Raw genomic sequence first — 288358 nt, 5'->3', positions numbered from 1 at the left:
TTCTCGTATTCCATCCCTCCCTGTTATTCAGGTTGGAACGGCACCCGTTTGTCAGGTAGGCCTGGAGTTCTTCCGGGACCCTAGAGACGCCCCTCTCCCGCAATTGCCCCCCAAGACTTCATAGGTGATATGTGGTGGACAGCCCGCCTTAAACTGACTGCCCTGCCGCTGTTTGGAGTATGGCTTGAAGCTGTATGCTATTCCACTCCCTCGGCGTTCCGGCCACCGGTAATGCGCCTCAGTAGGATGTTGCTCCGGTCCTACAGCATGACCCCTACTGGTATTCTCCTTTTTGCTTGATCTCGTTTCTCACTCAGCACAATCTATCTCGCTTCTAGTCCTTTCTTGGGCACCGCCGCTATGCTGAGCAGGCACGGTCCCGTTACGTTCTTTCTAATGCCAAGCCTCTGTCAGGATCCCACCCCTGACAGAGACCCTACTGTCTCTTCCTCCACAACACCCTCTGCCACAAGGTGTTGCTTCGTTCAATCCAGTCAGCCTTCTCTTCTAACTTCCTGCCTGACCCCCAGTTTACCCACTATGGTGGGGAGTGGCCTAATGAATAGAACCCTTAGCTCCCCCCGGAGGCCCTGCTGTGAAACATATTGGTGTCTGTGATACCTGGTCAGATGAACTCCTTCAGTGCCATCGAACGCACCATGGCTCCCCATAGTGGCGGATCCACAGTACTGCAACGACCAGGACTCTGGGGCGCTGCACTCCCCCCTGGTTAAACACAGTACTCCGGGACTGGGAAGAAAACAACAATACAAGTTAGCAAAAAGACATACAATTTTGTTGAGTGCAATGACAATAAGTATACTTGAACAGGCTTCCCTTTATGGGAGGTAAGGACACTTGAACGTTACAAACATAATTAAATATCATAGCAACAGGCTACAATTAACTCTCATTACCCAACCGGGTATTCTACTAAGTGCAATTTTAACGAACAATAATTTAACATTGCCTTCAAGGAACATACACTCCTAGCTCGCTAAAGGCCTTCCCATAATCACATTACAGGGCAAGTTAACTTTTCATTCTCCTACTTTGAACCTGCAGGACCGCCTGTCCCTATGGCACCAGACCTACTGCCTCTCCTTTCTTTTACAGGACCGCCCCGTTCAGCCAGGGCCTACTGCCTTTCTCTACTATACATGGTATAGACATAACATTCCTTTCAATTAGAGAACATGGAGCCGGCTCTACTTGGCTCCTATTAGGACTCACTCACTAACCCCTACGGGTTCACTTTCTGTCCTTAGTAACACATTATTAACTTTCTATGGGGACTCAGGGTTTACCTTCTATCCTAACTTTCTATCAGCATTATCAAAACATTTTCTATCGAACATTAAGCCTTCTCATTATCTTTCTTCCTTTCTTGCATGCTGGACACCCCATCTATCTCTACGGGCCCACTGCATCCTTCTTCTATCTTTCACCTTTCACTTCTCAGAGCACATTATCAGTATTTCTTTACATCCAACTAGTTAAAACACATACAACTTTTCTCATTCCAACATTATCATGGCATTACTGTTCTTAAAACAGTATCTCTCGTAAGTACGCTGTTGGACATCCCCTTTAAAAGAGGATCAAGTCTTTCTGAGGTAGCTCGTCTTCTCAGCCTACCAGTCTTTGTTCAGCAAAGGTTCCAGAACGGCATCTTCGCAAAGAGTCTTTAAATAAAACCAGTAGGAAGCGCCTTTAATAAGGTGCTAACTATTTACAAGAAAGTTTGGATCATGCACTGTTCATGATTCAGCAGTTTGTAAAACTTGTGCAAAACTGTAGAAAAACAAACAATAAGGATCCCGGGTAAACAAAGGGATCCATAAAAGGGGTTAACCCTGGACGGGTTCAGTAACAAACAATCAGAAACAGTAACTATTTACATTTTCAAGCATTAAAATCTCAGAATCCCCCACGAGGCGCCACCTGGCGGGGGAACCCCTGCAATACAGGCAGTTCAGGTTCCAGGTTCACTCCCGCGGCCAGGTACACCCCATGGGTGCAGGTCTGTTGCACAACCAGATCGTGTGCGGTGATGAGGGTCTGCGTTCCTACTTCTTTCTGCGCTGGTACATCAGGAGCATCAGTTACTTGAAAAGACACTTCTTTGGCCGCTGCGGTGGTTGCGGGGATCATGTGGCAGATCGCAGGTTCCGTGATCAGACAGGTGGGAGTGACCAGAGTGGTTGCAGATCGGTCACACGGGGGCACTTTAGCTACAGGGGCTGGTTTCTCTTTCTTGTAGACGTTCAGCGCGAACCACCCCTTTTCCCCAAAATGCCGGGTGTAGGTAACGCTGTCCCCCGGGTAGAGGTCTCGATCGGGGTGGCCCTCTCTGAGGTGCGACTCGACATCCCGTCGGTTAACAAAGACCTCCGCGTACAGCCCCGGTTCTTTAATAAAGCCCCAGCCTCCTCGGAGTTTAAAGGTGGTGACGATGCCCTGCCTGCGCAGGGCCTGGTGAGTGGTGGGGTCCTTACGGGCCCGGTCCTTAACCGCCAAATCCTTTTGATGGTGGGCCTCCCGCCCAGCCTGATATATTTTCTCTTCCTCTCGCCACCGTTGTTCTAGCTGGACCCGGTATTCCTCCCAGCTTAGGGCCTGTACCATCTCCCCCTTCTGGGTCTCCACCCCGGGGAACCCCATAAGATTGGATCCGGGGTTCACCCAGCGGCACACCGTGCGCTCCGCATGGACCTCACACAGCAAGGGATGTTATGGTTCTCAATGGCAAGAGAACATAGCCCAGCAAACATAAGTACTAGCTCTTGGAAGGATGGAAACTAAACTGACCATGAACTAAACCTGCCGCACAACTAACAGTAGCCGGGTAGCGTTGCCTACGTTTTTTATCCCTAGACGCCCAGCGCCGGCCGGAGGACTAACTAATCCTGGCAGAGGAAAATATAGTCCTGGCTCACCTCTAGAGAAATTTCCCCGATAGGCAGACAGAGGCCCCCACATATATTGGCGGTGATTTTAGATGAAATGACAAACGTAGTATGAAAATAGGTTTAGCAAAATTGAGGTCCGCTTACTAGATAGCAGGAAGACAGAAAGGGCACTTTCATGGTCAGCTGAAAACCCTATCAAAATACCATCCTGAAATTACTTTAAGACTCTAGTATTAACTCATAACATCAGAGTGGCAATTTCAGATCACAAGAGCTTTCCAGACACAGAAACGAAACTACAGCTGTGAACTGGAACAAAATGCAAAAACAAACGAGGACTAAAGTCCAACTTAGCTGGGAGTTGTCTAGCAGCAGGAACATGCACAGAAAGGCTTCTGATTACAATGTTGACCGGCATGGAAGTGACAGAGGAGCAAGGTTAAATAGCGACTCCCACATCCTGATGGAAACAGGTGAACAGAGGGGATGATGCACACCAGTTCAATTCCACCAGTGGCCACCGGGGGAGCCCAAAATCCAATTTCACAACAGTACCCCCCCCTCAAGGAGGGGGCACCGAACCCTCACCAGAACCACCAGGGCGATCAGGATGAGCCCTATGAAAGGCACGGACCAGATCGGAGGCATGAACATCAGAGGCAGTCACCCAAGAATTATCCTCCTGACCGTATCCCTTCCATTTGACCAGATACTGGAGTTTCCGTCTGGAAACACGGGAGTCCAAGATTTTTTCCACAACGTACTCCAACTCGCCCTCAACCAACACCGGAGCAGGAGGCTCAACGGAAGGCACAACCGGTACCTCATACCTGCGCAACAATGACCGATGAAAAACATTATGAATAGAAAAAGATGCAGGGAGGTCCAAACGGAAGGACACAGGGTTAAGAATCTCCAATATCTTGTACGGGCCGATGAACCGAGGCTTAAACTTAGGAGAAGAAACCCTCATAGGGACAAAACGAGAAGACAACCACACCAAGTCCCCAACACAAAGCCGAGGACCAACCCGACGCCGGCGGTTGGCAAAAAGCTGAGTCTTCTCCTGGGACAACTTCAAATTGTCCACTACCTGCCCCCAAATCTGATGCAACCTCTCCACCACAGCATCCACTCCAGGACAATCCGAAGATTCCACCTGACCAGAAGAAAATCGAGGATGAAACCCCGAATTACAGAAAAAAGGAGACACCAAGGTGGCAGAGCTGGCCCGATTATTGAGGGCAAACTCCGCTAAAGGCAAAAAAGCAACCCAATCATCCTGATCTGCAGACACAAAACACCTCAAATATGTCTCCAAGGTCTGATTCGTCCGCTCGGTCTGGCCATTAGTCTGAGGATGGAAAGCAGACGAGAAAGACAAATCTATGCCCATCCTAGCACAGAATGCTCGCCAAAATCTAGACACGAACTGGGTTCCTCTGTCAGAAACGATATTCTCCGGAATACCATGCAAACGGACCACATTTTGAAAAAACAGAGGAACCAACTCGGAAGAAGAAGGCAACTTAGGCAGGGGAACCAAATGGACCATCTTAGAGAAACGGTCACACACCACCCAGATGACAGACATCTTCTGAGAAACAGGAAGATCTGAAATAAAATCCATCGAGATGTGCGTCCAGGGCCTCTTCGGGATAGGCAAGGGCAACAACAATCCACTAGCCCGAGAACAACAAGGCTTGGCCCGAGCACAAACGTCACAAGACTGCACAAAGCCTCGCACATCTCGAGACAGGGAAGGCCACCAGAAGGACCTTGCCACCAAATCCCTGGTACCAAAGATTCCAGGATGACCTGTCAACGCAGAAGAATGAACCTCAGAAATGACTTTACTGGTCCAATCATCAGGAACAAACAGTCTACCAGGTGGGCAACGATCAGGTCTATCCGCCTGAAACTCCTGCAAGGCCCGCCGCAGGTCTGGAGAAACGGCAGACAATATCACTCCATCCTTAAGGATACCTGTAGGTTCAGAGTTACCAGGGGAGTCAGGCTCAAAACTCCTAGAAAGGTCATCCGCCTTAACATTCTTAGAACCCGGCAGGTAGGACACCACAAAATTAAACCGAGAGAAAAACAACGACCAGCGCGCCTGTCTAGGATTCAGGCGTCTGGCGGACTCAAGATAAATTAGATTTTTGTGGTCAGTCAATACCACCACCTGATGTCTAGCCCCCTCAAGCCAATGACGCCACTCCTCAAAAGCCCACTTCATGGCCAAAAGCTCCCGATTCCCAACATCATAATTCCGCTCGGCGGGCGAAAATTTACGCGAGAAAAAGGCACAAGGTCTCATCACGGAACAATCGGAACTTCTCTGCGACAAAACTGCCCCAGCTCCGATTTCAGAAGCGTCGACCTCAACCTGAAAAGGAAGAGCAACATCAGGCTGACGCAACACAGGGGCGGAAGAAAAGCGGCGCTTAAGCTCCCGAAAGGCCTCCACAGCAGCAGGGGACCAATCAGCAACATCAGCACCCTTCTTAGTCAAATCAGTCAATGGTTTAACAACATCAGAAAAACCAGCAATAAATCGACGATAAAAGTTAGCAAAGCCCAAAAATTTCTGAAGACTCTTAAGAGAAGAGGGTTGCGTCCAATCACAAATAGCCTGAACCTTGACAGGATCCATCTCGATGGAAGAGGGGGAAAAAATATATCCCAAAAAGGAAATCTTTTGAACCCCAAAAACGCACTTAGAACCCTTCACACACAAGGAATTAGACCGCAAAACCTGAAAAACCCTCCTGACCTGCTGGACATGAGAGTCCCAGTCATCCGAAAAAATCAAAATATCATCCAGATACACAATCATAAATTTATCCAAATAATCACGGAAAATGTCATGCATAAAGGACTGAAAGACTGAAGGGGCATTTGAAAGACCAAAAGGCATCACCAAATACTCAAAGTGGCCCTCGGGCGTATTAAATGCGGTCTTCCACTCATCCCCCTGCTTAATTCGCACCAAATTATACGCCCCACGGAGATCTATCTTAGAGAACCACTTGGCCCCCTTTATGCGAGCAAACAAATCAGTCAGCAGTGGCAACGGATATTGATATTTAACCGTGATTTTATTCAAAAGCCGATAATCAATACACGGTCTCAAAGAGCCATCTTTCTTAGCCACAAAGAAAAAACCGGCTCCTAAGGGAGATGACGAAGGACGAATATGTCCCTTTTCCAAGGACTCCTTTATATATTCTCGCATAGCAGCATGTTCAGGCACAGACAGATTAAATAAACGACCCTTAGGGTATTTACTACCCGGAATCAAATCTATGGCACAATCGCACTCCCGGTGCGGAGGTAATGAACCAAGCATAGGTTCTTCAAAAACGTCACGAAATTCAATCAAGAATTCAGGAATCTCAGAGGGAATAGATGATGAAATGGAAACCACAGGTACGTCCCCATGCGTCCCCTTACATCCCCAGCTTAACACAGACATAGCTTTCCAGTCAAGGACTGGGTTATGAGATTGCAGCCATGGCAATCCAAGCACCAACACATCATGTAGGTTATACAGCACAAGAAAGCGAATAATCTCCTGATGATCCGGATTAATCCGCATAGTTACTTGTGTCCAGTATTGTGGTTTATTACTAGCCAATGGGGTGGAGTCAATCCCCTTCAGGGGTATAGGAGTTTCAAGAGGCTCCAAATCATACCCACAGCGTTTGGCAAAGGACCAATCCATAAGACTCAAAGCGGCGCCAGAGTCGACATAGGCATCCGCGGTAATATATGATAAAGAACAAATCAGGGTCACAGATAGAATAAACTTAGACTGTAAAGTGCCAATTGAAACAGACTTATCAAGCTTCTTAGTACGCTTAGAGCATGCTGATATAACATGAGTTGAATCACCGCAATAGAAGCACAACCCATTTTTTCGTCTTAAATTCTGCCGTTCACTTCTGGACAGAATTCTATCACATTGCATATTCTCTGGCGTCTTCTCAGTAGACACCGCCAAATGGTGCACAGGTTTGCGCTCCCGCAGACGCCTATCGATCTGGATAGCCATTGTCATGGACTCATTCAGACCCGCAGGCACAGGGAACCCCACCATAACATCCTTAATGGCATCAGAGAGACCCTCTCTGAAATTCGCCGCCAGGGCGCACTCATTCCACTGAGTAAGCACAGCCCATTTACGGAATTTCTGGCAGTATATTTCAGCTTCGTCTTGCCCCTGAGATAGGGACATCAAGGCCTTTTCCGCCTGAAGCTCTAACTGAGGTTCCTCATAAAGCAACCCCAAGGCCAGAAAAAACGCATCCACATTGAGCAACGCAGGATCCCCTGGAGCCAATGCAAAAGCCCAATCCTGAGGGTCGCCCCGGAGCAAGGAAATCACAATCCTGACCTGCTGAGCAGGATCTCCAGCAGAGCGAGATTTCAGGGACAAAAACAACTTGCAATTATTTTTAAAATTTTGAAAGCAAGATCTATTCCCTGAGAATAATTCAGGCAAAGGAATTCTAGGTTCAGATATAGGAACATGAACAACAAAATCTTGTAAATTTTGAACTTTCGTGGTGAGATTATTCAAACCTGCAGCTAAACTCTGAATATCCATTTTAAACAGGTGAACACAGAGCCATTCAGGATTAGAAGGAGAGAGAGAGAGAGAAAGGCTGCAATATAGGCAGACTTGCAAGAGATTCAATTACAAGCACACTCAGAACTGAAGGGAAGGGGGGAAAAAAAAAAAAAAAAAAAAATCTTCAGCAGACTTCTCTTTTCTCTCCTTTCTCTGTCAATTAATTTAACCCTTTTTGGGCCGGTCAAACTGTTATGGTTCTCAATGGCAATTGAACATAGCCCAGCAAACATAAGTACTAGCTCTTGGAAGGATGGAAACTAAACTGACCATGAACTAAACCTGCCGCACAACTAACAGTAGCCGGGTAGCGTTGCCTACGTTTTTTATCCCTAGACGCCCAGCGCCGGCCGGAGGACTAACTAAGGCTACGTTCACATTTGCGTTGTGCGCCGCAGCGTCAGCGCCGCAACGCACAACGCAAATAAAAACGCAGCAAAACGCATGCACAACGCTGCGTTTTGCGCCGCATGCGTCGTTTTTTTCATTGAATTTGGACGCAGCAAAAATGCAACTTGCTGCGTCCTCTGCGCACCGACGCGGGCGCCGCAGCGACGCATGCGGCGCAAAACGCAAGTGCGCCGCATGTCCATGCGCCCCCATGTTAAATATAGGGGCGCATGACGCATGCGGCGCCGCTGCGGCGCCCGACGCTGCGGCGAGGACCGCAAATGTGAACGTAGCCTAATCCTGGCAGAGGAAAATATAGTCCTGGCTCACCTCTAGAGAAATTTCCCCGATAGGCAGACAGAGGCCCCCACATATATTGGCGGTGATTTTAGATGAAATGACAAACGTAGTATGAAAATAGGTTTAGCAAAATTGAGGTCCGCTTACTAGATAGCAGGAAGACAGAAAGGGCACTTTCATGGTCAGCTGAAAACCCTATCAAAATACCATCCTGAAATTACTTTAAGACTCTAGTATTAACTCATAACATCAGAGTGGCAATTTCAGATCACAAGAGCTTTCCAGACACAGAAACGAAACTACAGCTGTGAACTGGAACAAAATGCAAAAACAAACGAGGACTAAAGTCCAACTTAGCTGGGAGTTGTCTAGCAGCAGGAACATGCACAGAAAGGCTTCTGATTACAATGTTGACCGGCATGGAAGTGACAGAGGAGCAAGGTTAAATAGCGACTCCCACATCCTGATGGAAACAGGTGAACAGAGGGGATGATGCACACCAGTTCAATTCCACCAGTGGCCACCGGGGGAGCCCAAAATCCAATTTCACAACAAAGGGAGTAGGGGTGATTGGGGCTCGCATACGGTGTTCCATACCCGTGGCTTCCTCCCATGGTAGCAGGCGCTGGAGTTTACGGGCTCCCGGGAGAGGTGGTGCCGCTACGGGACCCACTAACACACCCTCGGCTGGCGGGGCAGGATCGGCAGACTCACCAACTGGTACAAGTTCACTTTCTGCAGCAGGTCCTGCTGGTTCTTCCGGTGAGAACTCCGATGTCCGGGAACCCTCTGCCGGCACCACCGGGTGCGGAGCCTGGACTCTCACATTCAGTTGGAGGAGCTGGTTATATAAGTCCTCCATCTCGGCTCTCAGGAATCTGGTGTTATCCACGGAGGACGGGTTGCTGGGCTCATCCAGGTAGTCGGGGGAGACTTCCACTTCAACCCCACTATCGGGTTCGGAGCTGCTGGCCATAGCGTCCTCCACGTGGGTCACTTCCTGGTCTTTTTCCCGCTCTCTCCTTCGGAAGCGGTTTCGTTTTCTCTGCCTCTGCCCCCCATTAAGGATTAGGAGGCGGATCTCTGCTGCTGACGGACACGTCCTCACCGTGCTGAAATATTTAGACTGGGCGGCCATTGCTATTCGCGCTCTCCAGCTTGCCTACGCCCCCTTCACGCCCCTTCTCTTCTCCTGCGCTTCTCCTCAGCGCTGCAATGGCGGCGGTTTTGGCGGCAATCCTTGTAGTAATGGCAGCACACAGTCTCTCAATAAAGTTACAGTCCAAGCACAACGAATCACAGTTCCAAGTATAATAAATCACAGTTCCAAGGCACACATGACCTGATTCTTCAGGCTTAAGTAGATCCTGTTCGTGACGCCAAGTTTGGAGCGCCCCCACACCGCCGCAGGGCCTAGGGGCACCCGGAGCCGGGCCTCTGAGTCTCAGTCCTGGGGTTGTCACGGTGGCTAGACCCGGTCCGTGGCCCTGTCTGTCAGTGGGGGGACGTCCGGTGCAATAAGTCGTGTTGATGATGCAGTAACGGTGGTGTAGCGGTGCAGTTGTGGGGTGCAGGTCGCGGTAAATAACGAGGACACCAGGTTGCAGTCTCTTTACCTCTTTACTGGAGATCTCTCAGTCCGCAGTCCAGAATACGGTTCACCAGACTGCGCAAGTCCGGTCGGTCCGATGGCACTTCCAGAGTTCTCCTCACAGGTGGAAATCAGTGCCCTCCTTCTTAGCGCTATGTGTTGTAGTCCTTCCCTGCTGTGCTCACGGAAAGTACCCCACAACTGTTGTGTCTGTTTCTTAAGTTCCCTCACAACTCGATTCACTGATGTTCTTCTCGTATTCCATCCCTCCCTGTTATTCAGGTTGGAACGGCACCCGTTTGTCAGGTAGGCCTGGAGTTCTTCCGGGACCCTAGAGACGCCCCTCTCCCGCAATTGCCCCCCAAGACTTCATAGGTGATATGTGGTAGACAGCCCGCCTTAAACTGACTGCCCTGCCGCTGTTTGGAGTATGGCTTGAAGCTGTATGCTATTCCACTCCCTCGGCGTTCCGGCCACCGGTAATGCGCCTCAGTAGGATGTTGCTCCGGTCCTACAGCATGACCCCTACTGGTATTCTCCTTTTTGCTTGATCTCGTTTCTCACTCAGCACAATCTATCTCGCTTCTAGTCCTTTCTTGGGCACCGCCGCTATGCTGAGCAGGCACGGTCCCGTTACGTTCTTTCTAATGCCAAGCCTCTGTCAGGATCCCACCCCTGACAGAGACCCTACTGTCTCTTCCTCCACAACACCCTCTGCCACAAGGTGTTGCTTCGTTCAATCCAGTCAGCCTTCTCTTCTAACTTCCTGCCTGACCCCCAGTTTACCCACTATGGTGGGGAGTGGCCTAATGAATAGAACCCTTAGCTCCCCCCGGAGGCCCTGCTGTGAAACATATTGGTGTCTGTGATACCTGGTCAGATGAACTCCTTCAGTGCCATCGAACGCACCATGGCTCCCCATAGTGGCGGATCCACAGTACTGCAACGACCAGGACTCTGGGGCGCTGCACATATCTCTGTGATTTAAGGGCATAAAAATTCAAATTTGGAAAATTGTGAAATTTTCAAAATTTTTGCCAAATTTCCGTTTTTTTCACAAATAAATGCAAGTTATATCGAAGCAATTTTACCACTATCACGAAGTACAATATGTCACGAGAAAACATTGTCAGAATCGCCAAGATCCGATGAAGTGTTCCAGAGTTATAACCTCATAAAGGGACAGTGGTCAGAATTGTAAAAATTGGCCCGGTCATTAACGTGCAAACCACCCTTGGGGGTAAAGGGGTTAAAAAAAAGTATTTTAATGAAATAAAGCAATATACACATTTTTTCCAGCTTTGTAACTCTGAGATTCCAAGCAAAGCCCTCGATCCCCTGGAAAAAATGTAAAAAAAAACAAACCAACAATATACTATACCTGTCCAGCGTACAGTCAGTCCCACGCAGTGATTCATATCTAGGGAAATTTACAGTTTACAACCTGTAAACCTGCTAATGCGACTAGCAGTGCCATCACCAAAGATGCGCCCCCTGGCAGCATGAACTCATATGAACTCTTGAGCGTGGGAAAATCAGCTGGCATTTTCCCAGGCTGAAGAGTTCATTGGGGTGGCTGGGGGCAGATGTTTTTAGCCAGGGGGGCCAATAACCATGGTCCCTCTCTAGGCTATTAATATCTGCCCTCAGTCACTGGCTTTCCCTCTCTGGTGGAGAAAATTGCGCAGGAGCCCACGCCAGTTTTTTCCTTGAATTAACACTTTAACACCTACAGCTCCCAAATTTTACACACACACGCTACTAACATTATTAGGGAGGAATATATAAAAATATAATGGATATGCAATGGTTTACTGTATTTAAACCATGTCTCATATCTAGTGTTGAGCGATACCGTCCGATACTTGAAAGTATCGGTATCGGAAAGTATCGGCCGATACCGGCAAAGTAACGGATCCAATCCGATACCGATACCCGATACCAATACAAGTCAATGGGACTCAAGTATCGGACGGTATTCCTGATGGTTCTCAGGGTCTGAAGGAGAGGAAACTCTCCTTCAGGCCCTGGGATCCATATTAATGTGTAAAAGAAAGAATTAAAATAAAAAATATTGCTATACTCACCTCTCCGACGCAGCCTGAACCTCAGCGAGGGAACCGGCAGCGTTGTTTGCTTAAAATTTGCGCTTTTCTTTCCTTACGTGAAGTCCCGGCTTGTGATTGGTCGCGTGCCGCCCATGTGGCGGCGACGCAACCAATCACAGCAAGCCGTGACGTCATTTCAGGTCATTCAGTATTTTAAAATTACGCTCCGGCTTTGTGATTGGTTGCGTCGCAGTCACATGGGCAACGCAACCAATCACAGCAAGCCGTGACGTCATTTCAGGTCCTTAAGGATTTTAAAATTACGTCCCGGCTTTGTGATTGGTTGCGTCGCAGTCACATGGGCGACGCAACCAATCACAAGCCGTGACGTCACGGGAGGCTAGACACGCGCGCATTTTAAAATGTGCGCGTGTCCAGCCTCCCGGCTTGTGATTGGTTGACCGCGACGCAACCAATCACAAGCCGGGACGTCACGGGAGGCTGGACACGCGCGCATTTTAAAATGCGCGCGTGTCCAGCCTCCCGGCTTGTGATTGGTTGACCGCGACGCAACCAATCACAAGCCGGGACGTCACGGGAGGCTGGACACGCGCGCATTTTAAAATGCGCGCGTGTCCAGCCTCCCGTGACGTCACGGCTTGTGATTGGTTGTGTCGCCCATGTGACTGCGACGCAACCAATCACAAAGCCGGGACGTAATTTTAAAATCCTTAAGGACCTGAAATTACGTCACGGCTTGCTGTGATTGGTTGCGTCGCCCATGTGACTGCGACGCAACCAATCACAAAGCCGGAGCGTAATTTTAAAATACTGAATGACCTGAAATTACGTCACGGCTTGCTGTGATTGGTTGCGTCGCCACCACATGGGCGGCACGCGACCAATCACAAGCCGGGACTTCACGTAAGGAAGTAAACGCGCGAATTTTAAACAAAAAACGCTGCCGCTTCCCTCGGTAAGGTCCAGGCTGCGTCGGAGAGGTGAGTATAGCAATATTTTTTATTTTAATTCTCTCTTTTACACATTTTTACATTAATGTTGTTTCGATACCGATACCCGATACCACAAAAGTATCGGATCTCGGTATCGGAATTCCGATACCCGCAAGTATCGGCCGATACCCGATACTTGCGGTATCGGAATGCTCAACACTACTCATATCCTGTCGGGTTCGGTAAGGATGTACCAAAAGCCGACAATTGAATTATCGGCTATTCTGTTACCTAACTTTCTATGAAATATAAATATATATAGTATATGTGTGTCACTGACATATATATACCAATACTATGTGTATATATCTATTCTATCTATTCTACTGTAAGCTGTCAGTGTGATTTTCCTGTACACTGCACTGAATTGCTGGCTTTTCTAAAGGACACCGGTGCGTATTTCTCGCAAGTCACACTGATGGTGAAATCATTGGCGATTTTCGGCCGACATACGGAGCAAATCGCAGCATGCTGCGATTTCTCTCGCACGTGTAATATGGCAGAGAAAACAACGGATGATAGGAGCTGCCCCATAGATTAACATTGGTCCGGGTGCTATGCGATTTTTTATCGCATAGCACTCGTCCATATTACGGTCTAGTGTGACTTTAGCCTTAGAGAGGTATTCACACAGGTCAGGGACCCATCAAACTGAGACCACCTTGACAATGGTTGATGGGCACATAATATTTGGCCAAATTGTATGCTAAGCGTCTCATATTTTTTCCTAATCCTCCAAAGCCGTATGGCTATTCAAATTTCACATATTCCAAATTACCATGCTGTAGCATGATAGAGTGCAATCTTTTTTTGTGTATTGTATATGGAGGTATCTCCTCCTGGTATGCACCTATTCACACTAGTTTGGATGTGCCAGTCAGTTTTTTGTCTTTTGTATGCTAGCTTACTGACAGAGCACTCCGCCCTCCCCCAGGTGGTGATTTTAATTACAGCAGGTCCCTACTTACCCATAAATGCAGGCATTGCTGACAGAGGTGTCCACATTCACCCTGGAATTCAGTCATCACCCTTAGGCCGGGATCACACATGCGAGAAATACGTCCGAGTCTCGCATGGTAATACCCGGCATTGCCACCGTCTCTCTGGAGCAGAGCGGGCAGCTGCATGTATTGCTGTGCGGCCGCACTCTCTGCTCCTGAGTGACGGTGGCAATGCCGGGTATTATCATGCGAGACTCGGACGTATTTCTCGCATGTGTGATCCAGGTCTTAGAGAGGTATTCACACAGGTCAGGGACCCATCAGACTGAGACCACCTTGACGATGTTTGATGGGCACATAATATTTGGCAAATTTTATGCTAAGTGTCTCATATTTTTTCCTAATTCTCCAAAGCCATATTGCTATTCAAATTTCACATATTCCAAATTGACATACTTTAGCATGATAGAGTGCAACCTTTTTTTGTGTATTGTATATGGAGGTAGCTCGTCCTGGTATGCACCTATTAACACTAGTCTGGATGTGCCAGTCAGTTTTTTGTCTTTTATCTATCCATTACTAATCCTATAGTTGTAAATAAACACACAGATAGAATAAAGTACTTTAATTGAAAGAATGACACAGAATACTTTAATGAATCTAAATTAATCCATACTCATCAATGGGCCCCTGAACTGCAGTGACCTTGGTGAGCTCAGTGCTGCACCGTGAGACTTTTGCTCACTGTGCTAGCGGTGATTTCACTGTGGTCACCGCAGTTCAGGGGCATGGCTGGGAACACAGCCTCACTGCCTGTGGTAACCTTGATGACATCACCACTAGTCACTGAGGCAACACTAACAGAATCTCATTGCTCAGTGGTTCTCAACCTGGACAGTCGCATCTTGGCACTGTCCAGGCTGAAACCTGTTTATCCCCAGACATGGATTATGGCATGGAACAGAACGACGGATAGGTGAGGAATATGGTTGTTTTTTATATTAGTTTTATTACAGGAGATGAAGGCTTCAATGGAATGGGTGTTAGGTGAGTATAAATGCATTTGTTATTAAAAAAAAAAAAAAAGAAAAGTGTGCTTTTGTTTTTATTTCAAATAATGGACTTTATTCTAGCTGTGTGTTTATTTACAATATAACTATAGAATTAGCAGTGGAGAGGCATCTTATAGACTCCTCTCCATTACTAAGTAGGGGGCTTGATGTCACCTAACAATACAAAAGTGATACCAATTTCACAAATAGCCAAAGGGCAAGTGAGAAGAGCCAGGCAAAGTGCTAGAGTGGGCCATCTAATAGATTTGTCTTTTCAGGGGCGGGTGGCTGTGGGCTTCTATTTTTAGGCTGTGGGAGCCAATATCCATGGCTCCTCACCAGTCTGAGAATAGCAGCCCCCAGCTGTCTGATTTAGCTTGGCTGGTTGTCAAAATGTGGGGGACGCCACACTGTTTTTTAAATATTTATTTAAATATTTAAAAAATATAGCCTGAGGACCCCTCTATTCTTGATACCCAGCCGTGCTAATACTAACAGCTGTGGGCTGCAGCCTGCAGCTGCCAGTTTTTCCTGGCTGGTTATCAAAAATGCAGGTGAACCCACACCTTTTTTTTAAATTTACTTATTTATAGTGCAATTGATACATCAATTGATGCCACTTTTCCTGGTGTCTGACCCTAATTTTAACTTTTTTGGCAGCTATTTTGTCACCCTGAAGGTGTTGTCTATGCTTTTGGTTTTGCATCACGTTGAAGTCAATGGGGTTCAAATATGCTCGTTGAACCATTCGGGGAACATGTTAAGCGAAAATCTGGACTTTTGCAGATCTGAACCGAACTTTGAAAGGTTTGCTCATCTCTAGTTATGATACACTGGGGAATACATTTTCACATATCAGAACTTGTAACTTATTTATCATGCAAAGCTGTATTGTTGGTTCAGCAAGCCTTGATGTCAGGGCAAAGGCAGCAATAATAGCATTTTGAGCAGAACAAATTTCAAGGTGGGAGTTAAACTGGGAAGGGGGCAAGTAACTGACACCATTTTCCACAGAGTCAACTGTGAGCAAAGTCATGAATAATGTCATAGATGGGAACCAAATGTGGGTGCCAATGAGATATTGTAAAAAGTGTGGGAGGGTGAGTCAGCAATAAAGAGTAGTGTCAATGTCTGACCAAAAGATTTTTCTGGAGAATATTTGGTACTTATGTGGTATGCTCGGGAGTAGGTGAAGTCATGGCTGATATTAGCATAGGGGTCTTAATAGTGCCTGAAAGATTTGGTGGTGATCCTGGTGGGTTTCTTTCATATGTGTGAACATCTTGGTTATGGGAATTCTTTTACACATCCCTGGGGGGATCTCTTTCTATTGCAGTGCACAGACTGCTGTCAGAAAACAGGCCATGTACATCTTGACACACATAATGTAGGAACTACATAACTCTATTAGCACATGAAATTACATCATCTGATCGTGTGGGGAAAGCAAACTTACCATCAAGGTGAGCAAAGCTCAAGTTGTCCTCCTTTCCTCATGAACATCTTTCTGGCATCAAGTCCACTCTCAGCAGTGGCTTGTTGTTGTCATCAGCTCGATCAACATCCTCATCTACTGCTATTTCTCTTTGTGATCATTTAGTTTTCTGTGTACCCAAGAAGCATGCATTCATTCATCTGTATCTCTGGAAACTGACCTCCCTCATGTCCAAGGTCACTAAAATCATTATTGAACCACCTAAATTGTATTGTCTTTTGTGAAAGAACTGTGTGTTCTCAGCCTCAATGAAAGATACCCACAATTAGTTATTGAAAAACCCATCTCTGCCAGGTCTGGGAACAAAATCAAACATTTTTCCAAAACCAAAAGTATGGTTTTGAATGCATCAAAGTCTCAGCTTCTTTATTATTGTTTGTGACATCAGTTTTTTTTTTTCCCCTTTGCAAAAAAATTGTTTGGCTCTGATTACATCCAATTTTTGCTAGGACTTTACATCACGATCATTTTTCACATACATAAACATGTTAAAAGGTTTTTTGGAGGAGGGTAATGGCATCTATTGGAGTGAGTATTCCCAGTAGGACCCTGTGCAGGACTGGGTCCCTGGCAGGTCAGGGCACAAAGAGGAAAATTGTTGTAAGTTAAGGATCCAAAATTCTTGGAATTACATTAATGCATTTTCTTTAGCAAAATTCCCAATCCTTGTCTAAATTTTTAATGTTCTTTTGGGTTGTGGTAAGTATCTTGGTAGAACAAGGATTAAGCCCCTGCTCAGGCACTTATGTAAGTCCATTTAACATACAGCAAGATATCAGGATGAACAGGATGAGGAGGAGCAGCAACAGGTGGATGTAGGGATGGAACTACAGTATATTTGGCACAGGCAAGGGAGCATGCTGACATTTAGGCCGGCGTCACACTGGCGAGTTTTACGGACGTAAGAGCGCAGAAATTACATCCGTAAAACTCGCAAAATAAACGGCACAATTATTCTCAATGGGGCTGCTCCTATCAGCCGTATATTACGGTTCAGTATTATACGGCTTTCTACGGCCGTACAAAATCGCAGCATGCTGCGTTTGTCAGCGTATTGCGCAAAAAATTCGCCAATGAAAGTCTATGGGGGCGAGAAAAATACGGATTCCACATGGACCAGCAGTGTGACTTGCGAGAAATACGCAGCTGTGTTAGTGAAAAGTCTGTAATTCAATTGCCGGCTTTTCATTTCTCCTGCACAAATCCGACAGGATATGAGACATGGTTTACATACAGTAAACCATCTCATATCCCCTTTGTTTTTGCATATTTCACACTACTAATGTTAGTAGTGTGTATGTGCAAAATTTCAGCGCTGTAGCTGCTAAAATAAAGGGTTAAATGGCGGAAAAAATTGGCGTGGGCTCCCACGCAATTTTCTCCGCCAGAGTGGTAAAGCCAGTGACTGAGGGCAGATATTAATAGCCTAGAGAGGGTCCATGGTTATTGGCCCCCCCGTGGCTACAAACATCTGCCCCCAGCCACCCCAGAAAAGGCACATCTGGAAGATGCGCCTGTTCTGGCACTTGGCCACTCTCTTCCCACTCCCTGTAGTGGTGGGATATGGGGTAATGAAGGGTTAATGCCACCTTGCTATTGTAAGGTGACATTAAGCCAGATTAATAATGGAGAGGCGTCAGTTATGACACCTATCCATTATTAATCCAATTGTTTGAAAGGGTTAAAAAACACACACACACATGATTTAAAAGTATTTTAATGAAATAAACACACAGGTTGTTTTAATAATTTATTGCTCTCTCAATCCATTTGTAGGCCCTCGCTTGGCAAAATAATAAACGCACAATATACATACCTTCTGATGTCCGATCACGTCCCACGAGGTAATCCATCTGAAGGGGTTAACTAATATTACAGGCACGAGCTGCGATAAACCACTCGCTCGTGCCTGTAATCCCCGGGTGCTGAAAGGAAAGCTGGATCTGTACTTACATTGAGTCGCGGTGATGCGCCCCTGCTGGATGTTCTCATGAACTGCAGCCTGGGAACTTTTTCCCACGCTCCAGGTCATATGAGGACATCCACCAGGGGGCGCATCACCGCGACTGAAGGAAATGTAGGTCAATGACCTACATTTCATTCATTCGCCGGGGAATTACTAGCACGAGCACACAGCTGCATTAGCAGGGCTCCTGCTTGTAAATTATTTTAACCCCTTCAGATAGATTACATCGTGGGACGTGATGGTTCAGCTGAGGGTATGTATATTGTGCGTTTATTATTTTTCCAAGCGAGGGCCTGCAAATGGATTGAGAGAGCAATAAATTATTAAAACAACCGCTGTGTTTATTTCATTAAAATAATTTTTAATAATGTGTGTGTTTTTTTTAACCCTTTCAAACAATTGGATTAATAATGGATAGGTGTCATAATTGACGCCTCTCCATTATTAATCTGGCTTAATGTCACCTTACAATAGCAAGGTGGCATTAACCCTTCATTACCCCATATCCCACCGCTACAGGGAGTGGGAAGAGAGTGGCCAAGTGCCAGAATAGGCGCATCTTCCAGATGTGCCTTTTCTGGGGTGGCTGGGGGCAGATGTTTTTAGCCACGGGGGGGCCAATAACCATGGACCCTCTCCTGGCTATTAATATCTGCCCTCAGTCACTGGCTTTACCATTCTGGCGGAGAAAATTGCGTGGGAGCCCACGCCAATCTTTTCCGCCATTTAACCCTTTATTTTAGCAGCTACAGCGCTGAAATTTTGCACATACACACTACTAACATTAGTAGTGTGGAATATGCAAAAAAAATGGGGATATGAGATGGTTTACTGTATGTAAACCATGTCTCATATCCTGTCGGGTTTGTGCAGGAGAAATGAAAAGCCGGCAATTGAATTACCGGCTGTTCACAGATATCGCGCTGAATGAAATCTAAATACAGAATATATATATGTATGTGTCTCAATGACATATATATATACACTCACTGGCCACTTTATTAGGTACACCTGTCCAACTTCTTGTTAACACTTAATTTCTAATCAGCCAATCACATGGCGGCAACTCAGTGCATTTAGGCATGTAGACATGGTCAAGACAATCTCCTGCAGTTCAAATCGAGCATCAGTATGGGGAAGAAAGGTGATTTGAGTGCCTTTGAATGTGGCATGGTTGTTGGTGCCAGAAGGGCTGGTCTGAGTATTTCAGAAACTGCTGATCTACTGGGATTTTCACGCACAACCATCTCTAGGGTTTACAGAGAATGGTCCGAAAAAGAAAAAAAATCCAGTGAGCGGCAGTTCTGTGGGTGGAAATGCCTTGTTGATGCCAGAGGTCAGAGGAGAATGGGCAGACTGGTTCGAGCTGATAGAAAGGCAACAGTGACTCAAATCGCCACCCGTTACAACCAAGGTAGGCCTAAGAGCATCTCTGAACGCACAGTGCGTCGAACTTTGAGGCAGATGGGCTACAGCAGCAGAAGACCACACCGGGTACCACTCCTTTCAGCTAAGAACAGGAAACTGAGGCTACAATTTGTGCAAGTTCATTGAAATTGGACAGTAGAAGATTGGAAAAACGTTGCTTGGTCTGATGAGTCTCGATTTCTGCTGCGACATTCGGATGGTAGGGTCAGAATTTGGCGTAAACAACATGAAAGCATGGATCCATCCTGCCTTGTATGGAGCATCTTTGGGATGTGCAGCCGACAAATCTGCGGCAACTGTGTGATGCCATCATGTCAATATGGACCAAAATCTCTGAGGAATGCTTCCAGCACCTTGTTGAATCTATGCCACGAAGAATTGAGGCAGTTCTGAAGGCAAAAGGGGGTCCAACCCGTTACTAGCATGGTGTACCTAATAAAGTGGCCGGTGAGTGTATATATATATATATATATATATATATATATATACTATAAAAAGGAACCAGTAGCGCCACTGACCAACGAGCTGCAGGTAAAGATGCAAACCCACCCTGTTTGTATAATAATAGCTAATAAGTAATAAATAATGAAATACCCGCGCTGAAAGATCACCTAAAGTTAGGTTCTTTCTCAGAATATCGTCTTACATGCAAAGCTCAAATACGTAAGTCCAGTATAAGGATAAGGCACAATTACCTTAAGGGTCTGCAGCGGTGATATGGAGTCTTCCATGCAGCTCTATTGAGGGTGCAGCTTTATCGCCACCTGAACTGTGCGATGTCTTCAGGTAGGCAGGCTATGTGCGCTGCCCCGGCCGGTGGCAAAACGCCCCAAGCTCGCCTACCACATGTAATGAGTGAGCGCAAGTGTAGCCTTTAGGTACTCCGCAAGAGCAGGACCTATCGTGACGTCACGAACACGTGGGTGAACACGTGATTCGGCTAGGGAGAGCGAGAAAGACCACATCCTGCCTACCTGAAGACATCGCACAGTTCAGGTGGCGATAAAGCTGCACCCTCAATAGAGCTGCACGGAAGACTCCATATCACCGCTGCAGACCCTTAAGGTAATATATATATATATATATATATATATATATATATATATATATATATATATATATACTGTATATATGTTTTCCCGAACATTTGAGCACATAAATCCATTAGATGTCAGTTTTGCAAGCCTGCGCGAAAATCTCGCAGTACGGATGCCATACGGATTACATACGGAGGATGCCATGCGCAAAATACGCTGACACACCCTGACTACGGAACAATATTTTGGGAACATTTCTCCGTATTACGGCCGTAGTACGGACGTATAATACGTGGCGTATTGTCTTACACCAAGTGTGACGCCGGCCTTAGAGTGGAAATGATGCAACAATGACTACGCTGGTGATGATGACCAAGCCTCACTGCTTTAAATATAAAGTGAACTAGTGGGGCACTCAATCATGCTGGAGAGCATAGCAATCTGTATTTTTGAATGGTCATGTACTGGCAGGCATATCATTACCATTAAGCAAAGCGATGACTATTGGACAGCACTGCTTTTAGTCCCTCTCTGTAACAGAAAAATTGGGGAAATATTGCTGGATTTTGAAATGGAGTCCAAATTGAAATATTACCAGGTTAAGCTGCGCTCACTGCTCGATGAAGCTTTTTGAGAACAGATGTCTATAGATCTCGTGTCTGAAGAGGAGACCTCCTTCAACACCCTGTAGAGTCAACATGAACTGGCCATGTTTACTATTGGCATACTGTCATGTCCGGCCTCCAATGTCATATCATAGCGAGTATTTAAAAGCACTAGCAACACCAATAAAGTAGAAAACGATATTACTTTATTCAAAATATAAAATGTCACGTTGCTGGTCCTACAGTGCTAGATATCTCTCTTTATGACCTGTAATATTATTCTACTGTACAGCTTCTGCCAGTGTTTTATAGTGCTATAATGTACTGCTAACACTGGGGCTGTTGTTGCCGGCCCAACACTGCCAGACATCTCCTTACCTGATCTGTCATATGTTTATACCATGCAGCCTCTGCTACGAATACCACAAAAAGGAGACTTTTTTTTAATTCTGAGGCTGATAGGTTCAAGCAGGAACACGAGATGCAGTGATGGACGGGAGGCAGAGCAAGTGTTAGCAGGTTTATTTACAGGGGAATACTCAAAACAGGGAGTTAAAGAGTAAAAAGGTATAAATGGTAAAGTGAAATACAACCGTTCAAATAACAACAGTTCGGTCGCAAGCGTATCAGGAAGTCCCAAAACTACAGCTCCTGCTGTGAACTCAATAGCGCCGGCAACGGCAGGCGCGGTGTCCTTACCAATGGGGTTCAGCACACAACAATACCCCATCTTCTGGTGACAGTGGTCGGTCTCCGGTACCTTCCACTGCCCCTAGTCTATATACTGTAGTGACTAACGGTGAGGGCCATAGTCCTGTATGAGCCCAACGTGGCTCTGCTAATGGAGCACCCCCAGACGCAGGGCCGCGGGGCACTCAGTACCGGGCCTCTCTGTCTCGGTCCTGGGGTTGTCACGGTGGCTAGACCCGGACCCGGTCCATGACCCTGCTAAGGGGCGTCCAATGAAAGGTGTGATGGTGGTGCGTGGTGCAAGGCGCGATGAATAACGAGGACACAGGGTTGCAGTCTCTTTACGTCTTTACTGAAGGCTTCAGGATCCGCAATCCAGAGTACTGCTAACAGGGCTGGCTGAGATCGGCCGGTCCGAAGGCACATCCAGAGTTCCCTTTGCAGGTGGAAATCAGTACCTACCTTCTAGCGCCTGTGTGTTGTAGTACCTCCCTGCTGAGCACCACGGGATAGTCCTTACAACTATTGTGTCTGTTTCTGATGTTCTTCTCTCACAACTCGTATCTGTTCTGATGTTCTTCTCCGTCCCCCAGATGATATGGATAGGACGCACCCGTATGACGGGTAGGCCTGGAGTTCTTCCGGGACCCTAGCGTCGCCCCTCTCCCACAATTGCCCCCTATGTCTGCTTAGGTGATTTAGGTGAGATAGCCAACCTAAAATTAACTGTCCTGCCACTGTTTGAAGTACTGCTTGGAGCCTAATACTTCCTCGGCGTTCCGGCCACCGGCTACGCGCCTCAGTAGGATGTTGCCTCGATCTTACGGCACGACTCCTACTGGCTTTATCTCCTTTTTGCTGCCATCTCGTTTCTCACTTCTCCATAGTAAACCTCGCTTCGTTTCCTTTCTTAGGATGCCACCGCATTCAAGTGCAGGCGCGGCTCCGTAACGTTCTGTTCTGTTCACTAGGCCACTGTCAGGATCCCACCCCTGACAGAAACCCCCCTGAATCTTCCCCCGCAACACCCTCTGCCACAGGATGTTGCCTGGATCCAACCCAGTCAGCTTCTAACTAACTTCCTATCCGGCCCCCAGTTTTACCAGATTGTGAGGAGTGGCCTAATTCATAGAACCCTTTGCTCCCCCTGGTGGCCAGAGTGTGATGTGTAATGTGTGACTGTGATTCCTGGTCAGGTGAACTTCTGAAGTGCCATCAGACGTACCATCACTCCCCTTAGCGGCGGAGCATCAGTACTGCAATGACCAGGACTCTGGGGCGCTGCACTCCCCCCGGTTAAATCCGGACTGGGAAGAAAACAACAATACATGTCAGCAAATGACATACAAATTTTGAAATGCTATGAACAAGTAATTATAACAATGCTTCCCTTTATGGGAGATGAGGACTCTTGAACGTTACAAACAAAACATGGTTAAATATTTTAAATAACATACTATAAATAACTTCTATTACCCAGCCGGGTATTCTACTAAGTGCAAATTCTGAACAATAATTTAACTTTTCCTTTAACTGCGTATAGGCTGAACCCACTAAAGGCTTACTATAAAACTCTAAAATATCAATTAACTTTTTCTTTATTTTTCTCTTCTAAGTGCAACATTTTCTTTTTACTCTCTGATTTTTCATATGCAGGACCGCCTGTCTATCTGCCCCAGCCTACTGCCTCTTTTCTTAGTACAGGATCACTGAGCCATCTCTCTATGGCTCTCAGGAGGACTTCACTAACTAACCCCTACGGGTTTACTTTATTGAAACTCGGCTTTCAACTCTTTCCTGTCCTCATTCTCTAGTAACATTATTAAACATTCTCTATAACTATCTAGCTAACTACATATTACTCCTATGTAAAACATTATTACCATCTACTTTCTTTTAAGGCAACATTATACTTTAAGTGCAACTAGTGAACGTTCCCTTTAAGAGGGACCAAGTCTCTTTGAGGTAATGCAGACTCTCTCTATCTGCAAGTCCAGTTAAAGCAAGAGCTTCCATGCTGTACTCAGGAACAGTCTCTTCACAAAGCTCTCCTTCTTGTAAAACCAGTAAAGGGCACCTTTAAGAAGGTGCGAACTATTTACAATACAGTTTGTGAACCATTCACCATCCATGATTCGGCAGTCTTTGTAACATTGTTGAACAAAAGCAAAAATGAAAACAAAAGCAAAAATAAAAAGCAATAGGGATCCCGGGTAAACGAAGGGATCCCTTTAAGAACAACCCTGGTCGGGAATTAGCAGCAAAAAGCAGGGAAACAAACAGTTAACTATGTACAGTTTCAGGGCATTAGGATCTTACTCTGGTTCTGGTGGCCGCCACCGAGGCTTTACCTGACAGGTGGCCTTCTGCGGCCCAGGCAGGCTTGACTCCAAGTCTACTCCCGGTGCCAGGTACACTCCATGGGTTTGGGTCTTCTGCACGACCAGGTCGTGCACCGCGATGAGTGTCTGCGTGGGCCAGTGGATGATGCTGGCGGAGGCAGAGGCTGCTGCAGCCACTTCGGCGGCAAGCTCCTCCCCCTCGGTTCTGGATACTGCCAGGACGGCTGTACAGCGCTGCATATCCCAGGCCCACCAACTTCTGCTCTTGAGATGCCGGCGGTACGTCACCACATCTCCCGGCTCCAGGAGGGACTTAGCACCGTCTCCACACAGGCAGGGTTCCACCTCGTCCCGGGTGATGCGAACTCTCAGGGCCGCTCCAATTTCTTGGACGAAGCTTTTCCCCTCCTGGGGCTGGTAAACGATCACAACGCCCCACTTCGGCAAGGAGCCCTCCAGCAGCTCGACTCGCGCTTCACGCTCCACTTCCCGCTGGAACTCCGCGATCAGGTGGTTCCTATATTCTCCCCAAGGGAAGGGCCCGAGGTCGTGCCCCCCGGTAATTTGGGGTCAGGCGGCGGGGCCACCGGGGCGCCAGTGATCGCAGTGGTAACTGGGTCAGGTGCGGAGGTGAGGCGTCCTCCCTGGGAGTCGCGGCACTGAGTACCTACACTTGAGGTAACTCCTCCGGCGCCACTCCACTCCTCTGAGGGAGGCGTACGGACTGGGGACCGTTCAGGCATGGGATGCCCCATCGACAGCTCCCGCGGGTCGAAATCCTCCAACGAGGGCATGTCGGAGTAGTCCTCCGGTGACGGGGGTCGGTGCGGGGCCATTCTCTTCTGCAGGCCTTCTCTGGTCTCCAGTCCCACCTCATCTGAGTCATAGTTTCGTTTCTTCGGTCTCCGCCCGCCATAGAAGATCAGGAGGCGGGTCTCCGCTGCTGACGGACACGTCCTCAGGATATAGAAATATTCAGACTGGGCGGCCATTGTCTTTTGCGCCCTCCAGCTCAGGTACGCCCACTTCACGCCCTTCTTCTCATGCGCTCCTCTTAGCGCTGTAATGGCGGCGGTTTTGGCGGGCATTTTTGGCGGCAAATAGCAATACACAGTCTTCGCAATAAGTCACAGTTCAAGCACAATTCAGACACAGTTCCAAGGCACACATGACCTGATTCTTCAGGCTTAAGTAGATCCTGTTCATGATGCCAAATTGGAGCGCCCCCAGACGCAGGGCCGTGGGGCACTCGGTACCGGGCCTCTCTGTCTCGGTCCTGGGGTTGTCACGGTGGCTAGACCCGGTCCGTGACCCTGCTAAGGGGTGTCCAATGAAAGGTGTGATGGTGGTGCGTGGTGCAAGGCGCGATGAATAACGAGGACACAGGGTTGCAGTCTCTTTACATTTTTACTGAAGGCTTCAGGATCCGCAATCCAGAGTACTGCTAACAGGGCTGGCTGAGACCGGCCGGTCCGAAGGCACATCCAGAGTTCCCTTTGCAGGTGGAAATCAGTGCCTACCTTCTTGCACCTGTGTGTTGTAGTACCTCCCTGCTGAACACCACGGGATAGTCCTCACAACTGTTGTGTCTGTTTCTGATGTTCTTCTCTCACAACTCGTATCTGTTCTGATGTTCTTCTCCGTCCCCCAGATGATATGGATAGGACGCACCCGTATGACGGGTAGGCCTGGAGTTCTTCCGGGACCCAAGCGCCACCCCTCTCCCACAATTGCCCCCTATGTCTGCTTAGGTGATTTACGTGAGACAGCCAACCTAAAATTAACTGTCCTGCCGCTGTTTGAAGTACTGCTTGGAGCCTAATACTTCCTCGGCGTTCCGGCCACCGGCTACGCGCCTCAGTAGGATGTTGCCTCGATCTTACGGCACGACTCCTACTGGCTTTATCTCCTTTTTGCTGCCATCTCGTTTCTCGCTTCTCCACAGTAAACCTCGCTTTGTTTCCTTTCTTAGGATGCCACCGCATTCAAGTGCAGGCGCGGCTCCGTAACGTTCTGTTCTGTTCGCTAGGCCACTGTCAGGATCCCACCCCTGACAGAGACCCCCCTGAATCTTCCCCCGCAACACCCTCTGCCACAGGATGTTGCCTGGATCCAACCCAGTCAGCTTCTGACTAACTTCCTATCCGGCCCCCAGTTTTACCAGATTGTGAGGAGTGGCCTAATACATAGAACCCTTTGCTCCCCCTGGTGGCCAGAGTGTGATGTGTAATGTGTGACTGTGATACCTGGTCAGGTGAACTCCTTAAGTGCCATCAGACATACCATCACTCCCCTTAGCGGCGGAGCGGCAGTACTGCAACGACCAGGACTCTGGGGCGCTGCACTAACTTATGCTGGCAAGGTTAGGTCACAAGTGTCTGGGTCGATATTAACCAACACAATCAGGGGTAGCTGATGGTCACACTCCATTCTCTGTCAAGCAGCACGTGCACTGTACTCACTGTCTTGGAGTGACTGGCACCAGGCTTTTTGGCGATCACCAGGCACACACTGCTCGTGTCTCTCTCTCTGGTCCCCATTGTCAATGGCCAATTGTCAATTTTTGCATACTATGCATATTTTGCATATTTTAATCTGTTCCCTTTAGATCAGCAAATACAGTTGGGGCTTTGGCATGTTGGCACCTATATTTAGCATCTATTTTGTTGCTTTTCACGCTTGTGCCATATTGTGTTATAGGGTATTGTACTCTGTGTACACGCGATGCCAAAAGGTGGCACTTGTGTTTCTTGTATCTGCGCCTTATTGTGGAGCCGAACACTCTGCTCTGCCTTTTTTTTTCTTTCCCACCTGTCATTAATCTGGACCAACCTGACCGCTACTTAAGACGTCTTGACCCCCTCCCCCGTCACTTCCCCTGATGAAGCTGCATCCTGCAGCGATACGCGTGGGGATTTCCCCACACTACTTGGGTCTTGGGACCATTCTCTTCTGACTGTATGACAGCTGACGGCTGATGCCACACTCTGGACTGCCTGATACGGTGATGTTCCCTCATATTTAGTCTTTTGACTTATTTCTCTGACATTGGTCTGCCCTTTTTCCTTCCACTGTGATGGTTTGAGTTGGCGAGTTTATCTTATACGTTCCCTATATCACTTTAACAGGCTCGTCCCTCTGTGATACTGGTAGCATTGCCTTTTATAGGGACTATTTTTGGTATTTAAACTCCCAAATCTTTTTTTTTTTTTTTAGGGGATTTACACTTATCTCCTCTTGCTGCAATTTAGTAGGCTTATTGAGGCCCCCTTGCTAGCATTAGCCTTTTCATTTATATAGGGGCACTCCTGCACTATATGGTACTCTGGGGACGCCCAGAGTTTACCTGCTATTTTGCTCTGTGCACATAAGCAATTGTGCACATAAGTCACCGTTTGTGCATATGTGTTGTGCTATTTATGCTACATCTTTGTATCTTACATTTACGTAAGTACCAGCAGAGTGTTGGTGGCGTGACTCACCATATAATATTGTATCTTTAGCTGTCTCCATATATTTACTCTGTATAATACCATTGGTGTGTTGGTTGTATTTTAATATGTTTTTATTGGTGTTTTCTGTCTTCCTCATTAATGAATAATTTTTTGTATTTTTTTCAACTTAATTGTATTCTGGGTGTGCGCCCTATATGCATAGTCTCTTTTCTTGTTTGTTTGGTATATGCTGCTGCTATGCATTGAGCTGCACCCCTTTATTATACTTACCTTATAGGTCGCAATTGGCTCCTCGCCCATTGGTAGTGCTCCCTAGCTCTCCCTCTTCCTTTGCCCATTGTCAATGGCGGATGACAGCGGTTGCTGGTCTGTGTGGCACTGGTGCTCCTTGGATGGAGCACTCCTCTCTTTGGCTGCTGCAGCACCCTTCTTGGCTCTGCGGGTACGGCTCTGTAAGACTCTGCTCCACACGGCTCTCTCTGCTGGCTCAGCTCTCTACACAGACAACGGGGGCTCCTTCTATACTGCCTGTCACCAAGTCAGTCCTCTCAGATGGGGAAAGCAGAGCACGCCGCTCACCGTTCTGCGCGCTGCTCTCTGCGCTGCTCTCCGCTGGCATCAGACTGCTCTGTTTCATGCGCTTTCCTCCTCTCTTACTTCTTCTCTGCTGCACTTCTTTAGCTCTCCCTGCCCTCCTGAGGCAGCAGGAAACTCCGTCTCACTAGAGCTTCCCCCAGGCTGCAGGGGAAGGTCCAACTCCTCAAAGCTTTCCCCCTGGAACAGAGAATGCAGCCCTTTCAGTTCCGGACCCGGCATGCAGGTACCCACGGTCCAGTCTCTCCTTACAAGGCCACATTTACAATTGCAGTAATTGGTCAGTATTATACATCAGTATTTGTACGCTAAAACCAGAAGTGGGTGAAAAATGCAGAAATGGTGATTTGTTTCTACTATATTTTTCCTCTGACTATCTTACTACTGATTCTTACGAATACAGATGTTAAATACTGACCAAATACTGAATGTGTGAACATGGCTTCAATTCAGAAATAATTACATCTTCACTTTAAAAATGATTAACCTATATCTGCTTTCTAAATAAAAGGATACTTTTGGGCTATACTGTGAAAAACCTATTGCTTCTGATAATGAATTAGACAGGTGAGTGTTGCCACACACTGATCTTGCTTATGCTCTGTCAACTTTGGCAAAGATGGATGGAACAGACATGAGAGCACCAAAAGCCGCAGAACTTTGAGCAACTTCGCGTAAAATAAACTGACGTAAAAACTTTGATGAATCGGGAGCAAATTTTGTTCTGAATTCATCCTCATAGATAAAAATGAATATTAACTACAAAAAATCATGAGTTGTAGTTAAACATTGATATTTTCCTGATATAAAATGACTCCCCCTGACGAAGGCATGCCGCCGAAACATGCGTAGGGGCAGTGGCACCATCTCCTGAGCTTTGGTAAGACTTAATTTTCTATTTTGTTACTTCTTTCGTTCACGCAGTGTTCTATGTGTTGCTGTCATTTGCATGTCTAGTTGATGGTAACCCTGGCACGCCACTATGGCTTGATTAACTTGCTGATAGCAATATACATTGTGAGTAGAGTTGAGCGACTTTTACTTTTTTAGGATCAAGTCGGGTTTCGCGAAACCCGACTTTCTCAAAAGTCGGGTCGGGTGAAATCGGCCGATTATTGCGTGAAGTCGGGGGCCGACTGAAACACGAAACCCAATGCAAGTCAATGGGGAATCAAAGTCGGCAGTGAGTGGAGGACAGGAAAACACCTACAGTGCCCATTTTAATGGCAAAAACATCAATTCAAATTACTTAAGCTTGTCAATCTTAATTTACTTTAATATATATAATAGTTAGGCATTGAAAACTGGGGGTCATTTGGCTAAAGTTGTGGGGGGGTAGGGCTGGCTCAAGATTTTCGTGGGCCCAGGAAATGCGGAATACGTCACGGCGGTGGAGCAGGGAGAGGTAAGTATTTCAACTTTGCAAGTGCTGTGATCCTGAGCAAGCAGGGGGGCCCACTAGTTGGCACTGGCACACGGCCCCTCATAGTACGGCGGTGTGTTGGGTGGCGCCTCCCACTGCCAGAGACACTTTTGCGTACTATGAGGGGCCCTGTACCAGTGCTAATGAGTATTGCCCCCCCCCACCTGATGAAGGAACCTGCACTTTCATCTGCACCTTCCTCTTTGTCCCCGTGTAAGGTGGTATAGTATGCGGGAAGGGGAACCTGATTTTCAGCAGGGTCAGATTCTGGCTGTGTAGAGTGCAAGGGGAATGTAGTGGTCTGGGTCAATGTACCAGCAGACTCATCTAGCAGTGGCTGGGTAATGGGCAGGATGAGGAGGAAACACAGATATAGGCCCAAAATAAAAAAGTAGGCTAAAAGCAGTTCAAAATTGGTAACAGGAGTACACAGGCGGCATAGCTTTGTTCAGTGGAGGACAACTGTAAGGACTGGCTGACACAGTTACTAGGCCCAAATAAGTAAGTAGGCTAAATGCAGTTCAAAATTGGTAACAGGAGTACACAGGCAGCATTGCTTTGTTCAGTGGAGGACAATTGTAAGGAGTGGCTGATACAGTGAGTAGGCCCAAATATGTAAGTGGACTAAATGCAGTTCAAAATTGGTAACACGAATAACCAGGCGGCATTGCTTGGTTCAGCGGAGGACAATTGTAAGGAGTGGCTGACACAGTGAGTAGGCCCTAATAATAAAGTAGGCTACATGTCTGCCAAAAGTTTTTTTCAGAAATAACCAGGTGGCATAGCTAGGTACAGGGGTGGGCTCTTCTGCTGAGTAGCAGACAGTGGTAGTAGGCGCAACGTATTAACTGGTCTAAATGGAGGCCAGGGCCCCTGTATATTTTCACTATCATCTATCATTTCAACAAATTTGTATTGGCAGTGCCATTGAAGGATTTAACAGTACAGGCTACACAGTGGTGGAGCAGGGAGAGGTAAGTATTGCAAGTGGTAGAGCACTGTTCGAGCTGGGGGGGAACACTCTCTTGTGGGCTGCGGTACTGGCACAGGGCCCCTCATATTAAGACGGTGTGTCTGATGTTGGTTGTGCACCACCACCGTCAGAGACACTTCATTGTAGTATGAGGGACCCTGTACCAGTGTCATCGCCCAAGAGTGGGCACACCCACCTGTCCAGGCAAACGGCACTCGCACGGGTGCTTGCGCCAGGTGGTGACCATGGCCCTGTGGGGGGAGTCAGCCCATTTAGGGAGGTATGTAAATGGCCTATAGTGGACATTCAGCAGCTGCAAATGGAGGAATTGGAGAAGTCAGTAAGAGGAGGCCAAAAGCAAGACATTTTTCAGGCAAGCTACATGTCAGCAGGAGAAGGTGGGGCCAAATCATTTGAAATCCATGATTGGTTCATTTTAATGAAGGTTAGATCATCAACATTTCGGGTAGCCAGATGTGTCCTTTTTTCGGTCAGTATTAAACCAGCAGAACTGAATACTCTTTCTGATAGCACACTAGCAGCAGGGCATGCGAGCTCCTGTGATGCATATTCTGCCAATTCAGGCCAGGTGTCTATTTTAGATGCCCACCAGTAATCAAAGGGGAATGACCTGCGAGGGAGAACATCGATAAGGGCGGAAAAGTAGTTCGTAACCATACTGGACAAATGCTGTCTCCTGTCACTTTGAATCGATGCAGCAGTACCTGTCATGTCAGCGGTCGTTGCGAAATCTGTTATGGACCTGGTGGTTAGGAGCACCCGGAATGACCTGATGAGTAAACTAGTAATCGGAACAAGCTCTGGGAAAGTGGGAACTCTGCTGACCGCAAACCCTACTCCTATCACACACACTACAAATATGTTGTGAATTTGGATTCTGGGCTCCCCCGGTGGCTACTGGTGGAATTGAACTGTGTCTTCATCTTCTCTGTTCACCTGTTCCCATCAGGATGTGGGAGTCGCTATATAACCTTGCTGCTCTGTTAGTTGCTTGCCGGTCAACAATGTTATCAGAAGCCTCTCTGTGCTTGTTCCTGCTCCTAGACAACTACTAGATAAGTTGGACTCTTGTCCATGTTTGTTTTTGCATTTTTGTTCCAGTTCACAGCTGTAGTTTCGTTACTGTGTCTGGAAAGCTCTTGTGAACAGGAATTGCCACTCTGGTGTTATGAGTTAATGCCAGAGTTTTAAAGTAATTTCTGGATGGTGTTTTGATAGGGTTTTCAGCTGACCATGAAAGTGTCCTTTCTGTCTTCTGCTATGTAGTAAGTGGACCTCAAATTTGCTAAACCTATTTTCATACTACGTTTGTTATTTCTTCTTACTCACCGCCAATATATGTGGGGGGCCTCTGTCTCCTTTCGGGGTATTTCTCTAGAGGTGAGCTAGGACTAATATTTTCCTCTGCTAGCTTTATTTAGTTCTCCGGCTGGTGCTGGGCATCTAGAATCAACGTAGGCATGCTACCCGGCCACTGCTAGTTGTGCGTTAGGTTTAGTTCATGGTCAGCTCAGTTTCCATCTTCCAAGAGCTAGTTCATATATATGCTGATGCTATGTTCTCTTGCCATTGAGATCATGACACAAATAGCCGTGGAGCGTACCTAACTCTCCCTAGACGCCTCTTCACAGCCTAAGAGCTAACTACCCCTAAAGATAGAAATAGAAGCCTAACCTTGCCTCAGAGAAATTCCCCAAAGGTAAAGGCAGCCCCCCACATATATTGACTGAGAGTTAAGAGGAAAGTCACAAACACAGGAATGAAATAGGTTTTAGCAAAGGAGGCCAGACTTCACTAAATAGTCAGAGGAAAGAAAAGGAAACTATGCGGTCAGCACAAAAAACGACAAAAACCACGCAGAGTATGCAAAAAGACCCCCACACCGACTCACGGTGTGAAGGTGCAACACTGCACCCCCAGAGCTTCCAGCTAGCAAGGAAATATCATGATAGCAAGCTGGACTAGAATTTAGCAGTACTAAGAAATATATTCAGGCAGCAGTAACAACAAATGAACTAGCAGGGACTTAGCTTCTGCTGGAGTAGACAGGTCCTCAGAGAAGTCCAAGAGAGATCTGAACCAATACTGAAACATTGACAGCTGGCATGAAGTAACGATCTGAGTAGAGTTAAATAGGAAAGCAAGCATAACAATAAACGAGGGCAGCTGAGAAAGCAAACCTCAGAGACCAGCAGTTCTGCTCAAAGCCACCAGAGGGAGTCCAATAGCAGAACTAACCAAAGTACCATTCATGACCACAGGAGGGAGTCCGAGAAATGGAATTCACAACAGAAATCACTCCACAACCTGGTTATAAAACCCCTCTGTCCAACGCCACTTCAGATTTGTGCACCTCTAACACCTCTGCCATGTTGCCCACTATGGCTCGTGTGAGAACCATCACCACCGCTGTGTGCTGGGAATGCCTGAATCAAACGGTCTACAAGAGTTGCTTGTTTGGTAGCCAATATTTGCTCAAGGTTCTCATGTGGCATGATATTTTGCAATTTTCCTTTTATATCGTGGATCCAGGAGGCAGGCCAACCAGTAATCGTCATCGGTCATCATTTTGATAATGCGGGGGTCCCTTTTTAGGATACACAAGGCATACTCAGCCATGTTGGCCAATGTTCCAGGTGTCAATTCACTGCTTGTGCTGGGTTGAGGAGCACTTTCTTGCAAATCAACATCACTTGTGTCCCCCAAAAACCCTGTACCTGACCTTGCAACGCCACCAGTTTCTATTGCCCCCTGAGAAGCATCCTCCTCCCATAAATATTCATCCCCATCCTCCTCCTCCTCCTCTTCATCCGCGCCTCGTCCAGGAGAGTTCCCTGAGTTGACAATGGCTGACTGTCATCAAGGCTTCCCTCCTCTTCAGCTGCAGATGCCTGCTCCTTAATGTGCGTCAAACTTTGCATCAGCAGACGCATTAGTGGGATGCTCATGGTTATGATGGCGTCATCTGCACTTACCAGCCGTGTGCATTCCTTAAAATGTGAAGGAACAAATTATGAAAGGTTCTCCATTTTGTGCTAGATTCTCCATTTTGTGTTTTTGACTCCATTTTCTTGTTGCTTAAAGATAAATTCTGTTATTTAATTAGGTAAAAGGTTACAGCTGCCATGAAGTAATTTTATCTTGTTGTTCACAAGCCTGGTATGCAACTAGGCTATGGTTCATAATTGGTATAAAGACCCTGAGTCTTCTGACTCAAGCCAGATAAGAGATTCGGGGGTGTATCACTATACAAGACTGAGGCATCTGTTAGAAAAACATATACTATGCCAAAAAGACATGACCATATCTGTAGTTTCCATTTTTCCTGTATTCTTATGGGTTAAGTGTTTTTCCTGCATTCTTATAGGTTAAGAACTGTGAGCGTGTTCTTATGCTGATTGGTTGAAGTATAATTTCTATGACTATGAAAACTCATACTCATTAAACGGGGGCTAGAGAGATCAGCTCGATCCCCCATACAGAGACACACGTCTCCGTCTGGTCATTTTCAGTTGCCGGCAACACCTTGTATATTAATTTGGAAATCACTGAGTTAACCGTGAAGGATCAATTTAGATCCTCCCTCAACAAAAACACTGAAGGACTTGACAGAGGTCTTGTAGCTTCGACCACTGCACACCAGTCAACTCCATGTCTGCCATCCAAGTGCCTGCCCGTGTATGTGTATCCTCCCACAAATAAATTACAGCACGCCTCTGTTCGCACAGCCTTTAAAGCATGTGCAGTGTGGAGTTCCACCTTGTTGCAACATCGATTATTAGGCGGTGCTGGGGAAGATTCAGCGATCACTGATGGTTCAGCATACGGCTGGAGTGTACGGGCAACCGGCTGATGTGCGAGCAAAGTCTTCCCACCTTCAGGAGCAGGGCTGGTAACCCCGGATAATTGTTCAGGAAGCACTGCACCACCAGGTTCAAGGTGTGAGCCAGGCAAGGCATGTGTTTCAGTTCTGAAATGGCTATGGCAGCCATAAAATTCCTTCCGTTATCACTGACTACCGTGCCTGCCTCAAGATGTACACTGCCCAGCCATGGCTGAGTTTCTTGCTGCAAGTACTTGGCCAGTACTTCTGCGGTGTGTCTGTCGCCCAAACACTTCATTTGTAACACCACTGCCTGCTGACACTTACCACTAGCACTGGCAGCTGTGGATGGAGTGGTCGTGCGACTGCGCTCTGTGGATGAACTTTCGCTTCTGGAGGAGAAGGAGGAGGGTGGCGAACGCCTACAGCCAACTGTTTCCTAGACCGTGGGCTAGGCAGAACTGTCCCACTATGGCTGTCCCCTGTGGACCCTGCATCCACCACATTAACTCAGTGTGCCGTGATGGACACGTAACGTCCCTGGCCATGCCTACTGGTCCATGCATCTGTTGTGAGGTGCACCTTTCCGCTGACTGATTGCCTCAGTACATGGACAATGCGGTCTTTGACATGCTGGTGGAGGGCTGGGATGGCTTTTCTTGCAAAGAAATGCCAACTGGGTAGGTCATAGCGTGGTACTGAGTAGGCCATCAGGTCTTTGAAAGTGTCACTTTCAACCAACCAGTAGGGCATCATCTCTAACGAGATTAGTCTAGCAATGTGGGCGTTCAAACCCTGCTTACGCGGATGAGAGGATGAGTACTTTCTTTTCCTAAAGAGAGTCTCTTGTAGGGTGAGCTGGACTGGAGATCTGCATATGGTGGAACTAGCGGTGGTGGTGGTGGACATGGCGGATTGAGAGAGGGTTGGTGATGGTATTCTTGATGTTGGCCTACATACAGTGTTTCCTACCAATAACCTTGTGATTCCCTAACTGCTTTGGCCTTGCAACGATACCTCCACATTTGCTGCTGGTGGTGTCCTAACTGGTGGGCTTACAGTGAGGGAAGCAATGTAGCGTTGTTGACTAACTTCATTCTTAGCAGGTGCACCAACGGTACGTGACATTTGGTAGTTAGTCCAGGCTTGCAAGTGCATGCTGGTTAAATGTCTACGCATGCACGATGTATTTAAATTTTGAAGTTTCTTCCCTCTGCTAAGGGTCTTTGAGCATTTCTTACAGATAACTTTGCACTGATCATTCAGATCTTGGTTAAAAAACTGCCACACTGCACTCTTCCTACTATCGAATACCTTTTCAGGCATTGCACGCTGTGCTACTTTCACCGGATGGCCACGCTGTCCTAAAACTGTTTTTGGTTTTGCCACACGTTTTTGGCCTGATACGGGCCTGCCAGATGATAGCTATTGCGATGTAGATGGCTGCTGCGGATCATCCTCCTCCACTTCTGAGCTACTGGCAGCGGCACCCTCTTCCCCAATGGCTGCCAATCTGGGTCAACAACTGAGTCATCTATCACCTTCTCTTCCATGTCATGTGCACCTTCCTTTGTGTCACCGTGTAAGGTGCTATAGCGTTCGGGACGGGGCACCATAGTCTCATCAGGGTCAGATTCTGGCTCAGTACACTGTGAGGGCAATGTAGTGATCTGAGTCAATGGAACAGCATAATAATTTAGCTGTGGCTGTGCATCAGTGCACTCCATGTCCGATTCATCTTGTAAAGGACACAAGGAAACGTCTTGTTCCTGACCGGGAGCATCCAATGACGACTCGCTGCTTTTATATTTGGAACTTTATGAAGAGGAGGTCGAAAGAGCTAGAGGCTGAGTCAGCAATGAAAGCCAAAACTTTATCCTGCTGCTCTGGCTTTAAAAGCTGTTTTCCTACTCCCAGATAAGGGAGCCTTCGAGGCCTTGTGTAGCCAGACGATGACGCTGGCTCAACACCTCCAGCCTTAGGTGCTATTTTGCTTTTCCCACTACCACCAGATGCTCCACCACCACTACCACCACCATCAGTAGCAGCTGGCAACGACCACCCACGGCCTCTTCCACCAGACCTACTCATTTTTGGGAAAATGTAACCAAAATAACAACCATTATATGGTACTGTAAAACAAGGTAGAAGGTGTATATAAACTTGTTGAGAATTTAAATCTCCCTTTTTATTTTGGGGAGACTGAACCACAACTCAGACCCAGTGTATTTTACAACGCAGTGTGAGTGGCAGCAAGTGGCTGGCTGATATACGACAAACTAAGAGGACTGAGGTATATCCACTTTGTGCGAATTTGAATCTCACTTTTTTTGGGGGGGAGACTGAACCCAAACTCAGGCCCAGAGTATTTTACAACGCAATGTGAGTGGCAGCAAGTGGCTGGCTGATACACGAGAAACTAAGAGGACTGAGGTATATCCACTTTGTGCAAATTTGAATCTCACTTTTTTTTTGGGGGGAGACTGAACCCAAACTCAGGCCCAGTGTATTTTACAACGCAATGTGAGTGGCAGCAAGTGGCTGGCTGATACACGAGAAACTAAGAGGACTGAGGTATATCCACTTTTTGCGAATTTGAATCTCACTATTTTTGGGGGGAGACTGAACCCAAACTCAGGCCCAGTGTATTTTACAATGCAATGTGAGTGGCAGCAAGTGGCTGGCTGATACACGAGAAGCTAAGAGGACTGAGGTATATCCACTTTGTGAGAATTTGAATCTCACTTTTTTTGGGGGGAGACTGAACCCAAACTCAGGCACAGTGTATAAAACAAAGCAATGTGAGTGGCAGCAAGTGGCTGGAAGATATATGAAAAAATACAAGGACTGTAGTACAATTTCAATCTTCCTACAATGATCTCAGGACAAGTATGGCAGCAATAAAAACGACTGCTGCACACAAAAGTGTGGACAAATAAACAAGATAACTGCAGAAATGAGCAACAGGATTTTTGCTTTTAAAAAAGCCGTTGGTTTTCACAGCAGCATGCAACAGCAATGCAGCTCTCAGGGAGCCTTATAAGGCAGCCTAATAAGCTACAGAGCTGATGCACAAAGATATAGCCTCCACTGTCCCTGCAAAAAAAGGTGGTGTTGGACAGTGGAAATCGCTACAGCACAAGCGGTTTGGTGGTTAATCTTCCCTCCCTAACTATGTCCCTTCTTCTGACGAAGCTGCAGCAACCTCTCCCTATGTTAAGATCGGCAGAAGTAAGATGGTGGTCGGCATGCATGCCCCTTTATAGCCCCTGTGACACCGCAGAAAGCAAGCCAATCAGTGTCATGCCCTTCTCTAAGATGGTGGGGACCGAGACCTATGTCATCACGCTGTCCACACTCTGCGTCCTCCTTCATTGGCTGAGAAATGGTGCTGAACGCATCATACGAAATGTGACTTTGGCGTGAAGATCGCCAACCGCATGGCCGATCCCACACTAGGATCGGGTCGGGTTTCATGAAACCTGACTTTGCCGAAAGTCGGCGATTTTTGAATTTGTCCGATCCGTTTCGCTCAATCCTAATTGTGAGTGCTCTCTTTAGTTCCACCCTGAATCACTATAGCGATGGCAACATACTATATAATGTGTGTATCACTATTCTTTGCTAGATCACCTGCTCAGTAGTGGTGCCACCCACATTTGTTTGGCTCATATACCAAACACGTCTGTGGCTACTAATTTTAGATTTTGTATGTTTGGAAAGAAGAATCCTTTTATCTCAATAAAGATTGTTACAACGTTTATTCTATATACGCATTTTTTCTATATGATTTCTGATATAAAATTGAGTAGTCTATACCAAAGTGGGAATTAGAGACTTCATTTCAAGATTTGTGAAATTCTGTATGCAAAAAGTGAGATAAATATAGAGTTGAAATTTGTGCAAGAATAATAATTATGTTTGGTTCATTCTTTTTCATTTCTCATTTTACTATTTGATGTATCCAATGCAATATGTTATGTAAAGAAGTTCTGGTACCTTAAAATTAAATGTGTAAACTTGCAATGCAGAATATAAAAAATTCCAATTCACCTGTGAAAAATGGCAGTGCTCTTTAATTGATATTTAAGGACATCTCTTGATTTTAAGATAAGGTGTAATTACTGGTTTTGGGAGTCAGTTACAAAACGATAAAGACACTATATGTACATCAATAGTTAATGAAGGTGAGGTAACTTAAGAACTGTGCCTGTTCAATACACAGCAGGTGTAGACTGGGAAAACCTCTGGCACCCACATGCAATTGGAATGAAGTAATGAAAGCTGTGTCTGGTCATACCAGTTTAATTTCTTAGATGACATGGTCATAAAGGGGTAAGACATATGTGAGGCAACATTCTGTCACCTCATTACCCCCCCAACATGATCAAACGATGTCAATATGTTGTCATGACAGCAATTAGTACTACCATTAAACCTTTCCATGGAAGGCATAGTTCTCTTGGTTTAGGAAAAAATGGTTTCCTCCTTTCCAAAAACAGAAGCACCTCAATCTACAGGTTTGTGTGATTTTCCGCTCAGCTCAATTAAAGTAAATTAGGATGAGCTGAAGAACCACAAACAATTTGTAAACAAAATTCTTTTTTAATCTTGGAAAATCATCCTAATAGGACAGAGAAATTGATAAAATGGCTGCAGCTTCAAGTTCCAAGGTGGATCAATTGAATAAAAAAATTACCCCACTTCCCATTTGTTTTTAATTGTTACATAAAAATAAACCAAGCAATAAAAGAAATAAACATGTTTAGTATGACTATATCTATAACATTTGTCTCACGGTTCCATGTCTCAGAGTGTCTGGGATGCAGTTGCTGACAGCTCAGCCATCCAATCTGGTACACGGGCCTGCTGAAGCTGTCAGTACTTTGATTGACAGTTTAGCCATCCAATTTGGAACAGGGGCATGCTTAGTTGTCAGTGGGTTGATTGACAGCTCCACTAACTAGTCTGAGACTGGGAAGTGTCGGCTGTCTCCAAGTGTTCAATATTCCAGGTGATTGCCATGCTACTTAACTGAGCTGTTTCTCCCAGACCTCTGCCACACATACATTCTGCTTGTGAGGTTTGTGCTCCTGTGCCTTGAGTTCTGTATGCTTGGTCTGTTGTTGCCTGACCTTGGACTTTGTTCTAACCATCCATTTGTTTAACCCCTTCAGCTCTGATCCATTATCCTCCCGTTGCTCTGACCTCGGAACGTTACCTGACCACACTTTTGTTTTTGTTTTTTCCTTCTGTTTATCACGTACCTTCCTGGCTTTTGGCCTTGAACTCCTTGACCATTCTGACTCACAGCTGTGAGGAGTGACTAGAGTCACAATTTGGAACAGAACAATTGTGTTATTTTCTTTGCATGGGAAAAAATAGAATTGCTGTTTTTTTTTAACCTTACCTGCCTAAGAAAAAAAATGAAAAGTAGTCAAAAAAATCACATGTACATCAAAATAATATAAACAAAAACAGTATTTTGTCTTGATAAATAAGCTCTTACACAACTCCTTCGGTGGAAAAATAAAAATGTTTTATTTCTAATTTTTTTAAACTATTCTAACAAACTAAAAGAATACATGACATACATTTTTTTTAAAGAAAAAACTATTAAAAAAAGCTTAAAAAAATGACAATTTTTTTTAGGGTCAGTATGATGGGGGTGATTTAAAATTTCTAGTTACCAAATTTCTATAGATGCAAAATTTCTATATTTAGTTAATCGTATTATACTGTAGACATTTGGTATCAATATACTGACTGATAAAATAAGGTTATGTTTCTTTTTTTCTTTTTTATTTTCGCACAATGAATGCCATAGAAATGAAACACAAAAAACAATGACACAATTGCTTTTTTTCTACTCTACACTACAGGGTTTTTTTTTTCCTGGTTTTCAATGGATTATGTGATGCAGTGCTGCTATGAAATACAACTTGTCTCACAAAATGTAAAGAATATACAGTAATGGCTTTTGGAAAACGGATGAAAAACTGAAAAGAAAAAAGTGATGGCAGTGGAATAAAGGGATATTTATTATTTAAGAAAATTGTATACGGACGGTAATTAAAAGGTTTGTATAATGAATTCATCTGCTTAATCAGGATAACAACTCAGAACCTTTAGTCATTTTTTTTTACGCTAAATGATATTTCAGGAAGAGATAATATGGTGTAGAAATTTTAATTTGATATTGTCACCCAGCATGAACAGATCCAATATAGGAAGATACTGTATATGTTATCATCAGGTCAGTGGAAGGAATTAGGTGATCTATTTAAAGACTTTAGATTAGTACATACTTGGGAAGAGTAGAATGCTAAGGTTAAGGGTTAGACCCTTTTCTCACCTATATATAGGAGCAATTTAAGAATCAATATGATTTTAGTGGGTTCTAGATGAATTCCTAAATATGTGTACAAGGACGCGACAGATGTCAAGTCCTTGTCCGTTGTATTTTATTATCAGCAATAAATCTCGTACCAGGGTAGAAAAGGTAAAATGATTAGAGAGTTAATGAGTTGCTGTTGTCCAAAGAAATAGAGATTAGAGATTAAAAATAAATTATATATATATAGTGTATATATATACACTGTGTGTATATACATATATATATATATATATATATATATATATATATATATATATACTGTGTATATATATATATATATATATATATATATATATATAGTACAGACAAAAAGTTTGGACACACCTTCTCATTTAAAGATTTTTCTGTATTTCCATGACTATAAAAATTGTACATTCACACTGAAGGCATCAAAACTATGAATTAACAGGCTGTGTAAGGGCTACGCCAGATGACCTGGCCTCCAGTCACCAGATCTGAACCCAATCGAGATGGTTCTAAGCATCTCTGGGAACTCCTTCAAGATTGTTGGAAGACCATTTCCGGTGACTACCTCTTGAAACTCATCAAGAGAATGCCAAGAGTGTGCAAAGCAGTCATCAAAGCAAAAGGTGGCCACTTTGAAGAACCTAGAATATAAGACATAATTTCAGTTGTTTCACACTTTTTTGGTAAGTATATAATTCCACATGTGTTAACCCCTTCACCCCCAAGGGTGGTTTGCACTTTAATGACCGGGCCAATTTTTACAATTCTGACCACTGTCCCTTTATGAGGTTATAACTCTGGAACGCTTCAACGGACCTTGGCGATTCTGACACTGTTTTCTCGTGACATATTGTACTTCATGATAGTGGTAAAATTTCTTCGATATAACTTGCATTTATTTGTGAAAAAAACGAATATTTGGCGAAAATTTTGAAAATTTCGCAACTTTCCAACTTTGAATTTTTATGCCCTTAAATCACAGACATATGTCATGCAAAATACTTAATAAGTAACATTTCCCACATATCTACTTTACATCAGCACAATTTTGGAACCAAAATTTTTTTTTGTGACGGAGTTATAAGGGTTAAAAGTTGACCAGCAATTTCTCATTTTTACAACACCATTTTTTTTTAGGGACCACATCTCATTTGAAGTCATTTTGAGGGGTCTATATGATAGAAAATACCCAAGTGTGACACCATTCTAAAACTTGCACCCCTCAAGGTACTCAAAACCACTTTCAAGAAGTTTATTAACCCTTCAGGTGTTTCACAGGAATTTTTGGAATGTTTAAATAAAAATAAACATTTAACTTTTTTCACACAAAATTTATTTCAGCTCCAATTTGTTTTATTTTACCAAGGGTAACAGGAGAAAATAGACCCTAAAATTTGTTGTACAATTTGTCCTGAGTACGCTGATACCCCATATGTGGGGGTAAACCACTGTTTGGGCGCATGGCAGAGCTCGGAAGGAAAGGAGCGCCATTTGACTTTTCAATGCAAAATTGACTGGAATTGAGATGGGACGCCATGTTGCATTTGGAGAGCCCCTGATGTGCCTAAACATTGAAACCCCCCACAAGTGACACCATTTTGGAAAGTAGACCCCCTAAGGATCTTATCTAGATGTGTGGTGAGCACTTTGACCCAACAAGTGCTTCACAGAAGTTTATAATGCAGAGCCGTAAAAATAAAAAATCATATTTTTTCACAAAAATGATCTTTTCGCCCCCAATTTTTTATTTTCCCAAGGGTAAGAGAAGAAATTGGACCCCAATAATTGTTGTGCAATTTGTCCTGAGTACGCTGATACCCCATATGTGGGTGTAAACCATTGTTTGGGCACAGGGCAGAGCTCGGAAGGGAAGGAGCGCCATTTGACTTTTCAATGCAAAATTGACTGGAATTGAGATGGGACGCCATGTTGCGTTTGGAGAGCCCCTGATGTGCCTAAACATTGAAACCCCCCACAAGTGACACCATTTTGGAAAGTAGACCCCTTAAGTAACTTATCTAGATGTGTGTTGAGCACTTTGACCCAACAAGTGCTTCACAGAAGTTTATAATGCAGAGCCGTAAAAATAAAAAATCATATTTTTTCACAAAAATGATCTTTTCGCTCCCATTTTTTTATTTCCCCAAGGGTAAGAGAAGAAATTAGACCACAAAAATTGTTGTGCAATTTGCCCTGAGTAAGACGATACCCCATATGTGGGGGTAAACCACTGTTTGGGCGCATAGCAGAGCTCGGAAGGGAAGGAGCGCTATTTTACTTTTCAATGCAAAATTGACTGGAATTAAGATGGGATGCCATGTTGCGTTTGGAGAGCCCCTGATGTGCCTAAACATTAAAAACCCCCACAAGTGACACCATTTTGGAAAGTAGACCCCCTAAGGAACTTATCTAGATGTGTTTTGATAGCTTTGAACCCCCAAGTGTTTCACTACAGTTTATAACGCAGAGCCGTGAAAATAAAAATTCTTTTTTTTTTTCACAAAAATGATTTTTAGCCCCCAGTTTTGTATTTTCACAAGGGTATCAGGATAAATTGGACTCCAAACATTGTTGTCCAATTTGTCCTGAGTACGCTGATACCCCATATGTGGGGGGGAACCACTGTTTGGGCGCATGACAGAGCTCGGAAGGGAAGGAGCGCCATTTGGAATGCAGACTTAAATGGATTGGTCTGCAGGCGTCACGTTGCATTTACAGAGCCCCTGATGTACCCAAACAGTACAAACCCCCCACAAGTGACCCCATATCGGAAACTAGACCCCTCAAGGAACTTATCTAGATGTGTTGTGAGAACTTTGAACCCCCAAGTGTTTCACTACAGTTTACAACGCAGAGCCGTGAAAATAAAAAATCTTTTTTTTCCCACAAAACTTATTTTTTGGCCCCCAGTTTTGTATTTTGCCAAAGGTAGCAGGATAAATTGGACCCCAAAAGATGATGTGCAATTTGTCCTGAGTACGCTGATACCCCATATGTTGGGGTAAACCCCTGTTTGGGCACACGGGAGAGCTCTGAAGGGAAGGAGCACCGTTTTCCTTTTTCAACGCAGAATTGGCTGGAATTCAGATCAGATGCCATGTCCCGTTTGGAGAGCCCCTGATGTGCCTAAACAGTGGAAACCCCCCAATTATAACTGAAACCCTAATCCAAACACACCCCTTACCCTAATCCCAACAGTAACCCTAACCACTCCTCTAACCCAGACACACCCAACCCTATTCCCAACCGTAAATGTAATCCAAACCCTAACCCTATCTTTAGCCCCAACCCTAACTGTAGCCCCAACCCTAGCCCTAACCCTAGCCCTAACCCTAGCCCTAACCCTAGCCCTATAACTAGCCCTAACACTAGCCGTAACATTAGCCCTAGCCCTAACCCTAGCCCTAACCCTAGCCCTAACCCCAACCCTAGCCCCAACCCTAGCCCTAACCCTAGCCCTAACCCTAGCCCTAACCCTAGCCCCAACCCTAGCCCTAACCCTAACCCTAGCCCTAACCCTTGCCCTAACCCTAACCCTAGCCCTAACTCTAGTCCTAACTCTAGCCCTAACCCTAACCCTAACCCTAATGGGAAAATGGAAATAAATACATTTTTTAATTTTTTTATTTTTCCCTAACTAATGGGGTGATGAAGGGGGGTTTGATTTACTTTTATAGCGGGTTATTTAGCGGATTTTTATGATTGGCAGCTGTCACACACTGAAAGACGCTTTTCATTGCAAAAAATATTTTTTGCATTACCACATTTTGAGAGCTGTAATTTTTCCATATTTGAGTCCACAGAGTCATGTGAGATCTTGTTTTTTGCGGGATGAGTTGACGTTTTTATTGGTAACATTTTCGGACACGTGACATTTTTTCATAGCTTTTTATTCCGATTTTTGTGAGGCAGAGTGATCAAAAACCAGCTATTCATGAATTTCTTTTGGGGGAGGCGTTTATACCGTTCCGGGTTTGGTAAAATTGATAAAGCAGTTTTATTCGTCGGGTCAGTACGATTACAGTGATATCTCATTTATATCATTTTTTTTATGTTTTGGCGCTTTTATACGATAAAAACTATTTTATAGAAAAAATAATTATTTTGGTATCGCTTTATTCCCAGGACTATAACTTTTTTATTTTTTTGCTGATGATGCTGTATGGTGGCTCGTTTTTTGCAGGACAAGATGACGTTTTCAGCGGTACCATGGTTATTTATATCAGTCTTTTTGATCGCGTGTTATTCCACTTTTTGTTCGGCGGTATGATAATAAAGCTGTTATGGTTCTCAATGGCAAGAGAACATAGCCCAGCAAACATAAGTACTAGCTCTTGGAAGGATGGAAACTAAACTGACCATGAACTAAACCTGCCGCACAACTAACAGTAGCCGGGTAGCGTTGCCTACGTTTTTTATCCCTAGACGCCCAGCGCCGGCCGGAGGACTAACTAATCCTGGCAGAGGAAAATATAGTCCTGGCTCACCTCTAGAGAAATTTCCCCGAAAGGCAGACAGAGGCCCCCACATATATTGGCGGTGATTTTAGATGAAATGACAAACGTAGTATGAAAATAGGTTTAGCAAAATTGAGGTCCGCTTACTAGATAGCAGGAAGACAGAAAGGGCACTTTCATGGTCAGCTGAAAACCCTATCAAAATACCATCCTGAAATTACTTTAAGACTCTAGTGTTAACTCATAACATCAGAGTGGCAATTTCAGATCACAAGAGCTTTCCAGACACAGAAACGAAACTACAGCTGTGAACTGGAACAAAATGCAAAAACAAACGAGGACTAAAGTCCAACTTAGCTGGGAGTTGTCTAGCAGCAGGAACATGCACAGAAAGGCTTCTGATTACAATGTTGACCGGCATGGAAGTGACAGAGGAGCAAGGTTAAATAGCGACTCCCACATCCTGATGGAAACAGGTGAACAGAGGGGATGATGCACACCAGTTCAATTCCACCAGTGGCCACCGGGGGAGCCCAAAATCCAATTTCACAACAGTACCCCCCCCCTCAAGGAGGGGGCACCGAACCCTCACCAGAACCACCAGGGCGATCAGGATGAGCCCTATGAAAGGCACGGACCAGATCGGAGGCATGAACATCAGAGGCAGTCACCCAAGAATTATCCTCCTGACCGTATCCCTTCCATTTGACCAGATACTGGAGTTTCCGTCTGGAAACACGGGAGTCCAAGATTTTTTCCACAACGTACTCCAACTCGCCCTCAACCAACACCGGAGCAGGAGGCTCAACGGAAGGCACAACCGGTACCTCATACCTGCGCAACAATGACCGATGAAAAACATTATGAATAGAAAAAGATGCAGGGAGGTCCAAACGGAAGGACACAGGGTTAAGAATCTCCAATATCTTGTACGGGCCGATGAACCGAGGCTTAAACTTAGGAGAAGAAACCCTCATAGGGACAAAACGAGAAGACAACCACACCAAGTCCCCAACACAAAGCCGAGGACCAACCCGACGCCGGCGGTTGGCAAAAAGCTGAGTCTTCTCCTGGGACAACTTCAAATTGTCCACTACCTGCCCCCAAATCTGATGCAACCTCTCCACCACAGCATCCACTCCAGGACAATCCGAAGATTCCACCTGACCAGAAGAAAATCGAGGATGAAACCCCGAATTACAGAAAAAAGGAGACACCAAGGTGGCAGAGCTGGCCCGATTATTGAGGGCAAACTCCGCTAAAGGCAAAAAAGCAACCCAATCATCCTGATCTGCAGACACAAAACACCTCAAATATGTCTCCAAGGTCTGATTCGTCCGCTCGGTCTGGCCATTAGTCTGAGGATGGAAAGCAGACGAGAAAGACAAATCTATGCCCATCCTAGCACAGAATGCTCGCCAAAATCTAGACACGAACTGGGTTCCTCTGTCAGAAATGATATTCTCCGGAATACCATGCAAACGGACCACATTTTGAAAAAACAGAGGAACCAACTCGGAAGAAGAAGGCAACTTAGGCAGGGGAACCAAATGGACCATCTTAGAGAAACGGTCACACACCACCCAGATGACAGACATCTTCTGAGAAACAGGAAGATCCGAAATAAAATCCATCGAGATGTGCGTCCAGGGCCTCTTCGGGATAGGCAAGGGCAACAACAATCCACTAGCCCGAGAATAACAAGGCTTGGCCCGAGCACAAACGTCACAAGACTGCACGAAGCCTCGCACATCTCGAGACAGGGAAGGCCACCAGAAGGACCTTGCCACCAAATCCCTGGTACCAAAGATTCCAGGATGACCTGCCAACGCAGAAGAATGAACCTCAGAAATGACTTTACTGGTCCAATCATCAGGAACAAACAGTCTACCAGGTGGGCAACGATCAGGTCTATCCGCCTGAAACTCCTGCAAGGCCCGCCGCAGGTCTGGAGAAACGGCAGACAATATCACTCCATCCTTAAGGATACCTGTAGGTTCAGAGTTACCAGGGGAGTCAGGCTCAAAACTCCTAGAAAGGGCATCCGCCTTAACATTCTTAGAACCCGGCAGGTAGGACACCACAAAATTAAACCGAGAGAAAAACAACGACCAGCGCGCCTGTCTAGGATTCAGGCGTCTGGCGGACTCAAGATAAATTAGATTTTTGTGGTCAGTCAATACCACCACCTGATGTCTAGCCCCCTCAAGCCAATGACGCCACTCCTCAAAAGCCCACTTCATGGCCAAAAGCTTCCGATTCCCAACATCATAATTCCGCTCGGCAAGCGAAAATTTACGTGAGAAAAAGGCACAAGGTCTCATCACGGAACAATCGGAACTTCTCTGCGACAAAACTGCCCCAGCTCCGATTTCAGAAGCGTCGACCTCAACCTGAAAAGGAAGAGCAACATCAGGCTGACGCAACACAGGGGCGGAAGAAAAGCGGCGCTTAAGCTCCCGAAAGGCCTCCACAGCAGCAGGGGACCAATCAGCAACATCAGCACCCTTCTTAGTCAAATCAGTCAATGGTTTAACAACATCAGAAAAACCAGCAATAAATCGACGATAAAAGTTAGCAAAGCCCAAAAATTTCTGAAGACTCTTAAGAGAAGAGGGTTGCGTCCAATCACAAATAGCCTGAACCTTGACAGGATCCATCTCGATGGAAGAGGGGGAAAAAATATATCCCAAAAAGGAAATCTTTTGAACCCCAAAAACGCACTTAGAACCCTTCACACACAAGGAATTAGACCGCAAAACCTGAAAAACCCTCCTGACCTGCTGGACATGAGAGTCCCAGTCATCCGAAAAAATCAAAATATCATCCAGATACACAATCATAAATTTATCCAAATAATCACGGAAAATGTCATGCATAAAGGACTGAAAGACTGAAGGGGCATTTGAAAGACCAAAAGGCATCACCAAATACTCAAAGTGGCCCTCGGGCGTATTAAATGCGGTCTTCCACTCATCCCCCTGCTTAATTCGCACCAAATTATACGCCCCACGGAGATCTATCTTAGAGAACCACTTGGCCCCCTTTATGCGAGCAAACAAATCAGTCAGCAGTGGCAACGGATATTGATATTTAACCGTGATTTTATTCAAAAGCCGATAATCAATACACGGTCTCAAAGAGCCATCTTTCTTAGCCACAAAGAAAAAACCGGCTCCTAAGGGAGAAGACGAAGGACGAATATGTCCCTTTTCCAAGGACTCCTTTATATATTCTCGCATAGCAGCATGTTCAGGCACAGACAGATTAAATAAACGACCCTTAGGGTATTTACTACCCGGAATCAAATCTATGGCACAATCGCACTCCCGGTGCGGAGGTAATGAACCAAGCTTAGGTTCTTCAAAAACGTCACGAAATTCAGTCAAGAATTCAGGAATCTCAGAGGGAATAGATGATGAAATGGAAACCACAGGTACGTCCCCATGCGTCCCCTTACATCCCCAGCTTAACACAGACATAGCTTTCCAGTCAAGGACTGGGTTATGAGATTGCAGCCATGGCAATCCAAGCACCAACACATCATGTAGGTTATACAGCACAAGAAAGCGAATAATCTCCTGATGATCCGGATTAATCCGCATAGTTACTTGTGTCCAGTATTGTGGTTTATTACTAGCCAATGGGGTGGAGTCAATCCCCTTCAGGGGTATAGGAGTTTCAAGAGGCTCCAAATCATACCCACAGCGTTTGGCCAAGGACCAATCCATAAGACTCAAAGCGGCGCCAGAGTCGACATAGGCATCCGCGGTAATAGATGATAAAGAACAAATCAGGGTCACAGATAGAATAAACTTAGACTGTAAAGTGCCAATTGAAACAGACTTATCAAGCTTCTTAGTACACTTAGAGCATGCTGATATAACATGAGTTGAATCACCGCAATAGAAGCACAACCCATTTTTTCGTCTTAAATTCTGCCGTTCACTTCTGGACAGAATTCTATCACATTGCATATTCTCTGGCGTCTTCTCAGTAGACACCGCCAAATGGTGCACAGGTTTGCGCTCCCGCAGACGCCTATCGATCTGGATAGCCATTGTCATGGACTCATTCAGACCCGCAGGCACAGGGAACCCCACCATAACATCCTTAATGGCATCAGAGAGACCCTCTCTGAAATTCGCCGCCAGGGCGCACTCATTCCACTGAGTAAGCACAGCCCATTTACGGAATTTCTGGCAGTATATTTCAGCTTCGTCTTGCCCCTGAGATAGGGACATCAAGGCCTTTTCCGCCTGAAGCTCTAACTGAGGTTCCTCATAAAGCAACCCCAAGGCCAGAAAAAACGCATCCACATTGAGCAACGCAGGATCCCCTGGAGCCAATGCAAAAGCCCAATCCTGAGGGTCGCCCCGGAGCAAGGAAATCACAATCCTGACCTGCTGAGCAGGATCTCCAGCAGAGCGAGATTTCAGGGACAAAAACAACTTGCAATTATTTTTAAAATTTTGAAAGCAAGATCTATTCCCCGAGAAAAATTCAGGCAAAGGAATTCTAGGTTCAGATATAGGAACATGAACAACAAAATCTTGTAAATTTTGAACTTTCGTGGTGAGATTATTCAAACCTGCAGCTAAACTCTGAATATCCATTTTAAACAGGTGAACACAGAGCCATTCCAGGATTAGAAGGAGAGAGAGAGAGAGAAAGGCTGCAATATAGGCAGACTTGCAAGAGATTCAATTACAAGCACACTCAGAACTGAAGGGAAGGGGAAAAAAAAAAAAAAAAAAAATCTTCAGCAGACTTCTCTTTTCTCTCCTTTCTCTGTCAATTAATTTAACCCTTTTTGGCCGGTCAAACTGTTATGGTTCTCAATGGCAAGAGAACATAGCCCAGCAAACATAAGTACTAGCTCTTGGAAGGATGGAAACTAAACTGACCATGAACTAAACCTGCCGCACAACTAACAGTAGCCGGGTAGCGTTGCCTACGTTTTTTATCCCTAGACGCCCAGCGCCGGCCGGAGGACTAACTAATCCTGGCAGAGGAAAATATAGTCCTGGCTCACCTCTAGAGAAATTTCCCCGAAAGGCAGACAGAGGCCCCCACATATATTGGCGGTGATTTTAGATGAAATGACAAACGTAGTATGAAAATAGGTTTAGCAAAATTGAGGTCCGCTTACTAGATAGCAGGAAGACAGAAAGGGCACTTTCATGGTCAGCTGAAAACCCTATCAAAATACCATCCTGAAATTACTTTAAGACTCTAGTATTAACTCATAACATCAGAGTGGCAATTTCAGATCACAAGAGCTTTCCAGACACAGAAACTAAACTACAGCTGTGAACTGGAACAAAATGCAAAAACAAACGAGGACTAAAGTCCAACTTAGCTGGGAGTTGTCTAGCAGCAGGAACATGCACAGAAAGGCTTCTGATTACAATGTTGACCGGCATGGAAGTGACAGAGGAGCAAGGTTAAATAGCGACTCCCACATCCTGATGGAAACAGGTGAACAGAGGGGATGATGCACACCAGTTCAATTCCACCAGTGGCCACCGGGGGAGCCCAAAATCCAATTTCACAACATAAAGCGTTGTTTTTTGCCTCGTTTTTTTTTTTTTTCTTACGGTGTTTACTGAAGGGGTTAACTAGTGGGGCAGTTTTATAGGGTGGGTCGTTACGGACGCGGCGATACTAAATATGTGTACTTTTATTGTTTTTTTTATTTTATTCAGCTAAAGAAATGTATTTATGGGAATAATATATATATATTTTTTTCTTTATTTAGGATATTTTTTTTATTTTTTTTTACACACATGTGGGGAATTTTTTTTAACTTTTTTACTTTGTCCAAGGGGGGGACATCACAGATCATTGATCTGGCAGTGTGCACAGCCCTCTGCCAGATCTGCGATCTGCTGTGCAGGGCTGCAGGCTTACCAAGTGTCTGCTCTGAGCAGACACTCGGTAAGCCACCTCCCTCCCTGCAGGACCCGGATGCCATCTTGGATCCGGGACCTGCGGCGAGGAGGGAGGTAGGAGACCCTCGGAGCAACGCGATCACATCGCGTTGCTCCGGGGGTCTCAGGGAAGCCCACAGGGAGCCCCCTCCCTGCGCGATGCTTCCCTATACCGCCGTTACACTGCGATCATGTTTGATCACGGTGTGCCGGGGGTTAATGTGCCGGGGGCGGTCCGTGACCGCTCCTGGCACATAGAGCCGGATGTCAGCCGCGATATGCAGCTGACACCCGGCCGCGATCGGCCGCGCTCCCACCGTGAGCGCCGCTGATCGGTGATGACGTACTATCCCGTCGGTGGTCATACGGGCCCACCCCACCTCGACGGGATAGTACGTCAGATGTCAGAAAGGGGTTAATTCATAGTTTTGATGCCTTCAGTGTGAATGTACATTTTTCATAGTCATGAAAATACAGAAACATCTTTAAATGAGAAGGTGTGTCCAAACTTTTGGTCTGCACTGTATGTGTATATATGTATGTGTATATGTGTATATATATATATATATATATATATATATATATATATATATATATATATACACTGCTGGGGACCTGGAGGAAGACACATGTGGTGTCGAAACGTTATCCATAAGGGATTGAATGTATAAGGTGTTGTAACTGAAGAAATCTGGAACTTTTTAATGGATAAATAAAAGGTATATTTTACTCTACCATTGGACTGATCGCTGGAGAAACAAAAAGTTTTTTCTTTACATGTGTGGACATGTCCCAATCCATTTTCCGTGTGAACTGTAACCACAGGTTGGATGTATTCCTGTTTCTTCAAAGCGGTTAGCTGGCTTTGCCAAAAACTCTTTTTATATATCTACTATATAATTGTCTAAGGGTCACTTCCATCTTTCTGTCTGTCTGGCCTTCTGTCTGTCATGGATATTCATTGGTCACGGCCTCTGTCTGTCATGGAATCCAAGTCGCTGATTGGTCGTGGCAAAATGCCCATGACCATTGCCACGACCAATCAGCGACGTGCACAATCCGGAAGAAAATGGCCGCTCCTTACTCCCCGCACTCAGTCCCCGACGCCCGCATACACCCCTCCGGTCACCGCTCACACAGGGTTAATGCCAGCGGTAACAGACCGCGTTATGCCGCGGGTAACGCACTCCGTTACCGCTGCTATTAACCCTGTGTTACCAAGTTTTTACTATTGACGCAGCCTATGCAGCGTCAATAGTAAAGACATCTAATGTTAAAAATAATTAAAAAAATAAAAAATCATTAGATACTCACCTTCCGCCACCCTTCACGCTCCTTGCGATGCTCCGGCCAGTCCATGCAAGTGGCACATTCCGGTGCCAAGGATGGTCTGGGAGAAGGACCTGCCATGACGTCACCGTCATGTGACCGCGACATCATCACAAGTCCTGCGCAAGAAGGACCTGCCATGACGTCATGGTCATGTGACCGCGACACGGTCATGTGACCGCGACGTCATCACAGGTCCTGCGCGCCTGCGCGAAAAGGACCTGCCATCATGTCACGGTCACGTGACCGCGACGTCATCACACCCTGGGACCGGAAGCTGCTGCCTGCACCCCACACAGGCGACAGAACTACAACGCGCCTGCGGAAGGTGAGTATATGTTTATTTTCTATTTTTTTAACCTGTGACATACGTGACTGGGCAATATACTACATAGTGGGGCAATATACTATGTGACTGCCCAATATACTACGTGGCAGGGCAATATACTACGTGGCTCTGTGCTGTATACTATGTCACTTGGCAATATACTATGTCACTGGGCAATATACTACGTCATTGGGCAATATACTACGTGGCTCTGTGCTGTATACTACGTCACTGGGCAATATACTACGGGGCTCTTTGCTGTATACTCTGTCACTGGGCAATATACTATGTTGCTGGGCAATATACTACGTCGCTGGGCAATATACTACGTCGCTGGGCAATATACTACGTCGCTGGGCAATATACTACGTCACTGGGCAATATACTACGTGGCTGTGCAATATACTACGTGGCTGGGCAATATACTACGTGGCTGGGCAATATACTACGTCACTGGGCAATATACTACGTGGCTGTGCAATATACGGTACTACGTGGCTGGGCAATATACTACGTGGCTGGGCAATATACTACATCACTGGGCAATATACTACGTGGCTGAACAATATACTATGTGGACATACATATTCTAGAATACCAGATGCGTTAGATTCGGGCCACCATCTAGTATATATATATATATATATATATATATATATATATATATATATATATATATATATATATATATATATATATATATATATATATATATATATATATATATATATATATATACACTGCTCAAAAAATAAAAGGAACACTAAAATACCACATCCTAGATGAAAGAAATATTTCAGTTGCAAATCTTTATTCATTACATAGTGGAATGTGTTGAGAACAATAAAACATAAAAATGATCAGTGTAAATCAAAATTAATATCCCATGGAGGTCTAAATTTGGAATGATACTCAAAATCAAAGTGAAAAATGAAATTACAGGCTGATCCAACTTCAGTGGAAATGCCTCCAGACAAGGAAATGATGTTCAGTTGTGTGTGCGTTGCCTCCATGTGCCTGTATGACCTCCCTACAATGCCTGGGCATGCTCCTGATGAGGCGGTGGATAGTCTCCTGAGGGATCTCCTCCCAGACCTGGACTAAAGCATCCGCCAACTCCTGGACAGTCTGTGGTGCAACGTGACGTTGGTGGATGGTGCGAGACATTATGTCTCAGATGTGTTCAATCGGATTCAGGTCTGGGGAACGGGCGAGCCAGCCCATAGCTTCAATGCCTTTATCTTGCAGGAACTGCTGACACACTCCAGCCACATGAGGTCTGGCATTGTCCTGCATTAGGAGGAACCCAGGGCCAACTGCACCAGCATATGGTCTCACAAGGGTCTGAGGATCTCATCTCGGTATCTAATGGCAGTCAGGCTACCTCTGGCGAACACATGGAGGGCTGTGTGGCCCTCCAAAGAAATGCCACCCCACACCATTACTGACCCACTGCCAAACCGGAGTCCTGCAGCATGGCTTCACTAATTAATGTGGAAATGCTGCCATCCTGGTGCAAGAAAGACCAAAAATCTGGGATCAAAGGGATGCCCACTATTCAAACCAGGCCAGAAAAGAGGCGGCATGATGGAGCATATGTGGCTTTCTTTTTCAGGATTTTGGACAGCGGTCACGTGAGTGACAGAAGCAAATAAGTAAGTTCACTTATGTTTCTCAAATAATATTCTAAAATGCAGTAACTAACAGGTTTTCACACTATCCCCTTAAATCATATTCTGATGTTTGTAATCAAATTATTATGAATGAAGATAATGTTTTAAAAATCAAGCTTACTAGGCCACATGACTATGGAAAATCTCTGTAAACTTGTTGTACCACTATGCAGAATGGCCTTATACATTATTTTCTTGTCTGTCATTGCAGTGGAAGATGATATGAGAAGAAGATTATGAGAAGATGGGACCAATACAGAAGGGAAAGACAGTAGAGGGCCTGGCGTGGTGCTTCTACACCGACAAAAAGAAAAAACATCTATTATGACCGGCTGTCATTTCTTGATCCCAGTATGGATCTGAGACTGTAAGTTCAAACCTCACACCACATTACACATATGTATTTTATGCTCATACATTAATTTTTTTTTTATTAAACTGAGAGGGAGACAGGGTCAGACTCAGAGGCCGTAATTGATCCAGTTGGGGAAGGTGAAGTGGTGGCTGGCCCATCTTCTGATCCTTCCAGCTGCATCCCTCCAGGTCCATCTACCACAGCACCAGGAGCTCCGCCAACAACAGGCCCAGATGCGGCACCAGCACCTACAGCTGCACCAGCACCCATCAGCCAGGAAGATCCTGGAAACAGCAGCAGCCCTACTGTACTGCTGGAGGTCTCCCCACAGCCTGCTGTGATATCTCGCTGTGGGCGAAGAAGAAGAGAGCTACAGGATACAAGGAGGCATGTGGATATGGGGGATCTGAACTATCTGTCCAGGGCTGCCCAGGATGAGGGGGGAGGCATATTCCTGCAGCCTGGCCCGGTAACTCCTTCCCCTATCCCGTGAGGTGAGGCTACGTGTGAGAGGGTGCTTTCATATCCTTATTGATGAATGCAACCAATACCCCATATGAGTTGCTTGAATACTTGGAGAGGTGGCAGCTGTCACCCCGTAGCCTCATGTGAGTTCAAGCAACCCCATAAGTGCATGCTCAACAGGGATCTGATGCACCTCCTCCACGTGTGCCTACACCTCAACCCTTTCCCCCTCAAAAAACCAACCATTGCCACAACAGATCCAAATGCCATCCTACCAGCAACCTTCCCAATAGGGCCACTTGTACAAACCCAGTGTTGGAAGCTTGTCCCAACATGGTTTTGAATGACATGGCCATATTGGGGGGTATGAGTCACGTGGCTTCTATAATCCCTACGAGGCCCATACTCAAAATCCCTATGGGTACCCTATGGGTACTTGGCAAGTGTACAATCCGAGCATGGCCAATATCTCCAGCATGGGCAAGAGATTGTACCCACACAGGGTGAAGGACAATTTGCCCAAGAAAGGCAGCAAGATCCAGAAACAGAACTGCCGCCATCACCTCCACCAACATTCCAAAACCTTTAAGTTTTTTTGTGTTATATATTTTGCTCATGCAAAAATATAGTTTTCTGCTGTGATAGCTTAAGAATATGTTATATATATGTTAGGCCAAATATATATGGCCACAAAAGCCATATGAGGTGAATATGGTTTTGGAGAATAAGTACCGTATATACTCGAGTATAAGCCAAGATTTTCAGCCCACTTGTTTGGGCTGAAAGTAACCCTCTTGGCTTATACTCAAGTCATTGTCAGCGGGGGGAGTCGGCGGGGGAGCGGCGTAGTGACATACTCACCTGCTCCTGGCGCGGTCCCTGCATGTCTGATGGTCTCCGGGCAGCTCTTCCTGTGTTCAGCAGTCACGTGGTACTGCTCATTAAAGTAATGAATATGGACACATATTGATTACTTTAATGAGCGGTATGTGACCGCTGAACACAGGGAGATGCCGCCGGCTCTGACAGTGAGCCGCTGCCAGGGACCGCGCCGGGAGCAGGTGAGTATATCGGGGGAGGTGAGCATTGCGCGATATTCACCTTCCTCGTTCCACTGCTGCACTTACTGTTCAGGTCAGAGGGCACGATGACGTGATTAGTGTGCACGCCACCCTCTGCCTGAACAGTCAGTGCAGAGGATGGAAGACAGAGCGGCGCGTAGAACAAGGAAGGTGAATATCGCAAGTGCCGGGGGCCTGAGCGAAAAGAGATGAGTATGTGATTTTTTTATTTTAATCGCAGCAAAAGCATATGGGGCAAATGTGTGGAGCATCTTATGGGGCCATAATGTATGGAGCCATAATGTGTGGAGCATCTCATGGGGCCACAATGTATGGAGCATCGTATGGGGCCACAATGTTTGGAGCATCATATGGGGCCACAATGTATGGAACATCGTATGGGGCCACAATGTATGGAGCATCGTATGGGGCCACAATGTATGGAGCATCTTATGGGGTCACAATGTATGGGGCATCGTATGGGGCCATAATGTATGGAGCATCTTATGGGGCCATAATGTATGGAGCCATAATGTGTGGAGCATCTCATGGGGCCACAATGTATGGAGCATCGTATGGGGCCACAATGTTTGGAGCATCATATGGGGCCACAATGTATGGAACATCGTATGGGGCCACAATGTATGGAGCATCGTATGGGGCCACAATGTATGGAGCATCTTATGGGGTCACAATGTATGGGGCATCGTATGGGGCCATAATGTATGGAGCATCTTATGGGGCATAATGTGTGGAGTATCTCTTGGGGTATAATGTGCGGAGCATCTTATTGGGCCATAATGTGTGGAGCATCTTATGGGACCATCAACCTTTATGCAGCATTATATGGGGCATATTTTAATATGGGCGTATTTTGTATGGAGCATCTTATGGGGCCATCATGAACTGTATGGAGCATTATATGGGGCTCCTGATTCAATATAGATATTCAAAAACACATGTCTCAATTAATTTTATTTTTATTGGTATCTATTTTTATTTTTGACATTTACCGGTAGCTGCTGCATTTTCCACCCTAGGCTTATACTCAAGTCAATACGTTTTTCCAGTTTTTTGTGGCAAAATTAGGGGGGTCGGCTTATACTCTGGTCGGCTTATACTCAAGTATATACGGTAATGTTTTTTGGCATTATAAAAAAAAAGTTTCAAAAGCCAATTTATGTGTATTCTAACAATCAATAATACACCATACCTAATTATTAGATTCTAAACCATTTCTTAAATAAGTAAAATCAACACTCACAGTAACTTAACCTAATTTTTTTTTTATATATTTAGAAACAAATTTTGAAATTATAACATAGAGACAGCATTATCTTGCCAGGAAGTAGCACGCTGAGGTGTAAGAAAGCAATTTGTAAAAATATCACGGACTTTGAGTCCGGAAAGTGGACGACACTGAGGGATGGCATGTGGTGTAGGCCTACCCACATTGGGCAACACACCTTCAGCACCATCAGCTGAGGAGCACTCATGTAGTCTGGTGAAATTATGTAGTACTACACAAGCTTTTATAACTTCGTTGACGTTGGCTTCATGCAGCTGAACTGCAGATTGGAGGACCCGCCATTTGGCACAAATAATGCCAAGGGCGCACTCCACCAGTCGCAGTGCACGTGATAAACGTAAGTTAAATATCCACCGCCAGTGGTCCAGGTTTTGATGAGGATATGGCCTCATGACATGCATTGTTAATTGGAAGGCCTCATCTACCACAAGGACATACGGCACAGCTTCTACATTGGAGCCTGGAAGTTGACGTGGTGGTGGTAGGTCCAACTGGTTATTGCGCAGCCGCCGACCCAAAATGGAAGAAATGAAGACTCTAGAGTCTCCAGTTCTCCCATAGGCCCCAATATCTACAATTATAAACCTGTAGTGAGTGTCAGCCACAGCTAACAGCACTACAGAAAAATACTATTTATAATTATAGAATTGGGACCCTGAGTTCGGCGGCTTATGCACATGGATGTATTTCCCATCAAGGGCCCCAATGCAATTTGGGAAATCACAATGCTCCTCAAAAGCCACATGCAATCTGCATCCAGTCTTCCATCTTGGGCACAGGCATGACCAGTTCATGTAGTCTGGACCAGATTTCCACACATGTAGCCCGGACTATGCCGGAGATAGTTGACCTACCAATTAAAAATTCTATATGTAGGGCAGCATAAGAAAGGCCAGTTGTCATGAAGCTGAAAGCAGACAAAAATCACAGTTAACAAGGTTTGAATGCTTTTGAAAAATCATATACAACACAAGTACTGTGTGGAACTAACAAGCCTGGCTAGCAGAACCTTCAAAAATTAACACTGGCTATGTGAATTTAACATTAACTATATATTCAAAATAATATTTTAGTTGAGTTTGTACATATATTATTACTAAATTTACATCAGCTGATAAGCAAAATAAATAGCACGTTTATTAAAAAAACATCATCAACATAGAGTATGTGAGGATGAGGAATACATACCGTAAAGTAAGGAGAAGATGCTCCTCTGCGGATATACATTTCTGCATGCTGGTGTTCTGAAATGTTATTCCAGGTCACACTGTTTCCACCAAAATATCAAAGGTCACATTACTCATGCGACAATACTGGAAACATTTTTCGGGATGTGTCCGCAGAGATGCATATAGCCGGTGGAAATGACCTTTAGTGAGGTGATGCCTCAAAAAAGGATGGACCCACATTTGTCTCCTCCTCCTTGGATCCACTATCACTGGGTATGACTGCCCAAAGCGACGTGACAACACCCAGTTATATAACACACGCTCAGTTGGGATGAAATGCAGTAGGTCAGACATCTTTGCAAAGAACCAACAACACACCAACAGAAGCACAGCAACAAAATGGTCAGATCGGAGGCTGCCACGTGTTGTAGAGGCAATTAATAGGGTTGATGATGATGATTTAAATTAATATCAGGCCTCAAAACCGTTAAATATCCATTTTGGAAGGTTGCGAGAAAAAAACGCAGTACGCATGCCATACAGATTACATATGGAGGATGACATGCGCAAACTACGCTTCCACACCTTGCCAACGGATTACATACGGAACACTGTTCAGGGAGCATTTCTGCATTTCTCGGCCGTAAAAAACGGACCATATTTTTATACATTAGGTCTGACCCCGGCCTAACAGTTTCAAACACAACAGTCATAAGTAACAGTGTTAGCAATACAATAATTAAAGCAAAATAAGATGACCCTGCTCGTGAGAGCTTACAATCTACAATGAGGTGGGGGAGATACAAAGTACAGGTGTGTATTTACAATGATGTATTTACAATGATGGTCCAGCCATCTTCCTGGGGTAGGGGATAGATGGAGATAGTGAATAGGCTACACACACACAAACATAAAATGACTTTGATTAGTGAACGTGATAGTAGATAGTGAATGGTAATACTGAACCGTTCATGCTCATCAATAGTATGTAAAGGTATAAAAGCACTGAGCACCCCAACAAATGTATAAGCCAACCTCCAAAAAGCAGGACACAGCCAAATCTATGTCAGTAATCAGTCCATGTGGACAAAATAGATTATATGGATAATAGTGCCCATAGCTACCGGAGACTAAATTGCTGCTCATAGTGCATAAGAGAGCTATTACTCTCAGGAATCAGGCCAGTGCATGCATGCCAAAGCCCCGACTCCTGTTTCACGTGATAATGCTTCCTTGGGGGCCCGTGAACTAATTAGAAATGCAGAAGGTAAAGAGAGTTACTATATACATACTATAAATATGGAAATCTAATAGACAAATCATTCAAGGGTCACTTGAAAAGGTTGAACATAATGACATGCTCTCTCTCTCTCTCTTTCTCTCTCTCTATATATATATGTTAAAACCTACAAGAGAAAAAAGTAAGCAAAAACCCTGATGTAACTAAGTAAAAAAGCAAAAGTGCATTTAAATAACACAGAGTTTTTAGTAATACTGTTTTTTGATTAAAAAAATAGCACCAAAGCCATCCCACCACGTCAAGGTAACTCTGATCGGGACAGTCCTACATTGTCTAATATTAAAACCTTACCATGTGTCAATTTTGACCTCAGTGTGAATAAGGGCAGACAAAAACACCAGACTGGGGAAGCCTTATATATAATCTCTAGCTCAGAAACGGGGAGGCCACACCACGGCTTGCACAGAATGCATCAATATAGAAAAAAAACAAACACAAAAATTGAGCTTAACTTGAGTTGGTACACATGCAGATGTTAAACGCATGTTCACATTGGCCACAAAACATTAAAACCTACAAGAAAAATAAGTAAGCAAAAACCCTGATGTAACTAAGCAAAAAAGCAAAAGTGCATTTAAATAACACAAAGTTTTGCTCGATGTCAAGGGCTTGATGGCATTTGATATCATGGACATAAGGGCCCTTGCTAATTTGTCTGTTATAAAGCCTAACTAAAGCCTAACTAAACTTTTGGACAACTTTACACTAAAAGAACGGCCGTGATTAGCTTATCACTTTTCATGCTGGTGACTTAGTAGGGCACTACCTACTTGACCCTAAGGGTATGTGCACACATCTGGATTTCTTGCAGAAATTTCCTGAAGAAAAACGGAAATTTTCTGCAAGAAATCCGCATTTTTTTTTTGCGTTTTTTTTGCGTTTTTTTTGCGTTTTTTTTAGCATTCTGCAAGCGTAATTAGCTTGCAGAATGCTAAAGTTTTCCAAGCGATCTGTAGCATCGCTTGGAAAACTGACTGACAGGTTGGTCACACTTGTCAAACATAGCGTTTGACAAGTGTGACCATCTTTTTACTATAGATGCTGCTTATGCAGCATCTATAGTAAAAGAGAGAATGTTTAAAAATAATAAAAAAAATAAAAAAATGCTTATACTCACCCAGACGATCTCCTCAGCGACGTCCGTTCCTCTTCCTATAGCTGGTGTGTGCGCGCAGGACCTTCCATGACGTCGCGGTCACGTGAGCGGTCACATGACTGCTCACGACCAATCACAAGACAGTGACGTCATCACAGGTCCTTCACCGCACACCAGCTACAGAAACCGAAGCGGCAGCATGTAGCGGAGAGGCGGGAAGACATCGAGGGTGAGTATAGGACTATTTTTTATTTTAATTCTTATTTTTTGACCAATTATATGGTGCCCAGTCCGTGGAGGAGAGTCTCCTCTCCTCCACCCTGGGTACCAACCGCACACAATCTGCTTACTTCCCGCATGGTGTGCACAGCCCCGTGCGGGAAGTAAGCAGATCAATGGACTCCTAGGTGTGCGGAATCCCCTGCAATTCCGCATTTTAATGAACATGTTGCTTTTTTTTCCGCGATGCGATTTTTTCGTGGAAAAAAAGGCTACATTTGCACAAAAAATGCGGAATACACTGAAAATAATGGGAGGCATATGTTAGCGTTTTTTGCGCATTTTTATCACGTTTTTATAGCGAAAAAACACGAAAAATCGCGAAAAATACTGAACGTGTGCACATGGCCTTAGAAACAGCAAAATAGAGCCTGAAGAAGAAGAGATTTTTATCTCAGCCAACAAAGATCCAGCTTCAATTGTCCTCTGTCCCACAAGCAAAATGGTAACATATTATGCAGGGGGGCGAGTCAGAGCAGAGAAAAGGGAGTAGTCTCATCACTGCTGAATGTGCTAGAAGTGGTGATGAACGAATGTGCTCGGATAATGTCTTATCTGAGCACGCTTAGGCGATATCCGAGCATCTGGGAGTGCTTGTATACTATGTTGGAGTCTCTGTGTTGCTGCTGAAAGGGTATCCATCCATGTGTTGAGGCTGTCTAACAGCCGCAAATCATGCAGCCGCAGAGACTTGAACATAATATACGAGCACTCCCAGAAATGTTATTCGAGCAAGTTCACTCATCACTACCTAGAAGCATAGAGTACATTGGCTACCCGTCTGCCACCACGTGAATTACCCTTTCAGCAGAAATGGCATGGAGACAATCAGATTATTGGGTCAGCAAAAAATTTCAACTCTTTAGGTATACTAGTGCTGCTGAATGAATTTGACCCTTTTTTGGAAAAAAATCTCAAACAATATGGAAATCTTGAAAAAGGCAATCTGTTATATTTGTCTGCAAATATTTGTGAGGAATTTATTGACTTAATAGGTTAAGAGGTTCTTTGAACTATTCTTAAATAAGTAAGAGAATCAAAGTATTATTCAACAAGTGTAGATTCCACACCAAACATCTCACACACAGATCAACTGACATTTACTGCCCAATACATTACGTAAAGGCTGTGAGCTTGTGGAACTTTTCTTGATGTTCATTCCCATCTTTTCTCATTGAGCAAAGGATATAACAGACACTGTCTTGGATTTTCATAATGAGAAAAATTCCACTATCAAACTGCTGTGGTCAGTCATAAGATATGCCTCAAACATGTCAGGATGAAATACTGGATTGCTAGCTCAAATTCATCATATTAATGAGTTTGTCATCTATGTCCCCTGTGCTTAACACAGCCTGAACTTGGTGGGAGTAAAAGCAACAGCAGAATGTTGTCTGCAGACTGTAAAATTCTTTGACTTTGTTCAGCATCTTTATTCATTTTTTGCTGGTTTTACCCATCACTGGAATGTATTGAAATCATCTTTTCTTAAAACATTTTGTGGTCAAGTGTCTATCTGATCTGTATGGGGTTTCAAGAAAATAGAACATTCACTGGATTCTCTATCACTTGGAAGATGAGGCACCTCTGAGTAAAACTGAAAAGTTCAAGGTGGAAACTTTCCTCCCTATTCTGGGCACTCTAATCTTTGTACTGACTAGTGATGAGCGAGTGTGCTCATTACTCGAGATTTCCAAGCATGCTCGGGTGGTCTCAGAGTATCTTGGGCGTGCTTGTAGATTATGTTTCTGTAGCTGCAGCTGCATGATTCGCGGCTGTTAGACAACCTGAACACATGCAGGGATTGCCTGTTTGTTGGGAATCCCCACAGGTATTCAGGCTGCCTAGCAGCCGCAAATGATGCGATGCGATGACACAAACATAATCTACAAGCATGCCGAAGATACTCTGAGATCACCCGAGCATGCTTGTTGCTTGCATGTAACGAGCACACTCGCTCATCACTAGTACTGACACAACATGCAAAGGCTTATTCACAGATTGGAAATCTGTTTTCTTTCTTCAGTGAACTGAAAACCATTGCTTTTGAACTGCTAAGCAAAAAGTGTGAACATCTGGCTAATGTGCGTCACAAAGACCTGAATTATGATATGGCCATGAGTTAGACTGCTCAGTGCAGTCGAAACGCGTCGACTGGGTCATGTTGACCATGTAAATTTTTCTTTTGTATGCACTATATTTTCTTTTGAAAAAGAAAAAGAAAAGGAAAATCCAGACCTGTTGAGCCAGACTCCAATTTTTTCTATTTTCCTCGATGTGAGGCCAGGGGGAGGCCGGTGTCTGAGCCCCAGGTTGGTGAACATAGAGCTACTAGGGGAGCTGGAATCAAGTTTTTATGCATCACAAAGACCTGAATTATGATAACCATTTAAATGCATGTGAGCGTCTCAAGCACTACATTACTTTTGATGAAAATTGTGAGACTCTCCTTGCTTTGTACAGAAAAATAATTTTGGACAATTTGAAATCTGTATTCCTGAATGTTGAACTGCACTCAGATTGTTCAGGTGCAGGTTTGTGACCAACTGCACTGGAGAATGTTCTATTTCGAAACTGAAACGTATGAAAAATCTGCTTTGTAGCCTAATGAGGCAGCATTATTTGAACTGGCTTTCACTCGTGTGCATGGAATTTATGATATCTTTAAGACCAGTAACTTCAAGTCATTAATAAAGCAAAACACTAATAAGAAATGCCACAAATGCTTTTTATTATATGAAGTTCATACTTTCATACTGTGCCATCAAATATTTGAAGTCTACTGAGTATTATGTTTTTCAAGCCTTGTGTATTATTTAAATGTTTATCATGTTGATTAGTTGCTACTGTACAACATGTTTTTAATGTTTTAATACCAGTTTTGTTGAAGTTGCAATCAAATAAATATATGTTTAACCTCTTCACCACCTTGGGTTTTCCGGTTTTGAGTTTCCATTTTTTGCTCCCCTTCTTTCCCGAGCCATAACTTTTTAATTTCTCTGTCAATCTGACCATGTGAGAGCTTGTTTTTGCAGGACAAGTTGCACTTTTGAATGACACCATTGGTTTTACCATATAGTGCATTGGAAAACTGGAAAAAAATTCAAAGTGCGGTAAAATTGCAAAAAATGCAATTCCACAATTTTTTAAAATTATTTAACATATTTGTTAAATACTAAAACAGAGACATACCATTATGACTCTCCAAGTCATTTCGAGTTCGTAGATGCCAAACATATATAGGTTCTTTTTTTATCTAAGTGGTGAAAAAAAATCCAAAGTTTGTAAAAAAAGAAAGTTGCCATTTTCCAAGAACCGTTTGCTTTCAGTAAATGTGCTATAGACCCCAATGAGACTTAAACCAAATACCGCACAGCAAGTGAGCCTGTTTGTTTAAAGATGCCAACCCTGAATCTTAGTCCCAGTGTGGTTCTGTCCCCAATTATTATATTGTAGTTACGTGAACAACATTTCTCACAATGAAAATTACACAATTTTATCTAATATTTATTCATTGTACTATCTCAATTTTCTGCTTTGATACCATCATACTACATTATCTTGTACAACAGCACTCCTGCCTGAATGGGGCCTGTGGCAGCTTTCATCACGGTTTTTTCAACTCACGAATATATTTCCGGAAACTAAGATCACGTTGGTTTTACTGCTCTTTAAGGAAAATTGAAGAATCTCTCAAAGTGGATGAGGTAATCTTTGTTATGCAGACACCTTGGGCAATATTCATTTATATGTACAGTGTATTAGTACAGTACATGACATCATATACGTTTAGATTACCTTTTCTGTAGGAGAATACAGTATCTACAGAACAGCTATCTGCTGTGATTTTGAATAGCTTTCTATTATTTTTCAGCTATAAAACAACCCAGGGTCTATAAAATTTCAAGTGTAAAGCAAATTGAATGATCATAAACTAACTAGGATAACTAATCATCGTCTGTGGATGTGGACTTGTACAAATCCTTCTGTTTCTACATGTTTTTCTAAACATAATCCATGATGTTTAGATCAGCTACAATTCTACATCAAAAATTGGGCAACATACCTTTCCCAAAAATAAAGCAATTGGTCACCTCCCTTCCCAGATGTTTACAGACTGTTGTAAAAAGAAAAAGGGATGCTATACAATGGTAGATGTGGCTCTGAGACGCCCGCCAGGGATGTGTGGTACTCGGTACCAGGTCAGGTACTTAAAGGGATGTGTCACGGTGGCGGCAACCCGGTCCGTGGCCCTGGGTGCCCATATTAAAGGGACGGTCTTTAAAGAGGGTTTGAATAAAGTTTGTAAAAATAAGAAATGTTTGTGACGCCACCTGTGGTATTCGGTCAGAGGTGACCGACGCTGCTAAAAGGGGTCCTCTGGGAAGTGATGGCACTGCAGCAAAGATGGTATGGCTTCCCACAGGTGAAGGTGGGGTATCCAGGGCTCCCAGTGTGTTTGGCAAAGATGCGGTGGTGCCAGAAATAAATAGTGGACTCAAAGTTGCAGTTTCTTTACCTGGTTTACTGATGGCAGACAGCCACAGTCCAGGGTACCAGCAACAGGTATCGGTGAGGTCCGGTTTGCCTGAAAGCAATTACAGATCCCCTTCACAGGTGAGGTTCGTAAGTCTTCCGTCTTGCACTGAATAAGTGAGTTCCTTGCTGCCTATGGCTTCCATCAAGGTCCTCTCTCTCCTGTCCTGGGACAGTACCTGAATGGCAGGCTACTCGAGCCTTTTTACAGAGTCTCTATCACGACTTGGGCTCTCTGTGTTGCTGTACCTTCAGGTTGGGGTGCGGACAGTCGACTTAAAATCTACTGTCCTTCGGTTCTGCTGTGGGAAATAAAGTACTACACAGCCTCGGGCTCTCGGTGCCCAGTTCCTGCGCTTCAGCTTGGAGGCAGCCCAGTCACAGCCCTCCCGCAAGCTCCTTTGTTCTCCTGTGCTTCTCCCCTCTGGCACTTGCTATCAATGCAATGTTCCTGCTTTTCCTTTTCTGGCCTGAAGCTGCAGCACCACACGCGTCTGCACGACCCCGGCTCTCCTCACACTCCTCTCTCCATCTCCTCCAAACTGACTAACTCCTCCAGACTAACTAACTCCTACTCCAGACCAGAATATATATCTACATACTGTACATAATTGTCTAAGTGTCTGTTACCAAAATCCCGCGTCACTGATTGGTTGCGCCTGGCTGGTCTCGACCAATCAGCGTTCATAAATAAACTACATACATATACTAGAACGAGAATAACATGAAGGACAGTCTGTAAGGGAGAGAATAACAAGGAGGACAGTCTGTGAGGGAGAGAATAATCTGGATAACAGTTTGTGAAGGAGAGAATAACATGGAGGACAGTCTGTGAGGGAGATAATAACATGGAGGACAGTCTGTGAGGGAGAGAATAACATGGAGGACAGTCTGTAAGGGAGAGAATAACATGCAGGACAGTCTGTGATGGAGTAAATAACATGTAGGACAGTGTGTGCTTGAGTGAATAACATGGAGGACAGTCTGTGAGGGGGAGAATAAAATGGAGGACAGTCTGTGAGGGAGAGAATAACATGGAAGACAGGCTGTGAGGGAGAGAATAGCATGGAGGACAGTGTGTGAAGGAGAGAATAACAAGGAGGACAGTCTGTGAGGGAGAGAATAATATGGATAACAGTCTGTGAAGGAGAGAATAACATGGAGGACAGTCTGGGAGGGAGATAATAACATGGAGGACAGTCTGTGAGGGAGAGAATAACATGGAGGACAGTCTGTAAGGGAGAGAATAACATGCAGGACAGTCTGTGATGGAGTAAATAACATGTAGGACAGTGTGTGCTTGAGTGAATAACATGGAGGACAGTCTGTGAGGGGGAGAATAAAATGGAGGACAGTCTGTGAGGGAGAGAATAACATGGAAGACAGGCTGTGAGGGAGAGAATAGCATGGAGGACAGTGTGTGAAGGAGAGAATAACACGGAGGACAGTCTGTGAGGGAGAGAATAACATGGAGGACAGTCTATGAGGGAGAGAATAACATGGAGAACAGTCTGTGAGGGAGAGAATAACATGGAGGACAGTCTGTGAGGGAGAGAATAACATGGAGAACAGTCTGTGAGGGAGAGAATAACATGGAGGACAGTCTGTGAGGGAGAGAATAACATGAAGGACCATCAATGAGGGAGAGAATAACATGGAGGTCAGTCTGTGAGGGTGAGAATCACATGGAGGACAGTGTGTGAGGGAGAGAATAACATGGAGGACAGTCTGTGAGGGAGAGAATAACATGGAGGACAGTCTGTGAGGGAGAGAATAACATGGAGGACATTCTGTGAGGAAGAGAACAACATGGAGGACAGTGTGTAAGGGAGAGAATACAAATTTTCCCTGTTTTTAAGGTTATCATATGCTAAAATAAATGGTGTCTTTGAAAACTATAAGTCATCCTGTAGAAAACAAGTTGTCATACAGCGATAGATGACTAATAAGGTTTTGACTCTTAAACTAAAGGCTGTTGAAAAACAATGGCAGTATGTCCAATGGGTTAAAACATAAATGTAAGCTCCAATGTTTATATGAATACTAGATGGTGGCCCGATTCTAAGGCATCGGGTATCTACTATATAATCGTCTAATTCTGTCTGTTTGTCTGTAACGGAAATCCCGAGTCACTGAATGGTCTTGCCAGCTGCCCGGGACCAATCAGTGACAGGCGCAGTCCGGCCGCAAATTGGCCCGGGATTTGAACCACGCTTCGCTGATTGGTCGCGCCCCGCCGGCCATGAGCAATCAGCGATATTGGCTCGGGATTTAAACCCTGCTGCGCTGATTGGTCGCGTCCGGCCAGATGCGACCAATCAGCGATATTGGTGTTGGACTTAAACACCGCTTCACTGATGGGTCGAGCCCGGCCGGCTGCCCGCGACCAATCAGTGACAGGCGCAGTCTGCCCGCGAATTGGCATGGGATTTGAACCATGCTTCACTGATTGGTTGCGTCCTTCCAGCCACCACCAATCAGCGATATTGGGTCAGGATTTAAACACTGCTTCACTGATAATGTATACATTTTACCCGGAAAATCCTGTGTATTCATTGCATTATTCTTAAATCTTCATAAATAAACTACATACATATCTAGAATTCTGAGGTCCGGGCTGGCACTACAGAATTCATAGCCGAGGTCAGGAGTGGAGAGATTAGGATAAAAATCAGGCAAAAGAAGGCAAGCCGGGTCAATGATAGGTAAGAAAAAACATGAATAGGCCAATACAGGAAACTAGAGATTGAGTAACTAAGAAATTAAATTCAGGCAAGGAGCGGAGAGTGGAGTCACCGAATATATCACCTGCTGTATGGTGATAGGACCGGAAAATATCTCTGCAGGACAGAGTGAATACAAATCCTGCAGAGTTCGGCCGTGCCCCACTATGACTCACAAACAGCAGAGCTGGAAGTGTAGCACAAGGCAGCTCAGAGCAATGTTCAGGTACTGAGAGGAGAGGAGAGAGAGGAGAGAAACACTCAGTGAGTAGGGCAGCTCTTAGAAGGCGCAACACAGGGTCATCTATGTCCTAGTCAAGCTTGAAAGTCCTGACTTAGATTGCACATCATAAGATTGCTGTGCATGTTGTAACATCATGGCATCGCCATGATACAATGTGAATGCAAAAGACATCCCTGGAATATATTTAGGTCTTTCAAATAAGCCCGGGAAATTATTGAGCATGCATGTTATAAGGTTGCGATGATGTTGTGATGTGCACAGCAACTTTACGATGCACACTCTAAGGGTATGTGTACATGCTGCGGATTTTGCTGCGGATCCACAGCGGATTGGCCTCTGCGGATTCACAGCAGTTACCCATGCATTTACAGTACCATGTAAACCTGTGGAAAACAAAATCCGCAGTGCACATGCTGCGTAAAAAAATATGTGGAAACGTAACATTGTTTATTCCGAAGCATGTCAATTCTTTGTGCGGATTCCGCAGCGGTTTACACCTGCTCCACAATAGGAATCCGCAGGTGTAAAACCGCAGGTGGAATCCGTACAAAAAACGCATAAAATCCTAGGTAAATCCGCAGATAAAACGCAATGCTTTTTACCTGCGGATTTCTCAAAACAGGTGAGAAAAAATCCGCAGAGGTTTCAACTACGTGTGCACATACCCTAAGCCACGACAGCGACAATGCCCAGAACAACCCTGTGCATTTGTAGGGATGTCCATGGACTAGTTATGTGTTATGATCCGGTGACCTTGGAGCTGCATGAGAGACTTTCTCAGGAGTAGGTGGTACCTGTACTGACCGCAACCCCTAAACTAACACCGCAACTAGAAGTAGCCGTGGGATGTGTTATGGTTTCCAATGGCAAGGAAACATCAGAAGCATAGAATAAACGGACAAGCTCTCGGGTGATGGAAACTAGAGCTGACCGCGATGCTAAACCTACACACCACACTAGAAGTAGCCAGGGGGCATTCCTGCGTTGTCTCTAGATGCCGCGCGCCAGCCGGAGAACTAACTACCCCTGGTAGAAGAAAACACAGTCCTGGCTTGCCTCCAGAGAATGTCCCCACAGGAGATAGCAGCCCCCCACATATAATAACGGTGAGAGCAGATGAAAAGACACACGTAGTATGAAAGCAGATTTAGCACAGAGAGGCCCGCTAACTAAATAGCAGAAAGATACAACAGAGGACTTCGCGGTCAGCTGCAAAACCCTTCAAAACACCATCCTGAAATTACCTTAACTCATGTGACAACTCATGCCACTGGAGTGGTAATTTCAGCCCAACAAGAGCTTCCAGCTGCAGAGATTCACATAAATGCAAACTGGACAAAACATACAAAAATAGGCTTAAGGACTAAAGTGTCCAACTTAGCTGAGCAGAAAACTGGGAGCAGGAACATGCAACAGAATCACTCTGGATACATTGATGGCCAGCATTAGAATGACTGAGGAGCAAGGTTAAATAGGATACTCCCACATCCTGATAGGAACAGGTGAACTGAGAAGGCAAAGCTTGCAGGACACCAGTACCACAAGAGACCACCGGGGGAGCCCACGAACCGAATCACAACAGTACCCCCCCCTTAAGGAGGGGGCACCGAACCCTCACAAGAACCACCAGGGGATCTGGATGAGCCCTATGAAAGGCACGGACCAAATCAGAAGCATGAACATCAGAAGCTGTAACCCAAGAATTATCCTCTTGACCGTAGCCCTTCCATTTCACCAGATATTGAAGTCTCCGTCTGGAAACACGGGAGTCCAAGATTTTCTCCACCACGTACTCCAATTCACCCTCAACCAGCACAGGAGCAGGAGGCTCAACATAAGGCACAAGTGGTACCTCATACCTCCGCAATAATGACCGATGGAAGACATTATGGATAGCAAAGGATGCTGGGAGGTCCAAACGAAAAGACACAGGGTTAAGAATTTCCAAAATCTTATAAGGACCAATGAACCGAGGCTTAAACTTAGGAGAAGAGACCCTCATAGGGACAAAACGGGAGGACAACCACACCAAGTCCCCAACACGAAGATGAGGACCAACACGTCGATGGCGATTAGCAAAACGTTGAGTCCTCTCCTGGGACAACTCCAAATTGTCCACCACCTGCCCCCAAATACGATGCAACCTATCCACCATGGTATCCACTCCAGGACAATCTGAAGACTCCACCTGACCAGATGAAAAACGAGGATGGAACCCTGAATTGCAAAAGAAAGGGGAGACCAAAGTGGCAGAACTGGCCCGATTATTAAGGGCAAACTCAGCCAACGGCAAAAAGGAGACCCAGTCATCCTGATCAGCAGACACGAAACACCTCAAATAAGTCTCCAAGGTCTGATTAGTACGTTCCGTCTGGCCATTTGTCTGGGGATGAAATGCAGACGAAAAAGACAAATCAATGCCCATCCTGGCACAAAACGCCCGCCAAAATCTGGACACAAACTGGGATCCCCTGTCAGAAACGATATTCTCCGGAATACCATGCAGCCGAACCACATTCTGAAAAAACAGGGGCACCAACTCAGATGAGGAAGGCAGCTTGGGCAAGGGCACCAAATGAACCATCTTAGAAAAGCGGTCACACACCACCCAAATGACGGACATCTTCTGAGAAACAGGGAGATCAGAAATAAAATCCATAGAGATGTGTGTCCAAGGCCTCTTAGGAACAGGCAAGGGCAACAACAACCCACTAGCCCGAGAACAACAAGGCTTGGCCCGAGCACAAACATCACAAGACTGCACAAAAGTACGCACGTCCCGAGACAGGGAAGGCCACCAGAAGGACCTAGCCACCAAATCTCTGGTACCAAAAATTCCCGGATGGCCTGCCAACGCAGAAGAATGAACCTCCGAGATGACTCTATTGGTCCACTCATCCGGCACAAACAATCTACCAGGCGGACAACGATCAGGCCGATCCGCCTGAAACTCTTGTAAAGCACGTCGCAGGTCTGGGAAGACAGCAGACAATATCACCCCATCCTTAAGTATACCCGTAGGTTTAAAATCACCAGGGGAATCAGGTTCAAAACTCCTAGAAAGGGCATCCGCCTTCACATTCTTAGTACCTGGCAGATACGAAACCACAAAATTAAACCGGGAGAAAAACAACGACCAGCGCGCCTGTCTAGGATTCAGACGTCTGGCCGACTCAAGATAAATCAAATTTTTGTGATCAGTCAAGACCACCACCTGATGTTTAGCACCCTCAAGCCAATGACGCCACTCCTCGAATGCCCACTTCATCGCCAAAAGCTCCCGATTACCGACATCATAATTTCGCTCGGCGGGCGAAAATTTTCGAGAAAAGAACGCACAAGGTCTCATCACTGAACAATCTGAACTTTTCTGCGACAAAACCGCCCCCGCTCCGATCTCGGAAGCATCAACTTCCACCTGAAAAGGAAGAGAAACATCAGGCTGGCACAACACCGGAGCAGAATAAAAACGGCGCTTAAGCTCCCGAAAGGCCTCCACAGCAGCAGGAGACCAATCTGCAACATCAGCACCCTTTTTAGTCAAATCAGTCAAAGGCCTGACAACGCTAGAAAAACCAGTTATAAATCGACGATAAAAGTTAGCAAAGCCCAAAAATTTCTGAAGGCCCTTAAGAGAAGTCGGTTGCGTCCAGTCACAAATAGCCCGAACCTTCACAGGATCCATCTCAATAGAAGAGGGGGAAAAAATGTACCCCAAAAAAGATATCTTCTGAACCCCAAAAACACACTTTGAACCTTTAACAAACAAAGAATTGGTCCGCAAAACCTGAAAAACCCTCCTAACTTGTTGAACATGAGATTCCCAGTCATCCGAAAAAATCAAGATATCGTCCAAATACACAATCATAAATTTATCCAGATATTCACGGAAAATATTGTGCATAAAAGACTGAAAGACCGAAGGGGCATTTGACAGACCAAAAGGCATCACCAAATACTCAAAATGGCCCTCGGGCGTATTAAATGCGGTTTTCCACTCATCCCCCTGCTTAATTCGCACCAAATTATACGCACCGCGAAGATCAATCTTAGAGAACCACTTCGCCTCCTCAATGCGAGCAAATAAATCCGTCAGCAATGGCAAAGGATACTGATACTTGACTGTGATCTTATTCAAGAGTCTATAATCAATACAAGGTCTCAAAGAACCATCGCTTTTAGCTACGAAAAAGAACCCCGCTCCAAGAGGAGACGAAGAAGGACGAATATGTCCCTTTTCCAAGGACTCCCTAATATACTCTCGCATGGCAGCATGTTCAGGTACAGACAGATTGAATAAACGACCCTTAGGAAATTTACTGCCAGGGATCAAATCTATGGCGCAATCGCAATCTCTGTGAGGAGGAAGAGAATTAAGAGTAGATTCCTCAAAAACCTCACGATAATCAGACAAAAACTCAGGAATTTCAGAGGGAATAGATGAAGCAATGGAGACCAAAGATGTGTCCCCATGATTTCCCTGACATCCCCAGCTTAGTACAGACATTGTTTTCCAGTCAAGGACTGGGTTATGAGTTTGCAACCATGGCAATCCCAGCACCAACACATCATGTAGATTATACAGTACAAGGAAGCGAATCACCTCCTGATGGTCTGGAGTCATACGCATAGTCACTTGTGTCCAGTATTGTGGTTTATTACTAGCCAATGGTGTAGAATCAATTCCCTTTAAAGGTATAGGAACTTCCAGAGGCTCTAGATCAAACCCACAGCGCCTGGCAAAGGACCAATCCATAAGACTCAAAGCGGCGCCAGAATCCACATACGCATCCGCAACAATAGAAGATAACGAACAAATTAGAGTTACAGACAAAATAAACTTGGACTGCAAAGTGCCAATAGCAGAGGATTTATCAACTTTCTTTGTTCGTTTAGAGCATGCTGATATAACATGAGTAGAATTTCCACAATAGAAGCACAAATGATTTTTGCGCCTATAAATCTGTCGTTCGCTTCTGGACAGAAAACTATCACATTGCATACTCTGTGGTGCCTCTTCAGAAGACACCGCCAACTGGTGCACAGGTTTGCGTTCCTGTAAACGCCGATCAATCTGAATTGCCATTGTCATGGACTCATTCAGACCAGTAGGCGCAGGAAACCCCACCATGACGTCTTTTACAGCATCAGAGAGACCTTCTCTGAAAATTGCCGCCAGAGCGCACTCATTCCACTGAGTAAGCACAGACCATTTTCGAAATTTTTGGCAATATATTTCGGCTTCATCTTGCCCCTGAGAGAGGGCTATTAGGGCTTTCTCAGCCTGAATCTCCAAATTTGGTTCCTCATAAAGCAACCCCAAAGCCAGAAAAAACGCATCCACATTGAGCAACGCAGGATCCCCTGGTGCCAATGAAAATGCCCAATTTTGGGGGTCACCCCGCAGTAAAGAAATAACAATTTTTACTTGCTGGGCAGGATCTCCAGCAGAATGAGATCTCAGCGAAAGAAACAATTTACAATTGTATTTAAAATTTAGAAAACAAGATCGATCTCCAGAAAAAAACTCCGGTATAGGAATTTTAGGTTCAGACCGAGGAGCATGTAACAAAAAATCTTGTATATTCTGAACTTTAGAGGCAAGATTATACAAATTGGTAGCCAGACTCTGGGGATCCATATTTAAACAGATAAAGTCTGAGCCATTCAGGGGTTAAGAGGAGAGGAAAACAGGAGACTGCAATTAGAGCTGGAGTGCAACTTCAAAGGAAAAAAAAAAAAAAAAAAGTTTCACACAGTTCCTTTTCTCCCCTGCTTCAGCCTATAGATTAAACATTTTGGGCTGACCATACTGTTATGGTTTCCAATGGCAAGGAAACATCAGAAGCATAGAATAAACGGACAAGCTCTCGGGTGATGGAAACTAGAGCTGACCGCGATGCTAAACCTACACACCACACTAGAAGTAGCCAGGGGGCATTCCTGCGTTGTCTCTAGATGCCGCGCGCCAGCCGGAGAACTAACTACCCTTGGTAGAAGAAAACACAGTCCTGGCTTGCCTCCAGAGAATGTCCCCACAGGAGATAGCAGCCCCCCACATATAATAACGGTGAGAGCAGATGAAAAGACACACGTAGTATGAAAGCAGATTTAGCACAGAGAGGCCCGCTAACTAAATAGCAGAAAGATACAACAGAGGACTTCGCGGTCAGCTGCAAAACCCTTCAAAACACCATCCTGAAATTACCTTAACTCATGTGACAACTCATGCCACTGGAGTGGTAATTTCAGCCCAACAAGAGCTTCCAGCTGCAGAGATTCACATAAATGCAAACTGGACAAAACATACAAAAATAGGCTTAAGGACTAAAGTGTCCAACTTAGCTGAGCAGAAAACTGGGAGCAGGAACATGCAACAGAATCACTCTGGATACATTGATGGCCAGCATTAGAATGACTGAGGAGCAAGGTTAAATAGGATACTCCCACATCCTGATAGGAACAGGTGAACTGAGAAGGCAAAGCTTGCAGGACACCAGTACCACAAGAGACCACCGGGGGAGCCCACAAACCGAATCACAACAGGGATGTACCTAACACGTCCTAGACACCTCGACACAGCCGGAGGACTAAATACCCCTATAGATGGAAACAGTTGCAAATAATGAGTTTGATGTGGATGTAAGTGTAGAGGTATTAGATTATTTTTTCCTTCCATGTCTTATGCTTATTATGCCCTAGGGTCTCTCCAGATCCGAGAGCATAATAAGGTACATTTAATTTGGAAAAATGAATTCACTGCAAATCAAATTTCTTGTAAAAAAACCCACACAATTTGGCTAATTAAAGATTCATCAAATCTGATTATCTCTAGTAATAACTAGTTCCATATATACTGTAAATATATACATACTAGATGGTGGCCCGATTCTAACGCATCGGGTATTCTAGAATATGTATGTTTAGTGTATAGTGTATAGCACAGCCCACGTAGTATATTGCACAACCATGCAGTACATTGCGCAGCCCACGCAGTACATTGCGCAGTCAACGCAGTACATTGCGCAGCCCACGCAGTACATTGCATAGACAACGCAGTACCTTGCGCAGCCCACGTTGTACATTGCGCAGCCCACAAAGTATATTGCGCAGCCAACGCAGTACATTGCGTAGCCCACGCAGTACATTGCACAGCCAACGCAGTACATTGCGCAGCCAACGCAGTACATTGCACAGCCCACGCAGTACATTGCGTAGCCCACGTTGTACATTGCGCAGCCCACGTAGTACATTGCGCAGCCCACGTAGTACACTGCGCAGCCCACGTAGTACATTGCCCAGCCCACGTTGTACATTGCGCAGCCCATGTAGTATATTGTGCAGCCCATGTAGTATATTGTGCAGCCCACATAGTATATTGCGCAGCCCATGTTGTATATTGCGCAGCCCACGTTGTATATTTCGCAGCCCACATGGTATATTGCGCAGCCCATGTTGTATATTGCACAGCCCACGTAGTATATTGCGCAGCTCATGTTGTATAGTCACGTAGTATATTGCTCAGCCACGTAGTGTATAGCACAGCTCACGCAGTATATAGCACATCCCATGTAGTATATTGCCCAGCCATGTAGTATATAGCACAGCCCACGTAGTATATAGCACAGCCCATGTAGTATATTGCCCAGCCACGTAGTATGTAGCACAGCCCATGTAGTATATTGCCCAGCCCATGTAGTATATTGCCCAGCCCACATAGTATATAGCAATGTGGGCATCATATCCCTGTTAAAAAAAAGAAATAAAATAAAAAATAGTTATATGCTCACCTTCCAGAGCCCCTGGATCCAAGCGAAGCGGTTACCGACGCTGCTCGTGCGCTCCGGTCTCAAGAGCGCATTGCGGTCTCGCGAGATGATTACGTAGCGGTCTACGTCATCATCTCGCGAGATCGCAGCATGGACCGGTTACCGGAGCGTCACGAGCGGGAAAAGCCTGTTGTCGATCCGGGGGCCGATGGACGGTGAGTATGTAACAATTTTTTATTTTTTAAATTATTTTTAACATTAGATCATTTTACTATTCATGCTGCATAGGCAGCATGAATAGTAAAAAGTTGGTCACACAGGGTTAATAGCAGCGGTAATGGAGTGCATTATACTGCGGCATAACGCGGTCCGTTACCGCTGCCATTAACCCTGTGTGAGGGCAGACTGGAGGGGAGTACGGAGCGGGCACTGACTGCGGGGAGGAAGGAGCGGCCATTTTTCCGCCGGACTGTGCTCGTCACTGATTGATTACATGACAGACAGAGTCCGCGACCAATGAATATCCGTGACAGACAGACAGACAGACAGAAGGACAGACGGAAGTGACCCTTAGACAATTATATAGTAGATGTATATACATATACAGTATATATATATATATATATATACACACACACACTCATAATCTGTATGTGTGTGCACGCCTGGGGTGTGATAATGAAAACACATTAAAAAAAATGATTTTACCTTAAGGGCCTAAAATAGTCAGATCCTAAAGGGTTAAAGCAAAGGAGTCGTGCTTCTAATGTACAGTATTTCTGTAGACCATCTTTGCTGATTGGATTGTATTGTTATACAGTGGATTAAATACATTTAGCATTACATTATAAAAATGCACTTTATACGAAATGACGATGCTCTTTAAGATCCGATACTAGTTCTTAGGATGCTGATGGGGCCCTCTGGTGGTCATGTGTAATAAACATGTTCCATTTTTGACTTGGATGAGGAATGATAGGATAGAAAGGAGGAGTTAATATCTGCAGGCAGTGTGGTTAGCAGCTGCAGGTATAAAATAGAGGGTTGCTCAGTGTGGGTGATCAATAGCTGCTTTTTGTTCTGTGGACTAAAATGTGACTGTCTACTCAGAAAACCTACATGTACTGCTCCTGTTTAAAGTGGATCATGGACCTGTTAGAAAAGAATGGGATTGTGCAGCGCAATCAGGAGTTAAACATGAAATCTTATGAAGATTCCTAAAGAGGCTCCAGGTAATAGAGGGAGTTTGGGGGTGACTTTTACCAAACTGATCAATTCCAAACTAATGCAGGCAGGGGTCTTACTATGTGGTGTTTGCAGTTTGTGTGCATATGTGTAATGTCACATTAGAAAACTTTTAGTTTACTATTTGCTCCTATTCAGAAAAAAATACTGTTTTTTCACATATACAGCAGAGCAGGCGTTGTCACACAATACTAGTCACAGACTTAAAATATTGCAGCCCTAGAGATTTATATTACAAATGCAACTCAGCTACATCAATTTATCCTATATAAAAAACATACATAGCTAAGAAGCTACTAGGGGACATGCATGTGAAATTGATATTTAATAAATTATACTCATATTTATTACGGTTATCACACTTTGGAGCTAGGTTGCAGGAATAATTCCAAATATCAGTTTTATTCTTTATTGTCTTTGATTTGTTGCAACAATTGTTAGGATTATACAATGTAATAAAATAATAAGAGTTTGGCTGCAGAATATATAATAATAGTGTGTATTCTTCCGGGATGCCAAGGTTAATAAGGGAACCATTGTTCCATTCTTTTATATACTTGAGCTTAAATATTTTGTCCATCTCTGGAGCTTCTGCCTTCAGGGGTGGTTGGATTCTTTCTCATACATTGTATTTCAGTAGATCTGATTGTTCTGAGATTTACCAAGGGAATTTGAGGATAGAATGTCTGAGAATATTATTGCTTGGAAATGAAATGTAATGTTTCCCAAAATATCATTCCGGATCACACACTTGACAAAAGACCTTTTTACTTGCGTTTTAATAGGTGAACAATATTTTTATTTTCTGTTGCTGATAACACCCATATGTTTGGTAGCTCTGCACAGAGATTGTCCCCATACAGTCCAGTTCCTATCCTCAATGAAGGTCACAATATAATTTTCTTAACTAAAACAATCACACACTGAGTTTGGGAAGAAGCCAAAAACCTGGAGGATATCCGTGCAAACACAGGATAGATACCCAGACTCCAAATAGATGTACTTGTCTGGATTCAGACTCAGGGCTTGAAATCTGCCAAGGAACAAAGATTATCAACACTAAGACATTGGGGCAAGGTGGTGGCTTAGTATTACATAGAATAATTTCCTAAGAGACATTTACCAAGTGTTAACTCGCATTATACTTTGTCTTATGGGGAGTTTAATCAGTGCTTAACGGAACATATGTGCATGAAGCTGAATGTTACTCTTCAGGATCTCAGCTTAGGGTACTACAGACCCGGCTGGTAGAGCAGAGGACTGCTTTATTGGCCATCACTGAAACCCCAGAGACGTCTTAAAGAATCCAGGTTGGGACAGTTGGGTCACCTGGCCACATACCTCAATGCTCTTGGTTAGCTTCCTAAGCTTGTTGTTACTTCCTCGCTAAAAGTGAGGAGTCACTGGTGGGGGTATACAACACTGGAAGCATCTCTAATCCCGGCGAGTCAGCGAAAGAGTGAGACTCTGTGATTTGCACCATCATGGGTATTTGCCCATTGGTATTTATTCACCCATTGTGGGTTATAGTTAAATGAACGATTGGTGGGGGAAGGTTGAACTTGATGGACCTAGGTCTTTTTTTCAACCTATGTAACAATGTAATACAGGATACAGAGCAGTTAATGTCAACCATTGATTCCCCTCCCTAATCATCCTTATGGGGGTGCAAAGTTGCTTTCTAGAGGAGTCTTCTACAACATCAACGTGCTAAATCGATAATCTTGCTGAAACGTAACAAACTGGGGTGGCTGGTTGGAAGTCTGGCCACTACTCCATTTATTCTCTATAGGCTGCAGGAGAATAATCAGCGCAGCACCATAAGAACTTAATGCTGCATGGGTCGATCATGTTCACTGAGATCCATTCTAAAAGGGATAAGAGTTCCCCTTTCTACCGATCGGTGCAGGTTCAGGTGGTCAGACCCCACTAATCAACAAGTTATGCCCTATCCTATGGATATCTGATAACTTATTTTTATCTAACAACCCTTTTAAGGACTCTAAACAAGAGCAAGCCAAGAATACTTTGTTACTAAACCTTCCTAAGTGTAAAAGCGAGAGAATGAATGTTTGAGTAATATATAGTTCTATAAACCACATATGCAAAGCTGTTGATATGATGCAATTGTAACATATTCTGGGTGTAAATGACAAGTTTAGTTTCTCTTTGTTGTAATTTTGATGTGTATTTCTTATGATTATTAGGGATATATAATGAAGAATAGGATGAATAAGGGATATAGACAAATTTATAGTTGACTCATGAATATATCCATGATAAAATATGTCCAGACTAGAAGTCCATGACAGATAGTAGCTAAGTGCCTAGTTTTGACATTACACCAATTTACGGTATCAGTATAGTACAGAAGAAAAATAAATGTGTCACGCAGCGGTCTCCGGGCTTTAGATGGGTTTGATTTGCACATTTGTCTCTTTCACAATCTATTGAAGGCTGGTTTACTGCACTGTGGCAGATAAGAGATTGTAGAATAAATAGGAGAGGAATGCTTCTACATGAGGGCACATTTTTCAACGTTAGGCAGCTAGAGGAACATGAAGTCAGCAGAAAATATAAGCACAAATGGAGATTCTCAGATATGAACCAAGGTGAACATGAGAGCAAATAAAGGACAAAAGAGTAGAGACATGTGAAATGAAGGTATTATTATTAAGTGATGCTGTAGATGGCCATATCTTAGTGTTGTCTAAAAGGGAATCTGTCACCACAGAGTTATCTCCCAGGCAGTGTCCTCCCCATAGTCTGGAGTAGTCATTTATATAAAGTGATACAAGATGATTTCTCAGCAACAAGCATCCGATATGAGACACACGGGGAGGACTATTCAGCAGTCTATAACCTGTATGCCCATATTAATAGTTTAGATAGGACAAATGTGATGACAGATTCCCTTTAAAGCAGAATGGTATGCTTTGTAAGGGGGTATTATAAGCAGCTGCCTTCTGGGTTCATGCATTGACTTTAAAATACATTAGATTCATTGGTACCAAATATCATTGCATCTCCATACTGTATAGACAAGTTGTCACTATCTCTGCCAAGCTGAACAGTAAGCAATGTAGTACCAATTTTAGTTGTAATATTTGGTTGCCCCACAACACACATCAATGACGTTACAGGGAACCTGTGAGTAGGAAAAACGCTATTATCCTGCAGCTATAGGGTTAATCTGCAATTCAATAGCGTTATTAACCTGCTTGGCGCCTGCGATTTGCCGAACGGTGCTGACAGAAAATGAACTTTATTCTTCCCGGCAGCTTTTGACTTCCAGTCACGGGGGCGGTGCTGGCGCAAGTTCAGTCACAGCTCTGAGTATAGAGAGCGGCTGCTGTAACTGCGCTCCTGGTCCTGACTGACAGCAGGCTTTACATTGGGTTCACCTGTCAGTTCGTGCTGGGGCATGGTTACAGCCGCCACAGTGACTGAACCCACGCCACCACTATTGAAACACTGCCGAGTGAATAAAATTCATATAAAATTCATTTTCTCCCGGCAGCGTTCGGCTAAGTAATGCAGTAACCTGAAGATTAACCCTATAATTGCAAGTTGATAGCGTTTTTCTGGTGACAGGTTCCCTTCATTTGCATATATAATACTCAGTAGTACTGCCATTTATATACTTTCCCTAGGAAATTTCTGCCGAAGTTCAGAAAGTTAATATTATCCTGTCAGCTGATACATGCTGCTGAATCCATGGACAGCGTATATCATGGCACGGGCTGTATAATCTCAGCCAGGTATGTTTGACAATGAAATGTTGAGGCATTTTTGGAGAAAAATAGACTTTAAAACCCACTGGAGACTGAGCCACACGGAATACTAGTAGGACACATGCTGTCTACAGATTGGACAGCATGTATCAGCTGACGGGTTCACATTCAGATCTATGGTGCTCTTTGTCAGAGTTAGGCCGGGGTCACACTTGTGTGTGCAATACGAGAAACTCTCGCGAGTCTCTCGCATCAATACCCGGCACTGCCGCCGGCACTCGGTACCGGTGCGTTCAGCTGCATGTATTTCTATACAGCCGCATGCTCCGTTCCTGAGTGCCGGGTATTGATGCGAGAGACTTGCGCAAGACAACTTACCTGCATAGACACTGCCTATGACCTGTTTTAGTATAGAGTTTGGAGTCACTGTTAGATGAAATGTCAGTTTTCTGCAAATTCTTCAACTTCACAGATTACTGAGATTAAATTAAACACTAGTTGCACATTCATTCCAGGTGTATTGTAAAGAGAATTTGTCACCAGGTTTTTGCTACCACAATTGAAAGTAGCATGATTTAGTTAGTTATGTATCATTTAATAATGATACATTCCTGTTTTACTTTCTGCAGATCTACTAGTTCTCTGATTGCCGAGCTCTGTATAACACCCATCCCCCACCACTGATTGGCATCTGTACACTGTGCATAGGCAGAAAGCTGCCAGTCAGTGGTGGGGGCAGGATTACACAGAGCTCATGATTATGGAGGACTACATGGCAGCAGAGATACTATATTTGTAGTGATAATCTCCTGCTAATTAAACTGATTTTATTAAAATTACACCAAGCAGCCCAATAAGTGACACATAGCTGGAATCATGGTCTCTGTTGCTACATGATGCTACTCTCAGATTAGGTGAACCTGCAAAATATACCCCTGAACAGTGCATCTCAAATGTGTTTAATTTCAAAAGGAAAGCTCTGCATTAAAGAGAAAATGTTTTGTCTGAAAAAAATATTATATAGCAAAATGTATGGCTAATTTGCAGGTTAATAGTGCTACAATGCTGTCCATCTGCATTACTCAAAGCACAGCTACTGGGAAGAAGTGAACTTTTTGCCTCCTGGGAGCCACTGGCTTACAGTCATAGAAGTGTGTGCCCCGTGGCTACAGTCACTGCTTGGTAAACAGTGAGCGGTGGCTGTTACACTCTCCAGGCACTTCAATGGATAGCTCGCTCTACAGAACAAATGTGCAGTGTGAGCTGGCAATCAAAATGCCAGGGCATGCTTACTGCTGCTGCTCATAATGTTGTCAGTGGTGAATGTAGACGCTCCGTGCTTGTCTCTGTGACTGAAAGCTGGCAGTTGCCAAGTGAAGCAAAATAACATTTCTCCCAGTAGTTTTGCTTTCAGCAAGGTGGCCAACACAGCATGGTAATACTATTGGGGCTCTTTCAGAAGTCCGTGATCATTGGTCCGATACATGGAGTGGCCACGCTTCTCCTGACTCCAAACGTGACAGCTTCATATCACTTCTATATAGCTAAAGAACAAATCGAGATATGGTCACATAGCTGTTGTAGCGTTTCACCCACTACGTGTCTTGGGGGACACTCGCTTGGCATAGGATTCAAGCACTCAGGCATGGTACCTCACACAAATCAGCCCATATGGTTTATTTAAACTCCGAATAAGCCAGGTAGGGTACAGTCCGTTTCATTACAGCCATGAAACATTATAGGACATCAGTCAGTTCATGAAGACACAAAAGAGCACAGTGAGGTCAAAAATACTCTGTTGTAAAAAAAAAAATCACAGTAATCAGCAAGTGCTGGTCAAAAGATGTAAAGAAAACAGGGTATTTAGTTGATACGTTTTTTTGCAAAAAAATGTATACTAAGCTGCTCCACCAAATCGTCAAGGTATACCCTTATAGAGCAGTCCTAACTAATGTATAGAATCCCTATCTGATGTATTTAAAACCTGATCATCTGTATAGTACCTGTATAAGCAGGGTTCAGAGAAGGACTATCCATGTGGACATGCAGGATGGAGCAGTTAAATGCAAATGACCCACAGAGGAGTGGTGGACTCCCCAGTCTTGTAGAAACAAGAGAACAATTATAGCACTCAGGCATGGTACAAATCAGCCCATATGGTTTATTTAAACTCCGAATAAGCCAGGTAGGGTACAGTCCGTTTCATTACAGCCATGAAACATTATAGGACATCAGTCAGTTCATGTAGCAGATAGGCTTCTCTGCCGTATATTATAATCCCCTTGTCCGGGGTTACCTTTCAGGAGTTCCACTCCTCACGCTGACTTCACGTCAGTCCCAGGTCCTCAACACAGGCCGTCCAGGTCTACGGTCTCTAGGTGCTTCCAGGACGTACAGCACACAGGCCACTCAGTGCCAAAGCCCAACCATGTGCTATTCAGGAATTCCCAAGATTTCCAACACAGGCTTCCAGGGCCTTGCCCTTGGACGATTCAGATCCAAACACAGGAACCATGTGACCCACACCCTGGTCACATTATATACCCTTAACCACTCCCTTGGATGGGAGTGTAGATGTGTGGCTAGTTTGTCCCGCCCATCTCACAACTAGCCTAGTAAGTCTACCTTGACTATTATACAACACTACACAAACTCTTGAGGGACCACAGGTCCCAGAACAACCACGTTACATCAGACTTACCACGCAGACTCCCTCTGCGACACATATCGGCCATTCACAACACTGCCAGTCACTGTTTCATCACAACTATGCCTCCAAGTGCATCTTGAAGTGCACACACAGCGCCCCCTGGCAGTAACATTGGTCACTGCACCACACTGTTTAATAAGGTAAATTTTATTGGACGATAAATATTGCCAGCAATGGACATGAAAAGGAATTGCAGGAGGCAAATACCATGAAAAATTGTATATAAAAACCATTGGATGTTCCAATATGGCACAAGAAAATAAAATAAAAAATAACTACAGTATACAGTTGTGTGAAAAAATGTTTGCCCCTTCCCGATTTCCTATCCTTTTGCATGTTTGTCACACTTAAATGTTTCAGATCACTAAACATCTTTAAATATTAGACAAAGATAACATAGGTGAATACTGAATGCAGTTTATAAATTTAAGTATTTATTATTAAGGGAAAAAGACAACCAAACCTACAGGGCCCTGTATGAAAAAGTGATTTCCCCCCCTCCTTATAAAACATAAATTAAATGTGGTTTATCACATCTTTGGAAAGGTGGGTCAAATTTCCTAGCCACATGCAGCCCTGATTACTACCACACCTGTTAGTAATCAAGAAATCACTTAAATAGGGCCTGCCTGACAAGGTGAGGTAGACCAAAAGATCCTCAAAAGCTAGACATCATGACACAATCCAAAGGAATTCTGGAACAAATGAGAAACAAAGGAACTGAGATCTATCAGTCTGGAAAAAAATGTAAAGCCATCCACAGTGAGAATCATTATCCACAAATGGAGAAAACAAAGAACAATGGTTAACCTTCCCAGGAGTTGCCAGCTGACCAAAATTACCCCAAGAGTGCAGTTAAGGTCAGTATTCATTACTCCACCATAGGAAAGAGACAGTGCAAAAATGGCCTGCATGGCAGAGTTCCAAGATGAAAACCACTGCTTAGCGATAAGAACATAAAAGCTCTTCTCAATTTTGCCAAAAAAATCTTGATAATCCTCTAGACTTTAGGGAGAATATTCTGTGGACTGACAAGACTAAAGTTGAACTTTTTGGAAGGTGTATGTCTCATTACATCTGGCGTAAAAGTAACAGCATTTCAGAAAAGGAACATTATATCAACAGTTATATATGGTGGCAGTGGGGTGATGGTCTGGGGCTGTTTTGTTGCTTCAGGACCTGGAAGATTTGCTGTGATAAATGGAACCATGAATTCTTGTGTCTGTCAAAAAATCCTGAATGAGAATATCTGGCCATCTGTTTGTAACCTCAAGCTGAAGTGTACTTGGGTTATGTAGTAGGACAATGATGCAAAACAAACCGGCAAGTCCACCTCTGAATGTCTTAAGAAAAAAACAAACAAAATTAAGACTGTGGCATGGTCTAGTCAAAGTCCTGACCTTAGTCCCATTGAGATGCTGTGGCAATGCATTAGAAAGGTGTTTCATGCACGGAAACCCTCCAATGTGGCTCAATTACAACAATTTTGCAAAGATGAGTTGGCCAAAATTCCTCCAGAGCATTGTAAAAGACTCATTGCTAGTTATTGCAATGAGTGCAGTTGTTGCTGCTAAGGGTGTGCCAACCAGTAATTAGATTTAAGGGGCAATCACTTTTTCACACAGGGCCCTGTAGGTTTGGATTTCTTTTTCCCTTAATAATAAAGACCTTCATTTAAAAACTGCATTGTAGAAATAATGGAAGAAAAAGTTATGAAAAAATGCCTATAAAGGCATAACAAAACAAGATACTTCTATACAAGAAAATAGCAATGCACATATATAGTCAAATAAATATCAACTGCAAAAGAGAACAAGCAATAGGATGGTTCCCATCTGAAACTAAATAAACAGCATAATACCATATAGTTATCCTATAGTAGTATTCATGTATACGTGTAGGTGAAATATAAATCCATCAAATAAAATTATATTCACATATGGTTGTGATACTGTATATACTAAAGTGCAACTGCTAGTCTCTAGGTAATATAACATAAATAAAATACTGTATATTATCCAAAATGTGGTATAATTTGTAAAATAACACATTCAACCACATTCAAATGATATAGCCAAAGGTATAAAAAAATTATATTAAACATTATTAGACGAACTACTAAAAAATAGTAAGAAAGAAGATAAGAGTGAGCAAGCTAAGGTGACAAATAGCCAGCGGGGGGAGATGTACAGCAGATTATCACAGGAAAAACAGAACAGGTAAATATATTGATAAAGGGTAAAAAGTAGCCCATGTAGTCTTTAAACTGTTATGCAGAGGTCCTAAGTTAATGCAGGGTATAATGAAAATTGCATATATTGAAAGTATATATATACAGTGTATATATATATATATATATATATATATATATATATATATATACATATATATATATGTACAGTATATATATATATATATATGTACAGTATATATATACTGTATATATATATATATATATATATATATATATATATATATATATATATATCTACTATATAATTGTCTAAGGGTCACTTCCATCTTTTTGTCTTTCTGTCTGTCTTTCTGTCTGTCTGTCATGGATATTCATTGGTCGCGGCCTCTGTCTGTCATGGAAATCCAAGTCGCTGATTGGTCACGGCAAAACGGCCACGACCAATCAGCGACGGGCACAGTCCGGCGGCAAAATGGCCGCTCCTTCCTCCCCGCAGTCAGTGCCCGCTCCATAATCCCCTCCAGTCAGCGCTCACACAGGGTTAATGGCAGCCGTAACGGACCGCGTTATGCCGCGGTGTAATATAATATGTGGGCTGTGCAATATAATACGTGGGCTGTGCAATATAATACGTGGGCTTTGCAATATAGTACGTGGGCTGTGCAATATAATACGTGGGCTGTGCAATATAATATGTGGGCTGCTATATACTATGTGGGCTGTGCAATGTACTACGTGGGCTGTGCAATGTAGTACATGGGCTGTGCAATGTACTATGTGGGCTGTGCAATATAATACATGGGCTGTGCAAAATAATACGTGGGCTGTGCAATATAATACTTGAGCTGCTATATACTACGTGGGCTGTGCAATATACTACGTGGGCTGTGCAATATACTATGTGGGCTGTGCAATATACTACGTGGGTTGTGGTATATACTACGTGGGCTGTGCAATATAATACGTGGGCTGCTATATACTATGTTGGCTGTGCAATATACTACGTGGGCTGTGCAATGTACTACGTGGGCTGTGCAATGTACTACGTGGGCTGTGCAATTTACTGCGTGGGTTGTGCAATATACTATGTGGGCTGTGCAATAGACTACGTGAGCTGTGCAATATACTACATGAGCTGTGCTATACACTACGTGGCCTGTGCTATACATTACATGGGCTGTGTTATACACTACGTGGGCTGTGTTATACACTACGTGGGCTGTGTTATACACTACATGGGCTGTGTTATACACCAAGTGGCCTGTGTTATACACTACGTGGGCTGTGTTATACACTACATGGGCTGTGTTATATACTGCGTGCGTGGGCTGTTATATACTATGTGAGCTGTGTTATATGCTACGTGGGCTGTTATAAACTACGTGGCTGTGTTATATGCTATGTGGGCTGTTATACACTCCATGGGCTGTGCTATATACTATGTGGCTGTGCTATATACTCCGTGGGCTGTGTTATATACCATGTGGCTGTGCTATATACTCCATGGGCTGTGCAATATACTACGTGGGCTGTGCATTATACTACGTGGGTTGTGGTATATACTACGTGGGCTGTGCAATATAATACGTGGGCTGTGCAATATAATACGTGGGCTGCTATATACTATGTGGGCTGCTATATACTATGTGGGCTGTGCAATATACTACGTGGGCTGTGCAATGTACTACATGGGCTATGCAATGTACTGTGTGGGCTGTGCAATATACTACGTGGGCTGTGCAATATACTATGTGGGCTGTGCAATATACTACGTGGGCTGTGCAATATACTATGTGGGCTGTGCAATATACTATGTGGCCTGTGCTATACACTACGGGGCCTGTGTTATACACTACATGGGCTGTGTTATACACCAAGTGGCCTGTGTTATACACTACGTGGGCTGTGTTATACACTACTTGGGCTGTGTTATATACTGCATGCGTTGGCTGTTATATACTATGTGAGCTGTGTTATATGCTACGTGGGCTGTTATAAACTATGTGGCTGTGTTATATGCTATGTGGGCTGTTATACACTCCATGGGCTGTGCTATATACTATGTGGCTGTGCTATATACTCCGTGGGCTGTGTTATATACTATGTGGCTGTGCTATATACTCCATGGGCTGTGCTATGTACTCCGTGGGCTGTGCTATATACTACGTGGCTGTGCTATATACTACTTGGCTGTGCAATATACTACGTGGCCTGTTATATACTACATGGCTGGCTGCGAACAATCAGCGACAGGCACAGTCCGGCTGCGAATTGGTGTGGGATTTGAACCACGCTTCGCTAATTGGTCGCGGCCAGCCGAATCCTGTGTATTCAATGTATTATTCTAAAATCTTCATAACTAAACTACATACATATTCTAGAATACCCGATGCGGTAGAATCGGGCTACCATCTAGTGTATATAGATATATATATATACACTCACCGGCCACTTTATTAGGTACACCATGCTAGTAACGGGTTGGACCCCTTTTGCCTTCAGAACTGCCTCAATTCTTCGTGGCATAGATTCAACAAGGTGCTGGAAGCATTCCTCAGAGATTTTGGTCCATATTGACATGATGGCATCACACAGTTGCCGCAGATTTGTCGGCTGCACATCCCAAAGATGCTCCATACAAGGCAGGATGGATCCATGCTTTCATGTTGTTTACACCAAATTCTGACCCTACCATCCGAATGTCGCAGCAGAAATCGAGACTCATCAGACCAAGCAACGTTTTTCCAATCTTCTACTGTCCAATTTCGATGAGCTTGTACAAATTGTAGCCTCAGTTTCCTGTTCTTAGCTGAAAGGAGTGGTACCCGGTGTGGTCTTCTGCTGCTGTAGCCCATCTGCCTCAAAGTTCGATGCACTGTGCGTTCAGAGATGCTCTTAGGCCTACCTTGGTTGTAACGGGTGGCGATTTGAGTCACTGTTGCCTTTCTATCAGCTCGAACCAGTCTGCCCATTCTCCTCTGACCTCTGGCATCAACAAGGCATTTCCGCCCACAGAACTGCCGCTCACTGGATTTTTTTTCTTTTTCGGACCATTCTCTGTAAACCCTAGAGATGGTTGTGTGTGAAAATCCCAGTAGATCAGCAGTTTCTGAAATACTCAGACCAGCCCTTCTGGCACCAACAACCATGCCACGTTCAAAGGCACTCAAATCACCTTTCTTCCCCATACTGATGCTCGGTTTGAACTGCAGGAGATTGTCTTGACCATGTCTACATGCCTAAATGCACTGAGTTGCCGCCATGTGATTGGCTGATTAGAAATTAAGTGTTAACAAGAAGTTGGACAGGTGTACCTAATAAAGTGGCCAGTGAGTGTATATATGTATGTCATCTCCTCCTGCTGGACTGGCGCCAGATCCCAACACGTGTTTTGGCACATGGCCTTAATAAAGATTAATATAGCTTTATTATACCTTTGGCTACATCATTTTTGTGTATAGGTTCTCCTGTAATATAACATAATATTGTCTATAAATAGTCAGGGAAGACACCTGTAAGAGATTTATATCCACATATACAGTGGGGAAAAAAAGTATTTAGTCAGTCAGCAATAGTGCAAGTTCCACCACTTAAAAAGATGAGAGGCGTCTGTAATTTACATCATAGGTAGACCTCAACTATGGGAGACAAACTGAGAAAAAAAAATCCAGAAAATCGCATTGTCTGTTTTTTTAACAGTTAATTTGCATTTTATGGTGGAAAATAAGTATTTGGTCAGAAACAAAATTTCATCTCAATACTTTGTAAAATATCCTTTGTTGGCAATGACAGAGGTCAAACGTTTTCTGTAAGTCTTCACAAGGTTGCCACACACTGTTGTTGGTATGTTGGTCCATTCCTCCATGCAGATCTCCTCTAGAGCAGTGATGTTTTTGGCTTTTCGCTTGGCAACACGGACTTTCAACTCCCTCCAAAGGTTTTCTATAGGGTTGAGATCTGGAGACTGGCTAGGCCACTCCAGGACCTTGAAATGCTTCTTACGAAGCCACTCCTTCGTTGCCCTGGCGGTGTGCTTTGGATCATTGTCATGTTGAAAGACCCAGCCACATTTCATCTTCAATGCCCTTGCTGATGGAAGGAGGTTTGCACTCAAAATCTCACGATACATGGCCCCATTCATTCTTTCATGTACCCGGATCAGTCGTCCTGGCCCCTTTGCAGAGAAACAGCCCCAAAGCATGATGTTTCCACCACCATGCTTTACAGTAGGTATGGTGTTTGATGGATGCAACTCAGTATTCTTTTTCCTCCAAACACGACAAGTTGTGTTTCTACCAAACAGTTCCAGTTTGGTTTCATCAGACCATAGGACATTCTCCCAAAACTCCTCTGGATCATCCAAATGCTCTCTAGCAAACTTCAGACGGGTCCGGACATGTACTGGCTTAAGCAGTGGGACACGTCTGGCACTGCAGGATCTGAGTCCATGGTGGCGTAGTGTGTTACTTATGGTAGGCCTTGTTACATGGGTCCCAGCTCTCTGCAGTTCATTCACTAGGTCCCCCCGCGTGGTTCTTGGATTTTTGCTCACCGTTCTTGTGATCATTCTGACCCCACGGGGTGGGATTTTGTGTGGAGCCCCAGATCGAGGGAAATTATCAGTGGTCTTGTATGTCTTCCATTTTCTAATTATTGCTCCCACTGTTGATTTCTTCACTCCAAGCTGGTTGGCTATTGCAGATTCAGTCTTCCCAGCCTGGTGCAGGGCTACAATTTTGTTTCTGGTGTCCTTTGAGAGCTCTTTGGTCTTCACCATAGTGGAGTTTGGAGTCAGACTGTTTGAGGGTGTGCACAGGTGTCTTTTTATACTGATAACAAGTTTAAACAGGTGCCATTACTACAGGTAATGAGGGGAGGAAAGAGGAGACTCTTAAAGAAGAAGTTACAGGTCTGTGAGAGCCAGAAATCTTGATTGTTTGTTTCTGACCAAATACTTATTTTCCACCATAATATGCAAATTAAATGTTAAAAAAACAGACAATGTGATTTTCTGGAATTTTTTTTCTCAGTTTGTCTCCCATAGTTGAGGTCTACCTATGATGTAAATTACAGACGCCTCTCATCTTTTTAAGTGGTGGAACTTGCACTATTGCTGACTGACTAAATACTTTTTTGCCCCACTGTAGTTACAATATATATATACTAAAGTGCAAGTGCCAACAAATGGATAATACAATATAGTATCAGTAAATAATCCTTGTGTGAAAAGATAACTGTAAGAAATGGTAGATTGTATGTAAAACAATTTGCAACTATGGTTACACAATATATGCCAAATATAATAAAAGCAAGAGGGTATATACCTGAGTCTGTGGCATAAGTTAGTTTAACTTGCTGCATCCATTGTTTGCAGCCACCCTGATGTGCATTTTGGCGTATCTTCGAAGGTATGTACCTGACAAAGGCATACCAAAACGCACATCGGGGAGTGCACATATAGTGGAAGCAGCAAGATGTAGGGGAGATGACAATGGGGGGTGGGAGAGAGGACAATGAGTGGGTGTATTGGGATGGGACTTGGTGGGACAAAAGATATGGATGTAGAATGAATTCAGTTGTGGAGAGGTTGTTGAGTCCCTGATAGGGAAGAAGCTATCTTTTAATTCACTATGACACTGTAAGGGACTTAACATTTATTGGCGAGTGGGAGAAGAGGCGATAAGGGGCATAGGACACTTTATAATGAATTGAAAGGTAGGAGAAGATGCTGTCAAGGACTTGTAATGAATTGGGAAGAGGATGTTAAGCACCTGATAATGTCTTCTCCCACCCCCAAATTCATTATGATGCTATCAAAGGCTTATAATGAATGGAGGGCACTGGATAGGGACTAAGGCTATGTCCTATGATTTGCAGGTGAAAATTCTGCTGCTTTTCCTAATGTATTGGCAGGAAGAATGCTGCATAAAATATGTTTTTCCCACATCTTTTACATGCTTGTGTTGCATGTTTTCTAACACTTATTAGTACGGGTGAAATATGCTGCAAGAATTTACGTTATGCAGATTTTAATCTGCTGAAAACTGAGACCACAAGGATTTAATACACTTTGATTGTGTTGTAAAACCGTGCATATTTTTGATAACAAAAACGTAGTGTGCGCACATAGCCTTAACCCCTTTCCAACCTTGAATGTATAGGAACGTCCAAGGTCGCCTTCTTCCCTTCAAGGTGGGTTCCGATGATGAGCCTGAAACTTTTTTTATTTTCATCAGCTGACATGTGCCCCTAAGAGCCGTGGGTGAAATCACGATCCACCTGCAGCTGTAAGCATTTTAAATGCCACTGTCAAGTTCCATCAGCGACATTAAACATGCACAAGCACGTCACAAACCGCCCATCGGCACCCATGTCACAGGATACTGGTCATTATTGCAAGGGGACAAAGTAAGAGGGGCGCTCATCCCATTAAAGCCCAGTTTTGTACACAGAAAGGCAAATAATTTAACCAGTCAAATAGCCCCTACAGTAGTTAGAAGCAAACCAGCGAACTTAAAAAAATAAGAACACAGTACAACACAGACTCTATTTTTCTAACTTCAGATGATATATTTACTATAAAAACACATGTATCATGTTATACCAAAGGAATAATATATTGTATACAGTGTCTAGGTCATAAGTATTACGTAGCTAGAATGAAATGTTAACTAAGGGTTAGAATGAAGGAGCAAATATACAATATTAAATGACAGTTCACTTGATATCTGTTGTCTCACCATTGCAAAATAGCACACAATGGCCAATTAATGGGTAGCAAATGTCAAAGAACATCGGAAAGGAGGAAGTTATATACATACTGTAGAATGTCTAGAACAGAAAGCAAATACAGTTGTGCTTAAAAGTTTACATACCCGGTAGAATTTTTGCTTTCTTGGCTTTTGATTTTCTGAGAATGTGAATGATAACACCAAAACTTTTTCTGCACTCGTGGTTAGTGGTTGGGTGAAGCCATTTAATGTTAAACTAATGTATTTTCTCTTTTTAAATCATAATGACAACCCAAAACATCCAAATGACCCTGATCAAAAGTTTACATACCCTGGTGATTTTGGCCTGATAACATGCACAGAAGTTGACACAAATGAGTTTGAATGGCTACTAAGGTAACATCCTCATCTGTGACCTGTTTGCTTATAATCAGTGTGTGCATAAAAGGTTTTCATATTCTCTGAAAAAAGGCAAAGAAAGCAAAAATTCTGCTGGGGTATGTAAACTTTTGAGCACAACTGTAGATCTTTTTATTAAATACATTAAGACTAAAGATGAGCGAACGTGTTCGGAAAACGTTAGCCAATCTCAAATTCGGCACAAACGTAGCATATTCAGATTTGTGTTCGTCTTCACGAGAATTTTTGCTCAAACTCAACAAAAGTCGGTCATAGTTCGGTAAATCATTGCGTTACCACTAATAAATAATAATCTTTATTTTTATATAGCGCTAACATATTCCGCAGCGCTTTACAGTTTGCACACATTATCATCGCTGTCCCTGATGGGGCTCACAATCTAAATTCCCTATGAATATGTCTTTGGAATGTGGGATGAAACCGGAGTGCCCGGAGGAAACCCACACAAACACGGAGAGAACATACAAACGCCCGTTTGGGAGGCGTTTATCACTACACATTTGGTGGGGGGTGTCCAGTTTAAGGCTCATTTGGGCCTGTCCTTGTTAGGACAGGAGTAAATGCTGGGGCACGACAGGGGAGTAGCAAATAGGTCTCCACCCCCTCATACATTTCTCCATCTCTTCTGGACCCTCCCTGGGACCCTCTATCATCTACGTGGGTTTCCCTAGTCTGCAATTGGTGAGATCCCACCAGTTTTTTATCTGCACTGTTATCGGCGTGAGCACTTTTTTGTTTCTTTGTATGTCCTATTTTAACCCCTTCACCACCAAGGGTGGTTTGCACGTTAATGACCGGGCCAATTTTTACAATTCTGACCACTGTCCCTTTATGAGGTTATAACTCTGGAACGCTTCAACGGATCTTGGCAATTCTGACACTGTTTTCTCGTGACATATTGTACTTCATGTTAGTGGTAAAATTTCTTCGATATAACTTGCATTTATTTGTGAAAAAAACAAATATTTGGTGAAAATTTTGAAAATTTCGCAATTTTCCAACTTTGAATTTTTATGCCCTTAAATCACAGACATATGTCACACAAAATACTTAATAAATAACATTTCCCACATGTCTACTTTACATCAGCACAATTTTGGAACCAAAATTTTTTTTTGTGACGGAGTTATAAGGGTTAAAAGTTGACCAGCAATTTCTCATTTTTACAACACCATTTTTTTTTAGGGACCACATCTCATTTGAAGTCATTTTGACGGGTCTATATGATAGAAAATACCCAAGTGTGACACCATTCTAAAAACTGCACCCCTCAAGGTACTCAAAACCACTTTCAAGAAGTTTATTAACCCTTCAGGTGTTTCACAGGAATTTTTGGAATGTTTAAATAAAAATGAACATTTAACTTTTTTTCACACAAAATTTATTTCAGCTCTAATTTGTTTTATTTTACCAAGGGTAACAGGAGAAAATAGACCCCAAAAGTTGTTGTACAATTTGTCCTGAGTACGCTGATACCCCATATGTGGGGGTAAACCACAGTTTGGGCGCATGGCAGAGCTTGGAAGCAAAGGAGCGCCATTTGACTTTTCAATGCAAAATTGACTGGAATTGAGATGGGACGCCATGTTGCATTTGGAGAGCCCCTGATGTGCCTAAACATTGAAACCCCTAACAAGTGACACCATTTTGGAAAGTAGACCCCCTAAGGAACTTATCTAGATGTGTGGTGAGCACTTTGACCCAACAAGTGCTTTACAGAAGTTTATAATGCAGAGCCGTAAAAATAAAAAATCATATTTTTTCACAAAAATGATCTTTTCACCCCCAATTTTTTAATTTTCTTAAGGGTGAGAGAAGAAATTGGACCCCAAAAATTGTTGTGCAATTTGTCCTGAGTACGCTGATACCCCATATGTGGGTGTAAACCATTGTTTGGGCGCAGGGCAGAGCTCGGAAGGGAAGGAGCGCCATTTGACTTTTCAATGCAAAATTGACTGGAATTGAGATGGGACGCCATGTTGCATTTAGAGAGCCCTTGATGTGCCTAAACATTGAAACCCCTAACAAGTGACACCATTTTGGAAAGTAGACCCCCTAAGGAACTTATCTAGATGTGTGGTGAGCACTTTGACCCACCAAGTGCTTCACAGAAGTTTATAATGCAGAGCCGTAAAAATAAAAAATCATATTTTTTCACAAAAATGATCTTTTCACCCCCAATTTTTTAATTTTCCCAAGGGTGAGAGAAGAAATTGGACCCCAAAAATTGTTGTGCAATTTGTCCTGAGTACACTGATACCCCATATGTGGGTGTAAACCATTGTTTGGGCGCATGGCAGAGCTTGGAAGGGAAGGAGCGCTATTTTACTTTTCAATGCAAAATTGACTGGAATTGAGATGGGACGCCATGTTGCGTTTGGAGAGCCCCTAATGTGCCTAAACATTGAAACCCCCCACGAGTGACACCATTTTGGAAAGTAGACACCTTAAGGAACTTATCTAGATGTGTGTTGAGCACTTTGACCCAACAAGTGCTTCACAGAAGTTTATAATGCAGAGCCGTAAAAATAAAAAATCATATTTTTTCACAAAAATGATCTTTTAACCCCCATTTTTTTTATTTCCCCAAGGGTAAGAGAAGAAATTAGACCACAAAAGTTGTTGTGCAATTTGTCCTGAGTACGACGATACCCCATATGTGGGTGTAAACCATTGTTTGGGCGCATAGCAGAGCTCAGAAGGGAAGAAGCGCTATTTTACTTTTCAATGCAAAATTGACTGGAATTAAGATGGGATGCCATGTTGCGTTTGGAGAGCCCCTGATGTGCCTAAACATTAAACCCCCCCACAAGTGACACCATTTTGGAAAGTAGACCCCCTAAGGAACTTATCTAGATGTGTTTTGAGAGCTTTGAACCCCCAAGTGTTTCACTACAGTTTATAACGCAGAGCCGTGAAAATAATTTTTTTTTTTTTTTTCACAAAAATGATTTTTTAGCCCCCAGTTTTGTATTTTCACAAGGGTATCAGGATAAATTGGACCTCAAAAGTTGTTGTCCAATTTGTCTGGAGTACGCTGATACCCCATTTGTGGGGGGGACCACTGCTTGGGCGCATGACAGAGCTCGAAAGGGAAGGAGCGCCATTTGGAATGCAGACTTAAATGGATTGGTCTGCAGGCGTCACGTTGCATTTGCAGAGCCCCTGATGTACCCAAACAGTACAAACCCCCCACAAGTGACCCCATATTGGAAACTAGACCCCCCAAGGAACTTATCTAGATGTGTTGTGAGAACTTTGAACCCCCAAGTGTTTCACTACAGTTTATAACGCAGAGCCGTGAAAATAATTTATTTTTTTTTTCACAAAAATGAAATTTAGCCCCCAGTTTTGTATTTTCACAAGGGTATCAGGATAAATTGGACCCTAAAAGTTGTTGTCCAATTTGTCCTGAGTACGCTGATACCCCCTATGTGGGGGGGAACCACTGTTTGGGCGCATGACAGAGCTCGGAAGGGAAGGAGCGCCATTTGGAATGCAGACTTAAATGGATTGGTCTGCAGGCGTCACATTGCATTTGCAGAGCCCCTGATGTACCCAAACAGTACAAACCCCCCACAAGTGACCCCATATTGGAAACTAGACCCCCCAAGGAACTTATCTAGATGTGTTGTGAGAACTTTGAACCCCCAAGTGTTTCACTACAGTTTATAACGCAGAGCCGTGAAAATATATATATTTTTTTTTCACAAAAATGAAATTTAGCCCCCAGTTTTGTATTTTCACAAGGGTATCAGGATAAATTGGACCCTAAACGTTGTTTTCCAATTTGTCCTGAGTACGCTGATACCCCCTATGTGGGGGGGAATCACTGTTTGGGCGCATGACAGAGCTCGGAAGGGAAGGAGCGCCATTTGGAATGCAGACTTAAATGGATTGGTCTGCAGGCGTCACGTTGCATTTGCAGAGCCCCTGATGTACCCAAACAGTACAAACCCCCCACAAGTGACCCCATATTGGAAACTAGACCCCCCAAGGAACTTATCTAGATGTGTTGTGAGAACTTTGAACCCCCAAGTGTTTCACTACAGTTTATAACGCAGAGCCGTGAAAATACAAATTATTATTTTTTTTTCACAAAAATGATTTTTTAGCCCCCAGTTTTGTATTTTCACAAGGGTATCAGGATAAATTGGACCCTAAAAGTTGTTGTCCAATTTGTCCTGAGTACGCTGATACCCCCTATGTGGGGGGGAACCACTGTTTGGGCGCATGACAGAGCTCGGAAGGGAAGGAGCGCCATTTGGAATGCAGACTTAAATGGATTGGTCTGCAGGCGTCACGTTGCATTTGCAGAGCCCCTGATGTACCCAAACAGTACAAACCCCCCACAAGTGACCCCATATTGGAAACTAGACCCCCCAAGGAACTTATCTAGATGTGTTGTGAGAACTTTGAACCCCCAAGTGTTTCACTACAGTTTATAACGCAGAGCCGTGAAAATAAAGATTTTTTTTTTTTTCACAAAAATGATTTTTTAGCCCCCAGTTTTGTATTTTCACAAGGGTATCAGGATAAATTGGACCCTAAACGTTGTTGTCCAATTTGTCCTGAGTACGCTGATACCCCCTATGTGGGGGGGAACCACTGTTTGGGCGCATGACAGAGCTCGGAAGGGAAGGAGCGCCATTTGGAATGCAGACTTAAATGGATTGGTCTGCAGGCGTCACGTTGCATTTGCAGAGCCCCTGATGTACCCAAATAGTACAAACCCCCCACAAGTGACCCCATATTGGAAACTAGACCTCCCAAGGAACTTATCTAGATGTGTTGTGAGAACTTTGAACCCCCAAGTGTTTCACTACAGTTTACAACGCAGAGCCGTGAAAATAAAACATTTTTTTTCACAAAAATGATTTTTAGCCCCCCAAATTTTTATTTTCCCAAGGATAACAAGAGAACTTGGACCCCAGAAGTTGTTGTTCAATTTGTCCCTAGTACGCTGATACCCCATATGTTGGGGTAAACCCCTTTTTGGACGCACGGGAGAGCTCGGAAGGGAAGGAGCACTGTTTTACTTTTTCAACGCAGAATTGGCTGGAATTGAGATTGGACGCCATGTCGCGTTTGGAGAGCCCCTGATGTGCCTGAACAGTGGAATCTCCCCAATTCTACCTGAAACCCTACCCCTAACCTCACCCCTAACCGTTTACTGAACATTTTCTGACAGTCATAAGTGCCACGTATATAAGTGCCACGTATTTAAGAGCCACGTATTTAAGTGCCACGTATTTAAGTGCCACGTATTTAAGTGCCACGTATTTCAGTGCCACGATATTTCAGTGCCACGATATTTCAGTGCCACGTATTTCAGTGCCACGTATTTCAGGCACTGAAAAATACGTGGCACGTAAATACTTCAGTGCCACGATATTTCAGTGCCACGATATTTCAGTGCCACGTATTTCAGTGCCACGTATTTCAGGCACTGAAAAATACGTGGCACGTAAATATGTGGCACGTAAATACGTGGCACTTAAATACGTGGCACTTAAATACGTGGCACTTAAATACGTGGCCACTGAAATATCGTGGCACTTATATACGTATATACGTATATAAACGTATATTTCAGTGCCACGTATTTCAGTGCCACGTATTTCAGGTTAGGGGTAGGGTTAGGGGTAGGGTTAGGGTTTTTTGTTTTTTTCTTGTTTTCTTGTGTTTTTCTATAAAAACGCATGCGTTTTACCGCGTTTACATGCATTTTTTCACACATGTGGTTTTTTTAAAAAAACGCATGCAGATAAAAACGCAAGTGTGAAACCAGACTAAAAGACGCTTTTTATAGCAAAAAAGTTTTTGCGTCTCCACATTTTGAGACCTATAATTTTTCCACATTTTGGTCCACAGAGTCATGTGAGGTCTTGTTTTTTGCGGGACGAGTTGACGTTTTTATTGGTAACATTTTCGGACATGTGACCATTTTTTATCACTTTTTATTCCGATTTTTGTGAGGCAGAATAACCAAAAACCAGCTATTCATGAATTTCTTTTGGGGGAGGCGTTTATACCGTTCTGCGCTTGGTAAAATTGATAAAGCAGTTTTATTCGTCGGGTCAGTACGATTACAGCGATACCTCATTTATATCATTTTTTTATGTTTTGACGCTTTTATACGATAAAAACTATTTTATAGAAAAAAATAATTATTTTGGCATCGCTTTATTCTGAGGACTATAACTTTTTTATTTTTTTGCTGATGATGCTGTATGGCGGCTCGTTTTTTGCGGGACAAGATAACGTTTTCAGTGGTAACATGGTTATTTATATCCGTCTTTTTGATCGCGTGTTATTCCACTTTTTGTTCGGCGGTATGGTAATAAAGCGTTGTTTTTTGCCTCGTTTTTTTTTTTTTTTTCTTACGGTGTTTACTGAAGGGGTTAACTAGTGGGCCAGTTTTATAGGTTGGGTCGTTACGGACGCGGCGATACTAAATATGTGTACTTTTATTGTTTTTGTTTGGTTTTTTTAGATAAAGAAATGTATTTATGGGAATAACATTTTTTTTTTTTATTTTTTTTTTAGGAATTTTTTTTTTTTTTTTACACATGTGGAAATTTTTTTTTTTACTTTTTTACTTTGTCCCAGGGGGGGACATCACAGATCGCAGATCTGATAGTGTGCACAGCACTCTATCAGATCCGCGATCATACTTTCATCGGAGCAGGCTGCAGCTTTCATCTGCAGCCTGCTCCGACCCGGAAGTGCTCCCTTCAGGACCCGGATACAGCCCCTCGGCCATTTTGGATCCGGGGCCTGCAGGGAGAAGACGTTCGGTACGAGGTGAGTACATCACCTTGTACCGATCGTCTCAGGGAAGCCCGCAGGGAGCCCCCTCCCTGCGCGATGCTTCCCTGTACCGCCGGTACACCGCGATCATGTTTGATCGCGGTGTGCCGGGGGTTAATGTGCCGGGGGCGGTCCGTGACCGCTCCTGGCACATAGTGCCGGATGTCAGCTGCGATATGCAGCCGACACCCGGCCGCGATCGGCCGCGCTCCCCCCGTGAGCGCGGCCGATCGCGTATGACGTACTATCCCGTCGGCGGTCATGGGGGCCCACCCCACCTCGACGGGATAGTACGTCAAATGTCGGGAAGGGGTTAATGAGGTTATTAAAATTTATGTATTAATATATATTGGGTTACACTCTTCAAGCTGATATTAACTGTTTTCCTCAAGAGTTGTGCAACAGTTTGGTTTTCCAAGCTGCAGCTGTGTATCTGTGAGTGAGAACTAGTCAGATGTTACAGAAGTAGACATGACTGCTGCTTTTGTTTCAACTAGCATAGCACATCTTACTCAAGCCACCATAACATCTCTGCCTGCACCTCACTCACAGTCCAGCAGTTTGTCTTGTTCTCTGTACTCTGCCCCCTCTCAGCACAGCAGTCAGCTCTCAGTCTCGCATTTGTGGTCACAATTAAGGTCTATTATACTGTTTCTACTGTGTGGAAATTGATGTCACTTTAGTGCTGCATGACAATTTTTTTTTTTAAATGTGGAGACTCTAAGTTGGGTTTCCATCTGGTGCTTTGCCCATGCAAGTAGGTCTCCCAGTCAGGCAGGCCTGCACTTGCTTTCAGTCAAGTACCTGTGTTTCTCTCCTTACATTTTTCACCAATACTAGTCTATTAAACTAATATTTGTACCATATGAGTGTGGATGGAATTAAAAAAATAATTGGAGGTGTTGCATGAGGTGTGAGGTCCCCCAGCTAAGAAGGCTTACACTGCTCTCTTAACCACCAGGTCCTCATTAAAACCTCAGTTCCAAGCTGTAAATGCTGGGCCATAGCCTGGTACCTCATGCATGGCTTTTGGGTGACTACTTGTGTGCCATTATAACAGGTTCTACTGTGGGTCAATTGTTCAGTCAACTACCTGTGTTACTATTCTTACAATTTTCTATCAATAGTTGTCTATAAAACTGATGTTTGTGCCATCTGAGTGTGGTTGAAATAAAATAAATTATCATTGAAGGTGTTGCATGGGGTGTGAGGTTTCCCAGTTAAGAAGTTTGCATGGCTCCCTTAACCACTAAGTCCTAATTGACACTTTAGTTCCAAGTTGTAGATACTGGGCCAGAGCTTGATACCTCATTCATGGCCCATGGATAACTGCTACTGTGCCATTTTCAAATGTCAGCATTTGCTCCTCCCACACTCATTTAATTCAGTGGCCGTTCTTTTTTGATGGCCATGGAGCTCCAGGAAAGCTTCCAGCTCAGATATACTCCTGGCACACATTGCATTAGTATACTCTTGGACCTGGTGAACAGAAGCAAAGAGGGAGGGGCCCGTACTGAGTGCATGGCCCCACTGTTTGCTTTTTTTTACCAGGCTCCATACACCTGTAAGGGCAGTAATTCCCTGATGATGCCTTGATCACAACGGTTTGTGGGCTTAGCTCCTGGGCCCAATTCATACATGTACTATTACATCATGATCTGGGCAGGAGCTAATCTGTATTCTGGTATGTTGATCCCTTTTTTTTTAATATGCTAAAGCTATGAGCGCCATTTTCCTCATTTTCTTTTTATCCTTTTATATCTTAGGGCATATGTAAGTCATCTGTCTCTGGATATCACATATAAGTGTAAAAGTCATGTCCCTGTAAGACTGTAAGAGCATCTTAATGTACAGTACTTCAAACCTGGTACATTAATGCATTACAGGGAACATGCAACATTACAATGTAATTAAAGAGTTACAAAGCAATTAAATTTTTCTGACAACGCCTTAAGCAGGGGAAATGTATAGCTTGATACAACTTCAACCACCAATAAAAAAAAGACTTGTTTGTGGTTAGATAAAATAGATCGACCGTGATCTGCTAATCACTGCACCAGATTTGTTTTAAAAAAGGGTTGCGTTGCTCAAGCAACACATTTAAACAAAAATATATAAAGAAAAATTTTTTGTCAAAAATGAAAATTCTACAACAGTGTGTATATATGAGTAGATCAGTCCAGCATTTTTCCCTGCACAATGGCGCTACTGTCCACATATTGAGATTCTGCATCATTATAAGAATTGCCAATTTGTGTGGGGGATCTCTTGCACACATGAAAAGTGGAAGCAATAAGCACTAGAGATAGGCAGATTGATTTGCGGAAGCCCAGTCCTTCGGCCAGGTTGGTAGTCACTGGCTTTTGGACAAGATGCTTGATAATTCACCAGTTTTGCCTCCCATTGAATCTAATGGTGTTCATGTACTTTTGACAAACCATTCAGCAAACTGTTCAGTGAACAGTTGTCTCTTAGGCTAATCTGAACCGTACCTAACCTTGAAAGGTTCACTGTTCTCTAATTAAGACCATATGGTCTAAACAGTGAAATAGAATTATTCACCTATTAAATATAAGCTTCACACTTCACCAATGAGCAGATAGACCAATCTTTATAAGAACTGCCACCTGCTGTGCACATAATCCCTGACAAAAGAGGTCAGAGCCTCAGAAACCCCTTAGATGAACAGCTGCAACTTTCTCTTTTTTCTTGAAGGAAAGCCTGCGGCTTTAGTGACTTCACACAGGTGCAGGATGGCAGATTTTTTCAAACCATTGTTAGAACAGATGTGACCTGCTGGCATGGAACTAGAGAGAGCACAAAGGAGGGCAACAAAATTAATACAGGGGATGGGAGAACTACAATACCCAGATAGATTAGCGAAATTAGGATTATTTAGTCTAGAAAAAAGACGACTGAGGGGCGACCTAATAACCATGTATAAGTATATAAGGGGACAATACAAATATCTCGCTGAGGATCTGTTTATACCAAGGAAGGTGACGGGCACAAGGGGACATTCTTTGCATCTGGAGGAGAGAAGGTTTTTCCACCAACATAGAAGAGGATTCTTTACTGTTAGGGCAGTGAGAATCTGGAATTGCTTGCCTGAGGAGGTGGTGATGGCTAACTCAGTCGAGGGGTTCAAGAGAGGCCTGGATGTCTTCCTGGAGCAGAACAATATTGTATCATACAATTATTAGGTTCTGTAGAAGGACGTAGATCTGGGGATTTATTCTGAAGGAATATAGGCTGAACTGGAAGGACAAATGTCTTTTTTCGGCCTTACTAACTATGTTACTATGTTACTATGTTACTATGCTGTCTACACGGTTTGTAGAGTATCAAGCACGGATCAAGGACCGCTGGTTTACTACCCTTGGGTGGATCCAGAACAGGAGAATCATCTCGTCTTCATACCTTTGGGTGAAATTCAGGACAACAAACTACATCACAGTTGTATAGAAGCAAAAGGAGGCTTTTGACAATCACCGATTATTTTTAGTATATATAAATGTTTATTCATAATTAACATGTAGAGGGGTTTACACCTTTTCACACTAGAAATTTTGATACAGGTCAAATGTTGAGGAAGTGATCACCAGATTGTTTCTTCTATACTGTACCTACTATGTGAAGGTACAGTACAAGTCCTAATCATTTATTTCAATGTAAAATACATTAATTTGCCTTTTATATGTTCTATACACAACACATTTTAACAAATCCATTTAGTACTGAAAAATAAACCAAGAACTGAAAATTAGAACTCAATGCAGTATATTTTAAGTGTAATTATAACCATATAGAAGGAATGTTTATACCAACAGATTGATTTTTTTTTTATTCTACGAAATGTTAACAACATTGTGACAAACTCTTACAAATCTCAAATTTGGACAAACCTGTTATGAGAAATTATTAAATCAGCTATTTTTACAACTAACATTTTCCTGTGAGCTTTTTGCACAGTACTGACACAAATAACAGTGGCACATCATGGAAATGGAAAAGCATTTATTACCATTGCTAGAGTTGAAAAGACCTGGTGCCCATGCTAATAGATGATTGATCAGCATTATTCTTTATCAATTCATAAGCCATGGTGTATGCAGAAACTGAGAAACGTACAAGCTATCAGTGACAGAAACCGTAGCGTATTGCGCTGCTGCAGGTAGAAGATAGATGTGTGTGTATACCAATAGCCCCTTTCTGAGTATAATGTGACTACATAATCTAGATATTGAGAAAACTAGACACCTGCATATACTTATTCACAAGGTGGTATATAGAGATCATGGAGCCCCATAGCAGAAGTCTTAATTGCCCCCCCCCCCAAAAAAAAAAATTCAGTAGGGTCACAGAAGAGCATATTTCACAACTTTGCAGCCCTTATTGAAGACCATTAGAGTTCCCATGCACTAAGATACCCCATGACTCCCATAAAGTATGATGCCATCAAAAATACCCCCAAAACAGTAATATACACTCACAGTGACCCCAACACAGTATGATGGCAAAACACAGCTCTCCACACTGTAGTATGGCCCTCCATGCAGTATATTGGCCCTTCATACAATATAGTGGCCCTCCATACCCTCCACACAGTATGATGACTGCCATGCAACCATCTACATAATGAATTGACCCCACAGAACCCTCCACCCTGTAGTATAGTGGCCCACATGCAGTATAATGGCCCTCACTAGCTCTTCTAACAGTGTAATGGCCTCCCCACTAGTCATCCAATTAGTATGACAGCTCCCCAAATAGCTCTCCAGACAGTATAATAGCCACCTTACAGTCATCCAAATAGTTTAAAGGCCCTCTACAAACCATCAAGTAGCATAATGGCCCTTTGAATAGCATGATGGTACCCCAAATAACCCTCCAAATGTTTTTATGGTGGTGTGAAGTTCCCCCAAATAGCCCTCCTAATTGTTTGATGCTCACCAAATACCCATTCTAATGGTATTATAGCCCCCAAATAGCCCTCCTAATAATATAATGACCCCCAAAAAGTTCTCCTAATAGTATGATGGCCCTCCAAATAGCTCTGCAATGGTATGATGAACCCCCAAATAGCACGATAGCTCTGTTTATAGTGCAACTGTACAGGTAATTCAGTGATCACTGGTGATATTATACACACAGGAGCTCTGTACAGAGCATATAGTGTATAGGTAATACAGAGATCACCAGTGACATTATACACAGGAGCTCTGTATATGCTATATGGTGTATAGTGTAAGTGTACAGGTAATACACTGACTAACCAGTGATGTCTCTAGTTGAAGTCCTTTATCTTTGCTTTTCTTCTTCATCCAGCGCAGACTGCCATCATTTCTTCAAGCCAGGACTCGTCTCTGCAGAAAATAAAACACTGTTATCCAGAGTACCACGTTTAGAGCACATTCCCCACTTTTTCTCCATCTTCTGCGCTACGCAGCTGAATACAGATGTGCACCCACCGTTACTATACTGCTCTGGCAAAAATTATGAGACCACTGCAAATTTTCAGTTTGTCTGATTTTTCTCTTTGTAGGTATATTTTTGAGTAAAATGTAAATTGTTCATTTATTCTATAATCTTCTGTCAACATGTCTCTGAATTTCCAAGCAATAAATTCTGTATTTTTTTATGACAAAGAAAAATGGTTAAAATAAAAAAACAGTGCTTTCAGACCTCAATTAATGCAAAGAAAACAAGTTCATAATCATTTAGAAACAACAATACTAATGTTTTAACTCAGGGAGAGTTCAGAAATCAATATTTTGTGGAATAACCATAATTTTTAATCACAGCTTTCATGTGTCTTGGCATGCTTTCCACCAGTCTTTCACACTGCTTCTGGTGCAAACATTTAAGCAGTTCTTCTTTGTTTGATGGCTTGTGACCATCCATCATCCTCTTGATTACATTCCAGAGGTTTTCAATGGAATTCAGGTCTGGAGATTGGGCTGCCCATGACAGGGTTTTGATGTGATGGTCTCTTAATTTTTGCCAGAGCTGTTTAATTAGTTATTATGCAACCCACCATCTAATATGTAAAGCTGAATGTGTGTGTGTGTGTATGTATGTGTGTATGTCCGGGATTGGCATCTGCACCGCCACAGCCACCAAATTTTGCACAGTCACACGTCTGGCCCCCGAGAGCGTCATAGGCTATGTTGTGAGGCGAAATTTTAACCCCGCGCTTTCCAATTCACCAAACAATTTTGCCCCTATCTACATAATGGGGAAAAAGTGAAAGGAAAAGTGTTGGAGGCAAATTGACAGCTGCCAGATGTGAACAAGGGGGACTTAAAGAATGAGAGCGATGGCGCCAAAGAGTATATACCATACAGTTGCTAAGGTGGGGCCCCGACATGGGATACTCACCACACACTGTGATATGAACACACACACAAAATGCGCCACACACTACCACGTGCTTGAACACATATACCACCCTCAGCACATATTTCTCCACACATACACCAACCTCGCCACATAAAAGTCGAAACACAAAAGTCGCCACTCAAAACTTGCCATGCGCAAAATTCGCCACGTGCAAAACTCACCTCATGGAAAACTCGCCACATGCAAAACTTGCACACACGGAAAAATTGCCACATGCACAAAAGTTGCAACACATGCAAAAGTTGCCTCACACAAAACTTGCACCTACTGAAAACGAACCACACAAAAAACTCACCACGCGCAAAACTCGCTGCACACAACTTGCTACACTAACCTGTCACATGCAACTCGACACACAAAACGTTTATACATGCATGTCGCCACACAAAACTCATCTCACAAAAGTCGCTACATGCATGTCGCCACACGCAACTCAACACACACAACTTGACACATGAAACTCGCCCTAAAACACACACAAGTCTGGTATTATCCTTCAAAAATAAAAATCTGATTAATAAGCAGACAAACTACAAGAGCAACAAATGTACCATATAGGAAATACGGCAGCTGTCAGTCACATGACCTGTCTATTATGTGTATGTGTGAGCTAATATATACTGCCGGGGGGGGCTTCCTGTTGGCTGGGAATTTATCAAGCTGCCAATTTAGCTTACAAATACTGAGGTAAAAATACTGACCAAATAACGTGTGAATGAGGTCTAATACAGGAGGAGATGACACACAGATATATACTATATACAGGAGGAGATGATGCACAGGTATATACTATATACAGGGGAGATGACACACACATATATACTATATACAGGGGAGATGACACACAGGTATATACTATATACAGGAGGAGATGACATACAACTACATACTATATACAGGGGAGATGACACACAGGTATATACTATATACAGGAGGAGATGACATACAGGTATATACTATATATAAGAGGAGATGACATACAGGCATATACTATATACAGGAGGAGATGACTTACAGGTATATACTATATACAGAATGAGATGACATACAGGTATATACTATATATAAGAGGAGATGACACACAGGTATATACTATATACAGGAGGAGATGACTTACAGGTATATACTATACACAGAAGGAGATGACATACAGGTATATACTATATAAAAGAGGAGATGACACATAGGTATGTACTATATACAGAAGAGATGACATACAGGTATATACTATATACAGGAGGAGTTGACACAGAGGTATATACAATATACAGGAGGAGATGACATACAGCAGGTACTGTATATACTATTTACAGGGGAGATGACATACAGGTATATACTATATACAGGGGAGATGACATACAGGTATATACTATATGCAGGAGATGACATACAGGTGTATACTATATATAAGGGAGATGACAAACATGTATATACCAAGGTAAAAATGAGAAGTGTGAGGTGAAATTGAGAGGTGTGAGGTGTAAATGAAAAGGTGTGAGTGCAAAATGAGAGGAATGATGGAAAATAGTGGAGTGATCGGAAAATGACAGATGTGAGGTCGAAATGACAAGTGTTAGAGGGGAATGAGAGGAGGGGGAAAATAAGAGGAGTGAGGGGAAAATGAGAGGTGTGGGGGAAAAAATGAAAGATGTGAGGGGGAAAATGAGAGGTGTGATGGTAAAATAAGAGAAGTGAGGTGCTATAAATAACCACAGATATTTACTATACCCAGGCAACGCCTGGCTCTTCAGCTAGTTCTAAATAAAAATTGTGGCCCCACTAACTCTGAATAGCCCCTTTCCCCACTCAATATATATATGATTTAATTACCACCTGTACTCTTACCCCCAATTAAATACCAGTCACACTCCTGCATCCTAAATGCCCCATTCTACACCTTCCTGTCCCCCAATTCAGTATACTTATATGCCCCCCTCTGTCCAAATTCATTGTTATGTTCTCTCTCCCACCCCATCCTCTGTTTATTATCAACAGCTTACCCACCTTCAAGTCATCATCATTTGGCCTTCCCCATCATCAACGCAGCCTCATTTACTCTCTCCACCATCAATTTAATGTTATTTGCTGCCTCCCAATCCCAATTCATCATTGTTTGCTCTTCCCCACCCTCAATTCATCGTCATTTATTGTCCCCCATCCCACAGTCTAAAATCATCATCATTTACTTCTCCCACCCACAATTCATCATCATTTGCTCTCCCCCACCTTCAATACATAACATGCTGTTATCCATCTGCCACCCTCAATTCATCATTTGCTGTCCCCCATCCTCCACCCTCAATTTACCATATGCTCTCTCCCACCTTCACAATTCATCATTTGCTATCCCGTTTCTAACCCTCAATTCATTACTTTCTGCTTCCATCCCCCATTCCCAATTCATCTTAATTTGCTCTCCCCCACTTCAATACTTCATCGCTTCATATGCCCCAGCCCCCACCCTCCATAAATTATCATTTGCTGTCCCCTGGCCCTCAGTGCTTCATCACTTGCTATCCCCCATACCCCACCATCAACCCATCATCACCCCCCCCACACACCCATTTAATTCATTTTATAAAAAAAGAGTTTTTCACATTTACCTTTCATACAATCCCAGGCAGCTCCACTTCTGGACTGTTATCCTGGTGCACGTACATGCATCACTTATGTGATAATGTCATTGCGTAGCCGCCATCACCTGCATGTGTCACAGAAGAGGTGGAGGGAGCTCACCTGGAGTTGCACTGATGTTCTGTTTTGATGGCCGTGGAGCTCCAGGAAAGCTCTCAGCTCATAGATGCTTCTGGCACACATTGCATTACTATACCCTGAGGTCCGGTGATCAGAAGCAAAGAGGGAGGGGCACGGACTGAGTCCAAGGCCCCCCTCTTAGATTTTGTTCACTGGGCTCCATAAACCAGTAAGGGCAGTAATGCCCTGATGGCTGCCCTGATCACAGTGGTTTGTGGGCTCAGCTCCTGAACCCAATTTATACATGTACTATTACATCATGCTCTGGTAAAAGCCTAATCTGTATCCTGGTTTATTGAACCCTTTTTTTAATGTGCTAACTCTATGAGCACCATTTTCCACATTGTCTTTTTATCCTTTTTATATCTTAGGGCATATGTAAGTTATCTGGCTCTGGATATGACCTCTAAAGAGTTAAAGACATATAAATGTCAAAGTCATGTCCCTGTAAGAGCATCTTAATGTACAGTACTTCAAACTTGGCACATTAATGCAGTACTGGGAACATGCAATGTTACAATGTAATTACATAATGTTACAAAGTAATTACATTTTTCTGCCAGTGCTTTAACCCTAGAAAGCATACCTGGGGCCTCGCAGGGCCGCTAGGTTAATTGATTTTCATTTTCTGCAAGATTACTTTAGTTAGAATTCTGAAACTCTAGGTATTCCTCGGGTATATAGTTGTTAGAAATTTCCAGTTGTTCATATATTTTTATGTTACAGGCATTTCGGTATAACAACTCTTTTTTGGGAATACCCCATATGCACATACAGTACCTGGGGCATGTACTAGGTTTACATGTGATTACAAGAGATGTTTTCTGTACATTTTTTTCAAATGATATTGTAGAAGAGGTACTTTTGTGTACTAACTTAGAAGGAAAACGTATCGCTTCAGTAAGATTAAAAAAACATGTAAAAATATAACAAAAGAGGAACTGTATGCTTATATTGCCCTTATAGTGAAACTCATCCAGAATTCCACGCCAACAGGAAGGACAAGAGACGTCTATTCTTGACGGAAATTTGCTATGAACTTTTAATGCCTACCATGATGGAGCGAAGCAACACGAAATGCTTGCAAAGGCAAACTACGGAAGCTATGATCCGATGTGGTATACATTTTCAGGAACATCCAGAGCCAAGAGAAAAAAAAAAAAAGCGTTATATTTGTCCAGGAAAGGAAATCTGAGCGTATCTGTACGCTCCTTAGCTGGAGTCACCAGGAGGTCAGATCCATTACGGATCCCCTCCTGGCAGACCCCAGCGCCGCTAGTGGGAATGCATCCTTACTTTGCAATTTCAAATAAACTTTGAAAAATATTTTTATTTGAGTTATTCCATGTTATTTGCACACGGGCCTAAAAGTCCCCAGGTATGTGAAAGTGTAGATCTTTATGGTCATGCGTTCTAGGGTTAAGTAGGGAAAATATATAGCTAGATACAACTTCAACCACCAATGAAAAAATTATTGTCTGCGGTTAGATAAAATACATTGACGGTGATCTGCTAATCATTGCACCAGATTTTGTCTGAAAAAGGGCTGTCTTGCTCAAGCAGCATGCACACAAAAATGTGTAAAAAAAACTTTTTGTCAAAAATGAAAATCCTGTGCACTCATGTCAATATCAATACCCACTGACAACAAGCCTAAAATGAATAAAGTCAGGCAAGCATTTTTCCCTGCACAATGCCACTACTGTCCACATCCTGTGATTCTGCATCATTCTAACAATGGCCAATTTGTGTGGGGGATCTCTTGCACACAGAGAAAGTGGACATAATAGGCACTAGAAATAGGCGGATTGATTTGTGAAACCCCAGTGCATGGCCAGGTTGGTAGTCTCTGGCTTTTGAACAAGATGCTCACTAATTCGTAGCAGTGAAACAGAGCGCTGCCAGCCAGGTAGGATTGCCAACAGTTCCTCGTTAGAGTATATTGCCAAAGCTTATTTCTATCATATCTTATCTCTAAATTGTGTGGGGCAAGAATAGCCAAGAGTCAGATCTAGTATTCTAGTATTGGTTGTTGTATCTCATGTGTGAAGAAACCAGATTGTATCTTAATTTCCCAGACAACCATGTTTTTGCAAACCAAAAGAACTGGCATTTTATCTGTATTTTGGCTTGTGAATTTAAGTGTTTATGTCTGGTGGGTCAAGAAGACAGACTTGCCAACTGATATGCTATCTAACATACTGTGTAAGTCTGTAATAGTGACTGTACATAGGGTGTGTTAAGCTTTGTTTATTGATGTGTGCTGATATGCTAATAGTGCTACCTTGATCCCATCACCATTGTTTACCTTATCTTGATGTTGGACTGAAGGACCCTGGGTAATTCTAAAAATAGCTTACATGACTTGGGTATAAAAAGACTCAGAGATCACATCATGAGAGACTGAAGTAACACAGAGCTACCAGCCGGACATTCTGCAAACCACCCAACAGACAAAAAAAGGACTGTAGCCAATTCATTATGGCACCATCACGAGGGACACTGATCTATGATTCTATAGGAAACAACCTAGGGGTTTTCGGCTTCGGTTGGAAGGACACAGATCTGATCCAGTGACCATCTCTGAACCATGGATATGTTTGGAGAAAGCCAGGTTTGGGACCCTCTGGTCACCTGGTTCCAATGAGATGGTCAGATAAGCCAAGTGGTGACTCTCGTGTCAACTGGCTTTGGACCTTGTACGGACTCTATGGACTGTTCTGTCATCTCCCTACGCTTGTCGATATCTCTTCTCTGAGTGTATATCACAGATGGAATAGTGACCCTGCGAGCTCTGATATAACATCTACCATTATCCCGGCGAGACAATGGAAGAGTAAGACCCTGTCATGTGCACCATGTTGGGGTAATTGCTGAGATTGTTCTGTTTGCTATTGTGTGTTGTGGTTCAATAAAGTATTGCCACACTGTTTTACCTTAACCCTGTGTTGTCTGTGTAGTGTATTGCCCACCGGGAGATAGAGCGGGCATTCAGTGGTATGAGCCCTGGTTCATGCAGTCTTGCTAAAGACAGCTGGGCCAGAGGATGAGAGCACCCACTGACCCCGTTTCTCCACATCATGTCTTTGACCTTTTTATTTTTTTTATTTTATGTTTTGTGGTTCTTTTTGTACTAGTAAAGCATTAATATGTTTTTATGGTGATCCCCGTGTTATGACATGTTTCTTGTTCTTTTTAATCATGTAATTGTGTTTTGACATGCTATAGGCTCATCCCATTTATTTGGTGGTGCTCCCTATTTTTCTTTGCTACTTTTGATTTTTTGGCAGTGCTTATTCCTCTTCTTTCTAGAGTGTTAACACATCTATAATCAAATAGATTTGACAGCTAGGGAGCAAATAGATTTGACAGCTAGGGAGGCTGCCTGGAATAATCAGGCACAGGAAGTATTTGATGTTGCTTTTGATGATGTGGTAGAGGCTCTCTTTGTAAAGCTAAAGGAGGATATTAAAATACAGGAGAGCAGGGGGGCATGTCCAGATGTTGGACTGAGAAGACGCATGGCTGCAGTGCTCACGCCAGGCATCTCCACTTACCGGCTGAAGATCCCTGCATCGGCACTCTGGATGTATTCCTCTAGGCGGAGCAGAGCGGCGCCATGGTACAGGTGCCATCTTGTCAGGAGGAGGAGGCAGCTAAAGGATCCCAGGAGGTTGCAGCTCGCGGCACCCTGGATAAAGGAGAGTGGCGTTCGTATCTGGCGGATGCTGGGTGCACAGGAGGTGAGGAGGAAGCAAGTGTGGGTGAAGCTCCAAGGCAGCTCTGCACTGATGGGATCCTGCAGATAACAATCTCCCCTGAACTTTATGATGCCCAAAATGGCAGATTGCCACAGGCAGCAGATGGAGGCGACCTCTCCCCCACTCCTGAAGAGACTCAAGTTGCAGAGCCTGTGTTATTGCCTGGAGATATGGTGACCCCCATGGAAGGGAGCAGTAACACTGGGAAAAAAAGTGGTATTAAGTTCCCAAAAGGGTCCCTCTAGGTTATCCCAAAGAACCACTTCTGAGGATGATGGGAGTGACTATTTGGAGGGGTCCTCTGATAAGGAAGGAGAGAACCTTCCTCCACAATGGATGAGGTTCTTTTCACGTTTCCCCTCAAAGGAAGACGTTAAAGCTCTAATAACAGAGGTTAAAGACACAAGCAGCTCTGAAATTGCCTGTGTGCTTAATGACCTGCAGCTTTTCTCAGGCAAGATTAATTAATTGGAGGGGGAACACGACCTCACCAGATCCCATATGGCTGTGCTGCACCAGATATCTATTTTGCAGCAGAAAACGGTTAGAGGCCTTCGAGTTCAGCTGGAGGACTTGGATAAAATAGGCAGTAGATGTAACATTAGGGTGAGGTGTCCCTGAATTTAATGAACTGGAAAATACTAAAATAATCCTACAGAACATCTTTAAATTCATATTGGGAGACCCAGCCTCAACATCCATTAAATTTGACTGAGCCCATCGAGCCCTACAGCCTAAGGGATTAACACCATATCCATGAGACATTATCTATTGCCTTTATGATTTTGAAATCAAGGAAAGAATTCTGATGAAAGCCAGGTCCCAGAAGGAGATATTGTATATGGAAACCCCAATTAAATTATTTCCGAACTTGTCTCGTATTACATTGCAAAAAAGAAGAATCCTCAGGTCTTTGCTGTTCATCCTGAAAGACCTTAAAATCCATTACAGGTGGGGTTTTCTCTTTGCTTTAACAGCTTGGAGAGAGGGTGTCTCAGCGACATTTCTCCCCCTGGAGGACCTTGCATCATTTTGTGATACATTGGGTCTCCAGATCCCTAAGATGGCAGACTGGGATATTCCTGCCACTGGGGGTCCACCTCTACCTCCAGTTTGGACTCGAAAACGAATAAAGGATCATTTGAGAGGCAGAGGTGGCAAGAGAGGAGCACCCGAAAATGGACTTTGCTGACCTGTTTGACTTAACTTAATCTGATATTTACATTGTTCTCTTCCTATAATGCAAGATTCAGCTTATATATGTTGCTTATATCTCTTCAAAAGTATTAGCCGGTGCAGTCTTATTATTATTATAATATTTCTTAAGTTTATGGAAGATATTGATGACATTTGCCTGGGGAGCCCTGGGTTGCCATGCAGTAGAGGATAGCTTTCCTTTGACTTACTTCTGGAGATTTCTCTTTCTCCCTCTGTGCGGGTTAAATGCTAGGTTTCACCTCCCTCAAAATTTCCTCTGTAGCTATGAGGTTTTTTTTCTACCTAGTGTGTTTCATTTGTTCCACATGTATAGCCACAGACAAGGTAAATGGTTCTTTATTTTGTAAAGTTAGCAATTTCTTTCTATTTTTTCTTTTTCTTCTCTATGTTGTCCTTGTCTTTCCTCTTTCTTAATGCTTCTTTCATATCCATGTGTCCGGATGCAGTATCTAGAGCAGGTGATACAGAGCATGCGGGAAGGGATGGTGCATTACTGTATACTGGAGGCATTAGGAGAGAGGAGGGTTTCTGGGTTCCTGGTATATGTGAGTAATTTAATCATACATGATGACACGCATAATATTATTGAACGTTAAGGGCCTTAACCCCCCTGGAAAAAGGAGGCTCATCCTTCAGGAATTAAAGTCTCAGAGGGCCGATATAGTTTTTCTGCAAGAGACTCATTATGATAAGTCTGACACCTTCAAGTTTGCCTTTGACTCCTTTCCTGTGTCCTACTCTACTTTCAATGATAATAAGAGAGGGCGAGTGGAAATTTTAATATCATCAAGATACCCCTTGCAAGTGAGCAAGACACATATTGACCCTGGGGGAAGATTTTTTATTTTAGGGGCCTCTCTGAGGGGTAGGTCCATCATTCTTTGCAACCTTTTTGCTCCAAATAGTGGTCAGATCAAATTTCTGAGAAAAGATTTTTCCCTGATTCAAAAACTTAAGCCGACAGCCTTATTGTTGGATGGCGACTTTAATGTCCCTTTTTCAGAGATATTTAATAGACAATCTGTCAATAACAAAGCTCCACCACATAATCTGATTAAAATGGCGAAAGACTTTAGAAAACTAATTAGGATTAGTTCCTTATTTGATTTATGGAGAATAGGCCTTCCTAGGGACAGTGCCTTCTCCTTTTACTCTCCCTCATATCACACCCATACCAGAATTGCTTTATATTTTGCAAATATATTGACTCTTAAGATGATGGAGAAGATTGAGATGGGTCAAATTGCTTGATCTGATCATGTCCCGGTTGTGTTGGACCTTAAATCCACTCAACTGTGTACCAGGGCTTGTCACTGGCGATTGAATGAGTTTCTAATTAAGGACCCAAATATCCAGAAGACCTTATTGGACCATCTCAGACTTCTTCCATTTGAATGAGGGCTCAGTTTCCGCTCCTTTAGTCCTTTGGGAAGCTCACAAGGCCGTCATGAGTGGGATATTGTATCAAAAAAGGTTCCAGAGTAAAAAAAATGCTAAATTAGAACTCAATAATTTAACCTTTCAATTAATGAAGGAAGAACGTAGGTTAGCTATTTCGCTCTCCGTGAAGGTTTTGAATAAGGTTGTGGGTAGGGATGGGCGAACCTGAACTTTAAAGTTCGAGACCCGTCTCAAGGTCCCGAACACAGGTTTCCATGAGTTCGGGTCCAGTTCAGTCCAGAGCCTGTAAAAGAAAGAATAAAATTACTAATAAACATTATAAATATTATACTTACTTTTCACCGCATGAACACTGCCGGAAAAGCCGAAGACTGCCGAGTGCAGTGAATACCGCCGGAAAGTAATGAGCAGCCCCAGTAGCAGATGCGGCCGGGAGACAGCGGAACAGGAGGACACTTCGCTGGACAGGTATGTATAATTTTAATTTTAATTATTCATTTTATTCATTCTTTTACTGCCCCCCACCCCATCGCATATCTGTAAAGTCCAAGTTCGTTGTTTGGACGTAAGTTCACGTCATCTCCTGCCCCGAACTCGAACTTTACAAAAAAACTCAGGTGAACCCACCGATCCCGATCATCGGGGGTTCGCCCATCACTAGTTGTGGGGATTAGGAACAAACTGAAAGACCTATCAATGCATAAAGTTGAACAACTTCTTTATACAAAGCAAAAACATTACGAAAAAGGTGATAAAGCCCACACGCTTTTAGCTAGATTATTGAAGAACTTTGAACTCTCATCCTCAGGCCTTGAGAGGGATGGATGGCACAATCCATTATTATCCAACAGAAATTTTGAAACTATTCTAAAATTTTTATAGTAAGTTGTATAACTTAGAAGATAGTCTCCCCATAAATAGGACTGATAACAATTTTTCCAATTCAATATTTCTATCAAATCTAAATCTCCCAGTTCTCCCCTCTGAGGCCTTATTGTCTCTCAATCAACAAGTGACGCAGGAGGACATTATGGATATTTTGAAGGAATTAATACCAGACAGGCAATAGATTTGATAGAGGATGCCAATATAAATAATCTACAGTCCCTCATATTGAGCCTAGTTGTGGAGAAAACATTTAACCACCTAAATTGGTGCTTCCTGTTTGAGACCTTGAAGATTTTTGGCATTTTGGCCTTCTTGACAGCAATAGGGGCATTTTATAGTTCCACTTCGGCCTCAGTTAAGCTTCCCTTCCACTCATCTCACTCATTCAAGATATCAAATAGCACCTGACAGGGATTCCTCCTGTCTCCCCTATTATATGTCTCTATCTTTGTATGATCCAGAAAAAAAGTGGTATAAATCCAGCAACTATGGACAGCAGAAGATAAGTAAAACTTTCAGTTTATTTTATAGATATTAAAATACAATGCAGCATGTAGCAGCCATAGGGCTAAACTAGAGGAGCAACCATCCTACGCGTTTCAGCTATAGGAAGCCTTAATCATGGATAGCATTAAAAAAAGAAAAAAGAAAATGCTATCAATGATTAAGGCTTCCTATAGCCGAAACTAGATCATTGACTTCTCACCTGGAGCCCAAGGCAAATCCGTGTGCAGGGGGTAAATCCAAAATTCAAGAGATGACTGATAAGGGGTGAGATGAAGATCTTTTCTTTACTGTTTTCACTATCTTTTTATTGGATGGTATGGGTATGGTGTGGTATAAGGGGTACAAAGATAGTGGGGCCATTCTTCATCAATGGAGACCTCAATGCCCATGTATATATGAAATTGCTACATAATGATGTGTTGCCCTCTTTATGCACTGAAGATGGCACGTTCCCTGAGTTTTTCCAGCAAGATGGTGCACCACTACATTATGGGTGTCAGGACCGAGCATTCCTACATGAACAGTTTCCTGGAAAGTGGATTGGTCATCGTGGGCCAGTTGAATGGCCACCAAGGTCTCCCGATCTGACTCCCTTAGACGTTTATCTTTGGGGTCATCTGAAGGCAATTGTCTATTCTGTGAAGATACAAGCAGCATCTGAAACAACGTATACTGGAAGCCTGTGCTAGCAATTCTTCTGCCGTGTTGCTATCAGTGTGTCAAGAGTGGGAAAAGAGGGTTGAATTGACAATCCAACACAAAGGGTAACGCTTTGAACACATTTTATAAGTGGTCATAAACTTGTAAATAACTCATGAAAGAATAAAGGTACATTAAAACCAAGCACACCATTGTTATTCTTGTGAAATTCTCAATAAGTCTAGTGTGCAACGTGACCCTCCTCCCATTGGAAAAAATAAAGCTGGATCCAAAATGGCCAACTTCAAAATGGCCACCATGGTCACCACCCATCTTGAAAAGTTTTACCCCTCCCATGTAGTAATGTGCCACAAACAGGAAGCTGATATCACCAACCATTCCAATTTTATTTAGGTGGTGTATCCATATAAATGGCCCACCCCGTATATCCCTCCTGATATACTGGATCATTTAAAGCAAAACTTTAAATTCAGATGGATTTCTGAGGATATTAAATACCTAGGGATTAACCTGGTCTCTTCCTATGGTAACCTACAGTTGTGCTCAAAAGTTTACATACCCCGGCAGAATTTTTGCTTTCTTGGCTTTTTTTTCCAGAGAATATGAATGATAACACCAAAACTTTTTCTCCACTTATGGTTAGTGGTTGGGTGAAGCCTTTTATTGTCAAACTACTGTGTTTTCTATTTTTAAATCATAATGACCACCCAAAACATCCAAATGACCCTGATCAAAAGTTCCTATACCCTATTTCTTAATACCGTGTATTGCCCCCTCTAACATAAATGACAGCTTGAAGTCTTTTGTGGTAGTTGTGGATCAGGTTCTTTATTTTCTCAGATGGTAAAGCTGCCCATTCTTCTTGGCAAAAAGCCTCCAGTTCCTGTAAATTCTTGGGCTGTCTAGCATGACCTACGTGCTTGAGATCTCTGTATATAGCAGTGATTTAAGGAGACTAATGGATAAATGGAAACCGTTCTCGCTGTATTACTTCAACTAAAATGTCGCTCCTTCCTAAGTTACTTTCTTTTATTGAGACCTTAACGGTTAAATCCCCATGAGTGAAGTCCCTTGAAGCAGCCATTGATGAGGTTCATTTGGAATGATAAGCGTCACTGGATCTCCAAGCGTGTCTTTGTCTCTCATAGATTACAAGGGGGCCTCTCAGTCCCCGACATTATTAAATACTACTGGGCAGCACACTTACGTAGGATTCCTTCGTGGGCTTCATTATGGGCATACAACAAATAGAAACAGAAAAATTATGGCTTGCGCCAATTCAACCGAATTCGCTATTATGGTCATCTATGACTTTTACAATACCAATATCTTTGCTGGGTCCAATGTTGTTCATGAGGGAGATATGGCTTTCTTGTATGAAGAGGTTGTTTGGCTTCCTCTAACTCACCAATGATCTCATTCATATTCCAGCCCTGGTTACCAAATAGTATGGATCATGCGATGGTTCATCTGTGGACCTCTGCAGGATTATTCAGGTTTGTGGACCAAGTAGACGGGGACACGCTGGAGCTTCTCACGTTTGATGCTGTCAAGTCCAAATTTTCCATCTCTAATAAAGAGTTCTTCCAGTATTTACAGATTAAGCATTTTGCCTCCTCGCTTTATGGAGTACCAAAGGTCTCTATACCGACTGACTTTGAGAGGATTTGCAGAAGAGGGCTGTGGACTAAGGGACCAATCTCAGAAATATATAAGATTTTAAGTTTTTATCAGTAAGGCCAACAACTAAAGCATCCCTGTTATGATCCGGTGACCTTGGAGGCGCATGAGACTTTCTCAGGAGTAGCATGAGCCATTATCAGGTGGATACAGGCTCCAGATTTATTGACGGGGTGGGGCCTAGGTGTGGATGTGTGCCTTGTGGCCGATGTGTCGCCTGTCCCAATATAGATTGCATAGACACATTTAGGAACTCTTCCGGAGAAAGAACATACGAGATTAGGAAACACATTACCTGTACCACTCGTAATGTGATTTATTTCACTATGTGCCCTTGCAATTTGATCTATATAGGGCTCACCATGCGTCAACTTAAAGTACGCGTGCATGAGCATGTATTGGGTATTGAGGCGGCCGCCGGCCATGACGACACATCCACGCTTCGGACCCTGCCCCGCCATTTTAAGTTACATCATGATTGTGATGGTACCGCACTTAGAGTCCGTGGAATTGATACTGTGGATCCGGGGATTCGTGGACGGAGGGTTAGTTCCAGATTGGCACAGAAAGAAACTAGATGGATATGGACGTTGGATACAGTCCATCCTAAAGGGCTTAACGGAAATTTAAGTTTTATACCATTTTTATAAATATCACTGATGTTATGCACGCATCTGTCCTTGTTTTTAACTTGTGTTTTTATTTAGCCCCTCTAGCCCTTCATGCCTCATGTCGAATTATGAAATCCTCGGATAGTACCAGCAATATGAACAATATCGTATGACCTGAGTAACTCATATCAAAAATTTGGAATAATCGTCTTTACCACATATTACGTCTCACTCTGCTGGCCCGAAATTTATGTTTAAGATATGGACATACTCTGCTGTTAATGTGTTATTCTTTCGACATAGATGCTCAATTTGTTGATATTTTGCTGTACTTGCTTAATAATATATGATACTTTGTTAATATTTATACTTTTATATCGTTGCTTAATATCTTAATATTGATGTCTTGTGAGAGTACTGTTGATCCTTTTTTATAGCTTCCTTATATCTGCCCTTGAATCAAGGATATGGCTATATGTGCCGATATGAGTAAATATCATGACAGCGTGTTGTTGCCTTTACCTATGCAGCCGGGTCTATGTACATTTTTCGACAGCAGCAGTACGCACGCGTGCTATGATCCTGGCTCCCCTTTCGGCTTGTGGCGTTTCTCAGTGCCATGGTGACGGTCATGTGATATGACGTCGCCCGGCACGTGACGCCGCCGCCGTCAGGGCATCCTGTTACTATAGCAACGCGTGCGTCACAGGATGCTGCGGAGGTTATACATTGAGCGGTTATAGACGTCGCTAGGTACACCTGGTTTGATTTATTTAATTGTGTACTGGGCATTGATTGGTTCTCGGGGCTTTTTATACTCCCTCTTCCTCTTTCCCTTTCACCCCTTGAGAAAGGCTACAATCGCCGAAACGCGCGTCGGGGAGGACGCCCACAGTGATTCCCAGTCACATTGGTAATATTGCCAGTTATTGCTGCTGCTTTATGTGATATTGTTTTAATATTTCTTTCTGGGATATGTATACATTAGACTAAATGGGCAAGTATGTAATAGATTAATGTTAATATCCTTATAATATTTACTTGCATTTTTGTCATTCCTGTGGGCTTCCGGTTCTGGACATGTGCGAGCGGGTGTCTTCTCTACCCCTCTCCTCCTGGTGTTATTTGTATTTGGTTATGCTAATAAAATCTATATTATATTTATATACTTTAGCTATGGGAATTTTTTGTCGTGTTCTGTTCTTTGTTTGTTATTGATTCTTGCGACATGCTGTAGTTATGTCCATATATATCACAGTATTTTAATATTAGACTTTATGTTATCTTTACTGTGATGTTTTCCTTCATGAGGTGCTCTAAATTTCTCAGGAGTAGGTGGAACCTGTACTGACCGCAAACCCTAAACTGTCACCGCAACTAGAAGTAGCCGTGGGGTGTACCTAACACATCCTAGACACCTCGACACAGCCGGAGGACTAAATACCCCTATAGATGGAAATGGGAATTCTATCTTGCCTCAGAGCAGAACCCCAAAGGATAGGCAGCCCCCCACAAATATTGACTGTGAGTATTAGAGGAAAGACACACGCAGGCAGAAATCAGGATTTAGCAAAAGAGGCCACGCTAGCTAAATAGGAAAGGATAGGACAGAATACTAAGCGGTCAGTATTAAAACCCTAAAAATATCCACAGCAGATAATACAAAAATTCCACCATCTAACTAAAGACATGGAATGTATATCTGCATCTCCTGAGAATCCAACTTGACTGAAATATCCAAACACAGTCTAAGGCTGGTTTCACACTTGCGTTTTTATCTGCATGCGTTTTTTAAAAAAAACGCATGTGTGAAAAAAACGCATGTAAACGCGGTAAAACGCATGCGTTTTTTAGACGCATGCGTTTTTATAGAAAAACACAAGAAAACAAGAAAAAACAAAAAACCCTACCCCTAACCCTAACCCTAACCCTACCCCTAACCCTACCCCTAACCCTAACCCTACCCCTAACCCTACCCCTAACCCAGCCCCTAACCCTAACCTGAAATACGTGGCACTGAAATACGTTTATATACATATATACGTATATACATATATAAGTGCCACGATATTTCAGTGGCCACGTATATAAGTGCCACGTATTTAAGTGCCACGTAAGTGCCACGTATTTAAGTGCCACGTATATAAGTGCCACGTATTTAAGTGCCACATATATAAGTGCCACGTATTTAATTGCCACGTATATAAGTGCCATGTATATAAGTGCCACGTATTTAAGTGCCACGTATTTCATGTAAATGCCACGATATTTCAGTGCCACGCATTTAACCCTACACTTAACCCTACCCTAAATACGTGGCACTGAAATATCGTGGCACTGAAATACTTGGCACTGAAATATCGTGGCACTGAAATACGTGGCACTGAAATACGTGGCACTATGACTGTCAGAAAATGTTCATTAAACGGTTAGGGGTGAGGTTAGGGGTAGGGTTAGGGTTAGGGTTTGGATCCCTTTATCACCTTGATGGTGGTGGGTGACTTTTCAGTGTGTTTTCTGTTTTTTTCCAATAAAAACGCATGCGTTTTTAACGCAAACAAACGCATGTGCTTAAAAACGCATGCGTTTACATAGACAGCAATGCATTTTTTTGCTGCAAAAAAAACGCACAAGAAAATACTGCAGGTAGCATTTCTGAAAATGAACGCATGCAGAAAAAAAACGCATGCGTTTGAAAACGCGACCAAACGTGTACAAAAAAACGCATGCGTTTGAAAACGCGACCAAACGTGTACAAAAAAACGCATGCGTTTTCAATGTTAAATATAGGGAAAAAACGCATGCGTTTTTTTCTGCAAAAAACGCTGCAGAAAAAAACGCAAGTGTGAAACCACCCTAAGCTGGACAAGAAAAAACATTGAATAGTACTGAATTGTAAAGCACACAGCATGTGTGCTACAAAAACAAAACCAGACACTTATCTTTGCTGATTTGGCAGCAGGGCAGGAGGAACCAGACAGAGATGCAAAACCTCCAAGAACAATGGACACCTGGCAAGGGCTAATGAATCCTGCACAACTAAATATCCCAGTCAGAGCTGCAATCAGCAGGGACACCTGCCCAGGATTGCAACCCAGGGACAACTGCATTACTACCAACAACCACCGGAGGGAACCCAAGAGCAGAATTCACAACACATCCCTACATGAGAAGATGGGAGTCTACTCTGGGAAGAGGGATATCACCTCAAAGTTGGCACGTTATTTGGAAAAAAACTGCTAAGGCTGGTTTCACACTTGCGTTTTTGTCTGCAGCGTTTTTTGCAAAAAAACTCATGCGTTTTTTCCCCCTATATTTAACATTGAAAACGCATGCGTTTTTTTGTACGCGTGTTGTCGCGTTTTCAAATGCATGCGTTTTTTTGTACGCGTGTGGTCGCGTTTTCAAACGCATGCGTTTTTTTGTACGCGTGTGGTCGCATTTTCAAACGCATGCGTTTTTTTCTACATGCGTCCATTTTCAAAAATGCAACCTGTAGTATTTTTTTGCGCGTTTTTTTTGCCGCGAAAAAACGCATGCGTTTTCTCGCGGCAAAAAAATGCATTGCTGTCTATGTAAACGCATGCGTTTTTAAGCACATGCGTTTTTTGCGTTAAAAACGCATGCGTTTTTATAGAAAAAAAAAAACAGAAAACACACTGAAAAGCCACCCACCACCATCAAGGTGATAAAGGGATCCAAACCCTAACCCTAACTCTACCCCTAACCTCACCCCTAACCGTTTAATGAACATTTTCTGACAGTCATAGTGCCACGTATTTCAGTGCCACGTCTTTCAGTGCCACGATATTTCAGTGCCACGTATTTCAGTGCCACATATTTCAGTGCCACGTACAATGAATACTATAACTACGTGGTTATGCGTGGCACTGAAATACGTGGCACTGAAATATCGTGGCATTTACGTGAAATACGTGGCACTTAAATACGTGGCACTTAAATACGTGGCACTTAAATACGTGGCACTGAAATACGTGGCCACTGAAATATCGTGGCACTTATATACGTATATACGTATATACGTATATAAACGTATTTCAGTGCCACGTATTTCAGGTTAGGGTTAGGGGCTGGGTTAGGGGTAGGGTTAGGGTTAGGGATAGGGTTAGGGGTAGGGTTAGGGTTAGGGTTAGGGGTAGGGTTTTTTGTTTTTTTCTTGTTTTCTTGTGTTTTTCTATAAAAACGCATGCGTCTAAAAAACGCATGCGTTTTACCGCGTTTACATGCGTTTTTTCACACATACGTTTTTTTTTAAAATGCATGCAGATAAAAACGCAAGTGTGAAACCAGCCTAAGTCCTCCATTTGTACACTTTAGAAAGAAAATCAGTATAAAATACTGAAGTTTTGGCATCACACACCTGACTTCCTCCATAGACTGAACCCTTTACTCTTGAATCTATGCTGGCCTTGCGGTTCTGAGATGGGAACCTAATACCATATTTTTTGGTCTTGTCCAGTGATCACAGGTTTTTGGGATATAGTGAGAGCATTAATTAGCAGGGTACTTTATGTCAAGGTGGGGCTTCAACTTTTTATATATTTGTTTAATATTTTCCCCAAGAGGATGGGAAAAAACTCAGCCAAGCTGTTATTACATATCCTTATGGTGGCGAGGTGTTTGATCACCCTTCACTAGAAGCAGACATACCTCTCCTTCCCATCAGCAGTTATTGTATAGAATAAATGACATTCATAGTATGGAATATGATAGCTCTTTTTGGAGCGAGAGCGGATGGATTTGACTCCCTTTGTGCCTTGTGGGATTACTACTAGACTGAGAGAAATGTTTAGGCTTTTCTTAATCACTTAGTACTGTTTGGAACCTGCATCCCTCCCTTTCCATACCTTATGTGTTTGAGTCCTGTCCTTTTGTCCGTCTATGTGAGGTGCATTTACACAATATCCAAGATAACTTTAATGTTATTTTTCTGTATATTCTGTATATTGTTGGATGAATCTACTTAGTGTTTGATTTGGGTGTATTGGTACCTAGATTGACTTTGTAGTCAATGCTTTATATTACAACTGGGTATTATATCCCTAGAGGTAGTATTTCCCTATATTATATCTCACATTACTTTATCATTGCAACCATTTTAATCTTCTCTTGTTCCATTTTTATATGATGATTTTGAATGTAATTGTTTGTCAGGACTCAGGTCCTTTTGTTAAAAATTTGGAAAATTTTAATAAAATGTACAGTTAAAACAATAAATAAAATATAGAAGAGCAAATTTGTCAATTTTGATATTAATAGCTTGGTTATCCCTTTCCAACAATGATTAAAAGCGACAATTGGTCAATTTGAAAAGGACATAATTTGTGGCAAGAGGCATAAATTTCATAGAAAGAAACTTGATTTTAACAATGGACGAGCCTACAAATGGACTCAATATGTTAACAAAAGACCAGGTGTAATTTAGACCAATAACACCAAAGATACCCCCATGCAACAAGAACACTCTTCTAAAGATTTGTTATCTTCGGAACTAAGCGACCTAGAAAGCACCACAGGAGGATCAACATAAAACCAGACAAGTGAAAGAGTGGCAGAGACTATAGGAACTGGTCACCAACATACAAGCGAGAAACCAAGCGCAACAGGGGATGGTAGCATCACTAGGTGGACACCCTACACCTCATGTCTCAGGTAATCTACAAATAGTTAATCTTTCAAAATATGCACTTTCGGATATTGAGAGTAAAGCATTGAAACATAGATTATCCTTTTTCTCCATGAATGTCCAGGATAAATTTGTTCTCATAAAAGACCTTTACATATTTTGTAGGCAATTTGGAGACTGTTAAACTCCTATATTACCAGCTATCCTTTATAGACAAATTACCTGTTGATGAGAGACAAGAATTTCGTGACCTTATTGAACTTTTACAGGAAGATGAAAACCCCAATATGAAAATGAGTTTCTCTGGAAGACTGCCTTCACAGGCAATACCTTCATTTTCTCTCTTTTCTGCTGCACAGATTGTCTTTGACAATGTGTGTAGGAATATACGGAGTTTGAAATTTAATCTTATCAGAAATAACAATTTGAACAGAGATGGTCACGTTAGATGTGGAGAGCATTGATCATGGTATTGGGATTATAGTGGTCTCTTTCTTCTTGCACTCACATTCCACTGGTGACAGAAAGCCCGACTCATTTATCCTGGAGCTTCTATACTTTGCCTTGGATAAGAACTTATTTGTTTTCAGTAGAACATTTTACAGGTAAGTATATGGGAATGCTATTAGTGATTGCTGTGCACCCTCATATGCAAATCTATTTTTAAGCTGGTGGGAGGAGACCATGGTCTATGCAATTGAGACATACCGTACGTGTACTTGCCTTGTTTCGGTTTATTGATGACATCTTATTACTTTGGACAGGTACCTTGACAGATTGTGGGCTGTTTGTTGAATAACGTAAAAAGAATTCTTGAAATATTACTCTTCAAATTTTTCCTGTTCAGTCATTGACTTCCATGATTTAAGATTGGAGATTGAAGATTCCTTTATCTCTACCACACTGTTCAGAAAATCAACAGCAACTAATTACCTATTTCACTATTCCAGTTTTCATCCATGCCATCTAAAAAATTGGATTCCAGATGGTCAATTCTTGCACCTAAAAGGGAGCTGCAGTACTCTAACGGGGTTTGAAAAACAGTTGAAAGAGTTTCGGAATAAATGATACCCACAGAGAGTAATTTCAAATTCCTTTCAGTTTGCCAAGACCAGTAACCGTCAAGAACTACTTTCAACACATTTGCGTGAGTCTACAAGACCTTTGAGTCTTATAACAATTTTCAATAATCAGTGGCAGCATGTCCATATGATTCTTACTAAGAATTGGCGAATTTTGCTTAGTGAGTCTAAGCTGATCCCCATATGTCCACAACTCCTAATCTGGTTGCTAGGTGAGCAAGAAACCTTAAAGACAATCTCTGCCATAGTCACTATAAACGACCTACTCGCAAGCTTATATAGGGCTGCAAGACTTTATGGCACACACCCTTGTTGGGGGGTGTAATATTTTCTCATTCACGATTGCACAGGATGGAATTTCCATCTTGAGTTTTCCTTTACAGATTCGCCATAGATCTTTTTTCAACTGTCGGTCTTAAAACATCATTTTTGCCATAATTTGTGACTGCCTCAGGAGCTATGTTGGTCAGACCACACAAGAATTAAGGAGGATCCAACATCTCTCCAATACCTCAACAGACAAAAGAGACTGTGAATAAAGGCAAAACTCTTTCATCAGTTGCCTCACATTTCCTCAATGTACAGTAGTACATCAGATTAATACAACTGGATTTAAAATTCTGAGTCTGGAGGGATTGTAAATCAACATTAGGGACGTAATATAATAAATGGCCTTTTACTATGTTAATCCAAATGAATCCTTGATTTATGGAGTCTCTCTCCGCATGGATTGAATGAGGAATTATTGTTCATGGGGTTCTACAAGCAGCAGTAATGTACACACTTCCTTTAAGTAATAATTTTTTGCTAATTTTATCACTTTTTTCTTTTTTTCACAGGATCTGGGGTCATCTTTGGTGGACACTTAGGGTACCGTCTCACAGTGGCACTTTGGTCGCAACGACGGCACGATCCGTGACGCTCCAGCGTCGCTCCATTATCGCTCCAGCGTCGTAGACTGCGGTCACACTTCGCAATGCACGGTGCTGGAGTGATAATTTCATGACGTATTTGCGATGTAGAAGCCGTTGGTTACTGTGCGCACATTGTATACAATATCGTGCACAGCTTTGTCACACGATGCGATCATGCCGCCACAGCGGGACACTTGATGACGAAAGAAAGTTTCAAACGATCTGCTATGATGTACGATTCTCAGCGGGGTCCCTGATCGCAGTAGCGTGTCAGACACAGCGAGATCGTAAGTATATCGCTGGAACGTCACGGATCGTGCCGTCGTAGCGACCAAAGTGCCACTGTGAGACGGTACCCTTACCTGGTTGAATTTTATCATTATCATCATGTTTGATCTCTTATTGGTCTCTTTCATGGACTTTGTCCTCTTCATTGTTCTCCACTTGCAATTCATTTGTGGCAAACTTTCAATGGTTGTATGATTATCCAGTATTATAACTTCTTGATCTCTAACTGGTCTCATATTAGGACTTTGTCTTCTTTGTCATTCCGCAGTTTCATAAATGAATCTTTCCTCCTGGCTTTAAAATTTCCAACTTGTATTTATGCAGAAAATGTTTTGTTTATTTTATCTTTGTACATCCTTTATGTTAGGGATGTTGTCCATTTAAGAACACTATAACACACTTGCTCAGCACCTTGTGTAATTCTACTCCCCTTTTAACCTATTCTCTGATATTGACACAGCCTCACATATCTTTATGAAGTTCTGTTGCAGCAGTTCTTTGCACTTCAGTAGGTGCACATATTGTGCACCATTTATGCTCATATAAAATAATCATTGGGTTATATAAAAAATCCTTACGGGTAATCTACCCTGTCATGGGTAAAAGCTATCAGTAATGCTATTACCGTATATACTCGAGTATAAGCCGACCCGAGTATAAGCTGACCCCCCTAATTTTGCCACAAAAAATGGGAAAACTTATTGACTCGAGTATAAGCCTAGGGTGGAAAATGCAGCAGCTACCGGTGAATTTCAAAAATAAAAATAGATGCTCCATACCGTTCATTATGGCCCCATAGATGCTCCATATAAAGCTGTGCCACATATAATGCTCCATACCGTTCATTATGGCCCCATAGATGCTCCATATAAAGCTGTGCCACATATAATGCTCTGCACCGTTCATTATGGCCCCATAGATGCTCCACATAAAGCTGTGCCATATATAATGCTCTGCACCATTCATTATGGTCCCATAGATGCTCCACATAAAGCTGTGCCACATATAATGCTCTGCACCGTTCATTATGGTCCTATAGATGCTCCACATAAAGCTGTGCCATATATAATGCTCTGCACCGTTCATTATGGTCCCATAGATGCTCCACATAAAGCTGTGCCACATATAATGCTCTGCACCGTTCATTATGGTCCTATAGATGCTCCACATAAAGCTGTGCCACATATAATGCTCTGCACCATTCATTATGGTCCCATAGATGCTCCATAGAAAGCTGTGCCATATATAATGCTCTGCACCGTTCATTATGGTCCCATAGATGCTCCACATAAAGTTGTGACATATACAGTATAATGCTCTGCACCGTTCAGTATGGCCCCATAGATGCTCCATAGAAAGCTGTGCCATATATAATGCTCTGCACCGTTCATTATGGTCCCATAGATGCTCCACATAAAGCTGTGATATATACAGTATAATGCTCTGCACCGTTCAGTATGGCCCCATAGATGCTCCATAGAAAGCTGTGCCATATATAATGCTCTGCACCGTTCAGTATGGCCCCATAGATGCTCCATATAAATCTGTGCAATATATAATGCTGCTGCTGCAATAAAAAAAAAATGACATACTCACCTCTCTTGCTGCCCGCATCTCCTCAGCGTCCCGTCTCTCCGCACTGACTGTTCAGGCAGAGGGCGGCGCGCACACTAGTATGTCATCGCACCCTCTGACCTGAACAGTCAGAGCAAGAGGAGGGGAAGACGGAGCGGCGCCCAGTGGGTGGAACGTGGACAGGTAACTATGACATACTTACCTGCTCCCGGTGTCCCTGGCTCCTTATCCCGGACAGCTGGTCTCCGGGTGCCGCAGCCTCTTCCTCTGTCAGCGGTCACCGTTACCGCTGATTAGAGGAATGAATATGCGGCTCCGCCCCTATGGGAGTGGAGTCCATATTCATAATTTAATGAGCGGTCCCACATGACCGCTGAACAGGGGACGAGCTGCGGCACCCGAAGACCATGGGACAGGCAGGGGGAGCGCCAGGAGCGCCGGGACTAGGTGAGTATGCGACAGTCCTCTCTCCCCCTCACCCGCCGACCCCACCGCCGATCATGACACGAGTATAAGCCGAGAGGGGCACTTTCAGCCCAAAAATTTGGGCTGAAAATCTCGGCTTATACTCGAGTATATACACTCACCGGCCACTTTATTAGGTACACCATGCTAGTAACGGGTTGGACCCCTTTTGCCTTCAGAACTGCCTCAATTCTTCGTGGCATAGATTCAACAAGGTGCTGGAAGCATTCCTCAGAGATTTTGGTCCATATTGACATGATGGCATCACACAGTTGCCGCAGATTTGTCGGCTGCACATCCCAAAGATGCTCCATACAAGGCAGGATGGATCCATGCTTTCATGTTGTTTACGCCAAATTCTGACCCTACCATCCGAATGTCGCAGCAGAAATCGAGACTCATCAGACCAAGCAACGTTTTTCCAATCTTCTACTGTCCAATTTCGATGAGCTTGTACAAATTGTAGCCTCAGTTTCCTGTTCTTAGCTGAAAGGAGTGGTACCCGGTGTGGTCTTCTGCTGCTGTAGCCCATCTGCCTCAAAGTTCGACGCACTGTGCGTTCAGAGATGCTCTTAGGCCTACCTTGGTTGTAATGGGTGGCGATTTGAGTCACTGTTGCCTTTCTATCAGCTCGAACCAGTCTGCCCATTCTCCTCTGACCTCTGGCATCAACAAGGCATTTCCGCCCACAGAACTGCCGCTCACTGGATTTTTTTTCTTTTTCGGACCATTCTCTGTAAACCCTAGTAGAGATGGTTGTGCGTGAAAATCCCAGTAGATCAGCAGTTTCTGAAATACTCAGACCAGCCCTTCTGGCACCAACAACCATGCCACGTTCAAAGGCACTCAAATCACCTTTCTTCCCCATACTGATGCTCGGTTTGAACTGCAGGAGATTGTCTTGACCATGTCTACATGCCTAAATGCACTGAGTTGCCGCCATGTGATTGGCTGATTAGAAATTAAGTGTTAACAAGAAGTTGGACAGGTGTACCTAATAAAGTGGCCAGTGAGTGTACGTATTATCCCTCGGATTGCCTCTACTTACCTATACATTTTTATAGAATTCACTGTATTTTACAGAAATTTTGATTCTTTTTCATGGCTTTACCCCTTATTTTCCATGTGTCTCCTATCTATTTAATAAATGTTTCACTCTTCATTACATTATTTTTATATCTACTGGATACTAATTTTCATTCTTGCAGCTTGTATTATATACGTCATAACTCAATATTTCATCTGGAGTATTTTATGCTCACTTTTAGGGTTTTGTTTCACTAGCTACATTGTAGATTTATACTCTGTCCTAGCTTGACAGGACATAGCATGTGCTTTTAACTCCTGCAATTTCATAATCACCTTTTTAAGTGCTGAGTGCTGGTTTATTTGAAGTTTTCTGTATCCACCTGTCCCTGGTATTCTACTTTTCCTATTCGCATCGTGTTATGCTCTGTAGCATCTGCATTTTATCTAGGATACTTCTTTACTCGCACATGCGCAGTGCCAACTCACCTTTTTTAGTCAATGTAAAGTGTTGCGCACACGCATAGTACATCTATTCTGACTTATCCACAGTTGGAAACTTTTTGTCTTAGGCTAAGTTAATATTAGCTTTCGGCTGAGCTGCGGAGGTGTGCGTACTTCCTCCATTAAGCTCCGCCCACTCCGGAACTTCTTCCGTTTAGCTGCGTTTAACAAAGTTCCATTTAACAAGTTGCGTTCTCATGCCGATGGCGGGCGCATAAAAATGATGCATCCACATACATCCGAATGTCCTGCGTGCCCAATGTAAAAGATAGGAATGCAGGACGCATGCAGGAGTAGGCGGACCTAAGTGGAAGTAGGCAGAGCTTAACGGAGGAAGTACGCAGCCCTCCGCAGCTCAGCTGAACGCTAATGTGAACTCAGCCTTGCAGCGTGTGCGCACTGCAAATGCTTAGGACTTATTCTACCTGTCTAACTACGCATGCATGGAACGAGTAGACTTGTGGTTACTTGATGCACAAGCAAATATTGCTATCAGACTTGTGACTAAGATATGACTTGATGCGCATGCGCATACTATGCTGTCAAGGATTTGCTCTCAGCTGATATCTTCATGTATTACTTTGCCGTGCATGTTCTTTGCAAGTACATCCTGTCTTCAGGCATTGTGCGTTTGGATTCCCTGACAGCACCTGAGCATTCTTTGGTTATTCTCACAGCTGCTGATCCTTTTTTACTTTTATATATATATATATATATATATATATATATATATATATATATATATATATATATATATATATATTTATAGAAAAAAGAAAGCACAGCAGGATTATGCATAAGTTTAGTCCATGTGAAAACAAGGACAAAGAAACATATAATCTAGATTGTACTACTCAAAAGAAAAAATTTCACATTTTTTTAAACTTACGGAAATGAATAAAAATGAAGGTTCTTAGCGCTTAAATTGGCAAATTCATGTATGCTCATCAACCACAGCAAGGTGACCTCCCTCTGATGGGTCCCTGCTTTACTGTACATGCTTTCTCTTGGACTATCAACCAACAATTTTGGACACTCATGCTTCTGGGTTTAGCCTACAATTTATGGGCAAGTAGAGCTGATTACGGAAACCTGCAGGTTAATGGGAGGAGTGCAGAATCAGGCTGGATGCAGCCAACATCCAATAGTTAAATATACAAAAAAAAACTGACCAGCACCTCCTAAGTGTGAACATGTGCAAGCTGCCAGACTGTATTATATAGAAAAAAGAAAGCACAGCAGCAGTATGTATAAGTTTAGGCCATGTGAAAACACAGAAAAACATTAAAAACATATAATCTAGAAGTCACCTTGCCATGGTTGATGGGCATACATGAATTGGCCAATTTATACATAGTGCTGCAGTGCTTTCATTTTTCTATATAATACATAATGCAAATATAATAGTGGTAGTAGAGGGATATAGACAAATGGATCATGTCAATTAGCGGTTTGATGTTAGACCATGTGTGCGCTGGACCACAAAGGACATGGGTTGCCAGGTGGCTCTTAAGTCCTACAGAGAACGTTACTCAACATTACGCCCCCTTTCAAAGTGGATTGTATGCATAACAGAGAGACCAACCACATGGCATCATCCCCATGGGGTTACTCCCCTCCTGCCCTCGGGGCTGAACCTAAATACCCTAGGGTAATCCTAGGGAGGCGGTTTTAGTATCATCGGATCCGACCAGGCCCCTGCTGTGACTTGAGACTAGACACATCTTTACTATCTGGCTCCTACTAACCATTCTACATATTTCCCCTCCCTGGGGTGCTAGAATGGATCGAGAACCTGGAAGGAATTCGCCATCTTCTGGAAATCTCGGAATATACACGCTGTACGGCTAGAACGTATAGCATCTTCATAACTCCCAATGGAATTATGTTTCTGGAATGTTCTTTGCCAGCTTCAACATGACTCTATATTGCAAACAAGCTGTTGCCCTGCTCTAAGCTGGCTTAAGGTATGAGATCTGTCACTTACAGCCTTTGGGAGGCTTGACCCCTCCAACTTCTGTTGAGCTAGGTGTCAGCTTTCTCTCTGAGGCTTAGGGTGTGTGTCCACGGTCAGTAAACGCTGCTTGTTTGACGCTGCGCAGAGCTGCAGCGTCAAACACGCAGCGTCCAGATGTTCCAGCATAGTGGAGGGGATTTTTTGAAATCCCGTGTCCACTATGCGTGGAAACCCGCACGCGGCGGGCCTGCGACTCCGGACATGCTGCGCGTCTTTTCAGATCGCAGCATGTCCGTTCACCTTGCGGGGACGCAGTGTCCCCGCAAGGCATAACACAGGGCCCTATGGGAGGGGTGCGATGATCCCGGATGTGTACAGTTAACACATCCGGCATCATCGCGTCCCAGAAGGGGGCGGGGCTTAGCACCGAGCGGCTCCGGCGATACCGCCGGCCATCCTGAACGTGGACCCGCAGCCTTAGAGAATATTGGACTTTTGGCTGAGTCTGCAGAACAAAGGAAAGGCATGAAATTATATATCCAGTATTCTTCACAAAAAGTTGCTGAAAATAAAAAAATCAAAAAAAATCAAATAACTCCACATTTTACCCTATTATTATTATTATTATTACTATTTATTTATATAGCAACATTAATTCCATGATGCTATACATGAGAAAAGGGGTTACGCTAAAAATAAAACCATTAAAAAAAAAAAAAATGTACATATTTGGTATCTCAGTCTGATCTATAAAGATATGAAGTAAATTAATCCAATCAGTAAATGGCATAAACAGGAAAAAAAATCAAAACACCAAAATTATATATTTTTGACCACCACAATATTGCAATAAAGTACAGTACGAAACAAATAAAACATTGCATCTACCCCAATGGTATCAGTAAAAATGTCCTTTCAGATCATAAAAAGTAAGCTCTCACACAACCCCAGATCCGAAAAGATGTAACTGTTACAGGTCTTGGAAAATAAAGATAAAACTAAATTTTTTTTTTTTTACAAATTTCTGATTTTTTTTCACTACTTAAATAAAAAAAACTACACATGTTTGCTTTCAGCGTACTGGATAATCATATTGCTAGGACATTTTTACCATATAGTGAACATGGTATGTGAAAAAAACCATTTGTGGAATTGCACTTTTTCTGCAATTTCAGTGCATTTGAAATGTTTCCAATTTCCAGTACGCTATGCGGTAGAATTAATAGTGTCATTCAAAAGTACAATTCATCCCACAAACAACAAGCTCTCATATAGCTATGAGGACAGAAAAATAAAAAAAAGTTATGGCTCTCGGAAGAAAGTCGGGGAAAAAAAAAGGAAAATCAACATGACTTGAAGGGGTTAAAGGCAGTCTGTCATAGGCCGGAGTCACACTTAACGTATGAGAAATCTTTCCATTTCTCTCGGCATAAGTGTTCTCCGTCTGGTCATCCGTGTGTAGTGCATTTGCAATGCGATGATGAGATTTCCTCACACGTATGTATCCGCATGACATCCGTATGACATGCCCATGGCTTTACATTTCTCACTGATTTTCCCCATGAATTAATGGCTCAATGGGCTGAAATGAGGAAAATGTGTGCGCATTTCTTGCAAGTCACATTGATGGTCCGTGTGGTGTCCGATTTTTTTTTTCTCGCACCCATAGACTTGCATTGGCGAGACTCGGCCGATATACGCGTAAAATCACAACATGCTGCAATTTCACTCGCACGTAGAATACGCCCGAGAAAACAAAGATGATGTAGGCTTCCCAGTAGATTAACACTGGTCTGAGTGCTATGCAATGTTTTCTCGCATAGCACTCGTCCGTATTATACGCTAGTGTGACTCCGGCCAAAGGCTTTGAACCTGAAATAGCAATAGAGAAGAATCCTGGAAGGTGGCTTAACCTTAATAGCATTGTTTATTAATCTTTATAATCGGCAAAACAAAGAGAAGTTTTAATTCTAATGCTGAGATCTCAAGTATTTTGAATATGGTCCCGTTATGTGTAGTGCCCAGACTCTCTGACCATAGCCACCACTGCTCTGAGTGACAGTTCTAGTCATCTCCAGATTGAAAGGGAAAGCCATAACTCATGTCTCAGAGGAGAATAATTTTGGAGAACTTAATGCGAAATCCTAACTGCACTTGTGATCACAGTACAAGGGATAGCAGGGTGGCTCAGTGGTTAGCACTGTAACTTTGCAGCGCTGGGGTCCTGCTTTGAAATCCCCCAAATGACAACATTTGCAAGGAGTTTGTGTGTTTTACCAGTGTTTGCCTGGGTTTCCTCTGGGTTCTCAGGTTTTTTCCCACAATCCAAAGACATATTGATAGGGGATTTAGATTTTGAGCCCCAATTGGGACATTGATCATAATATCTGCAAAGCACTATATGATATTATGGTGCTATGTAATCAAAGCTGAATAAATAATAATAATAATACACAAAGGTACATTCAAAGAGTTGTCTGGTGATAGCATATTGATTACCACAGGATAGGTCATCAAAATCAGATATGTGGAGGTCCGATTTCTCCCGCTCCCAACACTGATCAGATGTTATTTGCTTGTGTGTCTATAGCACTACACCAGCATTCACTGACATTGCTGACACTATGCAGCCAGAATATTGGTATTGGTGGAATTTAGATCTCTATAGGTAACAGAAGATTAGTAAGTTGGAGGAGAGTTCTCTCTAAATTCATTTATGTCACATGTGCTGTTCCTCTTCTTTCCAGCCTTTTGGAGACATGAAAACTTTAAAGTAGCAGTGCAATAGCAGCTATGTCATGAGATATGTTATGTTTATTCCTGAAAGTGTGCATAAATGAGCAGACTGTGGTTACTATGGAAATGTGAATATTGGATCCTTTTTAAATTTATATGCATTTACATTGGATAAAGCCAGAGATTTGTTGAAAGCAGGGGAAGCTGTCTTTGGTAAAAGTGACCTTTATTGCTTTAAATGCTTGACAGATATTGGACTGAAATAAAATAATATACAAGTGCGTCATTGCTAGCTGTCAAAGCAAAAGTTCAAAGAAGAATGCTATTAGCATGCACACCCCTGGCTTATTGTTTTGTTGCCACGTGATTCTGAACAACTTTTGCCTCTGGTAACTGAAGTAGTTTTCTTAATTCCAACAGGTACAAATGAAACATAAAATAAAATGCGTATTTACATGTATGGACACTAGTTATGAGCGAGTATACTTGTTGCTCGGGTTTTCCCGAGCACGATCGGGTGGTCTCCGAGTATTTGTGAGTGCTCAGATATTTAGCTTTTGTTGATGCCTCTGCATGATTTATGGCTGCTAGCCAGCCTGAGTACATGTGGGGGTTGCCTGGTTGCTAGGGAATCCCCACATGTATTCAGCCTGTCTAGCAGTCACAAATCATGCGGCTGCGGAGAGTAAAACTAAATCTCCGAGCACTCACAAATACTCGGAGACCACCCGAGCAACGAGTATACTCACTCATCACTAATGGCCACCTTTATGTAATATTATTGCATCAAAAAGTTATTTCCTGTAAAAAAAAAAAAAGAGTAAATGGTGAACTTGGCGAGAATCATCATCTCAAGAAAAAGCCCTAGATTGCCAACATTTTATTAAAAATTAAAGTCAAGATGTACAGACAGCCAATTGGCAAATAAGTATTTGTCTACTTTTACCCACAAGCTCACAAAATTTGTATTAAACACTAAATTGTTAGTGCTTAACATATTTCCTAAAGGGCTCGCTCACACTGGCATATAAATCGGACAAGTGCAATGAGAGAAAACATCAGCTCGGACTGGAATGAGAAAAAAATAGCAGCATACTGCGATTGTCAGGAAGAGTCAGATCACACTCACCAGTGCAAGTCAATGGATGTGGGGAAAAAAATCACACTGTACACGGACCGATTTTTACGTAGACATGCCTCAAGACAAGGAAATGATGCTCAGTAGTGTGTGTGGCCTCCATGTGCCTGTATGACCTCCATAGAATGTCTCAGCATGCTCCTGATAAGACAGCAGATGTTCTCCTGAGTGATCTCCTCCCAGACCTGGATTAAAGCATCAGTCAACTCCTGGACAGTCTGTAGTGCAACGTGATGTTCGTGAATGGAATGAGACATGATGTCCCAGATGTGGTTGGATGGATTCAGGTCTGGGGAATGGACAGGCTAGTCCATAGTATCAATGCCTTCATCATGCAGGAACTGCTTACATCGTATATCATGCAAAAGTCAATGCTGATGTTGTTTTATCCTCTGCTGAGCACTCTTGCTGAATAAAGAAGGCGTATATTAACAAGCTCATTGAGCTTGATTTCTAATGTTTTGAATGCCCCATGCTTTGACACAACGTTCTCCCTGCTCCTAACACCTAAGGATGTCTACTACGGTGAGCTGGACTTTTTTCTTTTTCATAGTTAAGTGGTCTCCTTAGGCTCTGAGAGAGCATTTCAAAAGCTTAAATTGGCCCTCTGTAAGCAACCAGTGTTAGTAGCGCAAAACTTCTCCAGAGCATTTATAGTCCAGACAGAAACATCAGATTTTGGGTTAAGAGCTGTCATGTTCCAGGAGATCAGTTGGGAGTGTAGACCATGTAAGCTAAATGGAAATGCAGATTCTCGGTCAAGGGTACACTATGGGTAGACAATGCCCAGTCTCGGCTTTGGGCAGAGAGGAACAAAAGGTAAGGGGTCCTGAGTGGCAGTTATGTGCTACCAAGGTGGATGGCTTCTGCAATGTAAATTCTGTACCAGTAACCCTAGGTTACTGAACTGGTTAATTTGACTTGATTTTGAGTCTGGAATTTTGGAGCAACCAAAAGATTCTTGGTGAAAAAGGTTGTTACTAGAGTTGGGCGACTTTTACTTTTTTAGGATAGAGTCGGGTTTCGCGAAACCCGACTTTGTCAAAAGTCAGGTCAGGTGAAATCGGCCGATTATTTCGAAAAGTCGGGGATCCGACTGAAACATGAAACCCAATGCAAGTCAATGGGGAAGCAAAGTCGGCAGTGAGTGGAGGACAGGAAAACACCCACAGTGCCCAATTTAATGCCAAAAACATCAATTCTTGTTACTTAAGCTTGTCAATCTTAATTTACCTTATAACAATAGTTAGGCATTGAAAATTGGGGGTCATTTGGCTAAAGTTGTGGGGGGGTAGGGCTGGCTCAAGTTTTTCGAGGGCCCAGGAAACGCAGACAACGTCATGGCGGTGGAGCAGGGAGAGGTAAGTATTTCAACTTTGCAAGTGCTGTGATCCTGAGCAAGCGGGGGGCACACTCGTTCGCATTGGCACTGGCACAGGGCTCCTCAAAGTATGGCGGTGTTTGACGGCAGGGGCACCTCCCATTGGCAGAGACACTTTTGCGTACTATGAGGGGCCCTGTGCCAGTGACGTAGCCAACGAGTATGCCCCCCCACCTGATGAAGGAACCTACACTTTCATCTGCACCTTCCTCTTTGTCCCCATGTAAGGTGGTATAGTATGCGGGAAGGGGAACCAGACTTTCAGCAGGGTCAGATACTGGCTGTGTAGAGTGCAAGGGGAATGTAGTGGTCTGGGTCAATGTACCAGCAGACTCATCTAGCAGTGGCTGGGCAATGGGCAGGATGAGGAGGAAACACAGATATAGGCCCAAAGAATAAAGTAGGCTGGCAGATATACGCCAAACAGAACTGACGCAGATGCACTTGGTGGCAATATTAATCTCCCTTTTTATGTGTGGGACACTGCAACAAAAAACAAAACAGGCCCACTGTATTACACTACACGGTATAAGTGGCAGAAGGTGGCTGGCAGATATACGCCAAACAGAACTGACGCAGATGCACTTAGTGGCAATATTAATCTCCCTTTTTATGTGTGGAACACTGCAGCAAAATTCAGGCCCACTGTATTACACTACACAGTATAAGTGGCAGAAAGTGGCTGGAAATATATATAAAAAAGGGACTGTACTACAATAACAATCTCCCTACAATGATCTCAGGAGTCAGGACAAGTATAGCAGCCAGCAATAAAAATGACTGCTGCACACAAAAGTGGGGACAAATAAACAATAGAACTGTGCAGAAAGGAGCAACAGGACTTTTGCTTTTAAAAAAGCAGTTGGTTTGCACAGTGGCGTACATCAGCAATGCAGCTATCAGGGAGCCTTATAAGCTACAGAGCTGATGCACAGAAATCTAGCCTCCACTGTCCCTGCAAAGAAAAGGTGGTGTTGGACAGTGGAAATCGCTACAGCACAAGCGGTTTGGGGGTTAATATTTCCTCCCTAACAATATCCCTGCTTCTGACGAAGCTGCAGCAACCTCTCCCTATGCTCAGTTCGGCAGAAGTAAGATGGTGGTCGGCGTGCACGCCCCTTTATAGCCCCTGTGACGCCACAGAAAGCAAGCCAATCACTGTCATGCCCTTCTCTAAGATGGTGGGGACCGAGACCTATGTCATCACGCTGCCCACACTCTGCATCCACCTTCATTGGCTGAGAAATGGCGCTGAAAGCGTCAAACGAAACACGACTTTGGTGCAAAGATCGCCGACAGCATGGCCGATCCCACGCTGGGATCGGGTCGGGTTTCACGAAACCCGACTTTGCCGAAAGTCGGCGATTTTTGAAAATGTCCGATCCGTTTCACTCAATGCTAGTTGTTACCAAGGCTTAAAGGACTAATAACAGGCAGCTAGGTTAACTTAGCAGTGTGGAGTTGTGCTGGAGGTGAACAGTGGTATGCTTGTCTGATGAATGTATATGATTAAAGCTGCTTAAGCTGATACTGCCTGGAATACCAAAGCAGGAGAAGCTGCTACATTTACTTTGTTTCATTTTGCCTTAAGAAAGGACTGTTTATGTTATTCATTTGTACTGGAGAAAAGCTGTTTTTGTTTTGGAGCTGTATTCTTCTGATGGACAATAAACTTTATGCTGTTTTGATGTAAAAACCCTGAGCTGCTGTGTGTGTGTATATATATATATATTTATATATATATGCACACACACTACTGCTCAACTGTGTGGAGAGCTGCAAAGTGATGATGCTTTACAAAATAATTGTGTTGCTAGTTAATGTTGTCAGTTAACGAAATGCAAAGTAAATGAGCAAAAAAAGTAATCTAAATCAAATCAGTATTTGCTGTAATCAGTGTCACCTTGTGTTTTGAAAACACCATTAAAGAATCAATCCTTTCTATGTACATATTCTTTTACTGCACATAGCATACAGTGAGGTGTATGAGCGACCGATTATACTTAACAGGCGATAATGATTATCTTTTTCATATGCAGCTTGAGACAGTCATTCACTGAAACAGAAACCGCTAGGTATGAGGTTTAAAACTGTATGAGCCACAGTCAAAACTTTGCTACAAAGGTGAGATTGTAATAAATATTTTAATTTACAGTTTATTCAACATGGGTAGGAGGAGGGCAACAACAACACACAAGTTATACTGCATCAGCAAGGACTCTCCAGGACAAAGATTTCAAAACAGAGTTGAGTTTAACCCCTTTCCGAAATTGGGGCGTAATAGTACACCGATGTCGGACTCCCCCCTTTGATGTGGGATCCGTCACTGAGTCCTGGACATGTCAGTTGTTTTGAACAGCTGATATGTGCCCACAATAGCCGCAGGTGGAATCGCATTCCACCTGCGGCTATTAACCAGTTAAATGTCGCTGTTCATCTCTGACAGCGGCATTTAACAAGCGCCGGAAATCCACCCACCGGTAACCTGCGTCTCATGATCGTGGGTCACCGGTGTGTTGGCATGACAACCGGGGGTCTCCTGGAGACCCCTATGGTTGTCAGTGCTGGATTGCTGTGAGCACCACCCAGTGGTCAGTGCTCAAAGCAAGTGAGTAATTCTGCTATGTAGAGGTGATCTGATCATCGCCTCTACGTAGCAGAGCCGATCGGGTTATGGCAGCTTCTAGTCTCCCATGGAGACTATTGAAGCATGCCAAAAGTAAAAAAAATATATTTCTAAAAATATATAAAAAATGAAAGTTCAAATCACCCCCCTTTTGCCCTATCCAAAATAAAACAATTAAAAAAAAAATCAAGCATACACATATTTGGTATTGCCTTGTTCAAAATCGCCAGATCTATCAATAAAAGAGCATTAATCTGATTGCTAAACAGCATAGCGAGCAAAAAATTAAAAACGCCAGAATTACTTTTTTTGGTCACCAAATGGTGGCCATTGTCTTAAAATGCGATAACGGGAGTTCAAAAGATCGTATCTACACCAAAATGAAATAATTAAAAATGTCAGCTTGGCACGCAAAAAATAAGCCCTCACCCAACCCGAGATCATGAAAAATGGAGCTGCTACGAGTATCAGAAAATGGCACATTTTTTAAAAAATTAATTAATTAAATTTAAAACAAAGTTTGAATTTTTTTTTCACCACTTACATAAAAAAGAAGATTTTTTTTCCTGTTTTCTAGTACACGACATGGTAAAACCAATGGAGTTGATGAAAAGTACAACTCGTCCCGCAAAAAAACAAGACCTCAATTGGCTATATTGATGAAAAAATAAAAAAGTTATGGCTCTGAGAAGAAGGGGAGCAAAATACGAAAACGTAAAACTGAAAAAAAGCTCCGGGGGTTAAGGGGTTAAAGATGAGCAGTTCAATCTCTTTTGAACAGGCTCCAAGAAGTGGGCAACGTTGAAGACCAAAGATGAAGTGGTCAGCCAAGGAAGCTCAGTGCAGCAGATGAAAGACACATTATGCATACTTATATTGGAAATGAGAGCCCTCGCAGGCAGGGTCCTCTCTCCTTTTATACTTGTGTGTGCCTTGTATTGCTCATGTTTATTGTACTTGTCTTTGTATGCCCCTTTTTTACATGTAAAGCGCCATGGAATAAATGGCACTATAAAAATGAATAACAATAATAAAATAAGAGGTCCAACAGCGCAATCAATTTAAAAATGACCACAACCAGCTACACCCATCCACCGTATCTTCAGAGACGTATGGACAGAACTGGTCTTCATGTATCAATTACAGCCAAAAGCCATACCTTCAACATGGAAATAAAGCTAAGTGACTCAAAGATCAACAAAAACATAAGAACCGTGCGATTCTTAACAGTCTGCTTTGACGGTAGCTCACCTGGGGCTGCTGCACTGTAGCAAGGTCCCAGGAGACAGAGTCACTTCTGCAGGAAGCTGGTGACAGTAGCATCAGTGGGGTGATGCTGTGGGCCCTGGGCTGTGAGGCAGGGGTATTTGGCCGTGTGAGGCTGCAGAGGGCTTTCAGAAAATGTCGGCAGAATCTTCGCACTTCCCATTGTTTGCACTGCGGTAGACTTCGGGAAAATGGCCATCGGAGGCGGTGATGTATAGATTGAGATCTCAGGAGCCGAGAACACCACTGAACACCCCTCCTCCAAGCCCGGGGCCTGCAATATCGCCCTACACCTGTTACCACCAGCATCCTACAGCAGCGACTTTGCCTTCTGGGACTCCGCTCCACTATAGCCGCCCCCAGTAAGCTATATTTGGATTATGAGACGCACCCCCATATTCTCTAAATTTTTAGGGAAGAAATGAGCATCTTTTAATCCAAAAAATATGGTATGTGTCTGTAATGTAAGGCAGTTTGTCAACTGAAGGGCTGAGAATGTTATAAACATGAGTTTCTACAGGCAAACATGAAGCATGGTGGATGCTCCTTTGCATTTTTTGGATTTCTTTCAGCAAATTGAGTTGGAGGGTTTTTTTTAGATTTATGGTATCATCAATGTTGAGAAATACAGGCAGATACTGATACATTATGCATTACAATCAAGTAGGCATCTGATTTGCTCTAAATTTTTTCTGCAGGAGGACAGTAACCTGAAACATCCTGCCAGTGATAAGAACAGGTCCTAAAAGTCATAATATTGTCTCCATAGTGTCAACACCATCGAATAAACACTCTACTGAGGTAGTTCATGAACTGGGTGCATTTTTACCAAGAAGAAATTATGTTATTTAGAAGGCAAAGGAAGGTCACAAAAATATTGATTTAGATTTCTCTTTTATTTTCTTTGCATTTTGTTTTGGTAAATGCCCCCAAAATTATCTACTTGACTGATTTATGCCTACAGTAAAGTTTTGTGTTGGAGAACTAGTGCATAGCTCTTCAGAATTATCCTACTTTCCTTAGTGTCAGTCAAGGAAAATGCTAATGCTTCAGGATATCGGCACATTTTGGACAATTTTATGCATCCTACTCTGTGGGAAAAGTTGATAGAAGACCTTTCTCTGTTTCAACATGACTGTGCCCTAATGCACAAAGTGAGAGGGCTATAAAGGCATGGTTGGGTGAGTTTGATGAAGAAGAACTTGTCTGGTCACAGAGAACTTTGACTTTAACCCTAATGAATACCATTGGGATGAACTAAAATGAAAATGGCAGGCACGGTACTGCATAAGAAATGTGCCTCTGACAGTGGAGCCCACTATGGCTAGAATAGAGCTAAATACGGTCTGTGCCCAATTCCCCCCTTCCACTACTCCCCAGGTGAAGCACTAATTGGGATGCCCAACTGACCAATGGGATTAAAGAGAAGGGGCATCCTACCACACCTACAGAAGTTAAATTTAGGTGCCCGGGGTCAGTAACTCGCTCTTTCACCTGACTGACCCCTAGAAGCTTTCAGAGAATGAATCTGTGGAAAGGAGAGCTGACTGTGCTGTCAGACACAGCAATGCAGCAGCTGCATCCTAGATATATGGCTCTTTTCCTCAGGCAGCAGAAGAGCCATATGGATCAAAACTTGGAATGGAGGACCCCGGAACTCCCTACAGCCCTGGTGGAGGTCCTGCGGCAGAGAGCAGCACAAGAAGGTGAGAACTGGCTTCAAGCCTTTATTACCTGGCCCGACGCTCACCTCCCTGTGCACTGTCCTGACCCCCTGTCCGTGCCTTCATCTATCTTCCTTTGCCAGGGTGTTGTACGCAACCCCCTGATCTCACCCTTGGATGTGCTGCCCTGGTGGCCTACATTTGGGTCCCTTGTGTACCCATGCCCCAGCACCTCCTCCTCCATGATGGTCCCAATCGCTGGCCCACCTTATTCTATGTCCGGCGTAGGGGCACCGGTCTCCTCACCCAGGCCGCCGGCCGGGCCCCCATCGTCATCCGTTGCTTCAGGTGCTGTTCCTCTGTTGTGGCAGAAGCAGCTCCAGATCACTGACGGAGCCATGTTTTCCACTCCACGTCCGCATGGCTCCCGGGTGCATGCCATGGCGCGCTAGGCCCGGGCTCCTGCTGTCTTCGCCCGGCTTCCAGCATGTCACAGCCAGGCTCTGCCACTTCACCCCATCACTTCTGGCCCCTTCCAATCTGATTCCGGGTCAGCCCAGGCCAGATCTCTAATGTTCTACTGCCTGCACAAAGAAACATGGAGACCTGGCTGAGATCCCCAATGCAGCTGCAGAGCGTGCCGATCGGTCCAACCCGACTGATCAGCGTGCCCTACAGCTACACAAAACATGCAGTACCAATACAAGTGTAAGTCAACCAAGCCCTATTCATACACCCACAGCACCCCCTATAACTTCCCAAATAGCTAATAAAAGATGTACATTAACCCCCCACCCTCCAATACACCACCCATAATATTGAATATAGCAATGTTATACCACCCCTCATGTTAAACAGCACAACGTTACCAGTTATGGCACTTAAACCACCCCTTATTGCTCATTTAAATGCCCCCAAGACACCGCATAGCTGCAACAGACGCAGGCATAGACGCAACAGGTCCTCCCCATCTGCCTCTGACGATTCCCGCCATAATTCCTGCTGTCCCTCTAACAGATGTTCCTCCCATTATCACCGCAGACACAGCTCACATAGGAGCGAACATAGACCTTGGTCCTCTAGATGGTGTTCCCCATCCACATCTCCACATCCGAATGGTCTGACGCATCGCAGAGTCTTGATAGGTAAGCTTGGGCATATGACAGATGCCAGCTGTCACGTGTTCCATCAGGGGCTGCCAGCTGGGGATATCCATCTGTATCTCCCAAGGACTCTGGCCAATTCACCCAGCAGAACATCGCTCAAGCGGGAGCCGGAGTTCCTCCATCACCTGGAGTCACTCAGGCTTGAGCACATAACAGATGCCAGCAGTCACGTGCTCCATCATTAAAACCTATGAATTTATACTTCCAAATATATAAAAAACTCCCAAAAACATGAATTGATGTATTCACATTTTACCTATCGCCACATAGTCCTAGATTTGCCACAACATAATGTCGCTTAGTGCATCCCGGGCTATACAGATTGTAGAGGAGACCAAATAATAGTCTGTACCTATATAACGAAATATAGCAAATTTTATTATTTATCAAAATAATACGTAAAATCACATGGACAAGTCAAATACTGTGAGCAAGTACAAAGAAGGCAATCCAAGACAAAACAACAACTTCCACCATAGTGGGACTAGCCGGGGGTGCCAATAAGCCAATGGTACTAGAGATGGAACACATGAAAAACCTCAATGAGAGGAAACATAAATATACCTATGGTAAAGTATATAGATAGCTGAGACCAGGGATATCAAATTATATCTACACAAGTGGAGAAACTATACCAACATATCATCATTAATATAGCATAAGTCCCTAACACAATACACAAATAGTGGAACTTGTATAAGCCTATACCTAAGTATAGTCACCAACTTGTGAAAGAGTCACAACTGGTCATAGCATGAACAAATATTCATGTAGTACCTGTGGCCATAGCTAAAGCTGGTGTATCTCCCCTGCTGTCATGCTGGTGGGCACCTCGACGCGCGTTTCACCACTAATGCTTTGTCAGGAGGCATGGCTAACATGAGGGATGTGAATTCCCTATATAGTGCAGTCTGTTAGAGTGTATATGGAACTGGTGTGTAATTAGGGTGTTAGGCTAGTTTCACATTTGCGTTTAAAAACTCAGCGTTAAAATGCAAACGCAGGTGGTGAAAAACCACATGTAAACGAGTGCAAACGCTGCGTTTTTTAGACGCATGCGTTTTCTCATGCGGTAAAAAAACGCAGCGTTTTGACGCGTTTACATGCGTTTTCCCTGCGTTTGCGTTTTTGAAACGCATGCTGAGAAGTGTGTGACAGCTGCCAATCATCAAAATTAGGGTTGAGCGAAACAGATCGGCCAATTTCAAAAGTCGCCGACTTTTGGCAAAGTCGGGTTTCGTTTATATATATATATATATATATATATATATATATATATATATATATATATATTTATATTTATATTTATATTTACTTCAGCGCGATATAGCAGAAAAGCCGATTGCCGGCTTTTCATTTCTCCTGCCTAAACCCGACATGATATGAGACATGGTTTACATACAGTAAACCATGTCATATCCCCCTTTTTTTGCATATTCCACACTACTAATGTTAGTAGTGTGTATGTGCAAAATTTCGGCACTGTAGCTATTAAATTTAAGGGTTAAATCGCGGAAAAAATTGGCGTGGGCTCCCGCGCAATTTTCTCCGCCAGAGTGGTAAAGCCAGTGACTGAGGGCAGATATTAATAGCCTGGAGAGGGTCCACGGATATTGCCCCCCCTGGCTAAAAACATCTGCCCCCAGCCACCCCAGAAAAGGCACATCTGTAAGATGCGCCTATTCTGGCACTTGGCCACTCTCTTCCCACTCCCGTGTAGCGGTGGGATATGGGGTAATGAAGGGTTAATGTCACCTTGCTATTGTAAGGTGGCATTAAGCCAGATTAATAATGGAGAGGCGTCAATTATGACACCTATCCATTATTAATTCAATTGTATGAAATGGTTAAAAAAAACACACACACAATATTGCAAAATATTTTAAAGAAATAAACACAGCGGTTGTTGTAATATTTTATTGCTCTCTCAATCCACCTGAAGACCCTCAGTCTGTAACAAACTAAAAATAATAAACCAACAATATACATACCTTCCGTAGATCTGTAACGTCCCACGATGTAAATCCATCTGAAGGGGTTAAAATATTTTACAGGCAGGAGCTCTGCTATAATGCAGCTGTGCTCCTGCCTGTAAACCCCGGGGAATGAAGGTAATGTAGGTCAATGACCTATAGTTACCTTCAGTCGCGGTGATGCGCCCTCTGCTGGATGTCCTCATATGACGTCGAGCGTGGTCTGGTGTCTTTTCATCTAAAATTATCCAGGGGGGACCTAGGTTGGTCTTTTCTTTTAAATGTTTTTATATTATGTGTTTTTGCTATTGCCATTTGTAATTAAGTGTTTAATAAAAGATAATATTGTTGGTTGATCCCACTAGTGTGCATATCTTTTTTCTCTGCTTATTTTCTTTGTACGTTGTTATATGCACGTGGTTGATCCCTGAGCTATTAAATTGTGTGGTGCCCGCTATTTCTTCTTTTACTAACCTATCATATGTCACACCCAAAAGGCGAATCGGTTATCCCCCCAGACGAAGCATCTGCGACATATGCATCTTTTCACAAAGCGGTAGAATTGGTACACACAGCCTGGCGCACTGTTATCAATATCAGACATAGAGTCGGCATTCCACCAATTACCCGTGCACTCTGACTTGTTAGATTGCAAGGTGGACCATGACTATTATTTTTATATATGCTTGCCGATGGGATGTTCCATTTCGTGTCACTATTTCGAGCTATTCAATACTTTCCTGGATTGGGTAGTCCGTTATGAAACATGCAGCGATTCTCTGATTCACTCCTCGACGATTTTGTTTGTCGGCCCCAAAAACTCTAAACTCTGCTACTTCCTTCTCCAAAATTTTTAATTTATATCATGGCATTTCAGCTTACCGCTATCACCCGAAAAAACAGTCAGATCATGTAATGTATTGCATGGTAAAAGAGATGTCTAGCAAGAACCTAGGGATCATGGTAGGAGGAAGTAACAAAGAGGAGTTTGCAGCAATCAACAAAAGCCAGTAGTGCAAAGGCAGCTGGACAGAGCTATGAACTACATCAGGCTGGAGGCGTGATCCTGCACTGTTAGAAATTTTTGCAATAGCATCATCGGTGGAGCTATGGGGGACATAGTTGAGAAACGTGAACATTCAATTTCAAATGAAAAATCCAACTACAGCAAAGAGCTTAAAACATATGTCTTCTGTATCCCCGCCCTTACTCGCTCTCTTATGCCGGCTAGCACTATGCTTAAAGCAACAGGTGCCGAGCCAGATTAGTGGCAGATGTAGATGATAATCTTGTTAACTCACTGTTATGTTCCGATTGGCAGGCCTTCAGAGACCTTGTCCCCAATGTGCAACCACCAGGTGTCCTCCATCCCTATGGGACACAGTAGTCAATCATTGATGCCATTAATATGCGCCTCGGTTACCCCAGCTACCTGGCAGGTCTATGGTAAGGCTTGTGAGGAGTGGTGCTCCCTAATTCATGGGAGGCTCGTCGATAAGTTCGATCAAGTGAGGTGAGAAGTGTTAAAGGAATTGTTCATTCGGCCCAAAGAAAGAGGGGCGTTGGGTTCATTGGCACAACGGCAATCATCCGGAATAGCCTTTTTCTTTCAACTAATGAGGTGGTGGTTGTATCAAAGTTCTTTTCCATCAAACAAGCCATTAAAGGCTAGAAAAGGCTTCAACTGAATCAGGAATGTTGTTGCCCCATTTCATTAAGATTATTGCATGACATTATTTCAATATCCCCATCAATATCCAAGTCGCAATACAAGGCGATCCTCATATCTGCAGCCTTCGCTTGCTATTTTCAGTGTGCAACGCATTAGTGAATTGTTGCCGTGGTCAAAGACAGTGCTGGAAGGCAGATCGATCAATGAGGACTTATAATAACATGTTTAACATTGCTGGTATCGTTGCTTTTGCTGTCAAACACGACGATACACGCCGATCTGACGACCAAAGAAAGTTCTGAACTTTAATCAACGACCAGCGATATCACAGCAGGATCCAGATCGCTGCTGCGTGTCAAACACAACGATATCGCTATCCAGGACACTGCAACGTCACGGATCGTTGTCGTTCTCGTTGTAAAGTCGTTTCGTGTGAAGGTACCTTTAGTCATATGCAGCGATGCTTTGTGCATTCACATGCAAGAATCCAAGTGCAAGAATCCAAGTGCGATCACACCGGTAGGGGCACGGTGGTCCTGGTTTACTCATCAAATCCAAGTGCGATCACACCGTTAAGGACATGGGGGTCTTGGTTAACTCATCAGATGGAGGGTATGTCCACTATAAATACTAAATCAATAAGCAGTATTAAGACACACAAGCACATTTTTTTCTTTCACATACAGACGGGTCCCCGCTTACCAAGTATTAAGTTCAGGCAATTTTCAAACAGTGCTTAGCAAAAACAGGCGCTAATACAAAAGAATATGGGACACATTCTCTCCTAATCAGAGCAGCCACCGAAGCTGCTAGGGCAGGAGTATCAGAGGCTGATGTGCAGAGAATGGGTCATTGAAATCCGCATGCTTCGCCAGATATATAAGACCTAATTTGCTGAAATGAACACTTTTTGTAAGCCCACAGTTTGGGTATTAGGTCACTCATATATCTACTCAGCTGCAAAAAGAGCCGAGATTCAGCCAGCAGGAAAAAATCTAGGCTTCCTGAGATTAGAGGTTAACTGGAGAGGCATCAGAGGCCTCCAATGGCAACATGTGTTCCCGGAGATAGTCGACATCTCCAGGTGGGCCAAGGGGCCGGTGATATTGGTGTTACACGCTGGTGGCAATGATTTGGGCAAACACAAAATCGCCGAACTCTATACAGTGATGACAACTGACATTGAATGTTTTACGTGTTTACTCCTGGATATGATAGTGGTGTAGTCAGAGATAGTACCATGAGCCGTCTGGCACAGCGCAAGGGATGCTAAAGGCATAAAGCGTTCAAGGAGGAATATCAATGCGCAGATGAAGAAATTCGTCAGGGGAAGATGTCGTATTGCGGTTCATCACCACCAGCTGGCAGGCACTATTAAGATCAGATGGAGTTCACCTCACGGACATTGGTCTTGACATACTTTTGTCCGGCTAATAGGACTGAGTCAAAAAGGCTCTAATGTTGACGGGTGGGGGTCAGAGTCCTATGTAGATCATACACATGATCCTCTGTTTCAGAAATGGTAGAGAGAGGCAGAGTTTAGTAACCGCTCATTGGCCTGCTTGCCTGTCGGTCGCAGACAGGGCCTTCGGCCAGAAGCCCATTATGGGACATAAGTGCCTTTCTCTGCTTACCAATTTAATAAACTGTGACCGACCTGTTCAACCCATCTAGGCCTGTCTGTGTTTTCATTACGGGACTAGTGGGAGGGGGAAGGCACTGTTTGAGACACGCAGGTCTCGGTCTCCACAGTCTTGGGAGTCAGACCTTCTAGCTCAATATCTGATTCTTCAAAATTGTTCTTCTGGATGAATTGTGAAAAGTTCCCACAGCCACCTGTGTTGGGGGTCCCCCGTAATTTTCATAATCAGCAGAGGGAAAGCTGATGACTGGGGGCTGATGTTAATATTCTGACAAAAAGACAATATTAATACAGATTCCCAGGATATTAATATCGGCTCACAGTTGTATACTTAGTGTTTCCTGGTTATTTAAAAAAGGGACCCACTCAAAACAAATGAGAGAGGATTCCCATATATTTATTAACTAGCAAAGGCTAGTCAGATAGCTGCAGGCTGATATTATTAGCCTAGGATCGGGCAATGATTATGAAACCCCTCCCAGACTAAAAACATCAGCTCTTAGCAACCCCAAAACTGGCACATCTATAAAATGCGCCAAATCTGGCACTTAGCCTTGCTCTTCCCACTTTCCCTGGTGTGGTGGCAAGTGGGATTATAGTTGGGGGGGGATTGATGTCACCTTTGTGTTGTCAGGTGACATCAAGCTCAGAGGTTAGTAATGGAGCGGTGTCTATAAGGCACCCCCATTGCTAACTACAAAGTGATATTGTTTAAAAAAATACCACATACCTAGAATAAAGTCCTCTAATTGAGAAAATGACACAGTTGCCTTTAATGAATCTAAATTAAACCATATATCACCCAGTCCACAGAAGCCCACAGAAGTCTTCATCTTCCGTAACAGAATTAAAAAAAATAAACAATATTTCTCAGCTGTCCACAGAGAAGATAATAATCCATTTGTCCCATGACGGGTCTAGCTCTGCTCCATCTAGATGGCAGGCTGCATTGTTACGTTGTGCGACTATACAGTCTGCAATCCAGCAGAGACACAGAGCAGCATCTGAGTTCGTCTTCAAGGAGACCTCTCTTCCATTTCTTAGGTACATCATCTCTGAGACTGGCTTGAAAATGGATTCTGAGAATATTATTATTATTATTTATTTATATAGCACCATTGATTCCATGGTGCTATACATGAGGAGGGATTACATACAAATTGCAGACATCACTTACAGTAAGCAGACTAACAATGACAGACTGATACAGAGGGGTGAGGACCCTTCATTGGCAGGCTTACATTCTGCAGGATGGTGAGGAAGGAGACAATAAGTTGGGGTTGAGAATATGTCCAGTGTATTTGAGTGACTCCGTCCTGATGGTCTGAAAGCTATCCAGTGGTTTTTCAGATTCGCTAATTACTTCCTCCAGTTCATTCTGCATTTCTCCTCTTGGACTGTTCCTATTTCTGCTTTGACCCACAAGAGGTGCAACCCTAAGATATGGACTCTAGAGGCAGAGAATGCCTTTGTGTCTTTAAAACAGTTATTCTCCTAAGCCCCTGTGCTGAATCAACTGAACAATAATAAGCAGTTCGTTTTGGAAGTGGATGCTTCTTACTCAAAGGCCGGAGTTGTTCTTACCCTCCTGGAGGAGGCCATGACCCAAGCCATGCGCATGGACTGGAGATTATGGGACAGAGGAATTATCAAGTGAGAGCTTCCTGTATTGCGTGCTAAGTCTGAGGTGATGCCATTTACGGAGACCATGGAGGTTGGTGCCACCAACTTCAAGGAAAAGGAGAGGAAGCGACAACGTGATGGGAAATTATGTTTTTAATGTGGAGATCTGGGACATTGGAAGAAGGACTGCCCCTCTTGTCCATCGATTAACAAATTTCCGAGTCTAGGTGATTGTCGAGGAGGTCACCCAGACTCTCAGGTACCATTTTCATAATTTCAAAAAGTTTTGTTAGAGGTGGAACTGTGTTGTGGAGGTAGTTACACATCTATTTCAGCTTTTGTGGACTGTGGATCTTCATTGAATTTCATTGACTCTAGTCTAGCATCCAAGTTAAAGTTAGGAACAGTTAGACTAGAGACTCCCATCCATATCATTGCCATTGATAAGATACCGTTGGCTCAAAATGTTATTAAGTTTGTCTCTGAGGATTTCCTCCTCAAGGTGGGTTCCTTGCACCAGGAACAAATTTCATGTTATGTTATGAATAATCTTCCTAATCCTGTTATAGACTAGGAATCTCATGATATTGTTAAATGGGGTCCTAATTGTTCCAATGGTTGTCTTTCAGCTGGTTTTGTGTCTGCCATTAATCTGGAGGGTATTCCGGAGTACCTGAAGGATTTTGGGGAAGTGTTCTCCGAAAAAGAAGCTGAGATCTTGCCACCACATCATCCTTATGATTGTACTATTAATCTTATTCCAGGTTCTAAATTGCCCAAGGCCCTTTGTACAATCTTTCTGGCCCGGAACGTACCACTATGAAAAACTATATCTCTGATAGTCTACGCAAAGATCACATCTGTCCCTATGTCTCTCCTGTGGCCGCTGGATTCTTTTTTGTTAAGAAAAAGATGGCAGGTTACGCCCATGCCTTGATTTCAAGGAACTAAATAAAATTATGGTGAGAAATACCTACCCTCATCCACTCATTCCAGATCTTTATAACCAATTGGGGCTAAGTGGTTTTCCAAACTTGATCTCAGGGGAGCATATAACCTTATCCGCATTTGGGAAGGGGATGAGTGGAAAACAGCATTTCTCACCTCTGAGGGTCTGTTTGAAAATGTGGTCACGACTGCGGTGTTTCAGAACTTCATGAATGATGTTTTTTCTGATTTTATCGGGTGCTTTATGGTTGTATACCTGGACAATATCTTTGTTTTCTCTCCTGACAAGGAATCTCACATTGACCTTTTACGTGCAGTTCTTCATATGTTGCAAGGAAATTCTTTGTTCGCTAAACCTGAGAAATGTTCGTTTGTGTCCAGGAGCTTTCCTTTCTAGGGTTCATCCTTTCTGCCAATGGGTTTTGGATGGATCCCAGAGAGGTACAGGCCATTGTTGTTTGGGTGCAAACCAGAGACCTCAAGGGTCTGCAGTGATTTTTTGGTTTCGCCAATTATCGAAAATTCATCCAGTGGTTTTCTTAGGTGGTCAAGCCACTAACCCATCTCACTCACATGGGGGCTGATCTCAAGGTCTGGCCACCCCTGGCAGTTGAAGCATTTAATACATTAAAGAAGTGTTTTATGTCTGCTCCTGTACTGGTTCAGCCCGATCTGTGAGAACCATTCATTGTAGAGGTGGATGCATCTGAGGTGGGAGTGAGTGCGGTGTTGTCTCAGGGACCCACTACTTTGACCAATTTAAGACCATGTGCCTTTTTCTCTAGGAAGATTTCTTCTGCAGAGAGGAATTATGGTGTTGGTAGCCGGGAGTTATTGGCCATAAAATTGGCTTTTGAAAAATGGAGACACTTTTTGGAAGGGGTGGTTCATTGGATCACAGTAATTACGGACCACAAGAACCTCTCCTTAATTGAGCCAGCCAAGCAGTTAACTTCTATACAGGCGAGGTGGTCGCTTTTTTTCCTCATTTTCCTTTTTCTGTCACCTTTCGGCCTGGTTCCAAGAATGTCAAGGCAGATGCCTTATCTCGCAGTTATGATCCGATATCACCCCCGGAACCTACTTTCTCCATTCTTCAGCATGGGGTGTAGGTTGCTGGAATATCCTCTGAATTGCTCCTTCGCCTTTACCTGACAGTAAGCTCTTTGTCCTGGTTCAGTACCAGTTGAGGGTTTCTCCGTGAGCTCCATGATTCTGCTCCTAGTGGACACCTGGGGATCTTGGCCACCTGTAAAGTCATTGCTAGGCTGTTTTGGTGGTCCTCCATGACCTCTGATATTGTTGTGTTTGTGTCTGCTTGTGATACCTGTGCCCGTGCTAAGAGCTCCCATAACCGGCCAGCCGAGAATTGGTGCCATTGCCAATTCCGGATTGACCTTGGACTCATTTGTCCATCGATTTTATCACTGATCTCCCTTCTTCCAATGGCAAAACTGTGATCTGGGTAGTGGTTGACAGATTCAGTAAACAGGTGCATTTTGTACCTTAGATAGTGTTTCTGCTTTAGGCAGTCCTGTCAAAGTTGTTTGTTGAGCACGTTATACGGTTGCATGGCATGCCTTTGTGTGTGGTTTCTGATAGAGGGGTACAATTTGTGTCCAAATTTTGGAGGGCATTTTGTAAAAGATTGGCTATTTGCTTGACCTTCTCCTCGGCCTACCATCCCGAGACCAACGGTCAGACGGAGAGGGCCAATCAGTCTCTTGAACAGATTTTGTGGTGTCTTGCTACATCTCAGCAGGATGATTGGCATTCTTCATTGCCTGTGGCTGAGTTTGCTTTTAATAATCAGATTAATCAGTCCACTGGCACCTCTCCGTTCTTCTCTAACTACGGTTTTCAACCCCATTTTGGTGAATTTTCCTGGCTTGATTCTGGATTTCCAGGGGCTTATTCGGCATTTCAACGGTTTGGGGAGGTGTGGAGGGAGGTCCAGAAGGACATTGGGGAGGCTCAGGGCAAACATAAATATTTTACTTATAAGCAACGGTCTGTAAAACCTACTGTATATTCCTGGTAGGAGATAAATTGTGGTTGTCTACCAAGAACATACATCTGAAAGTTCCTTCTGCTAAGCTAGGTCCTAGGTTTATTGGTCCTTACGAGATCATTGAGGTTGTCAATCCAGTTGCCTTCCGCTTACACCTACCTCCATCGCTTCAGATCTCCAATGTGTTCTATAAGTCCCTTCTTAAGTAATTTGTACCTTCCTCTGCTGGTTCTCCATCCCCTCTGCCTTCTGTCTCTGTGGATGGTCAGACTGAGTATGAATTGGAACGGATTGTGGATTCTCTCATGGTCCGCAGTTCACTTCAGTATTTGGTTCATTGGAAGGGTTACGGTCCTAAAGATCAATCTTGGGTCCTGGCGTGTCCTGTCCATGCTGATCAATTGGTTTGGGCATTTCATGCTCGTTATCCAGGGAGAACTGGGGTCCAGTGGCCCCCCTTTGAGAGGAGGGTACTGTCGTGATCCAGACCGGGTTTTGAGTCCTGTCTTCCCTTTCCCGGTCTGATCATGTCAGGGGTTAAATTTTCCCAGCCTCAGTCTGGTCTCAGGTTTGCTATTTATCTCCGCTGCATCCTGCAGGCACTGTCAGTTATAGATTCTGCCTACGGCTTGAGTAGCTGACTCTGGTTATAGCCTGATTTTTCCTGACTGTTTCTGTGTCTGTTCACTCCCCTTCCCCCGTTCCAACTCAGTTTTTTCCCTTTGTGTTTCGACTCTCTGGTACTTGAATCGGCTTTTTCTCTGACCTGACTCTGTCTTTTGCTCCTGGCACTTCTGCTTCCATCTGGTATTGACCCCCTGGCGCATTTCTGACTGAGTTGATTTGACCCTTTGTACTATGTTACCCTCCTGGTTTTGATGCGGCTTGTTTGATTACCCTGTTACCACCTGGTGGTGGCCTCACTACAGCGCTGCAGGTCTGCTCTGTATCTCCGGAAGCTCTTTTTGGCACACCTTCATCAGAGGGTCATAGAAGAAGTTAAGCAGTTTAAAATTTGTAAGCATGCTGCAAAAAGGAAAAGCCCCAGAAGTTGTGCATATCCTTTACTGTGGATATTCTTCGAAAGACCCAATTCAACCATAATACCGTATATACTCGAGTATAAGCCGACCCGAGTATAAGCCGACCCCCCTAATTTTGCCACAAAAAACTGGGAAAACTTATTGACTCGAGTATAAGCCTAGGGTGGAAAATGCAGCAGCTACCGGTGAATTTCAAAAATAAAAATAGATGCTCCATACCGTTCATTATGGCCCCATAGCTGTGCCATATAGTGCTCTGCACCGTTCATTATTGCCCCATAGATGTACCATAGAAAGCTGTGCCATATAGTGCTCTGCACCATTCATTATTGCCCCATAGCTGTGCCATATAGTGCTCTGCACCTTTCATTATTGCCCCATAGCTGTGCCATATAGTGCTCTGCACCGTTCATTATTGCCCCATAGCTGTGCCATATAGTGCTCTGCACCATTCATTATTGCCCCATAGCTGTGCCATATAGTGCTCTGCACCGTTCATTATTGCCCCATAGCTGTACCATAGAAAGCTGTGCCGTATACGCTCTGCACCGTTCATTATTGCCCCATAGCTGTGCCATATAGTGCTCTGCACCGTTCATTATTGCCCCATAGCTGTGCCATATAGTGCTCTGCACCGTTCATTATTGCCCCATAGCTGTGCCATATAGTGCTCTGCACCGTTCATTATTGCCCCATAGCTGTACCATAGAAAGCTGTGCCATTGCTGCTGCTGCAATAAAAAAAATGACATACTCACCTCTCTTGCTTGCAGCTCCTCAGCGTCCTGTCTCGGCGTCTCTCTGCACTGACTGATCAGGCAGAGGGCAGCGCGCACACTATATGCGTCATCGCGCCCTCTGACCTGCACAGTCAGTGCGGAGAGACGCCGGGAAGATGGAGCGGCGCCCGGAACGCGGACAGGTGAATATGCCATACTTACCTGCTCCCGGCGTCCCGCTCCTTCCCCCGGACAGCTGGTCTTCGGTGCCGCAGCCTCTTCCTCTATCAGCGGTCACCATTACCGCTCATTAGAGAAATGAATATGCGGCTCCACCCCTATGGGAGTGGAGTCCATATTAATTTCTCTAATGAGCGGTCCCACGTGACAGCTGAACAGGGGAAGAGCTGCGGCACCCGGAGACCGTGGGACTGCAGGGACAGCGCCAGGAGCCCCGGAAGCAGGTAAGTATGCCTCAGCACCCTCTCCCCCTCACCCGCCGACCCTGCCGCCGACCGTGACTCGAGTATAAGCCGAGAGGGGCACTTTCAGCCCAAAAATTTGGGCTGAAAATCTCGGCTTATACTCGAGTATATACGGTAATTATAATCCATAATTTACAGATTTAATAAATTAATTGTTATGAAATGCCAAAATCATAAATAGCTAATATACAAGGAATTGTGCTTGTGGTTATTTGTGGTGAAGATAGTACTTTATGGAAATGAGCCATGGAATATTTAACAGAAGCTTAGTATGAGACCAATTAATGCTGAAATATATGCCAGAATTTTGAAGTTACCGTATATACTTGAGTATAAGTTGACCCGAGTATAAGCCGACCCCCCTAATTTTGCCACAAAAAACTAGGAAAACTTAATGACTCGAGTATAAGCCTAGGGTGGAAAATGCAGCAGCTACTGGTAAATTTAAAAAAAAAAATAGATACCAATAAAAGTAAAATTAATTGAGACATCAGTAGTTTAAGTGTTTTTGAATATCCATATTGAATCAGGAGCCCCATATAATGCTCCATACAGTTCATGATGGCCCCATATGATGCTCCATACAAAATACGCCCCATATAATGCTCCATACAGTTTATGATGGGCTTCATAAGATGCTCCATATTAAAATATGCCCCATATAATGCTGCACAAATGTTGATTATGACCCCATAAGATGCTCCATAGAGATATTTGCCCCATATAATGCTGCACATGGCCCCATACAGATATTTCCCCCATATAATGCTGCACATAGCCCCATAAGATGCTCCATACAGATATTTGCCCCATATAATGCTGCACATGGCCCCATAAGATGCTCATACAGATATTTGCCCCATAAGCTGTTGCTGTGATTAAAAAATAAAAAAATCACATACTCACCTCTCAGGCCCCTGGCACTTGATATATTCACCTGCTCTCCATTCCACCGCCGTCTGCTGCTGTATTTTCCCGTCCTCTGCACTGACGTTCAGGCAGAGGGCCACGCGCACTAATCGCGTCATCGCACCCTCTGACCTGAGCATCACTGCAGAGGATGCAGCGGCGCCGATGGAACGAGGTGCAGGTGAATATCGCGCACTGAGTTATACTCACCTGCTCCTGGCGTGGTCCCTGCATATCTGTTCCCCGGCACCAGCAGTGTTAGGGGTCGAGTTCCTGTCTCTGCACAGGGGGAATCTCGGGCCATCTCCGCTGCGGTCTCCCATTCTTCTCCTGCCGCAGTGGATATTCTGTCTCTCTTGTCGGACAGGGCGTTGGAATGGGCTATGCCGCTGTGGGAGCATGGCGATCATGTGCTGCAGAGTGCTCCGCTGTTCCTGAGCACTCTGAAACAGGTCTTTTTAGGACCTCAAGTCACCCATGACACGGCGCTCCAACTGCTGGCATAAACTCAGGGTGAGTCCTTGGTCAGCCATTTTGCCGTCCGCTTTCGTACTTTAGCTTCTGAGCTGGAGTGGTCGGATAAAGCCCTTATCCCCATATTCTGGAGGGGCCTGGCTGATCACATTAAGGATGCTCTGGCCACTAGGGAGATTCCTGCCACACTGGAGGAGTTAATAACTGTCTCTACTCGAATTGACCTCCGTTTTAACGAGCGGAGGTTAGAGCGAGCCCAGTGTAGGCAGAGGTTTTGGCTGGCTCCCACCTTCGCCAAACCTCTGGAATCTCCGGTCCTGGTTCCTGAGTCACATGAGGCCATGGAAGTTTCACGAGCGGGATCTAAGTCCCGGACCGCTTGTGCACTCAAGGTTTGTCATGTTTGCCAGCAGTCACGACTAGGGTTGAGCGACTTTTCATTTTTTGAGATCGAGTCGGGTTTCACGAAACCCGACTTTCTCAAAAGTCGGGTCAAGTGAAATCGGCCGATCTTATTGAAAAGTCGGGGTCGGGGATCGTCCAAAACACGAAACCCAATGCATTTCAATGGGGAAGCATACTTTTTTAATATTTGCTTCAGCGCAATAATGTTGAAAAGCCGGTAATTCAATTGCCGGCTTTTCATTTCTCCTGCCTAAACCCGACATGATATGAGACATGGTTTACATACAGTAAACCATCTCATATCCCCCTTTTTTTTGCATATTCCACACTACTAATGTTAGTAGTGTGTATGTGCAAAATTTCGGCGCTGTAGCTATTAAATTTAAGGGTTAAATCGCGGAAAAAATTGGCGTGGGCTCCCGCGCAATTTTCTCCGCTAGAGCGGTAAAGCCAGTCACTGACGGCAGATATTAATAGCCTGGAGAGGGTCCATGGTTATTGGCCCCCCCGTGGCTAAAATCATCTGCCCCAGCCACCCCAGAAAAGGCACATCTGTAAGATGCGCCTATTCTGGCACTTGGCCACTCTCTTCCCACTCCCGTGTAGCGGTGGGATATGGGATAATGAAGGGTTAATGCCACCTTGCTATTGTAAGGTGACATTAAGCCAGATTAATAATGGAGAGGCGTCAATGATGACACCTATCCATTATTAATCCAATTGTTTGAAAGGGTTAAAAACACACACACATGATTAAAAAGTATTTTAATGAAATAAACACACAGGTTGTTTTAATATTTTATTACTCTCTCAATCCATTTGAAGACCCTCGCTTGGCAAAATAATAAACCCACAATATACATACCCTCTGATGAACTGTCACGTCCCACGAGGTAATCCATCTGAAGGGGTTAAAATATTTTACAGGCAGGAGCCCTGCTAATGCAGCTGTGCTCGTGCCTGTAAGCCCCGGTGAATGAAGGAAATGTAGGTCAATGACCTATAGTTACCTTCAGTCGCGGTGATGTGCCCCCTGGTGGATGTCCTCATATGACCTGGAGCATGGGAAAAAGTGCTCGTTGTACAGCGTTTTCTGCCACATTGTTTCCTTCCAACAGACTTACCATTGAGGTGCCTTGATACAGCACTCTGGGAACAGCCTATTTGTTGAGAAATTTCTTTCTGGGTCTTACCCTCTTGCTTGAGGGTGTCAATGATGGCCTTCTTGACATCTGTCAGGTCGCTAGTCTTACCCATGATGGGGGTTTTGAGTAATGAACCAGGCAGGGAGTTTTTAAAAGCCTCAGGTATCTTTTGCATGTGTTTAGAGTTAATTAGTTGATTCAGAAGATTAGGGTAATAGGTCGTTTAGAGAACCTTTTCTTGATATGCTAATTTATTGAGACAGGTTTTTTGGGTTATCAGGAGTTGTAGGCCAAAATCATCAGTATTAAAACAATAAAAGACCTGACAAATTTCAGTTGGTGGATAATGAATCTATAATATATGAAAGTTTAATTGTAATCATTACATTATGGTAAATAATGAAATTTAACACTATATGCTAATTTTTTGAGAAGGACCTGTATATATATATATAATGAAACCCGACTTTGGATTACAGATCGTGTACCGCCGACCCGATCCCAGAGTGGGATCGGGTCGGGTTTCATGAAACCCGACTTTGCTAAAAGTCGGCGACTTTTGAAAAGTGCCGATCTGTTTCGCTCAACCCTAGTCAGGACATCTTGCCACCAGATGTCCCCAGCGGTCGAGGAAACGTCAGCGTCTAGTGGTAGTAGATGGAGGTACACTAGACACGGCGACGTTTGCCTCCAAATTGTCCTTTAAGGGGACAATTATTTTAGGCTCATCCTCCCACTCGGTAGAGCTCTGCGTGGATTCTGGGGTGGAGGGCAATTTTATGTCTTCTGCCTTCGCCCAACGTCATGCAATACCCCTGGTTATGCTAGCTCAACCAGTAACGGTACGAGTGGTGAATGGGTCGACACTGCCCTCACAGATAACACACCAGACCATCCCTCTTACTCTGTCCATGTCGCCATCCCATCAGGAGATTATATCTCAGCTCGTCATTCCTGAGGGAATTGATGAGGTCCTGTTGGGGATACCTTGGCTACGGTACCACTCTCCTCATATCGAGTGGTCCTCAGGCAGAATTCTGGGATGGGGTGAATCTTGTGAGGGTAGGTGTCAGAGGGAGTGCATTCAGGTTGCTACTACAGAGGTACCCGCAGATCTATCCTCTCTCCCCAAGCAATATTGGTCTTATGCAGACGTGTTCTCCAAAAAGGCGTCGGAGACCCTTCCGCCCCATCGCCCCTATGACTGTCCTATTGATCTCTTGCCTGGTGCTGAGCCTCCCCGGGGTCGTGTTTATCCATTATCTCTCCCGGAGATGGAGGCAATGTCTCAGTACATTCAAGAGAATCTGGCAAGAGGGTTCATCAGGAAGTCAGTGTCACCTGCTGGGGCTGGGTTCTTCTTCATGCAGAAGAAGAATGGGGAACTGTGTCCATGTATAGACTACAGGGGTCTTAACGCCATCACCGTTAAGAATAAGTATCCTTTGCCCTTGATATCTGAGCTCTTCGATAGGCTTTAGGGAGCAAGGGTGTTTACTAAACTAGATCTGCAGGGTGCTTATAACCTGATTCGCATCCGTGAGGGGATGAATGGAAGACGGCTTTTAACACCAGGGATGGGCACTATGAATATCTGGTAATGCCCTTCGGGCTCTATAACGCCCCAGCCATTTTCCAAGACTTTGTGAATGACATCTTCGGGGATATGCTCACCACCTTGGTCGTAGTCTATCTGGATGATATTCTCATCTACCCTCCAGATATTGACTCCCACCGGAGAAATGTTTGCAAAGTCTTCAATCTCCTATGGGCAAACTCCCTCTATGCCATGTTGGAGAAGTGTATGTTCGAGCAGGAGTCCTTACCTTTCCTAGGCTATATCATCTCCGCCCAGGGATTGGCTATGGATCCTGCCAAACTACAGGCTGTGATGGACTGGCAGGAACCCCATTCCCTTAAAGTGGTGCAGCGCTTTATGGGGTTCATTAATTATTATCTCCAGTTCATTCCGTACTTCTCAACTTTGGTATCTCCCTTGGTTGCCCTCACCAAGAAGGGGGCAAATCCCACATTGTGGTCTGAGGAGGTCTCCAAGGCCTTTAACTCCATAAAGTCACACTTTGCGAGCGCTCCCATCCTACATCGCCCCGATGTAGATAAGCCATTTATCATGGAGGTGGATGCTTCATCTGTTGGTGCTGGAGCAGTCTTCTTCCAAAAGGATGCTCAAGGTCGGAATCATCCTTGCTTCTTCTTTTCTAAGACCTTCTCACCAGCAGAGATGAATTATTCCATCAGGGACAGGGAGTTGCTAGCCATGAAGTTGGCGTTCTCAGAGTGGAGACATCTCTTGGAAGGAGCTCATGTTCCCTTCCAAGTCTTCACAGATCATAAAAATTTGGTGTACCTGCAGACAGCCCAGCGGTTAAATTCTCACCAGGCCAGATGGTCCTTGTTCTTCTCCCAGTTTCATTTCACCCTCCATTTTCTTACTGGGAGAAGAACATTCGTGCCGACGCTCTCTCTGACTCCGTTGTGTCATCTGTGGAGGAGGAAGAGGAGCCTCGGCTTATTGTCCCCACCGAGAACCTGAGAACTGTGGCCCCGGTTTCGCTAGAGTCTGTGCCTCCAGGCAAGACTTTTGTACCATCCAGTTTGCGACCGGAGGTTCTCTCTTGGGCACACTCGTCCAGGGTGGGTGGACATTTTGGTTCCAAAATGACATCTGAGTTACTGGCGAGGACATACTGGTGGCCGCCTATGGCTCGTGATGTCGCAGACTATGTTCGGGTGTGTGTTTCTTGCACCAAGAACAAGTCCCCTCAGCAACGGCCAGCTGGCTTGCTTTACCCTCTGCCGGTGGCGGACAGGCCCGGGGAGATGGTCGGGATGGACTTTTTGGTGGGCTTACCCAAGTCTCATAACTGCACCATTACCTGGGTGATCACCGACCATTTTTCCAAAATGGTTCATTTGGTGCCTCTTCCACGGCTACCGTCTGCACGGGCTCTGGCAACCTTGTTCATCAAGCACATCTTTTGCTTACACTGTATGCCGGACAAGATTGTCAGTGACCGGGGTCCCCAGTTTGCATCTCGATTCTAGAGGGAGCTTTGTCGTCTACTCAGTATTGAGTTAAATCTCTCCTCGGCTTATCATCCCAAGACGAAAGGGTTGGTTGAGAGAGCCAATCAGACTCTGGTCACTTATTTATGACATTTTGTTTTTGCCAGGCAGGATGACTGGGCATCCTTGTTACCGTGGGCAGAGTTTGCCCTTAACAATGCTGTAGCCGACTCCACCGGTCAGACTCCTTTCCTCCTTAATTACGGCCAGCATCCGCGGGTTCCTGTGCCTATGCCCATGTCCTCTGCTGACTCCAGGGTGGCAGACTGGGCATTGGAGGCACAAGTCATTTGGGACCGCACTCAGGATGCCATCCGGGCCTCCAAGGAGAGAATGAGGTCCTCCGCCGATGCACATCGGCTCCCTGCCCCGACCTTTGCTCCTGGCAACTTAGTGTGGCTCTCCGCTCATAACATCAGGCTGCGTGTTGAGCCCACTAAGTTTGCTCCTCACTACTTGGGTCCCGTCAAGGTCCTCGAACAGGTTAATCCTGTGGTCTACCATATAGCCCTTCCCCCATGCCTAGGTATCACCGACACCTTTCATGTGTCCCTCATTAAGCCCATATACATGTCCCGGTTTTCTGAGTCATCTGCCGGGACATCGGGTTCGTCTACGGACGATTATGAGGTGAACGCTATTTTGGGGTGCAAGGTGGTTTTTGGCAAAAAATGTTATTTGGTGGACTGGAAGGGTTACGGTCCTGAGGATAGGTCCTGGGAGCCTGCTGAGCACATTCGGGCACCGCAGCTCATTGCTGCCTTCGAACGTAGCGAGGCCCAAGGAGGGGGGCCATGTTAGGGGTCGAGTTCCTGTCTCTGCACAGGGGGAATCTCGGGCCATCTCCGCTGCGGTCTCCCATTCTTCTCCTGCCGTAGTGGAGCCTGCTCAGCTGAGACGTTGGTCGTGTCTCACAGAAGTTTTCCCCTTATTATTAAAACCATATATCTTTATTATTTCTCAATAAAACCTTAATACAAAAATATCTTAATAGTATAGCACCAACACCACAAAAAGACAGAAATACAACCAGGGGGGGTGCCTATCCCTATACTGGCCTATCTCAACCTGCCTACTTGCGGAGGTTGGCACCCTAACCCTGCGCAGTGGCGCCCCCGCTCCTCGATGGCTCACCCTGCTACCCCTGTTGGGCCCTATAGTGGCAGGGGGTGAGAAAGAAGGTGAATAGGCAGGTGAGAAAGAAAGATGTGTGTGTGCGCAATGTCATATACGTGTTTAAAGGATTTCTTCTTAACTGCATTAAACTAGGTAAATGCTGTATTATGCAGCTGTGCTACTAGATAATAATTCAGACTGCCCTAAGTTGTGTAGATGTCACTAATATGACCTTATAGAAGAAATATGTCTTAGCTGCTTAACCTGATGCTCTTTTTTGTAGGATGCTTTCTATGGAACCAATAAAGGATACTTTCTATGCCCTCACAATTCTTGGAAAATAGTGTAAAAGAAAGTTCTTGGGTTCAAATAATGCAGCAAAAGAGGATGCACTGCATATATAGTTATTTATCTATCTAGAGAGGCTATAGGTAAATCCCTTCAGCTAATATGTATAATATATGTCTATGGACCCACATACAGTGTACGATGCCCCATATTTATCATAATTTGTGCGTGCATAGTTAGCTGCAACACACACAATTAAGGCAGCAGAAAGACAATTGCACACTCCTAGGCCAGAAAAATACAAACAAAAACCAAAAACCACCACCCTAAAAAGCAATCACATGTATCATGGATGAATAGCAATTCACAATAATCCAAGCCCATTGGCCATGTATTCAATCCACTCAAATGTGGCTGCCAAGCCACACAACTCATCGGTACCTATATCAGGTTGAGATAAATATCTCTTTCTTTACCAAGACACATGTCTCATCAGTGTCTGTACCAGGTTGAGATCAATATCTCTTTCTCGACGCGTTTCCCCTCTGCCGAGGTTCATCAGGAGAAAATGAAAACCAGGGTACTTATCTCGTTGCTGCATATATTAGCCAGAGATGGATGAATGCCATTCAGTGGTAGGGACAATCCCCTTGCGGTGTGATGCCATAGAGCTCCTTTACCCACCCCCGCCTCTTATATACCTGTACTATTAGCCGTCTACAGCGTGTCCTGCTGTTCCTTGCCGCAATACTTCCGGTTTCCGATAGGACCGCCCCTTTGAGAAGGCGGTATATTACAGCGTGCGTGTCACCACCATGTGTCTGGCTTGTGTGCGGTTCAAACCTCCCCCTGGCATCTCACATGTTCCTACCCGCAATGTGGGTGTACATATCTCTATCAATTATAACGCTGTTTCACAATTTCAAAGATGACTGCTCCTTAGCGCTGCCAGTATTGTCCAAAAATCATACCGCAACCATATAAAGGTAGTTTTTTGATTATTATGCAGTCATCAATATAGAAGCAGTCATTAGGTTGCTCTGGCCACGCCCATTACTGACGTGGATGGTTACAGCCTGGCAACTCGTATGTATTTACCAGAAGTGCATACAAAGGTGAATGCAAAAGGACACACAGCTCATAGTGGAAACATAGATAGCCATAGATAAATGGCAATTAATGCCTATTGCCTACACAACTTAGGGCAGTCTGAATTATTATCTAGTAGCACAGCTGCATAATACAGCATTTACCTAGTTTAATGCAGTTAAGAAGAAATCCTTTAAACACGTATATGACATTGCGCACACACACATCTTTCTTTCTCACCTGCCTATTCACCTTCTTTCTCACCCCCTGCCACTATAGGGCCCAACAGGGGTAGCAGGGTGAGCCATCGAGGAGCGGGGGCGCCACTGCGCAGGGTTAGGGTGCCAACCTCCGCAAGTAGGCAGGTTGAGATAGGCCAGTATAGGGATAGGCACCCCCCCTGGTTGTATTTCTGTCTTTTTGTGGTGTTGGTGCTATACTATTAAGATATTTTTGTATTAAGGTTTTATTGAGAAATAATAAAGATATATGGTTTTAATAATAAGGGGAAAACTTCTGTGAGACAAATAGTAATAATTCCTCTGTTCCAATTACGTATATACTGTATTCTAGACTTTGATTTTTTGATGGCGGGCTTTCTTTCAGGGCCCATTAATAGAGACACGTGGGCACTAGATGCAAGGGATGCATTTTCTGAACATACAGGCAACACAGGACCCGCTAGGGCATCAGATATAGCGGAATCATTCCATGAATTAACAGGGTGTTATAGAGATAACATTAAATCATGGTGGGAGGTCCAATCTCTCGAAAACTATATTAAAAACCGAATCATACCAAAAGGGTTACGAATTAACATTTTACCGGCACGGAGGAGTAGAACTCCTGAGCTAATTCATGCATGGGAAAAAGAACTGATAGAAAGCTCTATCAGGTTTATGCAGATATTATTGGCTGAAGAAAGAGTAACATTTGAAAAAAGTAGTAACAAATTGACGGAACTGATAGAAAAAATCTCAAAATTTAAAAGTGATTCGGATTTTAATAGGAGAGAGTCGATTTTACAGACTAATATAGAACGTTTTCAGATTGATATCAAAGAGAGAAAACAAAAACAATTCAATAGAGATAGCTGGGATTTTAAAAATAACAAGGTATTTACAAATCTAACAGCTGATACAGGCTCTAAGACAGCTGAGAGCACAGACATATCATCATCAGATATCTCTGATAGTGAGAGAGGAGACCAAAAGAGGGCTCCAAATATTAGATTTCAACGGGAGAGATGGACCAAATCAGGCAGAAGACGACATGGAAAGGGGGGCAACAGCTTCCCTACATTAGATGGTGCGCCCTCTGGGTCCTCATTGGGAGCCTCGGGTGGACATTTTTTAGAGAGAAGGAACTTCGGGAACTCATACCACCTGAGAGAACGTATCGGGAGTCCCAAATATTAAGGGGACCCAATGATGATAATAGGATTATCAACCTGACTTCATATGTCTTAACAGGGGCTGAGAGGTCAGTTTTGATAAAGGGGTTTTCTTTTGTACCCACCAGTCAGTATGATGACTTTGTATGGACCAAAGACATTAATCTATTTTGTAGAAATTTGAAATGGAAGCGGTTTTTTAAGATACATGATAAAGCACAATGCATCTCCATGGGTATAGATACTGAAGATCTCTCTGATGTAAGGATTCTTGCTGATATGTTGGAAGAGGGCCAAAGACCGGAGGGTATGGGCCCCTTCACTGATTTGAAACCTAGGAGTACGAGAATGCCCCCCTTGTCGGACAATAACAGCATAGACATTTTTTCTAAACTTGTTACTGCCGAATTAAAGGCACTACACGAGAGGGACAGATGTAGGACTCATAATAATCTATCATATGAGGAGAGAAAAGCCTTGGAGAATCTGTCGAAAAACAATGATCTGATTTTCAAGTCATCCGACAAGGGGGGCAATATAGTCATTCTAAATCACAGCAACTACACGGAGATGTGCACTAGAATTCTGGGTGAAAAAGATACTTATGTTATATTAAGACATGACCCCACAGATATTTTTAATAAAAAACTTGAAAGTATACTCATGGAGGCTTTGGCATCTGGCATCATTTCAAAAAGTGAGAAAGATTTCATGTTTCAAAAAACTCCGACTGTCCCTATTTTTTATGCACTACCAAAAGTGCACAAAGGTGTGTCCCCACTCAAGGGACGCCCCATTGTGTCAGGTAATGACTCCATCTCCCAGAATTGTGGGGTATATATCGACAGGGTATTACGTCAATTTGTTACAGCATTGCCATCTTATGTAAGAGATACCTCAGATTTGTTGAGGAAAATCGATGGAGTTACACTTGATGACAATGTGCTTCTAGCCTCGATTGACGTAGAAGCACTCTATAGTAGTATCCCCCACAATAGGGGACTACAGGCAGTAGAGTTTTTCCTGAAATCGAGAGGGATACATCTCAGTCCACACAATGTCTTCATTTGTACATTATTGGAGTTTATATTGACCAATAATTATTTTCTTTTCAACGGGGTCTATTACCACCAGCTCAGGGGCACCGCGATGGGTAGCCCCTGTGCGCCCACCTACGCGAACCTGCTCCTGGGCTGGTGGGAAGAGACAGTTGTGTTTTCTGGAGACGGTCCTACTTGGTGGTGCCCCCAGATCATGTTCTGGGGGCGCTACATTGATGATATTCTGGTTTTTTGGGCAGGTGATGTTGTGTCCTTCAATACCTTTATCCAGGATCTAAATAGGAACGATTTGGGACTCAGATTCACGTCAGGGGTGGATCAACGATCCATCAATTTTCTGGATATAAATATCAAGAAAGGCAAGGACGGTCTTTTAGAGACTACATTATTTAGAAAACCGACCGCTACTAATAATTTACTGGACTGGGATAGTAATCATCCATACAGCCTACGTAGGGGGATCCCTAAGGGCCAGTACTTAAGAGTTAAAAGAAATTGTTCCAACACCACTAATTTCTATGGGGAAGCGAGGGACCTGAAGAACAGGTTTCTGAATAGGGGCTATCCGATTAAGGTCCTCCAAAAAGCGTTCAAGGAAGTAGAGTCCTGTGAGAGAAACAGCCTTCTAAACCCGAGAGAGAAAAAGGAAGATAAACATACACGCATTATTGGTAATTTTGACAGTTGCTCAAAGGAAGTCCGTGATATTATCCAGAAATATTGGGGAATTTTGAAAGCAGACAGTGAAATCAGTGATTTCCTGAGTGAGACTCCGGCCATCACCTACAGAAGGGGGAGATCGATTGGCGACCAATTGGTCCACAGCATGTACACTCCACCACCTAAGTCCGGCACCTGGTTAGACAGAAGAGAGACTGGTACATTCAAATGTGGGCATTGTTCATTCTGTAGGTTTATTAAGGTTGGTAAAAGTTTCTCCACAACCGGGAGGGTATACTGGAGCAGACACTTTGCTAATTGTAAAACCAGCGGAGTGGTATATCTGTTCCAGTGTCCCTGCCCGATGAGTTATGTGGGGAAAACTAAGAGAGAACTGAGGAGGCGTATTGGTGATCATATAGGAGATATCCGCCATGCCAGGGATACGCCAATCTCCAGACACATCAGGGAGGTACATGGTGGGGACCTTGAAGCTGTGTCTTTTTCGGTGATTGAGGTAATAGTACCATCAGCACGTCGGGGTGACTGGAATAAAAAAATCCTGCAAAAGGAACTGAGGTGGATTTATAGATTAGAGACCACCTCCCCCAGGGGGCTTAATGAGCAAATGCAATTTGGCTGCTTTTTATAATATCTCTATCCCTATGATCTCTCCTGCCCAAGTGTCTATGATGGTCCCTTTGTATCTGTGGCCCATGCCATATATTGGCTGGAAAGGGCCCTAAATGATTTTCTATCTTCTCTTATTATAGAGTCTATTTATTCATTTTTCTTTTTTTCCTCTTTTTATGGGAAGGAGGTTATATTCACAATAAGATGGAGCCTCTGACATCACCTTTTTATATATATACCGTCTCTAGTTATTTCCTGTTATAGGAGTGTACTATATCTGATGACAAATATCCATACCGTTATAATAGTCTGGTTGGTAACAAAACATATGATAGTCTGTTGGTAACAAAACATATGGATGGATCACCTGCCTATTCACCTTCTTTCTCACCCCCTGCCACTATAGGGCCCAACAGGGGTAGCAGGGTGAGCCATCGAGGAGCGGGGGCGCCACTGCGCAGGGTTAGGGTGCCAACCTCCGCAAGTAGGCAGGTTGAGATAGGCCAGTATAGGGATAGGCACCCCCCCTGGTTGTATTTCTGTCTTTTTGTGGTGTTGGTGCTATACTATTAAGATATTTTTGTATTAAGGTTTTATTGAGAAATAATAAAGATATATGGTTTTAATAATAAGGGGAAAACTTCTGTGAGACAAATAGTAATAATTCCTCTGTTCCAATTACGTATATACTGTATTTGAGACGTTGGTCCCAGCGTCTCGCTCAGTCTGACTCTGTACAAAAAGTTACTGCTGCCTTTCCTGCTTCTGCCATTGAAGTCAGTGCTGGGCAGCGGCGAGCAGACGCTTCTGGGACTAAGTCCTGCTTTTCTCGTTCTGAGCATGCCCATAGTAAGATCTCTCAGTGGAGATAGAGGGACACATGATCAGATACTGCAGCTAAGGCCATTGGTCCTTCAGGAAGGTCCTGTAGGTGCTCACGCTCTGTGGCAGCCTCTCATTGGTCCTTCTATGAAGGTCCTGTACGTGCTGCAACTATTTAAGGCTCGCATGGCTGCACGGCCATGCGCTATTATTGTTCTTTGTTATGTGCTTTGCGCCAGTGTGGTCACGTGAGAGTGTGTTCAGGGACCCGGCTGAAATAAGCCCCTAGAATGCTGGCACCTCCGGCGAGGAGTTTGTGTTTGTATGTATTCAGGGACCTGGCTGAAATAAGCCCCTAGAATGCTGGCACCTCCGGTGAGGAGTTTTGTGTGCATGCATGACCACTGACTGCTCTCTGTTTGGGCAGTTAGCCTGTGCCTCTGTGAAGTCTAACAGGGCACAGTGCTTTGCTTTCACGGCTACTCTGTGAATTAACTGAGTTAGTCCATACCGCCATATAGTGCCGCCGTTTGCTAGCAGCAGGTACTCCTGCACTGTGGACCCCGGGCTGCGAACACACCAATATCAATAAAAACATCTCTATTTACTTGGTGCGTTCTGCTAGCCCTAACAGGCAGCTTCTTTCAGTAGTGAGCGGTCACATGGTACTGCTCATTACAGTAATGAATATGCGGCTCCACCCCTATGGGAGTGGGGTCCATATTTATTACTGTAATGAGTGGTACCATGTGACCACTCACTACAGGAAGAAGCTGCCGGCGCCAGGGAAAAGATGTGCAGGGACTGTGCCAGGAGCAGGTGAGTATTATTACACAGCTCCGCTCCCCCTCCCCTGCTGACCCCTGGGTATGCCTCGAGTATAAGCCAAGACAGTTACTTTCAGCCAAAAAAAGTGGGCTGAAAATCTCAGCTTATATTCAAGTATATATGGTAGTTACTTCTCCAGAAGAAGAATAAATGTTTATCCTCCCTGCCATCTCTTTTACGCTTATTGCCATCCGTATATTTAATATTAGAGAAACTCAGATACTCTTTTTGTTGCATGGTAAAACATGTACTTAGTTCACTGTTTCTATCCTGTAATTTTAGTGTGTGGGAATGGATCACTGCTTAAAATTGCAACCATAAAAACACCAGAAAACAGGCAGAGATGCTTACCTGTTCAGGGCCTCCAACAATTGCACTAACCAGGGTGCACCAGGCCCAAGTAGAGATAGCAAATACACAGGTGCAAATAATACTAATGCAGCCAACCTACAATCAGGAATTGGCCGCTTGGAGCACCCGTGCAACAAATAGTCTGTATGTGGCATGTTCACACAGGAATGCAAAGTATATGGTACAAAGCCTATTTATTTTTTTTAGTATAGTGGAGGTTTTTCCTCTTATGGTGTTTTTTTTTAGATTAGGACTGCCAAGATACAAGGACCCTTGACGTGGGTTGGCAGCTTCAATATTGTGGCCATAATATCAACCAATACCTTGCATACATTGTTATGTTTTTGGTGCACTGTACATTTTTCCAGGGTGCGGCTGGGCCCTAGATGGCTCTGTACACTGTGGCCTCTGGTCACACAGGATGCATTATGGTTAGCCCGCTATACATATGGCGTCATTAATAGGCTTTGTACCATATACTTTGCATTCCTGTGTGAACATGCCACATACAGACTATTTGTTGCACGGGTGCTCCAAGCGGCCAATTCCTGATTGTAGGTTGGCTGCATTAGTATTATTTGCACCTGTGTATTTGCTATCTCTACTTGGGCCTGGTGCAATTGTTGGAGGCCCTGAACAGGTAAGCATCTCTGCCTGTTTTCTGGTGTTTTTTTAAAATTGCAACCATACAACGCTTTAAGTGGATTTTGAATGCTGTAGTGATCATAAAAAATTTCACACACAATTTCTAGTTATCCAAAAGGTTTACAAAATTACATAGAACTTTTCTCCACCAGTTATGCATTCTCTCGCACTGGATTATTTATAGCCCACAATGCCATTTGTTTAAAGGAATTATGTCACCCCCTGGATGCTTTTAAGCTATTACTATGGGTAATAGACTGGTTAAACTAATCTTACCTGTATGCTTCGTAGCTGCGGTCTAGATTTTGAGAAATGTACTATTAATGTTTTATGTTAATGATTTCTCCCAGTCTGCGGGACATGCGGTGCCTGGAAGAAATCCCTTCATCCTTTCTTCATTACAATAGCACCCACCTCCCATGCACGTCACACTGACCTGTGATGTGCAGTTGCAGTATCTTAATTCCAAGCTTGCACCGTGCACTTGAGCGGTTATGCCTTATCTGCCTTTTTCTGGGCAGTGTTTTCATCTGCATCTGGCAGGTGACCACAAGTCTCTGTTACAGGCTTTTAGAAAAACTGTGTCTTGCATTATTTCATCATCTTTACTGCATTGTTAGTAGCTAGTCTATTAAATCATCTAATTAGTTTATTGAGCCTTCAATAATCTTTCATCTTAGGGTGACCAATATAAAAGCGCCAAGTCAGCTCTGATGATGTAATCCTAATTACAGTTGCGTCACCTACTTATATAAATATATAAATGCTCCCTGTGTAGGGTATACAGTTTTGGGATTTCTTGACATATCAACAAGTCACCCTGCTTTTTATGATATGCCTCATTATTTTCATGACCTATGAATGTTTGACTCAGCCCCCCACTTTTACAATCTGCCTTATGTAACCCCTACACCTACAAGCACCACAGACACATTCCAAACCTTTTGGATAAATAGGCCACAGCAGCCCTTTTTATTAGCATATTTACATTGCAAAAATGAACATATCAATATAAGATTGACAAAGAAGGAACGGGGTCTATGGAAGCCATGCACCAGCTTTGTTGCGCCATCAGTTGCACCTTAGGCTCTCAACCGCACCACACGGGTTCGAGGACCCTCCTGCTTATGCCCTGATCGGCACCACACCGGTTTGAGGACCCTACTGAATGGCTCCACCAATTAAATTGTCCCGCTGAGACCTCAGCCCAGCAGGGACCCCTTTTATTTAAATTATACTCTGACCACTAAATGAAGCAAAAGAGAGGAGAGGTAGGTAACCGCCCCACCAAACGGGCCCCTTACCCCCCTCTGCTACCATCACCTGGCTCTCCACAGACCAGTTCCCACCATGACATGCATGACCCCTTATGCATGAATGTCCCTCCACACCTTAACAGCCTTCTCTAAACCCTCTCTCAAACCCAGCGCCCAGATATCTATACTGATATGTGTCAAATGCACCCCATCCTGAAGTAAATGTTCTCTGGATGGCACTTTCAGATCACAATCCTGCACTACCACCACCCCATTTCTAACCAAAAACCGTGACTCCTCCATATTCACCTTAATCCGGCCCTGATTTATGCGTTCCACTGAATGACCATATTTCCATGCCAAATGAGCCACAATATCGGACCAAACAATGACCATCCCTGAGTGAGCAGCCATGAGCCGCAAGCAGTCAAACTTAATGTCCCAAACCAAATCCCTGGAAGTGCGGATCCCCAAATCGTTACCCCCCATGTGAATCAATAAAACATCTGAGGGTGTATCCAAACCCACATGAGAAAAAAATTCTGGAACCAACCGGGACCAAAGCATTCCACTAATTCCAATCAACCTGACCATCACTTCATCCTGTCATAGCCCAAGCTGCTGTCCGGACTGTCTGACGTCAGCCCATAAAGCTCCCCACACCACGTACGAATGTCCTAACACCCACACCAACAACGGACCATGTGTAAAAGAAAACAACCAAAGTTGTAACTTGTAACCCCACAGGCAAAAAACCCCTTTGCCACTGTTAAACATCCAGCATTCCTGTACGGACATATGACACAAAATGTAACGACTCCCATCTCCCAATCTTGCACACCACCACTGCACTAAGGCCCCACCTGGCTGCTTCCATTGCTGCCCCTATACGAAACGAATGGGACCCGAATTTAGAATCATCTATAACAATTGAACTTAGGAACATCCTGAATATGGCTATAAAACTGGAATTTAGACAAAGCTGAACCATCCTGATGAATCAATAAAGAACCCCCGGTACCGCCCCTCACCAACAAAAATTGAGACTTTCTATATACCGGGCACTTCATTAATCCTTCCTCCGCCCACAGTTCCACCATATAACCCTTGCTGTAGATATCTGTATACAACGGATAACCCTGAGTTCAAATACCACATCATGGAATTGAAAACCTCCTTGATGACAACAATTCTTTCACCAAATTATATCAATGCCACGTCCCAGGAGTCACCGATGCCGTAATCAACCTCATCTTCACAATTGTGTTCCACTTGTTGTTGATTTTTCACCAAAAATTTACATTTAGTATCTTTATGTTTGAAGCATGATATGTAGGAAAAGGTTGGAAAGTTCCAGGGAGCCAAATACTTTCGCAAGGCACTGTACATGGATACATCTAAATAAAATGGGAATGGTTGGTGATATCAACTTCCTGTTTGTGGCACATTACTATAAATGAGGGAAAAACTTTTCAAGATGGGTGGAGACCATGGCGGCCATTGTGATGTCAGCTATTTTGTATCCAACTTTATTTTTTTCACTGGGAAGAGGGTCATGTGACACATCAAACTTATTGAGAATTTTACAACAAAAACAATAGTTTGCTTGGTTTTAACGTAACTTTATTCTTTCAATAATCTACAGTCCCTCATATTGAGACTAGTTGTGGAGAAAACATTTGACCGCCTAAATTGGTGCTTCCTGTTTGAGACCTTGAAGATTTTTGGCATTTTGGGTTCTTTCTTGACAGCAATAGGGGCACTTTATAGTTCCACTTCGGCCTCAGTTAAGCTTCCCTTCCACTCATCTCACTCATTCAAGATATCAAATGGCACCTGACAGGGATTCCTCCTGTCTCCCCTATTATATGTCTTGTGTATAGAAATGCTGGTGGCAATGATCCTAATATGTAAGGAATTGAGTTTAGGAACAAAATGTTTAAGATCTCCTAATTTGGAATGACGTCCTTTTAACCCTAACCAAACCCCATCTTACACTACCTAACCTTATGGAGGATTTAAAAAAGTATGGGGAACTATCGGGGTTTAAACTGAATACTTCAAAACCAAAAGCCCTACCATTGTACAGGGTGGGCCATTTATATGAATACACCTAAATAAAATGGGAATGGTTGGTGATATCAACTTCCTGTTTGTAGCACATTAGTATATGTGAGGGGGAAAACTTTTCAAGATGGGTGGTGACCATGGTGGCCATTTTGAAGTCTACCATTTTGGATCGAACTTTATTTTTTCTAATGGGAAGAGGGTCATGTGACACATCAAACTTATTGAGAATTTCACAAGAAAAACAATGGTGTGCTTGGTTTTAACATAACTTTATTCTTTCATAAGTGATTTACAAGTTTATGACCACTTATAAAATGTGTTCAGAGTGCTGCCCATTGTGTTGGATTGTCAATGCAACCCTCTTCTCCCACTCTTGTCACATTGATAGCAACACTGCAGAAGAAATGATAGCACAGGCTTCCAGTATCTGTTATTTCAGATGATGTACATCTCGTATCTTCACAGCATAGACAATTGCCTTCAGATGACTCCAAAGATAAAAGTTTAAGGGGGTCAGATCGGGAGACCTTGGTGGCCATGCAACTGGCCCACGATGACCAATCCACTTTCCAGGAAACTGTTCATGTAGGAATGCTCAGACCTGAGTCATAAACTTGTAAATAACTCATGAAAGAATAAAGTCATGTTAAAACCAAGCAAACCATTGTTTTTCTTGTGAAATTCTCAATAAGTTTAATGTGTCACATGACCCTCTTCCCATTGGAAAAAATACAGTTGGATCCAAAATGGCTGACTTCAAAATGGCTGCCATGGTCACCACCCATCTTGAAAAGTTTCCCCCCTCCCATATAATAATGTGCCACAAACAGGAAGTTGATATCAACAACCATTCTCATTTTATTTAAGAGTATCCATATAAATGTCCCACCCTGTATGATATTAAATGTTTTTATATGCAATATAATCATTATAAATTGATATAACTAACCACAGTTAGTTACTATACCTGGGCAATGCTGGGCTTTTCAGATAGTATTATATAAAAGTCATTAGAAACAGAGTGATCTATTTCAAGGTTTTTTTTCTGTTAATGTTGATTATTATGACTTACAGCCTATGAAAACACAAAAGTAATTATCTGAGTAAATTAGAATACTTTCTAAAACCAGATTGAAAAATGATTTTAAAATCCAAAATGTTGGACTACTGCAATGTATGTTCAGTAAATGTATTCAATACTTGATCAGGGCTCCTTTTGCATCAATTACTGCATCAATGCAGTGTGATATGGAGGCGATCAGCCTGTGGCACTGCTGAGGTATTATGGAAGCCCAGGTTGTTTTGTTAGCAGTCTTCAGCTCGTCTGCATTGTTGGGTCTGGTGTCTCTCATCTTTCTCATGACAATACCCCATAGATTCTCTATGGGCTTATGGTCAGGCGAGTTTGCTGGCCCATCAAGCACAGTGAGGCTGCCGTCACACTAGCAGTATTTGGTCAGTATTTTACATCAGTATTTGTAAGCCAAAACCAGGAGTGGAACAATTAGAGGAAAAGTATAATAGAAACATATTCACCACTTCTGCATTAATCACCCACTCCTGGTTTCGGCTTACAAATACTGATGTAAAATACTGACCAAATACTGCTAGTGTGACGGCAGCTTGATACTGTTGTTTTTAAACCAGGTATTGGTACTTTTGGCAGTGTGGACAGGTGCCAAGTCCTGCTGGAGAATGAAATTTCCATTTCTAAAAAGCTTGTTAGCAGAGGGAAGCATAATATTCTCTAAAATTTCTTAGTAGATGGCTGCATTAACTTTGATCTTGATAAAACACAGTGAACCAATTCCATCAGATGACATGGCTCCCCAAATCATCACTGATAGTGGAAACTTCACACTAGACCTCAAGCAGCTTGAATTGTGTGCTTTTCCACTCTTCCTCCAGACACTGGGACCTTGATTTCCAAATGAAATGCAAAATTTACTTTAATTTGAAAACAACACCTTGGACCACTGAGCAACAGACCAGTCTTTTTCTCTTTGGCCTATGTACGGAGCTTCTAGTTTTATCTATTGTTCATGAGTGTTATGTTATCTATTATTCCACCCCAGCACGCCACCAAAACTGCTCTGACCAAAATTACTAATGACTTACTCACAGCCCAAGCTAACAGACAGTTCTCCATCCTCCTCTTTCTCGACCTGTCCTCTGCTTTCGACACAGTCGACCACCTCCTACTGCTACAAATTCTTTCTTCCATCAGCATCAAAGGCCTTGCCCTGTCCTGGATTGCCTCATACCTTTCTGACCGCACATTTAGCATTTCCCACTCCCACACTACCTCCTCACCCCACCCCCTCTGTGTTGGAGTCCCTCAAGGCTCTGTCCTAGTGCCTCTACTTTTTCCATCTATACCCCTGGCCTAGGACAATTCATAAAGTCCCATGGCTTCCAGTACCACCTATATGTGGACGACACTCAGATCTACCTCTCTGGCTCAGATGTCGCCTCTCTTCTGTCCAGAATCCCGGGGGTCTGTCAGACATATCCTTCTTCAACTCTCACTTCCTAAAACTCAATGTAGACAAAACCGAACTCATCATCTTTCCCCCATCTCGCATATCCCCCTACCTGATCTATCTATTATAGTAAACAACATCACGCTCTATCCCGCACCTGAAATCTGCTGCCTCAGGGTAACTCTCGATTCTGCCCTGTCCTTCAAACCGCACGTCCAAACTCTTGCCACCTCCTGTCACCTCCAACCTGTCACCTCCAACTCAAAAATATTGCCAGAATCCATCCCTTCCTCAGCCCACAATCTACTAAAACTCTTCTGCATGCTCTCATCATCTCCCACCTCAATTACTGCAACACCCTCCTCTGTGGCCTCCCCGCTAACTCCCTTGCACCACTCCAGTCAGTCCTCAACTCTGCTGCTCAGCTAATTCACCTCTCTCCTCGCTGCTCCCCTGCTTCAACCCTCTGCAAATCCCTCCACTGGCTCCCACTTCCCCAACGAATCCAGTTCAAACTACTAACACTGATTTATAAAGCCACCCGCAACCTGTCCCCTCCCTATATCTCTGAAATAATCTCCCACTATCTTCCCTCACATAATCTTCGATCCTCCCAAGACCTCCTACTCTCCTCCACACTTATTCATTCCTCACACAACCGCCTCCAAGATTTCTCCCTAATATCCCCCATCCTCTGGAATTCCACGCCTCAACACGTACGATTATCCATGACCCTCGGATCCTTCAGACGGAACCTGAAAACCCATCTCTTCAGGAAAGCCTACAGCCTGCAATAGCCATACTGCTGCCTCACCAACCGCCCGAGCTGCTGCCTTGTCACCAACCACCCGAGCTGCCGCCATGTGACCAACCACCCAAGCTGCCGCCACGTCACCGAACACCCGAGCTGCCGCTGCGTCACCGACCACCTGAGCTGCTGCCATGTCACCAACCACCCGAGCTGCCTCCATGTCACCAACCACCCGAGCTGCCGCCACATCACTGACCACCCGAGCTGCCGCCATGTCACCGACCACCCCAGCTGCCGCCATGTCACCGACCACCCGAGCTGCCGCCACGTCACCGACCACCCGAACTGCCGCCATGACCACCCGAGCAGCCGCCTCACCACCACCAGTGCTGCAGCACACCAACCTCCTATCTCTTCCCCATTATTCTGAAGAATGTAAGTCCGCAAGGACAGGGTCCTCTCCCCTCTGTACCAGTCTGTCACTGTAAATTTGTTTACTGTTAACGATATCTATAACCCTGTATGTAACCCCTTTTCACATGTACAGCACCATGGAATTAATGGTGCTATATTAATAAATAATAATAATAATAATGAGTGGCTTGACACAAGGAATGCGACACTTGTAGCCCATTTCCTGGATACATCTGTGTGTGTGTGTTGGCTCTTGAAGCAATGACTCCAGCAGCAGTCCAATCCTTGTGAATACCCCCCACATTTTTGAATAGACTTTTCTTAACAATCCTTTCAAGGATGCGGTTATCCCAGTTGCTTGTGCACCTTTTTCTACCACACTTTTCCTTCCACTCAACTCTCCATTAATATGCTTGGATACAGCACTCTGTGAACAGCCAGCTTCTTTAGCAATGACCTTTTGTGGCTTACCCTCCTTGTGGAGTATATCAATGACTGCCTTCTTGACATCTGTCAAGTCAGCAGTCTTCCCCATGATCATGGAGCCTACTCAAACAGACTAAGGGACCTTTTTACATGCTTAAGAAGCCTTTGCAGGTGTTCTTTGTTAATTATTCTAATTTACTGAGATAATGACTTTTGAGTTTTCATTGGCTGTAAGCCATAATCATCAACATTAACAGAAAGGACCACTTTAAATAAATTACTCTGATTGTAATGATTCTATATAATATATGTGTTACACTTTTTGTATTGAAGAACTGAAATAAATTAACTTTTTGATATTCTAATTTTGTGAATAGCACCTGTATGTAGCAGTAAAATGAAAACTCTTTGATATCATAGTAGCAAGAGCCAACTAAACATTTTCATTGACATTTGAATTCAGGAGGTCAAAATCATTAAGAAATGAATCATTTCATAACTCAACCGGACAACTTTTGAAAATAAGTAGAATAGTGTTATATTCCATTACCACCTCATTACCTAATCTGACTGCTCTATCTGTAAAAACACCTTTCTTATTTAACTACTGAAGTCGTCTTTCCTCCACACATAACAAACACCCCCTTTTGCCTTTGTAAGGTCTTTTTTGGAGGAATAAGGTATGTGTAAGTCCTTTTCCTTGATCACACTTGTATTTATACATATAAATGAAATATTTTCTGAGGCTTCTTTTTTCGAAACAAGCTCAACAGTTAAACTAAACAGGAACCATGTGTTGCAGTATGAAAAGCCCTAAAAACGAATATGTAAAAACAGGCACTTCTACTATATAATTGTCTAAGGGTCACTTCCGTCTTTCTGTCTGTCTTTATGTCTGTCTGTCACAGATATTCATTGGTCGCGGCATCTGTCTGTCATGGAAATCCAAGTCGCTGATTGGTCGCAGCAAAACGACCACGACCAATCAGCGACGGGCACAGTCCGGCGGCAAAATGGCCGCTCCTTCCTCCCTGCAGTGAGTGCCCTCTCCATAATCCCCTCCAGTCATCGCTCACACAGTATTAATGGCAGCGGTAACGGACCGCGTTATGCCGCGATGTAATGCACTCTGTTACCGCTGCTATTAACCCTGTGTGACAAACTTTTTACTATTGATGCTGCCTATGCAGCATCAATAGTTAAAAGATCTAATGTTAAAAATAATAAAAACAATAAAAAATCATTATATACACACCGTCCGTCGGCCCCCGGATCAGGAACAGGCCTTCCCCGCTCCTCGAGACGCTCCGGTGACCGCGCCATGCATTGTGGTCTTGCAAGATGATGACGTAGCGGTCTCGCAAGACCGCTACATCATCATCTCGCGAGAACGCAATGCACTCTCGGGACCGGAGCGCGCGAGGAGCGTCGGTAACCGCTTCGCCTGGATCCGGGGCCAACGGAAGGTGAGTATATAACTATTTTTTATTTTAATTCTTTTTTTTAACGGGGATATGATGCCCACATTGCTATATACTGCGTGGGCTCTGCTATATACTACGTGGGCTGTGCAATATAATACGTGGGCTGTGCAATATAATACATGGGCTGCTATATACTACGTGGGCTGTGCAATATACTACGTGGGCTGTGCAATATAATACGTGGGCTGTGCAAAATAATAAGTGGGCTGTGCAATATAATACGTGGGCTGTGCAATATACTACATGGGCTGTGCAATGTACTGCGTGGGCTGTGCTATATACTACGTGGGCTGTGCAATATAATACGTGGGCTGTGCAAAATAATATGTGGGCTGTGCAATGTAATACATGGGCTGCTATATACTACGTTGGCTGTGCAATAGACTACATGGGCTGTGGAATGTACTACGTGGGCTGTGCAATGTACTACGTGGGCTGTGCTATATACTACGTGGGCTGTACAATATAATATGTGGGTTGTGCAAAATAATACGTGGGCTGTGCAATATAATACGTGGGCTGCTGTATACTACGTGGGCTGTGCAATATGCTACGTGGGCTGTGCAATGTAATACGTGGGCTGCTATATACTATGTTGGCTGTGCAATATACTATCTGGGCTGTGCAATGTACTACATGGGCTGTGCAATGTACTACGTGGGCTGTGCAATTTACTGCGTGGGTTGTGCAATATACTATGTGGGCTGTGCAATAGACTACGTGGGCTGTGCAATATACTACATGAGCTGTGCTATACACTACGTGGCCTGTGCTATACACTACATGGGCTGTGTTATACACTATGTGGGCTGTGTTATATACTGCGTGCTTGGGCTTTTATATACTACGTGATCTGTGTTATATGCTATGTGGGCTGTTATACACTCTGTGGGCTGTGTTATATACTATGTGGGCTGTGCAATGTACTACGTGGGCTGTGCAATTTACTGCGTGGGTTGTGCAATATACTATGTGGGCTGTGCAATAGACTACGTGGGCTGTGCAATATACTACATGAGCTGTGCTATACACTACGTGGCCTGTGCTATACACTACATGGGCTGTGTTATACACTATGTGGGCTGTGTTATATACTGCGTGCTTGGGCTGTTATATACTACGTGATCTGTGTTATATGCTATGTGGGCTGTTATACACTCTGTGGGCTGTGTTATATACTACGTGGCTGTGCCATACATTCTGTGGGCTGTGCTATATACTACATGACCATGCTATATACTACGTGGCTGTGCTATATACTACGTGGCTGTGCAATACACTACGTGGCCTGTTATATACTACATGGCCGGCCGCGAACAATCGGCGACAGGCGCAGTCCGGCTGCGAATTGGCGCGGGACTTGAACCACGCTTCGCTAATTGGTCGCTGCCGGCCGAATCCTGTGTATTCAATGTATTATTCTGAAATCTTCATAAATAAACTACATACATATTTTAGATTACCCGATGCGTTAGAATCGGGCTACCATCTAGTAGATTATAATCCTCTTTTTGTCACTATAAAGCTTTATTACAAGCCTCCATGCATAGTCTGGCCATAGGTGTCCTGACCTTAACGTGGCAGTTTCATGGGAATATATGAAGCTGTTAACTTCAGGTCCAGTGACCTTTAGGCAGTCGTGGCCAGTATATGATGTTACATGGATATCTGAATAAGGCTTAAAGGAAACCTGTCATGTAAACAAAAATGCTAATAACTTGCAGATATTTGGTTAATTTGTAGATTAATAGCTTTCTAAAGCCATGTGGCCACTGCACTGAAAGCTGAGCTGACAGTGGAAATTAATTTCTCCAGGTAGTCTCCAGATTTCAGTCATAGATGTGGGTCTATACCCACACCCAGGCACTGACTGAAAGCTGGCACATCAGTGCTTTAAATCTGTCATTCAGTATCGGGGCACAGTGTTACAGCCACCTCTCACTATTTCCTGACTGAAGCCATTCCTCTATGACTGAAAGGAGGTTGCTTGCAGGAAAAAAAGTTAACTTTCTTTCTACAGCTGCACTTTCAGTGCAACAGATGCACAGCTTTAGAATGTTATTAACCTCATATCTGCAGGTAAATAGCATTTGGAAACCTGACTGGTTCCTTTTAAGTATGTACAGTACAACAAACTAATAATTTTAAAGTTAAAAGCTCTGACTGAATGCTTTGTACTAATTACAGACTGCTTTTTATTATCTGTTAGAACAATCTATTGTTATTGAATGGATTTTCATTACATTCAGATGAAACCATGCTCACATCTACTGACCAGTGACCACACAATTTTGCTTCTAAAACTGCAAGACATTGGTCATCACATGTGGACATGCATCCAAATACATGTATCTGTTGTAGCCTAGGAACTAGATCTTAAGAAGTCAGGACAAATATGGAAGACAATAAAGGAGTTTCATCATCAGAGGCAACCCCTCTCATAATGTAACTGTTATGTTTATGGATCTGGTTGTTAGCACTCCTAGTGAACAGCTATAATTGCCTGCACAGGCTTTGCATGAACAGAGATTGCCACTTCCGCTGGAAAACTGAAATATTACATAGTAAGTGCCCATTCCCTCTGTTTCTATCTTGGTCACTGAGAGGCAAGTACAACTTTGTAGTCGACAAGTGGGGCTGTCCAATTTAATTCCTAGATCTTTTGGTGCTTCTCAGTCAGGGAGCTATAAGGTAATTTCTGGCTTCTTTATGTGAGCCCTGGGCGGCGCTGTCATTTATTTAAACCCCTGAACTGCTGCCTCTCACTGACAGTTAAAGTTTATCTTCTCTGTTTCAATTTTGTGCTATATGTTTCTGCTTGAATTGAATCTTGTTTGAATTCCTCTTGTTTGCCTGACCTTTCTTTGTTTTCCAATTTTTTGCCTTGACTGCCCTCTTGGTTCTGACCTGGCTACCTTGACTTCTCTAAACTCTGATTTGGTCCTCTAGCCAGCCGCCTTTCCTTGCAAGCAATCTAGTGTACAGCGTTGCAACACCAGATCCCATTCAGGGCTGAAAGGCTGAAAGCCAGGTTTCTGGAGAGGCTAGCGCCAAGTCTGCTCAAGTTAGTCTTTTTGAACTTACAACCTCTGAAAAACATTATACATGACATATTATGTTGAATGCATTGTCTTGGAGTACGTAATGAACTGGAATCTTCCTGGAATCTTCCAGAATTGGAGATATTGTTATAAAGCACCTGGAGGGAGCTGCCAAGCAAGTGATCCTCCACTATGACATCTATATAAATTAATACGATGGAACACTTGACAGTTGATCTCTTTACAAGAAAGGTTCTTACAAAGGTACTGTTAACAAATATGCGGAAGCAACAGCAAAGGCAATGAGGAGACAGTGGTACTTAAAACAATTATTCATTCAATTAGCACAATAAAAGGGGAGCTTTTGCCACAATATCAAGGGATAGCACAGTGAAAATGAAACAAGTTATTTTACCAGAAGAATGCACTAGTTCAGATGAAGAAGATATTGACACAATGCTAATGGGAGTCAACGGTACTGTTCGCCAGGTTGCAAGTCCCAAATTGGTGTCTTACTCAGTACACACGTCACAATGACCGTCTTTGTTTCCTGAAACACAATCCCGGTCCCCACTTTATACCATACATCTACACTGTGTCATGAATGTTCCGCATTATGCTGTGACCTGTGGCACATCTGATATTAGAAGATTGCAGCAATTAGCTGAGCAGAGACCCTCTTTAGATATACAGGCTGTTCATGTGTTAACAGGTTTCTTGTGGCATGGAAAGAGTTTAGAGTTCCTCCTGGTCTTTTGGCTGTGCTGCTTATTGAAACCGCACCCTTCTATTGTATAAACCTGTGTCTGGCTTCCCTGTTGTGATTTTGCTTTTTGCTCCCTCTAGTGGTCATTAGTGATTTGACTCTGGAGCGTCTGTCTTTTCCTATATCCTCACCTGGGCCGTTAGTTCAGGGGCGTTGCTATATAAGCTCCCTGGACCTTCAGTTCAATGCCTGGCATCGTTGAAATCAGAGCTAATCTGTTGTGCTCTTGTCCTCTGATCCTGGTTCCTGTTTTTCAAGCTAAGTCTGCTTCTTTGCTTTTTGCTTTTGTTTTGTTTGGCATTTTTGTCCAGCTTGTTCCTATCTGTATCCTGACCTTTGCTGGAAGCTCTAGGGGGCTGGTGTTCTCCCCCCGGACCGTTAGACGGTTCGGGGGTTCTTGAATCTCCAGCGTGGATTTTTATAGGGTTTTTGTTGACCAGATAAGTTATCTTGCTATATTCTGCTATTAGTAAGCTGGCCTCTCTTTGCTGAACCTGGTTCATTTCTGTGTTTGTCATTTCCTCTTACCTCACCGTTATTATTTGTGGGGGGCTTGTATCTTGCTTTGGGGTCCCTTTCTCTGGAGGCAAGAGAGGTCTTTGTTTTCTTCTCCTAGGGGTAGTTAGATTCTCCGGCTGGCGCGAGTCATCTAGCGATCACCGTAGGCATGATCCCCGGCTACTTCTAGTGTTGGCGTTAGGAGTAGCTATTTGGTCAACCCAGTTACCACAGCCCTATGAGCTGGATTTTTGTATCTTGCAGACTTACACGTTCCTCTGAGACCCTGTCCACTGGGGTCATAACAGTATGCCAGGCCAGTATTAAATGTTTAATGCATTGCAGAAGTGGGATTATAAGAAAGAAAATTTTGAGTTTTTTTTTTTTCCCTCTCTCATTTTTTTTTTTCTTTTCCCCTTTACCTCAGAGTGGCTTAAGCTTGCTGCAGACATGAATGTCCAGACCTTGATTACAAGTGTGGACCAGCTTGCCGCTCGTGTGCAGGGTATACAAGATTATGTTACCAGAAATCCTAGGTCTGAACCCAAGATTCCGATTCCTGAACTGTTTTCAGGAGACCGATTTAAGTTTAGGAATTTCAGGAATAATTGTAAATTATTTTTGTCCCTGAAACTTTGTTCGTCTGGAGACTCTGCTCAACAAGTAAAAATTGTTATTTCATTCTTACGGGGTGACCCTCAGGATTGGGCTTTTTCGTTGGCGTCAGGAGATCCGGCATTGGCTGATATTGATGCGTTTTTTCTGGCGCTCGGTTTACTTTATGAGGAACCCAATCTTGAGATTCAGGCAGAGAAAGCCTTGCTGGCTATGTCTCAGGGCCAGGACGAGGCTGAGGTGTATTGCCAAAAATTTCGGAAATGGTCCGTGCTGACACATTGGAACAAGTGTGCACTGGCCGCTAATTTTAGAAATGGCCTTTCTGAGGCCATTAAGAATGTTATGGTGGGTTTTCCCATTCCCACAGGTCTGAATGATACCATGTCCCTGGCTATTCAAATTGACCGGCGGTTGCGGGAGCGCAAAACCGCAAATTCCCTCATGTTGTTGTCTGAACAGACACCTGATGTGATGCAATATGATAGAAAAACCGCAAATTCCCTCATGGTGTTGTCTGAACGGACACCTGATTTGATGCAATGTGATAGAATCCTGACTAGAAATGAGAGGAAAATTCATAGACGCCGGAATGGCTTGTGCTACTACTGTGGTGATTCTACACATGTTATCTCAGCATGCTCTAAACGTATATCTAAGGTTGTTAGTCCTGTCACCGTTGGTAATTTGCATCCTAAGTTTATTCTGTCTGTAACTTTGATTTGCTCACTGTCATCTTATCCTGTCATGGCGTTTGTAGATTCAGGTGCTGCCCTGAGTCTTATGGATCTCTCATTTGCTAAGCGCTGTGGTTTTATTCTTGAACCATTAGAAAATCCTATCCCTCTTAGGGGTATTGATGCTACGCCATTGGCAGAAAATAAGCCGCAGTATTGGACACAGGTTACCATGTGCATGACTCCTGAACACCGCGAGGTGATACGTTTTCTCGTTCTACATAAAATGCATGATTTGGTTGTTTTGGGGCTGCCATGGTTACAGACCCATAATCCAGTCCTTGACTGGAAGGCTATGTCAGTGTCTAGTTGGGGCTGTCGTGGTATTCATGAGGATTCCCTGCCTGTGTCTATTGCTTCTTCTACGCCTTCGGAAGTTCCGGAGTACTTGTCTGATTATCAGGATGTCTTTAGCGAGTCCAGGTCCAGTGCATTGCCTCCTCATAGGGAATGTGACTGTGCAATAGATTTGATTCCAGGCAGTAAATTTCCTAAGGGAAGACTGTTTAATCTGTCGATACCTGAACATACCGCTATGCGTTCATATATCAAGGAGTCTCTGGAGAAAGGACACATTCGTCCGTCTTCTTCCCCTCTTGGTGCGGGATTCTTTTTTGTGGCTAAAAAGGACGGATCTTTGAGGCCTTGTATTGACTATCGGCTTTTAAATAAGATCACTGTCAAATTTCAGTATCCTTTGCCGCTGTTGTCTGACTTGTTTGCCCGGATTAAAGGTGCCAAGTGGTTCACCAAGATAGACCTTCGTAGTGCGTACAACCTTGTGCGCATTAAGCAAGGGGATGAATGGAAAACCGCATTCAATACGCCCGAAGGTCATTTTGAGTACTTGGTGATGCCTTTTGGGCTCTCTAATGCCCCTTCAGTTTTTCAGTCCTTTATGCATGACATTTTCCGGAACTATCTGGATAAATTTCTGATCGTTTATCTGGATGATATTCTGGTTTTTTCTGATAATTGGGACTCGCATGTGGAGCAGGTCAGGATGGTCTTTAAAATTTTGCGTGAAAATTCTTTGTTTGTCAAGGGCTCAAAGTGTCTTTTTGGTGTACAGAAGGTTCCCTTTTTGGGGTTCATTTTTTCCCCTTCTGCTGTGGAGATGGACCCAGTCAAGGTCCGAGCTATTCTTGATTGGACTCAGCCCTCGTCAGTTAAGAGTCTTCAGAAGTTCTTGGGTTTCGCTAACTTCTACCGTCGTTTTATCGCTAACTTTTCTAGCATTGTGAAACCTTTGACGGATATGACCAAGAAGGGCTCCGATGTGGTTAATTGGGCTCCTGCTGCCGTGGAGGCTTTCCAGGAGTTGAAACGTCGGTTTACTTCGGCGCCTGTTTTGTGCCAGCCTGATGTCTCGCTTCCCTTTCAAGTTGAGGTGGATGCTTCAGAGATTGGAGCAGGGGCCGTTTTGTCGCAGAGAGGCCCTGGTTGCTCTGTTATGAGACCTTGCGCCTTTTTCTCTAGGAAGTTTTCGCCTGCGGAGCGAAATTATGATGTGGGCAATCGGGAGTTGTTGGCCATGAAATGGGCAAATGAGGAGTGGCGTCATTGGCTCGAGGGTGCTAAGCATCGTGTGGTGGTCTTGACTGATCACAAAAATCTGATGTATCTCGAGTCTGCTAAACGCCTGAATCCTAGACAGGCCCGCTGGTCATTGTTTTTCTCCCGTTTTGACTTTGTTGTCTCGTATTTACCAGGTTCAAAGAATGTGAAGGCCGATGCTCTTTCCAGGAGCTTTGTGCCTGATGCTCCTGGAGTCGCTGAACCTGTTGGTATTCTTAAGGATGGTATTATCTTGTCAGCTATTTCTCCTGATCTGCGACGTGTGTTGCAGAGATTTCAGGCTGATAGGCCTGATTCTTGTCCACCTGACAGACTGTTTGTGCCTGATAAGTGGACCAGCACAGTCATTTCCGAGGTTCATTCCTCGGTGTTGGCAGGTCACCCAGGAATTTTTGGCACCAGAGATCTGGTGGCCAGATCCTTTTGGTGGCCTTCCTTGTCTAGGGATGTGCGGTCATTTGTACAGTCCTGTGCGACTTGTGCTCGAGCTAAGCCTTGCTGTTCTCGTGCCAGCGGGTTGCTCTTGCCCTTGCCTGTCCCTAAGAGACCTTGGACACATATCTCCATGGATTTCATTTCTGATCTTCCGGTGTCTCAGGGCATGTCTGTTATCTGGGTGATATGTGATCGCTTCTCCAAGATGGTCCATTTGGTTCCTTTGCCTAAACTGCCTTCCTCTTCCGATCTGGTTCCTGTGTTTTTCCAGAACGTGGTTCGTTTGCACGGCATCCCTGAGAATATTGTGTCAGACAGAGGATCCCAGTTCATTTCCAGATTCTGGCGATCCTTTTGTAGTAGGATGGGCATTGACTTGTCGTTTTCGTCTGCTTTCCATCCTCAGACTAATGGACAGACGGAGCGAACTAATCAGACTTTGGAGGCTTATTTGAGGTGTTTTGTCTCTGCTGATCAGGACGATTGGGTGACCTTCTTGCCGTTAGCTGAGTTTGCCCTTAATAATCAGGCTAGTTCCGCCATCTTGGTTTCGCCGTTTTTCTGCAACTCTGGTTTCCACCCTCGTTTTTCTTCGGGTCATGTGGAACCTTCTGACTGCCCTGGGGTGGATTCTGTGGTGGATAGGTTGCAGCGGATCTGGAATCTTGTGGTGGACAACTTGAAGTTGTCACAGGAGAGGGCTCAGCGCTTTGCCAACCGCCGCCGCGGTGTGGGTCCCCGACTACGTGTTGGGGATTTGGTGTGGCTTTCTTCCCGCTTTGTTCCTATGAAGGTTTCCTCTCCCAAATTTAAACCTCGTTTTATTGGTCCTTACAAGATATTGGAAATTCTTAATCCTGTATCCTTTCGCCTGGATCTTCCTGTGTCGTTTGCTATCCACAACGTGTTTCATAGGTCCTTGTTGCGGCGGTACGTTGTGCCTGTGGTTCCTTCTGCTGAGCCTCCTGCTCCGGTGTTGGTTGAGGGCGAGTTGGAGTACGTGGTGGAGAAGATCTTGGATTCTCGTCTCTCCAGGCGGAGGCTTCAGTACCTGGTCAAGTGGAAGGGCTATGGTCAGGAAGATAATTCCTGGGTGGTCGCCTCTGATGTTCATGCGGCTGATTTAGTTCGTGCCTTTCACGCCGCTCATCCTGATCGCCCTGGTGGTCTTGGTGAGGGTTCGGTGACCCCTCACTAAGGGGGGGGTACTGTTGTGATTTTGCTTTTTGCTCCCTCTAGTGGTCATTAGTAGGGTTGAGCGAAACGGGTCGATCATTTTCAAAAGTCGCCGACTTTTGGCTAAGTCGGCGTCTCATGAAACCCGATCCGACCCCTGTGCTTGTCGGCCATGCGGTACGCGACTTTCGCGCCAAAGTCGCGTTTCAATGACGCGAAAAGCGCCATTTCTCAGCCAATGAAGGTGAACGCAGAGTGTGGGCAGCGTGATGACATAGATCCTGGTCCCCACCATCTTAGAGAAGGGCATTGCAGTGATTGGCTTGCTGTCTGCGGCGTCACAGGGGCTATAAAGGGGCGTTCCCGCTGACCGCCATCTTACTGCTGCTGATCTGAGCTTAGGGAGAGGTTGCTGCCGCTTCGTCAGAAGCAGGGAGAGCGTTAGGCAGGGTCCACTAACCACCAAACCGCTTGTGCTGTAGCGATTTCCACTGTCCAACACCACCTTCGGTGTGCAGGAACAGTGGAAGCTATTTTTTTTTTTTTTTCCTCAGCGCTGTAGCTCATTGGGCTGCCCTAGAAGGCTCCGTGATAGCTGTATTGCTGTGTGTACGCCACTGTGGAAACCAACTGCTTTTTTCAAAGCACATATCCTCTTGTTCCTTTCTGCTTTCTGCACAGCTATCTTTTTTGTTTGTCCACACTTTTTATTTAATTTGTGCATCAGTCCACTCCTATTGCTGCCTGCCATACCTGGCTTAGATTACTGCAGGGAGATAGTAATTGTAGGACAGTCCCTGTTTTTTTTTTTTTTTTTTTGTGGGAGATTAAGATTGGCATTTCTGCTACAGTGCCATCCCTGTGTGTGCCATCTCTCACTGAGTGGGCCATAGAAAGCCTATTTATTTTTTCCGTGATTTGTGTTCTAAATTCTACCTCAACACAAAAACACTACATCAATCAGTGGTAGAAAAATATTGGCCTCAGTCAGGGCTTGTGTGCCACTGCTGTGTGTGCTATCTCTTATTCAGTGGGCTATAGAAAGCCTATTTATTTATTTATTTTTTTTCTTATTATTTGGTTTCTAAAGTCTCCCTGAAAAAAAAAAAATAAATAAAAAAACAGTGGGAGAGTAATATTGCCCTTTCAGCTTGTGTGCCAGTCTTGACTCCTGGGTGTGCCACCTCTCTCTCTAATTGTGGGCCATAGAAAGCCTTTTTTTTTTTTTTTTTTTAAATATTATTGGGTTTCTAAAGTCTCCCTTAAAAAACAAAAAATACATAAAAAAACAGTGGGAGAGTAATATTGCCCTTTCAGCTTGTGTGCCAGTCTTGACTCCTGGGTGTGCCACCTCTCTCTCTCATTCAGTGGGCCATAGAAAGGCTATTTATTTTTTTGGTTTTTTTAATATTATTTGGTTTCTAAAGTCTCCCTGAAAAAAAAAAAAACATAAAAAAACAGTGGGAGAGTAATATTGCCCTTTCAGCTTGTGTGCCAGTCTTGACTCCTGGGTGTGCCACCTCTCTCTCTCATTCAGTGGGCCATAGAAAGGCTATTTATTTTTTTGGTTTTTTTAATATTATTTGGTTTCTAAAGTCTCCCTGAAAATAAAAAAAAAAAAACTTAAAAAAACAGTGGGAGAGTAATATTGCCCTTTCAGCTTGTGCGCCAGTCTTGACTCCTGGGTGTGCCACCTCTCTCTCTCATTCAGTGGGCCATAGAAAGCCTTTTTTTTTTTTTTTTTGTTAAATATTATTGGGTTTCTAAAGTCTCCCTTAAAAAACAAAAAATACATAAAAAAACAGTGGGAGAGTAATATTGCCCTTTCAGCTTGTGTGCCAGTCTTGACTCCTGGGTGTGCCACCTCTCTCTCTCATTCAGTGGGCCATAGAAAGCCTTTTTTTTTTTTTTTTTTTAAATATTATTGGGTTTCTAAAGTCTCCCTTAAAAAACAAAAAATACATAAAAAAACAGTGGGAGAGTAATATTGCCCTTTCAGCTTGTGTGCCAGTCTTGACTCCTGGGTGTGCCACCTCTCTCTCTCATTCAGTGGGCCATAGAAAGGCTATTTATTTTTTTGGTTTTTTTAATATTATTTGGTTTCTAAAGTCTCCCTGAAAAAAAAAAAAACATAAAAAAACAGTGGGAGAGTAATATTGCCCTTTCAGCTTGTGTGCCAGTCTTGACTCCTGGGTGTGCCACCTCTCTCTCTCATTCAGTGGGCCATAGAAAGCCTTTTTTTTTTTTTTTTTTTAAATATTATTGGGTTTCTAAAGTCTCCCTTAAAAAACAAAAAATACATAAAAAAACAGTGGGAGAGTAATATTGCCCTTTCAGCTTGTGTGCCAGTCTTGACTCCTGGGTGTGCCACCTCTCTCTCTAATTGTGGGCTATAGAAAGCCTTTTTTTTTTTTTTTTTAATATTATTGGGTTTCTAAAGTCTCCCTTAAAAAACAAAAAATACATAAAAAAACAGTGGGAGAGTAATATTGCCCTTTCAGCTTGTGTGCCAGTCTTGACTCCTGGGTGTGCCACCTCTCTCTCTCATTCAGTGGGCCATAGAAAGCCTTTTTTTTTTTTTTTTTTTTTTTAAATATTATTGGGTTTCTAAAGTCTCCCTTAAAAAACAAAAAATACATAAAAAAACAGTGGGAGAGTAATATTGCCCTTTCAGCTTGTGTGCCAGTCTTGACTCCTGGGTGTGCCACCTCTCTCTCTCATTCAGTGGGCCATAGAAAGGCTATTTATTTTTTTGGTTTTTTTAATATTATTTGGTTTCTAAAGTCTCCCTGAAAAAAAAAAAAACATAAAAAAACAGTGGGAGAGTAATATTGCCCTTTCAGCTTGTGTGCCAGTCTTGACTCCTGGGTGTGCCACCTCTCTCTCTCATTCAGTGGGCCATAGAAAGCCTTTTTTTTTTTTTTTTTTTTTAAATATTATTGGGTTTCTAAAGTCTCCCTTAAAAAACAAAAAATACATAAAAAAACAGTGGGAGAGTAATATTGCCCTTTCAGCTTGTGTGCCAGTCTTGACTCCTGGGTGTGCCACCTCTCTCTCTAATTGTGGGCTATAGAAAGCCTTTTTTTTTTTTTTTTTTAATATTATTGGGTTTCTAAAGTCTCCCTTAAAAAACAAAAAATACATAAAAAAACAGTGGGAGAGTAATATTGCCCTTTCAGCTTGTGTGCCAGTCTTGACTCCTGGGTGTGCCACCTCTCTCTCTCATTCAGTGGGCCATAGAAAGCCTTTTTTTTTTTTTTTTTTTTTAAATATTATTGGGTTTCTAAAGTCTCCCTTAAAAAACAAAAAATACATAAAAAAACAGTGGGAGAGTAATATTGCCCTTTCAGCTTGTGTGCCAGTCTTGACTCCTGGGTGTGCCACCTCTCTCTCTCATTCAGTGGGCCATAGAAAGCCTTTTTTTTTTTTTTTTTTTTAAATATTATTGGGTTTCTAAAGTCTCCCTTAAAAAACAAAAAATACATAAAAAACAGTGGGAGAGTAATATTGCCCTTTCAGCTTGTGTGCCAGTCTTGACTCCTGGGTGTGCCACCTCTCTCTCTCATTCAGTGGGCCATAGAAAGGCTATTTATTTTTTTGGTTTTTTTAATATTATTTGGTTTCTAAAGTCTCCCTGAAAAAAAAAAAACATAAAAAAACAGTGGGAGAGTAATATTGCCCTTTCAGCTTGTGTGCCAGTCTTGACTCCTGGGTGTGCCACCTCTCTCTCTCATTCAGTGGGCCATAGAAAGCCTTTTTTTTTTTTTTTTTTTTTAATATTATTGGGTTTCTAAAGTCTCCCTTAAAAAACAAAAAATACATAAAAAAACAGTGGGAGAGTAATATTGCCCTTTCAGCTTGTGTGCCAGTCTTGACTCCTGGGTGTGCCACCTCTCTCTCTCATTCAGTGGGCCATAGAAAGCCTTTTTTTTTTTTTTTTTTTTTAAATATTATTGGGTTTCTAAAGTCTCCCTTAAAAAACAAAAAATACATAAAAAAACAGTGGGAGAGTAATATTGCCCTTTCAGCTTGTGTGCCAGTCTTGACTCCTGGGTGTGCCACCTCTCTCTCTCATTCAGTGGGCCATAGAAAGGCTATTTATTTTTTTGGTTTTTTTAATATTATTTGGTTTCTAAAGTCTCCCTGAAAAAAAAAAAACATAAAAAAACAGTGGGAGAGTAATATTGCCCTTTCAGCTTGTGTGCCAGTCTTGACTCCTGGGTGTGCCACCTCTCTCTCTCATTCAGTGGGCCATAGAAAGCCTTTTTTTTTTTTTTTTTTTAAATATTATTGGGTTTCTAAAGTCTCCCTTAAAAAACAAAAAATACATAAAAAAACAGTGGGAGAGTAATATTGCCCTTTCAGCTTGTGTGCCAGTCTTGACTCCTGGGTGTGCCACCTCTCTCTCTCATTCAGTGGGCCATAGAAAGGCTATTTATTTTTTTGGTTTTTTTAATATTATTTGGTTTCTAAAGTCTCCCTGAAAATAAAAAAAAAAAAACTTAAAAAAACAGTGGGAGAGTAATATTGCCCTTTCAGCTTGTGTGCCAGTCTTGACTCCTGGGTGTGCCACCTCTCTCTCTCATTCAGTGGCCATAGAAAGGCTATTTATTTTTTTGGTTTTTTTAATATTATTTGGTTTCTAAAGTCTCCCTGAAAATAATAAAAAAAAACCTTAAAAAAACAGTGGGAGAGTAATATTGCCCTTTCAGCTTGTGCGCCAGTCTTGACTCCTGGGTGTGCCACCTCTCTCTCTCTAATTGTGGGCCATAGAAAGCCTTTTTTTTGTTGTTTTTTTTTTGGTTTTTTTTTAATATTATTTGGTTTCTAAAGTCTCCCTGAGAAAAAAAAATAAATAAATTAGGTGGGAGATTAATATTGACATTAGTGCTTGAGTGACAGTCCTGCATGTGTGTCATCTCTGTGATTTTGTGCCACAGAAAACAGAGCGTGTAACATTGTGCCTGATTTTCCTTGTGGTCTCACCAACCTGTTAAGGGATATTGAAATCATACTGAAGTTATAGCTCACCGTGTAAGTTGTTTGACAGCAACAAATAAAGTTACTTTGGTTAAGATTTTAAAACAATGAGGAAGTCTGGTGCAAGAGGTCGTCGTGGGCGTTCATTGTCAGCTGGTAATGATGGTAGTGGTAGTGGAGCATCAGGTGGTCGTGGGGATAAAAATATTCCACCTAAGTCTGGAGCTGTGGAGCCAGTTTCGTCGTCAGGCTACACAAGGCCTCGAACGCTCTCTTTTCTGGGAGTAGGAAAACCGCTTTTAAAGGCGGAGCAGCAACAGCAAGTTTTGGCTTACATTGCAGACTCAGCCTCTAGCTCTTTTGCCTCCTCTTCCGAAACTGGTAAATGTAAAAGCAGCGCGTCGCTTGTGGATGTTCACGGTCAGGGACAAGTCGCTTCCTTGTCCTCCTCAGCAAAAACTACAACAAGAGAGAAGGATGCAGCAGGCGACACAACGGGTCACTCCATGGAGCTCTTTACACATACCGTCCCTGGCTTAGAAAGTGAAACATTTAACAGGCCATGCCCATTACAAGTATATTCTGACATGGAGTGCACTGATGCACAGCCACAGCCAGAGTACTATGCTGCTCCTTTGACTCAGACCACCACATTGCCCTCTCAGGGTACAGATCCACAATCAGACCCTGATGAGACTATGTTGCCCCGCCACGAACGCTATACCACCGACCGACACAGTGACACAGACGAAGTTGCACACGAGCTCGAAGAGGAGGTAATAGATGACCCAGTTATTGACCCCGATTGGCAGCCATTGGGGGAACAGGGTGCAGGCGGCAGTAGTTCAGAAGCGGAGGTGGAGGAGGGGCCGCAGCAGGCATCAACATCGCAACAGGTTCCATCTGCCGGGCCCGTATCTGGCCCAAAACGCGTGTCAAAGCCAAAACCTGTTGGAGGACAGCGTGGCCATCCGGTTAAAGCTCAGTCTGCAATCCCTGAAAAGGGATCCGAGTCTAGGAAGAGTGCAGTCTGGCATTTTTTTAAACAACATCCAACTGATCAGCGCAAAGTCATCTGTCAAAAATGTTCAACTAGCTTAAGCAGAGGTCAGAATCTGAAAAGTCTAAATACTAGTTGCATGCATAGACACTTAACCACCATGCATTTTCAAGCCTGGACTAACTACCAAACTTCCCTTAAGGTTGTAGCACCCTCGGCCAATGAAGCTAGTCAGCAACGCAACATCCCTTCCGTCACTGTAAGGCCACCATTTTCCGCACCACCGGCAGTATCTGTGCAGGTTTCTTTGCCAGCCAAAAGCAGTCAGGGTCAGGGAACCACCAGTTTTGTAGGAGGAAATATTGCATCTAGGGCACCGGCGGAAACAATACCGTCTCCAACCGTCTCTCAGTCTGCCATGTACACCGGCACACCCGAAAGTTCCACGATCTCCAGCTCTCCAGTCCAGCTCACCCTACATGAGACTCTGGTTAGAAAAAGGAAGTACTTATCCTCGCATCCGCGTACACAGGGTTTTAACGCCCACATAGCTAGACTAATCTCGTTAGAGATGATGCCCTACCGGTTAGTTGAAAGCGAAGCTTTCAAAGCCCTGATGGAGTACGCTGAACCACGATACGAGCTACCCAGTCGACACTTTTTTTCCAGAAAAGCCATCCCAGCCCTGCACCAGCATGTTAAACAGCGTATCGTCCATGCACTCAGGCAATCTGTGAGTACAAAGGTGCACCTGACTACAGATGCATGGACCAGTAGGCATGGCCAGGGACGTTATGTGTCCATCACGGCACACTGGGTGAATGTGGTGGATGCAGGGTCCACAGGCGACATCAATTTAGGGACAGTTGTGCCTAGCCCACGGTCTAGGAAACAGTTGGCTGTAGGCGTTCGCACCCCCTCCTCCTCCTCCTCCTCGTCCTCCTGCAGAAGCTACAGCTCTTCCACAGAACACAGTCTGCCAACCACTCCATCGGCAGATGACACTGTTGCACACCAGTTGTCCCATTATGGGCCAGCTACTGCCAAGCGTCAGCAGGCTGTATTGGCTATGAAGTGTTTGGGCGACAACAGACACACCGCGGAAGTTCTGTCCGAGTTCTTGCAACAAGAAACGCAGTCGTGGCTGGGCACAGTAGATCTTGAGGCAGGCAAGGTAGTGAGTGATAACGGAAGGAATTTCATGGCTGCCATCTCCCTTTCCCAACTGAAACACATTCCTTGCCTGGCTCACACCTTAAACCTGGTGGTGCAGTGCTTATTGAAAACTTATCCTGGGTTCTCCGACCTGCTCCTCAAAGTGCATGCACTTTGCTCACATATCCGACGTTCGCCTGTACACGCCAGCCGTATGCAGACCTATCAGCGGTCTTTGAACCTTCCCCAGCATCGCCTCATCATAGACGTTGCAACAAGGTGGAACTCAACACTGCACATGCTTCAGAGACTGTGCGAACAGAGGCGTGCTGTTATTTATTTGTGGGAGGATACACGGGCAGGCAGTAGGATGGCAGACATGGAGTTGTCAGGTGTGCAGTGGTCTAAGATACAAGACATGTGTCAAGTCCTTCAGTGTTTTGAGGAATGCACACGGCTGGTTAGTGCAGACAACGCCGTAATAAGCATGAGCATCCCCCTAATGCGTCTGCTGATGCAAAGTTTGACGCACATAAAGGAGCAGGCGTCTGCACCAGAGGAAGAGGAAAGCCTTGATGACAGTCAGCCATTGTCTGGTCAGGGCAGTGTACAGGACGAGGTAGCGGGCGAAGAGGAGGTGGAGGATGAGGAGGATGATGGGGATGAGTATATTTTTAATGCCGAACCTTTCCCGGGGGCACAGGAAATTGGTTGCGTGTCACGGCCGGGTTCTGGTTTTTTGAGGGACACAAGTGACGTAGATTTGCCTGCAACTGCCCCTCAACCAATCACAACCGGAGATTTGACAACTGGAACTTTGGCCCACATGGCGGATTATGCCTTACGTATCCTAAAAAGGGACACACGCATTACGAAAATGATGAACGATGACGATTACTGGTTGGCCTGCCTCCTTGATCCACGCTATAAAGGCAAATTGCAAAATATTATGCCACATGAGAACTTGGAACTAATATTAGCAACCAAACAATCAACTCTTGTTGACCGTTTGCTTCAGGCATTCCCAGCACACAGCGCACGTGATCGTTCTCACACGAGCTCCAGGGGGCAGCAGACTAGGAGTGTTAGGGGTGCACACATCAGAAGTGGCGTTGGACAGAGGGGTTTTCTGACCAGGTTGTGGAGTGATTTTGCTATGACCGCAGACAGGACAGGTACTGCTGCATCAATTGAAAGTGACAGGAGACAACATTTGTCCAGTATGGTTACTAACTATTTTTCATCCCTTATCGATGTTCTCCCTCAACCGTCATTCCCATTTGATTACTGGGCCTCCAAATTAGACACCTGGCCAGAATTGGCAGTATATGCATTGCAGGAGCTTGCTTGCCCGGCAGCAAGTGTCCTATCAGAAAGAGTATTCAGTGCTGCAGGTTCAATATTAACCGAAAAAAGGACTCGTCTGGCTACCCAAAATGTTGACGATCTAACATTCATTAAAATGAACCACAACTGGATTTCGAAATCTTTTGCCCCACCTTGCCCGGCCGACACCTAGCTTTCCTATGAAAAGCTCTTGCCTGTGAATTACTTTTCTAATGTCTAATTTGCTGCAGCTGATTGTACAGCATACGACATGTTTACACCTCCCTAAATGGCAAAACTCCCCACACGGGGCCGTGGTATCGCGACTTGGCGCAAGCACCCGTGAGACTGCTGTTTGTCTGAAGAGGTGGGTGTGCTCGCTTTTGGTTGACGGCATTGCTACTGGGTCCCTCATAGTACAATGTAGTGTCTCTGGCGGTGGCGGTGCGCACCCAACGTCAGACACACCGTTGTAACATGAGGGGCCCTGGGGCGGTCCCGCCGGCCTCAAGAGAGTTCCCCCCTACCCCAGCTCAAAATGTGCTCTACCACGTGCAAAATTATGTCGCACAGCTCCACCAATCTTTAGTCTATTCGCTGACATCATTCAATGTCTGGCACTGACAATACAAATTTGTAGACATCTATGATGCAACTTAAAGTAGTCTGTGTCTGTGTCCTATATTGGCACCATTAAATAGTTACTGCCAAATTACTATGTCAGAAACTCAGTAGATGAGCCCACCCCTGTACCTAAGTATGCCACCTTTTTTTTTGTTTTGGTTGTCTTGCGAGACATTAACATCTATTTATATTTTGGGAGTACTGGGACAGACACTCCTTGCACTACTCCTCCACTCACCACCAAGCTGCCTGTGTATCCATGTAACCGCTGTAAAGCTGCCATGAGCCTATTGTTTGTTATTTTAGGCCTTTGATAGCCTGTCTGCGGTCCCTACTTTAAATACTCCTCCACTCATCACCAGCTGCCTGCCCGTGTATCCATGTAACCGCTGTAAAACTGCCATGAGCCTATTGTTTGTTATTTTAGGCCTTTGATAGCCTGTCTGCGGTCCCTACTTTAAATACTCCTCCACTCATCACCAGCTGCCTGCCCGTGTATCCATGTAACCGCTGTAAAACTGCCATGAGCCTATTGTTTGTTATTTTAGGCCTTTGATAGCCTGTCTGCGGTCCCTACTTTAAATACTCCTCCACTCATCACCAGCTGCCTGTGTATCCATGTAACCGCTGTAAAACTGCCATGAGCCTATTGTTTGTTATTTTAGGCCTTTGATAGCCTGTCTGCGGTCCCTACTTTAAATACTCCTCCACTCATCACCAGCTGCCTGCCCGTGTATCCATGTAACCGCTGTAAAACTGCCATGAGCCTATTGTTTGTTATTTTAGGCCTTTGATAGCCTGTCTGCGGTCCCTACTTTAAATACTCCTCCACTCACCACCAAGCTGCCTGTGTATCCATGTAACCGCTGTAAAACTGCCATGAGCCTATTGTTTGTTATTTTAGGCCTTTGATAGCCTGTCTGCGGTCCCTACTTTAAATACTCCTCCACTCATCACCAGCTGCCTGCCCGTGTATCCATGTAACCGCTGTAAAACTGCCATGAGCCTATTGTTTGTTATTTTAGGCCTTTGATAGCCTGTCTGCGGTCCCTACTTTAAATACTCCTCCACTCATCACCAGCTGCCTGCCCGTGTATCCATGTAACCGCTGTAAAACTGCCATGAGCCTATTGTTTGTTATTTTAGGCCTTTGATAGCCTGTCTGCGGTCCCTACTTTAAATACTCCTCCACTCATCACCAGCTGCCTTCCCGTGTATCCATGTAACCGCTGTAAAACTGCCATGAGCCTATTGTTTGTTATTTTAGGCCTTTGATAGCCTGTCTGCGGTCCCTACTTTAAATACTCCACTCATCACCAGCTGCCTGCCCGTGTATCCATGTAACCGCTGTAAAACTGCCATGAGCCTATTGTTTGTTATTTTAGGCCTTTGATAGCCTGTCTGCGGTCCCTACTTTAAATACTCCTCCACTCATCACCAGCTGCCTGCCCGTGTATCCATGTAACCGCTGTAAAACTGCCATGAGCCTATTGTTTGTTATTTTAGGCCTTTGATAGCCTGTCTGCGGTCCCTACTTTAAATACTCCTCCACTCACCACCAAGCTGCCTGTGTATCCATGTAACCGCTGTAAAACTGCCATGAGCCTATTGTTTGTTATTTTAGGCCTTTGATAGCCTGTCTGCGGTCCCTACTTTAAATACTCCTCCACTCATCACCAGCTGCCTGCCCGTGTATCCATGTAACCGCTGTAAAACTGCCATGAGCCTATTGTTTGTTATTTTAGGCCTTTGATAGCCTGTCTGCGGTCCCTACTTTAAATACTCCTCCACTCACCACCAAGCTGCCTGTGTATCCATGTAACCGCTGTAAAACTGCCATGAGCCTATTGTTTGTTATTTTAGGCCTTTGATAGCCTGTCTGCGGTCCCTACTTTAAATACTCCTCCACTCACCACCAAGCTGCCTGTGTATCCATGTAACCGCTGTAAAACTGCCATGAGCCTATTGTTTGTTATTTTAGGCCTTTGATAGCCTGTCTGCGGTCCCTACTTTAAATACTCCTCCACTCATCACCAGCTGCCTGCCCGTGTATCCATGTAACCGCTGTAAAACTGCCATGAGCCTATTGTTTGTTATTTTAGGCCTTTGATAGCCTGTCTGCGGTCCCTACTTTAAATACTCCTCCACTCATCACCAGCTGCCTGCCCGTGTATCCATGTAACCGCTGTAAAACTGCCATGAGCCTATTGTTTGTTATTTTAGGCCTTTGATAGCCTGTCTGCGGTCCCTACTTTAAATACTCCTCCACTCATCACCAGCTGCCTGCCCGTGTATCCATGTAACCGCTGTAAAACTGCCATGAGCCTATTGTTTGTTATTTTAGGCCTTTGATAGCCTGTCTGCGGTCCCTACTTTAAATACTCCTCCACTCATCACCAGCTGCCTGCCCGTGTATCCATGTAACCGCTGTAAAACTGCCATGAGCCTATTGTTTGTTATTTTAGGCCTTTGATAGCCTGTCTGCGGTCCCTACTTTAAATACTCCTCCACTCACCACCAAGCTGCCTGTGTATCCATGTAACCGCTGTAAAACTGCCATGAGCCTATTGTTTGTTATTTTAGGCCTTTGATAGCCTGTCTGCGGTCCCTACTTTAAATACTCCTCCACTCACCACCAAGCTGCCTGTGTATCCATGTAACCGCTGTAAAACTGCCATGAGCCTATTGTTTGTTATTTTAGGCCTTTGATAGCCTGTCTGCGGTCCCTACTTTAAATACTCCTCCACTCATCACCAGCTGCCTGCCCGTGTATCCATGTAACCGCTGTAAAACTGCCATGAGCCTATTGTTTGTTATTTTAGGCCTTTGATAGCCTGTCTGCGGTCCCTACTTTAAATACTCCTCCACTCACCACCAAGCTGCCTGTGTATCCATGTAACCGCTGTAAAACTGCCATGAGCCTATTGTTTGTTATTTTAGGCCTTTGATAGCCTGTCTGCGGTCCCTACTTTAAATACTCCTCCACTCACCACCAAGCTGCCTGTGTATCCATGTAACCGCTGTAAAACTGCCATGAGCCTATTGTTTGTTATTTTAGGCCTTTGATAGCCTGTCTGCGGTCCCTACTTTAAATACTCCTCCACTCATCACCAGCTGCCTGCCCGTGTATCCATGTAACCGCTGTAAAACTGCCATGAGCCTATTGTTTGTTATTTTAGGCCTTTGATAGCCTGTCTGCGGTCCCTACTTTAAATACTCCTCCACTCATCACCAGCTGCCTGCCCGTGTATCCATGTAACCGCTGTAAAACTGCCATGAGCCTATTGTTTGTTATTTTAGGCCTTTGATAGCCTGTCTGCGGTCCCTACTTTAAATACTCCTCCACTCATCACCAGCTGCCTGCCCGTGTATCCATGTAACCGCTGTAAAACTGCCATGAGCCTATTGTTTGTTATTTTAGGCCTTTGATAGCCTGTCTGCGGTCCCTACTTTAAATACTCCTCCACTCATCACCAGCTGCCTGCCCGTGTATCCATGTAACCGCTGTAAAACTGCCATGAGCCTATTGTTTGTTATTTTAGGCCTTTGATAGCCTGTCTGCGGTCCCTACTTTAAATACTCCTCCACTCACCACCAAGCTGCCTGTGTATCCATGTAACCGCTGTAAAACTGCCATGAGCCTATTGTTTGTTATTTTAGGCCTTTGATAGCCTGTCTGCGGTCCCTACTTTAAATACTCCTCCACTCACCACCAAGCTGCCTGTGTATCCATGTAACCGCTGTAAAACTGCCATGAGCCTATTGTTTGTTATTTTAGGCCTTTGATAGCCTGTCTGCGGTCCCTACTTTAAATACTCCTCCACTCATCACCAGCTGCCTGCCCGTGTATCCATGTAACCGCTGTAAAACTGCCATGAGCCTATTGTTTGTTATTTTAGGCCTTTGATAGCCTGTCTGCGGTCCCTACTTTAAATACTCCTCCACTCATCACCAGCTGCCTGCCCGTGTATCCATGTAACCGCTGTAAAACTGCCATGAGCCTATTGTTTGTTATTTTAGGCCTTTGATAGCCTGTCTGCGGTCCCTACTTTAAATACTCCTCCACTCATCACCAGCTGCCTGCCCGTGTATCCATGTAACCGCTGTAAAACTGCCATGAGCCTATTGTTTGTTATTTTAGGCCTTTGATAGCCTGTCTGCGGTCCCTACTTTAAATACTCCTCCACTCATCACCAGCTGCCTGCCCGTGTATCCATGTAACCGCTGTAAAACTGCCATGAGCCTATTGTTTGTTATTTTAGGCCTTTGATAGCCTGTCTGCGGTCCCTACTTTAAATACTCCTCCACTCACCACCAAGCTGCCTGTGTATCCATGTAACCGCTGTAAAACTGCCATGAGCCTATTGTTTGTTATTTTAGGCCTTTGATAGCCTGTCTGCGGTCCCTACTTTAAATACTCCTCCACTCACCACCAAGCTGCCTGTGTATCCATGTAACCGCTGTAAAACTGCCATGAGCCTATTGTTTGTTATTTTAGGCCTTTGATAGCCTGTCTGCGGTCCCTACTTTAAATACTCCTCCACTCATCACCAGCTGCCTGCCCGTGTATCCATGTAACCGCTGTAAAACTGCCATGAGCCTATTGTTTGTTATTTTAGGCCTTTGATAGCCTGTCTGCGGTCCCTACTTTAAATACTCCTCCACTCACCACCAAGCTGCCTGTGTATCCATGTAACCGCTGTAAAACTGCCATGAGCCTATTGTTTGTTATTTTAGGCCTTTGATAGCCTGTCTGCGGTCCCTACTTTAAATACTCCTCCACTCACCACCAAGCTGCCTGTGTATCCATGTAACCGCTGTAAAACTGCCATGAGCCTATTGTTTGTTATTTTAGGCCTTTGATAGCCTGTCTGCGGTCCCTACTTTAAATACTCCTCCACTCATCACCAGCTGCCTGCCCGTGTATCCATGTAACCGCTGTAAAACTGCCATGAGCCTATTGTTTGTTATTTTAGGCCTTTGATAGCCTGTCTGCGGTCCCTACTTTAAATACTCCTCCACTTATCACCAGCTGCCTGCCCGTGTATCCATGTAACCGCTGTAAAACTGCCATGAACCTATTGTTTGTTATTTTAGGCCTTTGATAGCCTGTCTGCGGTCCCTACTTTAAATACTCCTCCACTCACCACCAAGCTGCCTGTGTATCCATGTAACCGCTGTAAAACTGCCATGAGCCTATTGTTTGTTATTTTAGGCCTTTGATAGCCTGTCTGCGGTCCCTACTTTAAATACTCCTCCACTCATCACCAGCTGCCTGCCCGTGTATCCATGTAACCGCTGTAAAACTGCCATGAGCCTATTGTTTGTTATTTTAGGCCTTTGATAGCCTGTCTGCGGTCCCTACTTTAAATACTCCTCCACTCATCACCAGCTGCCTGCCCGTGTATCCATGTAACCGCTGTAAAACTGCCATGAGCCTATTGTTTGTTATTTTAGGCCTTTGATAGCCTGTCTGCGGTCCCTACTTTAAATACTCCTCCACTCATCACCAGCTGCCTGCCCGTGTATCCATGTAACCGCTGTAAAACTGCCATGAGCCTATTGTTTGTTATTTTAGGCCTTTGATAGCCTGTCTGCGGTCCCTACTTTAAATACTCCTCCACTCATCACCAGCTGCCTGCCCGTGTATCCATGTAACCACTGTAAAACTGCCATGAGCCTATTGTTTATTATTTTAGGCCTTTGATAGCCTGTCTGCGGTCCCTACTTTAAATACTCCTCCACTCACCACCAAGCTGCCCGTGTATCCATGTAACCGCTGTAAAACTGCCATGAGCCTATTGTTTGTTATTTTAGGCCTTTGATAGCCTGTCTGCGGTCCCTACTTTAAATACTCCTCCACTCACCACCAAGCTGCCTGTGTATCCATGTAACCGCTGTAAAACTGCCATGAGCCTATTGTTTGTTATTTTAGGCCTTTGATAGCCTGTCTGCGGTCCCTACTTTAAATACTCCTCCACTCATCACCAGCTGCCTGCCCGTGTATCCATGTAACCGCTGTAAAACTGCCATGAGCCTATTGTTTGTTATTTTAGGCCTTTGATAGCCTGTCTGCGGTCCCTCCTTCCACTAGGCCTCCACTGACCAGACCACTGCTGCCCGTGTACCCCTGGAACCAATTTTAAAGTGCCTACAGCCAGCCCATTTTATTGTGTTAGGCCTTCGAAGCCTGTCTGCGGTCCCTCCTTCCACTAGGCCTCCACTGACCAGACCACTGCTGCCCGTGTACCCCTGGAACCAATTTTAAAGTGCCTACAGCCAGCCCATTTTATTGTGTTAGGCCTTTGAAGCCTGTCTGCGGTCCCTCCTTCCAATAGGCCTACACTGACAAAGGTACACCTGACAACAGACACATGGACCTGTAGGCATGGCCACGGAAGGTTACGTGTCCTTTGTGGCTCAATGGGTTAATGTATTGGATGCATGGTCCACACAGGGGACAGCCTGCTAAGTCTGTATGCAGTCCCTAATTCAAGTTGTCCTCAACTGAATAAAGCTGAGCTTCTACCTTCTGGCTCTCATTAAGTGTTTTTTAAAAAACAAAATGGTGGTTCCGGCCTACTAACGGTGTCTGCCCCTGCCTGGTGTTGCCCTCAACTGAATAAAGCTGAGCTTCAACCTTCTGGCTCTCATTAAGTGTTTTTTAAAAAACAAAATGGTGGTTAGGGCCTACTAACGGCTTCTGCCCCTCCCTGGTGTTGCCCTCAACTGAATAAAGCTGAGCTTCTACCTTCCGGCTCTGATTAACTGCTGTTTTTAAACACATTGCTGGTTCCGGCCTACTAACGGTGTCTGCCCCTGCCTGGTGTTGCCCTCAACTGAATAAAGCTGAGCTTCAACCTTCTGGCTCTCATTAAGTGTTTTTTAAAAAACAAAATGGTGGTTAGGGCCTACTAACGGCTTCTGCCCCTCCCTGGTGTTGCCCTCAACTGAATAAAGCTGAGCTTCTACCTTCCGGCTCTGATTAACTGCTGTTTTTAAACAAAATGGTGGTTCCGGCCTACTAACGGTGTCTGCCCCTGCCTGGTGTTGCCCTCAACTGAATAAAGCTGAGCTTCAACCTTCTGGCTCTCATTAAGTGTTTTTTAAAAAACAAAATGGTGGTTAGGGCCTACTAACGGCTTCTGTCCCTCCCTGGTGTTGCCCTCAACTGAATAAAGCTGAGCTTCTACCTTCCGGCTCTGATTAACTGCTGTTTTTAAACAAAATGGTGGTTCCGGCCTACTAACGGTGTCTGCCCCTGCCTGGTGTTGCCCTCAACTGAATAAAGCTGAGCTTCAACCTTCTGGCTCTCATTAAGTGTTTTTTAAAAAACAAAATGGTGGTTAGGGCCTACTAACGGCTTCTGTCCCTCCCTGGTGTTGCCCTCAACTGAATAAAGCTGAGCTTCTACCTTCCGGCTCTGATTAACTGCTGTTTTTAAACACATTGCTGGTTCCGGCCTACTAACGGTGTCTGCCCCTGCCTGGTGTTGCCCTCAACTGAATAAAGCTGAGCTTCAACCTTCTGGCTCTCATTAAGTGTTTTTTAAAAAACAAAATGGTGGTTCCGGCCTACTAACGGTGTCTGCCCCTGCCTGGTGTTGCCCTCAACTGAATAAAGCTGAGCTTCAACCTTCTGGCTCTCATTAAGTGTTTTTTAAAAAACAAAATGGTGGTTCCGGCCTACTAACGGTGTCTGCCCCTGCCTGGTGTTGCCCTCAACTGAATAAAGCTGAGCTTCAACCTTCTGGCTCTCATTAAGTGTTTTTTAAAAAACAAAATGGTGGTTAGGGCCTACTAACGGCTTCTGCCCCTCCCTGGTGTTGCCCTCAACTGAATAAAGCTGAGCTTCTACCTTCCGGCTCTGATTAACTGCTGTTTTTAAACAAAATGGTGGTTCCGGCCTACTAACGGTGTCTGCCCCTGCCTGGTGTTGCCCTCAACTGAATAAAGCTGAGCTTCAACCTTCTGGCTCTCATTAAGTGTTTTTTAAAAAACAAAATGGTGGTTAGGGCCTACTAACGGCTTCTGTCCCTCCCTGGTGTTGCCCTCAACTGAATAAAGCTGAGCTTCTACCTTCCGGCTCTGATTAACTGCTGTTTTTAAACACATTGCTGGTTCCGGCCTACTAACGGTGTCTGCCCCTGCCTGGTGTTGCCCTCAACTGAATAAAGCTGAGCTTCAACCTTCTGGCTCTCATTAAGTGTTTTTTAAAAAACAAAATGGTGGTTAGGGCCTACTAACGGCTTCTGTCCCTCCCTGGTGTTGCCCTCAACTGAATAAAGCTGAGCTTCTACCTTCCGGCTCTGATTAACTGCTGTTTTTAAACAAAATGGTGGTTCCGGCCTACTAACGGTGTCTGCCCCTGCCTGGTGTTGCCCTCAACTGAATAAAGCTGAGCTTCAACCTTCTGGCTCTCATTAAGTGTTTTTTAAAAAACAAAATGGTGGTTAGGGCCTACTAACGGCTTCTGCCCCTCCCTGGTGTTGCCCTCAACTGAATAAAGCTGAGCTTCTACCTTCCGGCTCTGATTAACTGCTGTTTTTAAACAAAATGGTGGTTCCGGCCTACTAACGGTGTCTGCCCCTGCCTGGTGTTGCCCTCAACTGAATAAAGCTGAGCTTCAACCTTCTGGCTCTCATTAAGTGTTTTTTAAAAAACAAAATGGTGGTTAGGGCCTACTAACGGCTTCTGTCCCTCCCTGGTGTTGCCCTCAACTGAATAAAGCTGAGCTTCTACCTTCCGGCTCTGATTAACTGCTGTTTTTAAACAAAATGGTGGTTCCGGCCTACTAACGGTGTCTGCCCCTGCCTGGTGTTGCCCTCAACTGAATAAAGCTGAGCTTCAACCTTCTGGCTCTCATTAAGTGTTTTTTAAAAAACAAAATGGTGGTTAGGGCCTACTAACGGCTTCTGTCCCTCCCTGGTGTTGCCCTCAACTGAATAAAGCTGAGCTTCTACCTTCCGGCTCTGATTAACTGCTGTTTTTAAACACATTGCTGGTTCCGGCCTACTAACGGTGTCTGCCCCTGCCTGGTGTTGCCCTCAACTGAATAAAGCTGAGCTTCAACCTTCTGGCTCTCATTAAGTGTTTTTTAAAAAACAAAATGGTGGTTCCGGCCTACTAACGGTGTCTGCCCCTGCCTGGTGTTGCCCTCAACTGAATAAAGCTGAGCTTCAACTTTCTGGCTCTCATTAAGTGTTTTTTAAAAAACAAAATGGTGGTTAGGGCCTACTAACGGCTTCTGCCCCTCCCTGGTGTTGCCCTCAACTGAATAAAGCTGAGCTTCTACCTTCCGGCTCTGATTAACTGCTGTTTTTAAACAAAATGGTGGTTCCGGCCTACTAACGGTGTCTGCCCCTGCCTGGTGTTGCCCTCAACTGAATAAAGCTGAGCTTCAACCTTCTGGCTCTCATTAAGTGTTTTTTAAAAAACAAAATGGTGGTTAGGGCCTACTAACGGCTTCTGTCCCTCCCTGGTGTTGCCCTCAACTGAATAAAGCTGAGCTTCTACCTTCCGGCTCTGATTAACTGCTGTTTTTAAACACATTGCTGGTTCCGGCCTACTAACGGTGTCTGCCCCTGCCTGGTGTTGCCCTCAACTGAATAAAGCTGAGCTTCAACCTTCTGGCTCTCATTAAGTGTTTTTTAAAAAACAAAATGGTGGTTAGGGCCTACTAACGGCTTCTGTCCCTCCCTGGTGTTGCCCTCAACTGAATAAAGCTGAGCTTCTACCTTCCGGCTCTGATTAACTGCTGTTTTTAAACACATTGCTGGTTCCGGCCTACTAACGGTGTCTGCCCCTGCCTGGTGTTGCCCTCAACTGAATAAAGCTGAGCTTCAACCTTCTGGCTCTCATTAAGTGTTTTTTAAAAAACAAAATGGTGGTTAGGGCCTACTAACGGCTTCTGTCCCTCCCTGGTGTTGCCCTCAACTGAATAAAGCTGAGCTTCTACCTTCCGGCTCTGATTAACTGCTGTTTTTAAACACATTGCTGGTTCCGGCCTACTAACGGTGTCTGCCCCTGCCTGGTGTTGCCCTCAACTGAATAAAGCTGAGCTTCAACCTTCTGGCTCTCATTAAGTGTTTTTTAAAAAACAAAATGGTGGTTCCGGCCTACTAACGGTGTCTGCCCCTGCCTGGTGTTGCCCTCAACTGAATAAAGCTGAGCTTCAACCTTCTGGCTCTCATTAAGTGTTTTTTAAAAAACAAAATGGTGTTTAGGGCCTACTAACGGTGTCTGCCCCTCCCTGGTGTTGCCCTCAACTGAATAAAGCTGAGCTTCAACCTTCTGGCTCTCATTAAGTGTTTTTTAAAAAACAAAATGGTGGTTAGGGCCTACTAACGGTGTCTGCCCCTCCCTGGTGTTGTCCTCAACTGAACAAAGCTGAGCTTCCACATTCTGGCTTTCGGCCTATACTATCAGATATTAAACTGCATTTGGCCTACTAGTGTGGTTAGGCCCTTGAAACAGTGTCTGCTGCTCTTGGGTTTGCTACTCCACTGAACAAAGCAATGCCGCCTGTTTAGTCCTGTTACCAATTTTGATCTGCATTTAGCCTACTTTATTCTTTGGCCCTATATCTGTTTCCTCATCATCCTGCCCATTGCCCAGCCACTGCTAGATGAGTCTGCTGGTACATTGACCTAGACCACTACATTCCCCTTGTACTCTACACAGCCAGAATCTGACCCTGCTGAAAGTAAGGTTCCCCTTCCCGCATATTATACCACCTTACACAGGGACAAAGAGGAAGGTGCAGATGAAAGTGCAGGTTCCTTCATCAGGTGGGGGGGCATACTCGTAGGCGACGTCACTGGCACAGGGCCACTCAGAGTACGCAAAAGTGTCGCTGCTGGTGGGAGGCGCCCCCGCCATGCAAACACACCGCCGTACTTTGAGGGGCCCTGTGCCAGTGCCAATGCGAACGAGTGGGCCCCCCCTGCTTGCTCAGGATCACAGCACTTGCAACGTTGAAATACTTACCTCTCCCTGCTCCACCGCCATGACGTAGTCCATGTTTCCTGGGCCCACCAAAAACCTTGAACCAGCCCTACCCCCACAACTTTTGCCAAATGACCCCCAATTTCCAGTGCCCAACTATTATTATAAAGTTAATTAAGATTGACAAGCTTCAGAAAACAAGAATGGATGTTTTTGGCAGTAAAATGTGCACTGTAGGTGTTTTCCTGGCCTCCACTCACTGCCGGCTATGCTTCCCCATTGACTTGCATTGGGTTTCGTGTTTCGGTCGATCCCCGACTTTTAGCGATAATCGGCCGACTTCACTCGACTCGACTCTGGACTAAATCGGGTTTCACAAAACCAGACTCGATCTTAAAAAAATGAAAGTCGCTCAACCCTAGTCATTAGTGATTTGACTCTGGAGCGTCTGTCTTTTCCTATATCCTCACCTGGGCCGTTAGTTCAGGGGCATTGCTATATAAGCTCCCTGGACCTTCAGTTCAATGCCTGGCATCGTTGAAATCAGAGCTAATCTGTTGTGCTCTTGTCCTCTGATCCTGGTTCCTGTTTTTCAAGCTAAGTCTGCTTCTTTGCTTTTTGCTTTTGTTTTGTTTGGTATTTTTGTCCAGCTTGTTCCTATCTGTATCCTGACCTTTGCTGGAAGCTCTAGGGGGCTGGTGTTCTCCCCCCGGACCGTTAGACGGTTCGGGGGTTCTTGAATCTCCAGCGTGGATTTTTATAGGGTTTTTGTTGACCAGATAAGTTATCTTGCTATATTCTGCTATTAGTAAGCTGGCCTCTCTTTGCTGAACCTGGTTCATTTCTGTGTTTGTCATTTCCTCTTACCTCACCGTTATTATTTGTGGGGGGCTTGTATCTTGCTTTGGGGTCCCTTTCTCTGGAGGCAAGAGAGGTCTTTGTTTTCTTCTCCTAGGGGTAGTTAGATTCTCCGGCTGGCGCGAGTCATCTAGCGATCACCGTAGGCATGATCCCCGGCTACTTCTAGTGTTGGCGTTAGGAGTAGCTATTTGGTCAACCCAGTTACCACAGCCCTATGAGCTGGATTTTTGTATCTTGCAGACTTACACGTTCCTCTGAGACCCTGTCCACTGGGGTCATAACACTTCCCTCCTTTCGAGTAATAAAATTTTTATTCAGTTCCTGGCTTCATAGGAGAAAGTGTTCTGGAGAATAGCTGTCATCTTGAAATTGTTACATGTGATTTGTTGTGATTGCCTCTACTTTTCCTTTTGGCCTTCTTTTGTGTTGCTGACTGTGGAGACCTGTGTGCTATGAACAGTGCCTTCCCCCCTCCCATCAATTCCATAATGAAAACACAAACAGGCCTAGGTGGGTTGAACAGGTTGGTCACAGCTTATTATTTACATAAGCAGAGAAAAGGCAATTGCATTTCGTAACGGGCAGCTTATTGCTGAGCTCCTGTCCATGATCGACAGGTGAGTTGGCCATCAAGCGGTTACAAACCTTTGCCCTCCTCCTCTTCTTCTGCTGTAACTTAGTAACGTTAACAATGGTTAGTTATATATACATAATCGTTAAGTCTACTTTTTTAAATACACGTTTACATCTATCCACCAGTTACTATGGCAATTCACACCCCATTGACCTGTATAAAGGAGGGAGGGTGGGGTCAAAAGCTTCCAGGTTACCTCCGGGGGAAAGAGGAAGTTACCGGCCTGGACACCTGCATTTAACCCCTGTAGGTGTGGCCATAGGAGCCTTCCCCTTTAAGAACCATTGGATGCTGGGCATCCTAATTAGTGCATCACCAAGGGAAGTGGCGCGATGGGGGGGACTGGGCACTGATAGTATTTTATTGGCGTTTGTCATATGGGCTCCACAGTCAGATTCATGTTCCTTATTCAGTACCGTGCCTGCCAGACTGTGGAGACCTGTGTGTCGTCAACAGTGCCTTCCCCCCTCCTACCAATCCCATAATGAAAACACAAACAGGCCTAGGTGGGTTGAGCAGGTCGGCAGTTTATTAATTACATAAGCAGAATAAAGGCAATTACATTTCATAATGGGCGGCTCATTGCCGAGCTCCTGTCCATGATCGATAGGCGAGTTGGCCAACGAGCGATTACGAACCTTTGCCCTCCTCCTCTTATATCACAAGGAAGGATTCCATGTATGACCTACACGGGACTCTGACCCCCACCCATCAACATTAGGGCCTGTTCAACTCCATCCTGTAAGCCAGACAAAAAAATATTGAGACCAATGTCCGTCAGGTGAACTCTGTCTGGTCTTAAAAATGCTGTGTTATCCCCTTCCAGCTGGTGGTGATGATTTATGATACCACATTTTCCTCTCAAAAATGTTTCCATCTGAGCATTGAATTTCTTCCTTGTGCGCTCTATGACTTTTTTTTATCCCTTGCGCCATGCCAGACTGCCCATGGTACCATCTCTGACCACACCAGTGCCCTATTCATGAGTAAACAGCTGAAATGTTGAATGTCTGTTGTCATCCACTTATAAAGATCAGCGACCTTTCGCTTGCCTAGATCGTTACCACCACGTATAACACTATTATCACCAGGCTTTTTGCCCTCCGTGAGATGTCAACGATCTCTTTGAACACCTTTTTCCATTGTAGGTACTGATACCCATCCAGTTGACCTCTAACCCGGGAAGCCTAGATTTCTTCCTCCCAGCCGCAGTTTGGCCATTTTTTCTGCCCAATAGATATAGGAATATCCTACCACCCAAACTTCTACTCCTGTAAGAGATAAAATATGTTATTTCAGCAAATCAGGTCTTATTTATCTGGCAAAGCATGCAGATTTCCATCAACCCATTCTCTGACCTCGATCTACGATACTCCTGCCCTAGCTGCTTCAGTGGCTGCAGCGATTCGGAACAAATGTGTTCCCCACTCTTTCAGATTAGCGCTGTTTTTTTCTAAGCATAGCTTGAAAAAATGCCTGAAATTGGTTCTTGGTCAGAGAGGACCCGTCTGTATGAATTAGAAAAAATCTCCTTGCATGTCTTACTACTGCGTATTTTTTGACTATTTTTAGCAGGCATACTGGGCCATCTGCAGAGTTAACCAGGACCCATGTGCCCCTACCAGTGGGATCGCACTTGGATTTTCTCACTTAAATGCGCAGAGCATCATTGCACATGACTATGTCCTCATTAATAAGGCCTCCTTCCGAAGCATTTTTTTACTGCGGTAGCAATTTGCTAATGCGCAGTGCTCCGAAAAAAGTGATAGCAAAAGCTGCGGATATGAGGACCGCCTCATATCGCGATTACTGTTGAGCGATACCTTCCGATATCCAGAAGTATCGGTATCGGATTAGATTGGCCGATATCCAAAAAATATCAGATATCGCCGATACCGATACCCGATACCAATGTAAGTCAATGGGACACAAATATCGGAACGTAAATAAGCCCTTTCTGTGCTTCTATATGCTGTGCCGGAGGGGGGAAGAGCGTGGGCGGTGCGTGGGCGGTGCATGGGCGGACACTGTGTGTGTCTGTGTGTGCGGGCGGGGTCTGTGCGGGCCTCCCGGGGCTCTGTATGGGCTGCCGGTGGTCTGTTCGGGCCTCCCGGGGCTCTGTATGGGCTGCCGGTGGTCTGTACGGGCCTCCCGGGGCTCTGTATGGGCTGCCGGTGGTCTGTGTGGGCCGTTCAGTGCTCTGTATGGGCTGCCGGTGGTCTGTGCGGGCCTCCTGGGGCTCTGTATGAGCTGCTGGTGGTCTGTGCGGGCTTGCTGGTGCTCTGTATGGGCTGCCGGGGCTCTGTGCGGGCTTGCCGGGGCTCTGTGCGGTGTGCAGGCATCGTCCGATGGGACTACAAGTCCCATCGGACGATGCCTGCTACCGTGACAGTGATTGACACATTAGCCAATGATTGGACAGTAGTAGTCCCATCATCCGGCTAATGTGTTGAATGTAAAAACAAAATACTACATACACGCTACATACATACTGCATACATACATACATGCTACATACATGCTACATACATGCTACATACATGCTACATACATGCTACATACATGCTACATACATACTACATACATGCTACATGCATGCTACTTACATGCTACATACAACATACATACTACATACATACATGTTACATACTACTTACATACTACTTACATACTGAATACCACATACATGCTACATACATACTACATATATACTACATGCTACATACATGCTACATACAGTTGTGGCCAAAAGTATTGACACCCCTGCAATTCTGTCAGATAAAACTCAGTTTCTTCCTGAAAATGATTGCAAACACAAATTCTTTGGTATTATTATCTTTATTTAATTTGTCTTAAATGAAAAAACACAAAAGAGAATGAAGCAAAAAGCAAAACATTGATCATTTCACACAAAAGTCCAAAAATGGGCCAGACAAAAGTATTGGCCCCCTCAGCCTAATACTTGGTTGCACAACCTTTAGCCAAAATAACTGCAACCAACCGCTTCCGGTAACCATCAATGAGTTTCTCACAGTGCTCTGCTGGAATTTTAGAACATTCTTCTTTGGCAAACTGCTCCAGGTCAACGATATTTGAAGGGTGCCTTCTCCAAACTGCCATTTTTAGATCTCTCCAAAGGTGTTCTATGGGATTCAGGTCTGGACTCATTGCTGGCCACCTTAGAAGTCTCCAGTGCTTTCTCTCAAACCATTTTCTAGTGCTTTTTGAAGTGTGTTTTGGGTTATTGTGCTGCTGGAAGACCCATGACCTCTGAGGGAGACCCAGCTTTCTCACACTGGACCCTACATTATGCTGCAAAATTTGTTGGTAGCCTTCAGACTTTATAATGCCATGCACACAGTCAAGCAGTCCAGTGCCAGAGGCAGCAAAGCAACCCCAAAACATCAGGGAACCTCCACCATGTTTGACTGTAGGGAACGTGTTCTTTTCTTTGAATGCCTCTTTTTTTCTCCTGTAAACTCTATGTTGATGCCTTTGCCCAAAAAGCTCTACTTTTGTCTCATCTGACCAGAGAACATTCTTCCAAAACGTTTTAGGCTTTTTCAGGTAACTTTTGGCAAACTCCAGCCTGGCTTTTTTATGTCTCGGGGTAAGAAGTGGGGTCTTCTTGGGTCTCCTACCATACAGTCCCTTTTCATTCAGACACCGACGGATAGTACGGGTTGACTGTTGCACCCTCGGACTGCAGGGCAGCTTGAACTTGTTTGGATGTTAGTCGAGGTTCTTTATTGAACATCCGCACAATCTTGCATTGAAATCTCTTGTCAATTTTTCTTTTCCGTCCACATCTAGGGAGGTTAGCCACAGTGCCATGGGCTTTAAACTTCTTGATGACACTGCGCACGGTAGACACAGGAAAATTCAGGTCTTTGGAGTTGGACTTGAACCCTTGAGATTGCTCATGCTTCCTCACAATTTGGTTTCTCAAGTCCTCAGACAGTTCTTTGGTCTTCTTTCTTTTCTCCATGCTCAATGTGGTACACACAAGGACACAGGACAGAGGTTGAGTTAACTGTAATCCATGTCAACTGGCTGCAAGTGTGATTTAGTTATTGCCAACACCTGTTAGGTGCCACAGGTAAGTTACAGGTGCTGTTAATTACACAAATTAGAGAAGCATCACATGATTTTTCGAACAGTGTCAATACTTTTGGCCACAACTGTACATACTACATACATACTACATACATACTACATACATACCACATGCTACATACATGCTACATACATGCTACATGCATACTACATACATACATGCTACATACATACTACATACATGCTACATAGATGATACATACATGCTACATACATACTACATACATACTACATGCTACATACATGCTGCATACATGCTACATACCTGCTACATACATACTACATACATACTACATACAACCTACATACTACATACATACAACATACATACTACATACATACTACATACATACAATACATTCATACATTACATACAATACATACATACATACAGACATACAGTACATATAACATAGAGTACATACTCACCATTACTTGTCACTTTGTTCCCCAAAGCCAGTGTGTTCTGTAAAAAAGATTAAAATAACAAACACGCAGCAATTGCCATAAAGTAAGACTTTGAACTCAAGTAACCTCTCAGTGATGCACTGCAGGAGCCAGTGTCTCCTGTCAGTGAGTCACTGAAGGTCCTATAGAGCAGTGACATCACCCAATGTCACTGTTCTATAGGAGAGATCGTCGTGGGACACTCGCTATTAATTGGACTATGGCGGACAGGTAGTATACGGTTTATTATTTTACGTTTTTTGCAGGCGGTGAAGTATGGTAAGTATGGTGAAATGAAGAATATTAAAATACTTTTTTCCTAATGTGTGTGTGTTTTATTAACCCTTTACTAGTATTGGATTAATAACGGATAGGCGTCTTATTGATGCCTCTCCGTTATTAACCCGGCTTAATGTCACCTTACAATAGCAAGGTGACATTAACCCCTTATTACCCCATATCCCACCGCTACATGGGAGTAGGAAGAGAGGGGCTAAGTGAAGGAATTGGCACATCTTACAGATGCGCCATTTCCGGGGCGGCTGCGGACTGCCATTTGTAGCTGGTGGGTCAATATCCATGGCCCCTCTCTAGGCTATGAATATCAGCCCGCAGCTGTCTGCATAGCCATTCTGGCTATAACATATAGGGGGACCCCACGTCATTTTTGATGCAGTTTTTGGTGCAGTTTTGATGCAGTTTTTGATGCAGGTTTTGATGTGGTTTTTGGAAATATATAAATAAACAGAAAATGTGCATGATTTGAATGGAAAAATGCATGAAAATTGGATTCGGAGGCCGGATTCATCATGTCACATCTCAGTTTCATATGTTTTTTGCCCGATCCGTTGCTGTGCGTGTTTTCGCCGGACAGAAAAAACATTCCTCTGTATGTGTTTTCCGTCCGGTGGAAACAGCTTTTTTGACGGATCTGGCAAAAAACTGATGAAACGTGTGGCCATCAGGCGCAATCCGGTGCTAATACAACTTTATGAGAAAAAACGGATCAGGGGAACAACATGGATCCGGCGGAAAAAAACGTATCAAGCGGAAAAAAACGGATCCGGCGGAATAAAAAAAGGATCCGTCAGAAAAAACTGGATCCGGTGGAAAAAAATGGATCCTGCAAATGTGCTCGCAGGATGTGCTTTTTACCCATAGACTTGTATTAGCGACGGATCGCGACGGATGGCCACATGTCGCGTCCGTCGTGCAACGGATCCGTCATGTTTTGTCGGACCGTCGGCACGAAAAACGTTCAAGTGAATGTTTTTTTGTCCGTCACGTCCGCCATTTTCTACTGTGCATGCACTGCCGAAACTCCGCCCCCTCCTCCCCAGACTTCAGAATGGGCAGCGGATGCTTTGAAACACATCTGCTGCCCACGATGTGCACAAATTTCACAACATGCGTCGGTATGTCGGCACGACGCATAGCGACGGACCCCTACCGACGCAAGGGTGAAATGAGCGTTGAATTTAAAAAAACGGAAAGAAACAGCGTGGGCTCCCGCGCAATTTTCTGCGCCAGAGGGGGAAAGCCGGCGGCCGGGGGCCAATATTTGTAGCCTGCTATGAATATCAGCCCGCAGCTGTCTGCCTAGCCTTTACTGGCTATTAAAATAGGGGCCCCTATATTTTATAGCCAGAATGGCTATGCCGACAGCAGACATTTATAGCCTAGAGAGAGGCCATGGATATTGGCCCCCCCGGCTACAAATACCAGTCTGCAGCTGCCCCGGAAATGGCGCATCTGTAAGATGCGCCAATTCCGGCATTTAGCCCCTCTCTTCCCACTCCCGTGTAGCGGTGGGATATGGGGTAATAAGGGGTTAATGTCACCTTGCTATTGTAAGGTGCTCTATAGGACCCTCAGTGACTCACTGACAGGAGACAATGGCTCCTGCAGTGCATCACTGAGAGGTTACTTGATTTCAAAGTCTTACTTTATGGCAATTGCTGCATGGGAAAATTTCTCACACAGCAAAGGCATAAAGTGAGACTAGGGACTATTTTTTTTACAGCGGCGGAGGAATACAGTGCGGAAGAGTACCTTCCTCCCATCATTGTGTTCCTGGAGCCCTTGGAGAGCGGTCGCATCAGCTGATGCTGCCGTTCTCCACGGGAGATCGTCGTGGGACACTCGTGGATTTCTGCGGACAGGGAGTAAATTGGTTGTTTTTTATTTTAAACTTTTTTACAGATGACACTGGCTTTGTGGAACAAAGTGACAAGTTATGGTAAATATGTAATCTATGTTTAATGTACTGTATGTCTATATGTATGTATTGTATGTAATGTATGAATGTATTGTATGTAGTATGTATGTAGTATGTATGTATGTATGTAGCATGTATGTAATGTATGTAGTATGTATGCAGTATGTATGCAGTATGTATGTATGTAGTATCTATGTAGTATGTATGTAGTATATAGCATGTATGTAGCATGTAGTATGTATGTAGCATGTATGTAACATGTAGTATGTATGTAACATGTATGTAGTATGTATGCAGTAGGTAGCATGTATGTAGCATGCAGTATTTATGTAGCATGTATGTAGCATGTATGTAGTATGTAGTATGCATGTAGTATGTAGCATGTATGTATTATGTAACATGTATGTAGCATGTATGTAGCATATATGTAGTATGTATGTAGCATGTAGCATGTATGTAGCATGTAGTATGTATGTAGCATATATGTAGTATGTATGTAGTATGTAGCATGTATGTAGCATGTAGCATGTATGTGGCATGTATGTAGTATGTATGAAGTATGTAGCATGTATGTAGCATGTATGTAGCATGTATGTAGTATGTATGTAGCATGTATGTAGTATGTATGTAGCATGTATGTAGCATGTAGTATGTATGAAGAAAGTACAGTATGTAGTATTTTTTTTTTACATTCAACACATTTGCCGGATGATGGGACTACTACTGTCCCATCATTGGCTAATGTGTCTATCACTGTCATTGTAGCAGGCATAGCCCGATGGGACTTGTAGTCCCATCGGACGATGCCTGCACAGACACAAAGACCCCCGGCAGGCAGCACAGACCTCCCGGCAGGCCACACAGACCCCCGGCAAGCTGCACAGACCCCCCGGCAGGCCGCACAGACCCCTGGCAGGCCGCACAGACCCCTGGCAAGCCGTACATATCCTCCGCAGGCCGCACAGACCCCAGAGAGGCCGGACAGACCCCCGGCAGGCCGCTCAGACCCCCGGCAGGCCACACAGACCCCCCAGCAGGCCGTACAGACCGCTGGTAGGCACGCACAGACCACTCACGGTCCCGCACAGACCCCGCCCACACAGAGACACGCAGTCTCTGCCCACGCACCTCCCACACTCAATTATACTGCATTATTGCACTGTGGGAACTTCCGATTCCGGTATCCGATATCGCAAAAATATCAGAACTCGGTATCGGAATTCCGATACAGCGAATATTGGCTGATACCCGATATTTGCAGTATCGGAATGCTCAACACTAATCGCGATGTGCAGACTGATGAGGATATTGAGATAATGTCGTGCAATAGTCTCAGTGAAATGGGGCGACAGCATTCTTGGCTTGGTTGAAGTCTTTAACAGCCTTTAATGGCTTGCTTAATGAAAAAGAGCTTTGTTAAGTCGGTCCACTCCATTAGTTGAAAAAAAAGGCTAACCCCGATAATTTATGTTGTGGCGACGTCCCCTACTCCCCGCTTTCCTTCAGCCGCACTAGAAATTCCGTCATCACCTCTTGTTCAGTTGAATTTATTGACTGGTCTGCCCTGGATTAATGCGCACCACTCATCCCAAGCCTTACCATAGACCTGCCACGTAGCTAGCGAAACGTAGGCGTGGATTAAGGGCATCAGTGATTGGTCACTCTATCCCATAGGGACGGTGGACACTGAATACTCCAGGGTTGCGCTTTGGGATGCTGGATTCTGAAAGCCTGCCAATCGGAACATAACAGTGAGTTATTGATATTATCATCTACTTCCGCCACCAAGGTGGCTCTACACCAAATATTGTTTTCTAAGCATAGCAGCGCTAGTCTGTGTAAGGGGGCGAGTATGGGCAAGGATGAAGATGACATGTGGTTTAGGCTCTTAGTTGTTCTCATATTTTTTGTTTGGAAACAAATGTTAGCGTTTCTCAACTGATCAGCCCATATCTCAACAGCCACCACTATTGCGAAAATTTCCCATAAGACTGGATCGCACCCCCAGTTTGATGTTGTCCATAGCTCTGGCCAATCGCTTTTGCACCATTGGTTTTTGTAGATTGCTGCAAAACCCTCTTTTTTGCTCCACCCTATTGCCAGCCCTAGGTTTTTGCTTGCAGTTGACGAATTCTACCGCCTTATTGAAAGACGGGTATGTGACGGACGCTTCTTCTGGGAACAAGATCTGAACCTGAGCATGTGCCGCCCCCAGTGGCCATTTTCCCGGAGGCCACCGCATCGCAGCAATGGAGCTGCTGGTGCCTCCGGGCTTTGAGGAAATGCCAGAGGAGCCCCGACGCTGCACAAAGATATGCTGCCACACAGCACAGAGCACCCATGGTACGAAGATACGCCACCCCACAGCACAGAGCCCCGACACTGCATGAAGATACGCCGCCGCCCCACAGCACAGAAACCCCACGCGGCACAAAGAGGAGCCATCGCGCCCCATCACAGAGACCCCATGCTGCCACAATGCGGTAATAGGGGGATACTGCACTCACACTTTCCTGTGAGAAGCCCCCTCTCTTCGTCATTGGGACCACTCCCCCCAAAAAAGCACATTAGTCACCGGCCCTATAAGACGACACATGGCATATAAGAAGACCCCCGACTTTTAAGAAGATTTTATATTTTAACTGGAAAAGTTGGGGGGTCGTCTTATACGCCCAGTCGTCTTATACGCCGGAAAATATGGTAATTCAACCTCCTTTTGTATTTTTTGTTTTAGAATTTCGGGGAATTCACAAGCAGATTTTAGGTTATCAGATAGGGTTGGCGTTCTCGTAAACTTGAAAGGGATAAAAAACCCGTCCGTAAAGCCAAAGTGTAGTTGCCGTGCAGCTTCTTTATTAGGATAGAGGTCTAGCCAGGGGCCCATCGCGGTTACGCTCACTGGAGTTCTGCCTTTTAGGCGCTTTATATGACTGACGAGTGCACATTGAAGCTGGGTTTCCCCCCCCACAAACTGAGCAGTCATGTCTGAATTTGCACAGTGCATGGAAACGACCTTTTCCCTCATTAAATAGCCAGCAGGCACTGGGTTTTCGTATGACCACTGAGTTTTGACCTACGGCTCTGGAGTAGTTAGTAGTCACCGCTGAAAAGGGGGATTGCTTCTGCGACAGCATCAGTTGCAACCACACGTCTGTTGCTTCCATCCCCCAGCTTAGGTCGGGCCGTAGGGATAGCCACCTGCAGAACTGCTCATCATACCGCCACCAGGCAGAACCGCCATGCAATTTGTATGAACTATATATCAGGTCCTGATATATAAATAGTTCGGAGCAGCATTCCAGATGCTTCTGGCCCATAATACAGCCCAATACTGCAAATGTGCAAATGCCAGAAGCCAATTATTAATTGTTAATGCTATTCTTGATCTATTTCTATCATATCCCCATTTGTTTGCTTTATCTACAGTTTGTTGACCAAATGATAATAACGACCATATGTCGACATAATCGTTGTTCCAGATTTTTTGGCTCGTCTCCTGGTCTATATCAGCGCCTAGCATCTTTGTGTAAACTCGATCACTGTATTGCTGTATTGTTTTCCGCTGTACCGCTCGGTTGCCATAGGTGTAGAATTAGCCCCTTTATCGCTGAGGTTAGCTCCATTTCTTTTATGTTAACCCCGTAACGTAATGATTCATCACTACCTTTGGAACACTCACCGCTGTGTGACTCTGGAGGAGTGTAAACCGATCATGGAGGAACCCCAGCTCCCACTGATGCTGAAGGGGTGATTTCATAGGATGGACAGCTATGGACTGGCCAATGCATTGACTGGAAACCAGAGAAGATTGAGAGGTGTATTCCTGGCTGTTAGCCAACATTGGAGCGCATTACTGACTGTTGTGGCTCGAGCCTAAGTACAACCATGTGATGGCGGAGTTACAGCTCTGTCTTGTGTGACTACCTGGTAGCTGACTTGGATGGAAGCTCTTGGGAATAGGTCTCCCCGGCTGGTAGCCTTGGAGGGTGCACGCGACTTTTGGCATTTGTCGTGCGGCCGATATCACCTATCTGGACTCTGCGACGTGTTGGACCCTTCTGATGTGGCTGATGAAAGCCATCCTGAGGCCTTAGATCTGCGGCGGCTCGTATGTGAGCTGCACCTGTGTTGGTAACGGGAGGGACGACTTTTAGAGGGGTAGCGAGAATGTTTAACGGAGTTTGCTAGAGGAGGATTGGGAGGATGTGTGGCGTCTATGCCTGCGTCCGCCATTACCATGTGGCATGTTGCTATGTGGCATGTTGGGGGTAATTAATTATATCAGTCGCCATGGGGGGGGTTACTGGCCCTAGTCAGTAATGTCTTGCTGTTTATTACGGGGGGTGTTAAAAGGTTACCGTAATCAATAGCTAAAACCTGCTGACAGATTCTCTTTAGGCTAAGTTTAAAATCTGTGTTTCTTCATATATAATTATGTCGCTTAATTTGGTCTCTCATAATGTTGGCTACGAGCCTGCTTTCTTTACCGCACATCAGTCCTGCTTCAGGTTCAGGCACCAACTCCTGCACCTGGGCCATTTATATTTACTAACTGAGCCACAGCTATATTCTGACCTGGGGTCTCCTCCAGTCTCCTCCCTGAGGAAGTATGCACTTCACCCTTGAGTTCCTACTAATGCAATTCTTTATTCTTTTACTATATCTATCGTCTTTGACCAGCAGATGGCAGAATTCGCTTGCAGCCACTCTGGTAGGGATTATCTGTGTTCGCTTTCTCACTTGTCTATCTCCTTACAGTCTTTCAGTACATTACAGGTTTAGTTTGTGTATGTATGTTATTATTCTTCATTTTTTCTGTGTATGTCTATTTCCCTCTTATTAACCAATTTGTATAAGCACAACATATTGTGGGTATTAAATGCTATCTTCATGTTGTAGTTCAGTGTTAACCATTGTTTCGGCTACAGAGACACATTAAATAATTGTAAATACCTGTTATAAGCCATTGAGTCTTTGTGTCATTGACTAACTACTCATCATTCATAGTGGTCTAGCAAAAGCTGCTTTTTGAAAGAGAAAAAATGGCCCATAACTAAATCCTCCCAACACGCTAAGGATAAGTTCACACTAGGTGATTTTTCATAGTTTTTTTTGCAACAGAGCCTGATGTCTTGGCGGGAAAGAAACTGCAGAAAAAAAAACATGTTCTTCTTGCAATTTTTGCTGCATTTTTGCAGTGTTTTTTGTATGCTAGATTTGTCTCATGTGCCTGCTGATAAAGTTTAGTGTTGAAAAGTCCTATTCTATAGAATCAAGTTTTTGCACATGAAATGCAACAAACCTGATTTTTCAGCATTTTTTCACCACTCATTCATGTCAATGGGTGAAAAATGCTGAAAGAAGTGACATGCTCCATTGTGAAAAAAAAAATGCAAAGCACAAATTCCTGAAGACAAAAAAAAAACAAGCTGTGGGCATGGGATTTCTGAAATCTCAAAGACTCTGCTGCTGTTATAAAATCTGTCTTCCCCAGACTGGTGTCCATAGATTGGGACCCGGTCCTTTTGTCTGCCCTTATTTACACACTGAGGTCAACTCTGACACATGGTAAGGATTTTAATACTAGACAGCATTTATGATCCCAATCAGGGCACCTTGACGATGGTGCGATAGCTTTTATGCTATTTTTGATCAAAAACAGTATAACTGATAAAAACCCTGAGTTATTTAAATGCACTTGCTTTTTACTTATTTAGTTGCAGAGGGGTTTTTTGCTCATATTGTTTCTTGTAGGTTTTGTGTGCTTTGTGGCCAATGTGAACATCCGTTTATGTGCTGCATGTGTAAGGAGGAGAGGCGGAATTGGCATTCCTTGTCCGAGACGAGTCCGGAACTATCGGTGCTGTCACCCGAGTTGCAGGGGGGAAGATTTTGTTCTCCGGACATACCTTTGAACTTAAGACCAAGGGGCATAGAGACCTTAAGAGGTCAAGAGTGAGTGGGGAAAGTAGAGTGGTGGCGGGAAGCAGTAGTGTGCGGAGGCTGAGCGTGAGGTCTCCCGTGCCGTACAGTCAGGACAAAGTAGGCCCAAGCCACAGGGGCCCACATGGGCTTACCGGAGACTTTAGGCAGAGACTCTTCCAGAGACTCCTGACAGTTCCGACGCCTGTAGTGCCACTGAGCCCGAGTTATTCCTCCTCACAACCAAACCGCAGGGGCGCTCTCCAAGACGGGACAAGCAGGCCACAGACAGGGTACGGCTGCCTGACATATTTGCTCCCGTATACTCCAGTGCTGTGTCAGCACTTAAGAGAAAGGACTGTCCCCTCTCCAGCATATCTCCTCTTGGATCCAGGACCCGCGACCGGACATCCCAGGAACACATTCGACATCGCGTCCCAGGATCCCATCCAGAGCAGGACTACACCGGACACTTCAAGCATTCAAACTGGAACACCACCGCCATCATCGCACAGACTGCTTCTTAACGACGCCAGATTGATAAGTTTCCGGTAAAAGGGGAGGAAAGGATAAAAGCGCGACGATTTAAATGGGGAATATAGGTGGCACTCACCTTTTATACATCTTGATATCTTGCATATAGGTCATTTGGGACTATTAGGTGTTCAAAGGTGGATTTCTTCTGTGGTAGGTATGCTGCAAATTGCTGGTAGCTAGTATGTCACTCAGACCAAGTAACCATAGGAGTGTTAGCCAATAAACTTTATACCAGGCTATTTGCATTCCCGTGGGTGTAGGATCCAAGGCTTCTTATTATCCAAAAAAGGTTTTTATCATTTCCCAAGAAAAAGTACATGCAATGCGTCTTCTCCCTGTTTGGAGTAACGCAGTTACATTAAATCCCTTTGTTAACCCTTGCTCTGCCTCCGACCGTTACTGCATACTGATACATGCTTTCACATGTATATCAACTTGGATTAAGCTCAATTTTTGTGTATTTCCTGGTGTTATAAAATGCAGATGAAAATTTGCATGAAGAAACGCATTAAAAAAATCTGTGTAAAAATGCCTGGTGTGAGCCTAATTCTAAAGCAACATTATTCACTTTATTTCGCTGTAAGCAGCAATAAGGAAAATTGCTGTATGGTGCTGTTAAGACTGTTGGTGATGAATTGTGTGAGTCCCAGAATGATTTGGCACTGAGCCACAAGAAGTAGATAAATGTGATATTTAAATGACTTCTAGAGTTTGAGATTTAAGAAAATTTGCACAATGGTTTGAGTGGGATGACCACTCCCTCTCTACGTTGGTTAGGTTCGGAAAAAAATGAAAATAATTTGCCTGTGGGCAGAGTGGTTGTATAAATGGGCTTTAATAAAAGTCAGAAAAGCTGAGTTTTTTTGTAGAATCTTAAATAAACTACTTGCAGATTCAGAAAAGCTCCCTTTGATTCCCTATCAGTTGAGATTTAATTTGCAATCACATTTGTAGAACTCAAAGGTACTTAGGATTTTAAAATGATGTAAAATGACTAGTGTTGAGCGATACCTTCCGATATTCAAAAGTATCGGTATCGGATTGGATCGGCCGATATCCAAAAAATATCGGATATCGCCGATACCGATACCCGATACCAATGCAAGTCAATGGGACACAAATATCGGAACGTAAATAACCCCTTTCTGTCCTTCTATATGCTGTGCCGGAGGGGGGGAAGAGTGTGGGTGGTGCGTGGGTGGTACGTGGGTGGACACTGAGTGTCTGTGTCTGCGGGCAGGGTCTGTGCGGGCCTGCCAGGGATCTGTACGTGCCTTCTGGGGCTGTATGCGGTGTGCAGGGGATCTATGCGGCATGCCGGGGCTGCCCGGGCTCTATGCGGCGTCGGGGGGTGTCTCTGTGCAGCGTGGGGGGGTCTCTGTGCGGCATGGGGGGTCTCTGTGTGGCGTGGGGGGTCTCTGTGCGGCGTGGGGGGTCTCTGTGCGGCATGGGGGGGTCTCTATGTATGCTGTATGTATGCAGTATGTATGTAGTATGTATGTATGTATGTACGCAGTATGTATGTAGTATGTATGTAGTATGTATGTAGCATGTATGTGGCATGCATGTATGTATGTATGTATGTAGCATGTATGTAGCATGCATGTATGTATGTATGTAGCATGTATGTAGCATGTATGCAGTATGAGTGTATGTAGCATGTATGTAGCATGTATGTATGTAGTATGTATGTAGTATGTAAGTATGTATGTATGCAGTATGTATGTAGCATGTATGTATGTAGCATGTATGTAGCATGTATGTATGTAGCATGTATGTATGTAGCATGTATGTATGTATGTATGGAGTATTTTTTTTTCATTCAACACATTAGCCGGATGATGGGACTACTAGTGTCCCATCATTGGCTAATGTGTCAATCACTGTCAGTGTAGTAGGCATCGTCCGATGGGACTTGTAGTACGCACACCGCAGAGACACCCTGCACGCCCCACAGAAACCCCGCACGCCGCAGAGACACCCCGCATGCTGCACAGAGACCCCCCCCGCACGCCGCAGACACCCCGCACGCCGCAGAGAGACACCCCGCATGCCGCAGTGAGACACCACGCACGCCGCACAGAGACACTCCGCACGCCGCATAAAGCCCCGGCACACACGCAGTGAGCCCCACGGTCACGCACAGACACCGCTCACACACGCGCACACACACACACGCAGTCTCCGCTCACGCACTGCCCACCCACCACCCACACTTCATTATACTGCATAATTCCACTATAGAAACTTCCGATTCCGATTTCCGATATCGCAAAAATATCGGAACTCGGTATCGGAATTCCAATACAGCGAATATCGTCCGATACCCAATATTTGCAGTATTGGAATGCTCAACACTAAAAATGACCCATCCTATGTAAAGGCTATGAAAATTACAGTTTTAAAAATTTTCTTTAACCTCTTTCTGCCATCGGACGAAATAGTACGTCCAATGGCAGAACCCCCGCTTTCATGCGGGGTCCGGCAGTGAGCCTGCATCAAAGTTGGGACATGTCAGCTGTTTTGAACTGTGATCTGCAAGGCATATTAATTTAATGATGCCTGATCATGGTGAGCCATGGCTACATATAACAGAGGTGGGGGGAGATTCTATCTGCACTGTTGGAGCGCGTGTCTGATTTAGGGAGTTTGATGGCACAGGATGAGGCCCTAGAGGAGGTGAAGGAGGCAGAAGCAGTGGAATAAGTGTTAGATACAGAGGTCTGTCCCGCAAGCCTTGGGGATTCAAAGACTTGTGGAGCAGCCCCTTTACTGCCGGACCCCACTGCCACCAGAGCCACCCAGTGCCTAGTTACTAAGATGTAACGTCCCTGCCCATGTTTGCTCTTCCAGATGTCAGTGGTGATATGCAACAGATATAGATTTTTTCAGGGAATGGGTGATGTTGTCGGTGACATGCTGGTGCAGTGCAGGCACAGTTTTTTTAGAGAAATAATGGCATCTGGGCAACTGGTACCGGGGGACTTTGACGGCTATCTACTTTTGGCAACATCTGTATCCACCAGGCGCAAAAGGCTGCATTTCTGTGGCCAACAGATTGAGGATGGTGGATTTCATGTTTTTAGTTTTGTCACGTGTAGGAGGAAACATTCTTTTACGTTACCACAACTTCGGGACTGAGAGCTGGCTGTTGTGCTGAGTATGGATAACGGGAAAAAATGTGGGACTGAGAGTGAGATGCAGGCGGAGATATTGTGATGGATTCAAAAAGATGTGTTGTGCTAGATAACACAAAAGCCTCAGTCATGTCTACTTCCGTAATAGCTGACAGGCTCTCACTCACCCCGACTATTGATGGTAAACAGTTGTAGCTTCTACGGCCAGAGACCTGTGTGAGAAGATTTGGAATGGTAATGGAGGAGGAAGAAGCAGCAGATGAGATTGTTGGGACAGCCGGTGGTTGGCGAGGCCTGCTAGTCTGCATTTTACACAGATTCTCACACTAAGGCTGCCATCACACTAGCAGTATCTGGTCAGTATTTTACATCAGTATTTGTAAGCCAAAACCAGGAGTGGAACAAACGGAGGAAAAGTATAACAGAAACATATGCACCACTTCTGCATTTATCACCCACTCCTGGTTTTGGCTTACAAATACTGATATAAAATACTGACCAAATACTGCTAGTGTGAAGGCAGCCTTACGCATGTTGATCATTCATGTACTGGTTCATGCATGTCGAAAAATTATTGCAACTTTTGACTGTAATAGTGTGTATTAGGTCATCCTTTGCGGCAACCCTTGCCGCCCCTGCGAACTGCACACAGCCAGAGTTTGGGTTGAGGATGCAGTGCTTGTCGTGGTTGCATTACTTTGTATCTGTGTGGGAAGCTGCAATGTGACCACCTGATATTCCTCCACCTCCTCTGAAGAGCTACACAGCTGCATACATCTGGGTTCACACCAAGTGGGATCTACAACCACATCATCATCCTCTCTGTTCTCACTCTCCTCACCCTGAGAGTCACCAATCTCCTCTCTCTGCCCTGACACCACAGTATAGATGCGGCAGAAAAACGACTAGCACATCCAAACTAGTGTGAATAGGTGCATACCAGGAGCAGCTACCTCCATATACAATATACAAAAAAAGGTTGCACTCTATCGTGCCAAAGCATGTCGAATATGAAATACATGAAATATGAATAGCAAAATGGCTTTTTGAACATTAGGAAAAATATTTATAAGATGCTTTGCACAGAATAGTGTGAGCCCATCAACCTTCGTCAAGGTGGCCTCATTAATCTGATGGGTCCCTGACCTCCCTGTCCAAATGTGAACATTTACCTAAGGCTAATGTCTGTATGCATGGGTGAATGTGGAGACCTCTACACAACAGTATAGTCTGCTTGCGCCTCTGGTTTCTCAGTCTCATAAGGATCACCTCCACCCTTGGTAGTTAACGTATAGTGACGAGGGTCTGGATTCTGCTCAGACCCACTTTGTCCAGCCCCGGATCAAACTTGAAAAAATGCTGGGCATAGATGCAGATGTTTTCCTACTCTGGATTATGTGATTCTTCAGAGCAGACCTCTGATGCCCATGATATACAATGTGTGAACAGCTCTTCAGAATGGCCCATCTGAGGTTCCCCACAGTCAGTTGGGAGTTTGGAAATTTTTGACGCTGGGGGAAACAAGGATGATTGGGTTGCCACCTCTGAGAATTGTACTGTGTGTGATGTTAAGGTGGAGGAAGATGATTAAATGCCACTTGATGCAGCACTTGCCATCCACTGTAGCACATGCTCCTTTTGATCTTCAATTACAAGGCGTACCGCTTTGAGGCTGCCAAATAAAGGGATTCGAGTAGGCTGGCCAGTAACAGATGTTGTCTGTAGTCTTTGGATAAAACAAGATGGTGTTTGTTCATTTGAGCTTTCATTCATATCAACACCTAACCCACGTACACGTCGAACACACAGTCTATTCCCCCTTTCACCGTGACCTTGCTTTTTCCCACCCATGTAAGTAGTCTTCCCTTCTGGTACCCTGCTGTTTCACAAACTTAGCCCAATAGCTGTCAGTCACCTGTCACTAGATGAACAGTCACTACTTAATTTCTTAGGCTACTTTCACACTAGCGTTGTTTGCTGTACGTCGCAATGCGTCGTTTAGGAGAAAAAACGCATCCTGCAAAGTTGTCCGTAGGATGCGTTTTTTCTCCATAGATTTACATTAGCGACGCATTGCGACGTATGGCCACACGTCGCAACCGTCATGCGATGGTTGCATCGTGTTTTGGCAGACCGTCGGCACAAAAAAGTTACATGTAATGATTTTTTTGCGCGTCGTGTCCGCAATTTTCGACCGCGCATGCGTGGCCGAAACTCCGCCCCCTCCTCCCCGGTCCTTTCAATGGGCCAGCGGAAGCGTCGTAAGACTGCTTTCGCTGCCCACGTCGGGCATCACTTTCACAACGCCCGTCGGCACGTCGGGCCGACGCATAGCGACGGCCCGTGCCGTCGCTAGTGTGAAAGAAGCCTTAGTGTGCCTGAACAACACTGCTATGCCTAACGATTTTTAAGTGGAAACCTAGCCTTCTGATTAGTCATTGAAACAGTTTTAGTATGAATGATTTGGAGTAGCTAATTGGGCCTCGTGGCTGCATCACTATATAAGGTCTAACAACTTTTTTATGAAAATCTGGCCATCTGATTTTCCACTAAAACACAGTTTTAGAATAAACGATTTAGAGTAATAATAATATTCTTTATTTTTATATAGCTCTTTACAGACATTATCATTTCTATCTCCATTGGGGCTCACAACCTAAATTCCCTATCAGTATGTATTTGGAATGTGGGAGGAAACTGGAGTGCTAAGAGCAAACCCGGAGAGAACATACAAACTCTTTGCAGTAGTTGTCCTTGGTGGTATTTGAACCCAGGACTCCAGCGCTGCAAGGCTGCAGTGCTAACCACTAAGCAGTCGTGCTGCCCCTAAGTAGCTAATTGGGCCTTGTGGCTGCCACACTATATTAGGACTAACAATTTTTGCATTGAAATCTCTCCTGATTTGCCACTGAAACACAGTTTTAGCACAAACGATTTGAAGCAGTTAATTGGAACTTGTGGCTGCACGACTATATTATGCAAAGATATTTTTAAGCGAAAATCTTGCCTTCTGACTTGCTACTGAAACACAGTTTTAGCACAAATGATTTGGAGCAGCTTATTGGGCCTTGTGGCTGCAACACTATATTAGGCCTAACAATTTTTAAGAGGAAATCTGGCCTTCTGATTTGCCACTAAAATACAGTGTTGGCACACATGATTTGGAGTAGCAAATGGGGCTTCTGGAGACTGCCACATCATTTTTAAATAATGTACTTCGATGCTGGAAGATTGATTTCTCACTGGACAGAATCCTATCTCTTTCATTGACAAGTTCACTTTCAGCAGCACCAGCACTAGCGGAGGAGTAACCTCTCTGCACTGTGACACTGAGCAAATGGCGCCAGCAAAACAAGATGTCCGCTTTTTATATGGCCAGGGACATGTGACTTCGGCAACCAATCACAGAAGACCTTGTGTCATGATGTAGTGGATGGGTTCTATGCCCTGATTGGTTGCCGGCATCAACACACATAAAGTTAAGTTAAAAAAAGTGTGTGCTGCTCCTGTAATCTCTTGAGATGCTCCTTTAACCGTTCCGCTCCCCTTCCCCTCATCAAACACATTCCCTCGCCCCCCCTTCCCTGTTCATAATACAGCAGCACTCTTGTATCCAAAGTCATACAAAATCATTAGTGGAAACGCAATGATTTACCGAACTGTGACCATCTTTTGCCAACTCTGAGTAAAAATGCTTGTGAAAGCGAACACGAATTTGAATGTACTACGTTCGTGCCGAATTTGAGATTGGTGAACGTTTTACAAACACATTCGCTCACGTCTAGTGGTAAGCTCTTACATTCTCATTCTGAATTTGATAGATTTCAATTGACAAAATAACGTCCAGCCCACACAGAAGATGCTGTGTGAACTGGGAATTCACAACTGCGGCCAAATTATACAGTAGAGGACTGTAGTAGTTTTGGAAATGGCTGGAGGCAGCAATAGATAGTTTCTAATGCACTCATTGCATGCACATTTGTGATTAATAGCATAACATTTTAACATAAGAGTAGTAAACTATAGAACTCTCTGCCACATGATGCTTAATATTTGATTATTTGAAAAAGTTTAATACATATCTAAATGCCTTTGTAGAGATACAGGGCTAGTGGATGCTCTCGCCCGCAGGCCCAGCTATCTTTAGAAAGACTGAATGGACCATGAACTCAAGCTCATGTCCCTGGGCCTTCTGAAATAATATGTCTGGATAACTCAGATTAAATGTGATGTCACCACAGTTTTACTTGAGATAAAAATGATTATAAGATGGGTGCTAAATCCAGGGATATATTTGAAGCCTGAAAAGCAAATTCTACTTAATATAAGACAGTTGGTAATAATCCAGACTTTTTGCCTATGCTGTATTGTCTTGGAATTTCTGTCTAATTTGTCCTTCATGTGCCCTTTAAATCTTTTTACAGCTATGTTTCAAAGGCTATTGTTGCTTTTCTTTTCAGGTGAGCCTCATTACTGATTCATTCTGTTGACAAATTAATGTCCAACTATGATCTGGTCAATGATGGTTTTCCACTTCTATCTGAAAATACTGAAACACAGGTGAAGTATACTTCAGAGCTCTCATTTGCATTGTCATGTTCAGTTTGATTCATATGTCATGTTCACTTAGGTTGCAAATCTGTCAAAATTCAAATTGGGGAGATTCAGTAAAATTCAGCTCTAAAATTCAATTTGAATCAAATTTACTCGATTCAATTTGATTGTGTCCCAATTGCCATCAAAACCCTTTAAATACGCTCTGAGGGTCTCCCAGCCCTAAACAACAATAACTAGATGGGTAGGGAAGGTGTTTAAGCAATAAAATGTCATAGCCATCCAGTCCCTTAATTATCCATACCACGGCAGATCCTCCCCGGGCCACTGCTAGCTTTCTAAGGCACCCACTCTGTACCAGTGCTAGTCTCTCTTCTCATCCCAGATGAAGCTGATGAGGCAGCACTTGAGTTGGGCAAGAGCCAAACACATCTATATATGCTGTTTATAGTATAATAAAAGTGAGTATTATAAAGTGAACTTAGTAAACATGTGTGTGAAGCTTAATTGCTGTGGTACTTCACTATTCCAGGATTCTTCCAGCATTAGCTATGTTATTAGATCTACAAAGCAATTCCCCAGATAAATTGGGAAAGCTAAATATCCCTCATGTCTTGGGAAAGCTATAGCTTCTGTAAATGAAAAGACTGAAAATCAAATTTCTTAACAATTCATCATATTTAAAGGGAATATGTCACCAGTAGTGTTGAGCATTCCGATACTGCAAGTATCGGGTATCGGCCGATATTTGCTGTATCGGAATTCCGATACCGAGTTCCGATATTTTTGCGATATCGGAAATCGGAATCGGAAGTGTGCGGTGCGTATGGTTCCCAGGGTCTGGAGGAGAGGAAACTCTCCTTCAGGCCCTGGGATCCATATTCATGTAAAAAATAAATAATACAAATAAAAAATATTGATATACTCACCCCTCCGGCGGACCCTGGTGCTTAGCGGTGCCTCAGTTCCTAAGAATGCAGGGAGTGAATGACCTTCGATGACGTCGCGGCTTGTGATTGGTCGCGTGAGCGGTCACATGAGCGGTCATGCAACCAATCACAAGCCGTGACGTCATCGAAGGTCCTTCACTCTGCATTCTTAGGAACGGAGGCAGACGCTTGGACCGGTGAGAGCCGGGGCCGTCAGAGGGGTGAGTATATCAATATTTTTTATTTTTATTCTTTATTTTATACATGAATATGGATCCCAGGGCCTGAAGGAGAGTTTCCTCTCCTTCAGACCCTGGGAACCATTCCGATATTTTGTGTCCCATTGATATGCATTGGTATCGGGTATCGGTATCGGCGATATCCGATATTTTTTGGATATCGGCCGATCCAATCCGATACCGATACCTTTGCATATCGGAAGGTATCGCTCAACACTAGTCACCAGGTTTTTGCTATGTAATTCAAGAGCAGAATAATGTTGGGGCGGAGACCCAGATTCATGCAATATGTCACATACTGGGCTACATGTTGTCCTTTTTATACAATTACTGTTTTCTGTGCTACAGATCTAGCAGTGCGCAAATGCTGAGCTCTGTATAACCCCGCCCACTGTACAGTGACAAAAAGCTGCTAATCGATGATGGGGGCAGGGTTATACAGAGCAGATGACAGGATAATATGCTGCTAATAAAATACTGATTTTATTGAAACAGCAAAACACAGCCTATTAAGTGACACATCTCGGGAATCAGAGTTTCTCCACCTTCATCATTCAGCTGTGAAATTACATATCTAAATCCTGCTGACAGATTCTCTTTAGGCTAAGCTCAAAATCTGTATCCCTACATATATATTATGTGGCTTAATATGAGTCTTTGACGAATCCAACGCCTATAACACAAGCTTTGGTTGTGATATGTTTTAATGACTTTTTGCTTTTGCTAATTAACTGGGTTTCCCAAATTCCCAAATAAAGTTTGTGCTTTATTATTATTATTATTATTTATTTATATAGCACCATTAATTCCATGGTGCTGTACATGAGAAAGGGGTTACATACAGAGTTACAGATATAGTTTACAGTAAACACGTTTACAGTGACAGACTGGTATAGAGGGGAGAGGACCATGTCCTTGCGGACTTACATTCTATGGGATAGTGGGGAAGAGACAGAAGGTAGGGGGCGAGTCGATGGCGATGCGGTGGCTCTGGCGATGGAGAGGCGGCGGCTCTGGCTATGGTGAGGCGGCAGAATGGTTATTGCAGGCTGTAAACTTTCTTGAAGAGATGGGTTTTCAGGTTCCGTCTGAAGGATCCAAGGGTGGTGGATAGTCGGACGTGATGAGGCATGGAATTCCAGAGGATGGGGGATATTCGGGAGAAATCTTGGATGCGGTTGTGTGAGGTACGAATAAGTGTGGAGGAGAGAAGGAGGTCTTGGGAGGAAAGGATTACGTGAGGGAAGATATTGGGAGATTAGTTCAGAGATATAGGGAGGGCACAGTTTGTGGATGGCTTTGTAGATCAGTGTTAGTAGTTTGAACTGGATTCGTTGGAGAATTGGGAGCCAGTGGAGAAATTTGCAGAGGGGAGAAGCAGGGGAGTAGCGAGGAGAGAGGTAGATTAGCCGGGCAGCAGAGTTGAGGACAGACTGGAGTGGTGCAAGAGAGTTAGCGGGGAGGCCACAGAGGAGGGTGTTGCAGTAGTCGAGGCGGGAGATGATGAGGGCATGCACAAGAGTTTTGGTAGATTGTGGGTTGAGGAAGGGACGGATTCTGGCAATATTTTTGAGTTGGAGGCGACAGGAGGTGGCAAGAGTTTGGACGTGTGGTTTGAAGGACAGGGCAGAGTCGAGAGTTACCCTGAGGCAGCGGATTTCAGGTGCGGGAGAGAGCGTGATGCCATTTACCATAATAGATAGGTCAGGTAGGGGGCTACGTGAGATGGGGGAAAGATGATGAGTTTGGTTTTGTCTACATTGAGTTTTAGGAAGCGAGAGGTGAAGAAGGAGGATATGGCTGACAGACACTTCGGGATTCTGGACAGCAGAGAGGTGACATCTGGGCCAGAGAGGTAGATCTGAGTGTCGCCTGCATACAGGTAGTACTGGAAGCCATGGGACTTTATGAGTTGTCCTAGGCCAAGGGTATAGATGGAAAAAAGTAGGGGCCCTAGGACAGAGCCTTGAGGGACTCCAACAGAGAGAGGGTGGGATGAGGAGGTGGTGTGGGAGAGGGAAACACTAAATGTGCGGTCGGAAAGGTATGAGGCAATCCAGGACAGGGCAAGGTCTTTGATGCCAAGGGAAGAAAGAATCTGTAGCAGTAGGCAGTGATCGACTGTGTCGAAGGCAGAGGACATGTCAAGAAGGAGGAGGATGGAGAACTGTCTGTTAGCTTTGGCTATGACTAAGTCATTTTAAAATGCGCGCGTGTCCAGCCTCCCGTGACGTCACGGCTTGTGATTGGTTGCGTCGCCCATGTGACTGCGACGCAACCAATCACAACGCCGGAACGTAATTTTAAAATCCTGAAGGACCTGAAATTACGTCACGGCTTGCTGTGATTGGTTGCGTCCCGGCCACATGGGCGGCGCGCGACCAATCACAAGCCGGGACTTCGCGTAAGGAAGTTAAAGCGCAAATTTTAAGCAAACAACGCTGCCGGTTCCCTCGGTAAGGTGCAGGCTGCGTCGGAGAGGTGAGTATAGCAATATTTTTTATTTTAATTCTTTATTTTACACATTAATATGGTTCCCAGGGCCTGAAGGAGAGTTTCCTCTCCTTCAGACCCTGGGAACCATCAGGGATACCGTCCGATACATGAGTCCCATTGACTTGTATTGGTATCGGGTATCGGTATTGGATTGGATCCGATACTTTGCCGGTATCGGCCGATACTTTCCGATACCGATACTTTCAAGTATCGGACGGTATCGCTCAACACTAGTTATAATTACAGGGCTACCAAATCTGTTTACTTTATTTATTATATTTGATGTTTCTTTAGTAAGCTCTATTAACTGAATAAAATATAATTCAGTGTTTTACATTCAGAAAAATAAAATCCTCAGAGAAAAAAGTGCAGTCCTTGGTCACAGTGTTCCTCCTTTCCATAAACAGATATAGAATTTGAGACCTAGCAGAGACCTAATAAAAGATGTGGTTTAAAAAGACATTTGAAGGTATAGATGTACCTACTGAGCACTATATCCAATGAAAGAGTGAACATTGAAAATATGCAGGTAACCCAACTATCAAGTGAGGCTGAATTCAAGCAAGGTATCTACAGGAAAGAAATACCAAAGAGAGGTTGTTTTGTTAACATGCTCAAAATTTGATATCTTCTACTATCTACTACTCCCCCTATCGAGGAAGCCATTATGGCGAAACGGCGCTGTCGGGGTTCTTGAGGGTACAGACACCGGGACAATACTTTATATAAGTACATACGGCTCAGTTCACACATGGACATGTAGTTAAATAAAGGCACCTTTTTGCACTATGCACTTTCTTACTCTAATCATCCCATTGTTTGCAACAGGGAGGAAAGGTTTCAACAATTCAGCCCTTTCTATTAATTTTTGTTGGCATTAGGGGTGTATACAATGGATTAGGCGTGGTACTTGTACTCAGATATGTCCAATTAATTGTTTGTTCCTGGTTGCTAGGATTGAGCGACTTTTATTTTTATAGGATCGGGTCGGGTTTCACGAAACCCGACTTTCTCAAAAGTCGGGTCGAGTGAAATCGGCCGATCCTATAAAAAAGTCGGGGTCGGGGTCGGGGTCGGCCGAAACACGAAACCCAATGCAGTGCAATGGGATACTATGGTTCCCAGGGTCTGAAGGAGAGGAAACTCTCCTTCAGGCCCTGGGATCCATATTAATGTGTAAAATAAAGAATCAAAATAAAAAATATTGATCTACTCACCCTCGGACGCGCCCTGGTACTAACCGGCAGGCTTCCTTCCTAAGAATGAGCGCGTGAATGACCTGCGGTGACGTCGCGGCTTGTGATTGGTCGCAAGCGGTCACATGGACAAGCCGCAACCAAAAAAAGACAAAGTGTATGCAGACAAATTTGGGATCACCACACTGAATCCAAGTTCAAACAAATAACATCTTTATTTAGGAAAACATCACACAAAGACATAAAAACATGCTTAAAAACACCCCCTAAAAAATGTGACCTGGGGTAACGGGTCCATACAAGTAGTAAATGAATGTTATAACATAACACATAGCCTTAAACAACCAATATATAGATCATAAAAACCATAGTGACCAGCATGTGGGCGTTATATGGTGCTATATAATACCACAGACCAAATGGTGCACCCTCAATGTTCTGTGCCCCACAGCAAGAAATCAAAAAATAGGGTGGCACATGATGCACCTAAAGGCATACTGGACACAGCATGGATAACCAAACCCTAAAGTTCAGGTCCCCTGTATGCTCTATCAACTCACCCTGCCTAGCACCCGGGTGGTAAAAGGGCTCCTAGCAGCGCTGGTTATGTAGATTAATGACAGGCTATGTCATAGTTGTGACCCACGCGTATCGACGCCCGCAGCGTCTTCCTCAAGGTCAGTATAGTTTGTGCAGTCCATTTTCCCAACTTAAATAGCTAAATAATTACTTTTTACACCTACCAGGTGTGAGCAGCACTATGAGCAGTAGAAGACATGGCCCTCTGTTTTCGGCGTCTGCCAGTAACTACTGTGCAGGTGCACCTGCACTCATTAACAATGAGCCTACAATAGGATAATAATAGATCTAACTCCATACAACAAATAGGGCTAAAGGAATTACCGTGCCTCCAATCAGTAGTCTGAGTGGTGGCACCAAACGATAACCACTCGTGTATACATAGTCCATAGACCCGAGCGGTCGCGAGTTTGATCCCGCCCATGGTAAGCTCAAATGAGCTACAAAAAGAGAGGAGGTGACATTAGGTAGACATGCCGAAATTAAAGACATATGCCATTATATATTCAGGCCTCTAAAAGACACCCCGGATATATAAGACCAGGAAATCTGTATGCGCATACATTTTCAGTTTTTTCTTATTGTTATTTCTTGATGGGTGGGGTAAACTTCCCCCATCCAAATCAAGGAAAGACAAAGGACCCAGGATGAGGTCAAATGTGTATCCATGACATAGAGGCGACAGAAATGATAGGGTGGCATAACAAGCTATATCAATGTTGTACGATTGGTGACCAGATAGTATAAATAACGGAGAATCCCTTATTTACAGAGAGTAAGTCTACATGAAATGTAAAAACACCCCACGTAGAACAATGGACTGAGAAAAAAAAACAAAAAAAAAACAAAAACAAAAAAAAAGGGAAGAATATACATTGTATATATTTGTACTATTTATACTAGTTTTAATCATAGATAGTCCACAAGAAGTCATATAAGATGTGTACATATATCCGTCCTGCAGGCATCCAACCATCTGCAGATGACCAATATCCACTCCTTTTAACTAGAAGCAGCTTGTTCAGACGTCCCCAAAGCCAGATGCTGTAAATAAAAGGGATCACTAATTCTTTCCCATTGGACCTGTAACAGTAAAATAAAGGAGGTAGGAATGGAAGAAATTGACAAGAACATATACAAAGAAATAATCAAATACATGAATGGAATAAGAGCTTGACCAAGCCGAGTCCATACCCGTTACAGTTTACAATATAGCATATAGGTGAAAATCCTATAGTCTTTTGTAAAAACCTGTATATAGGAGCTCGCCATTCAGACCACCTGGTATCAAGCTCTTCAGCTCGTATATCCACCGAGATTCTCTCCTCAGTAGCTCATCTGATATTTTACCTCCCCTAATGTTTGGGGTGACCCCCTCCAATCCCATCACACGAAGAGTCCTAGAACTGCCATTATGATGTTCCAGAAAGTGAGTGGCTACCGTGGTCATCTGTTTGCCTTTATCCCTATCACTTCTGGCCGTGGATATACTCGAGACATGTTGCTGCACCCTACGGCGCAATTCTTGCGTCGTTTGGCCAACATAGATTTTGTTACATCCGCAGATCAAGGCATACACTAAATTACGTGTACGACAATTGAAATAGGATCTCGATTTTACCCGAAAGGGCAGGGAAGGAACAGAGATACCAGTATCGGCCACCATAACTGGACATACCGAACACCCCCCACATGGATACGAACCAAGTAGAACATTACCTGAGTGTGTTCTGGATGTACATCTCCTGAAATGGCTCCTAGATAGATGATCCTTCAAATTTCTTGCTCTTCTAGCCACAATTCGTGGTCCATTGGGGACAAGTGTCCTCAATCTCGAGTCACTCAATAAGATCCCCCAATTGGCCTTCATCAATCGACGCACATCATCCCACTGATTATTGTATCTTGCTACAAGACTCAATTGGTCTTTGCTGGCTCTTTGTTGTGTTTTGAGAACTTCTTCCCTTGATTTTTGTCGTGAAGCTTCGAAAGCCCTTGAAACAATCCTCCGTGGATATCCGCGTTCATGGAAACGATTTGTGAGCTGTCTCGATTCGTCATGGAAGTCCGTTAGTGTGCTACAGTTTCTCCTTACTCGGAGAAACTGTCCCTTTGGGATGCTGTTACGTAGGTGACTCGGGTGGAAACTGGAGTAGTGCAAGACACTATTCGTGGCAGTTTGTTTCCGGAAGAGAGTGGTATTAATCCGGTTTTCCTTGACTATGATTTTCAAGTCCAGGAAGTCCACCGAACTTTTGGAGTAGTTGGATGTCAGTCGGATATTGCATTGGTTCGTGTTAAGTTCCTCGACGAACTCTTCAAACGCCTCTGCCGTACCTGTCCACAAAACAACAATATCGTCGATGAATCGGTACCACCTCAAAACATTTTGTTGGAAGTGCCGATTCTTAGATACTTGAGTTTCCTCCCACCATGCCATAAAGAGGTTCGCATATGGGGGCGCGCACCTAGCCCCCATAGCTGTTCCAGTCACTTGTTTATAGAAAACCCTATCAAAGGTAAAGTAGCTCTTTTCCAAAACCATTTTCAGAAGATCCAAGATAAAGGAGTCGTGCCCCCTACTCCCTGTTGTATATTTATCCAAAAAATAGGCTATAGCTGAAATACCTAGATCATGCTGAATATTAGTGTACAATGCTTCAACGTCCATTGTGGCCAGAATGACATCCTCAGGTAGTATAAGAGGGTCCAGCTGTTGGATCAGGAATGAAGAATCACGTATGTACGAGTCCAACTTGAGTACGATTGGCTGTAGATAGAAATCAAGATAAATACACGACTTCTCATAGAGCCCACCGATCCCCGAGACTATAGGTCTACCCGGTGGCTCCGTCACAGATTTGTGTACCTTAGGCAACATGTAAAATGTGGGAACCACCGGGTATTTTACCATCAGGAATTCAAGTTCCCTCTTATTGATAATATTCTGAGCATGAGCATTATTCAGAAGCCTATCCAGGCTTGATTTAAAAATCAGAGTAGGGTCAGAGGGTAGGACAACATAGTGCTGTGGATTACCCAATTGTTTTTTGGCTTCATTGCAATACATATCCTTGGGCCACAGCACTATGTTGCCCCCCTTATCTGCCTCCTTGATCTCAAAAGACTCATTAGATTTTAGTTCCCTAAGGGCCTGCTTCTCCTGCCAGGTTAGGTTGCCATGACCAATTCTGTCCAGTTTTAGATCTTGAATGTCCCTGCTCATTTTTTCGTAGAAAATTTGTATTGCTGGAAACAGAGTGAATGAAGGAGTAGCCTGTGACGGTAATCTGCCATTAAATCTGCGCTTACCTTGATAGTTATCATTCTCTTCCAATAGCTCCGTTAGGTCTCGCAGCAAATGTCTGTCAGTCTCCGTCATATCATCCAATAATGCAGGATTCTGGTATAGCAACCTGAAAGTCAATTGTCTACAAAAGAGATATAAATCCTTTGTTAGCTCGAATTTATCAAGGGTACTCATTGGGGAGAAGGAAAGACTACGGGACAGTAGGCTCCTCTCAGTATTGGAGAGATTGTAGGTGGATAGGTTAATGATGTTAAGCTCACCCATGGTACCTACTGGTGTCCTGTCCCCTCCTAGCGCTTGCGGTTGTTGTAGCGGGTGACCCGCTTGAAGCTCGGCGACCAATCCTTGCCCCGGCCGGTCCTTTTCTTGCGGCCCACCGTGCTTCCTCCTCCCCCGTCTGTGCCGCTTTCGCGGTCGCTGGTATCGGTGGATAAAAAAATCGCTTGATAAGGCTTCCTGGGGCCCTTTACCACCATCTGCATCCTGGTTTTGTTGTCTCCTTCTGCCCAACCTCTTATTTCCCTGGTGTGACCATCTAAAGGCCCTATTCTCCGCATAGTCTAATCGATCCCTCTGAAATTTATCTTTCTTGCCCCTAATTATATCCTTTTCAAATCTGTCTATAATTGATTTGAGATGTTCCTTAAATGGTTTGACTTTATTCTCTTTATCAAATGAGTCCAGTTTTATCTCCTTATTCCTAATCTCGTCCTTCAAAGTTGTCAATAAAGTATGGTCATGGTTAATCAGGAGGTCAATTAATATAAATGAACATTTATGCAGTCCCTTTTCCCAGATGTCCCTAAAGTCCGGGTCCACTTCCCAAGCTGGGAATATCTGTACCCGTAAACCCCTGGGAATTAGATTTTGCTTTTTATATTCCTCCAATGTCTTGACATTCCACCAGGTTTTAGTCAGATTACGATGTAACATGGACAAGCCGCGACGTCATCTAAGGTCCTTCACGCGCTCATTCTTAGGAAGGAAGGCTGCCGGAAAGAAGCAGGGCGCGTCCGAGGGTGAGTATATTCCTATTAGGTATATACTCACCCTCGGACGCGCCCTGCTTCTTTCCGGCAGCCTTCCTTCCTAAGAATGAGCGCGTGAAGGACCTTAGATGACGTCGTGGAACTCGGTATCGGAATTCCGATACCAGATTCAGAAGATCGCCGACCTCATGGCCGACCCCACACAGGGGTCGGGTCGGGTTTCATGAAACCCGACTTTGCCAAAAGTCGGCGACTTCTGAAAATGGCCGACCCGTTTCGCTCAACCCTACTGGTTGCTGTATCACCCTCATTTGTTAGTGATTTTCCCTTGTTTTATTTTTAATATTTATACATTAAATAAATTATTTTATTGATACATTATTTTTGTTTTTCCTCTTATTCCCTCTTTATTATATATATGGGGGATTTGATTAGTTGTAATTGTTTGGAGGTTACTTTCATTATTTTGGACGTTTGATATGCATCTGCTACTCAATGCCAACACAATATTCATAAAGAAAAATGAAATACAGAAAATAACTAATCAGTTGATCAGATTTCACCTTTCCACTTATATAGTATACATTACAATGTGAGCAGTAGTATGACAAGTAATACGGCACCACCATGATGGTATAGTGGTCAGATATCACCTGTTCACATGTCGATTGCAGATAATGCAAGAGAATACAGTACTGATCTGACGTGATCACAGGCAGAACAGAGAGCAATTACATCTAATAACTCACAAACGACACAACATCTTCTCTTAGGCTATGGTCACACTATCAGTATTTGGTCAGTATTTTACATCAGTATTTGTAGCCAAAACCAGGAGTGGAACAATCAGAGGAAAAGTATAATAGAACCATGTCACCACTTCTGCATTTTTCTCCGGCTCCTTGTTTTGGCTACAAATACTGATGTAAAATACTGACCAAATACTGATAGTGTGAACGTAGCCTAACTATCTTCCTTTTTATTTTCCATCCCACTCAGACCAAACTCCAGAAGGCCATTCCAGATGTTTAATTTTTACAAGCATGTTGGCACATACAAAAACCTAAAGAGATGAGCTAGCATATAACTTGGTGTACATGCAGTGTGTAGGCGCATATTCACTCTGGCCACTAAATAGACAAAACCCAAGGCAAAAAGAAAGTAGGCAAACACCCTGCAGTAAGTAAATATCCCGAATATGGTCACTGTGACATGGTGGGATGGCTTTTTTGATTATGCTAATTAAGCACCCTGTATTATTTTCATGCACTATTGCTACTTATTTACTGCAGGGTGTTTGCTTTTTCTTTTTTGTTTAAGGCTTTATCTTTGTACATAGAATACGTTGCTGCACTCTTTGGTTTATCCATTGCCTGCAGCATTATCCACGCATCTTCAACACTGCAATTTTTTAACCCTTTTTCCTAAGCCTTCCATTTTGGTAGCATCTTTGTCCATCCTCCAACCCTTTCCCCACTGGAGGAAGCATTCCCATAAATTCTTCATCACTGGAAGCAGCATCCCTCTCTCCACATCTCCCACAGTGGCAGTAGCTTAATCACTCCAGCATTCGCAACAATATAGTCTCCATCTTTCCACCATTGGCAGTGGTATTCCTCTAAGGTTTCTTTCACACTTCCGTCTGTACGGGGCTGTCACAAAGCATCGGTGCGACGTACCGACGGACGTTGTGAAAATTCGGCACAACGTGGGCAGCGGATGCAGTTTTTCAACGCATCCGCTGCCCATTCTAAAGTCCCAGGGAGGAGGGGGCAGAGTTCCGGTAGGCCATACGTCGCGATCCTTTGGTAATACAAGTCTATGGGAAAAAAAACGCATCCTGCGGGCACATTTGCAGGATGCGTATTATTTCCAAAACGACACATTGCGATGGAGGCCAAACGACACAAGTGTGAAAGTAGCCTAATACCTACACTGTGCCAACTAGCGGGGATATTTAGTGTCTTGACACCCTTCCATCACTGGCAGGAAAATTATCCATCTTTCCCAGCTAGGAATTGCATTTTCCTTACTTCTTACCTACTAGCAGCAGCATTGTCATCCTTCTTACCCCTCCCTCACTGGCAGCTACATTGCCTCCCTGCCTACCCTCTTTTACTGGCAGCATAGTTGTTTTTCTTTCCCTTCCTTTTTCTCTGACATCAGCATTCTCCCCTTTCCATCTCTCCCTTACTGACAGCAACAATACATCTATTTACACCCCATATATTAATGCCATATACATTCTCCTATATTAACAATACCAGCATTAGCATTCACTCCACCATTTCCCCAATGACAGTACCATCAGCAATTTTAGAGAGAAAGAGAAATGATCCACAAACTAACCATGCTGCTCATGTACTTTAAAGGGGTTGTATAAAATTAGACAAGTCTCTCTTTAACAAACCAAGTCCTTCATTACCATTTTCATAATATTTGCCACTATTACCTTACATTAGTCATGATTTCCATATACAATGCATGTAAACTATATTGTATCCGTTGATTTTACAATGGGGAGCATTAAGTTTGTCTGAAGAATCTGGGAGTCTTTGCCAATTGGCTTTTTACTCCTGTAGCTGCACATTCAGATTGCACATATCAGCTTTATATACCTACCAACCAAACGTTTACCATTTTCTGTCAGTAAAAAAAGGGTTAAACTGTTTTCGTAGATGGATTTTCTCTACATTCTTGATATAATGTAAGCAAGCACATTTATTATAATTAGGTACAATTCACGATTCTGCTGCTCAAAAAAAAAAAAAAAAAAAAATATATATATATATATATATATATATATGTATATATATATAGTTTTTTATTATGCGGACATTCTGTGCCTCACTATCTTATACAGAAACATATTTGTTCCTAATAGAGGGTAAATGAGAAATGTGGACAGAAATGGAATACAGAAAATATAAGTACTGATATTGACTAGATACATTTCAGATATCTTGTAACTAGCGAGACATTACAGCACCACATTAATTTGGAGATGGCATTCATTTCTGTGTGCTATGGTAGCAATAATGTCACGCCATTTATAAATATGAGCCTAAGTTGAATATTTAGAGCCTTTTTAATGTTGTAGTCATTCACACAAGCACCAGAAATATAGGTATTGCACAGTTATTTTCAGTGGCCGTCCTGTAATATGCGACTCTTGATGTATGATGACCTTTCCATGCTCCCTTTTTGTAACCTATGGATGTCTTACCTGTCAGAAGACAATGTGTGGATGCATGATAATATCATTTTTATGCTGGATATTTATGTATAGTAGGTGCCTGCCATGCTGTACATATTGAGCGGAACCTGTCACTAGAAAAAATGTTATTAGCCTGCAGATGTGGAGTTAATCTACAGATTAGTATTGCTAATAACCCGCACTCAGCCGAACAATGTGAGGAGAAAATGCGCGACAGTATTTCAATTTCAGTTACGGGGGCGGAAATGGTGTTGGTTCATTCATCGCTCTTAAAATACCCAGCTCCTGGCACTAACTAACAGTGAGCCCCAAATCATAGCCAGTGCCAGTCAACGCCACGGGCGCAGTTACAGCAGCCGCCCTGTGTACTCAAAGCGATGACTGAACCAGCCCTGGCGCTGCTCATGTGACTGAAATGGGGCAATAAAGTTATTTTTCTCCTCGCAGTGTTTGGCTACCTGCAGGCAATGGTAGGCTAATAACGCTGTTAACCTGCTGGTTAACCTCATATCTGCAGGTTAATAGCTTTTTTCTGGTGACAGGTTCCCTTTAACTCTCTTACTTTTATACTTTATGACATACACATCTAACTGCTTTAAATAAATGTGCATGTCCGGATTTAAGTGGTTAATGTACAATAAATGACTATATACTGTACTGTATGTAAACTTAGCTAGTGTGTATGAGGGATTGCGATAACAGAAGCTAGATTTGTTATACTTGCTAAGCAATGCTAAATAAAAGACAGTAAATATTTTCATATATCAAAATGAAGAGGAAAGTCCCATGTCAGCAAGCTTTGATAATGTAAACCAAGTCAGCATAACTGTTGTGAATTCTGCTCTTGGGTTCCCTCCGGTGGTTGTTGATAGTAATGCAGTTGTCCCTGGGTTGCAATCCTGGGCAGGTGTCCCTGCTGATTGCAGCTCTGACTGGGATATTTAGGTGTGCAGGATTCATTAGCCCTTGCCAGTTGTCCATTGTTCTTGGAGGTTTGCATCTCTGTCTGGTTCCTCCTGCCCTGCTGCCAAATCAGCTAAGATAAGTGTCTGGTTTTGTTTCTGCAGCACACATGCTGTGTGCTTTACAATTCAGTACTATATAATGTTTTTTCTTGTCCAGCTTAGACTGTGTTTGGATATTTCAGTCAAATTGGATTCTCAGGAGATGCAGATATACATTCCATGTCTTTAGTTAGATGGTGGAATTTTTGTATTATCTGCTGTGGATATTTTTAGGGTTTTAATACTGACCGCTTAGTATTCTGTCCTATCCTTTCCTATTTAGCTAGCGTGGCCTCTTTTGCTAAATCCTGATTTCTGCCTGCGTGTGTCTTTCCTCTAATACTCACAGTCAATATTTGTGGGGGGCTGTCTATCCTTTGGGGGTCTGCTCTGAGGCAAGATAGAATTCCCATTTCCATCTATAGGGGTATTTAGTCCTCCGGCTGTGTCGAGGTGTCTAGGATGTGTTAGGTACACCCCACGGCTACTTCTAGTTGCGGTGACAGTTTAGGGTTTGTGGTCAGTACAGGTTCCACCTACTCCTGAGAAAGTCTCATGCGGCACCAAGGTCACCGGATCATAACACATAACATAGGCTTTTACTAAGAAAAGCTAAGCTGGGTAATAAATGATCAAAAGCTTAACCAAGCGTTAATGCTAGAAAATAAAATAGTATTATTTATTATTTAACAAATAATCAATGGCCAATAAAGATTTCACATGACAGTTTCCACTAACATAGTACAGCAGATGTCAATGCTACAACTGTCATAAGGATTTACAATACGATTATTATGGGAGGATGTTGTGCCTGATTGCATTTACAAGACTGAAACCTAAATTGTCCTGCACACACCAGCCAAGTCAGAATGGACATAAACAGATGATATGCCATAGATTTACACAATATGGTTTGTATATACAGTATTGTCATAGAAAATACTAAGATCCCTGAAGCCACTAGTGAGGGGGCATTCAGCCCCCCACCAACCCTTCACTTTATTTTCTAGTAGAGACAAGAGCTTGAAATCTAAGCTCCCTTGAAATAGTATTGTCCAGTTTCTATCTACTAGCAAACACAGTACCAAGATATATATCTTTCCTATATTGCCCAGTTGACATAGAGGAAATTCCTTATAGTTAGGAAGTGACAAGTCTAACTAAAATTCCTTTTGAAGCCAAGATTCCCTTCAGAGTACATCTAATAAGACAGGAAAGGTCTTTTTAGACAGTCAGATAACAAAAGGGACATGTGTTTATGCCTAGATAGAGAAGTGGAAAAATCTCTTTTGTCTCCAGGAAATGCATCCTTCCTGAGTTGAAGTGAAAATTTTGTCCCCTTCAAGGGAAATGTTTTACATTTATACCAGACACCGAGGCATCAGTTAAAAGTTATGAATATCATGGTTTGTATACATCTGATAGTGATTGGGCCTAAATTTTCTACTACAGGACTAATCAAGGAAGAATATGCATATTTTATCATAACTGTGACACCTGCCTATAAGCCCCAAATCAATAGTGGCCAGATCGCTGCCAACATCCATGTCATGTTTGGTCTCTGAGTAAAGGTACCTTCACACGAAACGACTTTGTAATGATATCGCTAGCGATCCGTGACGTTGCAGCGTCCTGGCTAGCGATATCGTTTAGTTTGACACGCAGCAGCGATCAGGATCCTGCTGTGATGTCGCTGGTCGCTGAATAAAGTTCAGAACTTTATTTGGTTGTCCGATCGCCGTGTATCGTTGTGTTTGACAGCAAAAGCAACGATACCAGCGATATTTTACACTGGTAACCAGGGTAAACATCGGGTTGCTAAGCGCAGGGCCGCGCTTAGTAACCCGATGTTTACCCTGGTTACCAGCGTAAAATGTAAAAAAAACAAACAGTACATACTTACATGCGTCCCCCGGCGTCCGCTTCCCACACTGACTGAGCGCCGCAAAGTGAAAGTGAAAGCACAGCACAGCGGTGATGTCACCTCTGTGCCCTGCTACTGCCGGCACTCACACAGTGACGCCGTGGGACGCATGTAAGTATGTACTGTTTGTTTTTTTTACATTTTACGCTGGTAACCAGGGTAAACATCGGGTTACTAAGCGCGGCCCTGCGCTCAGCAACCCGATGTTTACCCTGGTTACCCGGGGACCTCGGCATCATTGGTCGTTGGAGAGTGGTCTGTGTGACAGCTCTCCAGCGACCAAACAGCGACGCTGCAGCGATCGGCATCGTTGTCGCTATCGCTGCAGCGTCGCTTCGTGTGAAGGTACCTTAAGGGTACCGTCACACAGTGCCATTTTCATCGCTACGACGGCACAATTCGTGACGTTCTAGCGATATCGTTACGATATCGTTGTGTCTGACACGCTACTACGATCCGGATCCCCGCTGAGAATCGTACGTCGTAGCAGATCGTTTGAAACTTTCTTTCGTCGTCTAGTGTCCCGCTGTGGCGGCATGATTGCATCGTGTGACACAGGTTGTATACGATGTGCGCACAGTAACCAATGGCTTCTACATCGCAAATACGTCATGAAATTATTGCTCCAGCGCCGTGTATTGCAACGTGTGACCGCAGTATACGACGCTGGAGCGATAATCATACGACGCTGCAACGTCACGAATCGTGCCGTCGTAGCGATGAAAATGGCACTGTGTGACGGTACCCTAAGCATAAAATCCTGATAAAAAATATGGCGGCAATCTGGCACTTCTGCGATTATATGGAGTGAAGATATTGTTAATTTTGGCAATCTCATAAAATCCTGAAGGGCTGAGGACATCCCACAGCCCAGCCCACGTGAGGTCATGAAAGGGGAGTGTGTGGGTATGACTCAGGTGCTGATAAAAGGTCAAGGTAAATTATGATCTGTGTTCTCGTAGAAAGATGCATATCAGTGTATGATTCCCATCACTGGACATTTTTCAATCGAAGTGCTCTCCTTTGCTAAGCCGAATCATCGTTTTGATCAGTCTAGTAAGTTCTTTGTTAATCCTGTTTTTTTATGTAATTGTATATTGTGCTGTTCAGCTAATCGTCTGCAAAGGGCTTTCAGCCATTACAGGGACATTTGCCTAAAGTTATATGGGTTACTTAATTCATTTTCATAGATAGACATTATTGCTACAGTGTTTGTTGTACTTTGCTGCTTTTGCTATTGTTATTAAATGTCTTCATGTTCTGAAGCTGTTATTCCCACAATGCTTCTCTCTGTAACTCCTCCTATCTCCTTCCTCCCATCCTTTCTGCTGATCATTGCCATCTTGGTAGCATGGATATCAGAACTGAAGAGAGGATTCTCCTGTTACCTCTACCTCCACCTCAATGTTCTACCTCATCTTCATCCATTCATCTTCCCTGACATCTTAACTCATCTCATCAAGGTACTGTGAATAAAATATGTTAAAATTCATCACTGCATCATCCTTCCTTGCAGTCAGTCAAGCAAAGGAGGGAAGGTAGCGAGTAATATTATCTGCCATAGCTTGTCCAGAGATCCATGATCACATCCCTCAGACACATATCATATAGGTGCAAAGGTGACAGAATATATATGCTGTATTGTTTTGTCCCCTTTGTAAAATATTTTGTATATTTTTATTAACATTGCCTATCTGTTCTGAATTAAATATAACATTTAATAGTTCTGTTCTTTTTGTTCTGTAAACTGCACCACAAAGCCATATGCTACCAGAATCAGGCGTACAGTCAGCCTGTATAAAAATGACTGGTGGTAGCAGCAAGTAGTTCTTGGGTAATTATGGAGCTAGCAGTTATCATACCAGGGGTATATACACATATTCCATGCATGGAAATCGGAGGTGTATATACCATACGCTCACTGGTAGTTTCCCATTAACTGGCCTTAGTGTAAACAGCTGCAGCCTCCTCCGTTACTCATAGGTCAATTACGTAATTGTCTTGATGATATGGGGCATCAGAAGACTATTTGAGACAAAAATATAACAGTGTGAGTGGTTCAATTATGACCCACTTGGCTGCAATCTTTGACAATTGGTGGCAGCGGTGGAATTCTGCATGAAACCTCCCGTGTCCCCTCCTTTACAAGTATGAATATATAGGATCTATAGGCATTACCTGTGTTGAAATAATGAATGAATACAAACTAATTTTTCAAAACATCTTGACTTAATGCCTAATTCTGCATTCAGGACCTGAAAATTACGTCACGGCTTGCTGTGATTGGTCGCGTCGCGGTCACATGGGCTGCACGCAACCAATCACAAGCCGTGACGTAATTTTAAAATGCGCGCGTTTCCTGCCTCCCGTGACGTCACGGCTTGTGATTGGTCGCGTCGCCCATGTGACCGTGACGCGACCAATCACAAGCCGGAACGTAATTTTAAAATCCTGAATACCTAGAATTAGGCATCGAGGACCTGAAAATTACGTCACGGCTTGCTGTAATTGGTCGCGTCGCGGCCACATGGGCGGCACGCGACCAATCACAAGCCGTGACGTCACGGAAGGAAGTAAACGCAGGCATTTTAAGCAAAGAACGCTGCCGGTTCCCTCGGTGAGGTCCAGGCTGCGTCGGAGAGGTGAGTATAGCAATATTTTTTATTTTAATTCTTTATTTTACACATTAATATGGATCCCAGGGCCTGAAGGAGAGTTTCCTCTCCTTCAGACCCTGGGAACCATCAGGGATACCGTCCGATACTTGAGTCCCATTGACTTGTATTGGTATCGGGTATCGGTATCGGATTAGATCCGATACTTTGCCGGTATCGGCCGATACTTTCCGATACCGATACTTTCAAGTATCGGACGGTATTGCTCAACACTAATCATGAAGTCATCTTCATGGCATTGCTGACGTTGTCTCCAGACTAATCTCTGGCTGTCATTGCATTTAAGACAAAAGTGGGACTCATTACTGAGGACAATATCCCTTCACTTTAGCCTCTATTACTCCTTGACAGCCTTTTGTCTCCATTGGCAACACCATGAACGCTTTCACTATAGAAGATTACACTGGCCCCACACTCAAAATTATGGTGTGAGGTGGCATAATATATGGTATCCTTTATTTCAGTTTTGCACACTTTACAAATGGACTAGAAATAAGATGAGTGATTGCAAGCGTGCTTGATATTATACTCACTATCAGTGACAGCATTGATGCATATAGATTAATATAAACAGAGACACACTAACCCAGCTCACCTTTCTGCATGCTCACTGGCCCTTAGCTATGTTGAAATGTGCCATCTCCATGAACAGTAAGAATGATGCAGTGAGTCTATGAAACTATTTGACACTCAGTTCAATGGGTACTAGACAGATAGGGATAAGTAATGTGATCTGGGCAATGTCACTCAGTAACAGTGATTATGATTTTTATTAAGAATCCCTCGTCCAGGGCGGTATGGGAGTGCCCTAGGCCTACATCTGCCTACTCTTTGCCCTAACCTTGAATGCTACGAACATCATCTGTCAGGGTAGTTTTTGGAGGTCGAATGGTTGTCCCATCAAAATAGGAAGCATAGGGGCTATGTCATTAATTTATAGCAAATCAGGTTATACAATAATAGCTTGCAACCATCCAAGATACAGTAGAACTGTCCTACATTTGGAGAGCTTGTCTGCTGCCACAGTAAGTTGGAGAAATATCCCGACTTCAGCTCCTTAGATATACAGAAACATCTGAATATAACAGTGGGATAGGAACTATCTGATCCCTCTTTTACTATTTAGGCTGTGTGCACACGTAGCAGATTTTTTGCATTTTTTCTTCACGTTTTTTCGCTATAAAAACGCTATAAAACCGCGAAAAAAACGCATACATTAAGCATCCTACTTAATAGAATGCAATCCACATTGTTTGTGCACATGCTGCGTTGTTTTCCAGAGCGGAATTGCATTCCAGAAAAAAACGCAGCATGTTCATTAAATTTGCGGAATCGCAGGGATTCCGCACACCTAGGAATGCATTGATCTGCTTACTTTCCGCATGGGGCTATGCCCACCATGCGGGAAGTAAGCAGATCATGTGCGGTTGGTACCCAAGGTGGAGGAGAGGAGACTCTCCTCCACGGACTGGGCACCATATAATTGTTAAAAAAAAGAATTAAAATAAAAAATAGTGATATACTCACCTTCTGATTGCCCTGGAGTCTTCCCGCCTTTCAGCAGTGCACGCGGCCGCTTCCGTTCCTATAGATGCTTTGTGTTCAGGACCTGCGATGACGTCCCGGGCACGTGACCGCGATGACGTCGCGGTCACGTGACCGCGACGTCATCGCAGGTCCTGAACACAAAGCATCTATAGGAACGGAAGCAGCCGCGTGCAGCGCTGAGGAGATCGGGGGCCATCAGAGGGTGAGTATAACCATTTTTTTATCATTTTATTATTTTTAACATTATATCTTTCTACTATTGCTGCTGCCTAGGCACCATCAATAGTAAAAAGTTGGTCACACTTGTCAAACACTATGTTTGACAAGCATAACCAACCTGTCAATCAGTTTTCTAAGCGATGCTACAGATCGCTTGGAAAATGCTATCATTCAGCAAGCTAATTATGCTTGCAAAATGCTAGGAATATGCATGCCAATTCCACATGCGATATACCCACGGCAGGAGTTGCAGAATTGCCGCGGAAATTTCCGTGGCAATTCTGCAACGTGTGCACTTAGCCTTAGTCTATTTTGAAATTGAAAATCCTGCTGAACTTTTGATCACCTGATGTTCTTTATAAAGACTGACGGTAGACTAGGGATCCGATGGTTGACGACACAGGCAAGGAATGCATGTGTGTAGCAGAGCTTTGTGTGTTTTTGAAAGTAAGATGCTTGTGTATGTGTGAGTTGTTGTGGCAGACCTTGGCGTTGTTATAATGGGCTGTGCCTGTGTTGATGTAGTAGAGGTGCATGTGTCTGTACACTGTGGAGGAATTATACTATATGTGAGGGGCTGTATGGGCATCATACTGTGTGATAAGGCAGTGTGGGCATCTTAATTTGTGAGGGAGCAGTAAGAGCAGGCCGGAGCGAGCCGTCCCCTCCCCCCAGACGGCGTACGTGCAGGCCGTCATGACAGGGGTTTGGAGCAGAAGGGTAGAGGGTGGGGTCATGTTTAAGGGGAGGGGGGTAGTATGCATTAGGTGGGGTTTATAGGGAAATGAGGGGGTGGGGTTGACCAGTTCCCGCTCTGGAGGCCAATCGTGAGATCCCGGCCGCCCGCCCTGTTTTTTGTTTTTGTTTTCTCGTTTAGAGGGTTTTTTCTGGGCTAGTTGCTCTGGGTCATAGTGGCTGGTAGCGGTGGGAGGGGTCCTTGGAGTTGGTAATAAATTGGCCTGGGGGATCCGTCGGGATACGGATTCTTCAGTTGGTGTAAAGTTTGGTTTCGGGTCTGGTGGTTTGGGGGGATCTTGGCAACGGTGGGCCGGATTCCCAGGTGTTAAGTGGACAATGGTTACCCTTCGGGGTATTTTGGTGCTCCCAGGTAATGGCTGGGGGTAAATTATGGTCTGTTTTCCGTCCACTATATATTATGGTTTACCACCAGTTTGGAGCTTCAAGGACCTCCCCACGTTACTTTACCGTTATGTTTGTATGGTTATAATAAAGGCCACTGTGGCCAATTATTATCCAAGCTTTGAATCCTGTCTTTATTGGAAATGGGGTTTATCCGGGAATTTGGGGAGGGGGCCGAAAGGTAGGAGAATCCTACTGAGCTATCGAACAATACCAATGTCATGGACACAATACCTTGTGTTGAGAGCTATTAGGTCATAAAACTATAAGGGGCTATGCATGCATTATACTGGGTGTGGGAGCTGAGGGGGCATCATACTGTGAGAAAATGTATTGTGGGGGTTACCATGCTGTATGTGATGCACTTTGGATGGGATAATACTGAATGAGCGACAATTTGGGAGGCATCATACAATATGGAAGGTACTGGGGTGGAATCATACTGTAAGAGGGGCACTATATGAAGAGCATCATTCTGTATGGGGCACTGTGGAGGAAATACTTGGGTAGTAATGTATGGGCATCTTACTGTGCATGTGGAGATAACTGTGGCGGCATCATACTGTAGGGGGGCACTTTTGGGGACAGCATACTGTATAGGGAGTGCTATGGAGAGCATCATACTATCTGTGGGGAATGTACTGTGGGGGCGCTGGAATGTACACTCATGATTAAAAGTTATGAGACTTCCACAAATGTTGGTTTTCACATTTTGCAGCTGCTGTGTTTTTAGATATTCTAGTCAGAATGTTATGACTATGCTGAAATACAATTATCAGCACTTCATACATTTTTAAACTTTTTTTGAGAAATGCAAAAACACAGTATTTACAGTGAAGATCCTTATTTTTCAAGACTTATTTAGTAAGCCCTGCCATACTAGATATTTGCTTCTGGACGAAATCCTGACTGATGGCAACCTATTCTTGGTGTTATGACTGCCAAAGCACATTCACACAAGTAATGTATAAACCAGGAAGACAAATACCTGAACCTGACAGGTCCCTGTCGAAGTTAGGAAAAAAGCCCTTCTCTGACCTTGGTCTGTCACTGCCTGACCTCGGATGTTGGCACCCTAAGAAAATGCAATGCCCCCACTCGACAGCGGCTTACCATGAATGAACTTAGCAGCTCCTAGGATCACTAGTAATAAAGAAATCCCACAAGAAACAACTGTAACCACACAAAATATGACTAAGTGAGTGAATCCAGCGGTCTATCACCAGCAGTAAACAACAGTAGGGGAAGCTATTTAAAGCTGCACCTGAAAGGTGACAGACAAATAGAGTAAATGAAAACCACTTGTTACCCTAAACTGACAGAAACAAAGGTGACAGCACTAAAACACCCAAAGAAAATGTGAATCAACTGTGCTCAGCAGAAAGAGACACCAACCACAGAACACAGATTCAAGGCTTCGGATCCAGAGGCATGACACTTATCTAATCAGTGATTTGAGTTTGTCACAATTTATGTGATTTTGTTTGCACACTCAGTTTTTGAAAATTGACCACAGGGTTTTAATGTGATTGAGATCTGGGGAGTTTCTTGGCTATTGACCCAAACTTTCAATATTTTGCTCACTACGTCACTTGGTTTTCACTTTTGACTTGTGACATGATGCTCCAACATGCTGGCAAAAGTTCATCACCAAATTGTTCCAAGATCATTGGGAGAAGTAGCTCTTGGAGCATGTTTAGATATTTTTCTTTTTTCATGTCAGTGTTCGCAAGCAAAATTATGAGTGAGCTCACTCTTTTATATGAAAAGCAACCCCACACTTGAAAGGTCTCAGGAAACTTTACTGTTGTTGGCATGACACGGGACTCATGGTAGCTCACTTTTCTTCTCTGGAAAATCATTCTTCTAAATGTACCAAACAGTCTGAAAAAGCTTCAACAACGAAAATAACTTTACCTCCATCCTCTACAGTCCAATCCCTGTAGTTCTTGCTTAATGTCAGTTTGTCCTTGATGTTTTTCTTGGAGAGAAGTAGTTTCTTTGCTGCCATTATTGACAGCAGGCGAGCCTCTAAAAACCTTCTCTTCACAATGTGCAGATGCATTGACAACTAACTTTTGCTATTCTTGTGCAATCTCTGTACTGGTGTTAAATCTATCATATAGCTCAATCCACTTTAGGAGATGGTCATGGTGTGAGGGTGATCTCTTAAAGTGAGATCAATATGATTGCTTGTACCTGACCAAATATAAGCTGAGTGCGCGCTTAAGAATGCATCAGACACACAGACGCACACTTCCTCTCTCAGTCAAGCTTTGTGCCCAACTGAACTTTATTCTGAACAAAGGAAGATACTAAAAACAGGAAATAGGGGAGGTCGCACAACTTCTGAATAGTTAGTGTCACTCTGATTGGTTCATTCCAAGCTTCATTTCCAAATACGGTGTATTCCAGTGCCTTCACTCCTGCATTCCAAAGATTCCTTCCAGGACCGTTTCAAGGATCTTCAAGACAGTTTCAAAGACACAATCGCCATCTTGCTACACCATATCTGAACTGACTTATATAAGGTTTAATAATTGATTTCATTAGACATTTTCTCCTTCACAATCCCCCCTAAATCAATTATTAACCTGATGTCACAATGTAATATGACCCAATAGGTGGTCAGTCAATGAATGCACAACACACAGAAAGGGATGGAAAATGGGGAAAGGAAGGCCTTACCAATAGGGAAATGGGGAATGGTCACCACCTGAATTTAACCTGAGCCTGTCCCTGCACTGCCCTAACGCCCTAAGTGGGTCCTTCCCCCCACCACCACCAGGAACCTCGTCCCTCACTGATACCTAACTCTGACCTGACTAGTGCACTGGCCGGCAAGGACGCTAGCCTCACCACTGCAGATAATACACACAGGGGACAGTGACAGGGTACAGTGACAAACACAAAAAGAACAAAAAGAAAACACAGTATATGGATTGTGACATCTGAGCTGTCCTTTAGACGGGCAATATTGAACTTTTACCCCCCTTGGTGCAATCTTTATTCATGTAGAAGTCAGAATTATTTATTCCCAACTAATAAATCGAATTGGTCTTTAGGGGTTTTATAGTAGAATCATGGCCATCATCATCTTCTTGGAAAGCCAGGGTAGGGGTCAGGCTGTTTAACACAAGGAAATATACAACAAGAAACCACAGACATGAAAATAAGGATTACCATAATAATTGTACCAATCTGTGCCAACCATTTCTGCCATCCCGTCATTCACCCAAACCAAGTATCCCAAGGATCATCAAATCCTGAATTTTTCTTAAGTTCCTCAGATAGGGATTCAAGCTTTTTTATAGCTAAGGTAACCTTTCCATTCGGGCCTGTGTTATTGGGAATAAAGGTACAACAAGTTTCTCCAATCATTTTACATACCCCTCCTTTCTCTGCTAGTAACATATCCAAAGCCATCCGGTTTTGGAAAGCCATAGTGGATGTAGCTTCCAACTGTTCAGCTATCCCCTTTAATGCATCCTTAGTATAATTTATGAATCTTTGTTGGTTATAATATATGTAGTTAATCCAATCTACGTTTTTATTGACAGTTACAATAGGGATTATAGACTCAAATCCTGCTTTAACCTGGTTCCTTGCTTTAAACTCATCAGGGACCCCCCTTGGTACCCCTATAGCATCAATATACACATGAGGGTCAAAGCTTTCTTTTGGGGCAATTACTCTTTTCATACGTTGGGGCTGTTTCTGATTAGTCAAAGGCGAACCTTCAGGGATAAGATGGAAAGGCATGATGGCCTTGGCCAAAGTACACTGTCCCGTCCAATTACCCTCTAACTTAGACCTTATCTTCATAGCCCCACATATCCAGAATATGTCCGCTACTGAGGAGACCTGCTGTGTTAACTTCTCAGGGGTTGCTGAGGAGTAATTATAGCAAAAACCCTTACTAAAATTCCCCAAGAAACGGCCCTCTCCTTGCACTTGCATACAGGTGTAATTACCAGGATAGATAGTAATACTTCTACCAAGAAACAGAATTTTATCCAACACAGGATATTTATCCCTCCATCTCCCACATTGTGTATTATTAGTGGAGGTGTTGGTAAAGAGGGCAAGGACACACTCTTCCTCCAATTCAGGGATTAATAGGGGAACAGATCCCAAATGAGGCCTGGCTGCTGCACACACATAACAATTGGATCTATTTTGTTGTTGTGCAGTGTACCTCATCCACTCAACCCAGGCGTTAACATCTGTATATCCAGTCTCTATAGTAAGTAAGTGTATCCTCATAAGTGGGGTTCTGGATTGCAGTTATGCCCCTGAAAACACGAACATGTTGAAGAAGTGGAATCCATGGTATTCCAGATTTGTCTCTTTCACCCTGCACATTTGCCCATTCCTGAGACTTCAGCATATCTTTAAGTTGGAAATTGCCTGTTGGGGTCTTTCCCCCCTGACTATAATATGCACCCAAAGTATACTCTCCTGCATCATTAGGTGACGGATCCTCAATAGTGAGTATCAAAGGATGACACTTTGTCCTACATTGGTCACTAGAGTCAGACTTGAGTAGCGTCATCCACGTAAGCAAGGACTTCCCCTTACTACTCTTTTGTTTGAGGGCAGGGGTCAGTTTATATCCCCACCCTTTATCACTTGTATCCCACCCTACAGATGTCCAGGAGCCAGTTTTTTTTCCATCCTTCCCAATTACCACAAATAAAGAATACAAACTGTTCTGTCTTTCCCGAGAGTCGTGACGCTCCTGACTCCCCACACCCACTTCCCTGTATTATGTCACTACAGCGCCCCAGAGTCCTGGTCGTTGCAGTACTGATGCTCTGCCGCTAAGGGGGGCTATGGTACGTCTGATGGCACTGAAGGAGTTCACCTGACCAGGTATCACAGACACCAATACACTTCACAGTCGGCCTCCAGGGGGAGCTAAGGGTGCTATGTATTAGGCCACTCCTCACAATCTGGTAAAACTGGGGGTTAGATAGGAAGTTAGTCAGAAGCTGACTGGGTTGGAACCAGGCAACATCCTGTGGCAGAGGGTGTTGCAGGGGAAGATTCAGGGGGGTCCCTGTCAGGGGTGGGATCCTGACAGAGGCCTAGCGAACAGGAAAGAACGTTACGGGACCGCGCCTGCACTTCATCGCGGCGGTACCCCAAGAAAGGACAAGAAGCGAGGTTTATTGTGCTGAGTGAGAAACGAGATCAACGCAACAAGGAGAAACACCAGTAGGAGTCGTGCTGTAAGACGAGGCAACATCCTACTGAGGCGCGTAGCCGGTGGCCGGAAACGCCAAGGAAGTATTGAGCTCCAGGCCTTACTTCAAACCTATGGCAGGACAGTCAGTTATAGGCGGGCTGTCTCACTCAAATCACCTAAGAAGACATAGGGGGCAACAGTTGGAGAGGGGCGACACTAGGGTCCCAGAAGAGCTCCGAGCCTACCCGTCATACGGGTGCGTCCTAGCCATATCATCTGGGGGGACGAAGAAGAACATCAAAATCGAGTTGTGAGGGAACTTCAGAAACAGACACAACAGTTGTGGGGACTATCCCGTAAGCACAGCAGGGGAGGACCACAACACACAAGCGTTAGAAGGTAGGCACAGATTTCCACCTGCAAAGGGAACTCTGGAGGTGCGATCGGACTGGCCGGACTCACGCAGCCCGGTTAACCGTATTCTGGACTGAGGATCCTAAAGCCTTCAGTAAAGAGGTAAAGAGACTGCTACCTGGTGTCCTCATTATTCACCGCGACCTGCACCACACCACCACATCATCACTCTCCACCTTCATTGGACGCCCCTCAGGAGGGTCACGGGCCGGGTCTAGCCACCGTGACAACCCCAAAACTAAGACAGAGAGGCTCGGTACCGGGTACCCCTCGGCCCTGCGGCAGTGGGGCCGCTCCATCACAAGCATCAAACCCATATGTGGCCACCACTGTACTCGAGGAATTGTACCAGAAAGTAATAATTCGCTTTTTTTTAGTTACAGCTACCTGTTGCCCAGTTTTTATACATATCAGCAATAGGTAGCCGATGGCAAGGATATGTATTACTCGGGTGGTTGGTCCACTTTTTTGCAATGTGAGGCGTGGATCCATGTTGATCTCCCTTCGAGTTTCACTGAGGTAGGCGTTGTCAGGAGAAATTTGTACGGACCCTCGTATCTGGTCTCAAGAGGTGGTTTTCTAGTGAACCTTTTAACCAGGCCGAAGTCCCCGGGTTGCAAACTGTGGGTAGACTCGTCTTGGTCAGGATCTGGAATGGAAGACAAAACCTTTGCATGTGTTACTGACAATTCTTTAGTTAGTGCAATAACAAAATTAACCAATCCATCATGCCCTACACTAAGCTGCTGAGGAAAATAGCATCCTAACCTGGGTGGGCCACCGAAAAGAATCTCATAGGGTGTCAGTCTGTGTACCCCCCTAGGAGTGTTTCGGACAGAGTATAGGGCAATTGGGAGAATATCTGGCCAGGGTAAGGACACTTCCTGACTGATTTTTAGAATTTTGTTTTTGAGGGTGCCATTGAGTCGCTCAACCTTACCACTACTTTGTGGGTGATATGGTGTGTGTAAGCCCAGTCCCGCCCCAACCATGTCCCAAAGTTTTTTTGTGATTACTGCTGTGAAGGCCGGACCTTGGTCACTCTCCACAACTTCTGGGATTCCAGAATTGGCGTAGCTATGCCCGGTGCCACATAGTACTTGTTGATAGTGTCATGCATCTGGTTCTTTCCTCTGTGGGCCACTCCATGGGCCCATGCTATAACTGGGGAGTATAGGCTTCGGGGAAGGCATAATTTGGTACCTATTTGCCATAATCCATCTTGAACTTTTAGTGCCTTCTTGCTGATCCATTGGTCTATTTCCTCAGGCTCCATTTGGTCCTGATGTATCTTTAGTTTGGTCACAGGAGGTAGCTGTGGTTCTTCATTTTTCCGCATAGCTTTGTTTTTACTCCTTGTGACCACATACATCCCTACTTCCTCTTTCCCTGGTTCCCACAGGGCTGCCTGTTTTGCCATCTGATCTGCAAAGTAGTTTCCTTTTTCTTCTGCAGAGCCCAGCTTGCCATGAGCCTTGGTCTTAACGACTGCTACTGTCTTCGGGAGCGTCAGAGCCTCCATTAACTGGCGAATTGCTTCGGCATTCTTCACAGGGGTCCCAACTGAGGTTTGGAACCCTCTAGTGGCCCACAGTTGTCCAAAATCATGGGCAATTCCAAAAACATATCTGGAGTCTGTGTAGATGTTAACCACCTTCCCCTCTGTAATCCTGCAGGCTTCAGTTGCAGCTTTGAGTTCGGCTTCCTGTGCTGACATTGAAGGTGGCAAGGATCCAGCTGAAATAAGTTCTTCTTGGGTCACTACAGCCCATCCAGTGTGAAATCATCCAGTATCATCAGCATATCTGGATCCATCTGTATACACCACAAGTTCGGCTCCTGGTAGCGGTGTTTCCTATACCCTAGGTAAATGTTGAGTCTCTGATAGCATGTGCTCCAGACAGTCAGGATTGAAGGGACCTAGTTCATCTGGTAAAAGGTCATTTGGAGGGTTGGTGGTTTCTGGCCATGGGTGGTCGAGGTCCACTGAATCCCCCCTGGAAAGAGGAAGTAGGGTGGATGGATTCAGCACAGTACTTCTCTTCAGTGTTACATTCGTTGGAAGGAGAAGAGAACATTGGAGCCTGAGGTGTCACTGAGTAGACAGATGCTGAGGCTGTGTCTGGGAAAGGATGGCTTGTATATCATGAGGAGCATAGAGAACAACTTGGTGTCCCAGAGTTATATCTGCTGTCTTATCCAAGAGAATGTGAGCTGCATGGACAGCTCTGAGACAGGATGGTGAGGCAAGGGAGACTGGGTCTAGTTTTCGGAATAGTATCCAAGAGGACGCATTTTTCCTCCATGCTTCTGGCATAAAACTCCAGCTGCGTAGCCGTCAATTTCACTGATGAAGAGAGTAAAAGGCAAATCATAATTTGGTATACCAAGCGCTGGTGCTGACATGATAGCTTCTTTCAGAGCATCAATATTGCATTCGGAGCTGGGAGAAAGTCTGAAGCAGGAACCACTGACTGCACCTGACTTAAGATCCTCATACAGATGTGCCAGAAGTTGCGATGCATTCGGGATCCACTGGCGGCAGTAGGTAACAAGTCCGAGAAAAGATTGAAGTTGCTTGAAACCCCTTGGTGTGGGTATCCCATATATAGCTTCCTTTCTCTCAGTGGTTAGATGTTTGAGTCCTTGGGAGATGCAGTGTCCAAGAAAAGTAACTATACTCTGGCACCATTGTACCTTGGCTAGTGAGACCTTGCAGTTCTGTGAGGAAAGGAACAAGAGAAGAGCCAGACTGGACGTCGTGCAGGATTCCTCATCTGCGGCACACAGGAGGAGGTCATCAACGTACTGCAGGAGAATGACCTGAGGATGAGCGTCCTTCCAAGGTTGAAGGCAGATCTGGAGAGTCTGAGAGAACTGGTTAGGAGAGTTCTGGGCCCCTTGAGCCAAAACAGTCCATGTATATTGGGACCACTGGTAGGTAAAAGCAAACAGATATTGGCAGTCTGGGTGTAGAGGAATGCTGAAAAAGGCATTAGCTAGATCGATGACAGTAAATGTCACTGCCATAGATGGAATTTCTGATAGAAGAGTATGAGGGTTGGGAACCACTGGAGTGTCGAGAACTGTGGCAGCATTGACGGCTCTCAGGTCTTGAACCATCCGGAATTTTTCTGGTTCCCCTTTTAAAGTTCTTTTCTTGATGGGAAAAAGAGGCGTATGGCACGGGGAAACACATCTGATAAGGGCTCCGTTGGCCAATAAGGCGGCTATCTGTTCACCCAAAGATACTTCCTGGGACCGCTTTAAAGGGTACTGTGGTTTCCTCGGGAGCTGGGCGCCTTCTTTAAGGTATACTCTCACAGGCGGTACCTTAAGTTTTCCAATATCTTCAGGGCCTGTAGCCCAAAGACTGGATGGTATTTGTGCCAGAATATGGTCTGGTATGGGTGTGAAGCCAACTGCGAGATTTAAAAGGAGAGGTGAAGCAACAAGGGTGCATTCTTCTTCCATGGTAAGGGGATCTCGTAGAGTATTTGACATACCGTCTTCCGAATAGGAGATGGTAGCTTTAAGTTTTGACAGAAGATCTGCTCCAAGTAAATTAACCGGGCATGTAGGAGAGATTACCAACTGAGCAACTGTTTCTTGATATGGTCCAATTTGTATAGGTTTCGTTAGATATGATTTCCTTGCGGCGCCATCCACGCCAATACAGGTAATGAGGTCTTCAGTTGCGAGAGAGGAGAATGGGAGGTCTTGCTGGCGTATAACCATTCTGGCTGTGCCCATGTCTACAAGGAAGGGGATTCACTTAGTTACAACATTGAGGGTTACCTTAGCCATGGGACCAGAAGGAACAGAGGCCAGCAGAGACACGGGTTTGCCCATTTCCTAGCGTTGATATGCATGTTGTTCGACTTGGGTTGGCATGGACTGTTGAACTTGGTTGGGGACTGGAAGAGACGTCTCATAAAGACTCCGAGGTCTGAAGGGTAGAAGACAAAGGTGTTGTGGAGTTCAGCAGGTCATGCTGAAGTGACCTTCTCGATCGCACCTGAAGCAGGTCCTAAAGCATTGACGCATACCATCTTGAGTTCCAGGCGGTCTGTAAGCCAAGCTGGGGACAGAGTAATACTGTGGTGGCCTGTTTTGCAGTTGGGTCATCTGCATCAGTGGGGCGGTGGTCATCTGCATTAGTGGGGTAGCTGGTGCCTCCTTCTTAGATGCTGACAACTTCTCATACCCTTTAGCAATCAACAAAACTGTCCTGAGGTCAAGGTTGCTGTACTCCGGATGATGGGTGGTGAACATGGTTCTTATGTCTTCCTGCAACCCTTCCATGAAGGAGGACACAAGGAGTTGAAGTTGGTTCTTGATATCCTGTTGGAACCCCAGATCCTGGAATAATTGTACGATACGAGCATACTTTTCAATGCTTTCTCCAGACTCTTGATGTACATCTGTCAAGGAAATGGATTGGTCTGTCAATTTATCTTGGGCCCAGGCCTTCAGTTGGTCACAAAATTCTAACCCTGACTCCCACGTGGTGTCACACACTAGTCTAGAGTCGTTCAGGGAAGCTTCTATCACAGGCCAATAGATGTCACCTGCTTTTACCCATGCAAGGGCCTGAAGATCTTGCCAGGTGGCTGAATATAATTTTTGTATTTGAACAATGCATCTGTAGAATGGCGTGGGTTGGAGTTCTGGATCTGGTAAAGTGGACACGAGGGTAGCAGCTTGCTGAGGAGTGAACTTAACATACATCACAGGTTCAGGTACTCATAGGACCGCAGTTTTGGTGTTTTGGGGTGGTGGTGGTAGCGGCGGAGATAGCCCATGGAGCAGTTCCAGATCTTCCTCATCTTTAAGTAATGGAGCAGGGATATGTGGCAGGGGTAGCTGTACTGGGGATCGGGCGGTAGGTGCCACCCATGCTTGGCAGGCATGATTCAGGGCTTGGGCTGTTCTGTCATCCTCAGTGACAAGCCTGATTTCAGAGAGTGAGCGTGAGACTGTGCAGTAGGTACGAATTGCGTCAACCATCTCTTTAGCACAAGCTAGGAGCGGGAACCCAAAGATGCCGGCCCTAATAGCGGGTAGGGCTATTGTCTTCACATTCTGATTCATGTGAGCATAGTCCAAAGCAGCCAACACTGCTTGTCTGAGGATTGCTGCACTTCCATTTGGATCGGCAGGGTTATAGATTGGTCCAACAGCATGTATGATGAATGTTGTGGGTAATTTACCGGAATTGGTGACGACAGTGTGGCCTGGGTGAATAGGACCTTGCCGGCGAATGATGGTGTCACACTCACGCTGGATGTCTTCACCTCCTGCTAAAGTTATTGTCTTTGCCAGCCCTGCCGTATGTCTAAGGTTAGTATTTGCTGAATTCAATATGGCATCCAACCGCTGTGTAACTATGTCACCAAGGCCCACCGTTAGGAGTGGGCCCAAGAGAAGGTGTTGTTCAAAGAGAGGTGTCCATTGTTCAGGGGTGGTCCTGTCACGGTTGAGGCCTCATCCCATTCAGCACTTGAGGGTATTGGGTTCTGGTATGAGGGAGCTCCGGGGAGACTGGGTGCCCCTCCCGGCTCACCCGGATTGTATGGAGGTGGTGCGTGTCCCTGAGCAGATACAGTGGCCGGATACCCAGAACTCTGGTTACCATAAGCATGGGAGACAGACGGACGAGGGCTTAGTACTGGGGATGACTGAATGTAAGGAAATAGGTTTGACATTGCGGATGTAGGCACTAATGGATTAGGTGGTGGAGTGTAATATTGACCATTAAGAGTGAGGACGGGGTAGGCTGCTGCAGGCACTGGTGTGGTTTCAGTCAGGGCCTTCTCAGGGTGTGATTCGGGTGTACCAAGATGGCCGACAGTGGAAGCTGGGGGCTGGATGGGGTGTGGTTTGGGGGCACCAAGATGGCCGACAGTGGAAGCTGGGGGCTGGGTGTCCGGACACACCAACTGTGTTACCAGAGTTGGGACAGGTGGGGGTGGGACAAATGCATTGTCTGGATTTGAATGGGGTGCACCACAGGCAGACCATGTAACATAAAAATCAGGATTCTGTTGACCACAATTTCTGCAAGTCCAATCCCCCTGACCACCATTATTGGGTGTTGGCTGGTCAGCAGTGGCTTTGTAATACACATAATATATTACATTGCCTTTTCCATCTTTCCTCTCCTCTTCCACCCAGCTTTCCTTTGATAGATTTTCTGCTGTCCTGCACCAGGCTAAGGCTGCCTGCAAGAATCCCTCATCCTCCAGCTTCCCTTTCTTTTCTTTAATAACTCCCCGCCATTCTAACAGCTGCAATCTACCTGTCTTGTGGAATCCACATATTTTCATTAATTGCCTCATATTCTGTATGTGCTTCTTTCCGTCTCTGGTAGATACTATCATACTGCAATCTAATCTGCCATCCTCACATTTCCTCCCTCTCTTACAGAATTGCAAAAACTTCTCAATTTTTTTTTTCTTGCTGGCTATAGACAAACAAAAGACTGAGCGTTTTCCAGTCACCAGAAGTCTCAGCCCAAATCTATGAACCACACAGAGAACGAGAGGTGTCTGCTGTATTAATGCCGTGTCTCCCCTCGGACCGCACCGAGTTACCTGGTACTACATAGAATTTGCGCTCACCACAGCACCAACACTAATCTCATATCTCACGTGCGGTCACAGATAGGACGGCTAATTCTGGAAGAGGGACAACACTCTCAGACACACATAACCAGATGGATGGACAAACATAAAAACTGACCGTCCTCTGTAACTGGGATTTCTATCTCAGACCTTGTGCACAATGCTAGGGTTCAAAGAGGTCTCTACCGTTTTTTGCACTATGTGGTTCGACCGCCTGTGATTCTATCATGCCATGCTCCACACCCGAGACTCTAGGAGCAACTTTGCGCTCACCGTATCATAGACAACCTCCTCTCCCCCTGCCTGCTACACACAGGCAGAAGACTCAATACCCCAGAACAGTGCTGGCACATTTAAGACAAAACATGCAACAGGTTAGAAGCAATCAATCATGGTTTGTGCTCCGCACATCCAGTAGCCGTGGGTTCTTTTAAGGCCACCAGGTATATGTATCACACACCCTACCGTGTCAGGGCGGCACAGACACTCTGCAAACACGAGTACCGAACTACAAGAATGGCTCGAGTAACACAAGCAATTACTACATATTCATAAAGAAATCAGCAGACTTACCGTGTTTTTATGGAGGTGATCAGTCTCCTAGTCGAGCCACCCTGGACGTTCTTCCTCGATCCAAGCAGAGTGTCGATGCCTGGCATGCGTATCCCTTAGCAGCATATGTTGTGGCGCCAACATCTGAACTGACTTATATAAGGTTTAATAATTGATTTCATTAGACATTTTCTCCTTCACAATGGCACTTATTGGACTTTCTTGGATGCCTCTGTGTAGGGGAATTAACTATAGGGACATCATATTGTATGTGGGGGGTATACTTTGGAGATAGAATACTCTGTATGAGGGAATGTACTATAGGGACATCATACTGTATGTAGGGGAGTAAACTGTAGAGACATCATACTGTGTGTGGGGAAGTGTAATATGGGGACATCATAAGGTGTGTGGAGGAACGTACTAAGAGAACATGATGCTGTTTGTAAGGTAAAGGCACTTTGGGGGTTTCATGATGTTTAGAGAAAAGTGTACTATGGGAACTCCATACTGTGTGTCTGGGAATTTATTTTTGTGAAGTCATGCTGTGTGTATAGGTAATGTATTGTGGGGCATCATACTTTGTGGAGGATATGTAGTGAAAGGGATATCATATTGCATGCGTTTTGTTATGTATTTTGGGGACATCATAATGTGTATAGGGGGATGTAGTGTGTGGATATCTTACTGTGTGTGTGGAACTGTCCAGCATCATACAGTGTAGGGGAAATGTAATGTGAGGACATCATATTGTGTGTGAAGTGAGGGTGTACTGTGGGGACATCATCCTGTGTGTGGGGAAATGTTTTTCAGGCCATCATACTATGTGCAGGGAATGTACTGGAGGTGCATCAAACTGTGTGTTGGAACCTTATATGGGGATTTCATACTTTCTGTGGGAAAATATACTTTGGAGAAATCATACTATGTGCTTGGAAATGTACTATGAAGCCATCATACTGTGTGTAAGGGGATATACTGTAGTTGGATCATATTGCACATGGAGGAATCTACTGTGGGGAGCATCATACCATGTGTATTATAGTGGCTTCATACTGTGTGCGAGGGTATTATTAGGACCGTGAAGGTTGTAGTATACTGTGCGGAAATATTAATAGGCTTCACTAGGAGCAATATGTTTGGTGAGATTGCAAATAAGTGACTGAGTGGGGGTTGGGTACTTATTTTGTACATAATGAAAATCAGTCTCTTTAATATTTTTCAAAGTTGGGATAGATGTAATTCTTCCTCATTGATCGGACATTTAGGACAGGGGTTGATGGTCCTAAGGAGAACTTAAGCTGTTGCTATAATAATTGTCATCTAGCTTTCCTTGACACGTAAAGAAAAGCTTCATTTTATCAACATCTCAGTTTCACTTGAAAATTATGGACATTGACATTATGAAAAATGTAACTGTATTTAAATCAAAATATCCGACTTGTATACAAGTAAGTGTAAAAACTAAGTTAAATGGGCAAATTGTATTAATATATTTATGTTTTTTTCAGCATATTATAACACTTGTGACAATGGGTTCTGACTATAAAGATCACTGCAGTTCAACTTTCTGAAGAAAAGACCTCCACTTTGTTTAAGTGATGAACTCATCATTGCATCCACGTATACTGGAACTTAATATAAGCAACTTGGATGGCAACAATACGGTGCCCACAAGCAAGACTAAATTATCGTCATGTGATCAAGTGGTAATACCTGCTGAAGTATTTTTAACCCTTGGCATTGTAAGTCTCCTTGAAAACATCTTAGTCATCTCTGCCATTATTAAAAACAAGAATCTGCATTCGCCTATGTATTTCTTTGTGTGTAGCTTAGCAGTAGCTGATATGTTAGTTAGTGTGTCTAATGCATGGGAGACAATCACCATAAATCTTATCAACAATAAACATCTAGTCATGGAAGATGCCTTTGTACGTCATATTGACAATGTTTTTGATTCAATGATCTGTATTTCAGTGGTGGCCTCTATGTGCAGCTTACTTGCCATAGCAGTGGATAGGTATATCACCATCTTTTATGCATTAAGGTACCATAACATCATGACAGTAAGGAGAGCTGGAGCCATTATTGCTTGTATTTGGACATTCTGTACAGGATGTGGTATTATATTTATTCTCTACTATGAATCAACTTATGTAATAATATGTCTTATTACTATGTTTTTCACCATGCTTTTCCTCATGGTATCTTTGTATATTCATATGTTCTTGCTGGCACGCACTCATGTAAAGAGGATAGCTGCTTTGCCAGGCTATAACTCTGTCCACCAGAGAACAAGTATGAAGGGCGCCATTACTCTAACTATATTAATAGGTATATTTATTGTATGCTGGGCACCATTCTTTCTCCATCTAATTCTCATGATTTCATGTCCACAGAACCTTTATTGTGTGTGTTTTATGTCTCATTTTAATATGTACCTCATTCTTATAATGTGCAATTCCGTCATCGATCCTCTGATATATGCATTTCGCAGCCAAGAAATGCGAAAAACATTCAAGGAAATCATTTGTTGCTGCAATCTGCGAATAACCTGTGAGCTGCCTAGCAAATATTAATAATAAAATCCTGAAACCATCATGCTTCTCCTTTTGCTTGCAGTTTCCTTTGTTCATAAATATTTTTATGGTTTTCTTAACAGGTGTGGAGGCGATACACGTGGGCATCAAATGGCTTACAAAAAAATGAAATGCTTAATTTCAAAATGTTCAAAAAACTAAAGTTTATACAACTGAAATAATTAACTAATCTGATAATTATTTCATATAATAAATGGAAATAGTCACATGAAGTTGTATATTCCCAAAAGTACTGTGTATAAATATAATTCTAAATGTTCAAAAATTAGAAAATAAAAATAAAGCAGAAGGATCCTGAATTATAGTGCAGAAGTTATATTTAAAAATTTGGTGTTATGAATTACATATAGTCCTAAGAAACACTAAGCAACCCTGTGAATTCTATAGTTTTTGTATTAGAACATAGCAAAATAAAATCTGGTCCTTTAACCCCTTAATGACAGAGCCAAATTTGTACTCAGTGACCAAGCCAATTTTTTCAATTCTGACCACTGTCACTTTATGGGGTTATAGTTCTGCAACACTTCAACGGATCCCACTGATTCTGAGATTTTTTTTTTTTTCGTGACATACAGTATTGTATTTCATGTTAGTGGATATGATATGACTTGCATTTATTTATGAAAGAAATGGAAATTTGGCAAAATTTTGAAAAGTTTGCAATTTTCAAACATTTTATGAGATAATAACTCAAAAAAGTCAATGGATCCCACTGATTCTAAGATTTTTTCGTGACATTGTTTTTCATGATAGTGGTAAAAATTGATTTGATATTAGTAAAAAAAACAGAGATTTGGTGAAAATTTAAAAATTTGAATTATTTCGCCCTTAAATCAGAAAGTCATTGTTAGGTGTCGAATTCCCACAGCTGAACAGTGGGAATCTCAAACCATGTCCACTGCGGTCTCCCATTCTCTTCTAGCCGCAGTGGAACCTGCTCAGCAGAGATGTCGATCCCAGCATCTGGCTCAAGCCGATACTGTGTGCTTGGTTATTGTGGCCTTTGCAGGCTCAGCCCTTGTAGCCAGCACTGATCAGTGGTGAGCAGACGTTCCAGGGACTATGTCCTGCTTTTCCCCTATTGAGCATGCCCATGGGTCGAATTCTCATTGGAGGTCGGGGGTCACATGCTCAGGTCCTGTAGCGGCTCCTATTGGATCACTAGGAAGGTCCTGGAGAGCTACGGCTATAAAAGGTTCGCATGGCCATATGGCCATGTGCTAGTATAAATCAGTTATTGTGTGTGTGTGGATGTATGCCTGTTCTGGTGAAAGCTCCGAATCATACCCATCTCTACTGTTGATGAATGCTCTCGTATGTTGGAGCTGTCTAGCACCAGTTAGTGCCATCCAGCACCAGGCGCAATCTATAGCATCTATCAGCAGCATTAGCCAGTGCGGCACCGTGCGCAGCCAGTGCGCTTACCTATACCTAGTTAGGGCGGTTAGTGGTGTCCGCCAGAGCGGCGCTGTGTGTACCCAGTGCGCTAAATCTATTTTAAGTTTAGTTCTGTCCTGACATCCGGGCAGTGTAGGGTGGGAATTCCCACTTGGACTCTGCATCTATCTGACTCAGGGCGTCCTCAGGCGCGGGCTCAAAAGCCACCGAGGGTCAGAGCGAGTCCAATCACCAGTTTAGTGGGGGTGATTCATAGGGATCCCACCAGTGTCTTTCAGCTGCACCCTGAGACTGCTAACAGGGCGCAGCATTTATTTGGCGCCTCTGTGAAGCAACAGAGTTCGCTTCCATTCACACTGAGTGAGGTCTAACCCACGTGTGAGCAAGCGTCCGTCCGCCATTACTCAGCAGCAGGTTCCATCTCTGCACGGTCACCCCGGGCTGCAAACACACCTTATATCATCCTTATAATTATTTGGTGAGTTCCACCACATGTCTACTTTACATCAGCACAATTTTGGAAACATAATTTTTTTGTTAGGACTAGTGCTGAGCATTCCGATACTGCAAGTATCGGGTATCGGCCGATATTTGCTGTATCGGAATTCCGATATCGAGTTCCGATATTTTTGCGATATCGGAAATCGGAATCGGAAGTGTGCGGTGCGTATGGTTCCCAGGGTCTGGAGGAGAGGAGACTCTCCTTCAGGCCCTGGGATCCATATTCATGTAAAAAATAAATAATAAAAATAAAAAATATTGATATACTCACCCCTCCGGCGGACCCAGGACATTAGCGATGTAACCGGCAGCCTCCGTTCCTAAGAATGAGTGAGTGTAGGGCCTGCGATGACGTCACGGCTTGTGATTGGTCGCGTGAGCAGTCACATGAGCGGTCACGTGACCAATCATAAGCCGCAACGTCATCAAAGGTCCTTCACTCTGCATTCTTAGGGAACGGAGGCAGACGCTTGGACCGGTGAGAGCCGGGGCCGTCAGAGGGGTGAGTATATCAATATTTTTTATTTTTATTCTTTATTTTATACATGAATATGGATCCCAGGGCCTGAAGGAGAGTTTCCTCTCCTTCAGACCCTGGGAACCATTCCGATATTTTGTGTCCCATTGATATGCATTGGTATCGGGTATCGGTATCGGCGATATCTGGTACTTTTTGGGTATCAGCCGGTCCAATCCGATACCGATACCTTTGCATATCGGAAGGTATCGCTCAACACTAGTTAGGACGTTATATGAGTTAAAATTTGACCAGCAATTTCTCATTTTTCAAGTGTGTTTTGGGCGTCAATATAACAGAAAATACCCAAAAGTGACACCATTCTAAAAACTGCACCCCTCAAGGTGTGCAAAACTACATTCAAGAAGTTTATTAACCCATCAGGTGCTTCATGAGAACTATAGCATTGTGGAAGGAAAAAATGAACATTTCACTTTTTTCACAAAAAAATGGAACCCAATTTTTTTATTTTCACAAGGGTATCAGGAGAACATGGACCACAAAATTTGTTTTGCAATTTCTCCTGAATATGCCTATACCCCATATGTGGGGAAAACTATTGTTTGGTCGCATGGCAGGGCTCAGAAGAATGGAGCACTGTTTGACTTTTTGAACGCAAAACTGGTTGGAATCAATAGCAGGCGCCATGTCGCTTTTAGAGACCCCCTGATGTACCTAAACAGTGGAAACCCCCCAATTCTAACTCCAACTCTAACACAGGCCTAACAGCAACCCTAACCCTAACACACCCCTAACCCTAATCCCAACCCTAACCATACCCCAACACAATCCTAACTCCAACACAAACCTAAACCTAGCCCCAACCCTAACCTTAGCCCTAACCCTAGTTCTAACCCTAGCCCCAACCCTAACCCTAGCCCAACCCTAACCCTAGCTCTAACCACAACCCTTACCCTAGCCCCTATCCTAAACTTAGCTCTAACCCCAGTCCCAACCCTAACTCTAGCCCAACCCTAACCCTAACCACAATCCTATCCCCACCCATAACCATAATCTCAACACCACAACCCTAACCCCAACACAACCCTAACCACAGCACAACCCTAAACCTAGCCCCAACCCTAACCCTAGCCCCAACACTAGCCCAGCCCCAACGCTAACCCTAGCCCAACCCCAACCCTAGCTCTAACTCCAACCCTAACTCTAGCCCCAACCCTTACTCTAGCCCCAACCCTAACCCTAGCTCTAACCCTAGTCCCAACTCTAACCCTATCCCAACCCTAACCCTAGCTCTAACTCCAACACTATTGCTATGTTCCTAACCCTAGTCCCAACTCTAACCCTAATGGAAAAATGGAAATAAATACACTTTTTTATTTTATTATTTTTATCTAACTTAGGGGCTAATAAATGGGTGTTTGATTTATTGTTTTTTATATTGATCACTGTGGTAGGGCCTATCACAGTGATCAAAATGAACCAATAGGAAAAATGTCCTATTGTTGCCATGTGCCAGCCTGCAGATCTTGGCGGGCTCACAATGCTGAGGGCCAGGGGACAGAGTCGAGGGGACCGAGGGATATCAGAGGTACCGGGGGCTTGGTGCTGAGGGCCAGGGGACAGAGCCGAGGGGACCGAGGGATATCAGAGGTACCGGGGAGGCTTGGGGGTCCCCATTTCCCTCTCCTCTGATGTGCTATATCACATCAGAGAAGAGAGAAATACCATATTTTTCAGATTGTTAGATGCACTTTTATGATCCCCAAAATTAGTGGGGAAATGAGGGTGTGTCTTTTAAACTGAACACTTCTTACCAATGCTGCGGGCCAGAAGCTGTCAGTGTTGCGGCGGTGGTACTATGGTGGTGAGCGGTGGCCCTGCAGCAGAGGCATATGGCAGCTGCCATTCTTCTTCCGGGGTCCAGCGTCCTGCTTCTCAGTCAGCTGAGATTTCCATCCGCACCTGCCTCCACGCGATGTCTCCAGGAAAATGACCGCGGATGCGGCTCAGGTGCAGATGAAGCTCTCGGCCTGGCCTCAATGATGGCACTGCTGGTGAATGATGCTGTGCTCATAGGAACTCATTCACCAGTGGTTTTCAGCCTGGGCGGTCACATCTTGGCACTGTCCAGGTTGAAAAATGTTTCTCCCCTTCAGACATGGATTATGGCGTGGGACAGAACGATGGACATGTATGGTAAATTGTTTTTTTTTTATTTTACTTTTATTACAGGAGAATGAGTGCTTTGCTTGAATTAGATGTTTAAATAAAAGTGGAAAATTGTGTTTTGTTTTATTTCTAATAAAGAACTCAATTCTGGCTGTGTCTTTATTAACCATACAACTATAGGGTTAGTAATGGATAGGTGTCTTATAGACGCCTCTCCATTACTAAGCTGTGGGCTTGATGTCACCTAACAATACAAAGGTGACATCAACCCCACAAATATGAACCCCACTTGCCATCGCTACAGGGCAAGTGGGAAGAGTCGGTCAAAGTGCCAGAATTGTTTCATGTAATAGATGTGCCTTTTCTGGGCAGCTGCTGGCTGCTATTTTTAGGCCAGGGGCAATATCCATTGCCCCTTACCAGCTTGAGAATACCAAACCCAAGCTGTGAGCTTTAGCAAGGCAGGTTGTCAAAAATGAGGGGACCCAACGCCGTTTTTTTAATAGTTTATTTAAATAATTCAAAATAAGGTGTGGGGACTCCTCTATTCTTGATAACCAACCTTGCTGAAACTGACAGCTGAGGGTTTCAGCCCCCAGCTGTAAGTTTTGCCTGGCTGGTTATAGAAAATACGGGGGAACCCACAATGGGATTTTCATTCATTTAGTTAAATCGCAGGCAGCAGGTTAGGAATACCCCAATCAACTTCTCCTGCCATCACTGTTATTAGTAGCAACAGGTGTAGGTTGATGGGAGTAATAGTCCAAAAAGCCTCCACCTGCTGTCATTGTTCTGACTTTAATATAAATCTCATCATTCTCCGCTGCTCACGCCGATCGGCGGCAGAGCAGGGGAGAATTATGAGAGCCGTCTTCAGCACCTGGCACCGTGGGAACAGCACTTACAGTAGCACTTTGTCCCTGGCACCGATGCATGTCACATGGACGATATCCATGTGTGTTCTCCGTGTGCACGCGTGCAGGACATTTTGCCATCCGTGCTGACTAGTGTTGAGCGATACCGTCCGATACTTGAAAGTATCGGTATCGGATAGTATCGGCCGATACCCGAAAAGTATCGGATATCGCCGATACCCAATACCAATACAAGTCAATGGGACACCAAGTAAAAAATATTGATATACTCACCCGTCCGGAGGCCCCTGCACCTTACCGCTGTTAACCGGCAGCCTGCTTTGCTTAAAATGAGCGCGTTCAGCACCTTCCATGACGTCACGGCTTCTGATTGGTCACGTGCCGCTCATGTGACCGCCACGCGACCAATCACAAGCCGCGACATCATTCTCAGGTCCTAAATTCCTAGAATGAGGAGTTTAGGGCCTAAGAATGACGTCACGGCTTGTGATTGGTAGCGTGGCGGTCACATGAACGGCACGCGACCAATCAGAAGCCATGACGTCATGGAAGGTGCTGAACGCGCTCATTTTAAGCAAAGCAGGCTGCCGGTTACTACCAGGGCGCGTCAGAGGGTGAGTATATCCCTATTTTTTATTTTAATTCTTTATTTTTTACATGGATATGGATCCCAGGGCCTGAAGGAGAGTTTCCTCTCCTTCAGACCCTGGGAACCATACACTGGGAACTTCCGATTCCGATTCCCGATACCACAAAAGTATCGGATCTCGGTATCGGAATTCCGATACCGCAAGTATCGGCCGATACCCGATACTTGCGGTATTGGAATGCTCAACACTAGTGCTGACAGTAAAAAATGGACATGTTTACGTGTGGGGCACACGGACACACGATCCGTGGAAACACACTGACATGTTTACAGATGTTTACATTTGAATGGGTCTACATGTGTCAGTGTCTCCTGTACGTGTGAAAACCGTCAGCACACATACCGGAGACAGGGATGTGTGAAAGAGGCCTAAAGCTGAGGAGGGAGAGAAGAGCGATTCTCCTCCTCCTCTGCAGGGTGGAGGGAACTGTTGCTGATCTGCCTCCACAAATCACATATTTGTCTCTGTACACTATTTAATGTTGCAGTTATGGTACTCACAAGTCCAAGATCCTTTAAGGAAAGGTGAGCAAACAACCCCCATCATCCTTCAGAATATACTGTATTAATGGGTATTTTCTGAAGGATGATGGGGGTTCTAGCCATATTTAGTGTAAATACTTTATACACTGTAATGTAGAGTCCAAAGTGTTTATTGCAAATGTGAATACCACCTCCCTCATCTTTCAGAATACATCCATGTATACAGTAAGTTTGGTGTATTCCAGAGGATGAGGGGGGTGTTAGTCACAATATACGGTACTGCAGGCACTGTACTGTAATTCACAGATCTCCCATAACAGAGTGTCATCCACAGATAATATTTTTGTATTTTATTAAAGGTTTTTGCACACTATTTCGCTCAAAATATTTTTTATTCTTATTTTCCTCTCTAAAATCTAGGTGCGTCTTATAATCAGGTGTGTCTTATAAAGGGAAAAATACGGTAAATAGGGAATCAGACATTTTTTTTGCAGCCGCCTTTATTCCATGAATAACGGTGATTGCAACACTGGGGGCAGTAAAAACTGACCCGAACCATGTTCTCTGGGGTCTCAGCTACTCCCAATAGCCGAGACCCCTGAGATTTTGTGACGCTGGGGGGCGCTATAACCTTATTTCTCAGCGCCGTTAAAAAGGGTGGTGAGGAATAAGTACCCTTAAATGCCACCATTAAAAGGCGTATCGGCTGTCGTTAAGTGATTAAAAGGTGATTTTTTTTGTGAGGAATTTGATATTTGTGTACGTTTCATATCAACAGTACAATTTATCACTCTAAAACACAATTGAAAGGCACCAGGAAGATTTGTGGGTGGCATAACTATACTATAGTAGTGGCAGTGGTAGAAGCCACACAGTAGAGAATTAGGATGGGGCATGGCAAGGAGATGCTGGCAATGTAGGGCTAGTAGTAGCGGACTAATCAACAGCAGTACAATTTATCACTGTAAAACACAATGTGCTGCCAGCCAGGAGAGGTGTAGCTGGCATGACAATGTGGTGGCAGTGAGAGATGCCACACAGTAGAATATTAGGACAATGCAGGCAAGGAGAAATATAACTTAGATATAAAAAAAAGAGTAAGAGCCCTGCTCGCAAGCTTACAATCTATGAGAAAATTGGAGAGACACAAAAGTTAACTGATAAAATGTGCTTCTATTGTAGAATATACCGTAGTCATAATATACTAAACAGTGTATACACATGACTCTGCCTGAACTGGTCACCAGCCAGTATTTGTCCAGTACAGACACAGAAGGCCATTAAGTTCATGAAGGGTGTGTGAACAAATGCTACGAGGGTCATGATTTTGTAGAAAACTTTGTGTGGGCAAAAAGGGGATAGTTAGATAAGAGAGATGGGGCGATCTGTGGATATTGGGAATTAATTCAATTGTCCTGGATAGTGCATTCCAAAGAATTCTTGCGGCACGTGAGAATTCTTTGAGACAGGAATGGGAGGGTAGGATTATTGAGGATTTTAGTTTTATGTCACAATCAGAACTCAGGTAACAGGCAGGGTGGTAGACTAAGATGAGTGGGGACATGTAGGGTTGTGCTGACCCGTGGATGTGAGTGACAGTGATACATGTTTACTGGACGCTGGTATTGGATGGGCAACAAATGAAAGACTGGCACAGGGTAGAGGCATCAATGCAGTGTTTGGAACGGAATATGATTCTGGCTGCTGCATTCAGTATGCATTAGAGAGGGAAGAGTTTGGTAACAGGGAGATGGATTAGTAGAGAGTTGCAATAGTCCAGATTAGAATGAATAAGAGCTACAGTACGAGTTTTTGCTGAGTCAAAGGTAAGAAAAGATAGAATTCTAAAGATGTTTTTGAGGTGGAGGTAACATGAGCGAGAGAGTGATCGAGTGTGGAGAGTCAAGGAATGATCTGACTCTATGACACAATATGACATCAAGACAGTGGGCATGTTGCTGGGGAGCAATGATGGAACCACACACGGAACTGGCAATGTCAGGCTTAGGTTGGTTAGTAGAGGGAGGAAACACAAGGAATTCAGTTTGTGACAGATTCAGTTTTAGAAAGAGGGAGGACATAATGTTAGAGACAGCGGAAACACAATCACTGGTATTTTGTAGTAATTCAGGGTTAATGTCAGGAGACGATGTGTATAATTGAGTGTCATCAGCATAGAGATGATACTGAAGTTTAAATCTACTGATTGCTTGTCCACTGGGGTGGTGAACAAGGAGAAAAGGAGGAGGCTTAGGAATAAATCTTGAAGAACACCGATGGTAAAGGGAAGAGGAGAGGAAGAGAAGCCAGAAAAAGATACAGTGAAGGAACAGTCAGAGAAGTAGGTGAAGAATCAGGAGATAACAGAAAGTTTAAATCACCCCCCATTCGCTGCATTCAAAATAAAGCAATTACAAAAAAATATATATATGCAGATATTTGGCATCACCGGGTTCAGAATCGCCTGATCTATCAAGCTATAAAAAAAAATTAATTTGATCGGTAAACGGCAAAGTCAAAACACCAGAATTTTTTTGGTCACCGCAACATTGTATTGAAATGCAATAACGGGCAATCAAAAGATCATATCCACTCCAAAATGGTATCATTATAAATATCAGCTAGGCACACAAAAAATAATCCCTCACCCAGCCCCAAATCATGAAAAATTGAGACACTATGGGTCTTGGAAAATTACACAATTTTTTTAACAAACTTTGGATTTTTTTTCACTATTTAAATAAAACACAACTTATAAATGTTTGGTATCTACGGACTCATATTGATGTGGAGAATCATAATGACAGGTCAGCATTTGGTGCACATGGTAATAAAAATCTAAAAGACAGTTGTGGAATTGCATTTTTTTTTGCAATGTCACTGCACTTGGAATTTTTTTCATGCTTTCAAGTACACAACATAGTAAAAACAATGGTGTTGTTTAAAAGTACAACTTATCCCGCCAAAAACAAGCCCTCACATGGCCATATTGATAGAAAAATAAAAAAGTTATGTCACTGGGAAAAAGGGGAGCGAAAAACAGAAACGCAAAAGCGAAAAACAGTTCTGCGGCGTGAAGGAGTTAAAACAATATCATCCTATCAAAAAATCTTCCCCAGAATAAGCCAATTGTTAATTACACTCATAGTAAGCAATATGCAGCCAGAAGTATTTTTGTGCCACATACAGTTATTAAATTCAACTACAACAATTTAAGTAACTCCTCAACCATTTTTTTGCCATTTCGTATTTCTTTTGTTAAGTTATCTCCCCCTTGCCTAAAATGAAATGTGCAATGTGAATGCTATATTTCTAGGTAGGTACACTCATGAAAGCAATTTGCAGCAACATCCTGCATTATTGTTGCAATGCATACAATTTTTAATTTCAACTACTAAAAGGATTATAAAACCTTAACCTCTTTTCTTTTTTTTGTATCCCTCATAAAGTGGTTTAACATTTTTCTTTTCTTTTTTTTCTGTAGTAGACCATTATCAATTGTTGTAGTAGTTCAATGTTTATGTCACAATGACTTTTTGCAGGTACTCGCTTTTGGGACAAGAAACTAAAGGTACCTTCACATTAAGCGACGCTGCAGCGATAGCGACAACGATGCCGATCGCTGCAGCGTCGCTGTTTGATCGCTGGAGAGCTGTCACACAGACCGCTCTCCAGCGACCAACGATGCCGAGGTCCCTGGGTAAGCAGGGTAAACATCGGGTTGCTAAGCGCAGGGCCGCGCTTAGTAACCCGATGTTTACCCTGGTTACCAGCGTAAAATGTAAAAAAAAACACTGTGTGAGCGCGGGCCCTAACAGCAGAGCAGTGACGTCACCGCTGTGCTTTTACTTTCACTTTAGGGCCGGCGCTCAGTCAGAGCAGGAAGCGGACGGCAGGGGACGCGCAGGTGAGTATGTACTGTTTGTTTTTTTTACTTTTACGCTGGTAACCAGGGTAAACATCGGGTTACTAAGCGCGGCCCTGCGCTTAGTAACCCGATATTTACCCTGGTTACCAGCGTAAAACATCAATGGTATCGTTGCTTTTGGTGTCAAACCTGACGATAAACGCCGGTCTGACGACCAAATAAAGTTCTGAACTTTATTCAACGACCAGCGATATCACAGCAGGATCCTGATCGCTGCTGCGTGTCAAACTAAACGATATCGCTATCCAGGACGCTGCAACGTCACGGATCGCTAGCGATATCGTTTAGTGTGAAGGTACCTTAAGAAGCCTTTCTTGTCCTGTTCTTTTTTAGGAAATTACCGACAATGGAGAGGGGGGGGGAACATTTTTTTAAAAATCTTTTATATAATAGATATCCAAGAAGTATTGTTTCTCTGCGGAGATTGACATGATAAGCATGCCGAGATAAGGAGACTTAAAGCAGCAATGCTCCTCTGGGAAATATGCAAATTACCTATTCAGAGAGGAAGAGGACTAGAACTCTAGTGCCTAGCATTCTAGTCCTCTTCCTCTCTGAAGAGACAATTTATATAATAGAAACATTTACATTTTTGAACACCTGTTTTAATAGTCAATTTATCAACTAAACATCCCGGGACTATACCGCATGCTGCCGTATTTTCATTTCCAGGTATGCACCTAATTATACCAACCTTGCAACATAACGTTTTGGGTGGCATTGCAAAAGTTACCTTAAAAATGGTTGTTTTTACAACTGTTTTAATAGTCAAAATTAATAACCAATCACGTCAGAACAATACTGCTGGCTATTTTCTATAAGTCACTTTCTGTTCGTGTATGTTTGTGTACGTTCCTAGCAATATAATGTTTTGGCGTTATGTATAGTGTTGAGCATTCCGATACCGCAAGTATCGGGTATCGGCCGATATTTGCTGTATCGGAATTCCGATACCGAGTTCCGATATTTTTGTGATATCGGAATCGGAAGTTCCCAGTGTATGGTTCCCAGGGTCTGGAGGAGAGGAGACTCTCCTTCAGGCCCTGGGATCCATATTCATGTAAAAAATAAAGAATTAAAATAAAAAATATGGATATACTCACCCCTCCGGCGGCCCCTGGACCTTAGCGATGTAACCGGCAGCCTCCGTTCCTAAGAATGCAGTGAGTATAGGACCTGCGATGACGTCGCGGCTTGTGATTGATCGCGTGAGCCGACACATGAGCGGTCACGCGACCAATCACAAGCCGCGACGTCATCGAAGGTCCTTCACTCTGCATTCTTAGGAACGGAGGCTGCCGGTTACATCGCTAAGGTCCAGGGGCCGCCGGAGGGGTGAGTATATCCATATTTTTTATTTTAATTCTTTATTTTTTACATGAATATGGATCCCAGGGCCTGAAGGAGAGTTTCCTCTCCTTCAGACCCTGGGTACCATCCAGGATACCTTCCGATATTTGTGTCCCATTGACTCGTATTGGTATCGGGTATCGTCGAGATCCGATATTTTGCTGGTATCGGCCGATTCAATCCGATACCGATACTTTCGAATATCGGAAGGTATCGCTCAACACTAGTTATGTACACTGCAATTTTTTGCACCACTCCATGTGTGCGTCCTACAGCCACCGAGCCGCTGATCAGGTGTACACCACTGATTAGCATCCTTGCTCACTTTGACAAGGACTTTTTTTCCTTTCTATTTTGTTTTTCCCCTTTTTTACCACATCCATGCGTGCGTCCTACAGATGTCTAGCGCTTGGTGGGTGACAGACATCAATGATCGATTGTTGTTTTTTTATGTGACAAAAGAATGAGTAAAAAATTTAGATTAGTTGATAAAAGTAGATTTGGGACAGTAAAATAGACTGTAGTAATCATCATCTACGACAGTATTTTTTACTTAATTGAGTTAGTGTCAGATAGTACAGAGTAAAAAAAAAGAAATTTAGATTATTTGTTAGGATTAGAGTAATTTAAATTAGTTGATAGGACTGTAACAAATATGCCATAGTAATTGTCATCTACTACAGTATTTTTTACTGAATTGAGTTAGGTTTAGTGTCAGAGTGGGAAAAAAGAATCATCTGTGCAGACATCCTACAGCCATCGAGTCTGATTACTAACACACATCAGTGATCAATCTTCAGTTGTTGGGTTTTTTGTTTTTGAGAAAAGAATAAAAAATCATTTAGGGACAGGAAATACATACCGTAGTAATCATTGTCTACTACGGTATTTTTTACTCAGTTGAGTAAGGGTTAACGTCAGCGCAGAAAAAAAGAATCATCTGTGCAGACATCCTAAGCCATCGAGTCTGATTACTAACACACATCAGTGATCAATCTTCAGTTGTTGGGTTTTTTGTTTTTGAGAAAAGAATAAAAAATCATTTAGGGACAGGAAATACATACCGTAGTAATCATTGTCTACTACGGTATTTTTTACTCAGTTGAGTAAGGGTTAACGTCAGCGCAGAAAAAAAGAATCATCCATGCAGACGTTCTACAGCTGTCGAGCGCTGATCATTGATATAAATCGCTGATCAATATATATATATATATATATATATAATATAGACTAGGGACAGTATAAATATACCATAGAAATCCTCGCCTACTACAGTATTTTTTACTTAATTGAATTAGGGTTCGTGTCAGCGCAGAAGAAACAATCTTGAGTCCATTCTGCAGCAGTTGAGTGCTGATCAGAAAAACATCACTGATCGTCCTCCGGATGTTTTTTCGTTTTCTTTAGTGAATAGAGATTACAAAAACATTTGATAAATTGATAGGATTAGATTTTTTTCACTTCTAAATAAAAAAAAGTTTACACCATGCACTCTCACACACACACATCTGAATAAAATTTGGTACACATAAAAACACCATGTACGTGAAAAAATGTCGTCCCACTCGTCCCAAATTACCGATAGCTGCTACTACGCAGGTGCGGCTGGCGCCATTTTCAGACAGATTTATTTTATTTTTCTTTATGTATACAATAAAAAAATTAACTACACATTGTACAGTAGATGCGATCATGCTGCAGCGTAGGCACTTCCGCCTGCTTGCAGAAGGGGATTTTTTTTCAATATATAGAACATTCATTAGGTAAACTAAGGGGCACGGATCAGTGACCTGTCAGAAGCCATACTGGTGAATACCTAATCAGAGAATCACATGAAGACCCCTCCACCACAGCCTCGCTCCAGAGCACCTGCATATCATTAACTCAAAACTGAAAATAAAGATTAAACAACAACCACAAGATGGATTTCATCAACCAAGGTATCATTTTAATCAGGCTTATTTCTTTTAAAATTGTATGTATACCATAAAAAACAATTATTAAATGCATATAATAGATGCGATCATGCTGCAGCACAGGCACTGCCGCTGCCACCTGCCTGCAGAACAGGATTTTTTTATTTTATTTTATATAATATTCATTATGTAAACTAAGGAGCAGATCACTGATTGAACATTGACCTGTCAGAAGCCATACTGGTGAATACCTAATCAGAGCACCACATGAAGACTCCCCCACATGCCCACCCAGGAGCATGAGCATATCATTAACTCAAAACCAAAAATAAAGATTAAACAACAACCGCAAGATGGATTTCATCAACCAAGGTATCATTTTAATCAGTATAACGGCGCCAAGCTGACAATGTCTGAAGGTTACTGAGCATAATACTGCTGGCAGGTTCCTTTAAAATCTGAATAGGTTAGTAAAAAATAGGATGTCACGATAGGACTGGTGACTGAGTAAACTGGGACCAGGGGCACCTTTCCTGCCCCTAGCACTAGGGGGCACCCTAACTCGCCCTGTTCCCCAGAATACTTCAGATGGCAAGGATGCCGGGGCCTCCGCCCTTGCCCTGTCTCCTAACTGCAGCCCTGCATCTGTCCCCTTCCCCCACCGGGGGAAAAGAGGTGCTACCATGTACCGCAGTAATCGGCGCAGAAGCAAAACATCTTTTCAAAGTGTCAAATGCCTCACTGGCAGGACTGGACCACTTGGAGAATTCCGTCCCCTTTTTAGTCATATCAGTGAGCGGTTTGGCTACTACCAAAAAGTTTTTATGAATTTACGGTAGTAATTGGTGAAACCCAAAAACCTTTGTAAGGCCTTCAAATCCTCAGGATGATCCCACTCCAATGCTGCCCGGACTTTGGCCGGATCCATGCGAAAACTGGTGGCAGATAATGCATATCCAAGGAAAGGGATCTCCTCAACCGAGAACATACACTTCTCGGGTTTGACATACAATTTATTGTCAAGTAATATGTGTAGGACTTGTCTGACATATCGCTGGTGTGACTCAAGGTCAGGTGTATAAACAAGAATGTCATCCAGGTAGATAGCAACAAACCTGCCTACTAGATGACTAAAGATGTCATTAATAAAGTGCCTGAAGACAGCGGGCACGTTCATCAACCCAAAAGACATCACCAGATTGTCGTAATGTTGATTGCAGTCTTCCACTCATCCCACTCCTTAATGCGGATGAGGTTGTACACCCCCTGAGGTCCATCTTTAAGAACCATGTTGTCCCAACAATTTGACTAAAAAGGTCAGGGATAAGAGGTAGCAGATACGGATCACGGACAGTGATCTCATTTAGTTCCTGGAAATCCAGGCAAGGATGTAACCCGCCATCCTTCTCCTTGACGAAAAAGAACCCTGCAGCAAGGGGAGAAGAGGATGGTGAGATATGACCCTTAGCCAGACTTTCCGTAATATAGTCCATCATGGCCTGCCTTTCTGGACCTGAGATGTTATAGAGTCTGCTCTTGGGCAGCTTGGTATCAGGAACCAGATTGATGGCGCAATCATAAGGACGATGAGGGGGAAGCTCTTGGCTCCCCTGCTCAGAAAACACATCCTTAAAGTGAAGTCATACTCAGATGGCGAGAATGCCGGGGCCTCCACCCTTGCTTTGTCTCCTAACTGCAGCCCTGCGTCTGTCCCCTTCCCCCACCCGGGGAAGAGAGGCGCTACCGTGTACCGCAGTACACCAACCCGACAGACAGGGTAACAAAAGAAAAGGGTAAAAGAAAATTCCACTCACACAAATATACTCTCACAAATAACAGAGGTATTCATCAGGGTGTGAATGACGGGGGAAGAAAATAAAGCAGGTAAGGATGAGGAATTTCCAAGCATACAAACCAAGCAACAGTCGCACAATAAACTCCTCCTGCTTTCCAGACACCAGCTCTTCATTTTTCAGGTCTATCTAGCAAGTGCTATCTCAGACATGGATCCAGCCTGAAGGCCTAGCTTTTATAGGAGAGAGGAGTGGCTAACCAAGCACTTCTGATTGCATGGATTACCACATGGCTGATTAACCCCTGTCCTGCTGAAAGAAAACAAACACATTTAATACACTAGAGAAGTGCTTCTTCTCAGCGGTGAAGTAGGAGTCATCAGACGCTGTGGTCTTCTGGTACTGCTCTGTCGCAGTAACTCCATGACATAGGATTTGTACATTTCATTGAAAAATCAATGTATATCTCTGCTTAGTTTTAACCCTTTTAACATCCAAACAAAATAAAAGTACACAAAAAATAATGCTGACATAGATTAGACATATGGAAATAAAAAACTATTTATTGACTAGTTTGTGTGGTAAGACAGTCTTTGGTTAAGGATACAATCATTCAAAGTATTACAATTGCTTTTTCATCAAACTTCATAAAGGCATAGGAGACCTCTTGAACAGCTTCACTTTTTTAGGCTTTAAATGTAGAGAAAGCACTTCATAAGGTCCGCTGGGGTCACCTGTTGGCTTCTCCTTTCATCTCAAAAGGGGTAATGGATGGATAGTATTCAACTGATCAACATCGCCTCCTAATCTTCATCCAATATTCCTATTAAACATTGACTTAAAATGATGAGAAAATTGTTGCCAACACAATATTAAACCTCTATATGCTACTAATGTAAACTGATCAATGGGGAGTTGCCAAAGCCTGTCAAATCTTTAATGGTGTCAGATGATTTACCATTATATTCAGGCTGTAGTGGCCTCCTCAACACCTACACTGCTTTAGGCTTTGGATGCAGAGAAGTCACTTGATAGGGCCCTCTGAGGTTACCTGTCCATGACATTAGAAAAGTTGGATTTAGAGCTTAGTTAAAACTTTTAGAATGGCATTACATATTCATCTTTTCCACTTGAGTCACTTGTGCAGGACTTTTATGACCCTTTAAATTTCAGTAACATAACATGATATTGACTTTTTCTACATGGATTGTGATCAAAAGCCAGTTTTTTTGAGATTTGTTTGGATCAAAGTTCATGTCATAATATGCTTAGCTAAAGGAGTTAATTAGTTTTTTTAGGATATTGCTAATCCTTCCAAATTAAGAAAACTAATCATGATTTGCAAATCAATTTATCTTTTTAATTAGATTTTAATGAATTGCATAACATTTTGAAAACATATTCCTGTTGAAAACATCTTTTAGTCTAATTACAGATTAGACTTGGTGTTAATCAGAATGTTACATAACTCAAATTTTGTTTGCTCTACTATTTAAATAAGAATCAGCTCGGCTATCATTGCTCAAATTTGAAAGACATACAAATTTTAGCAAAAAAAAATATTTTCTTTGAGTTTGAAACATTACAAAAATGTAAAAGTTTTTTGTTATTTTTTGTGACTTCTTTTTTCACACAGAATCCACTCAGAAAACTGCCTGAAAAAGCGATGACTACATGCTCAAAGAACATATGCATCTCTATGTAAAAACAAGTTCACATATTAAGTTTTTTGAAAGTCTTTTAACTGCTTCCGGTTTCCAAAGAAGCCCAGAGGTCAAAATTAGTGAGCTGACAATTTTTGTTTTTTAAAAGGGTTTTCCCACAAACAAAAGTTGATTTTAATCAGTAGTTCTTTGAATAATAACTTCCATATGGATGTGTTTAAATAAAATGTTTCTGTGCTGAGGTAATCTTATAAATGATTCTATCTTTGAAGTAAAACATTGTTTAAAAATACTCAGTTAAATGCGTTACCAAAAAAAAAGTTACCTTTGATCCCCTGCTGTAATGTCTGTATACTCTCTTTTTTTTCCTCCCCTGCCCAAGAGCTGTGGAATGATCAGACCATGTTCCTGTATGGTTAGACACAGCTATTACACAGTACACAGCAGGAGCATATTTATAAAATTATCTCAGCACTGGAACATTTTATTTAAACAAATCCATTTGTGTAAAGGTTTATTGTTCCAAGATCTATTGATTAAAATCAACTTTTATTTGTGGTACAACCCCTTTAAGTTTTCTACTTTTAAGGTGCTGTAAACTTTTTCAGTCAATGAGAAAGCGGAAAAGACACATGAAGATCCTCGGGTGTCTTTTTCAGCATTTCACTTGCAAAATTGCTAGTAATTTCTTCATTGTTGAATGGAATTAAAAATAAACAAACTGTGATCTGGTACTTGTTGACCTGGCATGCTTCCCGGCGATTTTGCACAGCCTCTGTGCCTCACCACCACGATCACCACTGGGAGTC

At 43.8% G+C, this 288358-nt stretch overlaps 2 protein-coding genes across 3 annotated transcripts; one reads left to right on the top strand and one right to left on the bottom strand.

Moving 5' to 3' along the window:
- The first annotated feature begins 78184 nt into the window (after positions 1–78184).
- MC5R (melanocortin 5 receptor) lies at positions 78185–270335 on the top strand. 2 transcript variants are annotated; one of them, XM_077267685.1, is made up of 4 exons: positions 78185–78357; positions 233404–233503; positions 250731–250843; positions 269257–270335. In XM_077267685.1, the coding sequence occupies exon 4, from the start codon at positions 269347–269349 to the stop codon at positions 270322–270324; it is 978 nt and encodes a 325-aa protein (XP_077123800.1). In that variant the 5' UTR covers positions 78185–78357; positions 233404–233503; positions 250731–250843; positions 269257–269346; the 3' UTR covers positions 270325–270335. The 2 variants fall into 2 exon arrangements, with proteins under 2 accessions (XP_077123800.1, XP_077123801.1); XM_077267686.1 differs by lacking the exon at positions 250731–250843.
- Positions 239520–241663, bottom strand: LOC143781196 (uncharacterized). Its single transcript, XM_077267684.1, has 3 exons — positions 241565–241663; positions 240656–241273; positions 239520–240019 (listed from the first exon to the last, which is right to left on the bottom strand). Exons 1-3 carry the CDS (start codon positions 241605–241607, stop codon positions 240000–240002), a joined length of 681 nt encoding a protein of 226 aa, XP_077123799.1. The 5' UTR covers positions 241608–241663; the 3' UTR covers positions 239520–239999.
- Positions 270336–288358: the final 18023 nt, after the last annotated feature.

The sequence above is a fragment of the Ranitomeya variabilis genome, chromosome 6 (assembly GCF_051348905.1).
Source record: "Ranitomeya variabilis isolate aRanVar5 chromosome 6, aRanVar5.hap1, whole genome shotgun sequence".
NCBI classification, from domain to species: domain Eukaryota; kingdom Metazoa; phylum Chordata; class Amphibia; order Anura; family Dendrobatidae; genus Ranitomeya; species Ranitomeya variabilis.
This window is presented reverse-complemented; position numbering and strand designations above follow the sequence as displayed.

What these genes read in the sequence shown, in the direction of transcription:
- MC5R (XM_077267686.1), top strand. Translation starts at nt 269,347, where the DNA reads ATGAACTCATCATTGCATCCACGTATACTGGAACTTAATATAAGCAAC.
- LOC143781196 (XM_077267684.1), bottom strand. Translation starts at nt 241,607, where the DNA reads ATGGACGTTGAAGCATTGTACACTAATATTCAGCATGATCTAG. An exon ending in TAATATTCAGCATGATCTAG is followed by an intron (nt 241,274 to 241,564) that starts GTATTTCAGCTA and finishes TTTTGTGGACAG; the next exon opens with GTACGGCAGAGGCGTTTGAA. An exon ending in TACATCCAGAACACACTCAG is followed by an intron (nt 240,020 to 240,655) that starts GTAATGTTCTAC and finishes TTACTGTTACAG; the next exon opens with GTCCAATGGGAAAGAATTAG.